At 48.9% G+C, this 285910-nt stretch overlaps 5 protein-coding genes, 1 long non-coding RNA gene and 1 pseudogene across 15 annotated transcripts; 3 read left to right on the top strand and 4 right to left on the bottom strand.

Annotated features, from left to right (window-relative positions):
- The first annotated feature begins 3751 nt into the window (after positions 1-3751).
- On the top strand, positions 3752-65088 carry Rims4 (regulating synaptic membrane exocytosis 4). Of its 2 annotated transcripts, none has more exons than XM_028868437.2 (6): positions 3752-4083; positions 44371-44506; positions 59116-59228; positions 59455-59556; positions 60199-60338; positions 62153-65088. In XM_028868437.2, the coding sequence occupies exons 1-6, from the start codon at positions 3987-3989 to the stop codon at positions 62369-62371; spliced, it is 807 nt and encodes a 268-aa protein (XP_028724270.1). In that variant the 5' UTR covers positions 3752-3986; the 3' UTR covers positions 62372-65088. The 2 variants fall into 2 exon arrangements, with proteins under 2 accessions (XP_028724270.1, XP_028724269.1); XM_028868436.2 differs by having other exon boundaries at positions 44368-44506.
- Positions 65089-66582: 1494 nt separating this feature from the next.
- Kcnk15 (potassium two pore domain channel subfamily K member 15) lies at positions 66583-72800 on the bottom strand. The gene is made up of 2 exons (XM_028868435.2): positions 72361-72800; positions 66583-68068 (listed from the first exon to the last, which is right to left on the bottom strand). The coding sequence occupies exons 1-2, from the start codon at positions 72692-72694 to the stop codon at positions 67380-67382; spliced, it is 1023 nt and encodes a 340-aa protein (XP_028724268.1). The 5' UTR covers positions 72695-72800; the 3' UTR covers positions 66583-67379.
- A 16731-nt stretch (positions 72801-89531) lies between these two features.
- Ccn5 (cellular communication network factor 5) lies at positions 89532-99863 on the bottom strand. The gene is made up of 5 exons (XM_028868432.2): positions 99567-99863; positions 99197-99289; positions 95313-95529; positions 92213-92473; positions 89532-90450 (listed from the first exon to the last, which is right to left on the bottom strand). The coding sequence occupies exons 2-5, from the start codon at positions 99254-99256 to the stop codon at positions 90230-90232; spliced, it is 759 nt and encodes a 252-aa protein (XP_028724265.1). The 5' UTR covers positions 99257-99289; positions 99567-99863; the 3' UTR covers positions 89532-90229.
- Positions 99864-161281: 61418 nt separating this feature from the next.
- On the bottom strand, positions 161282-169946 carry LOC119087921. The gene is made up of 2 exons (XR_005091465.1): positions 169824-169946; positions 161282-161670 (listed from the first exon to the last, which is right to left on the bottom strand). It is a non-coding gene; the product is annotated as an uncharacterized LOC119087921 (long non-coding RNA).
- A 992-nt stretch (positions 169947-170938) lies between these two features.
- On the top strand, positions 170939-195112 carry Ada (adenosine deaminase). 2 transcript variants are annotated; one of them, XM_028868425.2, is made up of 12 exons: positions 170939-171127; positions 182501-182562; positions 185347-185469; positions 188407-188550; positions 189145-189260; positions 190266-190393; positions 190917-190988; positions 191070-191171; positions 191396-191460; positions 193591-193720; positions 194184-194283; positions 194873-195112. In XM_028868425.2, exons 1-12 carry the CDS (start codon positions 171095-171097, stop codon positions 194884-194886), a joined length of 1089 nt encoding a protein of 362 aa, XP_028724258.1. In that variant the 5' UTR covers positions 170939-171094; the 3' UTR covers positions 194887-195112. The 2 variants fall into 2 exon arrangements, with proteins under 2 accessions (XP_028724258.1, XP_028724257.1); XM_028868424.2 differs by having other exon boundaries at positions 194870-195112.
- A 617-nt stretch (positions 195113-195729) lies between these two features.
- On the bottom strand, positions 195730-273037 carry Pkig (cAMP-dependent protein kinase inhibitor gamma). Of its 8 annotated transcripts, none has more exons than XM_037205525.1 (5): positions 272936-273037; positions 225382-225450; positions 212155-212325; positions 200966-201138; positions 195730-196435 (listed from the first exon to the last, which is right to left on the bottom strand). In XM_037205525.1, exons 4-5 carry the CDS (start codon positions 201114-201116, stop codon positions 196356-196358), a joined length of 231 nt encoding a protein of 76 aa, XP_037061420.1. In that variant the 5' UTR covers positions 201117-201138; positions 212155-212325; positions 225382-225450; positions 272936-273037; the 3' UTR covers positions 195730-196355. The 8 variants fall into 8 exon arrangements, with proteins under 8 accessions (XP_037061420.1, XP_037061422.1, XP_028724261.1 ...); XM_037205527.1 differs by lacking the exon at positions 272936-273037 and adding an exon at positions 234132-234238; XM_028868428.2 differs by lacking the exon at positions 212155-212325.
- On the top strand, positions 244633-244971 carry LOC114692600 (annotated as a pseudogene).
- Positions 273038-285910: the final 12873 nt, after the last annotated feature.

The raw sequence follows: 285910 nt of genomic DNA, 5'->3' as shown, positions 1-285910 counted from the left end.
CAGAAGCCCCCAGACTCTTGCCAGCTGACTGGGTAACCTGGATCATGATGAACCAGCACAGGTCCAAGACAAAAGGTCTGCTTTTCAACAGCTCTGCCCACATGTGCTGTATGACACTTTCTGAGGCTCAGTTTCCCTCTCCCCAGGATGAGCCATTTGGTGGTATTTCCGGTCCCCATTGCTCAGTGTGGTTGGCTCTGACAGGTGGAGCTGTGTGGACCTTGGAGTATAAGCTCACACTTACAGAGCGCATGCTGTATCTAGTGTTTTCAGAGCTCCAGGCTGAGGAACTCACTTAATGGTGATACCCACTTTGTGAGGCACTGTCCCTGTTACGGTTGGAGAGACCAAAGCCCAGATGGGTTAATTCACTTGCTCAAAGTCACTGTTCCACTGTGGCATAAATATGATCTCTAGACAGACATTTGCTCAGTGGGGCAGCAAATACTCGGTGTCTCTCACTTGGTTGCCAGCAGGTGTCAGCTGTGGCCCCATCAAGCTCCATCCAGGATGGGCCTCAGGATGGCTTTCTCACACGGCCAGTGGTCCAGGCTGTCTGATAGCTGGCAGCTCCTTGGGGCTTTCTTATGACATCTAGCACGGAGTCCTCACATAGCTAGGCATCTCGGGCAGAGGCTGGCTTCTCCCAAGGTGTGGAGCCTGCACAAGCCAGGAAGAAGCAGCAAGACCTTATTGACCTACCTGCAGAAGTTCTATGTGCTGTACACCCCCTCCTCACCCCCTGCCCCCCCTTGTTCTACTGGTGACAACATAGCCACTGAGCTTCATCTGGATATAAAGGGAGGGGCTTAGACAAACATTGTATACACGCTTTCAAGAGTGGCACAGAGGTCCTGCTGATTAGTGGCGAGGCTGGAATTTGACCCTCCAAAGGTTAGCTCAGGGTCTGTCTACATGCTTAATTTTCATGCACAGCCTGCTTTCAATATTTAGGCTTGGACATCGCTCTTGAGTCTCTGAGATGTCTTCCCTGGTTCCAGGCCAAGTTCTGTGACCTCCCACAGCCCCCTCACATGGGCTTCCCTGAATTAATTTGCCCTGGTGTTAGGAGGCCGACAGAGCACGGGAAAAGACAGACAGTGGAGTCGGGCTGGCCCAGGCTTCAGTCTCATTCCTTTCCTGTGACCTTGGGGACATCAGGTCCCCTCTATAAGTCTCAGTTCTTTGTAAAAGATGGGGACAGAAGTGCTAAGGACACCCCCCTTCATAAGCTGGTATGAGGGTTCATTCATCCAACCTACAATTAATTAAAGGAGATCCACTTTTTGCCAGGTACCCTACTAGTCTCTGGGGTGGGTAGATAGAAAGAATGAGAAAATAAGAAAAACGTCCATCCTCCACAGACATGATGGATCAGATGGCTACTAGAGGTACACAGGGGGGAAAAAGGGTAGAGAGAATTTGTCATCTCAGAGAGGTGGCCATGAGGGGAGCCTTTACTGCAGAAGTGATATTTGAATGAATGTCCATGAGAGCAAGCCCTGTGGCTTCCCAGAGAGTGTTTCTGGCAGAGGGAAGAGAAATTCCACTGGGTTTTAAGCCAAGTGAGCCGCAGGGATGTGTGGGGGATGAGGACAGAGAGGTGGCAGAGCACACAAAGTTAGGACCTCGTAGACTCTGGATGAGATGAGAACCATGGAGAAGTAGTCTAGGTATACTTTGGGTGTAGAGGACCAGAGTCACTGATGAAGACAGGCAGAGAGAGAGAGAGAGAGAGAGAGAGAGAGAGAGAGAGAGAGAGAGAGAGAGAGAGAGAGAGCTCTAAGATGTATGCTGTCTGAATGCCTAGAAAGAGTGAAGCTCCCATTTACCAGGGCAGAGTGGCTGTATACCGAACACTCTGACTTTTCTATTGTTCTCAAGGTCAGAGTATGATTCCTGGAAAGGGGACAAGGCTTCAGGAGTGCCTTCTTTGTGCCAAGTACTCAGCAAGGTGACAGAATTGGAAGGCTAGTCCAGGGGTCCCCACCTTTTATAATTCCCTTCTGTTTGACTGTGTGTGGAACTAGGAAAAGGCATCACTGCCATGATCAGGTCGTAAGGCAATATAAAGGATGAAGGAGGACTAACTATCCTTTGGGGATAACCCAGGGGGGAGTTAGAAAGAGCAAAGGATGAGAAGGGGTTGGCATTCCTGTGGTGGTTTTGAAGATGGAGAGCCCATGGAGAGGGCCATTTGTAGATGCTGAGCTGCCAGCCGACATGGCCTTCAGTCCTACAGCCCCAAAGAAACTGAATCCTGCTGGTACCCCGAATAATCATGGAATGAGATTCTTCTCCAGAGCCTTCAGTAACAGCCGGCCACACCTGGCTAATACTTGGCAAGGCTCTAAATAGAGAACCCAGCTGAGCTGCCCAGACTTCCCATCTAGACAGATTGTACATTGATAAAGAGCTGTTGCTTCCACTTGGTTGACTACGAAGCAACAGAAAACAGATACAACCATACAGAATAGAGGGTTCCTGTCGCCGTCACATGGATGAGGAAATAGGTCAGTGAGATGGAGAGGCTTGCCCCTAGGCCTCTTGGAATGAAGGGACCAAGCTGTCTTTCTGAGGTCACCTCAGATGGTTGCTTCAGGGAGAGGGATGGGAGCAGCTGGAAAGGGGAGCCACTTCTGCTGGTAGAGGGAACTTCTGGTCATTCAGGTAGAGAGAACAGCCAGGGGTCACTGATGAGCTTGTCTGTCTATACCCAGGCTCTGGGTATCTGAGTCTGTGGGTGTGATTCCAAGGACTGTGGTCATCAAGATATGTCTGAGAGTGTGTGCTAGTGTGAGCCTGCAGCAAGGTCTCAGGATCTTGAGTCTGAGGGTGTCTGCATCAGACTGAATCCATCCCTGTGGGTGACTCAGTCTGTATGGCTGTGTCTGTAGGTATGAATGTTCTGAGGGTGACTGTCCCAGGTTTTGACATATAGGTCATCTCAGGAGGAGGAGTGCTAAGTGTCTGAGGTGGTCTGGGACGATGTTCTCTGTGTGGGAGACTTCCAGGGTGTCTGCACACTTCAAGTGTGGGTGCATGAGGAGGTGTGTGTCTATCTAAACTTCTGTGGGGTTTGTGGGATTTGAGGGTCTCCGCTGTGTGGGAGGACATGTCCTGCCTGTTGTTCCCTGTAACTCTGCAGGTCTCTGTGTACCCTCTGAACTTGCCAGTTGGTGTATCTGCCACTACGTCTCTAGGAGTCTCTGTGTGTCTATAGATTGTCTGTTCAGGTGCCTATGAGGGTATGTCTGTCCGGGTGTCCCTCCGCTCCCCCAGAGTGTATGAGGGCCTAAGATCTCTCTTGCTGAGTAAATACATCCTTGTGGGTGCTTGTGTATCTGAGGGTCTCCTTGTGAGCTGGAGTCCTAGGGGGATCGGGCGGGATTTTTGGATTTCTTGGACTGTGTCCCTCTGTTCACATCTGGGTCTCTGGGTGAGGCCTGCTTGAATCGGGGTGACTGGCCACCTGCCTCTGGAGTGAGTCTGAGGACTCACAGTCACCGGTCAGAGAGGCCACTGGGGGTTCAACTGCATCAGCCGGGCGCAGACAGCCTTGCGGCGGGCTCCTGCACCTGCCCGGCTAGCAGCGGCGGCGCAGCCCGCACCCTCGCGGCTCCCACGCCCCGCCCGCGGCGCCCTTCCCCCGGGCCGCGGCGATTGGCTGCGGCGCCCGGCTCCGGCCCGCCCCTCGCGGCAAGCAGGCTGGGGGCGCCGCGGGCCAGAGCGCGCTGCGCCGCCACCGCCGCCGCCACCACCGCCGCCACCGCCACCGCCACCGCCGCGAGCACCGCGCGTCTCCGGCTCCACGCGCCGCCAGCGTCCGGCCCTCTGCGCCCCGTCGCCAGCCCAGCCGCCAGCCCGCGGAGCCCCGGGCCGCCGCCACCACGCCGCGCGCCGTACTCCGCGTCAAGAATGGGGCGGCCAAGCTGCCCAAGCCGCCCGCCGCCGCCGCGGCCGAGGCTCCTGGCGCGGGCGCGGGCATGGAGCGCTCGCAGAGCCGCCTCAGCCTGTCCGCCTCCTTCGAGGCGCTCGCCATCTACTTCCCGTGCATGAACTCCTTCGACGATGAGGACGCAGGTGAGCGCGCTTCGGGCTGCCCACCCTGGGAGGCTGTCCCGGGATACGGATGCCAGGGACCCTCGGGGACCCGGGGCGCCGGGGAGAAGCGGCCACTGTCTCCACTGCACTCCCGGTCCCGCCGGGATAAACATCCAGGGCCCCCTTCCACTCCCTGGGGACCCCAGGGGTCTAGGATAAGCTCTGGTCCTGCCCCTCTGCCCCAGGGACCCCTTGATCATCTGCACTCATCCTTCTCGCGCAGGTGGGCCCTTGGGTGGCCTGGACTCAACTCTCCCTATTTTTGTGTACCTGCCCTACAGGACTCCCCTGCGACCCCCGTCTTGTTTCTGGACACGACTTGCCCCCACCTAAGTCTGGTATATGGCCCCTAGTCAGATCTTAGGGTTTAGGCCGCCTCACCCCTTGGCTTCCGACGTGCCTCCCAGAGGTTGGAGGTTGTGCGCAGTCCTTACCTCTCTGAGGTCTTTGTCTTAGCGGCATCCGGAGGCTCCCTGCCCAAGACCCCTGTTCAGAGGCCAAAGCCCTGAGTGCCCCTATTTTTCCTCGTTCCCTTCCCCCACAGGCTGAGGCTCCCGACTCTAATCAGATTGGGGCGGGCCGCGCAGAACTGGCCGGTGTCTGCTGGCCTTTCCTCTTTCCTCCCCTGGGAGGTGTAAGACAGTGTAAGCGCTAACTACACCAGCGCACCCTCCAGTGTGTGCCCCTGACTCAGGTGCTCTTGTCCCTGGGGTGGCCTTTCTGGATGGGCTGAACCCAGCTGCCAAACCGTAGCTCAGACCTTCTGCTTCTAGGCCTGCAAAAAAACCAAAAACCAAAACCAAAACCAAATCAAACCCCAAATCCCAAATGATAGCCAGAGCCCAGGGGTGGGGAGGGAACCCTGGATCCTGGGACCAGGCAGAGGGTACAGAGAGCTGTGAGTTTGGTTTTGGGGTAAAGAAGGGAATCCAACAACAGGTGCGGTACCTAGAAGATTTGGAGGAGAGGTCCTCCAAAGAGTGCAGGATGAGGAGCTGGCTTCAGATCCCAGTCTTTATTCCTTTATTCCATAAGCTGTGACCTTGGGCGAGTCATGCCCTCCGGAGCCTCAGTCTCCTCATCTGTGAAATGCGGATGACGCTGCCTCAGATACAAGGCTCCGTGTGGTGGGAGGCTGGAGTGAAATGGTTTTTGAACTGATAATTTGAGAGTATTTGAAGTCAATGAGGGGCGGGGGAGAGGAGTGTGTATGTGTGTAGGAACAAGTGGGTTCAATACTGATTAAAATACAAATTAGCACTCCGAGGGAAAAAAAAAAAAGCATATAAGCATTACCCCAAAATTTTACTGCACAGCTTAAGGAATTCAAGAGCTCAGGTTTCAACTCCCTGCCGGCTGGATCTTTCTGCCTAGGTTCTATTATATGAGGTGGGTAATGGGTGCTCAAGTACCAGTGACAGATGAGCAAAGGAAAATTCCCCAGGGTCTGTGGGTGGTGAGTGAATGGTAATAGTTGAGGCCAACACCTGATAGAATGTTCTGTTGCCCTGGGGGCAGGAGCTGGAGGTGAAGATGGTTGTTGTACAGACCATGTACTCACCATCTGACACATCGAATACCCGAGGCCCAGGAGCTCAGCTTCTCTCCTCGGATAGCTGAGGAGTGTGGTATTATTATCCTAGACAAGACCAGGTGAGGTGGAACTGGGGAGAGGTCCCTAATGTAGTGGCCTCTACTGCAGCTAACTGAGAGAAGAAACGAGCTGTAGAGATGAGCAGGGTGGAGGGTGGGAATTCTTGGGGCATCTGTGGAGAGAGCAAGTTTCCAGCCCTGAATTGATGTCAGGTTGCTCTCCTAAAGTTGGACAGACCACTTACTTGTGTCTCATGAGTCAAACTGGGCAGAAGCACAGGTGTGTAGGAACATCAGAGGCAGGCACAGTTTGGCTTTTCTCCAAAGTCATGCTGCATGTTGTGGGTCAGGCACCTTGGCTCTTATTGCAAGGTCCATTCTAGTTTCACTCGAGTCAAAGACAGCTTCGTTGAGAATATTAACAGTATTTCTCACCACCAGTCTAATTGTCCCCACCTCCTAAGTGAGTTTCTTTAAATTCTTGTATTTTACTTGTAAAAGACCTTCTTTGGCCCTCCTAGGCCCCAAATACATGGGGTGGGGGTTGTGTATTTGTGAGAATGTGTGTGAATGGCTGAAGCGCTGGTGTGGTGTGTGTGTGTGTGTGTGTGTGTGTGTGTGTGTGTGTGTGTTTGTATAACCCAAGGTCATCTGGTGTCTCATGCACAAAGCTGAGAGCAGAACCAGGTTTCCGGCTCTCTTCAGAACACCAGTAGCTTCTTTTTCTGGAGGAGGATTTTTAAAAAGCCAGATCTCACAGTGCAGAAAATGGTTCCCAGGTGAGGAGGCCTTGGGGTGTGGTTGGCAGCCCGGGGCTCTGTTTGGGCATCTCAGGCTCCCCACCTGCTCAGCCCTAAGGCTGTCTCCAGCTTGGAGGAGGAGGAGAAAGTCTACTTTCACACCTGGAAGAATAATGATGGGCTGGTGAGAGTTGGAAGTAAGAACCGTTGTCCTGATGCTTAATTTCTCTTGATTTTCTCATTCATTCATTTTCTCCCAAAAGAAGAAAATTGGGTTTATTTCCTTTAAAACAGCACTGAACGGAACTGTTTCTAAAGGCAGTTGGAATAGGTTCTGGGGTCCTGGACAGGGATTGGCTTAACCCGAGGAGGCCAACCCAGACTTGGCTCGTCCTGACTTCCTCTCCTCTCCCGCTGGCCCCCTTTACTGCCTCTCTGTCCTTGGTGGTTTCATTTCTGAAGTGTGTCCCTGACAGGCTTCAGGCTCAGCTGAGAGCCTCCCCTTTGTTACTGTTCCCAACCCATGTCGATACATCATTCTCCATCTATTAGATTAGGCCAGAGGCATCTTCAAGGCTCTCATGCTTCTCCAGCTAGCTTCCTGAGTCATAGGCTGAGGATGAGACTTTTCGTTAGCTTTAAGTGGGGCAGAGCACCTCCCTGCTTTGGACTTAGGAGTGTGGGCAAGTAGGGTAGGGAGAAGCTGCCCTCTCTTCCCATGTCTTTCTAGCACCCTTGAGCCTAAGAAGAGGATCACTGCTGCCTGCTACAATGCCCATCAAGAGGAATCTGCCCTCATTCGTTCTGGATGCATCTCTGATGATGATGCTGTCTTGCCTTGTTCCCAAGGACGCTGGGGCTTTAGAGAGGCAGGCACTCAGGGACAGTGGGTATTTCTACCCATGTCTTACTGGCCATGGGTTTGCAACTAGGGTGGGAAGGACCTAGACATGTGACCCTGTCTCCTCACCTACACAAGGAAGAAAATAATAGTGCTCCCAGTAGACTCCTTTGGGTCAATGTTTTAAAAATTATTACCATATGCTACATATCTTTCTAGGCATTTAAGATGCATTATTTTAATCTTTCCTCATAACATCCCCATAAAATTAATATCCTGTATAACATCCCCATTTTCATATAAGAAAACTGAGGCCTAGGCAGAGTAATTCATTCAAGGTCATTTAGCCAGGAAGTGAGGGAGTTAGGGATTAAATCTGGGAGAACGGATTCAAGCATACTTGCTTTTAATTACGCTGCTTGCTATGGAGTGGTACCTGGCATGAAGTGGGTCTCAGTATCTGTTAGCTCTGGTCTGCCTCATTGACAAGTGAGAGTTGTCTCTGAGCATGGCCATAAAGAAGACCTCTGTGCATTTGGGCAAAGAAAATCCCGATTTTCAAAATTTTAGCTGTCATCATTTTAACAGATTAATTTTATCGCATTGTAGTTTACGAAGGTAAAACTACTGGGCCAGCTTTTTTTGAAGTACCTAAAAGGTGGGTATTTCAGGGGGCTTGCAAGCCAAATGAAAGTGAAAAGCATTCCGGCTTATCGTTTCCCTCCTCTTTCTAATGAGTTTATTTGTAGCACATCCACAGGCTGGTCCCTTAGGGTATAGTTGGGGATCTGAGGTATATCCCCCTTTGTAGTAGATACCAAAAGAAGTTGTTACATCAGGGTCTGGACCTGAGGCTAGTGTTCCTGAGCCTGACCAAATAATTTGGTGTCTAGTTCTCCCCCGCCCGCCCAGGAGAAGGGCGGAGAAGCTGGAGGAGCCAGCTCTGATTTGCCCATAGGATGGATGCTTCGATCCAGCTCAGGGAGGAAGTTACCATGGCAACACCAGCCGGCTACCAGTCCCTCTCCTAGCAGTTAAGGCCACATCTCTGGGCTGGAAAGCCCTCCATGGCACCTCCCTCTTCCGCTCAGACCAAATGTTTTCGAGGGGAGCGTGTGGTGGGTGGGACCCACAAACTATTACCACAGCCCTCATCCCCACCCCCGGTTTTGAACAGAGGGGAAATGGAGGTGGTTGTCTGAGTTACTTGGAGGCTGTGAAGCTACCCATTTCCTGCCAGACAGATCTTGGCAGCGGGAATCAGGGTTCCAGTTCCTGCCAGCACCCCCAGGCACCTGGAATGACCACACTGAAATCTCACCCTCCCTCCCAAATGTACAGGATTTAGCGGAGTTTTCGTTCCCAGGCCAAGAGCTAACTTTTGTCCTTGAAATTTGACCCAAGCTTCATCTGGGAAACAAAATGTCCTGCTGCCCCTGCTCCTTCCCCTAGAAATGGTGGGAACAGAGTGAGTCTTTCAGCTCCAGGAGGGGGGCTGGGCTGTGTGCATGATTCAGGGAGCTCTAGTATATCGTATCTTCAGGAGGGGGGCACCTTAAAGCGTGCGTTTAGGCTCTGGAGCCTCCTCTCTCTCTCACCCCACCGGATGCCACATTCTGGGTCCCTTTCCTTTTCTGCCCTCTGTTACCCACACCCCAGTTTACCACCTGGAACTGTAATCTCCTTGTTTGTTTTTGAGGAAGGGTCTAACCATTCACTGTGTAGCCCAGGCTTTCCTCAAACATGTGGTCCTCCTGCCTCAGCTTCCTGAGCGCTTGGGTTACGGGTCTGCATCACCACACCCGGCTCTGTCATGTCCTGTAACATTGGGAGCTGGGCAGAATTCTTCTAGATTTGGAAAACTCAAGCCAAGTGCCTCTACAGTTGAAGGTGAGCAGTAAGGTGAGCATGCAGATCAAGACACTCAAGTCAAATTATCCTGAAGGAATCATCTCAGGAAAGCCAGGTGCAAGGACACACACAGACAGACAGACGACAGAGACACGCCCACAGCCGTGTACATGCCTTAGGACTGCTTCTAGGGTTTTCTCTGACCCCCAGAGCTCTTTTCTTCAGTTTCTTCCTTGGGTATTTCACCTTTCTCCTCATCCAGCTCCAACTTCCTTGGTTTGCAGCTACACCCCCTTACACACACACACACACACACACACACACACACACACACACACACACACTCTACTAGGGGAAGGGGAAGGAAAGATCCATCTGCCTTGGTTCCCTTTGGGGGATGAGGCCCCCCTCTCTCTCCTTGCCACTCTCTAGTGCTCAGGTTGGAGGCTGAGTTGGGGGGCAGTTGGACTGTGGAAGAAAGTGGAACTGGAAGGCCGCACCCCCACCCCACCCAGCTGCTCTTCTGTCTCTAGCAGTTCTTCTACCCAACAGCAGCCATTGCCAGTGTAGCTTTTAAAAACTATCAGGAAAGAACCCCTTCCAATCTCTGCGCCATTCACTGTCTTTTTATGAAAAGATCCTAGAGCTTGAATTTGATTCCACGGCCTGGAGCCTCAAGCAATCTTCCTAAATTCAGGGTTGGGGGAGGGATAATGATCTTGGTTAGAGCATCTCTCAGGGTGGTAAAAACAAACAAACAAACAAACAAATAAAATGACTGGAGGGCTTCCTTGGTGGTGTCCGCTGCCTTCCATGATCTCATGGATTTCTGTATCAACAGCGGTGCTGGCTCCTGCTTCAGATATGCCCATTTTACAGATGTGGAATCCTAGTCAGCTGGAGCCATCCATGGGTGGTGATCTCAGCCCAACTGTGCTTGCCTGGAGGCTACCTTCCAGCTCTGAAGATGAGTTCCCTTGTGGGAAGGGGCTGTCACAATAGCAAATGACGAGGCCTGGGGCCTGTTTGGCTTATATAAGCACCCCAGGGACTGGCAGCCAGCTACAGACCACCATTCCTGGGTGGTCCCCTTCAGGTGGCCAGCAGCAGCTCTGACTGCATGACCTCCTTGAAGGATCCAGTTGTCTGCCCTGGCCCTGAGGGCCCAGCCATCACCTGCCTCTGCAGAACGATGTAGGCCAGGACTAGATTATATTTAACGCTGTGCTATTTCTACTTGACAGCCCTGGAGCACCACTCCCCTCCTCCTTCCTCCCCCCTCCCCTTCTGATTCACTTGGAAACTGATGTCAGTGCCTTATTCTTAGCCCCCGTAATTGTAACTGCATTGAGCAGTGCGCACTTCATTAACAGTTTCTGCGGTGGGGAGGGAGAGGCCTGGGTGGCTGGGCAGGGACACGCGTGGAGGTGGGGACGGGGTAGGCACTGCCGGGACCCTGGCTAGCTGCCTGCTTTGGATGGACCAAACTGGGTGGGTTCCAGGTCTGGCTTTCTAAGACAGGCTGTCCTGGAAGGACTGTTGGAAAGTAGTGGATGGTCCATCTCCTCATTAGGCAAGGAAGGAAACTGAGGCTCAGACGGGCAGAATAGCTTGCCAAGGTCACATGTTCATGGTCCAGAGTTTTGGCTGCTGAGCTTTTCCAGCATTTATTCGTTGAGTTATTCAGTGCCAAACTACATTCTAGGTGCTAGAGATGTGTTGGGGAGCGGGTCAGACGTGGTTTCTGTTCTCATGGAGCTATACCCTGGCCTGAAGCATATAGACAATAACTATGTAATCAACTAAGAATACACATTTTCAGATTGTGTTAAGTGATGTGAGATGAGATAACATCAAGTAGTCAGGGAAAGCTGAGGCAGTGGCAGCCGAGTTGAGGCCTAAGTGACAAGGAGCCTGGCTTTTCCAGGTAGGTGTTCCAGGACAAAGGGCCTGAGGTCAGTGTGACTTAGGGAACAGAAAGTAGACAGAAGTAGGTAGAGTCTGGTTAGGAGTCGGATCATCACAGCCTGCTAGGGAATGATCAGGGGCATCTGGTAGGGGAACTGAGGTCCAGAGTCGGGAAAGAAAAGGCCCCCATGTGAGTAGAGACAGCACAGGACCAAGAACTCCCCCTCACACCCATCTTTGGGTGCAGATGGCTATGACTTTGAGTGCACAGCATGGCCTCCTCGGTGCTGAAGTTGGGAGGTACTGTGGAGTCGGGCAGGCCTCCTACTGCTCACCCTGCTCTTCCTCTTCCTCACTGGACCCAGCTCCATCACTTCTCAGGCTGGCAAAACTGACAGGGACCCTGGGGGCTTCCAGGGTGGTGAAGAGAGAGTGAGGCTTGGGGTCTGCAGACCTGGGTTTTTGTCTTACTTCTTTTGACTCTCGGGGGGACCCTGGGGCAAGTCTTTTTGCCTTTCTGCACTTCATTTCCTCCTCTGTAAGATGGGTCACGCTCATAGACAACACCTCAAAGGTGGCTGCGAGGAATGAATTATATAATGTACATCTCCAGAGCTGGACACGTAGGGTTGTGGCCTCTGTGATTGCGTGTCCGATGCCCAGTTCACAGCAGGTTTTAGCCAGTGCTGACTGCTATGGTTGTTCCATCAATTTGAACAATGAGCACTAGGTCTGTTCACAGGCAGACTGTAGACATTGCCCCGATCCAGGGTTTCTTGTTCAGTCAGGGATAGTCCTTGAGAACCTTGCTTTTCACTATCTCTCTCCCTTTCCCTCTCTGTCTCTCTGTCTTGGGTCTCTGCCTCTGTCTGTCTGTCTGTGCCCCCTCTCTGTCTCTTTCTCTGTGTTTTGTGTGTGTGTGTATGTGTGTGTGTGTGTGTGTGTGTGTGTCTTTGAGAAGCTGCATGTGTACATGTGTATGAATGTGTAGAGGCCAGAGGTCAGTGTTCCTCAGGCACTGTCTATCTTGTTTTTTGAGTCAGGGTCTTTCAGTGGCTTGGAACTTACCAATTATGCTAGGTTGGCTGGCCCTTGGACCCCAGGAATCCGCCTGTCTCCACTTTCCCAGCCCTCGGATTACAAACATGTCTGCCATGTATAGCTTTTTAATGTAGGTTCTAGGGTGCAAACTCAGGTTCTCATGCTTTTGTGCCAAGGACTTTACCCACCGAGCATCTCCCCAGCTCAGATGAAGGGCCTTGGCACGTGCCTCCCCTTGTCTCAGCATTGGCTATTGCTCTCGTTTCTTCATGGTCTCATCCAGAAGAACCTCAGCTGTGTGAGACTCAACAGTGAGCTCCCTGGGTCCTCTGGGAAGCCACGTGAACCAGAGATGAATGCAGCAATGTGTCTTCGAAGGTGCAACAAGCCGAGGGCTGGACACAGATAGCCCTGGGATCTCAGAGGGCCTAGGTCTAGCGCCGTTTACCAGATGGAACAGGGCACTGCCCTCTCTTGCTCTGATGAAAAGTAGGCAGGGCCATGTGTGCATACACACGGTTCATTTGAGGACAGCGTTGACTGGGAAGAAGTAAGTCAAACTGATCATGGATGTAGAAGCTTACCGCTGAGAAGTGCTGCCGAGGGGCTGGCTGAGTCAGTTTATTGAGATGCCTCTGAGACAAGATGGCCAGTTTCTAGGGAAGGTTTAGCAGGAGGTGGACCTTGTGGAGTAATAAATTTCTTATCTGGCCCAAATAAAGCTCAAAATAGGAAGACGAGGCACCTAGAGCTAGTTTACTGGTGAAGTGTGACCTAAGCAGATGGAGCGCTCTCTTGGAGGGGTGGTTTGGGGGTAGCAGTGACCTGGGTCTACATCGCTGCAGCATGCTAGCCGTGAGTCCACTGTTGGTAACTGGTCTGGGCTTCATCCTTGTGTGTTACAAAATGCTGCACAAAATCGAGATCCTGTGAAGATTTGAGGCTGTCTGAACCACATGTAGAGAAACAGGAGCTACTGACTTCCCTGTCATTGTAGACTTTCTGGGATGAGGCGACATGCTTGCATGGCTGGTTGAAAGGTGGGAGGGTGGGAGCATGCCATAGGCTTGGGTGGCAGTGCCTGGGTCTGTCTGGATGATGGTTCACTGTGCGCCCATGGAGCCTGAGAGGCTGCCTTAGGGGTCTGAACGGCCATGAATCTTGGTGTCTCCTCTGGTCGTGTGTGTGTGCGTGTGCGTGCGTGTGTGTGTGTGTGTGTGTGTGTGTGTGTGTGTGTGTGTGTGTGTGTGTGTGTGTTCATGTGGGTGCATGTATATGCATATCTGTTCTGGAAGCTAGAGGACAACCTCAGGTGCTGTTCTTCAGGAACCTTCCATCTTTCATTTTCTCCTTTTAGGTCAGTGTCTCTCATTGGCCTGCAGCTTCCCAGTTAGGCGAGGATGTCCAGACAGTGAGCCTCAAGGCCCCCCCTGTACTGGGAAGTACAAGGGATTTCAAGGGTGCACCACCACACCCATGATTTTTATCAGTGCACTGAGCTCTCTCCCCAGGTGCCCCCAGGACTCAGTACCCCATCTTCCAATCGAGAGCCTGTTGGGCTTTATTTCTGCACAGCAGAACTTCCTATAAAGGACCTCACGTCCCACTTTTTCCCCAAGTTTCTTCATTCAGAGTTCCTCATTAGCTGATCTTTGGTGGATGGGTCATCGAATAATTTTAAAAATAAGCACTCGGGAGGCAGAGGCAGGCAGATCTCTGAACCTAGTCTACAGAATGAGATCCAGGACAGCCAGGGCTACAAAGAAAGACCCTGTTTCAAAAACCAAAACCAAACAAACAATTTAAAAAAAAAATAAGGGTTTGGGACATTAGTGTATGTAGATTCTGAAATTAAATGAATGAAAGATGGGGTGAGAAGTGTGCTGGGCACCCATCACTGCATCTTCCTACCCCTTTCCATGTGTGTGCACTGGTACCAGACTTCACGGCCAGACCCGTTACTGTTGTGGATGAAAACATCTGTGTTGGAACAAGCGGAATAGCACCAAAGGCCGTCAGAGAAACTGTCCGCCCCCCTCCGGCAGGCCCACTCCCATCGCCCACCACGGCAGTCTTTCTTTCCTTTATTCTGAGACAGGGCTTCCCAATATAGCCCTGGTCATTCTGGAACTCACTCTGCAGACCAGGCTGGCCTCGAACTCAAAGATTTACCTGCCTCTGCCTCCCAAAGGCGTGCACCGCCACACCCAGCTTCTTTAAGGCTTCAGTATCTCCTTACTTCCCTGTTACCGAATTGAGTCAAGTGCCTACGGTGGGGTCCGTATCGGAGCCAGGCACTGTGAAGGCTGGATAGGAGCCGGATAATCCTGGGTAGCTGGAAGAGCAGAGGCAAGGGCAGAAGGTGTGGTTCTGAGGCCTGGCCCTTCTGTGTGTTGACTGAGTGACCATGGTGGAGTTACGTAACCACTCTGAGCCATCTGTAGAATGGGTTTATCAGAGCCCCTTCTCACCGCAAAGGCGCCACGAGGCTTAAATGAGTCAGTATTTGTCAAGTGCTTTATAGAGAGCCTGGTGCACACTAAAAGTGAGGCGTGCTAGCGCTTAGCATTATAGGGTTTTTAAACCCTGAGATTGACTCAGGCTCTCTTGGATGAGGACCAGAGAGGCCTTCCTTTGTCCACAGTCCCACAGCAGGTGGCTAGGAAAGCCAGAAACACTGCCAGTGTTCCCATACTCATGACTCAGCCTTCCCTGACCCCAGATGTGCCGTGGCCTATGATGGATGGACCCTACTGCCACCTGAGGCTTCAAGTCTGTACCATACATTTTCAGCACTCAGTGTCCCCGGAAAATGCCACTTGCAGTCACCCTGGGACCGGGTGGGAGGATGTGTCACTGAATGGGACCTGCCGTGGAAATTAATTAGTGCTTCAGAACAGGTCTTGAGAAACATCTTTCATGTGCCTGGGCCCAACACCATGCTGGACTAGGAGTCTCTGGGGCCCTCTCCAGCCTAGGCTAGGCCATCCTCCAGCCCCCTGGCTCAAGGATGCTGTAACTTCTGGTGGGTATCAGTGTTGGAGAGGAGGGACCTTCAAACGGGGCAGTGAACTGGGAGTCTCTTGCAAGGGAGGATTTAGCACTAGAGGGTACCTAGGATCTTTTGGTTGTTTCAGGTGGAAAGCAGTATGGAGGCGGTGCCAACTCTCCCTCCTGCTTCACCAGTTAGCCTGAGCTTTGGGCTTGGCTGACGACTAGTAGGAATGACAGAGACGGATATGGGACGGGCAAGGAACACAGGAACCACACGGTATTCAGCTGCTTGTGCCAAGAGTGGTAGCATCCTAAACCAGCTTTCTGATTTCCTATGTCAATAGCCCCCCACCTGGCGAGCAGACCTACCTTCTAGGGCCAGGCAGCTCCCACCAGCCAAAGGGGAGCTTTAAAGACAGGAGAGCCACTTGGGGGGTGGTGAGGGTGATGCTTGGTAAAAGGGTATATCCAGGGCACTGATGGGGCCCAGACGTCAGGGATCCTCTGACTGGGGGAAGCAGGTGAGCCCAGCTCTGTCCTGGCCCATGCCTAGGCAATGCCATGGCACCTGTCCATAGTTCTGTAAGGCAGGCCTGATTATCTCAAGAGGCCTATTTATGAAATGAGTCTCTGGCTTGACCCCTGTCTTGGCCAGGGCCCTTCATCCCATGAGAGCTAGAACCTAAGCCTGAACCCAGCCCAGTGGTCTCCTCTGCATTCTGAGCCGCATTTCCTGTTCTTCTAGAACAGATATGTGCATCTGATGCTTCTCAAGGCTTCTTTCCCAGTGCTACCTTGAAGGGCATCCGTGATGACTTCCACTTTGCGTCTTCCAGGCACAGAGTACGCCATGTTGGAAAAGGATTTCAATCTACTCGATCTCATAGAATCCCATGGAACTCTGGCCTGAACTGGAGAAGTGGGCAGGCTGCCTGAGGGGATGTGACAGCTCCCAGGAACACTGATTTGTCATAGGGCGACCTGGATTTGAGATCTCATTTCTGCCAGTTTGCTGGTTGGATGACCCTGGGGCATGTCATTCTCCTCTTGAACCTTGGTTCCCTCATGGCTGAACAAGTGTGTGGTTATAACACAGCAGCTAACCTGTGAGTTCAAGATGCTGTGTGAACCCAGACCTCGGCAGGACGCTTTCTCGCTGGTGGAGAAGCTGAGAACCAGCAATGGTCCTCATTCTTGTGGAAGAAGCAATGTATGCGTAGGGAATAGTCTCAGTTTAGGGGTCCTCTGCAGAAGGGGCGCAACAACACTTGCCCTGCTGTCCACTGTCCACATTTGGGTTTCCTCAGATGTAGACTCTGAGATGAGGATTCAAGTTTAAGCAGCAGAGAAGCCTCATGGAGCTGCTGTTTTTTCTGAGTTGAAACTCAAATAGTGATTGTGTGTTGTCCATACAGTTTACAGACGTGGTCTGTGATGCCCAGGAGGGGAGTGAGGAAGTGAGGCAGGGAAGAGGCCAGGACACAGCACATCTTTAGGCTGGTGACCTCTGAGTGAGGGAGACTGGAGGTTAGACTTGCTGGAGACTCTGAGGAGACTCCCCAGTACAGGGCTACTCTGTGAGAGGCCAGACAGAAGATATTTTGGTCTTTTCAGGTCCTGGATCTCTCCTGCAACTTTTCAACCACACAGACTGTATGTAAATGAACAGAGACTGGGTCCTAATAAAACTTTATGGACAGGTGAACTTAGTCTAAGGGTTATAGCTTGAGAACCCCTAGAGTAGAAGGCTGACTTGAATTGTCTACCCAGAACAAAGGAGCTGGGCTGTTTATGTTTCAGCTCCCTTAGTATTGGGAGTTGGGGTGGGTGCCAAGAGTGGATTGTGGCCATCATTTCCAGCAGACTGGGGGGCACCCAGAGTGTATCATAGCCATCATTTCCAGCAGATTCGGGGGCACCCAGAGTGTATCATAGCCATCATTTCCAGCAGACTGGGGGCCACCCAGAGTGTATCATAGCCATCATTTCCAGCGGATTCGGGGGCACCCAGAGTGTATCATAGCCATCATTTCCAGCAGACTGGGGGCCACCCAGAGTGTATCATAGCCATCATTTCCAGCGGACTGGGGGGCACCCAGAGTGTATCATAGCCATCCTTTCCAGCAGACTGGGGCGTAGCCCTCAGGCAAAGAAAAGCAGGTGCTGGTAAGAGAAGTCAGGACAGGGGTGTGAATCAAGGGACTGGCAACAGCTCACTGTAGCTAGGGTGTGGCTTGCTTGACCACTAGAAGGCAGTGTTGGAGAGAAGGCTGAAGGATGAACAGGACAGCAAGTTCAGGGCAGGGGGTTATTACTTCATATTTCTGTCTTCAGCAAGTATTTGATGCTCCTTGGCTCACAATGGCTTCTCTACACCTGATGCTGTCTTGTTGTTTTTCCGCTCTCTAGACGGAACCCGGGACCTCACACATGTTAAGTGAGTGAGCTGCTTCCCCAGCCCCAACTGATGATGATGATCCCGTTCTAGCTTTTCACCTCAGTGCCTCTGCTGGGCTGTCCTCTCCTGGGGTGCCTCTCCCGCTCTGGGAAGCACTGCTCATCCCTCCACATGCACTGCGAGTTCCCATGGTCCTTTGCTTTTCCCTTCTCCAGGGACTTGTGTGATCCTGTGTCCCACCCCGGGCACTGGTTTAGGACAGGCAGTTCTGGCTCCCAAGCCTCTTCCTCCCTTCCCAGCACCTCCTTCCTGCCTTTCTTTCTCTAGTGGTTGCTGTTGCCAGGCCCTGTTCTGGGGACCCCAGACAAACTCCTCTCATTGTCTTCATGGAGTTCTTGGTCTGGAGCAGGGGAGGGGGGAGCGGTTGATATTGGACAGCCCCAAGACACAACAGATGGTTCTGTCACTCCTGCAGTATGAGGCAACGCACCAAAAAAAAAAGGCCATGGCAAGGGAGCTGACCCTGGGGAAGACAGAGGGGACAGCTAAGCTGAGACCCGGGGGGTGAGGACAGTTGACCTTGTACACGCAGCAGAGGGTTAGAGTGGCCAAGAGGCCACTCTACTAACCTCCGATAGGCAGCTGTGGGGACACAGGTGGAGTCCTGGATTCTCACAGTTTGGGTGATTGTTCTGCCCATCCCACTCTCTCTGTGTCCCTCTGTCTCTCTCAGGCATACACACACATAGAAATAGTAACCTGGGTCTGTCCATGATAGAAGTATGGGCAGAGTCTGAACTCTAGTCCGTGTCTTCCAGGGATTATCCAATAAGATGGGGCATGCTAAAAACTGAGGGCTTCAGAGTCAGGAGCCCCAGTCAGGCTCCCACTGGTAATTGGCATCCTTAACTATGTTATTTGCAACTCAGAGGAGATCCTCTTTCTTGCGGTAGAAGGGGGAAATGCTAACTAGCCCTACTCACCGGTGCCCATCACCTCGCTAACTCATTGAAGCCCCGTGGCTGTCCTATGGAGAAGTCATGATGCTCCTTACTTTACAGATGTGAAGTCTAAGACACAAAGTGGCAACAGAGGCCACCCAAGACCACGGCAGGGGTCAGAGGCAGGACTCCTGTCCAACTGCCTGGCTCCGGAGTCCGAGCTTAGCTTCTTGGCTTTAATGCCAAGAATAGGTCAGGAGAGAGGAGCCTTCACCCAGTGCCTGAAACACAATGCTCAGGAAATGTTAACTTGCCATTGTCTGCAGCTGTCAAGGGCCCTGAAGTTGGAAATGGACTTGGTCTTTTGAAAGCCCAGAGAAAGGACTATGTGGCTGATGGGGTAGCACATTGGCTCATACTTCATTGTTATCTCTTACGCCTGAACTTAAGGGCAGTTGGAGCCCTTGTTGACTTTTGAGCGGGCATGGGATGTGACACTTAGACTTGGGTTTTGCAAATCTTCAAAGACTTCTTTGGCGTCATGGGGAGGGATGGAGACAGAGGTCAGGGTCGGTCCCCTTTGCACATAGTGATTCTTCTCACATGTGTGGGCCCTCGGCCAGGCCCGTGATGGGCCGTTGTCCAGGCTGCTGCGTGGGCCAGGCCACCAGAGAGAAGGCAAGAGTGTGTCACCAGGCTGGTCTGGTGATGCTCGGAGGCAGGGATGTACCGGCTGGAAGGCGGAAACAAATTACTCTCCCAGAGCCGAGGCCGGGCCAGTTCCTGCAGTGTTACATTATTAAATTTGTAATCTTCGTGCTAATACTTTCCAGCAGTGAATAAGAACCAAATTTGAAATGCCGGCTTTACATTTCTGGAATGGGGTTCTTTGTCAAGAGCTCTTGAAACCCATAATTTCTCTCCAGAGGTGACTGTCAAAGTCTTTTTTAAAAAATTAAAATAATAATAAAAAAGGAAAACGATTCCTTAGTTAAAGGTTGAGGCTAGAGGGGTTGACCCCAGCTGTTTGTCTGCAGTCCCAAGAAGGACTCAGAATCAGGCCAGACCTGTGGATGCTCAAGTCTGCCTTAGAATCTGAACTCTCAAATCTGGGCTTTGTGGGGAAAGAGAGTGAGAAAACCTTCAGGCTTGCCGCCCCCCCCCTCCCCAGGAGTTGTCAAATCTCTAGGTTTGTAAAAGAGCCTGGTAAAAACTGAGTCACGGTCTCAAAAGGATCAGCCACTGTTCCCATGACCTGCAGGTGGCTGCTGGTGGCCGAGGTTTGTCACCTCCTTGGTCTCAGTTTTTCACCTGATGTGGGTGGGGTGGCCAGACTTCCTGGTTACTCTCTGTCTGACCCTCCTCCTAGCTCATGGGTGTGAGGAGCTTGAAAGGGGTATGCTCACCCACCTGGCTTTTTCATGCTAGGCCAAGTTCCAGGTTGGGACCCCAGAATGCCCTGCTCACACAGCCATGAGCCAGTGGGTCTATCCAGATCCCTTCCCTGTGTTCATCCCAACTGAGAGGGGACTCCACCACCGATGACCAGACCAGTGACCTTGAAGGTGCTCCTTGTGTGAGTGAAGACAGAACACAGGTGTGCAGTGGGGGCTGGAAGTGGAGAGCAGGGGTGGGCTGTGGCTGAAATACAGCACCCTCCTCACTTCACGATCAGCCTCGGGACTCTGTGGATTCTAAATTTGAACCTGCCCCTGCCTTCAAGGTCATTATGAAGACATATTTCTCAGAATAGAAGGAGGGGACATATTTTATTTAGTAGCCCTGATTTATAACTTTTAAATATTTAGAATAAGTATGAGAGCCTCGTTTGTATCCCTGCCAGAGCCCTACATATTAGGGGCCTTTACATCATCCTTTGAACTACGAGTGAGACAGTGCCCTGGGCTCTTCCACTCTTGGGGTCCACATCATGGGCTCAGGGGCAGGAGCCTGGCTTAGATGACACTTTTGTGCCCTTCAGGAGAAGGTGTATCTTCTCACACCCTGAGAGTCCTCCTCCAGTATGGTGAGTTGGAGAAAGACCCCCTAGGTCCAGTATCTGCAGGACACACTCAGTGACCAGCAATTCTGCCCCTCTGCCGTCGCCCCCCTCACCTAGACACCTTACCTGTCTGAGAGTTCACAGCTTCCTCTAGACCAGACCCTGGGAGGAGCCACCATCAGGATCCACAGGGAAAGCGCTGACGTTCTGGACTCCTGAGCTGTTCTCAATGTTGAAGGCATCCTTGTCCAAACAGGAGTGTATGCTTGTGTCTGCCAGATACTCCGAGCACTTTACCTCCATTATCCTATCGAGGCACCAGACTGGGGGGGAGAATACAGTGTCACAGCCATTGTATAGATGGAGAAGCCAAGGCACAAAAAAGACAGCCTTGAATTTGGTTCAGGATCGTTCAGTAGTAATTTCAGATTCCCATCTGCCTGGTCCTTGAATCCGCTAGTCTGACCTCTGTCCTGTCCTACCCTTCATCATTTAAAAAAGCTTTTGTCTTCTACATTGATTTGTTGATCTTGTGTATAGGAGAAGGGCACAGCACAGTGTGCACATGGAAGTCAGGGGACAGCTTACAGGAGGTGGTTCTCTCCTTCTGCCTTGTGGGTTCCAGGGATCACACTCAGGATGTCATGCCAGGCCACCTTTCATTGATGCAGCCAACAGACACAGTCACTTGTTCCTGTGTGCTGTATCCTGAAGGGGTTGGTATGGAGCCAGGACCTTCTACTGCCCAGGGCAAAGAACAGGCAAAAGGTAACACGTTGGGGTGGGGGGGAGACCAGTGCTCCATTGAGTGTAGGATGCTGAGAGCCACTGTGGTTCAGAAAAAGGTGCTTACTAGCTGCAAGGTGCCCAGGCCTGGGCACAGGATGGGCTTTCTGAGAACAAAGCAGATATATTATTTATGTCTCCTGGGAGCAAAGTAGGAACAGTAGAAAGTGGACACAGGGAAAGGGATGGTATGGCTGCGTTGGAAAAGGCCCCAGAGCTTTGCTCAGTAACACCCTTCTTGGAGACCAGAATTACATCGTTATTTTCAGATCTTGTTGGTCTGATGAGATGGGTGGGACTTACTCCCCCCCCTTCACCATCCTTGTGAAATTCAGAGAACGGGGATGGAGAGGGGAAGAGCCAGTCATTCATACTCCTCTGACAGGTTGGGTTGGACCTTGACTCTGAGCATCTCCGCCTATGATCTTGTTCCAGTACAGGATACCTTTCATTCCCAAGAAAAGCAGAGTTGCCACTCATCATTTTAACTTTTGCTTGTGAATGTGTGTGTGTGTGTGTGTGTGTGTGTGTGTGTGTGTGTGCGCGCGCGCGTGTGTGTAGGGGTGTTGCACCCTGTTTCTGAACATAGAGGTCAGAGTTGATGTCAGATGTCTTCTTCAATTGTTCTCCAAACTTCTTGTTTGAGGAAGGGTCTCTCATTGAATCTAGCACTCACTGATTTGACTTGATGGGTTTGCCAGGAAGCTCCATGAACCATCCGGGGCCCACTTCCCCAGCACTGAGGTTACAAGGTGCACCGTGACATCTGGTTTCTACATGAGTTACTTTACTGGCTGAGTTATCTCTCCAGCTCCACATTGTCATTGTTGTTGTTGTTTTGTTTTGTTTTTTCGAGATGGGGTTTCTCTCTGGAGCCCGTCCTGGAACTCCATCTGTAGACCAGGCTGGCCTCGAACTCACAGAGATCCTCCTGCCTTTGCCTCCTGAGAGCTGGATTAAAAGTGTGCACCACCACCGTCCGGCTCCCAGCTCCACATTTTAACTTTGACAGAAGTTATAAACACAGGTACCATCTCTACTGGCATTTCCTGCGTACGTGCTGCACTATCAGGTGCTGTGCTGAGGTTTCACGTGTGTTTTCTTGTGTGGTTTCTGGTGTTCCCAGTATCCGGGGGCTGCACACACAGCAGATAGACACCTGCACTGAATTCCCCTGGTTATTAAATGCTCAGGCAATGTAGGGTGTGGTCATAGTGGAAACTTGAGGAAAACACAGAAAAAGTGGATAAAGAGAAAATAAAAACAACTCCAGAGCTGATCAGTTTTAGCTCTAGAACCCATGTTGGTGGGTGGGGGAAGCCAGGCATGGAGGCACATGTGTATTATCCTAGTACAGAGGAAGTAGAAACATGCGACTCCTGGGGCTTCGTGGCCAGCCAGCCCAGCCTGCTTAGTGAGTTCCATTGAGAGACCCTGTCTGAAAACACAAGGGAGGCAGCTTTTGAGGAATAACTCTTGAGATTGACCTCACACACACACACACACACACACACACACACACACACACACACACACACACACTACAAAGCAGGGAAATTCTAATCTTTTAGTCCAAAAGCAGAAGAAAGCAGAATGTGCTGGAGCTGTTTTCAGAATAGAGAGAGACAGAGAGAGGACGTATCCATGTACTCAGGAAGACTTGTTTAAACCAAAGCAGGGTTATACTATGGCGCTGTTTTGTAAGCCGAAGCCACCACCATTCAAAAATCACCTCAAAAGGACCTTCACAGGCAGCTCTCAGTCGGATTTCTAGGATCAGGTCTAGAACTGAATGTTGCGGGCTGTTGGTCACGGGCTTGTCCAGGCTGTACGGGGGCAGCACAGAGCAAGCCGCTCAGCCCGATGGGCCGTGGTGCGTATCTACCCCTGCCTTTCCAGTCCTTTTCTTGTAAAACCAATCAGTAAATAAAATTTAAACTGACAGCCCTCCCCAGGATTTTATTCTGTGCCTGGCCCTGCATTTCTATGCAGAAGCAGAAGGCTTGGGAGCTATAAATAGCCCCAGCCTCTTCTACACAGTGGCAAGAAGCATTTGTAGGTTGTCTCCTCCCAACCTGGTGACCTGGATTACTTCCTCCCTGCAGTGGCAGCGTTCCTTACCGCCTCCTGTCTGTCCTGCATGGAGCAGAGCAGGCCCTGTTAGTGAGTAGTTCCTGAGCACCCACCCAGGGCCACACCCTCTGGGCTGGGTGCACAGGCTTGTGATAATAGTCCCGTCTTAGGCTTCTGAGGCAGGAGGCAGATAGATGTAGACACAGTGGTCCATGGATGAGATTTTTTTTTTTTTTTTGGAGGGGTGTGGAAGCTCAATGAGAGACTTCCTGGCTCTGGGAAGCAGGGGATGCTTCCTGGAGGAGCCTGGGAGGAAGCAGCCTGGGAGAAGGAGCTGGTGGACCAGTAATCATGCTGGATACAGTCCTGTACAGACTCGCTCTTCTCTGTTGCTAAGCAGACTGCACAGAGTAAAGGTGAGCCCTGTGTTCTGTGGGCCCAGGGCTTCCCAAGGCTTCTAGAGTCCAGTAGTCTTAGGTGAGGAGGAGGATGCACTTTTACTGGTCCTCGATTCCATGTTTTTCTGGATTCCCAGCTCAACCTAGACAATCAAGTATCTCCATGAAGCCTGGGAACTCATCGCCTTGTGCATCCCCTGGGGATGCTTGTGTTCAGCCGCACTGGGGACTCAGTATGCTGTCCTGTCTCCGTCTAGGAACCGCAGCTCAGTCCCTGATTTACCTAATGAATGGGGGCACAGTCTCTCTTGGGGTGCCTCCAATGATAGGAAAGGGGGTTCATAGCCTCTTAGGGTTCCTGCTCACCAACAGGCAACTTCTTCTTGTAGCCAAAGTCACCTTCATCATCAGCCCTCCCACAGTGATGATATGGATAATTCAGCATGCATAGCGGATACTTTTGTTATCCACAAAATAACTGCTTTGGGAAGCAAAAACAGAAACAAAAACATGGATCTCAAATACACTCAGACCTGAGTTCAAACATCTCCCTTCTTTATTATTGTCCTACCCTAAGGCTGTGTCCTTAACCTCTTTGTGTCTCAGTGTCTACATGAGTAAGCTGGGGGACATAATGCTTCTTACAGTCAGGTCCCTGGAAAGACTAAGTGTGTGTGTGTGTGTGTGTGTGTGTGTGTGTGAGAGAGAGAGAGAGAGAGAGAGAGAGAGAGAGAGAGAGAGAGACAGAGAGAGAGAGACAGAGACAGAGAGACAGAGAGAGAGACAGAGACAGAGAGAGAAACAGAGAGAGAGACAGAGAGAGCAAGGCCCAGCACTATCATTACTATTATGGAGCACATTTGAATGGTGAAATCAATATCCAAAAGGTTTTCATTGAGTGCTTAGTGTGTGACTAGCCCTGCCCTGGGTGATGGGCACATTTTGAGCAAGTTAACAAATGGCTGTTGTAAGTATCAGCATTGTTAGCCCCACTTGGTCCTGATGGTGGGGTGGGTAGGACAGTGTTCTTGATGAGAAGACACAGGTCAGGTAGTGGCGCACACTGTGGCCCCAGCACTTGGGAAGTGGAGGCAGGAGGACCAAGAGTTCAAGGCCAACTTGGGATACATGAGACCCTGTCTCAACAAAACAAAATAAATGAGTAAGATGGAGGAAAGAGGAAGATTAGAAAAGCTGGGGTAAGGGGTGGGTTCTAAAATCCACTCAGCTGGTAAGGTGGGAATCATGTCTTCCACATCTTTCTCTCCATTTCTTTACCTTCACCAGATTTTTCTGACAGTCCCTATAGGAAGGGAAGAAGGAAGGGGGCTGGCAGATCTTTTTGCATTGGACACAGGGACCTCTTCAGCCTCAGATCCCATCATTTCTCTGTGCTGGGCCGTTCAGGGACAGTTATAGGAACCTTCTTCTCTCTATAAGCAATACCACTGGAGACCTAGTTATGATGCCTTTGGGTGTCTTGCAGGTGAAATGGGTCCTTGGGGCCACATGTACCTAGTTATTCAGTCAGCTTGGCCTCAGATCTGCTCTCTCAGCTGCAGATGTAGCCAAGACCCTCTTCCCTGTACTAAGCCCTCTCTTCACCCTTAGTCACAGCCTGAGCCCAAGTCTAGGTTCTCTCAGATTTCTGAGGCTCAGGGCTGGCACTGGCTGGCTGTGAATTGTCCCCTGTTGTCAGTGTCCTGCCCCATCCAAGGAAGTGAGAAGTCTGATACTGTGTTCCCTCTTCTAAGGAAGCTGGGCTTTGGACCTGCTCTTTCTCCACGGGACAGAAGCTCCTGGCCAAGAAATCTCAGACAACCCCAAGGAAATGAGAAAAGTGTTGTAGCTTAAAATGTACCTGTGGTCAGACTGCATGCGTGTCCATTGCTGGTGAGGCAGGTCTCTCGCTCTCGTCCTTCTGTTTTCTTTCTCTGCCGTGATCCTGGCTTGGCTGCTCCTGGTCCACTTCATTTGCCAACCTAAGTCCTGACACCTGGGAACCCTGGTGTTTACACACTACTTATTTTCAGTTCATAACCTTGAACCTAACGGAGTTTTGTACAAGTGGCATCATGTGTGCCTGCCTCTTTTCCCTTGGGGGAAATCAGAATAATTCTCTGGAGGGAAACAAACTCTCAATAGGGTTTTCAAGGGAGGCCATGGGATTAAGAACGCTGAAACTCGCGCTCCCGGTTTATATGGAATGGGACTGGGTGTGTTAGAGGAAGATGGGAGGCCCGGGTCCCCGCTGCTGGTGTTCCTACCCCAACTCTGCAAAATGCAGGCAATGTAAGCCTTGTTGAGCCTCGGCTACCCGGCTACGAAGTAGGACTCGGAGAATGCAGGGTTGCCTTTCCAGGCATCACAGCCAAGGTCATCATCACTGTGTGTCGGGCCTCCTGACTGGAGGTCCTGTCTTCCAAACTGGGCCTTCTGTCACTTTTCCTTTCCTGCATCTTTACAAGTTTACTTCATTTTTTAAATTGTGTGTATGCGTGCGTGCGTGTCTGTGTGGGGCTCTGTGCACATGTGTACAGGTGCCTGTGTAGACCAGATGAGGGTGTCACATCCCCCGGAATTACAGGCAGCTGTGAGCTGCCTGATGTGGGTACTGGGGACCAACTTAGGTCTTCTGCCAGAACAGGAAGTGCTCTTAACTGCTGAAACATCTCTTCAGCCCTCTTTCCTGCATCTTGATCTCGTCTAATACTATTTCCCCTTGATCGCTAAGTCTAAGCCACTCTTGCCAACCTGTGTGTGTGTGTACACATGTGTGTGCAGAAATACATGTGCTTGCTCGCACATACAGAGGTCAGAGACAGCCTTAGCTGTCATTCCTCGGGTGCCATCCACCCTGTTTTTGTCTTTAAAGCAGGGTCTCTCGTTGTCTAGTGACTCCCAGGGATCCCCCTGTTACAAGTGTAAGCCGCCACTCTTAGCTGTTTATGTAGGTTCTGGGGATTGAACTCAGATCCTTGTGTTTGCCAGGCAAGCACTTCACTGAATGAGCCATTTCCAACTTGTTCATTGAGCATGCCGTACATAAAGCTGCTGTGGGGTTTTTTGGTCCCTCTCCTGGATAGATATTCACAAGTTTATTCCTTTACTCCCTTCAGGTTCCTTTGGTTTTTGTTTTCGGTTTTTGGAGATAGAATTTTGCCATGTAGTTCAGGCTGTTCTTGAACTCCACTGTGTAGTCCAGTTTAGCCTTAAACATGTGACAATCCTCCTGCCTCAGCCTCCTGAGAGCTGGGATTACAAGTATGTGGTGCCACACTCTGCTTCCTTCCTTAGTTCTTTACCAGCTTCTCATGGTGAGGCTGCCTGACCCTCTGTGGAAGCGTCTTCTCGTATGAGTCCTCTTGTTGATATCTGTCACGTCTGTGTGTGCTGACTTTTGTTGCCCAGGTGAGTTCCAGGGCCTAGGATAGGGCTTGTCATATAACACATGTAAAAAAAAATACCTCATGATAGATGAACTCATGAATGGCTCTTGTCTGGTCTGAGGTAGGATCCTCTGGTCTCTCACACTCCATAGACATCTGTAATGTAGTATTTCAACAAACTGATAATTCCCTGGAGGCTCCCTGTGCCACAGTGAGCCTCAGGTTCCCGGGATAGAGTGTGAGTGTGAACACCTCTGAGGCACTAGGGGCCTGGCAGGTGCCACAGCAGGGCTCCCCTTAAGCACTTCCTGTACTTGTAGCTGGCCCTTCCGACCCATTGGCTGTTTCTTCGACCCAGACTGGAAGGACCCAGGGACAAGGACTTTGCCTGCCATGCACAGTGCTCTGCCCTGCCCCCACTAGGGTAAGAGCACATGCATGTGCATCTGGTGTCAGAAGAATCGAGGCCAGGTTGGGACCAGCTGACTGACAGGACTTAGATATACCCAGGAGGGGTGACTGGCCCTGCCTGGGAAAGCGCAGGATAGAGACATGGGGAGTCTCATGAGAGGTGAGGCCCCTCCTGTCCCTTGGCAGATTGCCTGAGCCTCACTTGGCTACAGTGAGGCAACTTGGGAACCGTGGCAAGGTGGTGGAACCCCCTCCCTTGGGAGCTGGGTGGCCCTGTATTTCAGCTTCTACCTGAACCTGTGTCCTTGTAGTTAAAAATAGACAAGGATGGGGGTACAAGGACACTGTGTCCTCTGCCACCAACAGGGACTCTGCTCCCTCTTCTCAAAGAGAAGATCAAGGAAGGCAACAACTTACTAAAAAAGCACCCCTCCCTGTTATCTTAGACGAGAGCCCAAGCCTCTCTCCCAAGTCTCGTATGACCAAGATGAGCTATGGATGTCACCACTGGAAGGCTCTCTGGGGTAGGCAGACATCTGGCAGGAAGTCCCAGAGGCCCTCTAGGCTTAGGACCTTGGCAGACATCACCAGTTAATTAAGGCTTTCTTTCCCAGGACCATGCATGGTAGGCATCACCAATCAATCATGGCACTTTTTTTTCCCCTCAATCCAGACACAGTGTAAGAATTCTTAGCATGGGCTATTTTAGGCAACAGCTACCAGAGAGAGAGAGAGAGAGAGAGAGAGAGAGAGAGAGAGAGAGAGAGAGAGAGAGAGAGAATATGTTGATCATCACCAATCTGCCAGATGGGTCAGAAATTTATATGATGTCACATGGGAAGTCCACGGTGCAGCTGGGACGAGACCCACATTGTCTGAGTCCTGCTAGGTCCTACCCTTCTCTGCTCCCATGGCTTCCTTTTTTCCCATCAGAACTAAGGTTTCTGGGTGCTGAAGGTGCTTTTAACCTACAAATTACAAGCCCTAAAGATTTCTGCAGTGCATTGTCTGTCTGGAAGGTTCTTTTCTAAGGGAGGAGGGAATAGCATTCATCAGCTCTCAAAGAGGCCCCTTCAAGACCAAGGAGAGTGATGAAATCAGGAAGGAGAGGAGCCTTGTTACTCAGTATGTGGGCCACAAATCAGTAGTGTTGGCCTCACCTAGGAGTGGCCAGAAAGGCAGACATCCAGGGCCCACCCCAAACCTGCAGAGACAGAATCTGCATTTAACAAGATCCCTGGGGGACCATTTACACATTACCACTGAGAAGTACCTGGTTGGAATTCACCGGGCACAGCTTCTGTGTGCAGCACCTGCTGGTTGCCAGCTCTAAGGCAGGCGTGGTCCCTGCCCTCATTTGAGAGCATGGAAAGAAACAGGTGCCACAGCTGATCTGGGCCTAGAAACTCTGGGGGTGTGCTAAGGCCGATTTGAGAGATGCCTTTGTTTCAACTGAAGAAAAAAAACGACCCCAGCCTGCACAGGGAGCTGCTGTCCTGCAGAGCAGTTCCAAGAGGGACTGTCTCGGGACCTAAGGAGCTGAGCAGATCAACAGCAAATATATCACTCAGGGCTAGCATTTCTCACAGCTCCCAGCGCTGAAGGCAGCTCACCCAAGGTGGGACTGCTTTCAAGGGTACTGCTGCTAGGTGCTTTCAGCTGGTTCCAACTGGTTGCTCTCTGGCAAACTCTGAGGAAGTTGGCCATATGTAGTTGAGGAGGGTGGAGGTGGTAAACCTGAAGCAGAGTAGACAGGCCAACTTGCCTTGGTGGCATTAGGAGGAAGGAATTTGTCCCCCTAGTCCCACCCTCTGCCCCACATCCATGTTCCCCATTGTTGAAGGCTAGGCTGTTCTGGAACTTTCCATGAGGCCCTGATGTATGAAGAAGGAACTTAGTTTCCTATCTAAAATTGGGCACATGCTTGGCAAGGCCAGTAATGGCCTGGGGCCAGGGCCTTGGGAAAGCTGTGGCTCTGGATCCTGAGAACCCAACTCTTCCCCGCAAGGGGCTGTGGTTATCAGGCTCAAGGCGACATGTGCTCAGTCTGTGGAGCACTTGAGATGTCCTGTCTTCCTGGTGCAGCACTGTTTGGTTAGCTTCCTGCTGCCTCCGTCCTCTTCTGTGATGGTTTCATTACTGATGCTCCCACTTTTCCTTTCAGGAAGACTGTATATAAGATGCAGCACTTCGGGGCTGGAGAGATGGCTTAGTGGTTAAGAACATTGACTGCTCTTCCAGAGGTCCTGAGTTCAATTCCCAGCAACCACATGGTGGCTCACAACCATCTGTAATGAGATCTGGTGCCTTCTTCTGGCCTGCAAGAACACATGTAGGCAGAACACTGTATCCATAATAAATAAGTCTAAATAATAATAATAATAATATTAAAAAAAAGATGCGGCACTTCTTAATAAACTTGTTTGGCATCAAGACATAGCTTGTGAAAAACCTCCCAGTCCAAAACTTTCCTGTCCTCTTTATCTTCTGATCCTGTGGTTCTTCCTCCCAGGGACCACCAAAGAGCAACCTCCTGGTCCAGGTCACCCATTAGGGTGTTTTCATCCCTAGATCCCAGTTGGTATTCAAGTGCATTCTGAGATGAAGGCTTACCTGGCCTCCAGCAGGGTTCCCAAGCTAGCCTCTTGTTCAGTTCAAGTACTTCCTGTCCCTGGAAGAGGCCTTCCCCACCCCCACGCTACTGTCTCCTTGACTCTGAGGGGCCTGTGTAGAATGGAGTTAAAGTCAGGCCTGGGATATGAGATGATATGGATGGAGATATAGACAGTACACACACACACACACACACACACACACACACACACACACACACACACACACACACCTACCTCTTACTGGACTATAACCCACATACCATATAGTTCACCTGTTTAGTTTGTATAGGTTAGGGTTCTGTAGGGTTAGTATATCCAGAGACAAGCAACTGCCATCCTAGTCAGTTGTACATCATTTTTGTTACCCACCAAAGATACTTGGTATTCATGACTGGTCAATTCCCATCTCTCCTCACTCCTGCCCTGACAAACTCTAGTCTTTTTGGGTTTTTTGAGACAGGGTTTCTCTGTGGAGCTTTGCACCTTTCCTGGAACTCACTTTGTAGCCCAGGCTGACCTCGAACTCACAGAGATCCGCCTGGCTCTGCCTCCTAAGTGCTGGGATTAAAGACGTGTGCTACCACTGCCCAGCCAAACTCTAGTCTTTTTATCTCAATAGGTTTGTTTCTGCGTTTTGTGTAAATCAAGTCACCGAGTGTGTGTGTGTGTATGTGTGTGTGTGTGTGTGTGTGTGTGTGTGTGACTAGCTTCTTTCACTTAGCATAATGTCAAGGTTCCTCTGTGTTGTAACATATAACACTACTTCGTTCCTTTTTATAGCTGAATAATAATCTATTGTGTGCATATACAGTCTGCTTAACTAGTCATGTCCTGTGTGTGTGGCACTTTCTGGATCTCGTAAAGGAACCTGCTGTGGCATGTGTGCTCCACACAGCTGATTTTGCCTCTACTGCTTTCTTGGTGTGGAGCCTTTGGCGAGTTGCTTCAGTCCTCAGAGCTTGTTTCATGAGTTTCTGAGAACTGGGAAGACTGTGTCCATCTCAGCATCATTGGTAATTGTGGCTGTAATTTACTCTATACCCTGATCTTGCTCTGACAGGACTGTGCATATGTGATGCCATTGAATTCAGCCCCACAAGGGACAGGAGAGACTGTTTCACAGTTAGTGTGGCTCTCTGCTGTGACAAGCTCGCATGCTGCCTTGTCATAATGAATCATTTAGTGACTAGATGAGTTCTTTCCAGTGTGGGTGCCCGAGCTCCCCCATTCTCTGCACCCTTGGCCTTTTCACATTATCAGGACTATCATATTTCTTTCCTTTCTTTTTCTTTTAGATGATTTTTAAACCTTTGAAATAGACGAAGAGAAAAGTACAGTGACTAAAAACGCTCTCCGTAGCTCTCTCTCTCCTACTTCCTTGCCTCGGAAGGGTCATTTCTCACACAGGACTTGCTCCTTCACCCCAGGGTCCAGAGTTATTCCTGGGACAGGGCTCCTGCTGACTCATAAATAATGTTGAATATGAGCAAACTCTAGACCTTTGTTCTGTAAGTTACTGAAGTTTGGAGGCCTTTGTTCCTGCACTGTAACCTAGCGAGTGCTGGCTGATAACACCGTCTCCTTACAAAAGTCTATGGTGGGTTCTGACATTCTGTCCGGCATACAAGGGAACTGAGGCTCACACATTCGGTAACTTCCTTTAGTTTTCTCAGAAAGTGACGTAGGCTAGGCTGGGGATATATTCCATAGCAGAGCACTTGCCCAGCCTGGACAAAGCCCTGGATTTGGCCTCCAGCACCTCAGAAGGAAGACCAGGAGAAGAGGGCTGCTTCTAAACCCAGTCACACAGCTCTAGAGCCTGTGCTGCTGAGACGGAAGTGAGTGGGCTGTTTGGTGAAGGATGAGTAATCGGGTGTAGATGGAGCACCTGGTAAGTGAGTGCATGATGTCAGGCTTTGTAGTATAGGTTTGGGGCAAATCCTGGAAGCCTTGGATGCTGTGTGTTCTGTGAGGCTTCCCAGTGCCAGATGGGGAAATAGACCACACCTTTGTCCACAGCCCACTTCTTTCAGGGCGTTTGTTGGTCCTGAGTGGTAGTAGAAATGGCTTTCTGAGGAAAGGTAGCCATTGGCGGGGACATCCTTTCTGTGCCCGCTGTCTCCTAGTGAGTGTCGCAAGGCACCTTCTCTATAAGGTCATTTCATGTTGGCTGGAGCAGAGGGAATGACTGCCTGCCTTGCTCTGTTGAGTGTAGAGCCCCTCCCCTGTTGTATTTACTCTGCATCTAGAACGTTCCAGCCTCCATTGACCTTTCCAGTCCACATTTTTTTCACCTTCTTCCCACATGTCTCCCACTTGTTAACATAACCTTCAGCTATACCAGAATGTAGCATTTGTATGGTCAATGAGATACTATTTTATTTGCAATTAAGTGTAATTCAGCATTGAAATGATTCTGCTTTCAACCCAGACCCCCGCCTCTGCCTCTGGTGTAAGATTAATTATCTCTCTCTCTGGGTCTCATAATGTTCTGCATACATCTCTGCCCTTGCTCTGCACTGCATTGTAATTATAGCACCTTGTGTTGTAATTGCCCCTTTACTTCTCTGCCTCTTCAGGTAGACAGAGTTTCAGCAAAGTCTGGGTTTCATTCGTCTGTATTGTGAGTCTCAAGCACAGGCTGGGACACTGAATAGGTAATTAGTAAAGAGATTGTTGGGTGAATGAAAATTACCTGCTACATCTTCCCGCCCTCTCCCACCTGATAGCCCCTCAGGATGGAGATTGTTCTTCAGAACACCCGCCCCATCCCCACACCAAGAGAAACATGGCATAAGAAATGAGCCCAATAAATAGTTTGTTGGGTAAGTGCAAGTAAAATGTCTTTCTAGGGCAGAAGCAGGTAGGTTACAAAGCAGTTATAAGTGTTGCAGATGTTAGCCTGGGACCCTCTCACAGTCCTCCTTTCCCTCGCTGGGGCTCTCAGATCCTCGCCACCCACCTTTGCCTCATTGCTTCCTTGTCTCTCCTCCTTGTGTCTGTGTGGTCTCTTCTTCAGACCCTGTGTGATAAGGCCAGAGGCATTCTCCTCTCCCCACGCCGAGGGCAGAAATGACTGGGTCTGCCGTGAACCAAGATCCTGCTCTGGCTTTAGCTTCCTGCCCACCTTGGGCAGGTACATTAGCTCCAACTCTCCTGTGAAAATGGTCCATACTCAGCATCAATGGAAGTGTGTGTGTGTGGGTGGGTGGGGGTTAACCATGATCACAACTTGGTGATGTGATCGCCTATCAAAGTATAAGTTTTTTTTAATTACTGTTAATGTTTTTTGTGTGTGTGTGTTGTATGTCTATGAAGTGTGTGTGTGTGTGTGTGTGTGTGTGTGTGTGTGTGTAGGTGCTCATGCCAATGCCTCATGGAGGATGTCAGGTGTCCTGCTCTCTGTTACCCAATTGAGCCAGGGTCTCTCACTGAACCTGGAGCCAAACTGGTGGCCAGCAAGCCACAGTGATCTTCTTGTTTCTGCCTTCCACATCCCTGTGGTTGCAGATGCGTGTGGCCATACCCATATTTTTACATGCGTGCTTGGATCCAAACTCCGGTCCTCATGCGGCACTCTTACCCTCGGAGCCATTTCTCCAGCCCCCAAGACATGATTCTTCAGGGGCAGCTAGTGGAAAGAAAGTATGAATTTGAAATACACTAGATGAGATGGGCGTGTCTCCCAGTTTTGAAATCGTCTCTTCTGTGAAACCTCCACCCCCAGCTAGCACCCTGACCTCTGCACTTGGCTAGCACCATGGACAGTTCCCGTGGTTGTTGGGGCTGCTGCTTGGCTTCTATGCACAGCAGTGTCTGAGGCCTGTAGGAGCCACTCATGACGTGTGTACCACCAAGATGGTCAAATCCTTGCAGAATTTAGCTTCTACATGCTGTTGGTCATCTAGCACCTGGATTCTGGAGATGCTGAAAATGCAGGTCGTAATATCAGTGAAATGATGACTATTAGGCCGGGTACTGGAGAACAGTTGATGGAGGTTAATGATAATATACGAGTTTACTTAATGCCAGATGGTTCCAGACCAGTGTCTACTCCTTCCTCTCTCACCCTGAGTGCTGTCCATTCCTTGTACACTTAACAAACCTTCCATTCGGAGAATGCAGATGTGAGCCAAGTCAACATTCATCAACAATCTTTCCACCATTATTTCCCACCAAAGATTCCCTGCACTGAATGCCATTTCTTCAGGATATTGCTTCCTGCTGAAGGGAAATCTGTGTGTTAACCTGACCAGTCCAGAGCATGCTGTAGGGAGCCTTCTAAATCTGTATCCTATGGCCCAGCATTTCCAGCCTTAGGTTTGTGCCTTGCAGAACTGTGTACAAATGGCCACCAAAAGACACATGCAAGAATAATTTTGGCAGAGCCATTTGTAATATCTCCATATGGAGATTACCCAAGTGCTCACCAATAATAGAATGGATGAGAATTATTTTGATACATTCACACATTGTGCTACAATAAAGAGAGTGAATGAAACCATTAGAATGACAAACCTCATGAGCAGACTTTTGAGTGAAAGAAGCCAGACGGTAAAGAAAGCATATTAGGAGGCTCTAGATATCACAGGCTGCGAGGCTGGGGAGACAGTTCACCCAGGAAAGTGCTTGCTGTGAGTGGGCACCCGAGAACGATCCCAGCAGGCATGTAAAAAGCAATGGAGCACATCTGTAAGCCCAGCCCTGGGTAGGCAGAGACATGCAGATCTCGGGAGCTCACTGGCAGGCCATTCTAGCCTATCAGTGAGCTCTAGGTTCAGTGAAAGACAGTGTCTCAAAAAATAAGATGGAGAGTATTCGAGAAAGACACACAGAACTGACTTCTGGTCTCCATACACCCACACAAACATCACACACACACACACACACACACACACACACACACACACACACACACACAAGACGGGGATGGGGCACACAATATAATGGATAACACAGTCTGTGCTCTTAGGAATTGCAACAGTTATACTGTTCTTGTGAGGAGGATGTGGGCAGGGGGAGCTTCTGGGCATTAGGAATGCTCTGTTTCCTCATCTGACAGCTGACACTGTAGACCAGTACACTGTACAATATTCACTAAGCTCTGAGCACCTAAAAACTGTATACTACATAATTGTATACTTTTCTTTGTGTATATTATAATTCAACAAACAGTTGCTTTAAAAACATCTCCCTCCTAGGCTGGTTATGGTGGGGCACACCTTGAACCCCAGCTATGGGGAAGCTGAGTCAGGCGGATCTCTGTGTGTTCAAGGGCAGCCTGGTGTCTGTTTCAAGTTCCAGGCTAGCCAAAGCTACATAATGAGACCTTATCTCAAAAGCAAAACAAAGCTCCATCCAGGGAGAAGGGGAGAGGGTCTAAGACCTTTTTGTGCAGGTTGCTGTAAGAAGTTTGGGAGGTGGCTGGCCACATTTAGAAGTATTCCATCTACCAGAATGCCGAGCTCACTGGGGGAAAGGGAAATGGATCAACAGCATGGAGCTGGGGTTGTAAATTAGGACCAGGTTGGAAAAGCAGTGTGTTACAGCCTTTGATGTATTCTGCAAGCCGTGGGGTGCCTCAAAAGTTTCTAATCAAAGAAATGGTGCGTTCTTTAGAAAGCTTGTGTAGGCCATAGGGGAGAGCTTGTGGGGAAGGACAGTTTTGTAGTGGACACAACATTTGCCATAGAAGAGGAAAAATGACAGCCAGATATTTTAAAATCTGTGTGTTTCAGCTATGGGGTCAAACACGGAGCTTTGTGTGTGTGTTTTAAATGCTCTACTACTGGGCCACATCTCCAGCCCTTTACATTTGTTTTTTTTCTTTTTGAGGTAAAATTTCATTGCAACCTGGGTCTCAGGTTGGCCTTGGACTCTCTCTTTTCCTACTTAAGTCCCCAGAGTGCCGGGCTTACAGACGCACACCACCATGCACAGCTGGGAAGGAGGCTGAAATAGCATGGTGGGGCAACGTACTCAAAATCATGTAGCTAATGATATGACTGGGGCCAGAGTTAAGGACCCAGGCAACCAAGCTCTGAAGACTTCTCCATGACTCATGCTTCAGGCCGCTAGACACCGGAACCTCCTGGAGATGCTGTAGATATCTCAGTAAGCAGCTGTACACCAAAGGACAGAGAGCCTGAGAGCCATCCATGAGTTCTTGCATCACTAACACAACCACTGATGCTTGCCCCTCCTGGAGCCTCAGTTGTCCTCTGAACAGTGAAGATATTGGTCTGGAGGGTCCTTAAGTTCGCTCCAAATGGAGGCTAATCTGGCTTCAAGAGAAGGCAGATTCTGATCACTCTAGGTTAAGGAGCGGGGGTGCGGTAAGGCTCTTCATAGAAGTCACCAGGTTTATGATTCCTCTGCCTGTCCCTGGAGACACAGCCAGAGATGTTGTCAGTTCTCTGAACCCCAAGTATGGTTTCAGCCTTCAGTTTTCAGGTGGATTTGAAAGCTCAGTCGAGTAAGGTAGGAGAAACTGAATCCAATAGGAATATCAAGGCCAGGGAGAGGTTGGCCACAGAGGGAGGAGGTAGCAGCCATCAGAAAAAGCAGCAATGTGCTAGGGCATTGGTGTTTCTCTCCACCTGGTTTTAATTAACTGAGTCACCTGGAGCTCTTGCCCTTTGGGATTCATTGGCTGCTATGTGGACCTACAGGCCACACTCAGAGATTTAGACACTCGTTGGGGGACCAGTGGTGGTTAGGGATGGAAGGCCTAGGAACCTGGGACACGTGTCCTGTAACCTCTCTCAGCTTCAGGCTCCTTGTGTGGGAAACAGAGCCAGCAACACTCACCTGCAGTGAGATGCCAAGGTGAGAAGTAACTTGCCACCCTCCATCCTTCCCCCGAGACCTCCAGTGGCTGAGGATGCAGGGTCTGTGGTTCCCACTCTGGTCCTGGCTTCGCACTCGCTCCGGCTTGTCTGATGTATGCCTGGATGTGTTACTGAACTGCTCCAAGCCTGCTTCCTTGCTGTGAAATTAGGCTAGAACGCTTGCCTCTCAAAGGCATTGTAGATTGAATTACGTGTCTAATAGTGCGCAAAACAGGGTAACAGCCAAAAATAATTGTGTCTGCTCTCACAATTTGTCATTATTATTTTCTTGCTCTTTGTAAATGCTCTTAGAAGATGTGTGAAGCCCGTTCCCATTGGGGTATGAGCAACTGAGTAACATTCTCTTGCTGGAGACGTGTGGTTTTCTTGGGGACTTGTCTGTACACCAATCCCGTGAAACACAGGTTTAGTGGGGTGAGCAACTGAGTGGGGTCCTCAGTGTTGAATGGAAGCAAACGAGGACTGAGTTCTCACTGTCAACGTGGGGCTGGCACGACCCTGCTCCAACATGCTCCAGTAGAGGCGGAGACCAGGCGTCAACCCAAGGGGCTGGGTAAAAAGTCTCTTTGGAAGAGATGGCTTCGAACTCTGTGATAGAGACTGATGGATTCAGCTCAGTGGCTCATTAGCATACTGTCTTGGGGGCTGGAGAGATGGCTCCATGGTTAAGAGCACTGGCTGCTCTTCCAGAGGGCCTGGGTTTGGTGTTTAGCACCTGCATGGCGACTCTTTACCATCTGTTAACTCCGGTGCCTCTGGCCTCTGCTGACACCTACACTCATGTGCACACACACACACACACACCCACACACATTCACACACCTACACACAATTAAAAAGAGTAAAAATAAATCTGAACTAAAGAAGGAATCTGAATGAGGATACCAGCAGCATGGCTCAGCGAGTGAAGGGCTTGGACCAAGACCCAGGCCCTATGTGGTGGGAGTAGAGAACTGACTCCTGATTTCCATGTGTTCCAACACACACACACACACACACACACACACACAAAAAAAAAAAAAAAAAAAAAAAAAAAAAAAAAAAAAAAAAACACCTGGCATGGGAATCAGAAAAACCTGGCTTTGGCTTCAGCTCCGCCCTGAGCAGCTGTGGATTGATGTCTGTGTGTCCTCAGGAAAGTTACTAAGCGAACCACAAATTTGCAGTCTTCTGCCTGCACGCCCCAAGTCTTGGCATTACCACTGTGCACCACCATACCCAGTGGAAGTCACTTTTTGGTCCCCACTTTCTTCCCGTGTAAAGCGGAGCGGCAGCTAGTCACAGTTATTGTGAGAATTCCGCGGGTCGATGGCACTGACTTAGTGGTAATAACGCACCGGTGACAGCCACCCTTGTTGAGTGCTGACCTATGTCATAGATCGTCCAGAGGATAAAACCATAGTACATCATTACATAAACTACTGCCTTTATTTTTATCTTTTATTAAATTTGTTCTTTGACAATTTCACACACACACACACACACACACACACACACACACACACAGTGCATTCTGATTGCTGTTACTTACATTTTCTCCCATCCCCCAACCATCCCTAATATTCCCCCTCCCCACCCAGTCCCTTTCTTACACCCATGTCTTGTATGTGTGTGTGTTTGCATGGGCTACTGAGTTGAACCTGAGCCATCTGTGTGACCATGAGTGTGGAACTGTCCATGGGAGTGTAATGGACTCATCCGTGTGGACACAACTGAAGGAAATGTGTGCCCCTCTCTCAGATCCCATCAATAGCCAATAGTTCTGCAGGAAGGATCAGGGCACTGTTGGCCTCTTTCCAGTCTACTATTGACTGTTGGCAATGCCAGTCTTGTGCAGATCCATTGCAGGTGGCTCCTGCCCCTGTGAGGCTGTGACGGCATTGGCTGGGTCATACTGCAAACTATGACATTTAAGGCTCACAACCTCTCTAAGAATTTTGTGCTGTTGCTACCGTTCTATGACAAAATGGGATGTAGAGTGCCTGATGTAGGTGTTGTTCAAGGATAGATTCTGGGGGATGATTAGAAGCTTGATGGTAACGTTGAGGGCGTGGGGAAGAAGAGGAGAGGGAACCAAGATGGGGAAGTTCTGAGGATGGACATGGAGCACGGAGAGCCCATCCAGGCTGAGGAGACAGGGAGGATGGGGAGCTGGGAGGGAATTGGTGCTAGAGGGAGTCAGTGGCGAGTCAGATGCAATGAGTGTATTGAATTTGTCAGGACAGGAAGAGCCATTCTAGGGTTTGGAGTAAGGTCATGCATGGTTAGAGCTGGGATCCAGTTATGAATATATTTGTATTTTACTTTCATTTATAATGTGGACTTAATACATTTAACTATAAAAAAAATCCAAATGGCAAATAAGCACACAAAAGAGAAATAAAATCCCCTTCCCAGTGTACTAGATGGAGTCTAAATCGGTGAAGCTATTTGGCAAAGTCAGCTAAAGCGGAACAAATATCCACCTTGTGACCCAGCGGCTCCTCTCTCAGGTACATTTCCAAAAGACACAGGTGCAGATTCCCCCCAAGAGTCTTCTACTAAAATAGCCACAGCGACATTACTCCCCCATGGCCTCAAACTTGATGAAAAGCCAGCAAAAGCCCCCCCCTCCCCGCCAAAACAGCGCGTAAACAAGATGTGTCAAGCGACTCCTAACAGAAACCTGCATGAATCTCAGAGGTGGGGCAAGAAGAAGAAAGGAGCCGCTTCTCCCCAGAGAAGAAGTGCTCCTTATGTAACAGGGAAAACCACGCAGAGTAATTGCTGCCGTTAGAGACCCGCGTGGTGGCTGCCCCTGTAAACTACTGGGGAAAGTGCGGGGCTCCTGGGGGTCCTAGGGATGCTTGCTGTTGTTTGTTTTAAGATCTATGCTAATTATACAATCTTATTTAGTTTGTAAAAATTCACCAAGCTCTACACTTCTATTCTGTGCACTTAAACTTAGATGTAGAAGTTATAAAAAACGATCTTGTACACACTTCTTCTAACAACCCCACCCCACAATTACTCACCATTGACTTTTTAGTTCTTGTCTTCCTAGATTTTTCTGTTCATATGAATAAATATAAGGACGAACTGCTCTCTCTCTCTCTCTCTCTCTCTCTCTCTCTCTCTCTCTCTCTCTCACACACACACACACACACACACACAGCTATCTATAGCTTTACAGAAATGGCACCATCTTTTACATACTGCCTGCAGCCTGCTTTTTTAACTTACCAGTATGCTGAGGGAGCCATTCTGTGGCACTGTGGATGTAGATGAGTCTTTTCAGCAGTTACACGGTCTTTTATTGTGGTGATGTGTCATTTAATTAACTGGTCCTTCATCGATGGGCAGTTAACGCCAGCATCTCATTGATGGGAACAGTACAGCGGGGGACCCCTTGGTGCACAGCTTTGTGTTCTCCTGTGATTGCTTGTGTAGAATGGACTCGTGAGAGTGGGATGCCTTGGTCTGAAGTGGTGTTTTAATCTGTTAATGGCTTGTGGGTGGTGGGTTGGAGGCAGCTCAGAAGCCATTTAGAGTTCAAACCCGAGGTAGCAGGGGTGCTTGGCTGTGAGGATGGACACGAAGGGGATATACAGTATAAGGGGCAAAGCCTTTGCAAGCCCTGGAACACGATAAATGAGAGAAAAAGCCTCTGTAATCCTGGGGTGTTCTGAGTCTGGGGGCACATGGATTAGAAGCTCATTGGAAGAAGAAAGCCCATAGCAGACTGAGCTTTCTGTAGGTTTGCGTCCAGGGACCTGGTTCTCTTCCCTATGGTGATGGAATGCAGTAGCAATAAACACAGGCTTAGGGGCTGTGACTAGTGTAGGGCTCATTTGCATAGGGTGGCTCTGAGAGGGAGAGAGGGAGGGAGGGAGGGAGGGAGGGAGGGAGGGAGGGAGGGAGGGAGATCCCCCCAAGGATGTGTGGATGGTAAGGGCCTAATGTGTGTAGAAGCCAGTGGGACTGTGAACAACAAAAGCCATGGCCAGAGGCAGGTGGAGATCCAGTAGAATTCACTATCAAAGATGCGAAAGAAAGACGATGGAGTCCGTAACTCCGGCTCGATGGGTAAAGGAATCAGTGTCCTAGGTTAGTCCCCATCTCTGCCGACCACCATGGGTGGAAGAGGGGGACTTAGGACCCTGTGGGAGAAAATGCAAGCTATCCAATTGGAATTTGGGGTACAGCAAAGCTGAGTGCCTGTGAAAAATGGGAGTCCATGTTGCTTATTATACAACAGGGTGGCCCGCCTTTGAGGGTAGCCGGTTGCACTTTTGGTACCCAGGGTCCACAGAACACAAACTCCGAGCTCCACAATGGCAGTTGTGCAGGAATTGTGTGTGGAAACAGTCCTTTCCCAGTGTTCACCACCCCTGGAAGCCTCCTCCATGCTTAATCTACCAGGTAGTAGCACTTGTCCCTGTTATCTATGGAGGGGATGGTGGCCCCTGAATCCATAGTGACTGTGTTCATGCTTTCCCAACTCTCCTGCCCTATGGCCTACCTGTCCTGATGTGATCTTTCTCAGGATGAGGCTGGACGATGTCTCTTCTGTGTTTTGATCTTCCTCACTCCCAGAGGAGGGACATCTTCCCCCTAGGCAATAAGAGCCTGAGACAGCATCAGCAAGAGATTAATGGAAGAGTTGAGTAGCTGAGGTTAGATGGTGAGCATTCTTGGAGTGCTTGCACAGAGCGTCTCCAGGTGAGACAGCATGTTTATGAAAACGTCAGCAAGACAGTTGGAGAGGGTGAACTGGGGAGTGGCATGAGGTCATTCTGTCTCTGTAATGACTGTAGCCACTTCTGAGTAGCATCCACTGTGTGCCAGGTATGGTGGCAAACATCCCATCATTAACCCCTTACACGCTCCATGAGTGAGCAGTCTGATCTTCATGGCCATTGCCCGGGCCATCCTCCTTAAGAGCTGGACTCCCTGTTTCCTGAATCCAGCTGGCATGGGGCCCAGGAGCCTGTGTGTGAGGTTCCTTGAGGGCTACAGGCTGTCACAGACATGAAATACATCCTGGCCTCCTCGGCCCTGGGGATTGAGCTCTTTGTCACCCGTAACTCTGTGTCTGTCCGTGACAGCGACATGGAGGCGGGGCAGAGGGCTGGGCGGGCGGTCAGATGCCTGGGAAGGTGTCTGAAGCATGTCTGCAGGTGCTGGTTGTGGGTCTGAGGCCTCAGGGAGGGATTGTTTGTCCCTGTGCATGACTGCACTTGTCTCCATGTGTTTGTGTGTAGAGGGACGCTTCTCTTACCTGGGTGTTTCTGGGTCCATCCATAACTCTGTACCCGTTGAACACAGAAGTGGGAATGGAGATGGCTGGTTAGAGAGAAGCAGGTTAGAGAAAATAAATGCAGGCAGACAACACACTTCCATCACGTGTTCAGAGACACTGGGTGACACACAGAGAAATGAGTACTGCTGCCTCTTTGGTGTGCTTTCTCCAGTGGGTGGGCGTGGACCTTTGAAGGATGCACATCTAGTGTACCCAGTTACCCTCAGACACACATTGAACAGTGGCTAGGGACCCATGGAAACACACACAGACAGTCGGTTGACACAGATACACACCACCTAGTTGCCCTCAGACAGACGGCAGCTAGCTACAGGCAGAAACACACATGTATAGACATTTAGATTCCTTGCATCTTTGCGTGTGTATTCATATGTGTTTCTCTGAGTATACAGACACTTCTGTATCAGTACACCAGGGGCGCATGCAGGGGACAGGAACATGTAAGCATACACTTGGGCAAACATACACAGCTTTGACAGCTCTCTATATGGGTATCTGAGACTCTGAGAGTCATAAAGCCACGATGCCATTATAGTGCTGGGAAGAGGCCAGAAGAGAAGGCTGGAGGTGGCTTGGCCCACCTGGCAGCCACATGAGGGTTCACATGGCCACACTCCCCAGTGGGTCAGTCAGTGAGTACTCACCGATGAAGCCTTTGAGGTCCCCAGGCTATCTCTAGATTCTAGGATGCTATAAGAAAGGTCTCATTAAGAATTTACCCCATCCGCCAGGCGGCAGTGGAACACACCTTTAATTCCAGCACTCGGGAGGCAGAACCAGGTGGATCTCTGTGAGTTCGAGGCCAGCCTGGTCTACAGAGTGAGATCCAGGAACAGGCACCAAAACTATGCGGAGAAACCCTATCTCAAAAAACCAAAAAAAAAAAAAAAAAAAAAAAAAAAAGAATCTACCCCATCCATAGTGAGCCATAGTCCCCATGGGACAGGTAAGGCTTACCATGAATTATCAGGCCATGGGGCTCTGAGGAATACCTTCTGGGAAGGGGCATATTGCTGCTCCTCCTCACTGGCTCTGTGAACCAGTCCATGACGTGTTCCATTGTCCTCCACACTGAAGCAGGGAGACTAGGAACCTCAGGTTTATGGACTCCTTGGGGCACCGTGGCTTACCCAGCAGTCACCAATTGGATGTCCACAGTGGGCTCAGAGGCTCCCATTGGTGAACACACCTATGTGGAAGCTGGCCAATAAAAAGCCAACACATAAACACGTTGCGCAGTCAGCACCAGGAAACACCAAACACAGGCTCTTAGGCAGAGGGGCTGGCTGTGGAGGGGCTGGGCTGACATGAGCCTTTAGAGAGAGAGGGTTGTGTCATAAGATGGAGGCAGAGGAGTGAGTGGCTGATAAAGAAAAGCATGATGGGAAGGAATGCCAACCACAAAGGTCATTTTGTTTCATTATTACCTTGCAGCTCTCCCATTTTACAGATAAGCAAATAGAAACCCAGGGAAGCTGGTGAATACTTCGTGCACTCTCTAGCCAATGAGAAAGGCATTCAGGATTTGAGTCCTGCCATGTGGCTACAAAGCCAGTGATCTTAGTGGTCCTCAGCGAGGGTGAATTTGTTCTCTAGAGAATAGTTGGTAATGTCTGAATACATTTTGGTTGGTACAGCTGGACTGGGATGCTCCTAGCATCCAGTGTCGAGGGCTAGGGAGACTGCTAGGGATTCCACAGTGAACAAGACAGTACCAACAACATGGCAGGATGCTACCCACAGAGTCAGTCACTCTGGCATTGAGAAGCCCTGGCCTGACCTTGCAGAGCACCCGAAAGAGTATGACCCATAGTAGGTGTTTAAGATGGTATCCATAGACGACAAGGGGGAGATTGGAGAAGACTGCAGGGGGAAAAGTATGCAAATAAGCCTATCCCTTAACAAAGCTTGACAGGGTGTTGGATGCTGGGTAGCTATGAAGGGCAAGCACCCTGTGCCCCAGGGGTGTGGGTGCGGGCAAGCCAGCGGGGTCAAGGACATTGGTGGGCTGGGTTAGGGCTGAAGCTTGGCTGCCGTCAGCTGCTGAAATACTAACCAGACAACTTCTTTCTCTGTCCCTCTCCCTCCCCATGTCCCTCCCCATCTCCCTTGGCCCCTGTGCCCAACAGCAGACAGCCGGAGGCTGAAGGGTGCCATTCAGAGGAGCACAGAGACAGGACTGGCCGTGGAGATGCCCAGCCGGACACTGCGCCAAGCCAGCCATGAGTCCATCGAGGACAGCATGAACAGCTATGGCTCGGAGGGCAAGTGAGTGTGGGGCCTGCACCTCCCTGCAGCCCTCCTGCTCCCAGTCTTCTCGGTGGGGGAGGGATTAAGCAAGCCTCTCAAGAACCCTTAGTTCTTGGGCCGGTGGGATGTTGATTAAGCCTTTGGGGCCTTCAGATGAAATCGGTAAGGTGCAGAGCCTAGGTTTTATGCTTGATCCCAGCTCTACCACTTTGGAGCTATGTGACCTTCAAGAGGTCACATCCTTGAAGCTCTGTTTCCTCATCTGTAAAATGAGGCAAGAGCATCAAACACCTTGGGATTGTGATGGTTAATGTTAGCTGTCAATTTTATAGGCTATAGGATCACCTAGGCCTCCAGGCACATCTGGAAGGATTATTTAGTCTCTGGCCATGCCTGTGAGGGTTATGTTGGTTTAATGGAGTTGGGAAGACCCCCACTCAAAGTGGACAGCACCGTTCCTTGGGTGTGGGTTCTTGGGTGTGTGCTTCCCATCTGACCAGCTGCTTCCAGTTCAGCTGCCTCGACTTCCTGCTGTGATGGTCTGTACCCTGAACTGCGAGCTGAAACCTATCCTTCCTCCCTTCAGCCACTTGCCTCACAGTGTTTTATCACAGCAGCAGGAGAAAAGAAAAGACACAGATGCTGTGAGGATTAAGTGTTCACAATCGCTGTAATCCTGAGTTAATATGTATAAAGAGCATAGGACAGTGCTTGGCACCTACTGTATACCAGCGTTGGAAGATAAGCCAGAGAAAGGAGTCACTGGGGTTCCGTAATATATCATTATTGTTTCCTTTTTCTTTAGTTTTTAAAATCCCACTTGGGTTTTAAAAATACAAACTAGGGCTTGGCAAAGACTCATGTATGTCGAGTCTTGAGAAGGTCGTGCTGCCTGGCTTCTCGCCAGAGTTTCCTTCGGGGCTGCAGACCAGGATCTGGGAGCGTGTTACAAATGCAGATGACTCTGTGGCTCTGTGTCCCAGCCACCCGGTCAGTGTGTCTGGGAGGGAGCCCAGAAGTCAGCTTTTCAGCCTTCTGGAGGAACCCATCTAGGCTAGGGGCTCACCTTCATGGGGCCCTTGGAAGACTAGGGGAAGTTTGAGGTTTGCCTCCCCTGATGAGCACACCTGCACACACACACACACACACACACACACACACACACACACACACACACACTCAGACACTCGCACACACACTCACAGAGTCACACAAACCTATTCTTTTCTGTTTCCCTTCATGCCCATCCATAAGTTCCTGGCTAAGAATTTTAGATTCAAAATAACTCCATACTGTACAGACAGCCCAGCACTCAGAGGGGGTTGGGGGTTTGCCCAAGGCCACACAGCCACTAATATGTGGAACTCAGAGTCCTGACCCCCAGCTGGAGCTTACTCTACACGACCACATTGCTTCGTTTTTCCAGTTGTCGTTTGAGGCGAGGAAGGGACCTGGGTGTCACATTCCCTGTCGTCACACACGAGGGAACTGAGACTTGGGAAAGGTCTCTGCCACCTATCTGTGCAGGTGTCTGCTGCACGTGACTATATAACTGTAAATGGACTGAAATTAAACAAACCGCCATGCTCCTCTGTCAGGCTAACTCCATTCAGGTCCTCGTGGCTGCACGTAGTTCACGGCAGTTGCATTGGATAAGGCAAGAAACAGAACATTTTGTCTTCATTGTCTTCATGGGGGTTTTGCAGGATTGCACTGGCTGAGTGAGTGGCTTACCCCCTCACAGCTGGCGACTGGGTGCAGACTCCAGCCAGCTTGGGGTGGGAAGGGCTCAGCCTCTGACTTCTGCGCTGGCTAAAAGCCTTGTCCCCGACCCCCCACCCCCGTCCCCCCTCACACACACTCCACCCTCACCAATCCCACACTGGGTGTCTCTGGCCTTATGAATGGCCTGGTCCTGGCAAAGCTGCTGGTCCACCCACCTCAAGGGAGACTTTCCTGTGGGAGGGAAGAGGGGTGGACAGCGGAAGGGAGAGGAGGAGGAAGAGGAGGGGGAGAAGGAGGGCAACGGCCTGCATTTTGTGTAACCTAAGACACTTGGCAGGGCAGCTAAGCTTGGAAGAAGTTATCCAGGCACCCAGGGAGTAGCGAGTGCCTTCCTACTCACAGGTACCAGTCTGATTCAGGAGCCCGAGGCCCAGTCTTGTCCCTGCTACTGGCACGTTGGGTACCTCTGTGATCTCCAGGCTGGAAGACATCATGTTGGCCTTGAGAGATGAAAAGAACTGGGTCCCGGGGAAGCAGCGTGGTGCCCTAGGTGGCAGCTGACGTATCGAAGTTGCAGTCCTACGTCACGGAAAAGAAAAGACAGGCTCAGGCCATCACAGAGCTGCAGTCCTCCTTTATGGAGAAGAAAAGACAGGCTCAGACCATCACAGGACTCCCGCAGGGGAAGCATAGTAGGAGGGTATCACGAGGAAGAAAAGATGCTTGTGGGTAGAAAGTGGCTCTGGGTAGCATTTGCTGACGTGTCCTTACGGGGACCAGAGAGTTCAACTAACTGCATTACAGACAGGGTCAAAATAGGCTCAGCAGTCGGGCAGCCCTGGCCTGTGGTTCGTGCTTCTTAGTAGCCGTGCTGCTTTGGGGAAGGCTCTGAGCCATTTGCCGATTGTAGAAAGGGGGCAGTAATAGAGGGAGCTGCCCAGAGAGCAGTGGTGAGGGGGAGTCGATATATGGGAAGCACCTAGAAGAGTGAGCAGCACACGCTGACAGTGGTGATGGTCACTGTCGGTGTTGCTTAGTGTTAATTCAGCCACTGTGAGCTGTGTGGTTTGGGTCAATTGCTAACAGATAGGGTGAGCCATCCCTCATACAAATGAGTCCACAGAGTGTGAATGAGCACCGAGCAGGTACTGGCTGTAGTGGCCATTAAATGTTTGGGGAAACTGAGGGAGGATGAAAGGTCTGGAAGATACTGCTTCCAGCAGTGGGGACAGACGATAATAAATACATGACAACGTCATATGCCGTGTGCCAAGTCTGGAAAGAGAAAGGTGGAAGGACTTTGTGTCCTTGGTGGCGTCACCAGCCTACGAAGCCACCCCAGAATTATCAAGCCCAAGAAATCTAGAAGGGATTGAATCTTGTTGGAGGCCAGCCAGGTTCTGCCACCTCACCCAGCCCCTGGGTGAGGAAGGGACAGGGAGTGTTCATCTGTGGCCATCCCCTTCTGTTCCTTAGGTATTTGGAGAGCTGGTCAGACCCAGCTGCCAGGCTCTGGAACAGGAAGGGGTGGGAGTGCCCTCCCCTGTCCCCACCTCTTGGGTTCTTGCCAGCCCAGCAGATGCTCACAGGGAGCCGACCTCGAGTGAGGAGAGTCCCACAAGGCCACCATCCCTGGCATTCCTGGATTGGGCTACTGAGCACCCAGCTACCAGGCATGTAAAGGCACTGGGGCTTTCCACATGAGTTTCCATATTCCATATCAACACATGTGGTTGGTCACCTGTATTATGCCAGATAGCTGGGTTGGCGATCGTGGAAATTATGTCCTCAGGAACTTCCATTGTAGGGCACTGGCCAATCATCCAGAAACCGATACAAAAAGCAGGTATGAAGATGGCGGCCAAGCTGTGATCCCAGCCAGGTCTCCAGGCAGAGAAATACATGCAGCTTAGACCTCTGTCAGTGAATTTCCTGTAGGCTCTAGGGTAGTAGTAACTTCACCCCTTCCTGTTGAAAAGTGTGGACCATATTTCAGCAACAGCAGCACCCCCTGGGTGCCTGTTAGAAATACAGATCTTAGCCCTATCGACACCCATTGGGTCAGAATCCATATGACACCAAGATCCCCAGCTGGTGGGTCAAGACACCCTGGCTTAATGGCCACATCAGCCATGTAAATGCTGTAGAAAGCATTGTGCAGACACTGTGCCAAGGGCTCTGACCTATGTTGACTCGTTTAATCCCCGTAACAGCTGGATGGTGGTGTGAATGCTAATAGCCCCATTGTAAAAGAGGAAATGCTAGGGGGTGATTTGCCCAAGGTCACAGGGCAAGGAAGCAACTGAGCTGGGATTCATATCCAGGCTTCTGCCCAATTACACTCAACCCTTCTCCTGTTTAATTGTTACATCAATGAACATTTCTGGAGCAGAGAACACAAAGTCCCTCCATCTTCCTCCTCTGCAGGACTCAGCATGTGGCATGTGTATTGTCTTTTGGAGCTTGGAAAGAACTTCCTTTTCTGGAACCTCTTTCTACCTCATCCCAGATTGGAGTTTTATTTGTGAAGGACAGAGGGGCTAGAATCAGAGTAGGTCATCTCACTAAGAGAAAGGGTACAGGCTAGAGTTCAAGCCTGAGAAAGAGTCCTGAGGATGCTGACACACACCAACTACACACTACACACAGAACAACACCCACCCCCACCCACTCCCACACACATACCTAGACACATATACCTATATCACACACACATATCTATATACACACCTCTACCACACACACAACTTACATACACACGCACCTAGATGAATATACCTATATCACATACATACACACACATCTATACATACACCTATACCATATACACATACCCCACACACATACCTACACATACACACCTGTACATACAGACACACACACACATACCTAGAAGCATATACCTATATCACATACACACACACAAACACACACATACCTACACATACCCCTACATATACATATCTATATGCATACCTATGCATACACCTATACAAATACATGCATACACCATACACATACCACATATACATAGTCCACATACCACACACACACCAAACTTTCAAGTTTACATACATCACATACATATGCCACACACTACACATATTCCCCCATATACACATACCACACCCCACACATATACGCATACCTAAATATACACATTTCTACAAACATACCATACTTTACACACATACACACACAAACACCTGAAATGCTTCCAATCAGACCTCACATGTATATTCAATTGGAAGAGGTTTACTTGGAAGGGCATTCTGAGAAATATTGTGAGAGACTGGGCAGGGGAGGCGTTTAATGGGTGTGCTGTATGGCACCAGCTTCCTCCGTGGGCAGCTCAGTCTAGAGGGGGAGCCTGGCAGCCAGCAAGGAGCAGGCTCCTGAGTGCAGCCTCTCAGCAGGTAACTGCTACTTGCTGTGGGCACTCCCATTTCGGTCTCTTGCTCCTTCTGTAGTACCATGGTCGAGGGACTAGAGAAACTCTTCAGGGTCCAGAGAGACATGGATGAGGCACGAGGGGGATGGCCATAGAGTGGCAGGTAGATCAGCAAAGCCCATCACACCGAGTGCCCAGGACCCCCAACCTCCCAGCCCTCCAGACCAGAACGCCCTAGACTACCCCCTCTCTTGTATTCCTTCCCTGACCTGCAGTGATGTGCCCATTTTAAATGTCTCTTGAATCATCCATTTCTCCCATGCCCATCCCCGAGGGCCCTAGCTGAGGGGCCCATTGCTCTTACCCAGACACCTGCAAGTCTCCTTTTGGCTGCAGACTCCATAGTCTCTCATCCTGCACTCAGTGATGCTGACCTCTCCCAGCCTCTCTGTCCACCTCCCCCAACCTTCTGCTCGCCACCGCCTTGCCTCACGTCTCAGCATCCGTGGCCCCTCCACCTGCACTCCTGTCCCTACCCCTTCGTCACCCTCTGACTCACTCCTCCGGACCTCAGGGAAGGACTAGCACATTGCTTCAGTTGGTGTGCCAAGGCCAGTTAAACTGTAGTGACTCCCAGGAGTGCTGTGCTGAGGAGGAGGATGGAGCCAAAGTCAGGCCTGGTCAGGGTGCTGAAGCTCATTAACCATGTCTGCTCTGGGCATAGCAGGAGCAATGGAATGGCTCACAAGTCTGCCATTTCTCTGACTGGATCTGCAGCTTGCACACCCCGGCCTCTCCAGCCATAGCACTCGCCACTGTCTGTCCCACTAGACACTGATTTCAGTGCTTAGCTGGCCCACAGTTGGTGTTCTCGAATGTTGATGACTAGCTAGGTACGACAGAAGCATGTCCACATTCCACTCCTTCGGTCCTCTCTGTCTCCTTCATCTCACAAAAGCCAGGGACTTCACATCCTCTCTTTCAACCCAGCAACTCCCACAGCTGGCTTCCAGGACCCAGCTGCCTCTTCCTTCTGTCTGTTGTTGTCCGGAGGTGTCTGGGTCACTCTGCCACAGCCTAGGGAAGTGGCAAGTGAGCTCATGACAGGGTCATGGCAACCCAGACTCAGGGTTGCATGATCACCAAAGAAGGGCCCAGGAGATTAGCAGAGAGCAAGAACCCCCCCCACACACACACACACCTTGTGCTGTTAGCAGAGGCATTGTGACTAGAGGAGGGTGTGACCATGGGCCAGGAGGAAAGGAGTTATTTTTCTTGTTTTATAACACTAGGCTTTGCTGAGCATTTGACCATGTCTGACTCTGCCCTGAAGAATCTAACCCATTTAATGCTCAGGGTTACTTCCTGTTTTACTAGAAAGAAAATCAAGGCCTGGAAAAGTGAACCATGGATCTCCATGGTTAGTGAGTAATGGGGACAGGATGTGACCCCAGGCCTGCCTGACCCCAGAGCTTGAACTGCAAATCCTCAGGCTCTGCTCTGGAGACATGGAGACAGTACTGTTGACCTTCCCTATCTGGATCCTTCACATCCATGGCTTCAGACAATCATAGAGAAAATGTTTGGATGGAATATTGTCTGTGCTGAACATGTGCAGCATGCATGCATTTCTTCTTGTCATTTCCTCCTAACCTGGATAGTGAGACCAGGTATTTGCATAGAATTTATGTAGCATTAGACATTCGTAATCCAGGCATGACTTAAAGTCTACAGGAGACTGCTACAGGAGAATGCTCCTAGCTAGTATGCAAATACACCATCTTCTTTAAGGGAGTTGAGCATCCATGAGGTTTGATACCCAAGAGAAATCTGAGAATCAATACTCTGGGCATAATAGGGGTCAACTGTGTCTTCTAAGGGTTAAAAAGTTGGACTCTGGGGCCAGACACCTGGGTTTCAAATCTCAGATCAGCCACTTTTTAGCCAAGTAGTCTTGGTTGGATTACTGTTACTCCAGTGTCTTGCTTTACCCTATTTCTCTAAAGTAGACATTGATGATAAGTTTTATTAAGATTTATAAAGGTGTTGGAGTAAATGAGTTAACATTGATCAGTTAATAGTATCAGGCTTGGCTCATGACAAGATATTGATAAATGAAAAGCAAATCCTTGGCTCTGTGTAGAAACTCCACTCTCAGGGAGGGGACAAGCTTGGAAAAGCTTTGACTACTCGAGAGTTGCAGTCTAGATCATGTGGTCCAGTGTCTCTTAGCCCACGGTCAATTCTGCGGCCCTGCTTGTTTTGAAAACTAGGATTTGTTGCAACACGATTGAAGTATTAGGGAACAGTTTGAGCTTCACACAGACTCCACATTTGCTCAGTCAGGCGGGGTTTCGTCTATCAGCAACAGGATGTGAATGTGGAAAGCTGCTTTCACCTAGGAACTCACACATTCCCAATGACTGAGGCACCCTCGGTCTAGCAGGTGTTAGGATCTGCTGTGGTACAATGCCCCTCCTGGCTTCAGCCAGCCCTCTCCACTGCTTCACAACAAATCACAGAGGGCAGCCCTTTGCATGCTGTCAGTCATCTTCAGCTCGTCAAGGTAATGCACCATATTTATTGTAATACTTAAGCACTTCTGGACCATTTAATGTGTATTAAATTCTATACCGTATTTACCAGGTGTGTCCGTGTCCCGTCCCCCCATCCCCTCCACCACACACACACACACACACACACACCTTTTTATGTGACTCTGACCCATTTTCTTCATAACCTGTGATCTTCACTGCGGGATTTTTTTCACTCCTCAGTCATTTATAGGACGGCACATTTTGGCTTGTACCAGATTGTTGTACGAGGTGAATCTGTGTATGTGTGTGTGGGGGTGACTGGATGGATGGACATGCATGGAGTAGGCAGCGGGTAGTGGATAAATGGGCAAAAGAATGGACTTCTAGAATCTTTTAGAACCATAGCCTGTAATCACCATGAGGGCTGTACAGCCTTTTAATTTCTGATGCCATTAAGTCGGGTGATCCAACTGGAAAAGAGAATAGAGTCAAACCTGTAAATTACCCAATTACTTCTTTAACCACCAAGAACACAGGGTCCAAGCAAAGCTCAAAGGTTAATAATAAAAGACAAATGGATTGTGCTCCACAAACAAAACTAATAGGATTTGAGTTGCAGGAAATCTCATTTCACCATTAAAACAAAATAAAAGGCCAGTGGAACAATGGTAAAATCCGGTTTCAAGGCTCTGCCTCTGCCTGTGTGGCACTGGCCCCCAGAGGAACTGGCTCGAGCAGGCTTCCCGCCACTCCCATGGCCTGTGCCTGGTCCCAGGCATCCAGATGCTGCTATGCCGGGACGGGAAGGACCATGAAAATGCCAAGTAGAAGGGAGGAGACTGTGCCAGGCTGGGCAGCAGGGACCGGCAGCCATGATGTCTTGCTATGATTGGTTCAGGAGCAGCTCTGTGTGTACCTGCATTATCCTACCCATGTTCCCCAGTAATTCAGCTCAATAGGAACTCCTCATTTTTACTTGATATGTTAGGAAACTGTAGCCCAGAGAGGTGAAAACCCCCAAGGGCTGGAAAAATAGCTCAGTGGGTCAAGTCACTTGTTGCCAAGTCCGACAACCTGAGTTCAGTTCCAGGGCTCCCATGAAAAGGGCCTGTTCCTGCAAGCTGTCCTCTCATTGACACACACTGTGGTGCCATGTGTGAATGCACACTTGAGTGTGCATATACTCATGCACACACACACACACACACACGCACGCACGCACAAATAAATGCAATTAAAAACATTTTTAAATCTCACCCATGTTGCCCAGCACTGGAACAGAAGATGTATATCACGCCACAAATCTTAATTGTTATCTTTTATTCTGCTAGTCTGGGAGTTTGTCAGGGAACATTTACTGAGCTCCTGTTGCATACAAGGACTATTCTATGTAATAGCATGTGTGAAGCATGTTACAGTCAGCAAGCTCTTTCATGTCCCTTTGCTAACAGATCTGCGCAGAGCCTGGAAACGTATACAACAGATATAGCACAGGCCTCGCTGTGCACTAAGCGGAGTGATCTTGTTAACAGATTAAGATCACCAACGGAAGGGCCGTGACAGCAGTGACTTGCTGGAAGTCACTCGACAAGCAGGTGGCCAGTGAGGCATACAGAGAACCACATTGGATTTATTAGACTGCTTTCCCCAACACCTCCAGAGGAAAATCCCAAGGCGGAGTACAGCCTTTTGGTGGAGTTGGTCCTCTGGCCAGCAGGAGCAAGGCACACTGTGCCTCTTGCTCCATGGCTGTTGTTTTTGCTAGCTCAGGGTGGCAGCTTGGTGCCTTGGCAGCCAGTGAGGCACCCTGGGATGGGAAATCAGGCAGCCGCCCAGATATTAGAAACAATTACCGCTAATTACCAGGCCTGCCGATTCCCCATTGTGTGCCTGCACTCCACCAGGAATCAAGGAGCAGGCGACGAGGATGTTGGAGGAAGCTTTCAATTTTGGCTTGCAGAATGCCTGGTGCTGTCTGGGGGCTGGGCTCCTTCCTGCCTCAAAACCCACAAGGCCCCGATACCTTTCCATCTCTCTCGGTTTCGGAGCGCACGTCCTCCTTACAGAATAATAGATCTGGGATCCTCCAGAGTGTTGGGAAGGTGGGGTGGAGGGACCCAGGGCCATAAAGCAAAACCCACATCTCAGCTGTGAGTCAAGTGTCGATCTCAGTGCAAGTCACTAAGGGTCTTTGGTTTTATAAATGTGGTGAGTACACACTTTAATCTCCAAACATTTAAGTGGGTGTTTATTTTGTACTTTCTCTATAAAAATATGCTGCTGGTGAATGAAGATAATAGCCACAGGGGTTTACCTGTGTGGCTCCAGTACCAGACAGCCTCTTTCTGAAGCTGAACCAAAGACTTGAGAGGAATAGGAGGCCACCCCAGAAATCAACACTGGGAGCAAGAAGAAATCTGATAGGAAGGGAGGGGCTCATATAGGCAGAGGTCATGCCTATGACCCCATCCCCCAGTAGGTAGCCAAAGCTTGGAGAGGCTGTGGAAGATGTGCAATCAAGTTATCCATTACCCCAGCTGCCGGCCATTCCCAGTTGTCATCAGTTGAATGTTGTTTCTGGGGTGAGGTGGGAGGGGTTAACCCTTAGGGGCTTCCTCTCTGCCCTGCATCTAAGCAGAAAGAATTGTCACACCAGTAGAGAGGCCCCTCGGACTGTGTGGCCCATGTGAGAAAGGGCAGCTGAGTGCAGAGATGCATGCTGGGAGGACAGGGTGAGTCAGACACTACCTGCCTGGCTTAAGTAGTTACTACTCTACCGCTGATCTGTAAAATGGGTCCACAAATAGTATGGACCAAGGGCCTTTAAGGCCCAAATGAATTAATATGTGTAGAAAATGCCCTTCGACCTTTGGCAGCCCACAGTAAGGGTTGTTCTTTTGCTGTTACAGATCTCTTAGTCAAGGCTCCGTTTTTCTGGTTTGTTGAAGCTTAATCTCAGGTGGTTCAGGATGGTCCAGAGGGTTAGATCTATGTCCTAGACTTAGAGCCCAGGTAGAGAGAATCCATGTAAACTGCCAAAACAGGCCCAGGGGGAACAGCCAAAATGTGTTTGCCCTTGGTGTCTGTGAGTTGCTTCTGTGGACTGAACTAGCTTTGACTCAAAAAAATAATGAAAAAACACTCCAGAAAGTTCCAAAAGCAAAATTTGGACTTGCCGCGTGCCTACCACTGTAATGAAGACACACCGATGGAATGGTGTACAAATGCACATTGCTGCAGTGCCTGCCATCTCTCGGGCCCTCCATCCACTGTACGAGCACCGTTTGCCTCTGTTCATGTTGTCCGTTAGGTAGATCTGCAGTGGTCATATCTGTACGGCACATGACGAAGTTACCACGTCATTTTTCCTAAACGCATAACAACTATTTACGTTATCATGTGCAATGGCATTGTGGGAAGTGTCTTATGTAATCTGCCCATGATTTAAAGTGCATGAGGGGGACTGGAGAGATGGCTCAGCGGTTAAGAGCACTGACTGCCCTTCCAGAGGACCTGGGTTCAATTCCCACACATGGCAGATCACCACTGTCTGTAATTGCAACTCCAGGAGTTCCAACACCTTCACACAGACACACAGGCAGGCAAAAACACCAATGTACATAAAATTAAACTCAAAAAACTTTTAAAAAGAATTACGTGAGGGCCCCTCAAAGGTCTATGCAAACACTATTGACACATTCATCTTATAGGAAGGACTTGAGCATCTGTGGATTTTGGCGTCTCTAGGGGTTCTGGAATCAGTCTGTCATGGGTACCAAGGGACAACCGGTCTAATAGGATGGAGAAAGCACAGGCACTGAACACATTGTTCAGTTTGTGGCAAGCATCCACGTGCTCCAGTGCCCTCTCTCTTCCCATAGTGTTTGCCACCTTCTCTCATGGTATATAATTGATAATATTTTAGATATGTTTATTTACTTGTGTGTATTCATGTTTCACCTGAACAAATGAATGTGTACCGTGTGTGTGTGTGGTGCCCACAGAGGTCAGAAGAGGGCGTCAGATCCCCAGGAACTGGAGTGACAGACAGTTGTGAGCCACCGTGTGGTGCTGGGAATGGAACCCGAGTCTGCCAGTGCTCTTAACCACTGAGCCATCTCCCAGACCACTGATAGTGCTTCTTGCTGTGTGCCTGTGAGGACAGAAATCACTGTCTGCCTTGTTCCCAGATGTGGTCTATGTTCAGCACAGTGCCAGAGATGTGCTAAAAAACATACAGTGAATGAATGAGTCACGTAGAGGTTGGCTGAAATGCCTGTATCCTTGCAGGGTTATCAGTGCTGGGTAGTGTTGGTATCGTCAACTGTTATCACTGTGCTGCTGGGACCACGGAGGAAGGATGTGTGGTCCATAGGCATCAGCCATCATTCCAGTGTCTTCCGTTGCCGCCTGCTCCTTAGTCATTGTTTCTCTGGTCTCAGCCACAGTCCTTCAGCAGACCATCAGCCTCCATGGATCTTTTTCTCAAGTGCACATGCGACTTTTGTATCTGGGGTGTGGAGGGACACTGGGGCCTCAGAGATTGTCCCAGGGTCACTTGAGAAGACACCCAGGCTGCTATTTCTACAGAGCATTGTGCCCTTTCCTTGGCTCCACTTTCTCAGAATTATAGTGCGAGCCCCACTGCTTTCAGATCCCGGTAGGCTCTCTGGGGTTTTCTGTGATCCTTCAGCATCACCAGCTCACCTGGGGACCATAGATCTCAGCTCACTCCAGCCTCAGCAGACTCCCTCTGCTCTCTAGGCTGGGGGCTTTCTATGTTTTTTGTTTGTTTTCCGGGCAGCACTATCCCATTTTTGTTCCTATTTTTCTTTCCCTTTTTTTTTTTTTTTTTTTTTTTTTTTTTTTTTTTTTTTTTTTTTTTTTGAGACAGGATTTCTCTGTGTAGCTTTGGAGCCTGTCCTGGAACTTGCTCTGTAGACCAGGCTGGCCTTGAATTCACAGAGATCCGCCTGCCTCTGCCTCCCAAGTGCTGGGATTAAAGGCATGTGCTACCACCACCCGCCTTGTTCCTATCTTTCTAAGTCTGTTTCTTAGATTTGCAATTTAAAAGTATGGAACTGAGTCGCTGTGCATCCTTCTAGGCTACCCCTCTTCTAAAGCAACCTTCTGACACCGTTACTGGTGTGCGGAGGACTCAGGGGCCAGTAGGGAACTATGGTAATGGATGTGGAGTCCTGTGCCTGCTGTGGCTCTGCCCATTACGTACATGAGAAGGGAATGGGTTGACTGAGCAGCTTACCTGACATGGTGGAGGGTAGACCTGAGCAGCCGTGATCTGGGAGCTAGTAGAATCCGAAGGCTTTGTGAGGGCATCTGTCACTGGTCTAGTCCTCTGGGGCACTCCTTTTAACTACCAGAGTTATTGAGTGACCAGGCTCAGCTCAGGCATCTGACTCTGGATGCATCAGCTCTGCCCAAGAATTGGGGTCACCCTTTTTGCTGGGCAAATGTGTTTCTCCTCTGAATAATGGTGGAAAGCGTTGGTTTGTGGTTTTTTGTTTGTTTGTTAAGAAACAGTCAACCTCCTGTGGTTGTGGTGGGGATGAGAGGGGAAAATGAGCTGCAGGCGGCTTGTTCCTGTAGACAGAGCTCTGTCAGGCAGAACCCATCCCTCCTTCTCACTCAGTACTGCAAGGGACCCTGGAGAGGGGAGCAGAGGGTTGCCATTCGAGGTTAGATGAGGAAAGGGAAACTTAGAGGTAGAGCAGGGAGGGAAACTAGCTAAAGCTGGTTTAACCAAAGTAATAACAGTAACTGTTACTGACTTATGAATTCAAAAGGAGGTAACTTCGTTAGGCAAAGCTTGATCCAGAAGCCTACATAATACCTCCAGTCTCATAATTGTAGTGGGTAGCCATTCCAGCTTTGATCTGGAAGTTCCAACCCCCACTGAGGCTTCGGCAACTGTCACGCCTACAAGGCGGGGCCAAGGGAGGCGCCGAGAGCCCCCAAGATCTGGATGGGCCAGTGCGCTCTCTGTTCCAGGACCCTAGATGGTGGAGGTTGACCGAGCAGAGCTCCAAAGAACACCGCTGGACTTCGAAGATTTATTTAGTGGGTAACTTACAAAAAAGGGAAAGGTAGCCGGGTGGTGGTGGTACACGCCTTTAATCCCAGCACTCGGGAGGCAGAGCCAGGTGGATTTCTGTGAGTTCGAGGCCAGCCTGGGCTACCAAGTGAGTTCCAGGAAAGGTGCAAAGCTACACAGAGAAACCCTGTCTCGAAAAAAACCAAAAAAAAAAAGAAAGGGAAAGGTAGGTCATGGGGTCTGGGGAAAGTATATCGAAGTCCAGCGGTGTTCTCTGAGAGCTGGTCCTCCCTGCTACAGTCACATGCCTTGGAGAAGTGGGGTCCCTAAAGAAAATTGGAGGGTCTATTACCAAAGAAGGAAAAGTGGATATCTGCAAGCCAAACAGCAGCAGCAGCATCTGTCAGGTCCAAGGCTGATGTGCAGGGCACTGATCATCTGGACCTTTCTCATTAAACTGCTGGTTCTGGTCTAGAAGCTGGGCTGAAGCGTCACATGTGATGGGATCCTAGCCAGCTCCAGATGTACCTGATGCTGCTGATCTCTGCACCACACTTGGAGTATCAAGGCATTAAGCCTTTTGTGCCAGCACCTGCCAGAACCATCTCCCACGATCTCTATAGCCCCGCTGGCCAGTTAAATCAGCATCCATGGCACAGTCAGTGGTGGATATGGATGGAGATCACCATGGAGCCTGGGCAGTGGTGCATACACCTTTAATCTCAGTACTCAGGAGGCAGAAGCAGGCAGATCTCTGAGTTTGAGGCTAGCCTGGTCTACAGAATGAGTTCCAGGTTTGCCATGGGTACACAGAGAAATCCTGTCTCAGTACACAAAACAAACAAACAAAAAGATCACCATGGAATAAGGAACATTTTGGATCTGTGCACCAATCCCAAAGCACATCTTTTTCTTCTTGCAGTCTTAACTATGGAGGTGTTTGCCTGGCTTCAGATGCCCAGTTCAGTGACTTCTTGGGGAGCATGGGACCAGCACAGTTTGTGGGCCGCCAGACCCTGGCTACCACACCCATGGGTGAGTGTTTGAAGCCCTGTGCCCCTCCCTCCTTGCCCTGGCCTGATGGCTTCATGCTCTGAGCACCTGGGCTACATAGTCCAGCCGTCCGTGGTGCCTACCTCTGAAGTGTCCAAGCTGTAGCTTTGGGACTTAGTCTGCTCTTGTTTGGGTTGGGAGTGGGTGCAGAGGGACAGCAAGTCCCCACTGGAGCCTCTAAGCCACTTTCTGGTGTTATTTCTTGTAGGGGATGTGGAGATTGGCTTGCAAGAACGGAATGGCCAGCTGGAGGTGGACATCATCCAGGCCCGGGGACTGACTGCCAAGCCAGGCTCCAAGACACTGCCAGGTATGGGGACATCTGAGAGCTATATGTGGTGTGGTCCACCGGACTGAACTTGGAGAGAGAGAGAGACATCTTTTTTGTTTGTCATTGTACCCTGGTACCTAGTATATACTAGGATACCTAGTATACTTGGCACTCAGCGGGGCTCAGAAAGCATTTGTGGAGAGGTTGGCAAATGAATGTGTAAAGATGGCATGGTGGGCAAGTCGTGGACTGAGGGAAGAAACAACTAAGCAAGGGAAGGAGGAGGTAATGAGGGTCACTAGAAGGAAAGCAGGCCCACCCAGATGTGAACTCACATGATACCCACCCAGATATGACATCACATGATACCCACCCAGACGTGACCTCACATGCTGCCCACCCAGACGTGACCTCACATGCTGCCCACCCAGACGTGACCTCACATGCTGCCCACCCAGACGTGACCTCACATGCTGCCCACCCAGACGTGACCTCACATGATAACCCCCAGATATGGCTGCCCATGATGCCCACCTTACACCTGTCTTCCAATGGCCCTTTCCCATACTCCTGGGGGTTCTCTGGTCCCCATAAGTATGTGGGTGAGCCCTCTCTGTTGCACCTATTACCCACAATTTGAGGGAGCAGTCTAGAACCCTGCCTTCTGCCCTCTGTTCCCAGCTGCCTATATCAAGGCCTATCTGCTGGAGAACGGTGTCTGCATTGCCAAGAAGAAGACCAAAGTGGCCCGCAAGTCACTGGACCCGCTGTACAACCAGGTGCTGCTGTTTCCTGAGAGTCCCCAGGGCAAAGTCCTGCAGGTAAGGTGTGTGTGTGTGTGTGTGTGTGTGTGTGTGTGTGTGTGTGTGTGTGTGTGTTATTTGGGGACAGGGTCTCTTCAGGGCCTTACCCAGGGGAGTTGAAGCCCTGAGGCTGACTTGTACCCACAACTTCCTGTGTCACTATGAATTTAGTCCCTCAGGAGTCTTGGCTGTTTCATCCCTGGAAAACATGCAAGAAGGAATGAACTAACTCCTAAAAGTTGTCCTCTGACCTCCTTATGGATGCCATTTCATGAACACTCCATGCATGCATGCATGCACACATTTGTGAACATGCACACATAAACTAACAATAACAACAAAATATATGTATATGTACACACACACATATGTGGGCTGGAGAGTTATCTCCGTAGTTAAAAGTGATTACTGCTCTTCCAGAGGACCCAGGTTCAATTTCAAGAGCCCACATTAGATAGCTCAAAACCAACTATAACTCCAACTAAGAGGATCCAATGCCTTCTTCTGGCCCCTATAGGCAGCAGTATACACACACACACACACACACACACACACACACACACACACACACGCCCGTGCATCTGCACATATACCACACATAAAATAAAAAACAATTTTCTAAAAAGATTAAAAAACAAAAACCAAGCAGACAGTAAGTGACAGTCTTGTGCGACTGAGGACTGTCCCTTAAGCCTGTTTTCAACTCTGCTAACGCTGCGACCCTTTAATACAGTTTCTCATGTTGTGGTGGCCCCCCAACCATAAAATTATTGTGTTGCTACTTCATAACTGATTTTTGCTGCTATTATGAATCATAATATAAATATCTGATATGCAGGATATCTGATATGTGAACCTTGTTCAACTCGCAAGGGGGGTCGTGACCCACAGGCTGAGAACTACTGCTCTAGGCTTAGTTGAGCAGGGCTGAGTTAGCCCACCCTCGCTCAGGAGGACGGAACTAAAAGATGGGGTGCAGGACAGCAAATGGGGGTCCTGCAGCCGCAGATCCAGACCCACAGGCCAGCTCCAAGAGGGTGCTGACCAAGAGACCAGGAAGGTACTTCAGAGAAAGATCAGTTGGAACCAGAAAGGAGGCTACCAGAGACTGCAACGTCCACTTGGTGAACATGCTTCATGTGGGGTTCTGAGGCTCCCCGTGGGGGCAGCAGGGAGGGGGACCATATTGCAGATGTTGGGCTATCCTTCAAGGCCTTCCTTCATTCGAGGGTGGGGCCATGTGGAGGGCAGAGCAAAGAGGGCGAGCGAGCGAGAGGAAGGAAGCCAAGGTGTAGGATGGCGTAATAGGGACACTAGAGCCACAAAACCACGGTCAGATAGGTGACTTTTATTGTCTTTTATTTGAAGCTGGGGGCACGCATGCCACAGCGTGCGTGCGGAGGTCAAATGATAACTTGTGGAAGTCCATTCTCCCTTCCTACTGGTGAGCTATGTGGGCTCCGGCATTGACCTTAGGTCATCAAGCTCGGCAGCAGGCGTCTGTCCCTGCTGAGCTATCTTGCTGGGCCCCCTTGCATGATTTTCAAAGAGGTAGACTCTGCAGGGCTTAGTGTCATTGGCCTGAGGGACCCCAGGCCTATGAATGACTGTGACAGGCTTGCTTTTTTTTTTTTTTTTTTTTTTTTTAACTTTTATTGTGTGGATGTTTTGCCTGCATGTATGTCTGTGTACTTCTCATGGTCCTGGTGCCTGTGTGATGCCAGGAATCAAACCCAGAGCCTTGTGCATGCTGGGTAAGCACTCTACCAGCAAAACAACCTGCCCAGCTCTCAGTTGCAAGATGGAATCAGTCATGTTTTCTTGTCCCGCAGGTGATTGTGTGGGGGAACTACGGGAGGATGGAGCGGAAGCAGTTCATGGGTGTGGCCCGAGTGCTGCTGGAGGAGCTGGACTTGACCACCCTGGCTGTGGGCTGGTACAAGCTCTTCCCCACCTCCTCCATGGTGGACCCAGCCACAGGTCCTCTGCTCCGGCAGGCATCCCAGCTGTCCCTTGAGAGCACCGTGGGGCCCTGTGGCGAGCGATCTTAATGCCAGGAATGGGGAGGGGCTCCCCGAGATGGCCTGGAGACCACCCAGCCCTGACCTGGGACCCCAGGCCCAGGGCCACATTGGACATTGGAGGATGGGGTGCTTCCCCACAGTGGGGAAGCAGAATGGGGAGACCTGCCCCCCTTGGGCCCCTCCTCACTCCTTCACCTCCTACCCCTGAGACCTTCCCTCTCCCAGTGGGTTGGCTACACTTTTGACTTGGCCGGTTTTGACCTGGTGGATGCGGCTACAGTCAGAGAAGGACCGAGGTGGCGGAGCAAACTACTCTCCCGCCCCCGCCCCCACCCCACCTATCACCCCTTTTGCCTCCTTGGAAGCTCGCTGCCCAGAGCCAAGTCCAGAACCAAGCCGGCCATCTCCATGGTGCCAATTACCAGCAAGTGTCTTTCCTGCGGCACCGGGTTCAGGCAGCTACTCTTGCCCCAGAGCTGACGGGGCAGTTTGCAAGGATCCGGAGCCAGCTCCCGGGGGGCCAGAGCTCCCCACTTGAAGGGGAGTGTGGGTCTCCCTCTGCCTGCCCGTGGAAGGAGCTTTGCCGCAGCCTGTCTGAGTCCATCCATCCATCCCTCCTGCCTGCCCCTCTGCTGTAAGCTCTAGGAATTGGGGGCCAGCAGAGATCTGAGGAAAGGAGGAGGTGCCTGAGGCCTGGCACAGATCCCCAGGGGCCCTTGCTCCCTGGGATTGCATCAAGCTGGTCTGGAGCTCTTGGTGGACTGGAAAGGACATAGTCATCTGTGAGATGGTGGAGGACTGTGGGGACCTGAGTTTCCAGAGTCCTGCGCACAGGGCTCTCTCGTATGCAGGGGTAGTGGGAGCCGAGCTTTGAAGAAAGCTGGATTAAGTTTAATGGCACCAAGGTAAGGGTTTCCCAGACAGGAGAACCCCTCCTTGTTGGATGAGATCAAAGGTCATCTTGTTTCCTTCTGCCTCTGGTCTAGGGTCTTGGGGAGGCATTAGAACCCCTCCCATTTTAGTCTTTTTAAATAAACCATTCTGTATGAAGGGCAGAAGCCACTGCCCCGGCCTCATCGCCACCCACGGCTCCAGGAGGTCCAGCGGGAGGGATGCAGAGCTAGGCGCTTAAGAATTTGAGGCTCCGATGAGGCCTGGGTAGTTGCCTTCCTGTGGCCCTCCCGAGGGCCTGCAGGAGCCCTTTTGCATGCTGAGGGAGGACCCAGTCCGGTCCCTGTAGAAGCACATTTCTATCACTCTCCCGGGAGCCGCCCAGCAGCTCCTCCTCACCTCGCCTCTGCTGTGTAGGGTGTAGTCCGGGTTAGCTGGGTAGTTAGTGTTCACCCGAGGCCTGCTCTTAGCTCAGATGTAGACTTTTTTCAAGCCCCAGGCTGGGGGGTAGAGGGGAGACCCCAGTTACATTCCAGAAGATTGAAGCCTCTCTCTCTAGCCGGGGCTGGGTGGGCTGCCTGGCTCCTCAAAGACCAGCCCTCCCACCTTCTCCTCCCTGCCTTCCTCTCTCCTCCCGTACAGGGTTGTAGCCCTAACTGTCCATTATACTCGGCATTCGAGGGAAATACCCTTGGTATTGACTTTCTTTAGGATGCACACCTGAGGATTGCTGGGCCTTGTAGAGGGGCCTGGACTCCATTAGAGGGTGCCATTTTCCACTGAGGATGCCAGGGCTCTGTTGAATCCCACCTTGTTCCTGGTTCCTCTGCCAGGGATTCCTACCCCTTGGAAATTCTCCCCATTCCCTGCCTGGCTAAGCTCTGAGCGCCCTTAGGGTTCTGGTCCAGTTTATCACGTCCATATGGAGCTGTTGACACTGCACAGGGAGAGAAGGGGCTGGACACAGGCCCCTCTTCTGCAATTGGTCTTCAGGGTGTCCTTGGGACCGCGGAGGGGCAGGCCCTCGGGACAAGGGAGCAGGGCTCTGGATGGGCTCCCATTTGAGGCCCACAGTTAGCCATCACCCCATTTTTTTCAACCAGTGTGATATCTCTGCAGTTAGGTTATTACTCACTGTTTGGAATATTTTGAGCCAGGAGAGCATCTTCTCTCTCCAGCTGTCACTGCTGTGGTTGTTCAAGATGGGACAGAGCCTGGCTGTCAGAACCAGAGGAGGAAAGGCTCAGCTCTGGTTTGTCTGAGAGAGAGAGAGAGAGAGAGAGAGAGAGAGAGAGAGAGAGAGAGAGAGAGAGAGAGAGAGAGAGAGAACGCACAGGAGCACAAGCCCCAAAGCAATAACAACACCCGGGGCGGTCAGTGAGGCCCCCCCAGGGATTTTCTTGTTTGTTCCGTGACATCCCACTCACCTCCTGGAGGGGTGGAGTGGGGGGCTGGAGCCCCTATTTCTTTGTGTCATTGTAAGCGTGTGCCCCACTCCCAAGGGACTGTGACCACTGGGTGTGGAGACCATATCCGTCTTCACCGAGGACTGGACGGGCTTTGGGGAGGGAGAGGGATCTTCATCCTTAGCTTTAGGGATTATCCAGCCCAGCCTGTCCCCACCGCTGTCTGACCCTGGTCAACTCGAATCTACCGCCTGAAGAGGAGTAAGAGGGTGGAGTTGGGGGGCCTCTCTGGTGCTGGGTCTCTAGGGGTGTTTCTTTATTTCTCTGAACACAGGCCACGCATAGGACAGCCCTGTAAAGGGCCATCTCCATTTTCCTTTCCCAGAATGCCTCTGCATTCTGAAGGGCCTGTGGATCTTTAGTCCATTTGCATTTTGCAAAAAAAAAGAAAAAAGATACCAAGGCCCTGCCTGAGGAGAGTCATCCTGGGGCCATTGATACGCCCAGCGGCCCTTCTACCTAGATCTCCTCTTCCTATCTCGCGCTGAGCTGGAGCCAGGGCAGGATGAAGGGACTGATGAGTCTCATCCCTTTCTACTTTTTCTTTGGAGCCTGCCTCCTGGTGGCTCCAAATTATGGCAGGACAAGCTGTAGCCACTCTGAGAGGTTAGGAAACCCAGGCCCCAGCAGGAAGTCTTTTGGTTAAGGCCTCTCAGCAATATGCATGGGGGGCGGGGGGGGGGGAACGACAGAGCTGGGAGCACATTTTCCTACAAGCAGGGGACCAGCGCTTGCTCTGGGGACAGGTCGTCAGCCACCATCATCATTTCAAGCTTCTAAGCACAGGTGGCACTGCCCTCTTGACTCTCTCTCTCTCTCTCTTCTGGGCAAGCGCCTTTTCTAAGCTTGAATTGGGAGAAGAGGAGGCGCCAGGGTGGCTGGGATCCCCTGGGCATCCTGAGCTGAAAGATTTGCCCTAGGCCTTTTGTTCTGCGGGTCCAGCTGGCAGTGGGTGGGAAACACAAGCTCCCACCTGGGTTTATAGAGTGGGAACTCCGGGGGAAGGTCCCACCTTCAGAAGAAATAGCACCCCTTCTCATAGCCACTTCCCAGTGTGTCCCCAGTGATTTTACTCTGCCCCTCACAAGAGCCCCAGAGAGTGAGTGAAGGGAGGCTTAGGTTGTCAGCCCCATTTTCAGGAGGGGGAGAGGGGGGACCCGAGAGGGGTGCTTGCAGAAGTGCCAACTTTGACAGCGGCTGAGCACCTGCTCATTCTCCGGTGGTCCACAGCACAGGCGTGCAAGCACGTAGTTGAGGTAGTTAAAGCTTTTCACAAGCGATTCACCACTGGGTTCCTTAAGGCAGGAGATTCTGGAGCAGTTTGGGGTTCAGAAACAGCACAGCACCCCACACTCTCCCAGGGCACAGCTGTTGCACCAGGCAAGGTCACCTGCATTTATTTATTGAGCAACAGCACTACACTGGGCCCAGAGCCTTGAGCCCCCTTCCTGTCCCTTGCGATGGCTCTCTTGGCCCTCCAAGAAGGCCTGTGTCTGTGGAACAGGCCCTTGGTGGATGGAGAGTTTCTACAAGCTTACCTGGCAAGCCCCAAGGGTGTTTCATCTCAGCAAGAGAGCCTGTGTGGGCTAGGTGGAGGCTGGGAGCAGACGGAGGTGTTATCTCTGAGCCCCTTGTGTCCTCCCCACAAGGTGGCAGGAAGGTGGGACCCCAGAGCCCTTGGGCTGGGAGCCTCCCTCCATCTACCCACCTCTCCCTGTGTCCTCTTGGGGAGCAGGAACAGCCTGGTCCTTCAAGGAGGGCGGGTTTGGGGGGCCTCTGAGTTGGAGTGGGTCACGTTGCATTGTGTTCATGACCACATAGCTCATGTTGGAAATTAAAGTTTTTGCTTTTCTACCCTGGCTCTGCTCTTGTCTTGCATCAAGACAGTTCTATCTGGGAAGAGAAGGGACACGTGTTTTAAGGGGTGAGCGCTCTAGGATGCCAAGGCGCCTCGCCGTGGGCTTATAAACATCCCCTATGAGCAGAAGCTTGCCTCAGGAAGCTCTCCCACAGGTGCCCCTGTGAAGCGGGGTCTGCACAGGAACTTACGGATGGAGAAGCTGGGGTCCAGGGAAGTGACATGTTGCTGGTGATTGGTGGGTCCCAGAATGAAATGTATCACACGCCACTGAGCTGCCTATAGATAGTAATGGGGGGGGGGGCTATTCCCTTCATCCAAAAGTGACTAGCCAGGGACAAGGCTTTTGCTTGACAGTAAGGGCAACCATTTACATGGGCTAATTCTACTCTTCACGCAGAGCAAAGGGAATGCTGTCATCGATATAATGGAGAAATTGCCCACTGTGAGCCATAAACTGCCTTCAGTCTGTCTCTATCTCATGCTTCTAGCATGAGCATCCAGTCTCAGTGTTTAAAATTATGCCCTTCCCCTCAAAGATATCGTGTGTCCTCTTCAGAGCAGAAGCTAGCCACTCGTCATCCTTTGAAGGGGTGACCTGGTGTCCTCGGAGCTGAAGGCCACATTTTCCTACAAGTTTAGACTAAACAGTTTACACCTCCAGGGTAACTGTAGAGTCGGCTTGTGCGTTTAGTGTAGCATTCATGTATTTCTAGAAGGGATGATCCACAGTTGGTGACGGGAGCCTCAGCCCCCTCCAAGCCAGAGGAAGGGTGGGTTTGCTAACAGGCGGGGCTAGACATTGGCCAGGGTAGGACTGTCAGATGGACTTCCTCCGTGCTCGGCGGCTGGCTGAGCTGCTGTGGCAGTGGTGCAGGGCTTCTGGACTCAAGGGAGGCGAGAAGGCTGGGTTGTCACAGGCCCAGGTCTCCAGCTGATGGATGCGGTGAGAGATGCAGGTGGAGGACGCAGCACGGACGCGGCTCTCGAGCGCCCCCTTGCGGAATGCGCTGGCGCGGCGGGCTGAGCGCTCGGGGGCGTCGGCGCTGGCGAGGAAGCGCAGGACCACCAGGTTGAGGAAAGCACCGATGACCGTGAGCCCCAGCAGGATGTAGAGGAAGCTGAAGGCCACGTAGGGCGGCTTCCTCTGCAGCGCCTCATCTCTCTGCAGCGCCACGAAGTCGCCGAAGCCGATGGTGGTGAGGGTGATGAAGCAGTAGTAGTAGGCGTGGAAGAAGGTCCAGCCCTCGAAGTGCGCAAAGGCCGCGGCGCCGAGGGCCAGGGTGGCTGCGCACAGCAGCAGCCCGGCCACCACCATGTTCTCTGCGGACACGTGCGGCCGCTGCAGACCCAGGCAGCGTTTGGCCGCCAGCAGCAGGCACCTCACCAGCGCGTTTAGACGCTCGCCCAGGCTCTGGAAGGTGACCAGCGTCAGGGGAATGCCCAGGAGTGCATAGAACATGCAGAAGACCTTTCCGGAGTCTGTGCCTGGCGCGGCATGGCCATACCCTGTGCGAGGAGAGAGATGGGATGCTGACAGCCCAGCCTGCCTCAAGATGCTCCCACCCCAGGCCTGCCTGTCCTCAGCAGCTCTAAGCCCTGGTTAGGTCGCCCCCACATTCTAAACACCCATGTGAATATTCACATCCCAGGTGTCTACCCACCCTCCCCGCAGACGTGGATAATCGACCTGTGGTCCTTCAGAACCACAGAATTCTGTTGGGGCATCTTCTGTTCCCGGCAGTAGCCAAGGATGGATGTGTTATCCAGTGGAGGAAGCCCAGTCCCACAGCATGGACCCAGTTGACAGGATGCTCTGAAAACAACAGCTGGAGAGACAGAACAGCTCTGTGGCTGGCTAATCTAGGCTTGAAGGACTACCCAAGGGCTTAGAGTTTGGGCTGTACAACAGGGGTCCTGTGGCTTGGTCTGCACCTATTTGCTAGCTGCTCTGACAACCTACGGTGTCTAGAAAATGTGAATTTTAGCAAATTATGCCTTGGTCAGAAGGGACAGGAGACAGGTCTTCTGTGGTTTCTTAGTATCCACAGGGTAAAGTCCCAGTTGTCACAAGGATCTCCCAGCTCCCCCCCCCACTTCCAAGCCTCACCCCTCCACTCACCTCCTTCCTCCCCAGCCTCACCCCTCTCTGCTCACCTCCCCACTCCCCAGCCTCACCCCTCCTCTCCACTCCCCAGTCTCCATACTCACCCCTTTTACACCCACACTCTCCAGGTACACCCTGTTGTTCCCCTGCTGGAAAGTCATTTCCACACTTCGTTCATATTTTCCTCCCCTCGGACTGCCTTGTCTCCCCTTCCTATCCCCTGCTCCCCTCAGATTCCTCCTCGTCTTCTGCCACCCTGTTGGCCTTCACTAAACACCCATTGGTTCTGGGAGTCTCTGGTTCAAGCACTGTTCACTGGTTCCCTCGTGGGATCTAAGCATGGGTGGGCTTCCTTGAGTCATGGGTCCCCTGCCATTGTTGTGGAATGTGTGGATGTGTCTCTCTCTGGGGAGAGCAACAATAGCTTACATGGGCCCATAACCAGGGAGAAGTGAGGGGGTCCATCTCCCAAAGAGAATATCCTCCAGCAGACTGACCCTGTCTGCCCAGAGGTAAAACATACAGACCCCTAGACATGTCCAGTTCTATATGGTAGCCTCCAGTACATACAGATGTGTGAAATGGTGAGCCACTATGGTCACAGCGAAAGTTAGAACCGAGCACACACCCATCAATAGTGGCCTGGTTAGGTTCATCTCAGCATCATTCAAACAGTAGAATGCTACACCAGACCACAGTGGCCATATCACCATGCAAGCATCTGGCAACACCTAAGGAAGCTCTTGGTTGTCTCTACTAAGGGCCGGGAATGGGATAGCTGTGTGTTACTAGCATCCAGAGGCAGAGGCTGGGGATGCTGCCAGCAACTGACAGAGCACAGGGCAGGCCCCCAAACACAATTAACTAGGGCAAAATGTCAGTGCTTCCAAGGTTGAGAAGCCCTGCTATTCAGCCTGAAAAAAAAAATGACGTGGCTCTTTAGGGTTGATTTAAAAAGCATTGAGACATTCTAAACCAGGGTCTGGGATACAGCTCAATTGATAGAGTGATTGACTAGCATGCCTGGTGTCCCAGGTTCAATTCCTAGTACCATATAAAAGGCAATCATGGTGGCACACATCTATAAATCTCCAGCACCTGAGAGGCTGAGGCAGGAAGACCAGAAGTTCTTGGTCATTAACAGATATGTAGTGATTTTGAAGCCAGTCCGGGCTACATGAGGCCCTGTCTCAAAAAAAAAAAAAAGGATGTACTAAATGAAAAGAGCAGGAATAGGTTGAATAGTGCATATAATGTATTCTCTATACAATGTGTGTGGTGCTTAAAGGGACGTATACACAGAGCATGTAGCTGGAGTATTCAAGAGACGAGTGAGATGTCTGTGAACTAGGAGATGAATGAATGGGTTAAGAGATAGGACAGAGACTCAGAAAGACAAAGGTGACATGTTCCCTCTTTCATGTGGAATCTAGATTGTAACAAGGAGCGGGGGGACATGAAAGCTAGGAGAGGGACCACTCGGGAAGAGGACCAGAGGAAGGAGGACAAGAGAAAGTGAGGGGTGAATATAATCGGATTGCCCGATAGATGTGTGTGAAAATGTCACAGTGAAACCCATTGTTCTGTACAACTAATACACACAAATAAAAAAGACCAAAGAGCTTCCAGGAAAGGGGGGGAGAAAATCCTTTTCATTCTGCACCCCTTGGTACCTGTGAAATGCACAGTGTGAACATATATAATATTCAGAGACTCGGTGTAACGTAAGCATTGAAAACCCCATGGCTGGCTGCCCTTCCACTACGTGGGCCTGTGGGCCCGCCTCCCTGTGGTACCAGGGAGGGCACACACTGCCCATCACTACTTTGAATCCGTGAGGGCAGGAACCATGGTAGCCGCTTCTGTACATCCTGAGTCACCCATGCTCTGCACAGACACACAGACAATAGGTCCATGGAAAGTTAACGGACTCAAACCAACCGGGAGGAGAGGGAAGCTAGAGGGAGTCTCGGCCCTCCTGAGGACTAACAGGCCAGGAGATGCTATGCCAGGCTTGAGCAGGGGGAAGTGAGTATTAACAACACACACCAGGTTCTCTCCACGGATTCTCTCATCAGGCCCAGGGTTAACAGACAGTGTTACAGCCCCTGTTTTGTGATAAAGAAAGCAGGCTCAGGGGAAGCGAACTGTGCAAAGGTCCCAGAGCCTGAGATGTTAGCCCCAGGTCCTCAGTGCTTCTTGGTGCCTTTCTTTCGCTAAAGCAGAACGGAAACTCTGGACTCTTGGCGCCTGGCTTCCTGCAAGGATTTTTGTTTGGTTGTTTGGTTGTTTTTGGTTTTGGTTTTTTTTGTTTTGTTTTGTTTTTTAACACGGCACAACAAAGGAAGTGGTGCTCCCCCAAGTGGCCAGAAAAGCTGAAACATTTCCCGTTTCTACACCGTTTTGTTTTGTTTGGTGTTGGTTTCCCTGCCGCCGCCCCCTCTAACCCCCACCCCCGCGTATCTTTCTCTAGCTTGGGTTTCAGGTTAGTGAGGGAGGAGGCCAAATCTGACCCGAAAGCGAAAACGGGAAAGGGCAGAGGCTTCAGAAATGGCACAACCTCTGTAGGCACGGCAAATGGGAGTGTCTGGAGAATGGGGCTTGTAGACAAGAGAGGGCAGAAGCATTGAACGGAGCTGGGTTTACAGTTGGCAAATAATAAGTTATTACTACCGATAGTGCCTGCACAGCCTATGGCACCATATGCTGGGCCGTTTATACTCCTGACCTCACTTTAAACCTGGCATTTGCCCAGCAAGGTAGAACATTTGCTTTTTGCCTTTGACAAAAACAGGTGTCAGAGGGCACAGTCACTTGCCTGAGAAAGTAGGTGGCTGGATGAGCCCAGAACTCAGCCTTCAGGGTTGCAAGTGTGCTTAAAGCCATGGCTACTGTGCAAGTGCATTCTTCCAGATGTAGGCTTCTGGTCTGCTCCTGGAAGGCCACCGGGGAACCTGGCAACCACAGCTGGAGCCTGGTACCAAGGGGTGAGCTAACACAGGTCTGAAGCCCTGGAGAACCGCTTCTGTCCTTGCAGGTTCCCCAGGCTTCGCCCCTCAGGTCCTGGCCAGGTGTGGTTATGGCAACAGCTGGAGTCCAAATAGTGTATATAGCGGCTCCTCTGGCTGCCCCAATGTGAGCCAAAGCTTTGGTAATCTGCCGTTCCCTTAACAAGTGGTTGGACTCCTATTAGTCTCTAGGACACTAGCCACACAGCAGTCAAAAGTCAAATGAGAGCTGTTATACGGGGCTAATAGAATACTTGTTATTATAATAAAAGGGCAATCTTATTCCCACGGTGTTTTCTGTGGATCAGGTCCTGTGCTAAAACGATCTGTACATAACAATCCCCACCACAGCTGGCCTTCCTCCCTTCCCCTTGCAAGACATGTTAGGACTCCTAGTTTTCAAAGGAGAACCCGGTAGCTCAGAGAAGTCAAGAAACTTATCCAAGGCTACACAGCTGATACAGCGGGACAGGGAAGCCCTACTTCTGTTCCCCAAGACCCTGGGGTTTCCTCTAGTCACCCCTGTGTCAGCCTCGTGACAAACCCACTGACTGCCCCCATTCCGCCCAGGGAGGCAAATGAGCCTCAGAAAGCTAGCGTGCTCCTTCCAAAGACAGGGACGGGGTGGGACTGCACCCGAGGAGAGATCGAGACTGAGCGGGACAGGGGAGGCTCCGAGGGCTCACCGATGGTGGTGATGACTGTGATGGCGAAGTAGAAGGAGCCTGCGAAGCGCCACTGGCGACCGGCGCGGTGCGGCTCTGCCTGCAGCGCCAAGCGCTCCAGCTCTTGGTAGTCTTCCGCAGAGAAGCCGTACTTTCTGCGGAACTCGCTGCGCTTCCGGGCCAGCAGCCGCTGCCGGTTGCGCTCGGCCTCGGACTCCAGCGCATCGAAGACTGCGGCGCCCACCAGCAGGTAGGACAGAATGCACAGGATGAGCGCGGCCGTGCGCGCGCTCTGCTTCCTCATCGCGTCTCGGGGGCTCCGGGTTTCCGTGCGCCCCGACAGTGCCAGCTCCATCCCTTCGCGTCCCGCGTACAGCAAAGGGCGGGCTCTGAGCTCTCCCGCCGCTTCCCCGCCCTAGCTCACGCAGGTCCCCGCAGGGACATCTGGTGCAGAGGCCCAGCCCAGGTGTGCAGAGGGCCCGCCTCCATCCCGAGCTCGCCCTAGGACTTGGTGCTAGTCACCCTTTCCTTCCTCCCGTCTATCACCTAGGAAATGTTTGCCAAGCGCCCTCTGGTGCCCACCCTTCTCGGTGGGAGTAGAACAAATGTGCCAGCAATAGGGAGGGATGATAAATGAGCAAAAAGATAAGGTAAGACAGGTGTGATAAAGGAGAAAAATAGCGCTTGAAGAGGCGCGTGCCAAGCCATCCAGGAGTGACCAGGGAGACAAAATCCAGGCCACAAGTGTAGGTTCCTCGCCAAATCAGAAGGGAGGTGACTTGGTGCAGGAGACAGCAGGAAACAGTAGTGAGGCTGGTGTGGCTGGAGCCAAGAGAATTGGGATGCAGGCTGGAGAGAGAGAGAGGAGGAACCATGAGAATTGACTTTTTTCCCCTTATTTTTATTTTATATGCATTGGTGTTTTGCCTGCATGTATATCTGCGTGAGGGTTCTGAATCCCCTGGAACTTGAACCACAGACAGTTGTGAGCTGCCATGTGGGTGCTTGGAACTGAACCAGGGTCTTCTGGAAGAGCAGCCAGTGTTCTTAACCACTGAGCCATCTCTCCAGCCCCAAGAAGTGACTTCTATAAATCCATTTTAATTTCATTTTTATTTTATATTTGCCTGCATACCACTTGCACAGGGCCCGTGGAGACCAGAAGAGGGTGTAGGTTCTCCTGGAACTGGAGTTGCAGTTTCCAGTTGTGAGCCACCATGGATGGAGGTGCTGGGAATTGAACCGTAGGTCCTCTGGAAGAACTGCTGAGCCACCTTGCCAGATCTCAGGCTGAATCTTCAGGACAACTGAAAACCATGGGAAAGCAGTAAGCAGAAATACACGCAGTTCCACCATAATCTGGTTTTGTTTTGTTTTGTTTGTTTGTTTGTTTGTTTGTTTGTTTTTCAAAAAGACCAGGCATGGCAGTCCACACTTGTAATCTCAGCAGTTGAGAACTGGAGGCAGGTAGATCAGGAGTTCAAGTCCTGACTGGGCTACTTGGCACCATGTCTCACCACCACACCTCAGAAAATGCAAGGGACTGCCATGTGGAAAAGAAAAGGTGGCAGAGAGTGAAGACCCCTCAAGAGGATGGCGTCACCCAGATACATGCTAAGGGGGTCTAGCCTAAGGTAACAGAAGAAGGGAAGCAGATGGCCCTGGGATACATTAGAGAGAGAGCTGGACACAGAGCAAGCCCTGCTGTGTGAGCTCCCTGGCATCAACAGGCTTCACCAGTCCAAGCTTTAGCCAGTATATCCTCACAGAAGCGACACATGCTGCTCCGAGGCCTGAGCTCCAAAGCCCTGCCCCCACGCCACCCCACCCCTTCCCCTCACCTGCAGGCTGAACATAGCACCCCCAAAGAGCACAGGAAGTCTGTGTGCCTTCTTGTGATCCATTATGTCAGGGTCTGATTGGGGGGGTCCATCTGTCACGGAAGGTGATACACTCCAATTCCCTGGACAAGAGTCACTAGTGGATTTGGGTGTAGAGGTAAAGGGAAAGACTCAGGATGGCCCCGGAGTATTACCTGAGCAGCTACATGTTTGGGAAGCCTTTCATTGACCCCTCTTCTCAAGGAGCACACTCCTGTCTCCAAGCACCAAAATGGTACCTTCTTCAGAGTCCTACCTGTGGGCCTGTATGGAGACTTCTAGTACAGCACCAGTTACCCTCACCTGAAGCTGTTGGGGACAACTGGCCCTCCCAGGTATCTGCTGCAGCATGGCACGCATTGCTATCATCGTGCCTAGTCAGGGCTGTCTCCCCATAGCCTCTCACCCTTGCTTGCTTGGCTCATTACAGCCTTCTCCCCATCCCACTCAGCCAACATCTATCCCTGCCCGGGGCTGGGAAGCAGCAGAAATGCCATACAGGTATGGAGGTGCTTAATCACCCCAACTCAGCTGGCTCACACCCTGGCCACTCTGCCACTCTCAGCACAGTTGGATGTGTTTTCCCAGGGGGTCTCCTCTGAGCCCCGAGAGGCCTCTGAGCGCCCGCTGTCTTCCATTCCTCCCACTATAGTATAACCCTCACCTTCCACACATGCATCCCCAACCCGCAAGGATCATCCTCCGGTCTCCAGCACCCAGACCTGCTGTGCAGCGCACACCTAGTGGCAGTTTGAGGTCAAATGAGAACTTTCATGTGCAAGTTAGGAACAACTCACTTGCATTGTTCCCGGAGCTTGGGATGGTTCAATTTCACCACCCTCAGAATGTTGGGTTTGTTTGCTTGTTTGTTGTGTTTGTTTTTGATTTTCAAGACAAACTTTCTCTATATAATGGCTCTGGCTGTCCTGGAACTCGTTTTGTAGACCAGGCTGGCATGGAACCCACAGAGATTGCCTGTCTCTGTCTCCCAAGTGCTGGGATTAAAGGTGCGGGCCACCACTGCCTGGCTTAGAATGGTTTTGTCTTTAATTCTTTTCTGTCTCATAAGGAACTGCAGTGGCATAAGAATGGCCCCCAGGGATGCCCAGGCCTCATCCCTGGGATCTGTGAATACATTTGGCTGCCTGGCAAAGGGAAGCTGAGGATGCTGATGGCACAGGTTGCCGATCACCTCAACAAGGGGGATGATCTCAAACCTCCGGGTGAGTCCACATCACCACAAGGGTCCCTATACTTGGAGATGGCGGCAGGAGAGACACCCAGCGATGGCAGCATTAGGAACTCAGCCTGCTCCCTGGAGGAAGGGTAAAGCAGGTGACATTCAGGAGCTGGAAGTGGGAAGAAGACGGGTTCCTGCTTTGTCTGGAGAAAGGAATGTGGACACACAGGCACCTTTATTCGAGCCCAGGGGGGCCCATGTGGAGAGAACCAGAAAGTTCTTCTTTTTGGGGTGTGGGGGTGGATGTGAATGTGCAAGTACACATGTGGGGGCAATATGCATGCACACGTGTGTGCACATGTGTAGAGGCCAGGCATCAACTTTGAATGTCACTCCTCAGGAGCTATCCACCTTGTTATTTTCTTGGAACAAGATCTCTCATTAGGATTCAGGCCTCTCCAATTCAGGCAACTGGCTAGCCGGACTGCCCCAGAGGTCCTCTTGACCTGACCTCCTCAGGTGGGATTACAACACATGCCACCACACCTGACTTAAAAATGGGTTTGACTGGGAGATTGATCCCAGGTTCTCATGGTTGTTAAGCAAGCACTTTACCGCTGAACTCTCTCTTCTCAGTCCCAGAAGGTAATTTGGAGGGGAGTGGGAGGTGGGGGTAAGTCTCCATGCTTGTGATGATTGACAGCTGCCATAGGGTGAATGGAGAAGGCTGGGGAGCTCCACCTTACCAACAGGATTACCCTAGGGGCATTTAGCCACTGTTACTATCACAGTGAGTGGACCCTGGCCTGTAAGACCTCCATTCTAGTGTGGAGTTGGGGCTCAGTGCCTATAGAAAAAGATTTGCACACCCTCACCCCCAGAGAGTCAGGATGTCAGCCAAGTGGCCCAGAAGCAGGTTGCTGACGCGAAGAACTAACACAGTTGCTGAGACTTTATTTTTAGTAAGGGCATCAGCAAGTTTGTTTTTCTGATTCTTCTCCGCACAGAGAGGCAGAAACCTGGGCAGAAGCCTCGGGGTGGGGGCAGGGTGCCAGGCCCTTCCACTCAAGAAGGGTTGGAGAAGAGCCTGTGGGGGACAAGCAAGCTTGGGGAGCAGCTTGGTCGTGGGGAGCGGGGGAAGAGAGTTCACGAGGATGATCCTGAGCACAGCTGAGGTTCACAAAGACTTGAGTTCAAATTCCTACTCCTCCACTTTCTACTTGCATGTCCAAAGATAGAACATCTCCACCTTTTTGTGCTTCGATCTTCCCATGTGAGAACCGAGATACCAACGCTCCCCACAGAGGACCGTTACAGATACTGGGATGTGCTGCTTCCCAGGTACCCTGAGCTGGTAGTCTTGTGTCCTCCCTTTTCAAAACTGTCTGTTTACAGATGCCAGGAATTCTGTTTTCAGAAACAGAGGAGAGGCTGGCTAGAGGTGCTGGAGCCCTGTGTGTGCTAAGCATTGCCACAGCGTCACCTCTACAGGTCAGGAAAGAGAAGGTGCCGATCTACCAAGTCCCCGTGGTCATGGCTGAGACAGGACTCGAACATGGGGCTGCCTGAATCCCAAGGGCATCACTCTTCTTAGGCTAGGCACTGCTGGCCAAGTCACTCTTCCATCGGTCCTGGGAACCATGCTTTCTTCATCTGTGAGATGGCTGCAAGAGCCTAGGTAGACGAAGCTGTCCCGCCACTGTGAGGATCCCGTGACATAGAGCTGAGGGTGACTCGTCAGATGTGCCCACTGGGGTGGGTATAATTGGGGCCATGGAGGCACTGTCTGGCCCTGCCAGGCAGGTGACTCTGCCCTGTGCTTGGCATTTTTGGTTCAGCAGTGCTATTTTAAGCTGGAGGAGGCTAGAGTTTGTGTATGTGTGTTTCTCAGCTTGGAAAGTCATCAGCTGAGCAGACACCAAAAACAGAACTCCCTAAGGCACTCCTTACAGCTCCCCTCCTCCCCATGCTTGGGGACCTGAGGGCACCCAGTGATTTTCCTTTGTCCCCTGGTGCTAGCATTATACCCATGGCCTTTCAGGGAGGCCTGGGGGCTCCTCAAAAGCTGGCAGCCTTTGCCACTCACACACTGGGGAGAAGAAGCTGAGGCCCAGCACAAGAGAGGGGACTCATCTAAGGCCACACAAGATCAGGCGGTGAACAAGGGACCAGGATGGAGTAGATAGTTATCTGGGACCTTGGGTCCCGTCTTAGGCATGTGACTTCACCTCTCTGAGCCCCATTTTGCCCTCATCTCTGCCTCAGCAGGTGGGTAGGAATATCTGCCTGACAGGATTCCTGCGAGGATCCAATAAATGTGCTAAATACAGGGTCTCACCAGCAGATGACAGCGCCCCTCCACCACACCAGTTTCCCCCCAGCCCCTTCCATGTTGCTCATTCTGAAGGGCTTGAGGGATCACAAGAAATTGATTTTTACAGGTAGAACGAAGTTCAGTGATTTCCAGAAAGCCAACAGGCTCAGCCATTTTTCTTGATAAGATCCCTATGTGTCCCTCTTAACAGAATTGACTGTTTTCACCCCAGGGGACGTCATTGGGAGCTCCTTAGAGAACAGCTGTGGCTTGTCAGCAGCCTGGCTGTCACTCAGGGATCTGGGCTGCAGGACATAAAAAGCTGTGTCTCACTAACCAAAGAATGCTGAGGAAGGATCAGGCAGGGGATGTCCCAGAATGTTCTGGCCACTGGAAGACAAACATATTTTGGGAGAATCAGAGAGAGAGAGAAAACCATACTCATGTCTACACTAGAGGGTACCACTGTTCCCAGGCAGGCAAGGATGTTATCTGGGAGACCACTGTGTGAGCATGATCCCTGTCTGGCTTGTGGTCTCAACCAGGGCTGCAGTTTTGACACTTGTCTGTGACCATTTTCTTAGGGCCACTGAGACTTCTTTTCAGCTGCATGAGAGATACTGTAAGGTTAATGGAGACAGTTAAACTTCCATTATTCACTAACACATTTTTGCTCTGCTAACAGTTCATAATAAAAGTCTGCCATAGGCCTGGTACATGCTTTTAATCCCAGCAGAGGCAGGTGGGTCTCTGGATATTTGAGGCCAGCTTTGTCTACAGAGTAAGTTTAGCACAGCCAGGACTACACAGTAGACCCTGTCTTAAAAGAAGGGAAAAAAAGCAAAACAAACAAATAAAATATGTCAAAAGAATATTGAGATTTTTTCAAATAATTCTAATTCCATGTGCAGTTCAGAATTTTCACAGTAAGCAGTTTTTAAAATTTGTTTCTCTCTGGGGTAGTTTAAATGAGAATGTTCCCCATAGACTCAGATATTTAATACTGGTCCCCAGTTGGTGGTGCTGTTTGGCTAGATTTAGGAGGTGTGGCCTTGTTAGAAGAGGTGTGTCACTGGGGGCTGGGGGTGGGGGATGGGCTTTGAGAATTCAAAGACACGGCTGTTCCCAGTTCACAATGTTTTTTGTTTGTGGTTCAAGATGTGAGCTCTCTCTGGAATCACACGCTCACAAAAACCTTCAACATGATGCCTCTGTCGTGGTGTTTGGTCACAGCAACAGCTAAGTAACTCATACATTCTCTGCCCACTCCCTTACATTGTTTCCTATTGTATCTTTGGTCTGAGTTGGAGGATCATTCTGAGTAATGAGAACTTCCTTGGGTTTTTTTTTTTTTTTTTTTTTTTTTTTTTTTTTTTGTCCTGTTAGTTTGTTTTTAAAGATTTCTTGTGGGGTGGGCAGTGGTGGTGCCTGACTTTTGTCCCAGCACTCAGGAGGCAGAGGCAGGTTGAGATCTATGAGTTTGAGTCCAGGCTGGTCTACAGAGAGAGTTCTAGAACAGCTAAGACTACACAGAGAAACCCTGTCTTGAAAAAAAAAAAAAAAAAAAAAAAAAAAAAAACATGTAGTTGGCTTTCTTGGACCACTAGCCCCCAAATCATGACATGGAGACTTATTAATTAGGATTGCTCAGCTTAGCTTAAGCTTGTTTCTAGCTATGTTTTTTAACTTAAATGAACTTATTTCTATTAATCTGTGTGCTGCCCCAAGGCTCATTTACCTCATCTACATACTGTCCATCCTGCTTTTTTGCTCCTCCTGCTTCTTCTGGATGGATGGCTGTTGGCTCTCTCTGCTTACCAGCCCTGTGTATCCCTCCAATCAGGTGCCTTAGGCAGGCAAGGCGAAACAGCAACACATCTTTACATAGTTAAACAAATGCAGCGTAAACAAAAGCAACATACCTTTACATAATTAAATAATTTAACTAGACAAATACAACACATCTTTGCCTAGTTAAATATTCCACAACACACACACACACACACACACACACACACACACATCTCTATGTGGTACAGGCTGGTCTCAAACTCACACTTCTCTCACCTCAGTCTCCTGAGTGCTGAGAATACAGGCATGTGCCATCACGCCTGGATTTTAGCATTCTTATTATCCCCAGGCATGCGTCATAGCAGGGCATGGGTTAGGCACTTTGATTCCACCCTAGAGAAGAGGAATCTCAGGCTTACAAGGACATGTGATTAAAGTCACCAGGCCAAGAGGCATGCATAGGAAGCCACCTGCTGTGAGCTTGTTCTGGTGGCAGCCACACTTCCCTGTAGGGAGGGGTTTACCAGGCAATGGTGCAGGTGACCCTGGCTGCCACGTGGCAGTTGGAGCTCAGTTGCTGGCGAGCCCCACCCTCTCTTCTGCAGTGAAATCTACTCTGTTGAAATCAAGGGTGTCTGAGTCACAGGGTCAGGGATTATCTGGAAGACTTCATGACCTAGAGATGGCAAGAAGATAGGAAAAAGCTGGACAAGAAAGTCACGGGCTGGGGGCTGGGAAGACGGTTCAGTCAGCAGTTCGCTTGCCATGCAAATGTAAGGATCCGAGTTGAAGCCCCAGCATCCATGTTAAAAGCCAGGCATGGCAGACAGCATTGCCTGTGATTGCAGTTTCGGGGAAGTGGGGACAGAGGGATCCCTGGAGCATGCTGGCCAGTCAACATGGATATAATCAACTTGGATGAGTTACAAGGTGAGTGTACGTACATGCATATGTACCTGCACACATGTGCACCCACATTAATACAGAAAGAGAGAGAGAGAGAGAGAGAGAGAGAGAGAGAGAGAGAGAGAGAGAGAGAGAAAGAGAAAGCCATGTGTTTAAGGTTGTGCCCCATGAAGCAGTACCTCTGTGCTTTATCCACTGGTCATATGTGTCCACTTACATTCAAATTTGTTGTAATTATGACATGCTTAGAAATCCAGTTCTAAATCATGGGGCTGGAGAGATGGCTCACTAGTTACAAGTGCTCCTTCACTGCTTCTGTGGAGAACTCTGGTTCAGTTCTCAGCACCCACATGGTGCTCACAGCCAGCTGTAACTCCAGTTCCAGGGGAGCTGATGACTCCTTCTGACCTCCTTGGGCACCAGGCATACTCATGCATACATGCATGGAAAATACCCATACACTCAAGATAAATAAATCGAAAAAGTTTTGTTTCAAAAATTCAGGTCAGGCTTGGTGGTACATGCCTTTAATCCCAGTCCTTGGGAGGCACAGGCAGGGGGATCTCTGTGAGTTCAACTCAGCCTGGTCTACAAAGAGAGGTCTAGGCCAGCCAGGGTTACACAGTAAGACCCTGTCTCAAAAGAAAAATAGATAAATAACTTAGTTTGTAAGGGGAGAGGGGATAGTGGAGCCTGCCTGGGTTAACCAAAACTAAAGACTTAATGAAATCTACTGTTTCATAAGCTAATTACAAATTGTAATTAAAATATAGAACGAGTTTGAACACAGATACCCTGCATGTGTGGTCAATACTTCCACCAGACCACTTGGGTTATTGAAGAAAAATATCAGTGCCAGGCATAGGTTATTGATCAGGAAAGCCCCCCCGAAATCCCCAAAACAACACAGACTATTGCGTTGCTCCTGATGGCCAGCCAGAGCTGGGTGTTAAGGCCCTACTGCAGAAGACACAGGACATTTTGGCTGCAGGACACAGAGAAATGAAGCTGGAACTGACATGAAACCTTCCTCCCTGCTGTGTCTGTTTAGTGACAGAGGATGCTACGCAGGCTTTCTGGGGAGAAAAGTTGTCCGTGTCAGCTCTGCCGACAACCAACCCTGCATCCCGCCACGCTGACTTGCCAGGCAAGATGTGCCCACTTTGGTGGTGTGAGAGTCATGGCGGTCGGTCACCATCTGCTTTGGGGTTGGATTTGAGGCCTGAGCCCCAGGAAGAAAGTCATGCCTGGTACTGTAAACCTGCTCTAAGGCATGGCTTGAGAGGTTCTAGGGGAGAACATACTACTGTTGTTTTGGTACCCAACTCATTGCCAAACAACTTTCTAAATACTTATGCTAATTCCCATAGATTAGTGCTGTTCTCAGCCTTGGCTAGAGAAGCTTCTCTTTGCTGTAGCCAGTAGTTAATGTGGAGACTCGTGACTGATGAAAGTGCAGAGAATAAATTGACAATTGATGCTCAGCATGGACTGGGACCATCTATATAGACACACACACACACACACACACACACACACACACACACACACACTCAGACAGCATCACAGAGGAGGGAGGGAGCAGAAACAATGTAAGAGCTGGAGGAAGGACAGGAGGGCTGTGAAATGTTGTCTTCTGGAAATGGCAGGGCCATGGCACTCATGAACCCACTGCAGCCATGGTTACCTGCCCAAGGTCCAGTCAGCAAGCTGGGGAGGACAAGGGCAAAAAAGCAGCCAACATGTCACAAGAAGAGTCTCTGTGCCACTTGCTAATATTCTTCTCCTCAGGAACTTCTTGAGCCAGGCTGTCACATGCTGTGGGATGTCTTTCTGTACGCTGTGAGGATGTGTTCCTCCCATTGGCTAATAAATAAAGCTGCACTGGCCTATGGCAGGGCAGGATGGAGCCAGGTGGGAAAATCCAAGAGAGATAGTAAAAGGAGAAAGGAGAGTGGGGGGAGGGGAGATGCCAGCTGCCATGCCAAGAGCAGCAAGATGCCAGCAGACCAGTCATGCCACGGCCACGTGGCAATTTACAGATGAATAGAAATGGGTTAAGTTAAAAGAGCTAGCTAGCGAGAGGCCTGCCATAGGCCATACAGTTGGTAATTAATATAAGCCTCTGAGTGATTATTTTATAAGCGGCTATGAATCGCAGGTGAGAGATTTGTCCCAACCTCGGGGCGGGCAGGACACAGGAAATCTTCCGGCTATCGTCACAGTTCACATCTCCCGCAGCACCATTGTCCGTGCTCCTGTTTGGATGGACCATTAAGGCCCACTTAAAATGTTCAACCACTTTTCTAGTACAACGTCCTCCAACAAGCAGCCTGCTCCAGCCTGTCACATCAATGCCCCGGTCCCTGGTACTAAGTCCTGTCTCAGCCCTGTTCTACTGCTCTGAAAAGACTCGGTGGCCAAAGTAAACCTTAGGAAAGGAAGCATTTAACTGGGGGCTCGCTTTCAGTTTCAGAGGCTTAGTCCACCATCATCCCGGCAGGGAGCCTGGTGCCAGGCCTGGTGCTGGAGAAGGAGCTGAGTTCTCTGCTCCATCCTGGTCCACAGGCCGGAAGAGAAAACAACATTGGGCCTGGCCTGGACTTCTGAAACCTCGAAGCCCACCCCACAGTGACACACTTCCTCCAACAAGGCCACACCTCCTAATCCTGACCCTTTCAAACAGCGCCCCTCCCTGGTGACTAAGCATTCAGATAGATGAGATTGTGGGGCCCATTCTCATGCAAACCACCACAGTGTGATCAAGAGAGGAAAGGATAAAAGAGGGGAGTGGAATGTGTTGGGGTCTCTAGGGAAGTGGGAAGGGGAGAATTGAGGGTCCTAGAGGGGGGTAGGCATGCAGGAAGCAGATAATCGTGATCCATTATCTACAGATATGAACCTGTCAAAGAACCAATAAAACAAGTTCTGAAAGAATCCAGTGCCTTCCTTGCAGTGGACATGTCAAGTTTGGCCACGACCGTGACATGATGGAGAACAGAGCACCCGCCTCACCGCAGAACAGTCCATTGGACAGCACTGGCAAAGAGCACAGATTTGGCAACCAGACTGGCTGGATTTGAGTGCTGGTTCCAATCTTCAGGTATCCTGGGCCTCTGTTTACCCACCTGTGAAATGGGGATAATGATCCAGTAAAAGCCCACATATGTGGGAGCCCACAAAGGTTTCCTAGTGAGCACTGAGCTTGCTTTACACAGCAGGGCTGCCTTAGGGGATGGCTGGACCAGGTGCATGGTCACCAGGTGTCTAGGATGGTCTACACTTGTGCTGTGGGGGGTCTCTAGCTCCACCCCTCAGCATTCCTTTAAAAGCCCTTTAGTAGAGACAGAAGGGGCTGGTGGGTTTTGACCCAGGCCCTCCCGAGCTGTCCTGTGTTTTCTGTTTCTCTCTATATGTCCTTCTATCCACATTTTCCTATTTCTCCCTGCTCAAGAGTACCCTGGGGGAGTGAGGGGAGCTGGTCTTCCTCACACACAGCCATCGCACCTGGGACTAGAGGTTAGTCAGCAACTCAAAGCAGCAAGGGATTGTTTTTGTGTTTGACGTCCTGGAAGTTGAACCCTGAGCCTCACCCTCACTCACACTGGACAAGCTCTCCCACCAATGAGTGCATTTCTAGCCCTTTGTTTTGTTTTGAGACAGAACCTTGCTAAATTGCCGACGAGGCTGGCCTTTGAGTTCACTGTGCGTGCAAACTGGCTTCCCAAGTAGCTGGGACTATAGGTGTGTGTGCACTGTCACAACCAGCTTGTGTGGCTTAAATGACATGCTAGGAATAGAACCCTGGACCCTGAGCACTTTAGACAAGCGATCTAACACAGAAATCCACTCCCTACCCCAGGACATCCTTTTAAATAGAAGATTTCTATTTGTTTGTGGGGTTTGTTTGTTTGTTCAAGACAGGGTTTCTCTGTGTACCCTTGACTGTCTTAGAACTTGCTCTGTAGACCAGGCTGCCTCTGTTTCCTGAGCGCTGGGATTAAAGGCATGTACCACCACTGCCTGGCACACCTGGAAGATTTTATTCAATTAAAAACAAACATTTGTTTTCTGTCCAATCTATTCCTTGAGTTTAGCCCTGTTTATGAGCTTCACACATTGTCCCCATATGTGAAGGACACCCAGGACAGGCAGGCAGCTAATGGACTACCAGGAGTGCAGAATTCTCTACACTGGTGGTTCTTTCTTTTTAAAATTATTTTTATTATTGTTGTTGTTGTTATTGTTGTTTGTTTTTTGAGATAGGGTTTCTCTGTGTAGTTTTGATGCCCGTCCTGGATCTTGCTCTGTAGACCAGGCTGGCCTTGAACTCACAGAGATCTGCCTGGCTCTGCCTCCCAAGTGCTGGGATTAAAGGCATGTGTCACCACCACCCGGCTATTTTTATTATTTTAATTGTGTGTATGTGTGTGCACATGTGTACATGTGTGTGTGAGTGAGAGAGAGAGAAAGAGAGAGAGAAAGAGAGAGAGAGAGAGAGAGAGAGAGAGAGAGAGAGAGAGAGAGAGAGCATGTGCATGTGCCTTTAAAGACATCGGACCCCCTGGAACGAGTTCAGGCAGTTGTGAGCCACTTGATGTAGAGCTAGGACCTGGGACCTCTTAAGAACAGTGCATGCTCTTAACCGCTGAGCTGTCACTCCGGCTGCCTCCTGGGTGTTTCTCTCCAGATCTTTTGGAGTTGTTTCTTCCATGCCCAATTTAAAGTAGTTTTTAAACCACAAGTCTTTATTGAGCTTTCATAAAAAACAAATCTCTTCCCTTTGTGCTCATATTTCACCAGCTTATGGGATCGCTAATTCAATTGCCTCTTTACAAAAACCAGTGTGGCTGGTGCAGACCAGTTTGGAAACAAACCCAATAGACTCTTGGCAAGCATGCAATTTGATGGCAGAAAGCCAGAGGGGACAAGGGTGGCAGAGAATGGCCTGCTGGCCACTCAGCAGGCGTGTGGCAGGAGTGTCCCGTTCAAACAGCCTGGAGAGCCCCGTTAGCCGGGGAAGCTGTTTAAACAGATTACTAACAGGAATTTTGTTCTCACCCTCATTCTAGCAAAGACTCCATAGTGTGGTGTTGACTTTGGGAGACTCCTGCACAGCAAGACAATTCATTTGCCAGCCTGCCTTACAGCCACAAGTGATCATGGGATGAGCATCACCAGTGGAGTACAAGTTAGAGTGCGGGTTCCAGATGTGGCCTCTAGGGAACAGGGCAATGTCTCCATCTCTGTCTGCAATATAGAGGCAGAGGACCCTGTGCCCTGGGAAATGGTGGGTCACCGTGTAAGCAGCCAGGAACATCGCGTGAAGGAAAGGCGTCATCCCGTCAGAATGCTTGCCTGGTTTATTAAGACAGCTAGCATCACCTAAGGGACACACTTACCATGTGAGTTGTGATAGTCAAATTAGATGATACATAGACTCCTAAGTGGGACTTCCTATTGTTTCAGGTTCCCAGATGAAGTCTGCTTTACAGCTGAGGTCAAACAGAAGGTACCGAGAACACCTATATCCCAGAAAGCTCCAAGACTCACCTGTAGGCCCTTCTTAGAAACACTCTACTGGCTTCTTCCTCCAAGTCTAGCCCCCTCCAGCTATGTAGTGAAGTCAAGGGCAAGTTTCTAGGACCAGAGAGCAGGTTTAGATCCTGGGCCTACAATATACCAACTGCGAGACCCTGGTAAAATTGTGTCAGCTCTCTGGGTGGCCTTAATGATAATATCTGCCACCTCATTGCCCTATAACCCCCCAGAAACAGAGGCTGTGAGGTCAGCTTGAGTCCTGGCTGCATGTTCTGTTCCACCTTCCCTCTGACCCCTGCTTCTTCCCTCTCCCTGGCTGCTGAACCCTGTCAATTACTACATGGGTCTCTTCTTCTTTATCTAGTTGGAAGCCAGAAGAGTTCAGCCTCAGAGAAAAATGAGACTGAGTCACAAGGAATAACAGGAGCCATCCAGGTCAGAGCAAGCAGCCTGAGGAAAGGCCTAGAAGGGAGAATGTGGCCAAGAGGGGATGCCACACCCATGGGGTGTCTCAGCACAGAGCCTGCCACGGCCATACAGTTTGTAAGCAATATAAGTCTCTGTGTTTACTTGGTTGGGTCTGAGCGGCTGTGGGACTGGCGGGTGAGAGAGATGTGTCCTGACTGTGGGCAAGGCAGGAAAACTCTAGCTACAAGACTAGACACAAGACACAAGAGGCCTGAGAGTCGTGGGTCTGGTCCAGTCAGTGGAGGTTTATCTCAGGGTCCCAGAGGGTTTTAAGCAGAATGACTTAGCCATGGTTGTGCTTACAATGGTCTTTCTGGCTATGTGGTGTGGCCAATGGGAGAAGGCACTCACGGTGGGTCATCCAGTGGACAGACAAGGTACCCTGCCTCGGAGCCTGGTGATTAAATAATATATTCAGCACAAATGGAAAAGCAACAAAATACCCTCCCCCAAACAGGGGCTGGGGGAGAACTAACTATCTTTATCACCACCTCATCCTGAAGCTTGGGACATGGTCCCCAAATAGGCTGCACTTTTACATCTGGGCAACAGGGGGCAGCAGTGACCTCTAGTTCCAGGACTTGGATCAGCTGGCAGCCTCTCCACTATTCAAGCTTACAAATATCACTAGGGGGCAGCACCATGTTACTGTTTCCTCCACCAAAGCCTGTTGGAAACCGCTAATAACACACAGATTTTAGCGAAGTGGGCACTCAGGGTGGGCTGGGAGCAGCGGACTCAGGAAATGCAAGATCCTGTTCAGACCAGATGCTGGCGCCGGGGGGTGGGGTGGGGTGGGGGGGTGTGTGTGTGGGGGGGGGGTGGTGTTGTTCTTGAACAGTCGACAAGTGACCACATGTGATCTGGATACTTGATAATATTGTTCAGTTGAAGTTAAGAAAAGGAAGGGAAGGGAAAAGACAAAATGGGAGGAAAGGAGAAGGAGAGAAGGGGTAGATTAAAAACAGAGGAGAGAAAAGAAGGGTAAGGATAGGAGAGAAAGAGAGGAGAAAATGGGTGGGGTTGGGGAGACAGAGCACACAGGCCGTGGGTTCAGCTGGTTCTGAGTCTCCTAGCCCTGATAGTAGCTTTAATCTTACATCTCCATCTTCAGTTTCTCCTCTGTAGGGCAGGAATTCCTTCAAGTACCTCACATTTCAAAAGTCATGGACAGGGGCACCAGGACACAGTAAATACTCACTAGGTGATGGTACTGTCTGCTGCCTGGCACTATCCTGGTGCTAAGCCCAGAGCAAGGTCTAGAGGGCCAGATTCTCTAGAGCTGGCACCAGTTAGACAGGGAGGGTGCTGGGCATCTTGGCAGGCCTGGGATCTCTCTCTGTCTTCCACTGAGGGAGCCCCGTCTTCATGATCTCCCTCAACATGCAGGAAGATGGGGTGCCCCAGTCCACAGTCTGGCTCCGTGCTGGGCGATTCAGTTATTGCTGACAGAGAAGGAGTTTCCAGAGAACAACAGGTCAGCCACACAGCCCCCCTGCCGCTCCAACCCAGCACTAAGGAAGTGAGTGCAGACACTTTCCTGGGGTTCAGCCAGTCGGACCCAGGTAGCTCAGCTAGGAAAGCTGGCCGAGGAAGAAGGTCAGAAGGTCTTCATCTCTTCACACAGGGAGGGCTCCTGTCCCAGGCCGCCATCATTCTACCACACAAAGGTGGTGACTCTGGGAGACAGGCAGCCCTACATCGTGAGGTTCCTTCTCCTCTTGCCTCCAGGCCAGCTTTGGGCTTGGCCACCTTGCCCCACCCGTGGGAGGCTGCTCTCACTTCCAGGTGTGGTGCTGGACTTCGTTCTCTAGTTGGCTGCTCAGACGGACTCAGTACCCACACTGAATGTTTCTCCTTTTTTAAAAATATTCTGTCAAATAGGACAAGTCAGTCACTGAAGAGCGTCTGGTTTCGAAGGCACAAAGCTCAGGGACAGGCAAAATCACACCTGTGGAGATGGAAATCAGGCAGGATGGGGCTCATCTAATCACCAGAAGGGGAGCACAGGAGGAGCAGGACTTTCCTGAGGTGATGGGAACATTATATAGCTGGATGGAGGTGTTGGTTACATGGGTGCACAGTCATAAAGACGAGACAGGTTTGTGGCTTGTGCATAAAACTGTGCAAATTACACACATCTCGATAAAGTTTCATAAGGAAAAATCACTCTTTCAGCACAGAGACTATTGTCCTTTGTTTAGTTCTTGGTTTTTGAACAGGATCTCACTGTGTAGCTCTGGCTAGCCTGGAACCCAATATGTAGACCAGGCTGGCCTCGAACCCGCAGAGATCCATTTACCTGCCTCTTCTTTGGAGTTCTGAGACTAAGGGCATGTACCACCACACAGACCAGAGACTTCTCCGATTGGCTAGACATTGATGATAACACCATTTTAAAAAGTATTTGTTGCCGGGTGTGGTGGCATATGCCTTTAATTCCAGCACTTGGAAGGCAGAGGCAGGGGGATCTCTGAGTTTGAGGCCAGCCTGGTCTACAAAGCAAGTTCCAGAACAGCTAAGGCTGTTATACAGAGAAACCCTGTCTCAAAAACAAACAACAAAAAAGTATTTGTTGTTTGTGGTGTGTGTGTGTGTGTGTGTGTGTGTGTGAGAGAGAGAGAGAGAGAGAGAGAGAGAGTATATGTGTGTGTGCGTGCGTGTGTGCGTGCGTGTGTGTGTGTGTGTGTGTGAGTATATGTGTGTGTGTGAGTATATGTGTGTGTGTGAGTATATGTGTGTGTGAGTGTGTGTATGTGTGTGTGTGTGAGTATATGTGTGTGAGTATGTGTGTGTGAGTATGTGTGTGTGTGTGTGTGTGTGTGTGTAGGACCTCAGGCATTGTTCCTTAGGAGCTGTCCACTGTGTTTTTTGAAGCAGGGTCTCTCACTGGCCTGGAATTTACTAAGCAGGCTGTACTGACTGGCCTCGGAGCCCTAGGAATCCTCCTGCCTCCGATTCCCCAGTATAGGTATCATAAGGGTGCCCCACCATACCTGACCTTTGTATGTAGGTTCTGGGATTCATCCAAGGTTCTCAAGCCTTCCTGGCAAAACACTTTACCAACCAACCTCAGCCCCCACTTTTATTTTAAAATAAACACAAAACGGACCATGGGAGAGGATGTAACTTTTATATTTAGGTGGTTTTTTGTTTTGTTTTGACACGATAACGCAGGACACCAGAAGTGTGGAGCTGTGAACCTCTGCTTTTCAAGTGCTTAAGAAATGTGTGTTCTTACAAAGTGAAGTCCATGGATCTTGCTGGTGCTCCTCGGGACAGCATGATTTCATCTCTTCATATTCACAGAGAATTCTGCCATTGAATTCTTCCCAGGTGGGCAGGGTATTCTCAGACCAGGGAAGCCAGACTCACAAGTCCACCCATAATCTTGACTTTGGGGACAAGTGCACAGAAGTCCAAGAGGGAAATTGGGAGTTCAGGCAATCTGTTGCCTGGTACCCCCTCACCCCCATTGTCCCCAGCATGATGGCCAGGCTTGCCCAGCACAGCTTAGCTTGAAAAGTTCTTTTCGTACAGGGAAGTTTGGAGAGAAAGCTGTCCCATGTGCATGTTTGATAAGGAACTAGCCAGGAGGACCCAGAATCCCAGGCTGAATTAGAGAAACGGAGCTGGTCATATGTTCCACCTACCTCAGAGACAGCAGGCATCCCTCAGTGCCCTGGACAGCGAACCCAACCAGGACAGTTAACTGCAGCCAAGAAAGGGACACCTAGCATCAGTTCAGGGCCTGGTCCTAGGGACACCTGCTGAGAGTGGCAGCCTCTTCATCTCCGTCCCCAGTTGGCTCTAGTAGGCACTGTTCCATGAGCTTCGACTCCTGCCTGCCAGGCAGGGTCTGGGCAGACACAGGCGGCGCTGGATCTCCAGTTGGCAGAATCGGTTCTGGTTGGATACCCGGGTGGCTACACCCAGCCCACAGGTGGTTGAGCAGGGGCCCCAGGCTGTGCTCCAATTTGGACAGGGGACATCAGCCGATGCGGGAGTGACAAGGCCGGAAAGTTGGTGTCCTGGGGGTTAGAAAGAAGAGGGTGAACAGGGAGAGGTCGGGGCTCCGCAGGCAAGTCCACTGGCCTGCTAGCCATCACAGGGACCCTGGCTAGACGGCTGAGCCTTAGTTTCTTCCTAAACTTCCTAACATTTGGGGTTGAGTAAACAATGGCTGGGGAGTCTATGCGTAAAGCACCCCGCTGACACTGGTCATGAGACAACTGAAAAGGGCGCTTTCATGTTTCTGTACCTTCCTACTCCCTGACACATGGTGTCCTACGGACACACTGTGTGCCACTGCCACCTGGTGGTAAGAATGCTGAAGGGCCAAGATGACAGGCTCCCCATGGCCTGCCTCTCCCCTCCCATTCTCCTCTTATGTTTGATGTCCTTTCTTCTAGCCCTGAGACCCAAGACCATGTCTGGCGAAGTCTAGAGAGATCTTTCGGTTGTCACAGTCAATGTATACAGGAGGTGGTTTTTTGTTTGTTTGTTTGTTTGTTTGTTTGTTTTTAGGGCGGGGTGTTGCTACTGACGTCTAGAGTGTAGAGGCCAGGTTGTCTTTCTACATCCCACAGCATACCCAACAGCCCCCAACCACAAAGAGCGACTCATCCCAAATGTCACTGGTGCTGCTGATGAAGACCCGGCTTTGTACACACAGGTGTCATGTGTTGGTGTGTCAGAGCAGGTCAGAGCGGATCAAGGACGGCTCAAGAGTACCAAGTTGTGAGGTGCTTGCCCAGAACCTAAACACACCCTCCTAGGCACACAGGTCACCTCCAGATCACTACGGCCAGCTAAAATGGGAATGTTATTGAATAGTTGTGAAACCATCTTTGCTAAGGAAGAGTGTCCAGAATAAAAAAGTTTGCGCATGCTCAGTACAGACCCAATTACAAAACTATTTTTGATGAGCAGCTGGTCGAATCCACGGATACAGAGGACCAACTGCAAGTATGCTCATGGCCCTGTGTACATGTACACACAATGGAGGTCAGATGGGAAGTAGGGCTTTTATCCTGCTTTTTACTATGTAAGTGGAGGGCTGGCAGCATGGCTCAGTGGTAGAGCATGTGCCTAGTGTGTACAAGGCTGTAGATTCAATTCCAAGTATTATGGGAGAGCGTGGATATATACAGTGAGCTGGATGACTTTCTCCTATGTGCCTAACTCGATGTGTCATATTCCCTGCCAGGGATAATGGTAGCCAGAGCCTCTTTACAACCCATTCACTCAATCTAATTCATTTTGTCCTCGCCACGGTTCTAAAAGGTGGATGTTCTTATTAGTTCTGCTTTACAGGTGGAGAAACTGAGGCAGGGAACTCCAGCAAGTTTTACAGAGTCACACAGCAAGCAAGGTCAGCCCTGGGCTGGAAAGCGCAGTGTCCATCTCTTCAATCCACCCGTATCCTGCCTTCCGAATGTGACGGCATCCGCAGAACCAGCCCTTACTTCCTGGTCACCTTCTCCAGTCAGATTCATGTGACAACAATAATGTTTTCAAAGAAACGGGACACCAAAGCCCCAAAGTTGAAGCGTGTGTAGAAGGATGTAGCTGTCGTGTCTGTGCCTCTGCCCGGCCCTGGGCTGTGTCCCAAACTCCAGTCCTGCCGGTTCAGCTTTTACCCAGTGTTTTACTAAATCCACACAATCACGGGTTCATAATGTTATAGATTGTACACACGTATTAAGTGTCATAATTATATGTTCCATATGTGTATCTGGAACCCCAGCAGCTGAGGCCTTGGTGGCCTGGGCCTACCCTATACTCACTCACCTTGGGCCATGTGATCACGCTGGATCCTCGGCGTCACTCCCTGGTCACACACCCACTCAGGACAGCACCTCCCAGGCACCTCTACTCTCCTGGGGCGTGGACAGTCCCAGCTGGGCAGCCGCACATCCTCACTGCACAGCGGCAGGCAGGTGAAGCCGCCGGCGTCACAGCGGCAGAGGACCCTGCAATTGGGCTGAAAGGTCTCCCCATCCAGGTACCTGTGGCCGTTCACCTCACAGCTTCCATCATCATCCTCTTCCACTGCACAGGGAGGGGAAAGCAGACCAGCTGTGAGTCCTGGCCCCAGAGCACAAGCCAGGCACCCTGGCCCAGCCCTGGCCTCACCACACCCCTCCCCCGCTGGCCTGCCTCCCTCCTCAGCAAGACAGAGAGGCATCCAGGAGCCTGGCTTGGACCCCAGCTCCAAATTTTCTTAACCATGGACCAGGTAACTTCACTTCTTGCCTCGGTTTCTCTATGTGAAAAAACAGTATATGTTGGTACTTATTTCACAGTGTGTCCTAGACCAAATGAGATTATATGTGTAACGAATCTGAAAAAATGAAGCCTTGCCTTAAGGGATGTGGCTCAGTTTGTAGAGTGCTTGCCCAGCATGTTCAAGGCCCCGAGTTCAGTCTCCAGCATTGTATAAACTCGGTGTGATGGCATGTTTGCTGGCACTCCTGGAGTCCTAGCACTCGGGAGGTGGTGGCAAGAGATTCAGAAGTTCAAGGCCAGCCTGGGCTGGAGACCTTGTGAAGTGAGTGATATTTAGTATTTAGCCGTGAAGCACCCTGGACCTGGGGTGTCCGGTAGCATCCCCTTCTGTCCTCTTCCTGTGTGGAGTTATCGCTGTCCGCCAAGGTTTAACTTGCTGGCCGTGGGACTTTGCATTAGCTACTTAAATTATCTGAGTGGCCCCATCGCCACCTCCCAAGAGAGCTGGAGCCAGGGTGCTCCTCCTCACATCCCCTTATTTCTCCAGAGAGGACAACTGTATCAGCCCCTGTCCTCACTGCCTCCAGACTACAGCCTCTGGATACAAAGACCAGACCTTCTGACCTGGACCATGTTACCAGTGGTTCCTTAGGAACCACACAGGTAGCTGTGCCTTTCTCCTTACTTCTGGGTCCATCCCACCACACCCATCCCCCCCCCCCACACACACACCACCTGACCTCTGCTGCCTCAGCTTTGGGCCCCTAGTTGCCAGGATGACCTGGTAAACAGAGGTGTGTTTAGGAAAGTCAACGGGAGGACGATAATTTTAGCAAGAGTTCCTGGCACCTCAGAGGCCATCAGCTGGGAGCTGGCTGGGTGTGGGGCAAGTGAGGCTGGACAGTCAATCCCTCAGCAGGGTAAATGCACTATGAGAGGTGCCTTGAGATGGCAAACCCCATGAACCATCTCAGAATTACCCTACCCAGCTGTACCCATGTCCAACTGCCAAAACCCTTGTTCCCTCCAAGCCTTCTTCAGGGTCCCCTCTGCCAGCAACCTCCCCTACCCACCCGTGACAGCAGCCTTGACTTGAGGTCCCCAGGCTCCCCTGAGCACAAGCCACAGGCTTGCCATCTGGGGACTTTCGGCGTTCTTTCCCTCCTCTGGAAGCCATTTGCAAAGGTACGAGTCACAGATTGACTGATTTTCCCTTCCGCCACTCCCAAGCTGTGAGGCCTGTGTAAGTGACCTGAGCCTCTCTGAACTGAGCTCCCTCGCCTCCAAAAGAGGGGCAACCTTAAGATCTACCTCAGTGTTAAGGATAAAGTAGAACTGACTTGTAAAGATTTTCCCACAAGACTTACTCTAGAAAGGACTCCTGTTACTGCCAGACCTGCTAGAACCTCTGCGTCATCCACGTAATGCCACAAATATTTGCTGAGCACCTCCTGTGGCCTAGGCAGTGTGCCAAGCGGTTGTAATCCAGGATATGTGGGCAAACGGGCAAACATCATCCAGTGAAAAGCACTCCAGTGAAAGTAAACACAGCCAACCAGCGGGCTGGTGATCGGGCGGAGAAAGGAAGGCACTGGAGGGGATTACAGTTTTTTAAATATGGTGCCAGGGCCTCACGGATGAAATAGAGAGTGAGTAGGAATGCGAAGGAAGTGAGGGAACTTCCCATGTGTATATCTAGGGAAAGGATGAGGACAGAGGAATGGCCAGGGCAAAGGCCCTAAGGTTGAGAGCATGATTTGGGTGTTCAGGGCTTGTGTGGCTGGAGCAGAGAGCAGGAGCAAGAGAGGGGGCAGATGAGGTCATTTTTGTCAAAGTGTGAAACACACTTGGATGAAACAGATGAACTGTAAAAATCGAAACCTTCTCTGTTCCTCTCAAGTTCTCAACTGAGGTAATTACGCTCTTTGGTGACCTTGGCAAGGTCACCACTGGTAGCTGATTCTGGGGCCTCCTGGGTACAGAGGGTGCCGCTAGCTGTCAGGCCCCAGAGGGCCTCCCTCCAACAGTGGCCTGGTACATAAGTCACCGGAACCCTGCTCCAAATGTCAGAGGACACCCAGGCCTGAGAGGGTGGTGAGGAATGTCACACATCCACTGTCACTGAGAAACAGCCCTGGGGCTCGCACTGCAGCCCAGGCTCTCGGTGGAATGGAGGGAATGGACTGTTACTTAAATCTGACTGGAGATGGGCAGGCTGAGGGCATGGAGCATGCTAGCTAACATCTCTGAGCCTCAGTTGCCCTGTTTGTAGACCTTGTGCAGCAAGACTATAGGGCATGAACAGTGAGCGACCAGCACTTTTCGAGGCACACACCGCGCCCCTTTGGAGCCTCTGCTCCTGCGGCTCCCCACGCACGGGTCTGTGCGTTTGTCTTGGGGCAACTGTTTGCCCAGCTGTGGAAGCTGGCTGTGATTTGGATGGGTGTGAATGGAAATCACCACCAAGGATATCCCAGCAGAGGACAAGAGGGAAGAAACAGGGAGTGGACCCAGGAACCTTTGGAGAGGAGCTTTGGCTGAGCTGAAGGAAGACCGCTCCTAGAGTGAGCTGTATCAGAGAGATACAGAGAGCGGGGCTCCACTTGGACTCTGGACCCCATGGCCTGGACGCCACCCCCATTAGTCTGGCAAACCTGCTTACAGAGGCACGCGGCCTCACGGCCACCGGGGCCCGCCCCAGGCTGACAAACCAGGCCCTGGCTGGGGTCGCAGACATGCAGATGGTCACAGGACTCCCCCAGCCGCCGTGCGCACACTCGACAGCAGCCACAGCCATCCAGCACCAGGGGCACCCCCAGTGGGCACTGGGGTGGTGTCCAGGGACAGGTACAGGATGTCGGACACAGCTGGGCACACACCTGAAAAGACAGAGACCTCACTCAGCTTTGACTATCGTGGAAGGTATGGAGACTCTTACAACTGGTCATTTCTTGACGAGTCAGACAGTGTGGGATCCTTATTTTGTCCTCAGTGTCACCCAGAACTGGCCTTGAACTGGGACCATCCCATGGCGCTCCTAAGAGGCAGAATGACACTGTGCTCTGGAGCAAGGACCCCAGGTCAGAGTTTCAGTTCTAGGCTCTGCCTTATTGGTTGAGTTGCCTGAAAAGTCCTTGAGTTCTCCAAGCCTGGGTTTCCTCATTTGTGGAAGAGGACAGGAAATGTTGTCACTAACCCCTGAGGAGGTTGGCAATACGATTTGCTTTTTTTTTTTTTTTTGGAGGAGGGTGTGTACATGTATGCATGGTTTGCAGGTAAATGTGTATAAATGTGAAAGGATCACTATCCCGTGGCTGCCTCTATCATTCTCCAGCTTTTTTTTTTTTTTTTTTTTTTTTTGGAGACAGGATCTCTCACTGTGCCTGATGATCACAGGCTAGCCAAGTGAACCCTGAGGATCTGTCCATCTCTACACCCTCAGCGCTGGTGGTACAGATGTGTTCCACTGTGCCAGGCTATTATGTATGGGTGCCAGGGATGGATCTCGGGTTCTGAAGTGTGTGCGGCAGGTATTTTACCTGTGAGCCACTCCCCAGCCTCCTGAATGTGGTTAACTCTGGTGGTCATCCTTGCTAATTACAATAAAGGCTGACCTATGAACTCACAGGAAGGCAAGAGTGAGAGCCTGAGGAGTGAGAAGTGGGAAGCCAACATGTTCTGGGTGAGTTCTTACCCTCAGGCTGAAGACCTCAAACAGAATGTGGAATTCCCTGGTCTTGGCACAGGGTCTTGTTTCCCAGCCCTGAGTGCACATCAGATTAGCCAGGAAAGGGAAAATGCAGATTCCCAGGCCTCCTCTGGGACTCACGAAACTAGAAGTCATGAAGGCAGGACCTACAATCTATTTAGTAAGTTGTCTAGAAGCTTCTAGCTTCATCTAGGTCCACAGCCTCTCTGGCCCAGCCCACCCCATACCTCCACCCCACCCTGCACATATGGGGAAATTAACTCCTAAGTGGGGAAAAACGATTGCTCATAGCCAAATCTGGGAGCTGTGCCAAGCCCATGGCCCCAGAGGAGGAGACTTCTCCGGTAACAGGCAAAAATCTGAGCCAGGGGCTCAGTACCCATTCATTGCAGGGCCAAGGTTTCGCCCCAGTGACACACTGGGCCTCCCACCCAGGACAGAAATACCCAAATGAAACGCCAGAAGCCATGGGTTCCCGAGAGGGTGGGGACCGCGAGAGAGGAACCACTCAAGAAGTATCTGACTGCCTGCCCCCCCAGCGGAGGACCAATCTTTAGCAGGAGTAGATGACCTTATATGAAGGAAAAGAAAGCTAAAGATCCCAGACCTCCTAATTGGCCCAAAGAGGCAGTGATCCCTTTACCTTAGGCCCCCATCCTGTCTACCCCTGGACCCACAGTCCTAGAAACCTGCTCTCCAGGGTCCACAGTTCTCACTGTGGCCAGCAGGGGCCGCCATAGAGTAGCCGTCGGTCCTTGACCAGTGGCTCACACCCAAGGCAGGGCACTCTGCAGGGTTCCAAAGGGTTCCTGGACAGTCTCTGGGAGCTTGTAATGAACACACCCTGTCACCTCTCCAATCCTTTGTGTCCCCTCAATATAGGATATAATACATTCTGGGGTACCTCACTCGGAGCTGGCCTGGAGGAAAGAGGGGGACTTTCAGAGCACTTTTTTAACTCCCTTGGCTGACCAGAACTGACTGAGCAGAAAACAAGCCTTCTACTGAACCTCTGGCCTGCTGCAGGCCTTCGGTAGCTCCCAGCTTCTCCAGGCCCTGACCCCCAGGACTAATGATACCAGTTACTCTGAGTACTGTGTGGACAAGCTGTCTGTTTCTGCACTCTCCTGTGAGGTATAGGCAGCTTGTCTGATTTAAAGATGATGAACTAACATTTGAGAGACTGAGGCAGGAGAATTACCTCGAGTTTGAACTTAGCCTGAGCTACATAGTGAGTTCCAGGCCAGCCTGGGCTACAGAGGCTATTTGTTTCAAAATAAAATCCAAAATAATAATGGCAAAACAGGTCAAAATCAAGATGTAAACAGCTGGAAAGCAATGGGATAGACCCAGAATCCAGGTTCCTGGGAAGTCAGAGTCCCAACTTAACTCTTGTGCCTACCCGTTACCCTCCAGGGGCCCCTCCATTAACAGCTGAGCCTCTGCCTCAGTCTACTCATTTGTTCAAGGACAGTGACAGGGCAGGGCGAGTGTTCTTGACTGGTCTATAAAAGAGGCGGCCCCCTCGGCCTCCCTCCTCTCCTCTGCCCTTGTTAACCATCATGTCCCCATACTCAAGCTGTCTCGTTTGCCATGGTATCCCTAGACCAAGTAACTAGGACTCTGGTCGCAGGCAGCCCTGATCAAGAAGGCTTCACTGTTTCCAGGTTCCCTGTCCCAGCCCCAGTCCCAGCTCTTCCTTGGCCTCTCAGAACCCCTCTCCCTCCCTGGGGAAGGGGAGACTAAGCCACCCACTCCAGCATCTTGCTCTGCCCCATCTCCTTCCAAAACCAGAAGCCAGTTGGTCCTGAGCTTTCGAGGGAGACCTCTTGGGGCCAGGAAGGGAGAAGCTTATGCCCACACTCCATTGGCCCTAGGCCCTAACTCCCTGTTACTGGGAACTCAACATTTAGTGCAAGGCATTGCCCAGGTTGGGATGGAGACACAGACTGGGGTCTCCTCAGAACACATCGTGTCTGTCCCAGGCTCGGTCATGATACTCTTCTATTGTTCTATTTCTTTGTGGTGTGGCTTTGGACAATTGCTCACCCTCTCTGAGTCTCAGTTGACTGAAAGAGGAAAACACTTTATAAGACTGTTGTGAATGTGAGGCAAGGTGGAACTACACACTAGCTTGTTTAAAAAAAAAATGTCCCATGTGGGGCTGGAGAGAAGGCTTAGTGGTTAAGAGCACTGACTGCTCTTCTAGAGGTCCTGAGTTCAATTCTCAGCAACCTGATGGTGGCTCACAACCATCCATAATGAGATCTGGTGCCTTCTTCTGGCCTTCAAGGACACATGCAGGCAGAACACTCTACATAATAAATAAATCTTTTTTAAAATGTCCCACGTGACACTGAGGGACATTTACCCACAGAGATGTCTCCTGTTCTCTCCGACCAAGGTCAGAGGGTCACTATACTTTGCAATCAGACCCCAGCATCCATCCCTGTCCTGGTGGTTTATTCTTACACACACTTACATCTGATTTAGTTTCTGCGAAGGAGACTGGAGGGTCCCTGCCTGGTCACTGTCCTCTTTTGGACACTCACCTTGGTCTAGGGCCTGTGCTACCCTCTGCAGAGCAATTCTCCTCAATGATCTCCCCAGAGGATTCTTGTACCCATTTGACTGAGGCTGAGGCTCAGAAAGGGAAGGACACATGCCTGAGGTCACACAGCAGAACTTGCAAGAAGCAGTGGTCTGAGCCTAGGGAGAGAAGCAAGCCTGGGCACAGAGACCAGACTACATCCAGTGTACGGTCTACCAAGGGTCCTAAGTTGTGACCATATATCCATCCACCCAGAATTCTACTTTTAAAGACCAGGATTCCTTACCATTGAGAGTAGGCAGAGGAAGGAGATGGTCAGAAGATGGGTCAGTGGAGTGCCCCTCATGTCACCGTGTCCCTTGTGGAGCCAGCTTCAACCCTGGGAGGCAAGACCTGAGTCTTTATGTTCTAGAGACTATGAGGTTCCTACTAGGTACATACAGAGAGAGAGAGAGAGAGAAAGAGAGAGAGAGAGAGAGAGACAGAGAGAGAGAGACAGAGAGAGACAGAGACACAGAGAGAGACAAAAAGAGACAGACAGACATACACACACAAACACACACCACACACACACACACACACACACACACACACACACACACACCACTTATAGTTCTTATTCTTCTCCTCATAGTCCCAAGAATGAGCCCAGTTACCTGAAGCTGAGGCCGCTGAGGCCACCAAGAAGGCGTCTGACAGTGTGCAAGAGGTGAGGACAAGCCGGCAGGAGCCTCTCAGCTCCTCAGCGCCCAGCAAGAAAGGCCTCCAGCTCAAGCCACTGCCACAGCAGCTGCAGCCTTGCCAGGGCCCCTGTCCCACCCTCAGGGGCCTGTGGAGACCAGAAGCGTCTGTCCGGCAAACACCCCTTTCCAGATCTGACCCGCAGCGTCTTGAGCCCTGTGGCCCGAACTCCGGGCAGCACAGACCCAGCCTGCGGTTTCTGGCAGGGAGACTGGCAGCCACCCAGAGGTGGGTGTGACTCAGAGCAGAGCTTCCCTGGCAGCCTGGCCGCTCTTGACAACCAGGAGCCTCCCTGTCCTGCCTCTGGGCTTCAAAGATGGCTTAGTGTGGCCAAGCCTGAGCAGGCTGAGCCTACTATGTGCTTCTGGCACCAGCTGGGCCCTGCTGATCTGACTAAGCTAAATTGTCTTTGTTGAATTCCATCAGCTCTGGGGGGCTCTGGGGGACTGGGGACCAGACCCTGGGGGATGGAGATAGCAATGGAAACACTGAGGGGGCCCCTTATTCAGACTAAGGCTGGGGTACAACCTTCTGAGGGAGATGCCATTTCTCAGAGCCAAGAAAGAAGCTCTGAGGTAGAATGATCCAGAGACAACAGCCTGTTCAAATGCCCAGAGGAGGGACCCAGCACAGCAGCCCTGCCTATTCAGAGCAGAAGGTGCCTGGTGGGCATGTGGCTTCCTGGGCACTGGACTGTGCAGGAATATGTGGAGAATAAAATACAGGATTCACACCACCAACTGTGGGACATCTCCAATGTCCCAGCTATTGGGTGCAGGAAATATGCCTAAGGCCCCTTCAGTAGGTGTGGGGGTATACAGACATGGGATTTGAAGGCCAGGCTCACTTGGTTGTGTGTGCCTGGCATGCACACATCCCTGGGTTCCCTGGCATTGCATAATGAACTGGATGTGGTAGTGCATGCCTTTAATCCCAGCCCTTGGGAGGTGGAGCTGGAGGATCAGACGTTCAAGGCTGTCCTTGGCTACGTAGTGAGTTTGAGTCTGGAATGGCTACATGAGACACTGCTTGGAAGAAAAGAAAGAAAGAAAGAAAGAAAGAAAGAAAGAAAGAAAGAAAGAAAGAAAGAAAGAAAGAAAGGAAGGAAGGAAGGAAGGAAGGAAGGAAGGAAGGAAGGAAGGAAGGAAGAAAGAAAGGAAGAAAGGAAGGAAGAGAGAGAGAGAGAGAGAAAGGACACAGGTTGAGGTGCTTGGAGAAGGCTGTGGCTCCCAACACCTCTGCCAGTTATAGTGGAACATACCCGTGAGCCTAGAACACAGAGGGCTAGCCTGGACTACAAAGCAAGACCCTATCTCATAAAAAACAAATAAGCATGGAGTCCACATGCTCCCTCCGGGTCACATGCAGGCTATGCCTGCCACTGTGAGCATTAAAAGCCATCTCTGGAAAAGAGGATCACGAGGCCCGCCCCAGTCAGGGCCTGCAGAAGAAGTGGGGTGGCCAGCGTGGGCACTTGCTCTCTGGAGCGCCCTCCCTGGTCCTTCTTACACTTACCGGGTCTAAGCTATGCTATGTGCAAGCATGACACCAGGGAGACTGGAAAGGTAGATCACAGTCATTTGGTTATGTAGTGGGGGCAGAGGAAGGGGACGCAGGCCCTGAATCAGGCCTGTGGGAAGTGAGAAGCAGCTGGACTTCATGATGGGCATGCTGAGGTGAGCATAGACAGCTGTGGTGTGCAGTCAACCCTGGGCCAAGCTTGACACCCTGCCTTGGTGGTTCATTTGCTCTGTGGCTGCATGGAAACTCCATGCCCTCTCTGGGCCTCCAACAGACCCGCATGGTGCCCATGCCAATAACTATCTTTTTTTATTTTTTTTTTTTTCTGCTACCATCACCAAGAGCTGAGTTTAAGACAGAGGCATGCCCAGCTCGGCAGCGAGGCAAGGCCATGCGGCTAGCTTCCTGCTGTGATATCTGCAGAAGGCATTGGGTGAAAATTTCGAGACTGGTCCCCAAAAGGAAGGGCTTTCTCTTTGTCTCATCAACACTTCTTTCTTCCTCCTGCTTCTCATCAAAGATGTGATGATGGAGTTCAGCAGCTACCTTGGACCATGAGGGTGCCTTGAGGATAGATCTATGTACAGGGGGGAGATAAAATAAAACTTGAAAAAAGGAGACCGGAGCCAGGCAGCGGGGAGCACACATGTCAACCCAGCACTTACAAGGCTGAGGCAGGAGGCTATCGAGTTTAAGGTTAGCTTGGGCTATATAGACAGACCCTGACCCTAGAGCTAGCTACATATGTGTCCTGGATGCTCCTTATAGATTTAATTTACACAATTAAGGGAGTAATGTGCATATACATACATATGATGACATGTAACCACTGTTTTTAGTATTTATATAGCCCCCATAGACCTTCCTATTTGAACTGACATAAGTTTGAGTGTTCTTGGTTAGTCACTGCTGGTGTGAAAATGGCATTTTGCTGTGCTGTGGTCTGGTGACCACGCACCTGGAAACCTTGCTGAATCCCATTTAATATCCTGTCTGTTGGTTTGTCTAGCCTTGTCTCCCTCCAGGAACGGCATCCCTTCCAGTCTCTCCTTCCACGCCTGGCTGTCTGGCACAGGCCTCAGACCACAGCAGGGTCATCTGCTGCTCTCGCCTTTTCCTGGCCCTTCCGGACATAGATGCAGCTTGGGGGAATGAAAAGCTCCATGAGATGAAAGTAATTCTTTTCCATGAAGACTATGGACCTTGTCCTAGAGCTGTGTCTGCTCCAGGCTTCATGAACGCTGGACTGTCCCCCCCCCCCCCCCGGCCCCCATCCTCTGAGGCAGATATGCTGGCCAGTTCTCTATTGTTGATGTTTTCTCTGGGATAAACTTCCTGATAGTGAGAGAATGTGGTTATTTTTCTGGATTCAGCCAGTGTTTTACTTAGTGTCTCCATCTGTGCTCATAAATGAAATGGGCCTGTAACATTCCTTTATGGGCTTCTCTAGCTTTTGTAATTAATGCCGGTCGTTTATCAAATAGCTTCTCTGGTAGCTTCCCTGCCCATTCCCATCTCCCCTTGCGACCTGTACAACAGAAGAATTGTTTCCTGCAGGTCAGCACAGCTTTGCCACCAGAGCCCCCAGGGCTGATGATTTGAGACTGGGAGGGTCTTGACGGCCCCTCCAGATCTGGAAATATGACTCCTCAACTTTAAATTCTCCACTTGTTCTTGGGCCAATCTTTGGGCATCTTAGTGTTTCTGTGTCCGTGTGCATGAGAGTGGATGTGTACACCCTGGGTACAGGTGAAGAGGCCAGAGGGCAATGTTGAGTTTCCTCCTCTGTGGCTCTGCACCTCATTTTTTGAGATAGGGTCTCTCTCAGAAGTTGGAGTCACTGATTTGACTAGGCTGTCTGCCCAATGAGCCCCTGGGATCCCCCTGCCTCTGCCTTCCAGCTGTGTGCTGCCAGACCCAGCATATTTATACGAGTCTGGGGGATTCAAATCCGAGTCCTCAAGCTTGCATACACTATCCACTGAGTCATCACTCCAGGCTCCTCTTTTGATGCCTTATACCTTCCTGAGAATTGCCCGATTCCCCCCAAGTTTTAGGTTTTCAAATGTGTAACTGTATCACTGGTTCACAGTGGCCTTTAAATGACTTAATCTCTAGGTCCAGATAACACCATTTTGCTGTGTGTTTTGTTTTACTTGGTGGGGCGTGCTGGGGAAGGAACCCAGGACCTTGGGAAACCTGGGTAAGTGCTCTGCCCTTGAGACACGTCCCAGCCCCTTCTCTCCATTGTGCCTCTGGTCAGCCTGCTCAGTGTGCGTCTGCTATTAATTTTGTCTTGTTCTGATGAGTTCATTTGATCTCTGGCTTGTTGGTTTATTCACAGCATCTCCTGTTGCACACGGCCATCCTCTATTTGGCCCTTAGATGCTGACTCATTCTGCATCTTTAGCAATGTTATGTGCATCATAGAAGGGGGGTGGGCTCCCACCCCCAAACTGGAGGTTGCATCTCCAAAGTGGATTCCTCCCATAGCCCCGACTCTGCTGTGGCAGGAGGAACAGGTTGGGGGAATGGCCACCTGCATGGCTGACTACAAACATCCAGCCCCCAGGGTCCCTCTGTGGCTTCGGCTTCCACATGTTTTGTAGGCTGGGCAGGAATTCCGATGTCTGCTTCTGGCCCTGAAATCCCAGGTGCCGTGTGACAGGTCCCTGGGGACAGCTGTGGACTGGAGAGTTCACCACTTGGCTGAAGTCTGAGCTGTCAAAGGGCGCGTGGGAAATGACATGCTCCCACAGGAGGGCTGGAATGTGGTGATCACAGCGCACACATATGACCTGTCATAGCATGTGGCTGTAAGCCAGTGTGAGGTACGGCTTTCAGAGCTAAGGGACGGCATGGGTATGGTGCCAAGTGTGTAGCTGCTGGTGAGCTGAGGGTTATGGCACATGACAGGGCTTTGGAAATCGGTATGAGGGCTTACTCTCAGAACAGCATGCCAGGGAAGGCTACAGATCCCAGGATGTAGGTGTCTGGGTGAACCAGGGACCCGAGGAAGCCAGGCTCCAATCCCAGCTCTATTGCTATGAACCTTTGGGCAAATTCTCTGACTTTGTTCAGGTTCAGTTTCCTTATCTGTGAAATGGGTGAAACATAACTTTTTATTTTCCAGGCCTCCCTGGTCCCAGAGATCTGTTTTATAGACCTGGAAATCACTTATTTCTGGAGGCAGCTCTGACCCAGAGATGCTTGGAGGGAGGGTCTCAGTCATCTAGAGACCCACAGTGTAACTCAGAATCCAGGGTACTTTGTTGAGTTGTGACCAGTCTACCAGGCACCAAACCAGGGGGCAATAATACCAAGCTAGGTTATTCCTACCCCATTTGAGAGCCCCTGCCTTGGTCAGAAGATCCCCCCTCCAAGGACTCACTTCTCCCTAAGGGTCCCTGTAAGTGCCACTATCTGTCTAACACACCTGTCCATCTGTCCATCCTTCCACTCATGTCTGTGTCTGACTCATCTGTCCATCTGTTTGTACACTCATCCAGCAACCAACCCATCTATCTATCTATTCATCCATCACCCATGTACCCATTCCACAAACCCAGGCTGTATAGACCATGCCTCAGTGTCAAAGAATGAAAAGCATTGTCCCTGTCCACAGTGAGCTCAAGGAGTCTGGGAACAGAGGCCAGCAGAGACGATCTCCACACAGTAAGTAGGGAATGCAGAGGGGGAGAGAGAAAGAGAGGGAGACCTAAGCCGGGATGTGACACTGAATTTGGAAGCAAGTGTGGGTGTCGTCTGAGTGATTTGAGCAGGGCCAGGAGGGAGTAGAGGCCTAGAGGTGGTGGGATTGAGTCTGGATGGCGCCATGATGGGGGGCTGAGGCTCAGGGGAGCTGCAGCTGAGCAGGCCAGTGTCAACTGGACGCGCGTTGGTAGGAATGATGCCAAAACCTTGGGCACACCGCAGGGCTGCTCGGAGAGAGAGAGAGAAAAGCTGTCAGAGGCAGGTTATCAGAACCCCACTCCCAGGCCTGCCAGAGTGACGTCAGGTAACTCTATGAGGCCCAGTCCCCAATGATGACATCACAGGTTGACCTTTTACCCTCCTGGGACCCTTCTAGCTTCTGAGTCATACGTGGTCAGCAAACTGAGGACCATGTGAACATGTAGCCTGGCCTGGAGCTAATTGTTCTCGTCTCTGCTGTACCAGAGGAGCTTTAGCTGAGGGGAAGGAGGCTTGGATTGGAGCCATCACTGAGGGCTCTAGTCATGGGATGGCCCGACATGCCAAGAATGAGCCGAGTCACTGTTCCAGTCATCAGCTTGGGCCTCAGGGTCCCTGGGTGGGAGATGGGAACCCATTCTCTCTGCTCATAGCTGCCTCCAGGGTAGCTCTCCAGACAGCAGACCCTCCACTCAGAAACAGCCCCCTTGAAAACCCCTGTGTTTAAAATATGCTCAAGAAAACTGGCTTGAGATGTAGCAGGGGGAGGGGTCCCCTAAGACTCTATTGGGGAGTGTGTCTTTTTTGTTTGTTTTCTGAGACAATCTCACAAAACCTAGGTTGGTCTCAAGCTGCTATGTCGATGAGGATGACCTTGAACTTCTGATCCTCCTGCCAAGTGCTGGGATTTTAGGTGTGAGCTATCTCACCCAGTTTATTGGATGCTGGGAACTGAACCCAGGACTTCATGTATGCTAGACAAGCATGCTACCAACTAAGCTACATCCTAGCCTGGAGAAGCTCTTCTAAATCCGAGAGTCCCATACCCTCCTCACTCAGGAGAGCAGACAGATCCAGAGTTGGAAGCTACACAACCAGTGTTCACTCCTGCTACTCTCCTAACTCTGACACTGCCCAGCCCCGTGCTGGGGACACCCAGGGTAGCTGGGTCCAGCCCTGTGGGTCCTTAGAGGCTGGGAGGTTAGGAGATAGCTTCTCCCAGGACATATGCAGGCAGCCCAGAGACAGACAGTCAGATCTCAGTTGGACTGCCACAGACCCCCTGGAGAAAGTGGCTGCAGGGGTCTGTGTGCAGAGATGTGCATTGCAAGAAAGTTAGCAATGACGAGCATACCCTCTCCTGATTGCCTTATGCCATGTCTTAGGGTTTCCACTGCTGTGAAGAGACACCATGACCATGGCAACTCTTACAAAGGGAAACATTCAGTTGAGGTGGTGGCTTACAGTTTCAGAGGTTTAGTCCGTTATCATCATGGCAGGAGCATGGCAGCATGCAGGCAGACATGGTGCTGGCTACATCTTGATCAGAAGGCAACAGGAAAGGACTGAATATCACACTGAGCGAAGCTTGAGCAAGAGAGACCTCAAAGCCCACCCCCACAGTGACACAACTTCTTCCAACAAGGTCACACCTACTCCAACAAAGCCACACCTCCTAATAGTGCCACTCCTCATGAGCTTATGGGGGCCAATTACATTCAAAACTACCACAGCAAGTAACAACTGACCCCTCCTCAGGTATAGAGGTTGAGGGAAGCCCCTGACTAGAAGGCTCTGGGCCTACAACATGCTCAGGGCTCAGAAGTGCCATGTGCCTATCTGCTCGTTCCACAGCTGGACGGAAAACATGGATGTGGGCTGATCTAGACAAGGCGCCCCAAAGAGCAATGAGTGGACCCAGGGAGGCCAGTCCTTTCCTGTTCCTACAAAGACTGAAGAGGCAAAAGGTACCCCAGTCAACTGCTGTTGTGACTGGGGAAGGGTCCTTAAAGCACACCCCTCAGTCCCCAGACAGGATCTAAGTGTGACTGACACTCATACTTCAGCTCCTCCATAATCTCAGGTCTGAATACCGACGTCCTATCTCTACAGCAAAGACTTAGGGTATTTGGTATGAACCACGGGTGGTTCTGAGCAACTTTAAATATTAAATCATTTCATTATGTCAACATCCCCATAAATTGTACTGTTGCCACCGTCCGCACTCCAGAGATGGGGAAACTGAGGCACTGAAAAGTTGCATTAACCTTACAGAGTTAGTCGGTAAAGGCATAACCAGAATCAGAGTGTCCTCTGTGTGTGTGTCTCCTGAGGGAATGCCACTTTCCCAGGGGTGCTTAGAAAGGGCCCAGCCCCTGCTCAACCGTTGCAGCAGGATGCTCAGGGATGGTGTGGAAGATTGCTGTCCCCCTGTCCACTCACTTGGCTGGCCATGAGGTAAACAGAACTCAGCTGTGGCTTCGGATGGTTCCTGCCAAGCTGGCACTTGGGGCCCTACGAGTACCCAGGGGATCCCAGCCCAGCAGCTGGGCGACCTCAGGGCCAGCATGTCCGTAAACATCCCAGTGAGCCAGCCCCACATGGTTTGGCTGGCCTCATGTGGTTTCCTATGACATGGCCACTTCCACCGCCTCTGCCTATCTGGGCTTCCAGTAATGGTATGTTTTCTCTGGAGCTGGTGGTACTGGTGGCATGGAGCCCTGGGGACTTCCTGCCCACTCCTTTTCCTCCATGGGGTCTTCTTTCCCTCAAGAAGGCTGAGGATGTGCTGCCCAGGGGCTCAGACACCTTGCACTACCCAAGGCACCCCAGGAGGTATAGGCTAGAGCTGGGGGGTACCCTGGGCACCACCCCCATCACAAACCTAGGTCTTCATCCCTGCGGCAGGAAGGGTGGGGATCCGGCAGAAACAACTGCATCCATGAGCCTGGAAGACGGCTCAGTCAGTAAAGTTCTTGCTACTCCAACCATGATGACATGAGTTTGGATCCCCTGTGCCTATGTAAAGCTGGGCATGGTGACATGCATGGATAGTCCCAGCACTGGGGATAAAGAGACAGGAGGGTCCCTGGGGCTTGCTGCTCAGTCAGTCAAGTCAGTGAGCTCCAGATTCAGTGAGAGACCATGTCTCAAGAAATAAAGCAGAGTGATAAAGGACGACACAATGTCAACCTCTGGCCTCCATACATATGTACACACATATGTGCAAACCCGACACACACAGAGTGGGTGGGGAAACCACTGCATCCTCAGAGACCTCTGCATGAAAGTCATCCCTACATCATCCTGGAAGTGACGTCACTGTGATGCTCATTTTGCTGAAGGAGGAACTGAAGTGTCCGAGAGTGAAATGGTTTCTCCAGCAGGGTCACAAAGGTAGGAGGCTGGACTGGGATTTGGCCCTCACAAGGTGAACCCTGGGTCTCTACACCCACTCTCCAGGCTCACTGCCTCTTTAAAGATGGTTAGGACTTGCGGGGGTTGGGGAACATGGCTCAGTAGTGAGACACTTGCCTGGCAATATAAGGACCTGGGGTCCACCTCCAACACTGAGGGGAAAGACAGCCTGCAAGCACCTTCTAGGTCCAACTGCCTGCCATTCAGACAGGAAGAAGGTATGGTGGTTTGAATGAAAATGTCACTCATAGCCTCATAGGGAGTGGCACTATTAGGAGGTGTGGCCTTGTTGGAGTAGCTTTTTGGAGGAAGTGTGTCACTGGGGGGGTGGGTTTTGAGGTTTCAAATACTCAAGCCAGGCCCAGTGTCTCTCTCTCTTCCTGCTGCCTGCAGATCTGGATATAGAACTCAGCACCTTATCTGCATGCTGTCATGCTTCCTGCCATGATGACAATGAACTAAACCTCTGAACTGTAAGCCAGCCCCAATTAAATGTTTCCTTATAAGAGTTGCTGTGGTCACGGTGTCTCTTCACAGCAATAGAAACCCTAACAGAGACAGATAGGGTTGATTCAGAGAGTAAAACAAGCCTGGCTGTGGCCTGGTTCTGTCGTTTACTTGCGCTGTTCTAGATTGCCTTGACCTAGCACTTCACTTCTCTGAGCCCAGGCTTACAAGTGGGTTTCTTGAGAGGATTAAAGATCTGGGGACAGGACTTTCTGAAAATGATGCACTCACGATGAGGTAAACCAAGGCTTGAAATGTCCCACAGCTGACAGCAGAACTGAGACCACACAAACAACTAAGTCCAAAGCTTTCCTCTCCAACCACTTAGCCACACACCACTTTCCTCAAAGGCGGCACAGTGTCGGACTGCACAGCAAGCCTCAAGCCTGAGAGTTCTCAGGAGCTCCCAGCCCCACTCGAGAAGATTGAGAAGAATCTCAGGGCAACGGCACATTAAAGATGGTGGGTGTAGTGGTTTGTAAGAAAATGGCCTCCAAACGGAGTGGCACTATTAGGAGGTGTGACCTTGTTGGAGAACATCATTGTAGGGGTGGGCCTTGAGCTCTCTTTTTCTCAAGCTTCCCTCAGTGTGACAGTCAGTCGACTTCCTGTTCCTCTGAGTCAAGATGCAGGACTCTGCTCCAGCACCACATCTGCCTGCATGCTACCATGCTCTCCTTCATGACCATAAGAACTGAACCTCTGAAGCTGTAAGTGAACCACCCTCAATTAAATGTTTTCTTCATGTAAGCGTTGTGTTGGTCATGGTGTCTCTTCACAGCAATAGTAACCCTAACTAAGACAGTAGGACACCCCCACTTGTGGAAAGGCAAAGGGGTAAGTCCATTTCCTGCTCACCTCTAGCCCCTTCGTGAAGTGACTAACACTCATAGGCAGGGCTGAGGTATGTGGAGAATCCTGAGTAGAGCCTGCATGTGGCAAGATACAGGACCACTCATGGCCTGGGTGGAAAGTGAATTGCAAACGGGGAACAGGGAGAAAAACTAAGTTGGTGCAAATAAAGAGGCTTAGCATAGATCCTTGTGATAGCCCACCTCCCTAAGTCAAAATCCTTCACTTCATGTCCCACTTTGTCAAAATCAATGTGTACCATGTGAGGTTGGAGCCTGCTGGAGCCAGAAGTGGACCTCCCTCCCACTGAGTCCCAGCTCCTACCTACAGTGTTTGGGTGCTATCAGTAAGAGAAGGAGGCAGGGAGCAGGATCGGGCACCCACAGGCCCTCAGCAGCCCCCTTCACCCCCTTCACCAGGAAGCTGACCATGAGTCAGGGTCCATATCTTGGACCCACCAGTGCTGGAATGAAACTGTGGCCTGGTACCCAGACATCTTGTCAACCCCCGAGTGCTGCATCCTTTGCATACGTGTATGTTGATGAGGTAGGGGCTACTGTGAGGATCCATGCAGACCTGAACTGGCTTGTCTCCGCAGCACAGTGTTCCAGGATTTATACAGAGAGATTGCTCTGCAAACAGGAGTCAGGATCATCCCCACTAACGTTACTATCAACACCTAAAGGCAAACCTCACCTCTACCCAGAAGTAGCTGGTTCTATCCAGAGATGCTTCTCACCTGTCTCCGTGTTGTCAGATTCCTGTGACCTGATTAACTGAGGAAGGCCAATCCTTGTATTGGGCATTGGGGTCCCTGTCTGGAGCCACTCATGTGTTCTCTGATGGAGAGAGCCTGTTGGATATGGAAGAAGAAGAGTGTTCTGGGCTCCCCACTCGTGGGTTTGGAGGTTGATACCGTCTTGAATCTACTCTAAATGTTAGCCTTTCCTCAAAGTGCATCTTTGGATGGAGTTACTTAACAGTTATATGCCTCAGTTTCCTCAAAATGTGCATGCCTACCATTTAGACTTCACAGGACCATCATAAAGATTAGAAGAGACCAGCACAGTGCCTGGCACATGACAAACACTCATCAACTGGTTGTATGTGGGGCTTTTTGAGGGGTGGGTGGGTGAGTGTCAGAGGTCAGTTTCTGGTGTTATTCTTCAGCCACCATCTACTTTGTTTTCTGAGACAGATTCTCTCACTGGCCTGGAACTGGCCATGTACACTAGGCTGGCTTGCCGGCAAGCCCCAGAGATCGACCTGTCCCTGCCTCCCCAGTACTTGGATTACAATTACACAACACCACACCCAGCTTCGGGTGGGGGATCACTTCAGATCCTCCTGCTCTCGTGGAAAGCACTTTACTCGGGCAGCTAGCTGTTCACTGTCACTGTTCACATGGCGTTAGGACAGAGGAGATACAGACCTTGGAAGGTACAGGAGAGTGGAGCAATTATATACTCTAACAGGGAACAAGAGAGTGTGGCTGCATGGGTGAAGAAGAGGAGAGGGATGCCCTGGGGGACCCAAGAGGGACCATGGCTAGGAAGTGGGTCCTGCCTACTGCAGAAAAGCAGCCAATAGAAAACGTAGGAGTTGGAGTTGGGGCTTCAGGACAGAGCACTTGCCTAACACGCGGTGCCCTGGGCCCCGTCTGCAGCACTACAAAAATGAAGGTTATTCTAGGTGTCTGGTTAGCCTTCCCCTGCCAAACCTGGTGCAAAACCATGTTGACAACCGTCTCTTCTTTGATGATGTGGAAACAGTGGCTTGCCCAGGCTGGTGCCTGTCCAGTCACATAGCTGGGAAGGCAAAGGCAGATCTTAGCTCTCTTTGGTGTTAAAGCCTACTCTACCCTGCACGTCTGCCTCCCAGCTGAGGATGGATGGCGCCAGGCCTCCTCCCCAGTAGCTTAATGTCTGTGAGAGCTGCACAGAACCAGGACTGTTTCGAGAGCCAGTTTCTGGCCTCTAGGGTAGAGGCTGGAAATGCCTGTCCACATTCCTGGGTGTTAAGTCTGGGGACGCAGGCTCCCGCCATCAGCCATCACATTCCCCAGAAAGAATCTCTATTCATAACAAACCCCAAAGGTCACTCGTCTGGGATGGAGCATTTCTGCCTCCACCCCAGGGCAGGGAAGAAGGGCGCAGGCTTCAGTAAGAGCACTCGGGTTCCCAGAGGTGTGACCTGCTCCTGACAGCTCTGAGTCCCCATCTTCCCTCAGGTGCCCCCAGCAGCTGGTGTCTAGATAGGACAAGCAGACCAAGAGAGTGCAGGAACTGGACCTAGAGAGAGCCCCAGGGCAGGCAGCCTCATCACCTTCTAGCTGGGTTCTTTTCCTGTGCTTCAGTTTCCTTTCCGGACCACACCTACTGCACACGGTTGTCATGGAGAGCCGGGAGATCTTTCCACTCAGTGATCGCTTATTGAAAGCCCACCAGCTGCCAGGGAGTAAAAACAGACTCAACTCTCCACCTTCAAGTCTTCTAAAAGGAAATCTTGGGATGATTGTGATTTTCTTTAGAAAATGTTGGCACTAAAGAAACAGAACAAATCGAGGAGAATGTCAACAGCTGTGGAACTGAAATGATGGATAAACAGCAAATGCTTTCTGTATGTTTGATTTTTTTTTAGGAATAAAAGAAAGAAAAGAGAAGGGGAGAGAGAGAAGGAGAAAAAACAGAGACAACAGGGCGTCAGTAATCGCTGTTATGACCTCTCCCAGGCGGGGCTGCTGCCTCCAGCAGGATACTCCAGAAATACCAGACATGATGCTGGCACATAGTAGGGTTCTGCTAGAAGTGGGGTCCAAACCCTGGCATAGCCTGATCATTGCAGCACTCCTCAGTAAACCGATGTTAGAGCCACAGGAGGATGGTGGGTCGGCAAGTTGTTAAACAGTGAATTTTATGAGTTGTTTCCCTGAGTCTGGCCATTGGGGTAAGGCACTGGGGCCACTGGGGTTAGGCTCCAGGTGTCTGTGTAAGACACTGTGGACCCAGCTCCAGCGGGTTGCAGCCTGGTTGTTGAAGCGTGGGAATTTTTCTTTATTTTTGACCTTTGTCTCTATATTTCCCCCTTGACAGATCAGCAAGATCAAATCATTGGCAAGTAGCAAAGATCATCTTTCTTCTGGAGCTGCCTCAGAGCTGAGTTGGGGTGATGGGACCCTAATTAGCATTGCTAATCTGCCATAGGATCATGGGCAGTGTGACGGTTAATACTGAGTGACAGCTTCACAGGGCTTAGAATCACAACAGAGAGATGCATCTGGGCATGTCTGTAAGGGTTGTCTAGAGTAGGTTAACTGAAGGGGAAGGACACACCTAACTGTGGGCAGCACTGTTCTTTGGGGTGAGGTACTGGACTATGTAAAAAGCAGAATGTTAAGTGAATGCCAGCACTCATCTCTCTCTGCTTCCTGACAATGCACACAATGTGTCCAGCCATCTCAAGCTCCTGTTCCCAGGGCATCCAGGTACACCCTGAGGGACAGCACCCTCACATGAAGCCAAAGTCAACCTTTCCATCCTTCAGTTGCTTTTGTTGGATATTTTGGTCCCTGTAACTAGAAAAGTAACAAAGAGGAATTTAGTACCAGGAGCGGGGTACTAAATGTGATGAGGTTCCATGGTTCAGAGGACTGTGCAGTTCTCAGGAGAAATGTGGAAGAAATTGTAGGTTTGTAGAATTTGTAGAAAAATCTCTTGAATGCTACAAGCAGAGCTTAATGAGCCATTCTGGTGAGAGTTTGGAAGACCAGAATGCTGGGGAAATGCAGACAGTAGAAACCTGACTTGAAAGGGTGCTGCAGTTGTCCTTCTTACTGAAGTGATGAAACCTTCTGACCAAAATCAACTTGGGGAAGAAAAGGGTTTATTTCAACTTATATTTCCAGGTCACAGTCCATCACTGAGGGAAGTCAAGGCAGGAACTCAAACAAGGCAGGAACTTGAAGCAGAAACCATGGAGGAGTGCTATTTTTCTGGCTGGATCTCTGGCTCACCCACAGATTCATACTTATACAGCCCAGGACCACCCACCCAGGAAACTCTTCTGTTCGCAGTGGGCTGAGCTCTCCTACTTCAATTAAGACAGTCCTTCATAGGCTTGTCCATAGACAAACCTGATAAAGACAACTGCTCAGCTGAGACCTCTTTTTCAGGTGATTTAGCTTGTGTCAATGCTCGTTAGAGTTTGTACTGCTGTGAAGAGACACCGTGACCACAGCAACTCTTAAAAAGGAAAACATTTAACCAGGGCTAGCTTACAGTTACAGGTTTAGTCTGTTTATCATCATGGCAGGACACAGTGGTGTGCAGAGAGTTCTACATCTTGATCAGCAGGCAGCAGAAAGAGTCTGTTACAGTAGGCCTAGCTTGAGCATATATGAGACCTCAAAGCCCGCCCCCACAGTGACACACTTCCTCCAAGTCCACACCTACTCCAACAAAGCCACACCTCCTAATAGTTCCACCCGCTATGGGCCAAGCATTCAAACACATGGATCCACGGGGGCTATACCTGTTCAAACCACCACAGAAAACTCGACAGTTAACGCTGACTGGACAGAGGGGTACTAGGACTCCACAAGGAACTGGGTCATTCTTGCTACATTCTAGCAGAGAATCTGGCTGGATTCTGCTCCTGTCCTGAAAACTTGAGTGAGGCTGAATACAGGAGTCGTGGGCTTATTTGTTTGGTGAAGGAAGTTTCCAAACAGGAGAGAACTCAGGCTGTGCATGAATACTGATTAATGCTCTCAGCCAGGCCAGAGTCAGGGGGGGAAAAGATGGAACAAAGGGTGGATGACATGGCTGGGGGGGGGACTCTAAGCTGACAACCAGAATTCAATCCCCAGGACCCACATAGTGGAAGGACAGACCCGACTCCTACAGACTGTTCTCTGCCCTCCTAAATAAATGTAATTGGGGGACAGAATGATGGCTCAGTGGTTAAGTAAGAGTCCTTCCTGCTTCTCCCGAGGCCCCGGGTTCAATTCTCAGCATCTACAACAGGCAGCTCATAACTTCCTGTAACTGCAGGGGATCTGATTGGTGTCTCTTCTGGCTCCTGAAGGTCCTTATAGACACACATGAGTAAATACTAAACTTTAAGAAATCAAATGGAGCAGAAAGACATGAAAAATAAGCCCTTTGACAAGAAAGGGTGGGAGCAAGCTTAATGTTACAGACAGGGCAGGTTTGAAAACCAGTCATTATTTAAGAGCTAAGAACCATTGAAGAGAAACCTGGTCCTCTGCACTGTGTCTTTGAAGTTCATGACTTTTTTTTTTTTAACTCAAAGACTCTGAATTTATACTTTTGGACAATCAGTGCTGGAACTTTGAAAGACTGTCGGGATTCTGACATTGGACAATACGGATTTTGCATCACGAGACAGTCATGAGCCTGTGGGAAAGGTGCCCTGGGGGATGGATGGTTCCAGCTTTAAGAATGATATGTTAGGGTGGCGTTGTGATGATTGATATTGATTTTCAACTTCACAGGATCTGGAATCATTCAAGAGAGATGCTTCTGGGCTTATACACAAAGGGGTTATCTGGATTAGGTTAATTAAAGTGAGAAGACCCACCCTAAATGTGGGTGGCTCCATTTCATGGGGTGAGGTCCCAGAATGCATTAGAAAAACGAATCCATCTGTCCCTGCTTCCTGACTATGGGCACAAAGTGACCAGCTAACTCAAGCTCCAGCCCACTGTGAATTCCTCACCATGACAGACTGTACTTTCAAGCTGTGAGCCAAAATAAACAGGTTCTTCCTTAAGGCGTTTCTGCCAGTATTTTAACACAGCAACTAGAAAATTAACTACTACAGACAGTAAGGTATAGAATTCTCCAGAAGCGTGCCAGAGATGGGAGGGAATGGCTACTGCAAGAAGTGGAAGGCCGGGTTATGGGACCACCACTTGGACATGGAGAGGCCTTCAGTGATGGTAATGGTTGACATCTCTGAGATGGTAATGGCCATGGTTGATAACTCTTCGTATTAGTCAGGATTCTCTAAAGGAATGTGAGTGGTAGAATGAATCTATCTATATAAAAGGGGAGGGGTCATTAAAATGGCTTATAGGGTGTGGTCCAGCTAGCCCAACCATGGCTGTCTCCCAATGGCAAGTCTGAGAATCCAGTAGTTGTTCAGTCCACGCAGCTGGATGTCTCAGCTGGTCTTCAGTATACTCCAACTCTGAAGAAGCAGGCTGAAATGCCAGTGAAGTCAGAGTGAGAGCAAGCAGGCAGAGGGCAAGCGCTACCTTCTTCCGTGTCCTGTACACAGGCTGCCAGCAGAAGGTGTGGCCCAGATTTAAGATGGATATTCCACACTGGGCTCTGGTGGAGCACACCTTTAATCCCAGCACTGGGAGGCAGAGGCGGCAGGATCTCTGAGTTCAACACCACCCTGGTCTTCAAAGCTAGCTCCAGGACAGCCAAAGTTACATGGAGAAACTCTGTCTTGAAAAACAAACACAGCCGGGCGTTGGTGGTGCACGCCTTTAATCCCAGCACTCGGGAGGCAGAGCCAGGTGGATCTCTGTGAGTTCGAGGCCAGCCTGGGCTACCAAGTGAGCTCCAGGAAAGGCGCAAAGCTACACAGAGAAACCCTGTCTCGGGAAAAAAAAAAAAAGAAAAGAAAAGAAAAACAAACACAGACGAACAACAACAACAACAACAAAAAGATGAAGTCATACCTCAAAAGATTTGGATTTAGAGATTTTCCCACCTCGAGTGATGTAATGAAGAAAAAACAATCCTTCACAGGCATATCCAGCTATTTGGGTTTCAGTTAATTCCAGACGGAGTCAAGTTCACAACCAATAATAGCCATGGCAGATGGTAATGGTTGATATCTCTGATGGCAATGGCCTGAGACAGTATAATCTGGACCTTAATATCATGTTGTCTGGAAGATAACAATTACGTTGGCTAGTTTTCATGTCAACTTGACACAAGCTAGGGTCATCTAGGAAGAAGAAGTCTTAATCAAGAAAATGCCTCCATAGGACTGACCTCTAGGAAAGTCTGTAGGGTATTTCTTGATTGATGACTGACATGGGAGGGCCCAGCCAATTATGAGTGGTGCCACCTCTGAGCTGGTGGTCCTGGATGTATAAGAAAGCAGGCTGAGCAAGCCACGCAGAGCAAGCCTAAGCAGCATCCCTCCAGGACTTCTGCTTCAGTTCCTGCCTCCAGGTCCCCATTCTGAGTTTCTGCCAGAGCTTCCCTTGGTGATGGACTTATAAGCTATAAAAGGAAATAAATAAACCCTTTCCTCCCCAAGTTGCTTTAGGTCATGATGTTTTATTATAGCAATAGAAACCTAAGGCACCAACCACACCAATGACACCAGAAAGAAGGTCAGGTAAGCAGGAGCTGAAAATATAAAGCAGGATGAAAAACAGCAAGAAAGGGGCCATGGGAACCAAGAGAGGCCAAGTCCATCTGGAGAAGTTGCCCGGGAATTGTCCCTGCCAGGAATTCTGGAAGAAACAACTTGACTAGCCTTGGAGAAGGCAGGGACTAGAAATACAGAGCAGAATAAGAAATCCTGCTAGGGAGACAATGGAGGCCAACCATGGCCATGCCAGATATTTTCCAGAAAAATGACTGGACATATAAGCCGTGAGAGGAAGAACAGAGCAGTGGACCAGACTTGAAGGATAAGCCCTACCTCTCAAGGATGAGAGCAGGAAGACACAACTGTGGTGCTATGGTGGAGTGCTTCATCCCCCCCCCCCCCCGAAGCAGCAGAGAATCAAGACAGGAGATAGGTTTAGATGTGGTCAGTTAGCGTGTGCTGGGGGACACCCTGCTGGGGGGTCCCCTGGAGTCTGAGACTCTTAAGCTGAGTTAAGGGGTATGTTTGAGGCAATGTGCAGGCTGTGTAAGCGAGCCTGAGGTTGGGTTTGACAGATCCTGTTCTGATGAAGATTTTTCATGAAGCAGAGAGTTGGGTTTCTCTTTACTCAGAGCCAGACAAATTAGTTTTGACGGAAGAACAGGACATCTTGAAAAGATTTTCATGATAGTAGAGAAAGGACCTCCCTGCTGGGACATGGGTAAGGGTGAGCCTGGGTGGCATAAGGACGTCTTCCATCTGGGTAATTCCAAATCAGAAGCTATGTATAGGCCTCCATAGGGTTACTTCTCTGGTTAGTACTTGGGTCCCTCTAAAAGGGGCCGAATACGGTCACCTGAATGATTGTAGGTCTGAAGGACCACTGAGTCCCCAGTTGAATCAGGGCAGGATGAGAGCTGTGGTGAGGAGCTGGGAAATTTTGTTTCTTGATACTATTTTGTTTGGTGTTGATTTCCTGCTGAGTGTCTCGGGCCAGATGGATGGTCAAGAGTTGATCTTTTTTCATTAAACTGTTAAGATCAGTAAAAATACTTCAAGGGTTACACTTTTTTTGTTGTTTGATGTTGTTCTTGTTTTGTTTTTTTGTTTTTGTTTTTGTTTTCTTCAAGACCTGGAACTTGCTCTCTAGACTAGGCCAGCCTGCAACTCAGAGATCCACCTGTCTCCTGACTGCTGGGATTAAAGGTGTGCACCACCACAGCCCCACTCAAGGGTTACTCTTAAGGGGCTTAATTTTCCTTCTGTTTGTGTGATAGGGTGGATCAGGGTCTTGAGGACCGTGTAATTGAGGGACATTTCTTCCTCTGACTGATTCTCTACCTTGCAGGATGTGGGCCTTGTTAGTTTCACCTCTGGGGTCTCCATGGTCTTTCTGACCAAGCCGACAGATTTTTATGAGATCAAACCAATTTTTTCAGAGTCATAGGATCCCTTGAGAGGGGTCTCATTGTCCCCTTCATCCTGGCTGACCTCGGAGGACAAGGAATACAAGATTGGTTATCTCTTTTGCCCTCTCCAAGCTTAGGAGGCAAATACCCAGAAGGACAGTTTTACCCATCTTGAAGATGAAATAACAGATTTTAGTTTTAATTTTTTTGTGTGACATTTAGACAAAGCTTAGGGGAAAACATGTTTTGAAATGACTGATTTTGTTTTAAAGACTTCAGTGTCTAAGTTGGACAGACTTAGTAAAAAAATAAATAAAAGTAAGTAATAAAAAAAACCTTTGTTCTTGAATTCAGTTATTGTAAGTGTTATCTGGGACAGATCTTAGGAGAACTTCACTATTTGGAACAGAAGCTAAACTTGTTCTACATCAGTATATTGACCTTAGGAGTTTAAAAGCTCTCATTACCGTGGGTATACCGCCTTAAAGTCTGAACTTTGGCAAACATTTCTGGTCTGGACCTCATCATTCCCATTCCATTTTGAAAAAAGTCTTGTTTTACCTATCTTATATTCCCCCTCTCAAAACAATTCATTTTGTTTTTTACCTTTTTTTTTTTTTACAATCTTCATGCTTATTTGTTTTTTACAGTGTTCATATTTTTCCCAGAGAGCTACATAGAGGTGTTCACCTCCAGATTGTTTCTTTGCTTTTGGCATCCATAGCCTTGGGAACTTTTCTTAAAGCCCCAGGAAGGAGGCCAGGCCCATTGTCCAGCTGTTTGTCTTCCTTGTGGTCTTGTTTTTCTTCAGAGTAACTTTCTAGCCTTGAGGAGGAAGACATTACAAGAAGGGGACATTGGTTTTGAGGGGTCACTGTTGACAGTCCTTATAAGAGGAAGTATGAGCATGAGAGAAAGTGAGATCTCACTTCTTTTCCTAGGAATGTGCCTCTGCAGGAAGGGCATAGAAAGAAGTTGGCAGTCCTTAACTGAGGCCCAGTGCTATCCCCAGAGAGGCAGAACGAGGCAGCAGAGAGAGCAAAAGTTAAGCACGACACTGTATACACACACTGTCGGCAGACATTCGATGTGGTTATAGGTAGCATCGGGGAAAGGGAGGTGGAGAGAAGGATAAGATTCTCACAGCACAGAAAACAGCCAGAAGGGAACACATCCTTAGGGTGAGTTGGAGGAAGAGTAGGTGTGAAAACCACAGTGGGTACCAATGAAGGTGCAACTTTAACTCAAAAAGTATTACTAGTAGGAGAGAGGCCTTCCATTTGTCTGCAAGGGACTTAAGCATCACTCTGAGCTAGAGCATCCCACTAAGAATGAAGGGCCTCCAGCTTCTGAAACTGAAACTCAGATTGACTCTGGAGCTTCCTGGGTCATGGCGCCAGAGTGTCCAGTTGGTCAGACTGGACCGACATCAAAAGGGAACTCACAAATAGAAACCAGCTGTGGGATTGGTCATGAGAAAGACTGTTATCCCGGAGATGTGAAAGCTTGGTCACCTGCACGTTTCTTGGACCTGGAAATCTGACCAAGAGAGAAGTGTCAGGCTTGTAAGTGATGGCCGTGTGGACACCGCTCCCTTCTGCTCTGGGAAGGGCACCCCTTCAGCAAGAGAGGAGTGAGGAGAGAGAGGAAGAAGAAAGTCCTCACGGGTGTGTGAGTGGATTTCCAGAAGGAAAAACAGTAGCCCTTGCCCTCACAGACCGATCCACAGGGGCCTAAAGGAGCCCCCTGGAATAAGTGGCCGAGAGAGGCAGCGTGGGGAGTTTCTGTCCCCACAGGCCACCAACATGCTCTGGAAAATGGCACAGGGAAAAGCCAGTGATGCAGAAGGTGAAAGATGTTACCGGGACGTGAAAGATGAAGGAGAATTTATTGAAATACACTCGCAGAAGAGGGTAGACCAGGTCCCAGTGAGAGCCTCACATGGCTGAGCGGGAGCGGAACTGGAGGGAGGAGTGACTTATTGTGAGAAGCCCAGATCTGAGGGTCCAGGTGGGGGTCTCACTCCCTTGTTGAATAGTAAATTTTACGGCGGGAGTTGTTTCCTTGAGACTGTCCATTTGAATAAGGAGCCATGGGTCATCAGAAATCAGGCCCAGGGGCTGGGGACGTAGCTCAGTCAGTGAAGTACTTGCTTGTGCATGAGGATGCTAGTTTATTCTCCTGCATCTGAGTTTTAAAAGGCAGGTGGTACATCCCCATAATCTCGGTGCTGGGGAGTGGAGACCGGAAGATCCCTGTGATCCACAGGCCAGCATATAACCAATCAGCAAGTCTCAGGTCTGAATGAGACCTGTCTCAGAAACCAGAGTAGATGACTCCTGAGCAATGACACTCGGGGTTGGCCTCTAGCGCACACACACACACACACACACACACACACACACACACACACACACGTATAACCAACTGTGTGTGCACCTGTTCACACAGGAACACATACACACATGCACACATAAGCTAAAAATAAAATGTTTTAAGATTTATTTGTGTGTAACTCTGTGAGTGTATGCACACATGTACATAGGTGCTCACAGAGGCTGGAAGTGGACCTTGGGTCCCCTGGAGCTAGAGTTACAGGTGGTTGGGAGCCACCGGACATGACTACTAAGAACTGAACTCAGGTCTTCATCAAGAACAACAAGCCCTCCTAACCACTGAGCTATCACTCCAACCCCAAGTTAATTTACTTGCAGAGCAATTGGAGGTGGCCAGAGGTGCCCACCACCGAGCTTAACAAACGTCTTCAACTCCTGAAACCCAAACGGTTAAGAAAGGAAACCAGCTTCTAACTTCCACACATGTGCCACAGTGTGAGCCCCCATCACCACACAAAATAAATTAATTTAAATGTAATAAAAAAATTAAAAAGGAACTCAGGCTCCGGGTTTTATGTAAGACATCCAGGTCAGGCTCCAAATGGTTGTGGCCTAATTATTAAGCGTAGGAGTCTTGAGGGCAACTTTAGCATTTCGTCTTTCCGTTGGGCACCCCAGGGTGCTCCGAGCACTGGGCACTTTGTCACTGGGCAGTGGGTGGCACTCAGATCCCATCACCCTACCCTCTTGGCCTGCATCTCCAAAATTTGGTCTAGCCTGGTCTGCACACTCTAGGCACAGAGTTCTCTTCTTTGTATTATGTGCACTGGGCAGAAGCCAGTCCTGACATGGTGGGTCCTGGTCCTCACTGCCCACTCTGGCTGGCATGTCATGAAGCCTCGGTTGTCCCATCTGGACAGTGGGCACAGAGGGCTCTTTGCTGTGCTCTGCAGGGATGCTATAGCTCCGGGGAGGCACAGGGCACACGTTCTGTGAATGCATTTCACAAGCCCCTGCCCAGGTTCCCATCAAAGCTTTTGCCTGCTCTCATTTTACAGCTTTGGAAATGTCTTTGAACTAAGGATCCAGGGCTTCTGAACAGCAGAGCACTGGTTCCAGGCTCACCGAAGAGCTGACACGTGAGCCCCTGTGTGACAGCTCAGCTCTATGCCACAGACGTGGGAAGGGCTTAATCACTTTACTGTGGTTCTGAGCAGTCTCCATGTGAACCGAGAAGTGGGAAGGTAAACACATGGCTGTGAGTCGACCAGTCCTCAGACCAATGTCCCTGAAACACAAAGGATGCCCAACCTGCTCCTGGGGCCATCAGGCCACTCACTCTTCTTGTTCAACGGTGATTGGTACCAAGTGGGAGGCAGAGAGGCACTGGTGTGTCTGAAGTTCCTCATCCCGTCCTTCTGGCTGTGCAACTCTGGACAAGTATATCACCCTCTCTGAACCTCCTTAACAGTTATGTGTGACAGTGGGGCTAGGGGCTCTGTTCCTAAGAACATGGATGCTTCTGACTGACGTTCACAGACTTTTCACAGCAGCAGTGGCCCAGGAGAGGGTGTGGCTTCCCCAAGGGCTCAGGGTCAGGGCTCTTGCTCTGTGTGGAATCTGGATTCTGTTGCCCAGAACAGCCTCTCCTGGTGCCTGGAATCCCACCAGGAATGACTCATGCCTCTGGGAAGCCACTGGCCTCTCGCCACTGAGCAATAACAATAATAGTCGCCTGTGGTGGCTTCTCTGCCCAGAGCTTTCACACTGCGGTCCCAGCTGGCCCTCGGCACACTGCTGAGAGCAGATAGGTAGGCGAGGGCACCCGGCATCAGATCAGGAAGCCACTTACTCAAAGCTGCATAGCAAGTGAGAGCCCAAACCTACAGGCCTGGACTCTACTGGCTTCTTGGCCAGTATCTCCCCTCCACACACACACACAAAGTAAAAATATTTTAAAAGCTATATACAATAGCTAAACCATAGAAGCTACCTAAATGTCCAATGACCAATGAATGGACAACCAAAACGTGGTATATCCATACAATGGAATATTATTCTGTCTTGAAAAATAAGGAAATTATGACTAATGCTACAACATTCTGCTAAGTGAAATAAATCAGTCACAAAAAAAAAATTGGATGATTCCAGTTAAATGAAGTATTTAAAATAGTCCAATTCACAGGGATTCAAAGTGAAATTGCCAGGCCCTGGGTGAGAACAGGGGCACCATTGTTATTTGATGGATACAAAGTTTCACTTTTGTAGGAGGAAAAGTTCTGGGAGTGGATGAGGAGGAGGACTGCACACCATGTACTTAATGCCTTTGAACTGCACTTTTGAAAGTAAAGGTGGGCTGGGGTACCGTTCAAGGCGCAGCACATTCTAACTTTTGCGTGAGGTCCTGGGTTCAATTTCTAACACACAGAAAACCCCCAAAAGTTAAGACAGTAAATGTGATTACGCTCTGCATCTATTTCCCCCACCACACACACACAGACACAGACACAGACACAGACACACACAGACACACACACACAGACACACACACACAGACACACACACATACACACACACACACACACACACGCACGCACGCACGCACGCACACAGGAGCAGGTGTGGAAGCAGAGGCTGACGTCAGGTGGCGTTCTCTATTACTCTCCTTTTCTGATACAGGGTCTCACTGAATCTGGAGCTGCCTGTCTCTGCTCCCCCAGTGCTAGCGTTTCAGGTCGGTGCCACCATGCCTGGCTTTTTTCCGGAGTTCTGGGGATCTGAACTCAGGACCTCACGCTTGTGCGGCAATCACCTCACCCACTAAGCAATCTCCCCGGCCCCAAGACTAAAAACTTCAAAATGATGCTCCTAAGAGGAAGGTGGTAAGCCTTAGCATTCCGCAGAACATGCACCATCCGGCTGGGGAGATGGCTCAGCGGGGGAGGGCTCTGGCCATCCTCAGAGAGTATGTCGGCACACACCTGCAACTTGAGCATTGGAAGCCAGGGATAGGCAGATCCCAAGGGCTCTCTGCCCAGCTAGCCTATCCAAATGCTGAGCTTTGAGTTCAATGAGAAACCGTGACTCACAAGATGGAGTGTGAGAGAGGAAGACACCTGATGCTGAGCTCTGACCCCTACCTGGGCATGTGTACCCACAAACTATACAACACAGCACAATATAACACATACACACACACACACACACAGAGAGAGAGAGAGAGAGAGAGAGAGAGACAGACAGACAGACAGACAGACAGACAGACAGAGAAGCAGAGAAAGACACAGAGAGACACAGACAGACAGAGAGAATACCTTACTTCATCATGATTTGTATCTGTTAGGATAAGCTAGGTCATGCTGCTGTAACAAACATCCCCCCAAAAAATCTGAGTTGAGCATCAGACAAGTGTCCCTGTACCACACTACCCCCACATCGCTTCTTCCTTTCTACCCTAAGCCTCCCTGTCTACACCCCAAGCCCAGGATAAATCCACTGGCCCTGAAGCTCACCCATTCAGCTAGCCTGGATGGCCAGCAAGTCCCCAGGATCCCCCGTGAACTAGCTGGTTCACTTTTCTCAAAACCTGGGAAACAGGAACAATCCCTCTGAGGTGAGAAGTCAAGGTCAATGGGAGCAGTTAGCATGGCCAAGGGCCTGTAGTCTGACTGTCCATGTTTGAAGTTCAGTGCAGGCTCTGGCACCCAGACAGGGATGGCAGAAGCTTCATCTCCTGCCAGCAGGGCCCTTGGCTTGAAGATGAAGCCAGGAAGAAAGCCTTGCTCCAGCCAGCCTTGCGTCAGGGCTGGGGAATGGGTGGGATGGGGCCAGAGGCTGCAGGCAGTTGTCTCACGCCAGCCTGGAATACTTCCTCCCCAGGAATCTGTTTTCAATCAGTTGGTCTTTTTTCCCCTTCTTTTAATCTGACCCTGCCAAGGAACAAGCATGCAAACCAGTGTCAGCTCCCGCCTGGCTAACAGGAATCCCTTGGAATTTCTGCTTTTCATCATGGGATGTGGGACCCTGCCACCCACCATGGGTGCTCTTATTCTCCACACCTGTGTGTCTGTGTGTCTGTCCCCAGCGATCTAGCCCCTGCCCCCTTTGTCCAGGCCCATTCAACATGCCCAAGACTAGGCCTTGGACCCTCCCCTGCTGCAGCCTCGCCCATCTTCCCTCTGCTAACACAACCCCTCAGTCTCATCTTGTGGGGGCCAGGGCCCCATTCTTACCTTCTCTGATTGTCCTTTGAGGACAGGGGCAGTGCCCCTACATCTTTGCAAGTTCTCAGATGATCATGCCTTGAAAAAGCACTTTTACGACCACAGGACCAATGAGAGGAGTTAGTAGATCATCCCCCATTTGAGGGATGAGGAACCAGAGGCAATGAGTGGCCGGTGTGGGGATGGGGGTGGGGCACGACCTGTTTCTTTCCCCGGCCCCCACTCCCTCTGGCCACCCTGCTGAGCTGAGTACATGGGGGCTGTTCCTCCAGAAGAGGAAGGGCAGCAGGGTGGAGATTGGCAACTTTCTGAACTTGTTTCTCTTCTAGACACACAGTGGGTCTGGACACAGAGTGAGTCTGCATTTTGACCACCAGCCTGTGCTGGTAAATCCAAGCCTTGGTGGCAGTCATATCAAAGTGAGTCCAATCCCCCTGTTGCTAGAGCAATGTCACTTTGCTCCTTGGTCAATACAGTGTGCTAAGAGAGACTTTGTGCTAATTCTGAGTGAGCCCAAGCCTCAACCCTTTCTGTTCCCCTCCCAGTCTCTCCGTCTCTCTCTCCCTCCTCTATCTCTGTCACCTCCCCTCCCCAAGGGGACTAGGTAGAATGGGAGCACAAAACCTATATAAGGTCAACTTCGATTGCAAACACAATCTCAACCTCACAACAAGAATGTCCAGGGCTAGGGATGTAATTCAGCTAGTACAGTGCTGGCCTAGCATGCAGGAGGCCCTGCACTCAATCCCCAACACCGCATGAACAGGGCCATGGTGGCCCACATGTACAATCCCAGCACTCAGGGAGGTAGCAGCAACCTCTGAAATTCAAGGCCCTCCTTGCCTGCATAGTAAATTCAATGCCAGCCTGGCTACATGAGACCTCATGTGTTGGGGGTCAGTAAGGGGAAAGAGAGGAGAGGAGGGGAGGGGAGGGAAGGAGAGAAGAGAGGAATGGGAATGTCCAGTCAGGATATGACTGAAATTCCCAATTTGGATTTATACCCCAGCTGGTATTCTTTTCTAGCCCTCCCCTCATGCCTCCAGTGAGGCTTGAGGCTCTGGTAGAGGTGAAAGAGGAGGAGGAGGAGGAGGAGGAGGAGGAGGAGGAGGAGGAGGAGGAGGAGGAATGAGAAGAAGAATGGGGTCCCTCCAGGTGCCCCAGCCTGACTTGCCAGTTCTCTGGACCCATCGCCATTGCAGTGGATCTCACAGAGATGGCCACACTCACAGGCCTCTGTCAACCTTGGCCTTGGGAGATGCATACCTCTCTTTCTGGGGTTCCCCTGTAAACCTCCTCCTCAGCCCTTGGGAGTCCATATCCCATGCCAGCTGTTACGTCCTCTCATCCCCCCAGCAGGTCCTCTGGACAGGACAGCCCCCCCCCCCAATATGCACACACAACCCGTATCTGATCTCACAACTCCTCCCACCCACCCCAGTCCCCTGCCTGACACCTAGAGCTGTGCCCCCGGAGTGCCTGTCCTGGCTCCTGCCCACAGCACCTGATCTTTCTTTTGCATCTCACGGTCATTGATGGGGAGTGAGAAATTGAAGGCAGGCTGCTGGCCTTCCCGTTAGCCCTTGTGCTTGTGACCCGCTAAGGGAAAGGCCAGCCTTCCAGGCTCACGTCTCTGGTTTCACATGGATATATTTACATCACAGAGCCCCTCCCCCACCCAGCGTCTTACCCTCTCCTTCCCCCTTCAGTTCATTGTTTTGTACTTTTCGAGGTGCTGGGGAATCAATCCTAGAGTGTTGCAGGGCTCAGGCGAGTACCAAGTGTACTCTTAGGGAGCTACTCACCCGCCCAATCTCTCCTCGGTGTTTAGAACCCATCATTTCCTGGAAATGCTCTCACCTTACAGACCCTTCAACTAGTTTGATTAGGTATGCTCTAAAATACCCAGCCTGAAGCTCACTCTCCTCACTCTTAAGTGTATGCCGAGTGGCCATTAGGCAGCCGGTGCCAGTATTCACTCACAGAACTCTTTCATATCGAAAGTGTAGCGGGGCGTGGAGTGTAGCTCTGTGGTAGAGTACTTCCCTGGCATGCACAAGGCAAGGGGTTCACTCCACAGCACTGCAGAAACAAAGGATCTCACCACCACCCAGTGTGTGTGCGCGCGTGTTACATAGTCACACCTTGGATTTTGCAATGATGTGTACACATTTCACAGTAATACCACATCTAAATTAGGGCCAGCCACAATTCCAGGGCTCGTGGCCAGTGGCTGGTATGTGCGTGATCACTGATGGAGCAGCAATGGAGGTTTTTCCGTGTCTGTTCCTGCCTGGACATTCTTGATTCTGAGAGATCGTGTCAGATTGACATTTGTAGGCAGTAAAGCTAGCGCAATCCCACAGACAGTGCCCAAGCTAATCTCCCTTGGCCCATCCCACCCTGGGTAGCTTTGCCTGCTGGTTAAACGGTACCAGCTGGGGCAGAGCATGCTAACACATAGTTTTCTTCCTAGGCACGAGAGGCATTTCTTTCGGTGTTAGAAGGCATGGCGTTGCTCTGGATGTGGACTGTCAGCTTGCCAGAGAGATAGATGCTGTTCACTCCCCTGTACCTCTCTCCTTGCTCCCCAGGTCCTCTTGGAGTCTGGCATGGGGCGGACTTGGTACTTCACAAATGGGTGAATTTGGCTGGCCAGAATGCTAGATGCCTTGCCGGGCATTATCTCTGAGGGCATGCCACCCCCTACTGGTCAAAATGAGTTTCATGTCCCTGACCAGGAAGCAGGGGCATCTGAGCAGCTAGAACTCAGAGCTGGCCTCTGGATTCCAGGTGAGGAGCTCTGTCTGTCTAGGCTCACCACCTCCCCATCCGTCAAGTGGAAATAAATGACCATGGTTCCCACTCATAGGTTTGTGGGATGAGTGTTTAGGGGGTGGGACCTGAACACACTCGGACGAGGTGATGACAACCGGTGCTAGCCACAGGAGTCTGGGATCCTGACATTCTGAATGGGAGAGTCCAGAGCTGGTAAAGGAGACAGCCGATGGCTACACTTCCATGGCCCAACAAAATCCAGCCAGTGACTAGCCCCATTTCCTCTTCTGAGGAATGGCCTCCTCACTGTCCAGCAAAGGGCTCGGACAAGTTAGAGGCAGAAACCTTCCCCGTGCCCAAGCCAGCAGGGACCCGGCCTCTCCCCCACACCAGGCTAAGCATCCATTCAGTGACCACTGAGGCACTGGGATCACCCTCTCCAGGAGTAGGGGACACCTGGCAGTGCCTTCCCCAAACAGGCTTCTCAGAGGTGCCCAGTGAAGCCCATTGCCATGGTTTTTGCAGGGGCTGGGTGAGGGGGGTATATTGAGATATTCTGATCCCCAGCATCAGGCATGATTCTCTTTGATGTTCAGCTCTTGCCTAAGTGACAATTACATTCAAATCATAGACAATGACAACCAAAATGTCTTCCTTTTGCAGATTGTGTAAGCCACGTGGCCATGTGAATGCATTGGTGAGGTCCTCCAAAGGCTATGGGAGCAGATGTGTAAGGAGGTGGAGAGCTTAAGGGGTCCAAGAATCCTCATTGGTCACCCCAAAGTCCAGCCACCAGAGCCTCTCCTGGCCCAGGAGTGTCCATTGCTGGTGATGTCTTCCTCAGTTCTTCCCAACTACAAAGTCTTGAAGCTGCTTTCAGGAGATGGGGATGGGTGGTTTCCATGCTAGATTATTTCTTTTTTTTTTTTTTTTTGGTTTTTCGAGACAGGGTTTCTCTGCGTAGCTTTGCGCCTTTCCTGGAGCTCACTTGGTAGTCCAGGCTGGCCTCGAACTCACAGAGATCCGCCTGGCTCTGCCTCCCGAGTGCTGGGACTAAAGGTGTGCGCCACCACCGCCCGGCTGCTAGATTATTTCTTTAATATGGTGACAATGCACTAGGAAATTGGTGCAGATATTATATTCATGTAAAGTCCCTGCATGTGAAAAATACTCATTGGATGGGGCCAGTATTATTAGAATTTTTATCTGAGTCTGGCCTCTCCAGCTTGGAAGAAGCTAGAGCTTTGCTCTCTTTGCCCACTAGAGGGCACCAGACATCACTAACCCGACCTGCCCAGCTCAGCACAGCTGGAATGCCCTCAGGGTCAGCATCGCTTCCTTCCTGCCTCAGAAGTTGCTCCCAGGCTAGCCAAGGGCACAGTAACTGTCCCATGTCCCTTGAACTGGCTGACAATGATGAGGGTCGGTTGCACTGGCCCACAAAAATTCTCTGAACTCCAGTGCTCAGAAAGGCAGCTTGTTCATCAAATCCAAAGCTTAGGCATCCTTCCCTGGCTGCATCCCACTGCCCAGGTCAGTGGGGACAAAGAGGGGCTGAGCCAGCTCTTCACATTGTCTGTGTGGGTGCCTAGGCCTCTCTGAGCCTGTGTTTCCTTTGCTGTGCAATTTAAATATCAGCACCTGCATTGGGCTAGACTCGGGATGGAAGAGCCTCCATATTCCCCCACCTACTGCGTTCTAGGTCTTCAACACTGAGTCTACAGCTGGGAGCAGCCCCTAGCGCTGAAGAAACACTTCAGAAATGTTTTCATCTCTACCCTGATGGGAAAGCTTGCAAGGCCCTGGCCACCAGACTTAACCTGAAGAAGCAAGTTGAGACTTCATTCTTTTGATGCTGGTACAAGCAGAAACCCAGCTCAGCCTCCTGCCCTACCATTACAAGGCATTTCATCACCACTGCCCGAAGCAAGGATGGAAAACCTGGAATGTCTACAGTGCCAGGAGGAGGCCTTCTTTCTGGCCAGCTGCTTTTACTAGGGCCAGCTCAGGGCCAGGAGGGAACCCTCCCTTGACACCAACATCCCTGGGATCCCAGCAACTCTGGAAGCCTGCAGGAGGCATTCAGTCTCTATCTGGAAATCTGGGTACCAAGGTGGAGATGGCATATCAATGAACCAATCTCCATGGATTCCTGAATCTGTAGAGAGGGCTTTCTCTTTTTTCTTTTCTTTTCTTTTTTTATTTTTCTTTATTAAGAAATTTTCTACTCACTCCACAGACCCCCTCCTCCCTCCTCCCACCCCCAGCCCTCTTTCCCAAGCCACCCTGCATCCCCACATCCCCCAAATCAAGGTCTCCCATGGGGAGTCAGCAGAGCCCGGCACACTAAGCCTAGGCAGGTCCAAGCCCCTTCCCACTGCACCAAGGCTGTGCAAGGTGTCACACCATAGGCACCGGGTTCCCAGAAGCCTACCCATAGACCAGGGACAGATCCCGATCTCCCTGTTTGTGTGCCCGCCAAACAGTTTGAGCCAAACAACTGTCTTCCATATCCCGAGGGCCTAGTCCAGTCCCATAGGGGCTCCACAGCCACCAGTCCACAGTTCATGGGCGTCCACTAGTGTGGCCGGTCATCTCTGTACGTGAGAGGGCTTTTTCAATGCAGGGCTATACCTGACTCCCTCATCTGTAGATGTTTGCTTGCAGCTTTCTTTATTTCTCTCTCTGAGAGGGCTCATGTACCCCAGGCTGGCCTCAGACTTAATGTACCTGAGGATGACCTCCAACTCCTGAGCCCTCTGCCTCCATCATGCCCATTTGGGATTGTGTTGTTTTGTTTCTGGCCTGGGATTTGGAGTCTCTACCTCCCAGGTGCTAGGCCTACCAGACAGTGTTGGGATTTTTGGTTCTATGGGAATTTTTTTCCTATGTGAGCTATTTTTTCATTTAACATTTATGTTGTTTTGTATCTTAATTATTTGGGTTTGGGTTTTTTGTTTTGACTTCCTGCCCTTTGAGGCATTTTCATGACCCACCTTGACCTAGAGTTAGTTTTCTGTTGTTATTAATGCTTTTCAGCTTGCTTATTAGAGCCTGTTGGGTTCTCATTCCTATCAGTGGTAGATTGATAATAAAAATGATTAGTCCAGCATGGTGGTGCATGCCTTTAATCCCAGCACTTAGGAGGCAAAGGCAGGTGGATCTCTGTGAGTTTGAGGCCAGCCTGGTCCACAGAGAGAGTTCCAGGACAGCCCGAGCTACACAGAGAAACCCTGTCTCAACAACAACAAAAATAAAATAAAAGAAAGAAAGAAAGAAAAAGAGAGAAAGAAAGAAAGAAAGAAAGAAAGAAAGAAAGAAAGAAAGAAAGAAAGAAAGAAAAGAGAGAAAAAAAGAAATTATTTGTCAAAACTGAAGAAAATACATTTAAAAAATCCTGAAAGCAGAGAAAAGCTGCTGTTCACAGCAGGTAGAGGCATATCACAATTACGCCATCAAGTTAACCTGTGACACTGGTCTGGCTTTTCCTGCCAACCCTAACCATGACCGATTCATTTGTTCGAATGAGGCACAGCTGAGGGCAAAGAGGATTAACAGGAGGGAGAAGACACACCCTGACTGTGGGTGGCAGCATCTCACAGCTGGGGAGCCCCAGTTAGCAGGGGCACAAGCCTTTCTCTCTGCTCAGCCCTCATGGCTCCTCCCCCACAATGACTCAACACTCGGAAGCCGTGACCCCAGGTGCATCTCTCCTCCCATGTGTCTCCCGCCAAGCATGTGTCACCGCTATGAAAAAACTCTAATATTTGTTTCATTGATGGTGTCAAAGGTCACAGTCCATGACTGCTCGAGGCCATGGTCTTGAGCAAGGCCTGGTGGTGTTCTACGGAGCTGACCACCTTACTTTCTGAGACACAGCAAGGTTCCTCACTGGGATCTAGAGCTTGCCAATTTGGCTAAACTCGCTGGCCAGTGAACCCCAGAGATCCCCCTGTCTCTGCCTCCCCAGCGCTGGATTACAACTGCTCCACTATACCTGACTGCATGTGTGGGTACTGGGAGTTGAACTCAAGTCCTCTTGCAGGCATGGTCTCCACAACCCCTTGAACAAGCTTCTTTAACCATGACCAGGTGGATAGTAAATAAATATATTTTCATCCTACTTTTGTTTCCATAGCATAGGTATTTTCCACGAAACTACCCAGTCTTTTATAATCATTAGAGATAAGAGCACTGGGGCTTTTCAGTGCCTCGAAGCAGGTAAGTAGCTGCCACCAAGGGAAGGCCACTTTAAGGTATGTTCTATAGCTGTCACAGGCATCTTTTTCCATAGAAATTTTCTCTCTTTGGGACAAGTTAGTTCCAAATTGGGGAAGGGTATCCCAGGATTTATCCCCTGGACATGAAGCAGATGGAAGTTGGTCATCAGGGAAATGTCAATCACAACCGCAATAAGCGACTTACCATGGAGATGGCTGCGGCCAAAGCAGACAATCACAGTAGTTGGTGAAGGGATGGGGAAAGCTGAGCTCTCCCACACTAGAGTGGGGTTGCAGAAGGCCGCAGCTCCGTTGGAAACCAGCTGGCAGCCCCTCAACATATCAGAGTTCTGCTCCTTCCCAGAGTTCCTGATGCTGAGCAGAGAAATGAAACATGCCTGAACCAGCTTGGGGCCACCACAAGGAGATCAAAGGCAAATAAACCCTGCTAGCCGTTCAAAACATAGTCCGTGGTTCCTTCTGCCTCGTGCTCATGCTCTAGTGCTTTGTCATTGAGCAACTGACTAGACCACAGGGTCAGAATGTCCACAGGCTAGGAGGCCCTCATGACAGAACTGAGCTTAAAAGTAGTAGAGTTCACGGTGCTCACACATGATAAACAGAAATAAAGGTCCATTGTCACAAAACCTAGATAAGCCCTCTATCCTGGCATACTCTTGGTGAGCTTTGAAACCACTGATTTTGGAGGTCACACCCTGAGCATGCAGCACTACCCACACTGCAGATAAAACCTCTGAGCAGCCGGTTATGAAATCCCCTGGTCACTTGCAGATTATACCTCCGAGTGTGGGGGTATGATAACAGTCACCTAGATTCTTTTGTAGAAAGCTGCCTTTGCTAACTGACTCTCTGCCTGTGCCTACAGGACAAAAAACTCAGCACCTGTCTTTAGACCATGACTGTTTCAGCCTTTGAATCAGTCTACTCAGGACTACATGTACGCACACTGCTCATTTGGGAAACGCTTTTCTCCAAGACAAGAATGCAGACTGACCTCGGGGATTCCCTATTATAGCAGAGATGTATGTCTTTTACAACGCCCTTGTACTTTCTGGGCAACTCAAACACAGGGAGTCCTTCAGCCTTATCATAAGTCAAGGACATTCACACAAGAGGAAGCTGCCAGAAGCAGTTGTCCTGAGCTCTTTTGACTGGACTATTAGCAAGTACAAGGCCAAGGTGTTTACCTACAAAATGAAGAATCTCTTTTAAAACCATGCCCACATGGGCTGGGGAGATAGTTCAGTCTGTAAAGTGTCTGCTATGCAAACAGGAGGACCTGAGTTCAAGCCACAGAACCTGAGTAAAAAAGCCAGACGTGGTGGTGTGCACCTGTCATCCCAGGGTTGGGGAGGCAGAGACAGGAGGATCCCTGGAGTTTGCCAGCCAGCCTAGCCCAATCAACAAGCTTCAGGTTCAGTAAGAGACTCTGTCTCCAAAAATGAGGTGGAGACCGACTGAGGAAAACATCTCACATCAACACACACACACATACACAAGCACACACACACACACTCCTATGTATACACACAAATACAAACATATAAAACCCCAAGACTACCAGAAAATGACCATGCTCTGTCAATTCTCCTGTTGCTGCTGCACAGCAAAGAGCCTGAGCCCCTCTGCTCAGTGCTGCCCCCCATTGGCTGGGACTGAAGTCTCACTACAGGGGCTCTGCCTGTCTTCTTCATTGTAGACGGCTTGTCTCATTTCTATTGTTCCTGTGCCATTAGATCCCACTGTCCAGACCCAGTGTCTATGTGAAAATGTTCTTCATGACATCATTTGTAAGAGCCAGGAGGTGGGCAGAGCCCAAACGCGGTCAGCTGGGAAAAGGACACATTACATGTGATTAGTCCGCCCAACAGAATATCATTCAGCAATGAAAGGGATGGAGTAGCAAACCATACTAGAGTGTGGACGAACCTTGAAAAGAGCATGCGAAGTGAAGGAAGCTGTCACGGAAGACCATGCGTTGCTTGGTTGCGCTGATATGAAATGTCCAGCATAGGCAAATCCATGAACACACAAAGTAAGTCCGCAGTCACTGGTGGGAGGGGCTCTGCTGGGGGTTAGGGATGCCTCCCTTAGGGGAAAGATTTCCTTAGGGGATGACAGTGTACATTGACCTCAACATTTCAAGCCTGTGAATCGTATGGTGTGTTATAATTATATATGTATTTGCATGTGTGTGTGTGCATGCATGTATGTGTGCTCATATGAGTGGACATGCTCATATCTTTGTCCACACATGGAGAGGACAGAAGTTGACATTAGCTGTCTTCCTCAATTGCTCTCCACTTTGTTTACTGAGGCAGGGTCTCTTGCTGAGCACAGAGCTCACTGATTCTAGCTGATGTGGCTACCCAGCCAGCCCTGGGTGATCCTTGTCTCCAAGTGCTAGGATTACAACTGGGCCACCATGCCCTCTGGACTGTTTTGTGGATGCTGGAGATCTCGACTCCAGTTCTCACACCTACACAGAAAGCATTTTATCCATCCAGCCATCCTCCAGCCCCAGTAACATTCTTTTAAAAAGAGAATGGAGATCCTTGATGATAATGAAAATACACAGCACCGCTTCTGGAGCGTGGACTGTCAGCCAGTCAGCAACTTGCTCATCCTCTTTTGCCTTTTGGGATGTTTCCATCAGGCTATTTCCCCTCATTGTGCAAACGAGAACACTCAAGTCCGAGAGCCACGGAGGAACTGGCCCGGGATCATTTCGGTGGCAGAGCTGTGATTTGAACCCAAGTCCACACTCAGTGTGAAGCACTGTGATAGTCTCCTGGGAAGGCATTGGCAGCTGGTAACCATGGCAGCTGACAGATGGGCACACAGCAAGCGAGGGAACATGCGTCTCTGGTTGGGTGGGGCTCCTTTCTCCCATGTCCATTATCTGGCACAAATGGTCAAGGTTCTTTATCTGCTGCTCAAGCCTTCTCCCAGAATGTCCCTGTTTGGGGCCCCTGGAGGAGAAACCCAGCCAAGAACTGCCCTGGTGGTCCCCAGGCTGGTTGCAAAAAGAGCTAACTCAGTCCTTCCAAGGCAGTGCTCAACCCTGCCCACCCATAGCCCCCAGGATTTCTCACCATTATCGTACAGAAACAATACACTTGCATAAAGGTATGCGGGCAAAGATGTGCGTCTCTTGTTCACAACAGAGAAAATCTAGAAAGAGCCTCAGCATCCAGCACTAGATGGTTAGTTATATGCCACAGAAGGCACAGCTCCGAAGAAGTCTGCAGGAAAGCCCGGGACGTGACTCACTAGGTCCTGTGATCCCAGCACTGGGAGACTAGGGCAATGGGGTGGCTGTAGGGTCAAAGACAGGCTGAACTACAGAGCAAGAAACAACAAACAAGAAAGAAATCTGGGGCTGACCAGAAAGCTCAGCAGGTAGAAGAGCTTGCTGCAAGTCTGAAGACTGAGGCCGATCTCAGGAGCACACAGTGGGAAGCAATAACCAACTCCCCAGAGCTGTTATCCGACCTCCACATGTGTATATGCACAGCACACACACACACACACACACACCACACCACACCACACATGCTCATACACACACCCCAAATATATACCATATACACACCACACACACACACACACACACCACACCACACCACACATGCTCATACACACACCCCACATACATACCATATACACACCACACACACATACTACACACACACCATACCACACACACATGCTCACACACACATACACACCACACACACCAAACCACACATACCATACACACACACTACACACATACACACCACACAGACACACACACACCAAACATATTCTACACAGACACACGCACCACACACACACACACACACCACACACATACCATACCACACACACACACACACACACACCATACACACACACACACCACACATGCTCACACACACATACACACACCACACCACACATGCTCACACACACATATACACACACCACACCACACACACATGCTCACACACATATACACCACACACACCAAACCACACATACCACACACATACACACCACGCAGACACACCACACACACACACACAAAGACAGACAGACAAGGAAGGAAGGAAGGAAAAAGGGAAAGGAAAGAAAGAAAGAGAGAGAGAAAGAAAAGGAAAGGAAAGAAGGAAGGAAGAGAGAGAAAGAAAGAAAGAAAGAAAGAAAGAGGAAAGAAAGAAAGAAAGAAAGAGAGAGAGAGAGAGAGAGAGAGAAAGAAAGAAAGAAAGAAAGAAAGAAAGAAAGAAAGAAAGAAAGAAAGAAAGAAAGAAAGAAAGAAAGAAAGAAAGAAAGGGAGAAAGAAGCTGCAAGAAAAGGCTTACTGCTGTCAGAAGTATTCACAGTGCATGAAGGGAGAGGACAGACAGACTCCTGTCCACTGTTGCCCTGCACCCAAGCTAACAATCCATCCATGGGACAATTCTTCTAATCCCCAAGGGCCTCAGGCTTGGCCTGTTCTCACTGTTTTACCTGCTGTTCCCCATCCTGGAATCCATTCCTGCCCCTTCCAGACCTTTCCTCCAACAAGGCTAACCCTGCTCCATCCTGGGAACCTCTCAGGGCCCCTGGGGCCCCCCTCTCTGTTCTCTGTCACACTCTGTACTGCTCTGTCACATGTCACTGAACACCAGAAGATGGAGACACACTGTCCTGCTGGCTCTTGTCTTCTCTGCCTGTGTCTGTTCACCCACCAGTGACTTCTGGGTAACCAAGAAAGGGGTTGAAGAGTTTCAGGAGGACCGCACACAGGGCTTGGCCTGGCTGGGTTGGCAGCTGGTAGGTTGCTTCAGTGCTGTGAACTCTCTCCTGGGCCAGTGGGAATTCTACGACAGAGTGCCTAAAACAAACAAACAAACAAACACACCAGGCTGTTTGTTTTGTGTTGAGACACAGGCTCATGGATCCCAGGTTGGCCTTGAACTCCTTGTGGAGCTAGGATGACCTTGAACCTCTGACCCTCCTGTCTCTACCTCCCAAGTGCTGGGACTGCAGGCCTGTGCCGCCATGCTCTGCTTCAAAGTCAGGCTCTGGTTCATGGTCTACGAGGCCTCATAGGATTTTGATGGTGCCCACATCTCTCACTTATCTCTTTATTTTCCCACTCCTCTGTTCCAGTTGCATGGGTCTTCCAGATGATTCTCCAACATGAAAAGAAATCAAGCAGACGCATCAACTGATCCTCCCTAGATCCTGTTCTCCTCACCCCCAAAATGGCCACCTACCCAGTCCCCACTGCCCACTCCCCCACCCCACCCCACCCCCCTCTCCCTCCCTTCTAGGCCATTGTGAGGGTTCTACGAAGTCCGGGTGGAGCCTGCTTGGTGAACCGCACAGGGGACTGTAGCTATGAATGGCTGTTATTATAAGAGCATTGAGAGCTGGGGGCCCAGCTTCCTGGTGGGCTGGGAAGGTAGGAACTGGGTGGGGTGAAGACAAAGGCTAACTACTCCCCCTTGGCCCCAGGCTGGGCCTAATAGATCTGCCAGATCCTGCTCTGAGATCCTTGTCAGCAGAGCAAGGCCTGGTCCTTTCCCAGGGACCTGCAGGGGGCTGGGAAGAGCAGGGCCTCTGTGGGGTCAGAGCCAGGTGGCTGCTCACCTCACCTTCCCAGGCCAAGCTTGGGGTACCTAGGCCAGGCAACCGGGAGCTGTCAAATGGGCCCTTTTACTTTGCAAGCAGCCAGCCTGCTAAGGATTGGACTCTGAGGAAGATAAGATGTTCAAGGCTCCAAATAATTAGGAATACTCAGCTGGCAGGTGCCCTCTGCTTTTCTGGTCCCCTCATAGCCCCTTGGGTGCTTCAGGAAGTGCTTCATGATATTTATCCATGCAACTAACCATTATCTAGTCCCAAAGAGGAAGGCGATTCTGACATGTCACAGCATGGAGGAATCTTAAAGACACTATGCCAATCAAAACACGTCACAAGGAACAGACTATTTATGCAAGGTGTGTGGAGCTATCGAGTTCATAGAGACAGAAGGTTGAATGCCGGTTGCCCAGGGCTTGGGGAAGTGGGAGCTGCTGATCAGTGCGGCCAAATGAAGCTTCCGGAGATGGGTTCCACGGCGCTGCATTGACTCAGCAAGGTTGAACTGTCCTCCAAACGTTAGGGTGGCGGGTTTTGTAATGTGAGCTTTACCACAACTAAACATCTCCCTGTGAATTCTGTTTCTCCAATCCCACCTGGTCTTGCTTCGTGTGTTTTAAAGTTTCCTGGTTAGTCACATGTGTAACTGTAACTGTTGACACTTCTGATGAATGGACCCCTATTCATGATTAGATCAGTGGTGTTAGTCCTGCCTCAACAGCCTGCAACTCCCTAATTCCAGTCATGGGGTATGGTAACTAAAGACACAGACTCTGAAATCAAAGTCCATTGACACCCTGTGTACCCTGTAAGCTAGGCAGGTTTCTTAGCCTCTCTGAACTTCTGTCTCCTCATCTATAAGCTTATGACTTTGCCTCCTTCATAAAGCTGAAACTCTCATGGCACCTGGCATGTGAGTTGGTATCAGTCTCCCCAACGTCATTAACTCTTCCTTGAATGGTGTGTGTGTGTGTGTGTGTGTGTGTGTGTGTGTGTGTGTGTGTGTAAACAGGAATGAGGAAGGAAGATTCTAGACTTTGGAAAACAAGACATTGGAGAAGTCTTTGCAGGGTGCCAGGTTACCCTGGACAAGAACAAAACACCAGAGCCCTGTACCTCAGAGCTGTCATGAGGTGGGAGGAGAATTAACTTTGTCTGCAGCCCTGTGGATGCTCAGGAGCCAAAGGGGAACTGTAGACAGCTGTCAGCTTGACAGAAGAACTTCACAGCCAGGGCTCTCCCCCATGACAATGACCACACAGGACTGGAGGAGCACTCCAACCCCCCCCCCCCCCAGTCTGTGAGGCTGAGGCTTGTGGGAGAGGATTCCTGCTCTGCTGGGAGGTTGAAGGAAATATCATTCGCCTCCTTTTTTGGCCTTGATCTCAGTAGATAGGTCCCAAAATTCTTTCCATGTTTGGTAACACAGCCAGCAAGAGTGTACACCATTCTAATAATAAAATATATTGAGCATGCTAAAGTTGAACAGTAACAATAAACATTAAGTTTATATGAGATCAACTTTGCATTTATGTAGGCAAGTATGTAAATTAAAATGTGCATCAATGTTTATGTTAATGTAAAGCATCGCTGTAAGAATTTCATCACTGCATCTTAGTTGCATACTTTTAGAATAAGCTCCTACTGTATATCAATTTCGTGATGTCATTTTTCTATTAAAAAGTGAGATAATTTCATCTTTTTTCTAGCAGTTGATCAAAACTTTTTAATTGTTGGTCCTTGGAAAAGTCTCAGCATCTCCACTCACTATTGGAAAACTAAATTTCTTTCATAGCAAAGTTTTAAGGCCAGCTGGACATGGTTGTGAGCCTGTTAATCCCAGGTACTCAGGGAGCTGAAGCAGGAGGATCATCGCGTGTGCCCTGAAGACCTTGTGAACACAGCAGGTCTCTACTTCAAAATGAAAACATCCCGAAGACAATGGTTGTCAGACTGGATTTCGCAGCACTGCAAAAACAAAATCAAAAGCTGTGAGCTTTCAAGCTGGGATTCCTTGATCGTTAATCTTGAGGATTCTTTGAACTGACACCACCTATTAACCAGCTCAGTGTTAGCATCCTCTTCGGGATGACATATTTTGACCTTAGTTATTGTCATAGTCAGCACTACTCAGCGACAACTTCTTCTTAGCTGAATCTCTAAAAACACCACACATACACCCTTATACCCAAGGAGAGAGGAAATGGCAGAGGGAAGTTGGAGTGGACAGAGGCGGTGTTCTCGATCAGCTACTGTTAAAATATCTGATTTTTACGATTCTACAAAAGCATGTGATTATGCATGGGTCGGGCCCATTCCCCAGGTTGTTGGGAGGCACCCAGAGCTGCTCTGAGGCGTTAGTCTCCGACTTCACAGTAAGTCTGCCTCTGCCTCTCCTCAGAGCGAAAGTCCTGCTCTTCCATGCTTGGACACCATCAACAGCATAACTTCGCGTTTCAATGTTTCTCCTTCCAGGAGGCCTCCAGAGTAGGTCGCTTACTCAGCCCATCACCTGCTCTGTGGCACTGGTAGCCCCTGTGTCTAGTTGATTTGCACCGGTAAGACAAAGGCTGGCCAGATGGCTCAGCTGGTCAAGCATTTGCTCCACACACATGAGGACCTGACTCACCTGAACCTGTGTAAAAATGTCAGGTGTGCTGGTGAGGTTCTGAAATCTAAGACCTGGGGAGGCTGGCTCAACACACACAGGAACACACATACTCAAGAGTGTGCACATACGTACATAAAGTAAAATGTTGAATGGTGCCTAATCTGTAAGAGATTCAAGTTGGGAATGCTGAAGTAGCCTGTCCAGGTCTCCCCGATAATATCAGCAGAGCTAGGAACTGATCCAGAATGAACGAATAGACAAATGAATAGGCAGCTGATGAACTCGTTTTCCAGACTGAGGCAGGGAAATGTAATTTCTCGTGGAACCCTTGGTCTCTGCCTGACTGTGTCCCACTGTGACCCACCTGGGTCAGGGACCCCAAGAGAAGGTCTTCTGGGTCCAGCATAAGTCTCCTCCCTGTTCCCCACATCAAGAGGCATGGAAGAGTGTGTGCACAAGTGTGAGCATCACGTCTTCCTTTTCAAACATTAAGGATCAAAGCCAAGACTTTAGGCATATTAGCCCAGAGCTCTACCATGGAGACACACCTTGAGCTTATGAATTTAAATCTTTTTAAAAAATTGTTTTAGTTAGCATACAAAGCAAGGGGCTTCGTTATGATATTTTCATATACAGGTGGATTGAAATTTGAGTGAACATGGTCTCTGGGCAAGTTGGTCTCACAAGACAAAATATACCTACATTGATTATGCTGGTTAACCCTTTTGATGACTGATCAGAGGTTTTCATTCAAAGTGCTGACAGGATTTTAGAATCTATTCCATGTAACAAAGACAGTGAAACTTTTAAAATACATTGAATCAGTTTTCATTTTATGACTAAATATATAGTATGTGTTAGATATTGGAAATATGAAATAGATGAAGCCTAAACCATTTGGATTTAGGAAAACTGTGTTTGTATATTACCAATGCTCTTCAAAGGTGACCTTGTTTTTTAGTTATTTCCAAGTTGGAAAAATAGGCACAATGACAGAAAAACAGATTGACTATGTAATGGGAATTAAAATAGGATGTAAAATTAAATGAGTATTAATATAGGAGTGGTAAAGATTTTAGCCTGAGTCCACAGTTAGGCACTTTAGGACTCAGACATATCTTGGCATAGCTAGAACTTAACAGGTTCAATCCAACAGGGATACATTTAAACAAAATGGGAGCAGAATTACAGAATGGGAAAAGATTTACCAACTATAAATACAATAGATTAATAATATCCAAAATAAATAAAGAACTCAAAAAACTAGATATCAAGAAAACAAATAACTGAATTTAAAAATGGGATAAAGATCTAAATAGAGAATTCTTAAAAAAGAAAAAAAAGAAACTCACCGGGCGGCGGCGGCGGCGGCGGCGGCAGCAGCAGCAGCAGCACACACCTTTAATCCCAGCACTTGGGAGGCAGAGCCAGACGGATCTCTGTGAGTTCAAGGACAGTCTGGTCTACAGAGCGAGATCCAGGAAAGGCACCAAAACTACACAGAAAAACCCTGTCTCAAAAAGAAGAGGAGGAGGAGGAGGAGGAGGAGGAAGAGGAGGAGGAAAGAAAGAAACTCAAATGGCTGAAACAAAGGAATGTTCAGCATCATTAGCCATCAGGGAAATGCAAATCAAAACCACTTGGGATCCCATCTTACCCCTGTCAGAATGGCTAAGATCAAACCCACAAGTGACAGCTTACACTGGCAAGGATGTGGCGTAAGGGGAACACTCATTCATCGCTGGTGGGAGATCAAACTTGTACAGTCACTAAGGAAATCAGTGTGGTGGTTCCTCAGGAAGCTGGGAATTGATCTACCTCAGGATCTAGCTGTACCACTCTTGGGCATATCCCAAAGGATGCTTCATCCTACCACAGGGAAACTTGCTCAACCATGTTCATTGCTGCTCTATTCGGAATAGCCAGAAATTAGAAACAAGCTAGATGTCCCTTAACAGATGAATGCATAAAGAAAATGTGGTACATTTATATAATGGAGTATTACTCAGCTGATAAAAAAAAAGTGAAACTTGATGTCCTCACCCATAGAATGGGACGAGTGACAGGCCCTCCCTACACAGGACACGTGAGACCAGAAGACGTGCTCAGGCCTTGGAGACAGAAGCATGGTGGAACCCGAGCAGGACCTTCCCTCCTGTGCAGGCCCAGCTGTCTGAAGCCCACACCTTCACATAGTCCCTCAGGGTCAGAAACCTTAAGATGTCTGCTGATGCTTCTCTATGGATGTCAGTGAAGAAGATGGCCATTTGTCGTTATAAAATAGCGCTAGAATGGACATTCATTCCTCCTTCCTGAGGGGTATGGGCAGGCCCACGTCCATGTGAGCAGACGGCAGAGGGCAGCTGTCCCCCGAACTCCAGTTCTTAGTAAGGAACTACCTCCCATTGCATGTCCTCAGCGTGTGTCTGGCCCAGGTAACGTTTGGTAACAGGCAGAGGATTTGGGGAGCAGCAGTCACACTGTCTCTCTCCCCAAATCATTGCCACTGCCTCAGCACAGTGGCAGCTGGGGAGTCAGGAGCAGGGCTGTGCACCTCCCATGTGCCATGCTTCTCTACGTCTCTCTGGAAGGAAGCTGTCTCTGTCCCCGTCTCTCAGAAACCGAAGCTCAGCCTCCAATAGCTCCCATCCGAAGAATCTCTTCTCAGCTAAGCAATTTCTCTTTTAAGATTTAACACTTTGGCAAGTAACCCTAGAAAACAGAAGGCCCTCCTCCCTCCCTCCGTCCCTCCCTCCCTCCCTCCCTTCCTTCCTTTCTTCTCCCCTCCCTCTCTCCCTTCTGTCTTTCCTTTCTTTCTCTTTCTTTGCAGTTCTGGGAAATGAGCAGGCAGTCACTCCTACTACTGAGCTGTACTCCAAGCCTTGACAATTTAGGTTGTTTTTTTTTTTTTTTTAATCTAACATTATTTTTTACCCAGGAGCAAAAATAACCATGTGCTCTCTAGGGTGAAAACAAGGACTCATCCCGCATGCTCACTGCCTAGCAGTTGCTATGGAGTAGAAGCTGAATGTCTGTTGAATGACTGTGAATAAATAGAGCAATGGTGAAAAGGTGATCCTTTTGCCTGCCACGTATCTGCCCATTTTCATAAGATGAGACCCACCAGCCCGAGAGTCAAAAACCAGGAGCCTGTCAGTCAGATGGACGATGGACAGTTGTTGTCTAAATCACGTGGTATCTTTTTGAAATTTGAATTTCTAGGGGCTGGGAACAGAGCTCCCTCAGTTTGTATTTACCCAGAATACACAAAGCTCTGGGTTCAATTCCCAGCATAAAATAAAGCTAGATATGGTAGCAAATGCCTGTAATCCCAGCACTGGGGAAGTTGAGGAAGAAGAATTAGAAGTCCAGGTCATCAGATCAGCCTCAGTTACTTAGTGAGTTCAAGGCCAGCCTGGACTACATGACATGAGACCATGTCTCAAAAAAAAATAATAATAAAATAAAACGCCTTGATTTGTTTAAAAATCAGAAGATTGTGCATAAACTCTTGGTTTGTAGCAACACTGGCACCTGTTAGACGAGATTTCCCAGACTCCCTTGCAGTTAGGCCCATAGGACTACATTCCAGCCAAAGGAATATGGACAGAAGTATGATGTCACCCGGTAATAAAACCTCCCTCACCATAATCTTCCCCTGCTGCTGGCCAGACAGAGAAGGCTCCAGGAGATGGCAGAATCACAAAATAAGAAGACTGAGAGCTTCCCAGATGACCTGCCCTGGACTGTAGGGAATAGGAAGCAAACCTTGGGAAAGCCGACTCTAGTCCACCTCGCTTTCTCAATCTCAAGAAAGGTTCATGGCCTTCACTACAGAAGCAGGAACAGATACCAAGACCTCAAAATCAATACATTTGTAAATGAATCCCAGGTGGAGGTAACAAGGCCATTTCTGTTTTGAACAGAGCTGGAGAACCTAGTGAATGTGATCTCTGTGGGCCCTCACAGCGGCTATGCTATGGAGGAGGTCCAGCGCATCTCATAGCCAAAGCAATCCCCTCATGCCTGTTGAGACAAGCATTTCCTGGAGTGCTCAAAAAAAATATGTGACATTTTCTGTGCAGCATCTGCCATGAGACTGTGGACACCCAGCAGGTGCTGGGGTACCTCCCGGGACTCGGCTCTCTCCCTCAGATGAGATGATTGCTTGAGACAAAGAGCAACTTTACCAGAATCATCGCTCCTCCTCCCAACTCAGAGGACCAGCTGGCCCTCTTCCCTTCTGAGGAAGGGTCCCAGAGATTGAACATGCTGCCTTCCCCTCCCACCAGCCACAAACACAACACTCAAAGGACCAGGAAGACATCATCACTACATGTAGGGCCTGGATAGAGACAGCAGACAGGGTCCCTCAGTCCTCAAACTTAATTTAGGAAGGCCATGCTGGAAAATTCCAAGAACCCAAGGAGGATGTGGATACAACAGCTCTGAGTTGTCCTCAAGGACTGACTGACCACATGACATCACACAATGTCCACTAAAGAACAGTGAAAACAAACGTTGCAACCTATACAGCTTTGAGGCACACCCCTTTCTAAACACAGGAAGTCTACACTCACTCGGTAAAAAAACGCTGGCTTGGGGGCTGGAGATGTAGCTCAGTTGATAGAGCGCTTGCCTGGCATGCTTGAGGCATGCTTTGATCTCCAGCACCTTGTGAACTCGGCATGATTACACCTGTAATCTCAGCACACGGGATGTAGAGGCAGGAGGATCGGAAGATCAAGGTGATCCTCAGCTACACGGTGAGTCCAATGCCAGCCTGGAACACATGAGACCCTGTTTCAAAAAAACAACAGTAAAATCCTAACTTGAAAAGATGTGTGACGAAAAGGAAAGGAAGATGTGACCATTCAAACTTTATTCTTTGCAGGAATACCAATGTCTTGAATTATGGGGCATTCATCCAGATCCCATAGATGTGGTAAGTAATATATATCGTGTGCTTGCTCAAACCCCAAAACAACTCCACATCCCAAAAGGCACTGGTACCTTGAGACCTCAGAGTTTTTGTTACAAACCTAAAACACAGAATCTGTCTATGGCCATAACCCTGAACGTTCCCTACACCACCTAAAACATTGATTCTCACACAAGCATGTCAGAGGAGTTTGTCTGAGCCGGACTCACCCAGGAAAGCGCACTCTCTAATTGCCAGATCAGCGCTCTGGAATGGATGCAGAGTCTGGTGTTACAGATTTCACAAGAACAGGATGGGCGGTTATGGCTGCTTGGCTGTTAGTGACAAGAATGTTGGGTTGATCCCCTGGGCTCAGGGCAGATAGAGAGAGAAGCTGGAGCATAGCATTCCTACGGAAGTTTTTCACTCACATAATGTCAGCATGTCCATGATGAACGGAGGTGAAATGGTTTAGGATCTGACTCAAGTAGAGCCTGAGACTCCCGGAGTGCCCTGCCTGGCAGGCTGAACAGGAACTTGCTGTTTTCTTTTCCTTACTTATGACTTCACCGCCATCCTCTTTTCTTATTCCTCTTTTTTGATATGGGTCTGTCTTATGTACCCCACACTAGTCTCAAATTCAGTATATAGCCAAGGATGACTTTGAACTTACACCCTCTGCCTCCTGAGTGCCAGGTTTGCAGGCATGCACTACCACGTGCAGTTATGTGCCATCCACGGAACCCAGGGATTCCTGCATGATAGGCAAGCACTCTACCCACTGAGACACACCCCAACACTGTTTTCCTCTTTTGTTAATGATCTTTCCTCTGAAGGCATTTATAGTATCAATAACAAAATTGTAGGGGAAAAACCCTTGCCTCAAGGAAGGGTCATTTCTAGGTAGTCATATGCCCAGTGCAGTAATTTCCAGAATTATACCATCCTTTGGCTACCATGATTTTGGTTTTAGAAGTAGTCCTGTTATAACGTCAGGACAGACAAATGACAAGAGATTCCAACCAAAGACAGACATCAGTGAGGATCAGCAAAGCAACATCTTTAAGTCCTCCCAGAGGTCCTCCACTGCCGGTGACAACCAAGAAAATATTATATTTGAGGGTGTCCAGTAAAAGGCCTGAGGTGGAGAGGGTGACATTGGTCTCACCTAGGTCCCTGAAACTGTTGGGTCTAGGGTGAACAAATGTCCCTCAGAGGACCTGGGAGGATGAGGTGAAACAAAGCCTCTCTGTTTCCTCCAACCTGAAAATCCTGTCTGATTGGTCTCTGGGAACTAGAACCAATGTGTCAAAAGTTGAAGCAAAAGGTTGCAGAAATGCATAACCCGTTATTTGAAATCAAGCTGCTCCAGTCTTGCCTTCAGTGTTTCCTGTTCCGCCTGCTTCTGCCTGCTTCTGCCGGCTCTTTCGCAAGCCAGCCCATCATCGATGCTCTCCTTAGAGGTCTGGAAACCTTCTCTGTCCTGGGCTGTGGTCCCAGGGTTATCAGAGACCCATCCTCACCACAGTGATTCCTCCATCTTTGTCTTGAACCTCCTGGAACTTGAGGTTAACAGTTATTTCCAAAAAGCACCCAGAAGGGCATCAGAATAAAGCAATTCAACTACGGGCAGGATTTTAAACAGGCGTGACTAAAGGACTGACGGAAACCCATACCTGACAACAAAATCAGCTATTTGTTACATCCAGCATGTCCGCATTGGAATTAGGACCTGTGAGAATTAGACACAGGAGTGCTAGATTTGTAAGAATCTCACGTTTAGATGAAAGGAAACAGAAGCCTCACGTGTGTCTTTTGGAGTTTCAGGTGCTGGTGGTGAAGACCCGGGAGATCCCCCAGACAGCCACGACCCAGACCGGATAGATGTTTTCCGGTTCTTGGAATGTCAGAAAGAACTCGGAGATGTGACGAATAAGAAATTGGGAGGAATACTTTTTTTAAACTTTCATTACGTGTGTGTGTGTGTGTGTGTGTGTGTGTGTGTGTGTGTGTGGTGTTTGTGTGTGTCTGTGTGTGTGGTGTTTGTGTGTGTGTGGTGTTTGTGTGTGTGTGTGTCTGTGTGGTGTTTGTGTGTGTGTGTATCTGTGTGGTGTTTGTGTGTGTATGGTGTTTGTGTGTGTGTCTGTGTGGTGTGTGGTGTGTGTGGTGTTTGTGTTTGTGTGTGTGTGGGGGGGTTTGTGTGTGTGTGGTGTTTGTGTGTGTGTGTCTGGTGTGTGTGGTGTTTGTGTGTGTGTGTGTGTGTGTGTGTGTGTGTGTGTGTGTGTGTGTGTGTGTGGTGTTTGTGGTGTTTGTGCAGAAGCACACAGGTGTGGAGGACAACCTTCCAGTCAGTTCCCCTCTTCTACCATCTGGGTCTGAGTATCAAACTCAGGCCATCAGGCTCTGGGACAAGCTCCTCTCCACACTAAGCCACCTCGCCAGCCCCGGGATGGAGCTTATCACAGAGTGAAAGTCTGCACTCCAGGGGTGAGCATGGGCTTCCCAAGAGGGTCTTGTCCCGCAGGCTTTTCTTGGTCTCTTAAAGCTAGAGGTTGTGGTGTGAGGTTACACGAGCTATTTTTGTCTGGGGTAGCTTGTCAAGGAATATTTGATTCCCTTGTTATGTCAGGATGAGGGTTGGGGCAGATGTGATGTCTGCAGCTTAAGTTGGTTTCCACTCTCCAGTTTGGTGCTTTCTGATTTCATGGCCAGATGCTGGCAAGCATGTCCAACCTGTGGCCTGCATCAGGCCGAATGTGACAAAGCATGTCCAACCCGTGGCCTTCAGGCCACTTCTGTCTGGATGTGACCGAGCTATGAGTGTGGCCCAACTCAAAGTCATAAATGTACTTAAAACATTATGAGATTTTTTTGTAACAACATCTCCTACATCTTGAGTATGAACTTTATTGACATGTCTGTGCAAGGTTTATGGGTTATAAATTCTTTTTGTATCTCTTCTTGTTTTACCTACAGATTTTCCCCTTGACCACCTTCTACTCCCTGGTCAGTCACTATTTCATTCCTCTGTGGTGATATTGTATCCCCCAGTATATTGTGTACCCTAATAAACTTATCTGGGATCAAAGGACAGAACAGCCACTAGATAGACATAGAGACCAGAAAATGGTGACATACATACCTTTAATCCTATCACATGGGAGGCAGAGATCCATCCTGACATCTAAGAGTTCAAGGCCACACTGGAAACAGCCAGGCATGGTGACACACTCCTTTAATCCCAGGAAGTGATGGCAGGCAGCAGAAAGGTATATAAGGCATGAGGACCAGGAACTTTAGCTTTTTAAGCTTTTAGGCTTCTAGCAGCAGTTCAGCTGAGATCCATTCAGATGAGGACACAGAGGCTTCCAGTCTGAGGAAACAGGATCAGCTGAGAAGTTGGTGAGGTGAGGTTAGCTGTGGCTTGTTCTGTCTCTGATCTTTCAGAATTCATCCCAATACCTGGCTCCCCTTTAAGATTCGTGCTACGTCCCTCCCTCCTAGACATCCATCTCTTAGTTTTAAGGCATTGCAGAGGGGGAAGGTTCATTTTCTGTAACTACTTCTGGCTGGTTTTTTAATGGAAATATCTAGAAGCCTGCTCTAGATCCAAGGTTGCTTTTTCAAGTGGATACAGCGGGATTTTGTTTTGTTTTGTTTTGGTTTGGTTTGGTTTTTTAGGGACCTTCATATTGATATGCAGGGCCTTGATCCTAGAAGATGCACAATTTACAAGAACTTACTGGGCAATGTGGTTTGAAATGCCAGCACTTAAGTGAGAGAGGCAGGAGAACTATTGTGGGTTCAAAGTCAGCCTGGACCATGAAGGTCAAGCAGGGCTACACAGATCCTGTCTGAGAAAGATGGGTAGAGAAAGAGGAAGAGAGAAAATGATGGCGGAAGGGGAGAGAAAAAAGAAAAAGAATATGGGCATGTTTAAAATGTGGGAATCAGGGGCTGGAAAAATGGCTGAGGCCACAAGCACTTGGTGCTCTTCCAGAGACCCAAGTCTCTTCCCCAATACTCATGTCAGGTGACTCACAGCTGTCTGTAATCCCAGCTGCAGGGGACCCATCACCTCTTCTGGTCTCTGAGGACACCCACATACATGTGCACATACTCACAGACACATACAAATAAATTATTTTTTAAAAGCAGGAATCAGACACAAAGAGCCGGCTAGTGATTACCAGAATATGTTCAGAACGAGATTAGTTGAGGTGAGGAAGCTTAAAAAAAAAAAAAAGGCTAGTCTCCAATGCACAGACCAGAAGGCCTTTGGAGTTACTGGATCCAGATCACCCAAACACACCAAGCCTGAGGTAGTTTATAAAACTGAAAATGTATTTGAATGCAAAGCTTCCTTGAACAGCAATGCCCCAGAAAGGGCTGAAGGATGCATTTCTGCAAGAGTCCACAGCACTGAATAGACCCTACAGTAGCTGGCATGGCCCCAAGAGCCCATCCCCCACTCTCTGCTTTGGTTCAATACCAATGACTCTTGTTTTGTTAGACTTTCTTGTTGGGTATGTTTAAGACCATGTAGGGGAACAAAAATCAACCAACCAACCAATCAACCAACCAATTACTCACCCCCCTGCCATGCATGTGTTAGAATTTAAATCTTTTCAACTTTATAAGAGTTTGTGAGTGTGTGCAGCCTGACATATGTGTGCACACACATGTGTCCATGTAGAGGCTAGAGGCAATGTTGGATGTCTTCCCCATTTGCTCTTTATTATTTTTTAATAATAACAATTATTATTATTATTATTATTACTACTACTACTACTACTACTACTACTACTACTACTACTACTACTACTCTCTCTGAACCGGAGTTCAGCCATTGGTTAAACTAACTGGCCAGTGAGTTCCCAGGATCCTCCTGTCTCTGCCCCCCAGCTCTGGAGTTATAAGAGCACACTGTAAAGCCCTGCAATTCACATGGGTGCTGGGGATCTGAACTCAGATCTTCATGTTGTACATCTCACCTGCTGAGCTGTTTCCCCATACCCTGAAAATCTCTATAGTAAGAACTTTTTTTTGACACTGGGTGGCGGTGGGGACGCACGCCTTCAATCCCAGGACTCAGGAGGCAGAGGCAGGAGGCTCTGTGTGAGTTCGAGGCCAGTCTGGGCTACAGAGTGAGTTCCAGGACAGCCAGGGCTACACAGAAAAACCCTGTCTTGAAAAACCAAAAGAGATATTTTTTTTAACTCAGTGCAGTGATATCCACCCGTAATGCTAGCACCTGGAAGGTGGAGGCAGGAGGATGGGGGTTCAAGGTCATCCTCAGAAACAAGCATGTTTGAGGACAATCTGAGCTACATGAAATACCATCTCAAAGAAAACACTGGTTTTGTAAGTCTAATAAAACATTTTATTTAACCCAATACATTTTTTTAAAATTCTCATTTTATCAAAAATAAATAAATAAAAAGTGTTTTCAGGCCTGTGGAGTGAACACAGAGCCTCGAACATGTCAGGTGAGTATGGTACCACTAAGCTATACACCCTGGGTTCCTGCTATTTTTGAGATAACATTTTACTGAGTAGCTCATGCTGGCCTTGAGTTAGCTATATAGCCCAGGCTGGCCTGTGAAACTCTTTTATTCTTTAAGTTGTCTTATAAAATAATGGGTTCGGTTGACAGTTTCATGTGGATGTGTATTATTACACTTTGCTCACATTCACACACAACCCTCTGCATTTTATTGTCAAGGTCCACTGAGGCTCTTGGGGTGACTGGTAGAGCCTTGTGAGGAGCCCCTTGGCTTCCTCAGCCTTTTTCCTCTAACAGTTCTGTCTCTGCTGGGGCAGGTCAGAGTTGTTGACCAGGTAGCTTCCCTTGAACTAATGACTATTTATATTGGGTGTGGGTGGGTAATGTGTATGTGTGCACATGTGTGGGTGCGCTTGCCTGTGTGTGCAAGTGCAGAACCAGAAACTGACGTCAGGTCTTCCTCTATCACACTCCACTTTATTCCTGAGACAGAGTGGCTCACAGAACCTGGAGCCTGCTGTTTCAGCTGGACTGTCTGTTCAGCCAGCCCCTGGGACCACATGTCCAACGGCGGTCCTCTGAAGAATGTGTCCTGGGTAGAGCCCAACTTCTGTGGTCTCCACAGCCCTCTGGGCAAGAGACAAGTGGCTTACCAGGATTGTCATCCTCCAAGTTTTGGCTGACTTGGAGGGTAGGGTCTTATTTTAACTGACATCTTTTTAACCTCAAAAGATAATTTCTTGTCTTGGCCTCAAAAACATAGCTGTTGGACACTCAGAATGGTCTGTCTCCCTTCCTCTCTCTCCCCCCAACTCTGTGTGTGTGTGTGTGTATGTGTGTGTGTGTGTGTGTGTGTGTGTGTGTGTGTGTGTGTGTGTGTGTACATGCATGTGTGTATGTTGAAGTTTAAATCTTTATAATTTTAACTTTTGTACAACAGTAGTAGATAAAGCTTGGACACATAATACATTTAGCTCTCAGAAGAATGTGTATTTATAGTCGCATGTTTACAAATACACTGTAATAACCTAAAGAAGTGTTTACTTAACTGGGGTTATAGACTATTTAAAAGATCTTAAAAACAGAGATTCAGAGTTGGGGGTGCAGAGTCAATGGTGCTGGGGAGATGGATGGCTCATCGGGGAAGAGCACTGGCTGCTTTTCCTGGGGACCCAGGTTCAATTCTCAGCACCCACATGGTAGTTCACACCCATCTGTAACTCCAGTTGCAGGGGAGTCAATGTCCTCTACTGTCAGTGCCTGGGGAACTAGGCACACATGTGGTGCACAGACATACATGCAGGTAAAACATGCATACACATAAATAAAACAATTTTTTTTTTTTTTTTTTTTTTTTTTTTGGTTTTTCGAGACAGGGTTTCTCTGTGTAGCTTTGCGCCTTTCCTGGAACTCACTTGGTAGCCCAGGCTGGCCTCGAACTCACAAAGATCCGCCTGCCTCTGCCTCCCGAGTGCTGGGATTAAAGGCGTGCGCCACCACCGCCCGGCTACAAATATTATTTTTTAAAGACTCCATTTCCTAAGTTAGTAAAATCTGAAAAATGAGCAGAAAACACAAGCAATTATATTGTTTAAAAAAATAACAAAAATCGTTGTTGTTTGGATCTGTGTGTGTGTGTGTGTGTGTGTTTCAGACAGGGTCTCCCTATGTAGGCAGGCTTTCCTTGAACCAGATACGTAGCCCCAGTTAGCCTCAAACTCACAGCAATCCTCCTGCCTCTCCCTCCCTAGCGCTATGATTACAAGTATGCACCACTATATTCAACTAAAAATCATTGTTTTTTTTCCCCTTGCTGCTTCCCAATTGTTGTGATCAAACACTGACCAAAACTAACATGGAGAAGACTGGGTCTATTTGGCTTACACATCCCAGTCACAGTCCCTCACTGAGAGAAGTCAGGGAGAAACTCACACAGGAGCAGAGGCAGAAACCACGGAGGAAACCTGCTGACTGGCTTACTGATTTCTTCAGCTGCTTTCTCACACAGCTCAGACCCACCTGCCCAAGGGTGGCACAGTGGCCCACAGTGGGCAAGGCCCTCCACATCAATTATCAGTCAAGAAAATGCCCCACAGATATGTCCACAGGCCAATCTGATGAATGCAGCTCTTCAGTTGAAATTAGTTCTTCCCGGGTGTGTCAAGTTGACGATCAAGACCAGCTATCACAGTTCTTTAAGCTGTTTTTATGGATGTTACTAAGAGCAGGATTTTCAGAACCCTTACACAAGGCTGGAAAGATGGCTGTTCTTCCAGAGGTCCTGAGTTCAATTCTGACACCCACATTGTGGTTCACAACCATATACAACAGGATCTGATGCCCTCCTCTACAGATGGACATGCAGACAAGGTACCCATACACAGAACATGCATTAAATAAACAAGTAAAAGAAATCCTTACTCTAAACATTAGAGAATTAGGTTCTAGTTTTACATCAGTGCATTAAATTTTACCTTAGAGTTGGAGAGACGGCTCAGCAGTTAAGAGTCCCGGATGCTGATCCAGGACACCTGAGTTCAATTCCTAGCACCCACATGGTAGCTCACAGCCATCTATAACTCCAGTTCCAGGAGCTCTGATGCCCTCTTCTGGCCTCCGATGGCACCAGGCATGCATGTGGTACTCTGACATACATGCTGCAAGATAGGGATTTCCTGTGTAGCCCTGGCTGTCCTGGAACTCCCTTTGTAGACCAGGCTGGCCTCGAACTCACAAAGATCTGCCTGCCTCTGCCTCCTGAGTGCTGGGATTAAAGGTGTGCACCTCTGCTGCCCAGAACATTTCTGTTTTATATGATCAACAAATTAACTTATTTGTCAATGACTTCAGTCCTATGAACTAAAAGGAATTGGAGCTAATTTTACATGACCACTTCTTTATTCGTAAGCCAGCTGGAATCAACTCTTTTTGGAGAACCTTATATTGCAAACATTTCATTTATCATATATCATATACAAAAGTCAACATATGTGTGTACTATGTATGTGTGTGTGTGTATATTTACATACACACACAAACTGAGATTATATAGACTCCAAGCTAAAACCTGAGTTCAAAGACAAAGGAATATGGTAAGACTAATCTACTCATTTGAAGAGTATTGATGCCAGGTGGTGGTGGCGCACACCTTTAATCCCAGCACTGGGGAGGCAGAGGCAGATGGGTCTCTGAGTTTAAGGACAGCCTGGTCTACTGAGTGAGTTCCAGAATAGCCAGTGCTACATAGAGAAACTCTGATTTAAAAAAAATGAAAACAAGGGGCTTGGGGATTTAGCTCAGTGGTAGAGCGCTTGCCTAGCAAGCGCAAGGCCCTGGGTTCAATCCTCAGCTCCAAAAAAAAAAAAAGAAGAAGAAGAAGAAAGAAAAAAGAAAACAAACAAACAAAAATGAAATGAAAGAAATGAAAAGGTGCTGTGGATATGGCTCTGTTATAAATAAAATGTTGATTGGCCAGTAGCCAGGCATAAAGTATAGGCAGGACAAGAGAGAAGAGAGCTCTGGGAACAGGAAGGCTGAGTCAGGAGATGCTACTAGCCGCTGCCATGAGTACCAACATGTAAGATACTGGTAAGACTTGAGCCATGTGGCAAGGTATAGATTTATAGAAATGAACCAGATGGTGGTGGCACACACCTTTAATCCCAGCACTAGGGAGGCAGAGGCAGGTGGATCTCTGTGAGTTCGAGGCCAGCCTTGGCTACCAAGTGAGTTCCAGGAAAGGTGCAAAGTTACACAGAGAAACCCTGTCTCGAAAAATAAAAAAAAAAGAAAAGAAAAGAAATGGGTTAATTTAAGATATAAGAACTAGATAGCTAGAAGCCTGAGCCTAAATGAGTTTAAATAATATGAGTCTGTGTGTTTCTTTTATAAGTGGGCTGTCAGATTGCCGGGGCTTGGAGGGAACTGGAGAGAAACTCTCCAGCTACAAAAAGGAGTGTTGAAGGCTGAGCCAGGTGGCACAGTCTTGTAATCCCAATGTGAGGCAGGGGTTGCTGAGAATTCAGGCCTATCTGAGTTATAGGAAGTGGACCTCTGTGAGTTCAAGGTCAGCCTGGTATACATAGCAAGTTCTAGGACAGCCAGGGCTACATAGAGAGACCCTGTCTCAAAAACAAACAAACAAACAAAATCCCAAAGTAATATAAGTACACAAATAAATTAATTTAATTACATTTATGATGTTATATTTATAACAGAATAAATGAGGTTATTTGTCTAAATGATCAAACCCTAACAATTTTTAGGTGTTGTAAATGTTTTCTTTTGTTTGTTTGTTTGAGAGAGAGAGAGAGAAAGAGAGAGAGAGAGAGAGAGAGAGAGAGAGAGAGAGAGAGAGAGAGAGAGAGAAGAGTCTATGTAGCCCAGGTTTCCCTATCTCATAATTTTCCTGCCTCAGCATCTCCAAGGCTGGAATTACAGATCTGTATCACTTTGCCTGGCCAGAGGCCAGTCTTAAGCAAGCCTCATGGATGACTGGATTTTAAAGAGTCACGTTTGAACCCTTCACCAGTTTGATCGTTTGCTCTTGCACGTCTGTGTTCTGTGCAGGGCTGGCTTGCAATAATCTTGCCAAAGCTGTGTTTTCAAAAGAGGCAACTGAAGAGAATACATCCAATAGATTAGAAGCCTCTCAACTGTAGCCCTGGAGATGCATGCAAACACACACACACACACACACACACACACACACACATACACACACACACACCAGTATCAACCTAGATATGTAAGATGAACTCAGAATGCAGAACCGAAGCAACTGTAGGCTGCCCAATACTGTCTCAGGACACATCAGTAGAGGTTCATGCTGATGGCTGAAACAAGAGTCTGGGTTAGGGAAGCATTTGAGCTCAGCAAGCCCTGCTTCCCAATGGGTCAGATCTCCTCCATTAGAGGTCTCAGAAACCCCCAGCACCAAGGGGTGTGAGTCACTCAAAGTAAAGGTGATTACACCTCTGCGCCCTTCAGAAGACTTGTCCCATTGCTCCCAACTCTCATTCCTATGAGATATGTGAGGCCCTGTGAGGTGGATGCATGTGAGGTGGATGCATGGCATGGGGTCAGATACTCTGATGCCTCCATTAAGACCCACAGCAAGCCAAGGTAAGCATCTGTCTCTTTCTTTGGGGTCTGGAGACCCTCAATAGAGAAATCTCTAATGGGACACTGCTGTTCACTCAGAGGTTTTAGCCTTCATCAAGTCAGTCACCACAGACAGGCTAACGTCAGAGAAATGACAGAATGACATGTCAACAGTTGCATGAAGTCAACAATTATCATAAACACAGAGAAGAAACTAGAAGAACACATGTTAAATTAAATCAGAGTATATTCTTAGATATTTGAGTAAACTATTTTTAATAACATATAATCTTTTTTAGCCATAAGGGGAGTTTTAGAAAACATAAACTTGGGGTTGGGGGAAAAGGCTCATAAGAGTTTGCTTTGTAAGCAAGGAGACTTGATTTGATCTCCAGAAGTCATATAATACAAAGCTCGGCCTGGCAGTATGTACTTACACTCTCAGCCCTGAGGAGGAAGACACAGACAGATTCCTGGGGCTTTCTGACCAAGCCAGCCTAGCCTAATCTATGAACTTCAGGCCAGTGAGAGACCCCGCCTCAAAGTAATATGGATGAAGCCCAAACAACACTTGAGCTTGTCCTCCGACCTCCACACATATGCACATACATTTGCATGCACATCAGCACATACATGCACCAACACACATGTGCACCCACATATATGTACAAGTGCATAACACAAATATAAAAAAGAACACAAATCATAATCATGTGTTTTAATCTCTGCTTCATGGGAAGAATGTTTATTCAACCTGACCAGCGCTGCCCAGTTCAGAAATCAAATATTAACAGATCCAAGAGGACATGGGCCAGACATCAGCACGTGAGAACAAAAGAAAATTAGAAAAACAGGATGTTGCTTCCTTTCCAGAGTGGGGCTGGAGAGCCCAAGGGGAAGTCATTGGGTAGAGGAGGGGTACCCATTGTGCTGAGTCTACTCATTTTGTAACCTAAAAGGAGAAGGTAAAGGGGACTAAAGCATGCAATCACTCCCAAAAAGGGAACTCATATGACCTTATGACCATATGACCTTACGCTGGGATTTGGCCTCTCCATTCCAAAAAGGATGGGCATTTTAGAGCCTGAATGTCCTCAAAATCGGAGGGCAGTGGCTTCGTGTTTGTAGAGGCGGGAGCTTTCAGGGTTCCAGAGTGCTGGTGATGCTCCCAGACATGAGGCATCCTCTTGCCCAATCAAGGTTTTTTATTTTTTGTTTTTGTTTTTTTTGAGACAGGATCTCTTACAGCACAGACTGGCCTCAGACACGCTGTGTAGCCATGAATGATCTTGAATCTCTAATCCTCCTGCCTCTACCTCCCCAGTGCTGAGATTACCAAGCATGGGTCACCATGGCTGGCCTGAGTGAGATCTTCAGACCAGGAGGAATGTTCCTTTTGAGCTGGCAATGGCCGAGGAATAAATTGGGCAGGTCATCTGATAACCGATTTATTACATGCTTTGTAGTGAAAATCAGAGTGAACTGTGAAGAAAGGGGCATGCGGAGGGGAGGGGAGGGGAGGGGAGGGGAAAGCGGCCCAAAGGCTGCTTCGTCAGGGACTGAAGAATACATGACTATGTCCACAGAAGTCAGATTACAGAACTCCCAGAAGGGTTTTTCTGAACCATGAACCTAATGACTGAGAAGATGCCAGAAGAAAGGAGAGATGGGGGTGGAGCAGATCTCACGGTCAAGTGCACAGTATGGGTAGGGTGTGGGCAGAGATCCACAAAGGCAAAAGAAAAGCCAGAGCTTATATGGTCCCTCCCTGCTTTCTGGGTGATTGAAGACCCACCTAAGACTAGAGGCTGCCCTCACCTGGGAGCATCGGTGGCTACAGTTTGGGAAGAACTGCAGCATTCCTTGGTCTCAAGGTGTTCTGGAATTTGACCAAGAGCTGTTCAGTAGCACTGACTCAGTCAGGATGGAGCCCATGATGCCTGCCTTCTGTCTCAACTGTTCCTTTCTCAGTGGGCTTCAGGGATAAGTCAAGCAAGTGCTGGACTCTTCAGTCACTGGGGCCCAAGATGGTGGTGGGTATGTCTTAGACCCTTCCAGGCCCCGATCCCTGCAATTACGCTAGATGCTGGCAAGATGTGTTCCCATGTGTCACTTGTGGAACCAGCTGGGGTACTGGATGGAGGCTCTCCTGGGAAGAAGGTCCCAGCTTTGGAAAACTGGCTTCCTTAATTTGGGTTCCTCGAAGAGTGGGTGGGTCTGAAAAGCGCTTTGAGTCAAGTGTGTTGTTTATGGGAGAAACTTTGCCAGGAGTTACCTCACAGTCAAACAGTACCCTCGAAGTGTCTGAGAAACGCAGTTGCCTTAGACTGACTGAGATACTTGAAGAGACATGTGGCAGCCTTCGTAAGCACCTCCTAGACAAGCTAGAAATTCCCTCCACCGGTCGGTCCTTCTGGTGTCAGTCTGTAAGGGACCACTACAGGTCATAGATCAATGTCCCAACACAGGCCTCTTCTGGGCTGTCAGGAGCACCATCTCTTCCTTTTGGAGAAGAGCTCTCATGTAGTAACACATGACAAAAGACAAAACAAAGTAGTGGGTCATTGGCCAGGGATATATCTAATAAATGACCATCTGTTTATATGCACACCTTCAACTAGGGGTGGCTACATGGTCCCTCAGGTAAAGGCACTTTCTGTGTCACCATGGTGACCTGGGTTTCATCCCTAGAAGTGTGTTGGGAGAATAGGAACTAAAACAGCTCCATCAAGATTAACGTGTGGCCAACCACAGCGATAAACACTTTTAATTCCAGCATTTAGGAAGCAGAGGCAGATAGAGCTCTGTGAATTCAAGGCTATCCTGGTCCTCACAGTCAGTTCCAAGCCACCCAGGGCTATGTAGACCCAATCCAAATAAATAAATAAATAATAAATAAGATTAACATGTAAAGAAAGTGATTTTCTTAGGAAGACTGAAAGCTCTACCTTATCCTGGCATCATATAAATACATGAAATAAAACTCCCAAAATACAAACAGGAGGTGGAAGCTATAAAAGACCAGACACTGTGTGGCCAGATGCTGTTACGGGCTCTTTCCTCCTCTCATTAGCCCACTTCCATTCTTGAGAGTGACTGTTCTTTTATTTATTTATTTATTTATTTATTTATTTATTTATTTACTTATTTATTTACTTGTTTGTTCATTCATTCATTCATTCATTTATATTATTGGGTTTTTTGTTTGTTTATTTGCTTTGTTAGTTTGATTTTTTGAGACAGGGTTTCTCTGTGTAGCTTTGCACCTTTCCTGGATCTTACTCTGTAGCCCAGGTTGGCCTCAAACTCACAGAGATCAGCCTGCCTCTGCCTCCCGAGTGCTGGCATATTATTGGTTGTTTGCTTGTGTGGTTTTTTTTTTTAACACTTTTAGTGCATGTGCATTGGTGTTTTACCTGCATGTATATCTGTGTGAGGATGTCGGATCCTCTGGAATTGGAGTTACAGACAGTTGTTAATTGCCATGTGGGTGCTGGGAACTGAACCTAGAGTTCTCTAGAAGAGAAGCCAATGCCCCTAACTGCTGATCTGTCTCTTCAGCTCCCTATATTATTGTTTTTAGTTATGTGTAATATGTATGTGTATGAGGATGTGGTTGTCCTCGGAGGCGGGAAGAGTGTTGAATCCTCTGGAGTGGGAGTTACAGGTGATTGTGAGCTTCTTGATGTAGGTGCCGGGAATCAAACGTGGGTTCTCTACAAGAGCAGTGGTTTTTAACTGCTGAACCATCCCTCCAACCTACCTTTCCCTTTTTAAATAACCCATCTATTTCTAGTCCATGCCTAACTTAGCAGACGTAAGTTTTCCTTCATCTCCCCGATGGCTGCTAGGATTTTAACTTCACCTGCACTGTGTTTTTCTTTCAGGCTCCAATCAAATTGTTCTGGGGCTTTCTTTTTAATCTATTCTAAATTCTTTTATTAATGAGACTCTGATCCCCACACTCATGCTGAGGCACTCACAATCCCCCCCCACATCACACACACACACACACACACACACACACACACAAGAAAATTTAGACTGAAAGGCCCTCTGCTGTTCTGCTGTTTACTTGCTGGCTAGCTTGCTTTAAGAGCAGCCTGGCTTTTAAATCATTCTAATTCTAGGGAAAGATAGCAGTGCCCAACCCCCTTCAGTGACAGTGGCGGAACTCAGCTCCTCTCCCTTCCTCTGGAGAAAGCCCAACAACAGTAAAAATATGCTGACTTCCTCCAAAGCATCTGGGAGGTCTGCATCTCAGGGCAAACTCAGTCCAACTTCAGTCACCTGAGGCAAAGACTTGCTCCCCAGGGCAGTACTACCAAGGTCGACAGAGGCTTCAACAGCGATTCTCAGCCTTCCTGACGCTGCGAACACAGATCCTCATGTTGTGCTGACCCCCAACTATAAAATTATTTCATCACTACTTCATAACTGTAACTTGGCTACTGTTGTGAATTGTAATGTAAATATCTGATAGGTGACCCCAGATGGCTCTCAATCCATAGGCTGAGAACCTCTGCTTTAGGAGGTGGGATTCATGAGGCATCTTCAGGTGGGTTGCGGGAGTTGTGTCCTTGCAGGAGACATAGAGCCTAGCTCCCTCTTGCTCTTCCTGTTTCCTGGTCACCATGATGTGTGCCACAGGCCCCACACCTCCAAAACTGTGAGCCAACAACATCAAATGAAAAAACCCCGGGCTGGAGAGGTGGCTCAGAGGTTAAGAGCGCTGGCTGTTCTTCTAAAGGTCCTGAGTTCAATTCCCAGCAACCACATAGTGGCTCACAACCATCTGTAATGAGATCTGGTGTCCTCTTCTGGCCTGCAGGTCTACATGTAGGCAGAACACTGTATACATAATAAAATAAATATTTAAAAAAAAAAAAAAAAAAAAAAGAAAAAACCCCAAATCCTTTGGTTCCATATAGTTGAATAGCCTAGGTGTTTGTCATAGTGACGGGAAAATAATATGGCTGCTTCCTTGAAGTTAGGAAATGCAGAGTTCAAGGCTGGTACCAAGTACAAGGTCTAGAGTGGACCACCAAAGTCAGTCTCTCTGTGGTTATCAAAAATCTCACCCTAAAACATACTCTCACAGGACTGTGCAAGAGTCAGAGCTACCTTCTCTGACATCCCTACACGGCAGGAGGCACTTCAGGTCCAAGCCAAGCTGCCTTATGTAGCCAATCTCTGTCAAGGGAGGGGAGGAGAGGGGAGGGGAGGAGAGGAGAGGCCTGGCAGAGGTCTTGGTACCAACAATGAGGATGGTCACTTGTGAAAACACACATTCTTGTTTCTCACACTAAATGCTCCAAGTGGCACCAAGGGATCTATTCTTTTTTTTGTTTGTTTGTTTTTCGAGAAAGGGTTTCTCTGTGAAGTCCTGGCTGTCCTGAAACTCAGTCTGTAGACCAGACTGGCCTCAAACTCAGAGACCCCCTGCCTCTGCCTCTCGACTGCTGGGATTAAAGGCGTGCGCCACCACGGCCTGACTCAGGTCTATTCTTACAGCAGAAAAGAGAACACAATAAGGGTTTGCCCTGGTTGTTTGTTTATTGCTTTGATCAACAAGAACAGATTAGTCATAGCTCACTTACATGTTCCAAGTAGTTCTAGTGATAAGTGAGAACGAGATATTCTCCTAATTATTCATATTCTGATGGTGTCAGCATGTTTACAAGGAACTGGGCTGAAATGGCTCAAGGTCCAGATTAATTATATAATCAGACTTCAGAATCCAGGAGGCTGTGTCCACTATCCCAAGGCCTGCTGGGAAATGCAGATAGTTTTCTTCATATTTCCATAGATAAAGGGTGTGGTCCTCTGGCTGGATGACAGACAGCATTGGAAGGGACTTGCATCCACTGAGTCACTTAATTCTTATAGTCACCCATTGACGTGGAACTTGGATTATACACTTACTCTGTAGATGAGGAAAATGGAGCAGAAGTGAACTGAAATGACGTGTCTGAAGAGACAGAGGTGGGGATGGCTAGAGCTGAGGACTGGACCTGGCACCCTGATTCCAGAGCCCACTCTGGACATCTGCAGCATTTGTCATAAAAATGCTAGGTGACATGGGGTGGGGAGATGTGTGTGACCACAGATAGTAAGCAGTGTGTGTGTGTGTGTGTGTGTGTGTGTGTGTGTGTGTGTGTATGAATGTTTGCGTATGCTTGTGTGTATGCTTGCATATGTCTCAGTGTGTGCTCATGTATGTGTGTGTGTGCTTGTGTGTGTGTGCCTCTGTGTAAGGAAGGGAGTGTGTATGAGCATGTGAAGGACAGAGGTGAATGTTGGACATCTTCAATCATGCTCTACCTTAGTTTTTGAGACAATCTCTCCTGGGACCTGAAGCTCGTGAACTGGGCCAGATGAACTGGCAAACAAGGATTTGCCAGGGATCCTCCTGTCTCTGCCTCCCCAGTGCTGGGACTGTAGGCACAATTTGATGTGGGTTCTGGGAATTGAACTTAGGTCTTCATGATTATACAGAAGGCACTTCATCAACTAAGTCATCTCCCTAAGCCCCAGAGAGTAAGCTTTTAAGCCACATGGCCACCCCCAAGATGGCACTTCTGGTGGTCATCAGCAGTTCTGGTTTTCCATGGCACCACGTTGGTTTTAGCATTGAAAGCCCTGCACCTCAGGAAACTCCCTAGTCTGGGAAGGCTGCCCACCTAGTTCTTCACCTCTTCCCATAAGAATCACAGAAGGCCACTGGGGGCTTCTGGGGTCTGAAGACACATACTATCTGTACCACAGTCCACAAGTTTTAATTTTTCGAGACAGACTGTTGCTATGCAACTCAGGATTCCCTCAAACTCCTGATCCCCCTGCCTTAGTCTCCCATGTGCTGCGAGTGTATACCATCCCCCCTGGCTCTTAAGGACAGGCAATGCTCTTGCAGGCTCCCCCAGGGGACTGACACCAGACTTCATCCATACTCCAGTGGGAACACACCTCTGGAAGGAGATCAACTCTAGCATTCCAGCATTCCAATTTAGAAATAACATTCTCAGCCCCACCTTTGAGTCTAATTCACCAAAGATCAAACTGACATCTAAGGAGTGAACTAGGCCAGGAACTCATATCCAGCAGCTTAGGGCCTGCCCAATCCCGTTCAGGTTCAAGGAAGAATAGTTAGGTCCTGCCCCTTAGCAGGGGGACAGGCCAGAGCTGAGATGCAGCTCTGCTCAGGTGCAGAGACAAAGAAAGTTCTGAGGCACTAAGGGCTTCCAGAGCTAAATAAGGAAGGGGCAGCCAGGCTGGGAACACCATAGAATGTCCTCGAGCCTTGAGGTTTCCCCAGGCAAGAGCATAAGCCACATACTGGCTAGCTGTGGCCAACTGCCATCACTTACCTAATGTCACCATTCTCTGTGATTCCGAGAGAATGACAAGGACACACACACAACACACACATCCACTGACTGGGACAATGACACCCTGTGAGGTGATAACAGCAGACAGGAAGAACCAACTAAACTGTGGATGCTATAGAACCAATGATAGATGGATGTGGACAAGGAACCCAGGGCCTGAGACCAAGATGTTCCAGGGAGCCACTGAGACAGACTTGCTGAGCTCCCCAAAGGCTCAGGAGTTGGAGGAACCAGGCTCCCCTGAACACCCAGAGGTGGAGGGCAGACTGTCATTTGAAGGGATGACTGACTATTTCTCTGAGGAACAACTGGTCAACCAGGGCTCTTTTCACAGTAGGCACAGACAAAATGAGACCTTCCCCACCATGATAGGAGAACCCATCATGTGCTCATAAGGGCTCAGGAGTATGCCTCTCCTCATTTTCCTGGTGAGTCGTTCACACCAATGCCCCCTTCCTGGCTTGTCCTCTTATTTTTTTCTTCTTAGTTACCAAGAGACTCAAAGACACAGAATGAGAGAAGTCACTTGGACACCAGTGTCGGGCTTCCTGCTGCCACACTTTCTTCCTGCCCTCCTCAATGCACCAGGCTGTTTGATGGAACAGAAGGGGTTTGTTCCCTCCCACTGTGTAACATCCTCTTGGTCAGTTTTCTAGATTGCTGGGGATGGGACCCAGGGCCATGCGTGTGCTAAGCAAGCACTCTACCACTGAGCTGGGTCCCCATTTTCCTCTCCTTTATTAACAGGGCCTTCCATTTTACCTGAGAGGCTTGTTTTCCAACTAAAATACAAAACAATTCCCAGGTTCCTTTGCAGTCCAGTGTGGTCATATGACGTCATAAGTGAAAAGTGTAAAGAGATTTGAAGAACTGAATCTTTAAGAGGAAGGCATTACTGGCTCCTTTCTTCTTCTGCTCTGATCATGGAAGTGCTGATGAGATGGGTCAGGGCCTCAGCAGCTGCAGTAGACACTGAGCATGAGGGCTTCACACTGGGGTAACAGAACAGAAATAGGCTGAGCTGTTCTCATAGAGTCATGACCTTCATGGCCTGCCTCTGGATTTCATACGGCAGAGAAAGAGAAAAGTGTCCTGTTGTAACCACTGTCATTTGGGGATTTTCTGCTGTGAAAAGCAGCTAATCCTATTTTGTAACCTGAGGTGAGGTCCATCTTCTCCCAGGCTCTCTTTCCACTCAGATCCTGGGAGATTAGCCAGCAGGGACTGGGCTGTATGGAGTTCACACATCCAGGGGCAGATGTGAAGCACAGATGTTTTCTTTAGCTCCTACAAAGTTTTAAAAATCAGAAAATACTCAAATATGTTTTCTTTTATTATTCTTGGTGAGTTTTGTTGTTGTATTTTTGTTAGTTTATTTTAGTCAGTGTCTCATGTACCTAGGCTGGTCTCAGGCTTACTATGGAACCAATGATGACCCTGAATTCCTGACCCTCCTGCCTCCATTGTCTGGGTGCTACGGTTATAGGCATATGCCACCATACCTGGCTTATCCAGTGATGGAGACTGAACCCAGGACCTTGTGATTCTACATGAGAACTGTACTAACTAAACTACATCCCTAGCCCTTGAATATATCTTAAACTTTGAAGTCCAGGATTCTGGATCCTCTTTGATGACTGGAGGATCTGGCTGCCGGGCCAGTATTTCAGCACAGCAGTATTTTGTTTGTTTGTTTGTTTGTTTATTCATGACAGGGTCTCATGAAGCTCAGGCTATCCTCTAATTCACTATATAGCTGAGGATGACCTTGAACTTCTGGTGCTCCTGCCTCAACCTTTGGAATACCGGGATTATAAGCATGTATCATCACAATGAGCATTTAGATGTGGCATCTGCTACCTCCTTGTGATACTTCCTTATCAAATAAGGATACTCTCCTTGGTCCAAGAATGAGATTTGCCTATGGCTGGCTCAGGCTATGAGCCAAATACGTCCACACACTGTCCCTGAACTAGGGACAACCCTGGCTTATTCCATGAGTTAGTGAATCATCTCCACTATACAAAGGAGGAAACAGGGGCTTGGGGCTTGTCTGAGGCTGTAAGCCATAGGCCGTCATCATGAGTTTTGACTGTCTGTACTCTGTAACTGCTCTGTCAGCATTGACTCTGTAACCCTGAGACTCCTGGATGTGTGCTCAGCCTCACAAGGGAAGAAGATAAACTTAACGACCATTGATGTGTCACATTAGGAGGGGACAGATTATCTGAAGAAATACAAATAAGCTGAATGAGAAATTCCCTATTCCTAAAGTCTGGTACAGAGTCAGCCTGCGGAGCTATGTTGAGCAAGTGAGGAGGCCACACTCCTCAGTCACCTGGCATCAGAACAGAGCCAGGATGCAAACCCTGGGTTCCTGCCTCTTGCCCAGCCCCACCCGCTTTCCCTCAAGCACACTGCCTAGCATGTTCACACTCAACCATGGTGCATCTCTCACCAGCAGCCAATGCTGAGCTTTGGCTCCTCCCCAAATGAGGGTCTGATTGTGGTCCTTGGCCCTCGGGACTGCAGGGCCGCTAGGAGGACTAGATGATATCACATATGAGATGGTACATAACAAGTGTAGTGGGTAGCCGTTTCAGCTTTGATCTGGAAGGACCCCATTGAGGCTTTGGTAACTGTCATGCCTACAGGGTGGAGCTGAGAGAGGACCCCTGAAGACCTGAGATCCGGATGGGCTAGCTCTCTTGGTTCCTGGACCCTGGACGCTGGAGGTAGACAGAGCAGAGTTCTCCAGAGAACACCACCAGACTGTGCTACACCTTTCCCAGACCCTGTAACCTATCCCTTCACTTGTAAGTTACCCCACAAAATAAACCTCCCTTTTAACTACGTGGAGTTGCCTTAATATTTTAACCAATAAACAAGTGCTCAGTAAACAGTGGGTGTCATTGGGATGCACCGTGTTGAAGTTGGGAGATGCAGGGGACTGACATTGGTACCCGGAAATCCTCATCTGCAGCCATCAACCTGACTCTGCACCAAAGCCCTGCTCAGAGGCAGCTCCCCTCTATCCCAGGGGATATTATTATGACCAGAGCTTCTCCTGACACTCCACAACACCATGTAAGCTTACTCTTCTCAGATCCTGGCCTCGGCCTGGAGATCTGGAGAGAAAATGAACCCAGCCACTGGCCAGTCAAAGTCATAAGACTTTCTTCTTTAATTCGTGTGCATTAATCATACAGATAATGGGAACATGTAGTGAGCTCTGGTCATAATCACCCTGTTACCCTCCTCATTCCTCCTTCTCCTGACCTTCTTCTCACTAGTAGCTTCCTTCCTGATAATTCTTCCTCCATATTCTGCACTTGAGAGAAAATGTGACTTCTTTTTCCTTTTAAATTGATTTATTTAATTTTACATGGTGATCTCTGGTCTTATCTATTTTCCTTCTAATGATATGATTTTATTCTTCTCATGGAACATTTTCTTTTCATTTCTCTTCTTTCTTTTTCTTTTTCCTTTTCTTTCTTTCTTTTTAAAGAAAAAGCCTCATGTAGCCCAGACTGGCCTCAAACTCACTAGATAGCTAAGGATGACCCAATTCTTCTGCTTCCACTTCCCAAGTGCTGGAATTACAGGCATGTACCACCACATTCCTTCTTCACACGATCCACCTGTACTCTACTACAATGAATTCATTGTGCTCCTTCTGAGCCTGGCTACCTCAAACTTCCTCTTCTAAGTGGCTGGGGTAAACATGACCTGGATACCCCAGTGCTGCAGATTTAGTAGGACTGGAGGGGACCACCCACCCAGAAGTATTGAAGAAGTGAGCTAACTCGGGATCAGGCATCAGTATTTGTTACATCCTCTCTGCTACAGTAATTACTGTTGAAAATTTGTAGGTTTTTTTTCTTTTTTTTTTTTTTTCTTTTTTTAATGTTTTAGTGTTTGAGACAGGATCTCTACACAGTTCTGACTGTTCTGGAACTCACTATATAGACTAGACTGGTCTTGAACTGAAGAGAGATTTGCTTGCCTCTGCTGAGGCCTGGCAGATTGTAGTTGTTTCTAAAGTGAAGCGCCCCCACTGCGCCCCACCCCCACACAAACTTTGTTACATGAGCTGTTCACTATGGCATCATCGATGTTATTACCAAAGCCTCTCTTGGCAAAGCTGGAGAGATTATTCCTAAGTGGTCCCCATAATGCAACTTATTAGCTTGAATTGGATTTACATATATTGAGACACAGTTTCACTCTGTAGCCCAAGTTGGTCTTAATCTTGTGACAATCCTGCTTCCACCTCCCAAGCACTAGGAACACTGACATGAGCACTCCACTCTGGTTGGGGTTAGACTTGAGCTTGGTTTTGCAGGAAGGCTAGGAGAGCCAGAACTCCTGTAGGCTTGAGAACCTATCTCAGTACAAGCCGTGTGCTGTGTGCAGAATGCATTTAGGGGATGGCCTCTCTCTCCAGCCCTCCTCCAGCTCCTGCCCGATGTGTGTTGTATGGGGAAGCTCAAGGCAGGGACCAGATGACACCCTCAAAGAGGGTAATGGAGGTAAGTTTAACAGACGGACCCACTACAAAGGTGCTGCCCAGGTAACCTGGACATCCCTCAACATGGTGAAAACTACTTCCCAATGACACCTGGATGTCCCCATGTCTGTCTCTCTGCTGCAGGTCTCGCAGCCACTGAAGCACACTTAGCTGGTTATGTTGAACTGTGGGTACCAAAAAATTAATAGAAGAGGTTCAAATAATACCAGGAGATGGTGTGGGGTGGGGTGGGGGTGGGGGGAACAGCGCTTGTCTGCCACTCAAGAAGTCTGGGGTTTGGTCCTCAGTACTGCAAAATATACACACACACAAGCACACCTGATAATGGAGGAGAGTGTGTGGTTAAGCCCCTCCCTCCCTGGGCCCCCAGTTGGATTAACTGCACAGCCTACCATCTGCCAGAGGTTGAGTCCAGAGCTCAGGCTGGTCACCTACCTGCTACTGCGTTCTCTCACTGCCCTGTATTTTTTCTGCATTCCCCTTACGGTGCTTCCTTAGATCTCTTCAAATAAACCCCAAACTTTGTCTCCAGAGCTGCGTCTAGGAAAACCCTAACACCAGGAGCATAGCTCAGGGAGAGCAGCCACACATGGTACAGTTCTTGGGGTCATCGTCTTAGAGACAGGGGCAAGAGGGGAGCTGCGGGGGTGGGGGTGGAGGGAGTGGAAGCCTGCCAGAAGTTATGGCCTTGCCAGAAAGACAGTTCTCTTTGATGACTCGGGAAGCAGAGGGAAGAAGCATCCTGGCTTCTCCATCCTGTCACCTTCTGCCTCTCTGCCTATGCCACAGGCAAGAGTCCATGGTGGTGTGTACACCATGAGGCTGCTTTGGCAGAGGGGCGGTTTTTGTACCCAGCGGTGAGGACGATCAAAGGCTTGTAACCAAAACTCAGCTATTTCCTGGAAGTTTGGTCCTGCCTAGAGAGCAGCATTTCAACAGTCTGGGATCTGGAAACTTTGCTAGGTCTGGTCAGGATGGAGCACAGTGAAGTACAGAAGCCGGAGGGCTGTGGCAGGTAGAAGTACCTGCCCCCAAACACGGTAGCCAATGAGAAACACACATGGCTGGGCTCCACGGGGCACTGGCTGGGGTCAGCCAGTCGGCTGAAGGAGTGGCCTTACTGTACCTCAGATGGTGGGATTAGGGGTGGCTGACGGTGGGGCTTGGCTCAACAGCCAACTGGACTAGCTGAACATGAACTTTTCACCAGTGACAGTTTCTTCTGGTGACTCAAGTTCCCAGAGAGAAAAACCCAGAGGCCCCAGTGGAAGTCAAAAGAGTCCCGAACCCCTCCAGATAAGAAAGACCTTTGCCTCCTTGGCTGTGTCCTTTCTACCAGCAAGTCCTTCAGGCCCTCCCAGGGCAAGAAGCCAGGACCTAGACTCCATCAGACAAAGACAGGATCAGCAAAGAGCTGTGTCACCTTTGGTGGAAAGCAAGTCATTCGCATGGCCCCAGCTTTCTCTAATATGATGGATTGACTTTGGAGAAGGACTTGACTGTCACAACCCAGGCCCAGATACAGAGTCAGAATCAACCAGCTCTCCCTGCAATGCACTAATCTTCCTGGAGCCCAGTGGGCAGGGTCTTCCTGCAGCCTCGGTGACTTCATCTGTAGACTGATAATGGTTCCTGCTTCACAGGGTGTGGGATAGATTGGACAGGATGGTGTTTATAAAGCGCTTCCACGACACTGGCCACCCAGGGTGTGCCCGCATATGGTGGTGGTGTCATGTATCCAAAGTAACAAAAAAATCTGCTACAAATCTACAATGTGTTAGGAATTTTTCTTTTTTGAGACAGAGTTTCAATAATCTCAATAATAGCCCAATATCCTCCTGCCTCAGCTCCCTGTAACTAAGGTCACAGGCATGTATTATCATCCCTGTCTTAGAAAGATGGTTTTGATCCAATCCACCCTCTCCCTCACTTCTACATGCAACCCAATCCCAGATTCGGATTCTGCAGCTTACATGCAGAATGTATCATCTGTCCCACTGTCCCTCACCTGGATCCTTCCCCGGAGCCCCTCTCACGCTGTCCCCTCATGTTAGGGTGCCCGGTGTCTCCAGCTCAAGGTGCACACAAGTTGCTTAAGGATCTTGCTAGAATACAGCGCCCCCTTGGCCTCAGCCAAGAGTATGTTTCTAACCAGCTCACCTGGAATGTCAACCTGGCTAAGTTTCTAGACGCCCCTGGAGGATTTTTCCAAATAAAGGCAGATGCTGTCCTGAAACCGTTGACAAACCTTCACTTACTTCGCAGCAGGCTCATGGGAAGGGCCAAGCCTCACTGGGGCACATAATATGATTTAGCTTCCACCTCGCCTGCTGGCCTCAGCCCCCCCACTCTCCTACCTCCACTTTCCCCTCTGATTTATAGGTCGGTTTACTTACAGACGAAAATTGGAAATTGTATCTCGCCCAGTTCTGAAGTTTCCATGTGCCCCAGTCTTCCCACAGATTTATCCTGTCCCACCCTGGACACAGTGCCTAGACTTAAGTGTATGTTTCCCTTGCTTTACAATCCTCCTCACTGGTGCATACAGCTAAACATGCATATTTTGGGTGTTGTTTTTATATGTTCTAAAGGTTGGCCAGAGTCTATGGAGTTTTCTTCTACTTATTCTTTCTGTCTCCATTCAGTATTGTGTCTGAGTACACCTGCTGTGCTTTGCAGCTGAAACTCACATAATACTTTGTGGAGCAGACAGTGCGGGGCATTTCCTCACAGAGTCGAGGTCTCGAGCATCCTGACGTTTCTCCAGCGTGACTGCCGGGGAAAGATGAACTCTGTTGTCTCCAGCCACCCTGGTGTCCTTTCAGTTTTAGTTTCCAGGAGTCTCTCACACACATAACAAATGTCCTCTGCATCCCACCTGCCCTCACCTGGTGAGCTCCAGCCGTCGTTGACTCCGCTAAATCTCCCTAATTACACACTTTCGTCTTGGGATTCTGCAACAAGTGGACTTATCCCGCAGAATCCAGCCCCATGAATCTCCGGAGCTCCGTGCCTCCAGCTCCGGCCTGCACACAGTAGGCACCCAGGCAACAGTGAAAAGCCTCGGTGCAGAAGGGGCCGGAAAGAGGCCAGGGTTTGGCGGGGGACACTGGGGTCACGCCTTCTGGGGGCTCACCTGGCTGTTTTCCAGAGTGTAGCCGCCGGGAAGGTCTCTGGGTCCAGCACTCCGGGAAATGGGCGCCAGGGCTGCAGGCCGGCCAAGGGCGGGCCCCGAGCCCTGGCAGGCGGCGTCTCCGCTGTGGGCGGGGAGTGGGCGGGGAGTGGGCAGGACCGACCAGGGCAGCCCGGTAAAAAAGAGCGCGGCGCTCTGCCTTCTCTGAGAGCCCTCGGGACGCGACCCCGCCACCGAGCCAGCGCCGACCCAAAGAGCTTCAGCAGAGGGATCAGCGTCGGGGTGCACACTCGGCACCATGGCCCAGACGCCCGCTTTCAACAAGCCCAAAGTGAGCGCGGAGGGGCTCTGTTGCCCGGCTTCTGCCCCCGGGTTTGCCCCAGGGCTTAGCCGGGCCCAACCCTGGGAGTCTTCATCCTAGATGCATAGGAGGACTCCTGCTGGCTTCTCCCCTCGGCCCAGGCCTGGACTTGCTTCCAGGATGTCGAGTGAGGGACGATGTGGCAGGGAGAGTCCAGAACCTGGAGGTGCCTCTAGCTGGCCTTCGGGTTCGGCTGCTGCCCACGCCGCGTCCACTTTGGGTCTCAGCCTCGCTGTCTACCAAATGGGCGCCCAGTGGGTGGGGCTGTGTAGCTGTGTGAGCCTGGGCGGGGTCCTGATGTCTGAATATCACTAGAATGGGGCCCAGGGTCTCTCGCTGTTAAATGTTTGGCGAATGGCTTTATACTTCAGTGTTATGATTGCTTTGTTGGCACCAGGTAACTTAGGTTTGTGGATGCACTCGTGGGAAAAATCTGTGATCCAAGCCAGAAAGGGGATCGAGACAGCAGGGCGCTGGGGAGGAATTCTTATGCACCCTGGGCCTTTGGCCACAGTGGGTTTGTCTGGGGTCAGGTCATGGCCCTTGACCCCAATGGAGAACCCCTTGTCTCTGCCCACAAGCTGTGGCTTCTTGGAAACAATGAGAGTTGGAGAGAGTCCAGGTCCTTAAGGCCAGGTTTGCAACCTTTACAGATTCTGTCCAGCGAGGCACTAGACCCAGCAGTCGGCCAGGCAGATTGAATGGGTCAACAGAGTGTAGGACTGAGAAATCAGGGGGAGGAATCGGAGACAGTCAGCCTCGGACTGTCCAAGAAACAGATGTTGAGTGGTGACGGCGGACATGGCAAAGGCGTGGGTAAGAATCCAGCGTGTATGTGTGCAACATACGTGTGTCTGGAGGAAGGGCAGGTGGGCCTGCTTTTACCATAGAGAACTCACTCTGCCCCTCCTGTCAGAAGCTAGAGGCCAGAAGGGTAGGGCAAGTCTTCTTGCCCAACTGACGCCCCCTGCACATCTTGTCTGGTGCCCCTCACCGCAGTTAATGTCCCTTGCCGACGAAAGCCTTTCTTTTCCTCTCGATGGTCTGAATTCTCTCCGCCCTTGGTCAGGGGAACCGCCTCTCCTGATGGGAGGGATGGAAGCTAAAGATGAATGACCGGTCACACTTCGGTAGCACCTACCCTTTTGTGACAGCTCTGTGGGGAGTACCAATACATTGCGATCCCTGGTATTGTCACCTGGTTCATGGTGGCAGGTCATTTCCTCCTTGGCCTCAGACTCCTCGTCTGGAGAAAAGGACTTCGTTACTAGGTCTCCTAGCAGCAGTGTCTATGTTACGAGGCAATGCTGGAGCAGGAAGGTAGCGGCGTGTTGGCGGCTACGCCTGAGGGGTGACACGTCTCATGTCATGGTGGGGGAGGAATGCCGCTGTAGCTGGCAGAAATGGGGAGGAGCCGCTGTGATCAGAGTCTGGCCAGCCTGCGCGGCTGAGTGTCACCAGCTGAAGTTTACTGAGGGCCCAGCCCACCCAGCATAACGGCACACGGCCAGTCCATCCTGGCAATGACCTTACGAGGTAGCCAGTGCCATCTCCATGTACAGATGGGGAAAGATGTGCCCAGAGCTTGGCTAGGATGTAGCCAAGCTGGGAGAAGAGCCCACATTGAGGGCTGGCTTCAAAAATCCCATCTCCTAAGCCAGGCACCATGGTGTGTACACCTGTAATTCTTGGTATTTGGAAGGCTGAGACAGGAGAATTTTTTTTAGTTCCAGGGATGTTTGGGATAAGAAAACAACACCTAAAAGCCAGACATTCCATGCCCCTGTCTCTCCTAGGTGAGCTCTGCAAAAGCCTTGGGGATGAGAGGGCATCTCATCTGAGCCAGAGGCCTTTGCTAGGTTCTTTGGTTTCCCAAGACCTGGGACTTGGACAACTTCAAGGGGAGCCAAGCCCACGACACCTTCCAGGGCTTTTTGTTTTGTTTTGTATATATGTATGTGTGTGTGCAGGCCTACGGGAGGAGGTCAGAGACCAACCTTGGGTGTCGGTTTTCACCCTCCAGCACCTTTGAGATAGGATCTCTTTGTCGTTCACCTCTGGAACACCAGGTTAGCTGCCCCGTGAGTTTCCAGGGATTCTCTTGTCTCTGCCTCACATTTCACAAGAGGAGTCATGGGTATTGCAGATGTGAGTTACCAGTCCTGGCTTTCATGTGGGCTCTGTGGGTTTGAACTCGGATCCACACCCTTGTGTTGAAAGCTCTTTACTCACTGAGCCAGCTGCTCAGCCCTGCCTTCAAGACATAGTAGTAACCTGGCTTAACTTTAACTGCAGGCTGTGACTGAGGAGGTTTGGGCGGGGCTGAGATCCTATTGTCTTGCCCCCAAGCCATATAACACCCCTGGTCCAGCAAGTGGCCTGGAGGAGCACCTGCTTCCTGCTTTGATTGAGTGCTTGCTTCCTAAGAATTGCTGGGCGTGAAGAGGGGTGTGTGTGTGCGTGTGCGTGTGCGTGTGCGTGTGTGTGTGTGCGCGCGCGCGCGAGCGCGCGCGCGCCAGTGACCCTTATCACTCTGTGCCTACTTGAAGCAGGGTTACAAAAATCCCATGCTCCAGCTGCCACTTTGTTAAAGGTCCATCCTGACCTTGGTCCTCTGGCTGTGATTCGAGCTGAGGATCTTTGGAGTGGAGTAGCCGTGAGTACCGGAACCTTTAGCAGCTTCATTCACAGAATCCTGAATGACCAAGCAGGTGGCTGTCAGCATCCCATCTGCAAGTGGAGTTGTCCGAGGACTAGAGAGGAGAAGGAGCTGGCTCAAAGCTGCTCCATCTGCACATCTCACATCTTAGACTTGGAGGGAGGTGGCCCGGGTTGGGAAGGCTCCGTTTCTAAGCCAGCCTTTCCTCCTGTGGAAGTTCATAGGTAGCATGATCCCAGAGCCCCTTTGCTCTCTTGCCGAGTGTGGTTCTAGCTGCTTTGTGTGGATTATGTCATGTTTCATTCACAACAGCCTTCCGGGATAGGTCTTGTTGTCTTCATTTACATAGGAGGAAACTGACTCAGAGACGCAAAGGAGCTTGCAAAAGTAGCTCGGCCAGAGAGCGGCAGAGCTGGGCTGCAAGCCGGAGCAGCCTAAGGCTGAAGTAGGTGCTAGTGACTGCTTTGCTAATTAGTCTTTTTCCTTTTGTGGGGCAAGAGAAGCGGCATGTGGGGATGTTACAGAGCAAGGACCTAGCATCAGAGCCTCGGCCTTGGCCTTCAGACAGACCAGGGTAGAACCCCTGCTTCTCAGCCTCCTTTGCCTCGGGGAAAACCCACACCGCCGTGGCTTCTGCTGTAGTGCCCGGCTCTAAAGTGTGTGCTTCCTTCCGGGGTTGCAATGGGCACTTCCTGGACTCTGGGCCGCCCTCATTGCTTATCTTGAGCAGGTGCACTTCTCTGGGTTCTTGGTGTCTCCGTTACCAGAGCCACCTGTTAAAATGAAACTACCCCTGGGAAGAGAGCGTCTCGCCCCTTTAGATTTGTGTGACAGTTGTTGGGGAGGGGACAGATGGAGATTTGGTTTCCTGGAAGCCTTTGTTTGACAGCAGAATGAGGGACCAGAAAGAGGAAGGGGTCTGTGGTCACGGAGGCAGGGAGGCAGGGAGGCCAGCCTGATGCCCGATTCCATATCCTGGAAGGCTGCCCTGCAACTGGGAGAGGACTGTTCACCTGCCCAGGTGTCTTGAGAGAGTCCTGTGGTGGTACCCCTTGGGGTTGGGGAAGGCAGCACTGTGTGGGATAGCCTTAGACAAGGGGACCCCAAAATGAGGTTGAATGCTATATGTATCATAGGGTTAGGGGTATGGGTGAGCCGTGCCTCAGAGTGGCTGTAGGGTTAGATAGCGCTCTGGGAGCTAAGGCCAAGCCTGTGCTGAGTTCTGCTCTCCCATTTAATTACTAGAGTTAAGTAACTTCACTGTGCTTAGTTTTCCCGTTCAATGGGAATTATACCTGTACCCATCTCAGGGACACCAAGTGTGGCCTGCTTTGTGTGGGCATGCCACTGATAGCTCCCGTCTATAGGGACCAGTATCACCATTGTTGCTGATCATCCTGGTCACATTTTCCCTCTCCTCTGCCTAGCACCTTGCCTTGCATGCAAGGAACATAAAAGCTTCTGGCTTTACGCTCAGGCAACTTCCTGGCTATGGTGTTGATTTGTTTGTAATACTGTTGTGGCCTAAGGCAAGCTCCTCTCTGAGCCTCAGTCTTACCACCTATAAAGTGGGGGCAAATGGGCCGCATTCCTAGATGGTTGAGTCATAAGATTTCCCTCAGTTAGAGATGCTTCTGCTGGCTGGGGAAGTTCTGGGGTGGCTTGTGAATAGCACTGGAGAGCTCCACTGAGCCCCAAGGCTGCAGGAAACACAGAAGGGCTGCTTGGCTCCTTCCGGTCTGTACCTTGAAGCTATAGGACCACAGAAAGGCCTGGGCTGAGCTTGGAGGGCTTCCTGAAGGAAGCAGGGCTGAGACAGTTCATTGCCCCAAGCCTACCTTGTTGATTGATTTCATCCTAAAAGTCAGCAGAGAGGTGGTAGGGCATGAGCTGCTGACCCTTGACCCCTGCTCCACCCAAGCCATGGCCAGGATGAGGTAGGAGGAAGGGGCTAGGGCTGGCAGTGGGCACCTGTGGCTCCTCTGGGGACTGGCCATGGTGCTCAAGGCCAGGACCTGGCTGCTCTGCCTGCCTGGATTCTCTACCAGATCTGCCATTGCTGCCATTAAGACTGGGGAGGGGGTGGGATCAATGACATTCAACCTTTGCTGTACAGGTGCTATACTAGGTACCTAAGACCCAGGAGAGTGACACAGACAGGTCCCAGCTCCCGAAGCAGCGAAAGTGGAGTGAAAACAGAGCAGGGGCAGCTGTGGTGACACACACCTTTGATCCCAGAGCTTGGGAGGCAGAGAAGAGTGGATCTCTGAGTTTGAGGCCAGCCTGGTCTACAGAGTGAGTTCCAGGACAACCAGAGCTATGTAAAAAGACTCTATCTCAAAAAAAATTAAAAAAAAAAATTTAAAAATATCAGAGAGGAAAGGAAGGAAAAAAAGAGAACAGGGTTGTGTGTGGAGGCCTGGAGACACATTGTGTACTGGGGCCAGCCCTGCCCACCCTCTATGGTCCTGAATCAGATATGAAAGCATCTGGCCAAGGAGTCCAAGATTTAGATCCTTGTCCTGGTTCTGTCCACTGTCTCCAGCATGTCTTGTGACCTGGATGCACCTCTCTGGACCTCACCTATGTGGCTGACATCTCTTGGTGCTTCCTGAGTTCCTGGTACACAGTAATTATCTGTGTGTCACTAAGCTGCTTCCTGTCCCCAGCAGCCCTGGGAGGGCTTCCTGCCATTCTCACAGATAATGGCCAACTATGAGCCAGTCTTACAGAGAGAGGCATGCAACTCCTCCAGAGAGTCAGGAGGCTGGACGGAGCCTGGGCACCGGGGTCAGGATGGCGCTGTGGCCACGAACAAGACCTGCGCTTAGAGGCAGAAGGACCTGGGCCCTGACTTGGCTCTCAAGTCAGTCTGTGCCCCCTAGGGAGGGCCTTACTGAGCTTTACTTCACAAGTCCATTGATGCAGCAGCAACTAGATCTAATATGAACCTTGCCTCGTGGTCGAGAGAAAATGAGATGAAGGGTCCAAGGACAGCCACAGTTCGTCCTGTCTTTGGTGAGGCCAGCAGGACAGTAGTTAGGAGCAAGGGCAGACCTGGGTTCACTGACTGATTCCTGAATCTTTAGCGCAGTGGTTCTCAACCTTCCTGAGGCTGCCACCCTTTAACACAGTTCCTCATGCTGTGGTGACCCCCAACCATAAAACCATTTTTGTTGCTACTTCATAACTAATTTTGCTACTGTTGTGGATCATAATGTAAATATCTGATATGCAGGATATCTGATATGTGACCCCTGTGAAAGGGTCACTTCACCTCCCTAGGGGTCACAATCCACCTGTTGAGAACCACTGTTTTACATACTTCTCTGAGCCTCAGTTTCCTCTTGTGTAAAATGGGTGTGGCATCCTTGCCTTCAAGGTTGTGACTTACACAGTAGTCTCCACAGACACCCCAGCTGCTCCTTTTCCCGAACATGGCCCCACCTCGGTCTCCAAACTTGTACCTCCATGCCCATCTGGGCTGGTGGACTGGCTTCTCAATAGCAGCTTTCTGAAATGTTCGGTGGGTTACCCGTCTAAATTTTGAGCCGTCTGTGGAGATGGTCTATGCTTTTGCTCCCCACCAGCCTGCTTCTGTGGGAGCTTCCGTGGGAGCGTGGTGGACAGCTGATCCCAGAGTTACCCTTGCCCCCACCTGGTTCTCTGAGACCCTCCTCCGGGAGCTGGTGTGTGTTGGACTCCTGCTCGCCGCGCACCTACTGTGTGTACAGTCAGGCACACCCCATGCAGTAGCTGGCTCCCATCTGGACACATGAGTGTCGTCTTCTGTTGAGGTTACTCCCAGCCTGCTCTCCACCCAGGAAGCTAGAGAAGGCTTTTAAGAGGTGCCTCCCCTATCGAAAATATTTCTGTTGAAAACCCATCTCTGTGAGCAATTCCCGGCAGGCTTTCTGATTCCAACACACACTAACTCCTTGATCCTTCTTTCTCTCTGGCCTTCTTCAGGTGGGCCTTCTGGACCTGCTAGGTTGTATCCCTTGGTGTCTGATTTTCTTTACCTGTGGCTCTGGCTTGTGTGTGATGTAGCCTGGGCCTCTAACCTCAGAAGGGCTCTTGTTCTGGTAAGTGGGACAGGCTGGAGCAGTCCAAGACAGCGTGGACGCTTCTAGAGCTGGCTCATTGGCTATCTGCCTGGAGCTTCGGGGAGCCTTTCTGGTCATGACGGTCTCCTGGGGGCGGGCAGGTGGGGCCGTCACATCCTGGCAGATGTTGCTGTTAAACCGCAGCGGAGCACGCTGGGGAGGCATCTCGTGTTGATACAGAAGTGCTTTCCCCAGAGTGTCCCTGCAGACCCCTGGTGCCCACTGATGGAGACACAGAACCCAGAGACCCTGCCCTGACCCACTGTCTGATCCCCCTTCCCAAAGACCAGGCTTCATTTTGCCTCCTAAACCTCCTCCCCCTTTTCCTGTGACCTCCTTTACCCCATCATGCATTAGTGTCTAAATGTGGCCAACTCACTCCCCTCTCAAAAGACATGAGCTGCTGTGACCCACATCTAGCCTCTGCCGCCTCCTGGGCTGTCAGCCATTCAGAAGGAAGGTTCATAGGAGAATAATCACAACCTTCTCCACTTTCTCTCTTCCATTTAGTCAAGCTTTTCCCTATCTTGATCCTGCCCTTGCTCAGGCCTCTTCTAGTATAGGGCTCTAGGGCATCTTCTCAGCCTTGACTCTATGTTCAGGGAAAAAACCAAAAAAAACCCCACAGGACTGAGGGTGTGACTTAGTAATAGAGTGTTTGCCAGCCTGCTGGAGGCCCTGGCTCCCATCCCCAGCACCCCCAAAACACAGAAGCACACAGTCACACAACTGTGCCTGAACCTACCCAGAGGACTGAGGCAGAACTGGTGAAGCCCAGACATCAATGACTTCCCACCACTACCCCAGCGTCCTGAAGGGTTTCTACAGCCTGAGTTCTTAGACTCAGGGGCATCATTGTGTCCTCCTCGCCTTGACCTCTGGCAGGGCCTGCTGCATGAGATTCCTGTGGCAGCTGTCACAGGTGACCACATGCTAAGTGTCTTTAAAGCCACAACCCCCCCTGGCCTCCATTCCCAGCACTGAAAAGACAAAGGCGGTGACATCTCCCTGCCCCCAGCCCACGCGCTACAGTTCTGGAGGCCAGGAGTCTAAAATCAAAGTGCCGGCAGGGCCATGCTCACCCTGAAAGTGCAGGGAATCAGCCCTTTGCTTTTCCAGCCTCTGGTAGTGTCAGGCATTCCAGGCTTATGGCCTCATGGATCCAATCTCTGCCTTTGTGGTCACATTGTCGCTTCTTGTCCTGAGTGTGAAAACTCTACCTCTGCTACTAGGACAAGAGAGTACATTCAGGGCCTGCCCAGAGAGCCCGGAATAAGCCTTCCCAAGATTGGGGAGGATTCCAGGTGTTAACATTAAGATTGTAGATGATTCCAGGTGTTACCATCTAAGATTGTGGATGATTCCAAGTGTTAACATCTAAGATGGGGATGATTCCAGGTGTTAACATTAAGATTGTAGATGATTCCAGGTGTTACCATCTAAGATTGTGGATGATTCCAGGTGTTACCATCTAAGATGGGGATGATTCCAGGTGTTACCATCTAAGATTGTGGAGGATTCCAGGTGTTACCATCTAAGATGGGGATGATTCCAGGTGTTACCATCTAAGATTGTGGAGGATTCCAGGGGTTACATTTAAGATCTTAGTTACTGGTTCTAGGGCTTGAAGTGCAGGCAACTCTGGGGGCCCATGGTTGGCCTAGTGTGTCCCCCACAGGAGGTCACTGCTCTTCCTTGATAAGCCTGGTGGACTAGCCTTTATATGCCATGTCCCCCGGTTTCCTCCTATCTCTGGCCTCTATTCTCCAGGCTCTGCCTCCCCTGCACTAAGTGCTGGCTTACGCCAGGGCCTGGTCCTAGACTCCACCCTCCAAATCGCGTTGTGCGGCCTCTCTCAGCCTGCCTTTCTAGCCAGCTTCACATCTTACGCTGGCCTCTCTGGCCCTTCGCCGCTGGGTGGTTCTGCCCTAGGGTTCCCAACCTCAGCATCTCCCTTCCTCCCATGCACCCCCATTTCCCCCTGTCACAGGGCCTTTGCACATACTGCTATGGCCACCTGAAACGTTCTTCTGCCCGTCTCCTCCCTTCACTTTCTCATCAGCTCCTCTGCATCCTTCAGCACTTGGTCCAGGTCTGCGGGGAGGCTGTTTGCTGCCCAGCTGAGATAGTTTGTTGCTGTCTTTCACAGTGAGGGTTTCCTGTGGGACCATCTCGGTTTATCACTATACATTTATCCACGGGTCCCTAGCTTGTCCCTTGCTGGCCTGTGCATGCCAAAGGAATACGACAAGATTTTGTCCCTTTTGCTTGTCTCTATAGCCCCAGCAACACGCAGGGCTTCACTATTTTTACTCAAATGAAAACTCCTAAGTGCTGGGTATGGTGGCTTCGTGCCAGTAATCCTAACACTTGGCAGGCTAATGCAGGGGGATTTCAGGTTTGAGGCCAGCCTGAGCTAATAATGACTTTCAGGCCAGCTTGGGCTATATAGTGAAATCCTATCTCAGAGAACAATTTGAGAGATAAGGAATCAGGAAGACCATTCTTGGCTATAGAGTGAATTTGAGGTTATCCTGGGTTATATGAGACTGTTTTTTAAAACAAACAAGTGATAGAGGGCAGGATTTTAGCTATTTCTATATGCCTAGAGCGTCATGATGCACCATCCACATGGTTCATGAAGACCTAGGGGAAAGGCATACTCTTCTCCCCATTCGATGTGAGAACCCAGGGCACAGTGAAGTATCTTGCTCGCTCCGGGTGGCAAAGGAGTGAACTGAGGCTGGCTCCCACTGTGTGTGATGCCCTCCCACCTCTACCTAGCTTCTGGGTGGATAACACCCCCCTCCAGCCTAGGAAGAAAGTAGAGACTCCGAGAGGTACAGTCACTTGCTTTAGGCAACACAGCTCCATGGGCCAGAAGCTTCAGGGTTCCAGTTGGAGACTCAAAGAAACTCTTAGCCAAATGGGGAAGCCAACAGCCAGTGTGACCCCAAGCTGGGAGTAAGCTGCTCTATCTTCTCCCAGCTGGATGACCTTAGGAGTGCTGGTCACTTTAAGGACTTGCCAACAAGAATTTTGTCACCCCTGCTCCCTGTTGCTCTGGGCCTGGTTTCCTCTGCTGGGAGCAGGCTCTGTGAGAGTTTCTGGGGCTGCCCCTTGGGTCAGCAGTTCCCAGATGTTCCTCCTCCCAGCCAGGTCTGCCAACCTTCTTATCTAGGTCACCAATTTCCAAATATGGCCACACCTTGGGAAATAGCACTTCTGGGTCTCCCTTGGTCCAGGAAGTTTCCTCCGTGATCTGGATCAAGGAGACGGCGAAGTCCCTTAAGTCACTGGCTCCTGGCACTTGTACCTCTTAACAGCTTGTGGGAAACACCACCTCCCAGAGGCAGTGACTGCTTCCTTTGGGCCACACTTCTCCACAGTCACTGTCTAAAATCTTCGTTGTCATGGTTTTTGTACAAGAGTGTACTATCCCACGCTGTTCAGTTAAAGCTTAGGCCCAGAGAGGCCAAACAGCTGAGATCTGCCATACAAGGGTAGAGCTAGGAGTCTAGACAGATGGACTCTCTCCAAAGCTCCTGCTCGTGGCCTTGGCTTTGTGTACAAGGTGTCATATATGGAACTGGGCAAATAAGGAAGGGATGCTCACCAAGACCCTTTCTAGAGGATTAGAAAGACTTAGTTGTCAAATATGTTGCCTGCAAAGGTGGTCTTCACTAGCACGCTACTCTTTGTGACACAGTGTGGTGTTTATATATTTTCAGTGCTAGGCTTGGAGCACAGGGCCTTGCATGTCCAAGTGTGTACTCTACCACAGAGCTGCACCCTCTGCTTGTGCAGGAGGAATCTGACTTGTGTTTCAGTGTGTGTGCGCGCGTGCGTGCGTGCGTGTGCTTGCATGTGGAGGCCAGAGGTCAATATCATGTGTCAGTCCTTGAGTGCCACCCACCTTATTTTTCCTCACACGGGGACCTGGGGGCGGGGCTTACCCATTAGGCTAATGGCTAGGATCCCCAGGGGTCCTCCCACCTCCACCTCCCCTGGCCTGGAATTACAAGTGTGCACCAGCACACGTTTTATGTGAGTGCCGACGGGACTTAAGTCCTTTTATTTGTGCAGCAGTACTTTATAAACCGAGCTGTCTCCCCAAACCCCAGAGCCTGATTGTTGAGGTGTCTGCAGTCGGCCCTTCCTGTTAAACTCGAGTTGGCTGAGTGGCGTGGCTGAGGGCAGCAGCTCTGGTGTGGTGGTGGCTGGCTCCCGCAGGGTCTGTGGTTGGCCTCACGGTTCTGATCACAGGTTTGGGAACTGGATTGGGGTTCGAATGCTGATTCTGCTGCTCCCCAGCTGTGGCTAGGGCAAGGGTTGGGTCCCTGCTTCTATTGCTTTCTATGTGACTTTGGACAAGACATTTAACCTTAGTATCCTGAGCTGTGAACCACATAGCACAAGTACTTGGCCACCTCCCCTCCAAACACATACATGAGCATCAGGCAGGAGCATCATGTAAAGGGTTTAAGAGGTATATTGACTATGTGTCCAGGAAAAGGTGGCTTCCGAAGGGGTCCTCAGGCTCTGCGGTGTCTCATGTTCTTTCTCTGCCCCTTGCAGGTAGAGCTGCATGTCCACCTGGATGGATCCATCAAGCCGGAAACCATCTTATACTATGGCAAGTAAGTCCACGAACAACCACGGACCCCTGGAGATTTCCAGGGCTCTGGGCATCCCTTGTGGGAGTCAAGGCAGCCCTTGATGGAAGATGGTGATGTCCTGGGTGCTTTCCACCCCAGCCTCCATAGGTTGGAGGTGGGAGGCAAGCATCCTACCTCCTGAGCTGTCAGGAAAAGGGAGCCCTTCCCTCACCAGCATCCTTCACTCCTTTGCTATTAAGCACTCTGTGTATGCTGGGAGGACTCAGCTTCCCACCCACCCCACCCCCCGCCCCCCACCCCACCCCCACCCCGCTGTCTCCAGTGTCTAGCCTCAACTCTACCTGTGTGCCATGAGATAGCCTCCCCAGGTGTTCAGGTGCCACTTGGGAATTTGCCGCCCAACTCTAGAGCATGGCCCCCAGTTCCCCGGGAGAGTTCTGCTAGGCACCCTTCCGTCCATGTGGTGCTTGCAGCAGCCTTTTCCTGCCCTGGGCTGTGGCTGTTCATCAGCTTGTGACAGAAGCACACAACCTCGGCTGTGCTACACTGACTTAACTTAGTGATTCCTTCCCATGGCCTGGTGTCGGGGGGGCAGTTCTCTCGATCACCCCACTTTACAGATGGGAAGACGGAGCCATGGCATCAAAGGCTTCCGCAGGAGCACAGGGCAGGGTTTTAGTCCAGGGGTCTGGTAGAATCTGTGCAGCTCAGTGCCTATCAGGATACCCCATAAAGGTCACTCCCAGATGTCACTTTCAACATCCATGGCTCTAGTGGTGGGGACACGTCTGGCCTTATCTCTGTGGCCTTTGCTCAGCTGGAGCTGGTAGCTATTGCCACAGGGCCTGGCTGAGGTCATTTGGGTGGGACACTAAGATGGGTTCTAGTCGGGTATTATTAAATGGTCAAAGGCGGCTCATTAACCAGGTCAGGAAGTATCCTTGGGTAAAAGAGCAAGAAGTAGATATTGGGGGACTGGTGTGATTCTTCTAGCCTCAGTGAGCTCTCAGGATGGGGGGGGGGGGCGGGAGGGTTGCCCTGGAGTCTTCAGGCAGCAGAGAAGCCCTGGCTTACAGTGCCCACGCCAGTGACCCCTTCTCTGTCTCGGTGACTGTGTTGGCAATCATCTCTTCTTCCTCCAGCTCCCAGATTTCTGCCCTCCATAGTGCCTCTTGCCTCCTTGCCAGGCCCCTTCACCACCCTGTGGGCCTCCTGTAAAGCATGTGAAGATCCAGCCTCCCTCTATTGCCCAGCATCACACTACTCAGAGCCACCACCGCCCCATCTCTTGTCTACCTGCAGTCTGTCTGCAGGTGCCTGTCATGGCCTCAGCAGCCTCTGGGCGTTAGGGCAGCAGTCTGACCACTGTCTCTGAAAATAGTTAGCAGTGTGTCCCTCTGAAGGCTCTCCGGGATCACCATGGCTGTACATGGCCTCAGGAAGGTGATGTGGGCAGGCTGGCCAGCAGCGAGAAGCTTAACCTGGAGGGAACAGGGGGTACTGAGAACCTGCCTTATGGGCCAGAACCACAGCAGGGTCAGGGACCATATCCCCACGGTAAATAATGGGGACCTGGGACTGGTGAGGTTTCATGACACTCAGGCTGGAGCAGGGAGGCCTTGGTGTTGCTTACTGGGAAACTACAGGGACTAGGGCTTATTTTACCTTATTGCTGTGCTGGGAATGGAACCCAGGGCTTCTGCATGCTGTGAAGCTGAAGTCTGAGCCCCTTAATATTCTCTTTTAGACACACACACACACACACACACACACACACACACACACACACACACACACCAATAATAATAACAATAGTGATGATAAAATAGCAGAAACCAAGGCCCCGAGGAACACTGCGACCTGGAGCTGAGTCACAGTGGGTGGAGACAGCAGAAGGAGGAAGACACACCAAGTTCCCACCAGCTTCCTGCAGTCCACGGGGAGGCAGAGCTCCTGGTGTAGGAAGAAGGCTCCAAGGCGAAGGTGTTGGAGCAGGGATGGGACAGAGTCCTGAGCTGAGTGGCCAGCACAGCAGACCTGTTCTGGGCGGGGCAGGCTGCTATGACTTGCCAGATAGGAGGGCAGAGGGAGAGGTCCTGATCCCAGCTCCTGTCCTGGGAATTACAATGCTGCACAGTAGCTACTGTGTCTGAGAGCTTCTGTCTGGGCATATGTCCAGACGTCTCTGCCTTGCCCCTGGACCTGATGAGGAAGGCATGGGCTTGCCATGGTACTCACCCCAGCACGAGCCTCCCTGTTAGTCCCTTGAGATGTATGGACTTTTCTCTGGCTCTACCACCCTGAATGCATTTAATCTCGGAAGCCAAGCAGGGCTGGGCCTGGTGAGTACTTGGATGGGAAACGGGTGATGTGTTGTGGCTTCTGGCTACAAGTCTTGGAAGGCCTCTACTCTGTTCTCTAGGCCTTGGAGCTCAGTTTCCTCATCTGTACCAGAGGACAAGCTAGATGGAAGGATCCCCTTGCTTCTTACTGGAGCTTACTGCCCTGGGAGGCCTGGCTGGATCCTGCTCTGACATCCCATGTTTTGTTTGCATTTGTTTTTGTTTTGTTTTTAAATGTAGGTTTAAAAATTCATTTTATGCGTCTGTTTTGCCTGCAAGTATGTATGTGTAACACATGTAGGCCTGATGCCTGCCAAGGAGGCTGAAAGGCAGCAGATCTCTTGGAACTGGAGTTGTAGACGGTCTTGAGCCTTCATGTGGGTCTCTGAAGCAACCCAAGATCTTCTGCAAGAGCAGCCAGTGAGTCCTGGCTGCAGCCCCTCACCCTCAGTTTTATTTTTAGAAAGAGAGGCATCGCCCTCCCAGCAGATACAGTGGAGGGGCTGAACAACATCATCGGCATGGACAAGCCCCTTTCGCTCCCAGGATTCCTGGCCAAGTTTGATTACTACATGCCTGCTATCGCGTGAGTTGTTCCCAATCCTTGTGGCGCAGGGCAGCACCCGTCCCTGTAACCAAGGCCAGACTGGGCTGCTGTGGAAGGCACTCCAAACCTCCGGCCCTGCTTTTCACCATGGTGTGCACCTGAGCCAATCTCTCCCATGCCTTTGGACCCCTGATCTCTTATCCCACCCAGAGGCAGAGGAGGCTCTGCTGAAGCCCTGTGGTGGTCAGGCTATGAGATGTCTTGTTCAGAACTCACTGCCCCTTAACACATGATATCCCGAGACCCATGCCACCATCACAGATCTCAGAGAAAGAGCCCTTGGCCTAGGTCAAGAAAAGACATGGGTGCAGAGCAGGGTGGGGCCTGAATCAGGTCCCCCATGCCCCGGTCTGGAGTTTTGGAGGCAGGGCCAGGTCAGGCACCAGAGTGGGAAATGAAGGTGGAGTTGGGTCTTTCTTTGATGTCCTGAGTCACTGGTTGAATGAGGAACATTACTAGTCTTTGAAAAGGCCCAGGAATTGTCGCTAAAGAGTGTCAGAGACAGGACTCAGACTCTCAAAACCTAAGCCAGCCTTCTGACCCAAATTTACCAACTTCTCTCTGTGTCGCTCAGAGCCAACGCCAAAACCCACATGCCAGGTGCACATGTCCTACAACTTTGAACCCTTGCTTTTTACAGACTCTGCTCCTATTCTCCCCTTGGGTACTAATATACCCTCAGGTAATCTGCCCTTCTTCCCTCTGCCTGGAATGCTGTTCCCTAAAAGCCCATGGTTTGCCTTCTGCACATATCTCCTGTGTCCCTTCTCAGGGAAGCCTTGCTGACCATGTTGTGGCATACCACATTGCCTCCCGGCTTTATCTGCATCAATAGTGTTCCTGTCTGGTGGATTGTGTGTTTTCCCTTTACCTGGCTCTCCTGTCAGAAGGTGACCAAAAAGCGGGGATCCCAGCTCCTGGAGTTCACTGTGCACTAAGGGTCTGGGTCTAGTATGCAGGCTCAGTACCCGTGGGGGTCTGGGGCTGGGAAAGGCAGAGAGCAAGCCCCTCCCACGGCAGAGCTGAGACCCAGCTCCCCCCTCGTCCATTGAACCTCCTCCTGGGGGTGACCCAATTCCCCAGAGTTGGGCCCCTTCTTCTCACCAAGGGCCAGTGGGGCACTTGCTTCCTTTGCCTGCTCTCCCTGCTCTGGGGCAAGTCCTAACTAGGACAGTCCATCAGCATTTGATCAGTGCTCACAGAGGCTCTCACAGGTCACTTTCTGACTTGCTCGTGTGGCCCACACTCCTCAGCAGCAACTAAAACACTTTCAACATCTGACAGATCACTTCTCAGCCTTTTGGCTGAGATCAAGTGTAGCATTTGTCTGCCTCCATCCAAGTGCTGGCCTAAGTGAGGTTTCTGATGTTTTGGCCATTTGTCCTTACAATAGTCCTTTGATATAGGTATCAGAGAGGGCAACTGGCTAGCCCAGGATCACACAGACTATATAAGTCCATGACTGAATATCATTTGCCCATGCCAGAGTCCCTCTGGATTCACATATCTGTGCCCCTTTATCATCCCTGCCAGCCTTATATCCATTATTCAACAAATATTTGGCCTCCGTGCCCTAGACCCTTTCCTTGGATGAAGTGTCACAGCTGTGACAAGAGAGAGGAAGGGATCTTGGCCTCATGGGAGTCAAGGGTAGATGGGAAATGGAACTTCAAAGAACCATGTGGTAGCTAATGTCAAGTGGTGATCAGGGCTCGGAGAAAGGATACCCAGAGAGAAAGTGGTCTGAGGAGGCCTGGCAGAGTGCAGCATGCTGGGGCAAGCGATGAGACTGACCCAAGTCCTGAGGTGGGAGGGACAAGCTTGATGGTCTGTGGCCAGAGGAAGAATGTGAGGCACAAGACGTTAGGGAATCTGGTGACTGCCATTGGGGCTGGTGTGGAGTCAGATCTTTCTACACAGTTAGAAGCCATAGGGATGCTAGACACATGTTCTGTCATTGAGCCAAACCCCTAAGCCCTGGAATGTAGCTGTAACCAACCGTCTTACTAAATAAGAAACACAGAACCAATGCAAAGAAGAAAGCCAAGAGGTCAGAGCTAAGAGCTAAAACCTTACCCTTCCTCCTGCGGTGGTCCTACCTCTCCGAACCAGAGCTACTTCCTGTATGTCTGTCTTTTTATAGTGTTTCTGTTCTGCCTTCTCATTGGTTGTAAACCCAACCACATGACCACCTCGTCACGGCCTGTCAGTATAGACCTCCAGGTCTTCTATGGTTGGTATTGAGATTAAAGGCATGTGTATCCAATACTGGCTGTATCCCTGAACACACAGAGACTTACTTAGCTCTGCCTACCAAGTGGTGGGATTACAAGCATATGCCACCACTGCCCTGCTTTCCTATGGCTTGCTAATAGCGCTGACCCCCGGGCAACTTTATTTATTAACATACAAATAATATTTTAATACGAATAAAATATCACCATACTGGTTTACTTTTCTTTCTAGATTCTTCTTTAGGGGGTGGAATCAGAGGACAACTTGCAGGAGTCTGTGCCCTGCTTCCACCCTGTGGCTCCTGGCAATCAAGCCCAGGTCTTCAGGCTTGATAGCAAGCACCTTTTCCTGCTGAGCCATCTCACTAGCCCTCCTGGTTTCCATTTTTAATCATTCTTGCTGCTACATGGAGAATGAGGTTCAGGATAAACACGAAGACATGCCCGTTAGAGGCAATTCAGTCACTCAAGGGTGATGGGGTCAGAATGAGTTTGTAGGTCAGAAGTACAGATGCTAGGACCGGCCAGGTGGCTCAGATCTTCTCTGCAGGTGCCCAGACAGGGAGGGCTTGTGAGCTGGAAAGAGGTTGGATCTAAGAAGGGTTGCAGGCACCTCGTTTGCTGCTGGAGCTCCCAAGGAGTGGAAGAAGGTTGTTGCCAACCCGTGTTTTTCCCTTCCCAGGGGCTGCAGGGAGGCCATCAAAAGGATCGCCTATGAGTTTGTGGAGATGAAGGCCAAGGAGGGTGTGGTGTATGTGGAAGTGCGCTATAGCCCACATCTGCTGGCCAACTCCAAAGTGGACCCAATCCCCTGGAACCAGACTGAGTGAGTGACAGAACCGGAGGGGCTGTGCCGAGAGTGGGCTGCACTGCCCAGCCCGAGAAGGGTGGATGGAGTGCTGAGAGTCTTGGCCTTGGCCTGGTCCTTGGACTCAGGGACTCAACTCAGCCGGAAGAGGCATGATCCCTATCCCTCCGCCTGTGGTTATGCCTCAGCCCTACGTGAAGTGCTTTCCTAGCTGCCCATGCCTCTGCCTGGCTTAGCCAGTGACTTCTAGAGGCTTTGCTCAATGAGTGAGTCTGGACCATCCCCGTCTTCTGGTCCGGACCCCTTGCATCTTGAAGGCCCCCTTGCTCCCTCCCTCTGAGCCATGATTCTGATACATGGAGAAAGTGGAAGTTCAACAGGCCTAAATTTAGCCCCCTCTCCATCTAGAAATAGGGAGGGCTGTCTGGCGTCCTCACACTGGAATCTGGCAGTGCCCACGTAGCTCTAAGGAAGTAGCCCCCTACACAAGAGTCCACGTGTCTCCTTGGAAGACATAATTCAGGGGCAAGGCTGCTCCTCCCTGCTCCAGTTCCGTGGCTGCCCACGGCCTTCCCTTGGCCTGAAGTCCTTCCTTCTCCTCTCCCCACACAGAGGGGACCTCACCCCTGATGAGGTTGTGGATCTTGTGAACCAGGGCCTGCAGGAGGGAGAGCAAGCATTCGGAGTCAAGGTCCGATCCATACTATGCTGTATGCGCCACCAACCCAGTGAGTACCATTGTACCCTGCTGGCTGCCTGGCCTAGCCACAGGGCTGTGCCTATTCTATCCCAGCATCCCCTACCCCGTGTGTCTGAGCTTTCTAAGGACACCAGTGAACTCTTGGTGGCTCTGGTGAGTCTCCTTATCAGGAAATCTAGGTCCTGACAGCCATGTGACTGACAGGAAGCCAAAGGAAACTAAACAATAAGGAAACATCCAAGACCACAGGGCTCTGTGGTTTGGCCCGGGCCTACCTAAGACCTCTTACATAGGTCTGATTTCTGAGGTATCTGGGATTCCTCCCGTTACCAACATTGCTCAAACATCCAGGGCTCAAGCTTCAACCTGCAGGGCCCATTCTGTGACCTTGGGCAAGTCACATCACCCCTCTTGAGCTTTTACACCTTGTCCTGGGATGGTCACACTCCATACCCCACCCTAAGCATTAGTGGGAACCAAAGCCAAGGGCTGAGGTGAAGTTACAGGGCTTGCTACGATAGGGCACGGCCTACATGCCTCTTCTCTACCCAAGATGCCCCTGAGGGTCAAACTCAGGTCATCAGGATTATGGCTTTCCTCACTGAGCCATCTCATAGGCCCACACTATAATAACTTGATGGGGCTCTTAATATAAAAGTGCATGACTCATTAGCAATGAACTAATACTCCTGTGAATTATATGATGGGCTAATATTAGGCTCTGTTTTCCCATTTTCTGAGTGGGGGCAAGTCTGCCATGGGTGTTGATAAGGACTGAGGGAACGGCCTGCTCATGGCCTACTGAGCCCAGCCTTTGTCTCGGCGGACCCTTGTCATGTCCAGTGGTGGTGGTGTTCCCCTGGGAAAGGGGACTGTGAGGCTTGGGTGGGGGAGACACAGCAGTCAGGATCTGAAGACAAGACACTGGAACTTCGGTTTTCCCTGGACTCGGATGAGGGGTTAGAACAGTCGGCAGGGCAGCTGGGCAGCCCTACCCCCAACTGTCTGATGATGCACCATTGCTCTCTCCCAGGCTGGTCCCCTGAGGTGCTGGAACTGTGTAAGAAGTACCATCAGAAGACCGTGGTGGCCATCGACCTGGCTGGCGATGAGACCATCAAAGGAAGTAGCCTCTTCCCAGGCCACGTGGAAGCCTATGAGGTGGGCCCGAGAAGGGGAGAGATGGTCTTGGGGAGCTTGGGTGGTGAGCTTGGGGCCTCCTGAGTCCCCAAGTGTGTCTTGGTTGGGGTTAGGGATTCAGAACCGGGCAACAACAAAAGCCCCTGCATGGAGTTGGGAGAGCTGTGTTTGAGCCTGCACGTGCCTGTGATGTCCTGTGTGACTTTGGACAGAACTGCTTCTTCTCTGGGCCTCGTTTCTTGGTTCTTGTGTAACTTGACTTTCTTAAGCTCCACCCGAAAATAGTCTTAGTTTGCTTTAGAATATTAGACAATGCGTTTAAACCCTTCAAACAGGTTCAGTGCACAGGGGCTGCAGGGTAAAGGCTAGTTACCACTCTATTCATGACTTGGGAAACCAGGCTACACCATGTACTTAGGGAAGTAGCCTAGCCTGACTCTGAGGACAGTCACACCTGCTAAAACTTAGACCCCCCAAGTGTGGCAAGTGCTTTCTAGGGACCTACCCTAGAAAGCTACCCCCAACCTGTCTCTTCCCCTTCCAGGGGGCTGTGAAGAGTGGCATTCACCGTACCGTCCATGCTGGGGAGGTGGGCTCTGCTGAAGTCGTGCGAGAGGTAAGGAACCAGGGACCCTGGGCCTCCTCTTCCTGATTCTGATCCTGCTCCCAGACTCAGCTCCTCTCTGCCTCTCCACAGGCTGTGGACGTACTCAAGACAGACAGGGTAGGACATGGCTACCACACACTGGAGGACGAGGCCCTCTACAAGAGGCTACTACAAGAAAACATGCACTTTGAGGTGAGGGTCTGAGGCTGGGCGCTGCCTCTGGCTACCCCATGCCTTTAGGACAGAGGTGGAAGGATAGGCAGGCTGAGTGGGAGGGGCCAGATGCTGGCGGTTTCATGGGTCCTGAAGCAAGGAGGTCTTGGCAAAGCAGGCAAGAATGGTGCCACAGCAGGTGGCTCTGCCCCTCGGGTATGGTCTGGGGCCCACTATGTCAGCCACACACCTGCCCCTTGCAGGTCTGCCCCTGGTCCAGCTATCTCACAGGCGCCTGGGATCCCAAAACGGAGCATGCAGTTGTCCGGTGAGATCTGGTTCCTGGGACCCATTTGGTTTTCTTCTGGAAAGGAAGGGGAGGGAGTGCAGGAATGGGTACCTGGTCATCTTGGTTCTTAGTAATGAAGTCACGTTGACTGGTTGGGAAGCAGGCATTTATGTCCTTGTCCAACAAATGAGGAATGTGAAGCTCAGATGTACAGACCTGACTAATAGCGCTGGGGTCCCATAGTTCATCAGCCACGGCAGAACGCCCTGCCTAAGGGAAGCTTCTACATTCTTGTCACCCCACTGTCTCCTGGGCTGTGGGAAGAGGAGTCTCATCTGTCTGGGTGCTTGCTACTCTTGGTGCTGTTGAGCATCCCTGAATGCCAGCTTGAAGCTTTTCCCCAGAGCATCTCTCCCATACTACCTGGCTCCCATCAGCCAGAGCATCTCTCCCATACTACCTGGCTCCCATCAGCAACTAAGAACACAGCCTTCCGGGGTTGTGACCAGGTCCTTCCCAGGGCTCATGAGGACAAAGCTGTCTTCTCCTAAGGCAGGATACAGATGGCAAAACTTGGGCTGCCACTGCTCTGCCAGCCAAGCTCACACAGATGGAAGGAGTGTGCTCTGATGACGAGGCTCTTGGGCTTCCTTGGCACATGGGTGCACGGTGCCCGTGAGACACCAGTGATAGGTCTAGGAGACACATGGGTCTATAGCACACTGGCTAAAGGTTCAAGTCATCTACGCAAATACAAAGGTTGAAGAACAAAGCCTGTGGGAGGTGGTGGATCAAGAGGACCAGGGAGAGAACCCACAACAGTGACATTAAGGGACAGGTAGAAACAGGAGGAAAGTCAAAAGCGTGGTGCCAGGGGCTAGGCAGACAACTCAGTGGGTAAGAGTGTCTGCCGTGCGGCATGAGGACCATGGTTCAGATTCCTAGCACCCACATAAAAAGCCAGGCATGGCCATGCACACCTGTGACCTCAGTGCTAGGGAGGGGAGTGGAGACAGGAGGATTGCTGGAACTTGCTGGCCTCAAAATAGTGAACTTCAGGTTCCACGAGAGACCCTGACCCAAAGGACTAAGATGGAGAATGAGGAAGACAGCCAACGCCTTCCTCTAGCCCTGTGCATCCACAAACATGGGCATACATACAAACAGAAAACAAAAACCAAAATTTTAAATAATGCTTTAAAAAGTATGGTGTCAGAGAAATCCAAGATTGGTGCTTGAAGAAGAGTCAAGTGTCAAGTTCTGGGACTGGAGAGATGGCTCAGTGTGTAAAGGGGCCCGCCACAAAGCATGGCAACCCAGTAACCTTCATGGTAGAGGCAGAAAACCAACCACCACAGTGTCCCTTGGCCTCCACACATACACCATGGCATCCACACCATAAACAAATAAAATTTAGAAGTGGTAGAGAGATGGCTCAGAGATCGAGAGCACTGACTGCTCTTCCAGAGGTCCTGAGTTCAATTTCCAGCAACCACATGGTGGCTCACAACCATCTATAATGGGATCTAGCGCCCTCTTCTGGCATCCAGGCATACATGCTGGCAGGACACTGTATACATAATAATTAAATGAATGAATGAATGAATGAACGAATGAATGAATGAATGCTGGAAGGACACTGTATACATAATAGATGAATGAATGAATGAATGAAATGAAATAAATAATAAACAAAAAAACAACAACAAAAAAGGATGTTGAATACTGCTATCTGAGCAAATAAGGTTGGAGGTAACACAGTCAAGCTCAGTGAGATGGTGGGCAGGGTTGTGCCAGGAAGTTTATGTGGCGTGCTGAAGAGCCGTATGAGGAACCGAGGACTGCCCGGGAGAGGAAGGCAGGGTGCCAGACATGCTCCAGTACTGAGAGGGGGAAGCCTAGAAGGAAGACAGTTGGGCGGCGGCTGCTTTCCGGGCTCTCCAAATGGCCCTTCTCCCTGGCTGTCACCTCAGGCCATGCTTCTGGAAGCCTTTGCTTCAGGCCTGGCAGGGTGGCTTTAGATCAGCTCCTGGGTTTTCTAGTGTCCTCCTCGGTACCAGAACACAACCCTTCATGTTGTCCACGGTTGTGTAAAGGTCGAAGGGGGAAGTTGGGCAACGATGGTTCTCGGAGTAAAGAGATCTTTTCTCCTGCCGGCTCCTCCCCCAGCTTCAAGAAAGACAAGGCCAACTACTCACTCAACACGGACGACCCGCTCATCTTCAAGTCCACCCTGGACACTGACTACCAGATGACCAAACGGGACATGGGCTTCACTGAGGAGGAGTTCAAGCGACTGGTGAGTAGGTGTGAGCTGCGGCCCTGACACTGGCCCAGGTGTCTGTGTGAGGACTGCCTGGAACCTCTGGAGACCCACAGTCGGTTTGCCTGACATGCCAAGCCGAGCCGAGCACCAAAAGCCTTCACAGAGCTGCCTTGGCACTGGCATCCCAGCTGAGGGACCAGGTGGCTTAGCCTTTGCTCTGGTTGATGCCTCTCCCCAGAAAGGTGTCTGGCTGTGGAAATTTTGTTGCCATTTAGGCTGCTCCTCGGCTGAGACCTTGGTCTTGGGCTCTGATGTCCTGAGTGAATCCCTGCAAGGGCCTCTGCCCACATCCGACCTCCCCACATCCGCACTGAGTATGGGGGCCTGTGGTCCTGGCCACGGCTCATGCTGTCCTGTGGCCTAATGCAAGCCCCTTGCCCTGGTCCACGAGGCCACTGCCCTTCCTTGCTCTTCAACTCCATGTCTCCCCTTCTAGAACATCAATGCAGCCAAGTCGTGCTTCCTCCCCGAGGAAGAGAAGAAGGAGCTTCTGGAACGACTCTACAGAGAATACCAATGGCCGCCACAGGCTGAAGGTACACCTCTGCAGGGCCCGCCACTCCCACCCTGTCCCCCTCTACCTTATGTATGTCTCACAGCAGAAGTCCTTGGGGGAGGGGTACACCTCTGCAGGGGCGCAGTAACAACCCCACCCTGTCCCTAACTTTCTGTGTGGCTTGTGGCAGAAGTCCTTGGGGGAGGGGTACACCTCTGCAGGGGTGCAGTAACAACCCCACCCTGTCCCTAACTTTGTGTGGCTTGTGGCAGAAGTCCTTGGGGGAGCAGGAGACAGCGCTGAGACTGAGGACTGCCTGTTTTCTGGGCACAGTTGTCAGGCAGCCAACTGTCAGGGAGCCCATTCCTGAGCAGCTACCATCTGACAGGCTTTCTGAAGACTCCTAACCATCAGGGAGGCCTGGGGTGTGACCCGAACAAGGAGCTGGCCCAGTTCTAGCTCCAGGAGTCCCTTCATATGGCCTTAGAAAGCCACACATTCCCTTCCTTGCAGCCCGTCTTGCTGTCTGTGGAAGGAAGTCATTCTCTGGGCCTGGAATTCTGTATTTTCCCCAATGCCTTATGTGTTTTGAGTGGTCTGACCTTCTGTCTCTCTGGCTTGACCAGCAGGGCAGGTTCCCTGAAGATGGCAAGGCCACTTCTGAGCCTCAGCCTGTGGATGGAGTCTTCACAACTCTGTGACACTTACCTTCATTCCTTCCAGACCGTGGAGTGGCCAGGTCTGTCCTCTGATCGGGTGTTCTGGCCAGGGCCCAGGGGCCTTGCCAATCGTGGGTATGAATTGGAAACCTTCCTTCTAAGGCTGAAAATCTGGTGTTCAATAAAGCAGCTGGTGACTGGTATCTTGCAGCACGTGGTGAATGTGGTCTTGGGGCTGGGGTGGCTAAGAATGAAAAGTCCTGGGGCCCCACACTGGGGACTGGGCTGGGAGGAGCCAGGACCAAACTCCACAAGTGACTTTTCCAGAACTGTTTGAGCAGATGCTCCTCAACTACTGGCTCCTTTAATCAGAGTCCTTTGCAGTTATTTTTATTATTTTTAAGATTTCTTCATTTTTGAGTATATGGGTGTTTCGCCTGCATGTATGTGCACCACATGTGTGCCTGGTGCCAGAGGTCAGAAGAGGGCACCATATCCCCTGGAACTAGGGTTTAGATAGTTGTAAGCTACCACCGAGCATGTGTATTTCAGAGGACAACTTGTCTCAGTCCCAGGGACTGAACTCAGGTTGTCAGGCCTGGTGCAAGTACCTTTACACACTGAGCCCTCTCCTGGGCCCCTTCCAGGCTGTGGTAGCCGTGGGCTGTGTGAAGATGGGGTGGGGTGGGGCTCATCAGATGCCACTTGAGGAGTTGTACTGGTCACTACAGGACAGAGGGCAGCACTGGAACCATGCTGGCTGGGGGGGTGGGGGGTACAAAGCCCAGCTGGGCATTTGGTGGTTAAAAGAAGGAATCTTAAGCCAGTCACACAAATCATCAGCATTTATTTCCTGGGACCTAAGTATCACTCTCTTGGTACAAAGGGCAAAGAATTGGTCAGTTATTTTTGAGTCCAAATCTTTTCCCTACAACTGGATCTGTGAGGCTCCATGGGGGAACAGAGCTGCATAGATCATCAGAGCTAAGCTTAAAACGGCTTTCAAACCAAAACCAAAACAGAAAAAAAGTGATTGTCAGTTCCCCCTTCTCTGCTGAAAAAAGTTATGTTTTTAAAAAATGTAAAAGAGGCTTTAAAAAAGGGCTAGGACGATCTTTCCAACATAGGCGGCTGGCTGGAGGGATGAATGAATGGTTTGGGGACAGACCCTGTCCAGATGGGGGCTGCTCACCTGGGGGGCAGGGCCTGGCTCGAGCCCCGCCCCCACCGAGCTGAATAAATAACATCCTGTGGTGATGGTGTACCTGGGTACCATGGGGAGGTGGAGGGAGAGTGAAGCCTGTGGGTGTGGGCAGACGACTTTGCTGGAGTACAGCCACAGAGGCCTCCACAAGGCTCTCAGTTGGCCTGGCTGGCCTGGGCTACAGGCTCAGAGGAGAGGCTGCTGGGTTGTGCCAGGGCTCCAGTTCCAGGAGGGGCAGCAGGTCTCTCTTCAGGAGGAGGTGTTCGCATCACTGCTCTCGGGCTGGCTGCTGGCCTCCTTGTCTGGGGTACTTCCCTCTGCCTGTCCCTCTGCGGGGGAGAGAAGGAGGAAGTTTGGGACACATCTGCATACTATGAAGCGCGGGGGCTCTGGAAGGACCAGTCAAACTGATCATTGCGGCCAGCCTTTGGAGCATGCTAAGGGCTGCACTGGGGAGGGGCTGACCAAGGCCAGAGATGCATTGGCCTGCTCTCTCAATGTCCCACTTTTACCACGGGAAGGCTGGCAGGGCCTTTATTATTCCATAGTATAATAAAAATCAGTAAAGGTCAGGACTGTGGACAGGTGCTAAAAACATGAGATGAGTGTGTGCTCTCCAGTGGGGAACTGTGAATGTTAAGTTCCCGGCAAGAAGCACGTGCTTAGTAAATGGGAATTTCGTTGAAGACAGTATAGCAGACCCAACCAGTCCAGCTCAGGAGTGCCCACTATGGCCTGCGCATCCCAAGGTAGAGGATGCACATATGGACTCCCTGACTCAGCACACCACTGCCAGCATCCACTCCTGCTCTACTCCAACCAGCCAGAAACCTGGGCTGGCCTGAAGTGATGGACAGCAGTAGGCTGAGAGAAGCAACCTGGCTTGCTCTCACATCCCTGTGTGAGCTAGGTCTCCTCACTCCCAGCTTCCTCTGGCCTCGCTGGGAGGTGGGACCAGCAGCTTCTGCCTCGCCTATCTGAGAGTGGTGTGCCCAGCTTGTACTCCGTTCTCAAGCCTCCCAGGGTCAGCACCCTCCACAGAGCCTGGTTACAGGCAGAGCTCAATCAATAGTGCAGTCTCAAGCCCAGGGACACTGTGATGCACTGAAGGTCCACCTCACTCTGCCGTTAGGCCTGTCTTTATGCCTCAACTGAGCTCTGGGTCTGGCCACTGCAGGCACTCTGTCGAACAACCCACACAGCAACCTCAAGGTGTGGTTGGAGCCATGACATCCATGAGAAAACAGGCTCAGAGGGGCAAGTTGATGGAGGTACATGGGACCAAAAGGTGGAGGAGAGCCTGCTTACTGCTAAGTCCAACTTCTTCCACTAAGCAGCAGTCTCTGGAATTTATAGAGACTTGTTGGCAGGACAGCCTCCCAGTGTCCCACATGGGAGTCTTGGGCCCTGAGTGCTCATGGAAGTAAATAATTTGGACAGAACTTGGCATTGTGGCTCAAGTGTGTGCCAATCTGAGCCTGCCTAGCATGAAGCTACCTCCTTTGAGGATGGTGACTGAACCAAGGCTCTATCCCACATGGTTCTTCTGGGCCTCTGGAGGCCTAACACCCATGACTGCAACCAAGGTAACATTCGCATTGTGAAGTCCTCCACGAGCTGCGACCCTTTGAACTCCCATTGGTCTTTGCTCTGTTACTCTGCTCCTAGAGACAGCAGGCAAGTCACTTGGCAGAAGCCAGGCTGGCAAGGATGAAGACATTCTAAACAGGCTCTGTGTCCCTCGCCTTGGCTGTCAGACTATTGAAACATGGACCCCAAGAAACTAGGAATTCCCCAGGATCTCCTGCTGAAAAGAAGCCTAGAACCCGAGCCAACCAGAGGGACTTTTCCCCAGGAAAGAGCTCTGCAACTTGTCATACCCTGAGGATAGTGGGCCCCAAACAATGAAGGGCCATGATGGGCAGGACCACACCTTGTACAGGACTGCTTAGGTACTTACAATTCTGGCCTCTCTTTAAACCTGCCCTCATGGCAGGGCCCCAAAGATGAACTTGGAAGGGTCACTTGATCTCTTTGTCCCTCCTTCCCAATGTGGCCATGCTGAATAAATTACCTTTTCCTGATCTTTATGTTAAATTGGCTCTTAAAATTTTTTAAAATGTATTTTTACTTTATGAGTGTTTTGCCTGCATGTATGTGTATAATTGTTTTACTTGTATGTATGTGTACCACATGCATGCATGGTACCTTTGGAGGTACCAGAAGAGGGCATTGGATCTCCTGGAACTGGAGCTACATATGTCTGTGAGCAGCTATGTGGGTGCTGGGAACCAAACTCGGGTCCTTGATAGAAACAGCAAGTGGTGTTATCCACTGAGCCATCACTCCAGCTCCTAATTTGGTTCTTTTAATTGTCATACTGGGGACCGACATCTGAATCTGGCTTATTGGAGCATAAGATGTGACCCTAATTTCTCTCTAACAATCATATTTTCTCTGTGCCAGCCCCAGAGACAAAAGAAACCATGCTGCCCAGGGTCAGTGCACTGTCACCCCCAGGGCTAGCCTGTGGCTTCTCTTCCCTTAGACAAAGCAAAGAAACATCTGAACTCCTTGTCTGAGAAGACACCAGGAACAGACAGATTCATACACAGCACACTGGAGAGTGCTCACACACAGAGCAGGCCAGAGGCTTGGGGAGACCAGGTAGCCTGGACTCATAAGCCTTTGAGGACTATACCCTGTCCTGCTCAAGTTATGTATAACCCTTGGAAGTTGTGACAGAGAAAAATTGTGGGGCCCTTGGCCTGCTGGGTCAGAATCTCAGGGGTGGCATTAAGGCTCTGTCCTCTGTCTTTGTGAGTCGGCTGGGCTCAGAAATGCCTGGAGACATTTTATTGTGAGGCGTCCTCCAGAGGTTTCTCATAGTTGGTCGCTTTGCCCCAACTCTACCAAAGGTGCTCCAATCCCTGGCAGCAAGCACTGTTCTGTCTCCATGTCTCCTTGTCAGACACCAGTCACTGTGGCCAGCAAGCATCATGTGCTGGGAGGACCCAAATGCCACAGAGTCTCAGGTAGGGCAAACAGTGTTGTAAGGGCATGTATGCGGGGACTAGCGGTTTTGATGGCTAGGGTGGAAGGCACCAAACAAAGCCGATTAGAGCTGAACAGAGCACAGAAGCCTTGAAGAAACCCTTGGCACCGTGCCTAGTGTGCCAGCTGGACACACTGCTCATTGGGCTGGGCAGTGAGCAGCCATTGAGTAGGTACCTGTCACGTGCCAAACAGTGCTGGTCACAGAGGGCATGAGACAGCCTGTGCGGGAGCAGCTCAGTTCAGAGGGGTGCTGTGCTTACAGGGCATGGAGACGAAGGGAGAAAAGAGCTCGTCTGCCAGAAACGAGCTGCGGTCAAGAAAGGCCTGGGCACAAACAGCCCCGCAATGAGAAGCAACCACCAAGTGTGGAGCGGGCAGCTGAAGAAGCCCGTCACGGCTTTTGAGAGCCCGCAGGCCTTTCCTCTGGCTGGAAGCGAGAGCATGATGTGTGGAGTCCGAGTTGAAGCTGCATGGGGATGTGGCATGAGCCCTGTGGAGCTGTCCACACCTGAGCAAAAAGTAGGGACCAGCACAAGCGAGGCCGAGAGGGGTGAGAGGCAGGACACTCTCTCAAGGCCTAGAGATTGTCATACTAACTACGGTCATTTGCTGGGTGAGCCGAGGAAACCTCCCAATTTCTCCTGACCTCAGCTGACCTATCATATGAAAAGCTGGGTTCCTGCCCCCAACATCTTCTCTGTTCTGTCCTCCTAAGTCACTTCTGGGTAATAAGGACCAAGAATTCAAGACTAGAGCCCCCCAGGCAAGGACAATGCAATGGCCCTGCAAGGACTGACTGCTCCTGGGTAACACAGGAGGAAGCCCCAGTGCACTGTGGGAAGTGGTATGGCAAGCATGGCCTTGGTGCCTGAGAAGGACTGGCAGGGAAAGCTTCCCAAGGAAGGGTCTGCAGCTATCTGTGGAGTTGAGCTGAGCAAAGTCCTCTAAGAGAACAGAGGGAGAAGTGGGAAGCAGGGTGTCCCGGCAATACTGGGTGCTTCCTCTTGGTTTCTTCCCTGGGTCATTCAGCCGGCAGTCACCAACTGCCTGCCATGCGCAGGAAGAACAGAGGCCCCTCTCTCCTGGAGCTCAAAGTCAACAAAATGAGACCTTTGGGAGTAATATGGCTGGGGCAGCCCGTCAGCTCTCAGAGGCCACTCAGAGCATCCATCGCTAAGTGGCCCTAGCTCCACTGGGGATGTTCTAGATGGGTAACAGTGAAGTAAAGGCCTTGACGAGGATGCTCTGCACCATGACAGAGAACTAGACAAAGATGGCTGAGTGGGGTAAGGTGTGGTTAACAAGGCACAAGTAGACCCAAGGCCAGGCAGCTGGCAAGCAGTGCGTGACTTCTGAGAGCACTGAAGAGTGTCTTGGCTCTGAGGTGTGACCAGGGAGTCTGGGGCAGAAGCCTGACAGGACTGGGTGGCTAACTAATCCTGCTATCTCCTGTGCAAGAAGGGCAGGGGTTCCTAGAGAACAGCAGGTAATATGGTAGCTATGGGGATGGAGAGAGGATGAGGCATGAGGGAGCTAGGATATGTCACAGATCTGACAGGGCTTGGTGGTGGAGCGGGAGCAGGAGAAGGGAAGTGCCCTAGATGCTGGCTGGAGCCCTCAGGACCAAGATGCTGACATTCTCCAACCTAGACATTGGCTGGGCTTTGCCACTGATCAATAACAACCCCAATTTAAAAACACTTCTCTGAGGAAGTGTAGAGGCTGGAGACCAGCAAGAGCTAGCAGAGCACCCCTCCCCCCCCCGCCCACCTGCCCACCGCGATGCTGGGCATTGGCCTGACCTGCGCCCTCAAGGGCCAGCTCGCCCATGTCTCCAGCTAGTTTCCGCACGCTCACAGCCTCTGAGTCTCCCTGGATGTCAGGGACTGCATTCCGCCGGCCCGTTCGGTCGCAGGAGATGAAGTCCGAGTAGGAGGACTCGACCTCCATCATGCCTGTCGCATTGCTCCTCAGCCTGCAGGGACAGGAGCAGGAGAACAGGAGTGAGGCACTGGCGTCCTCTGACAAGATGGCATGACTGTTTCCACTGAGAGCTGAGAAGCAAGCATAGCAAACAAAAGGACCCAAACCACTGCAGTCCCAGCTAGACCACTAGCCACACCTTAGAGAACAGCATGGAGCCGGGGGTGGTGCATGGCGGTAATCGCGGAAATGGAGGCAGAGGCAAGATCTCTGTGAGCTCTATGCCAGCCTGGCCTACAGCGAGTTCCAGGACAGCCAGGGCTATGTAGAGAGACCTTGTTTTATTAGAGAGAGGGGAAAAATGTGTGAGGGCCAGGAAGATGGCTCAGTGGGTAAACGGGCTTGCCACCAACCTGATGGTCTGAGTTCAATCCCCAGACACCATGTGGTAGAAAGAGAACTGACTCCTGTAAATTGTCCTCTGAACTTCTCTCTCTCTCTCTCTCTCTCTCTCTCTCTCTCTCTCACACACACACACACACACACACACACACACACACACACACACACACTGAAATAAATGTAAAAAAAATCTTTAAAAAGAGCATGCATTCAATCTTCATTCAAAGTAACTTTGATGACCAGCATTTCCACGCTTACCATATCATGTGCGTGGCCCTGTCTTGGGGCTACAGAGGGCGCAGAGAACAGCCAGCACCGTTCCCCACCGCACAGAGCTTAGAGGTCACTGTAGTTAGCATCAAGCTACCGTGGCTTAGGCCATGATCACGTGTTCAGGGCTTCAAGGGTGCTACGGGGATGGCCAGGACCCAGCCAAGACTCGGCATCAGGAAGTACCACAGCAGTCAAGATCCAAGGATGGTGTGGGAAGAATCTGGGCGTGGTGGCTTACACCATGCTGTAATCCCAGCACTCAAGGGACTGAAGCAGGAGGATGGTGGTGAGTTTGAGGCCAGCCTGAGCTATGCAGCTGCATGTTGGGCTCTGGGGTAATAGAATGAGACCCTGTCCCAAAGTGAAATTTAAAAATGGCAAAAGAGAGAGGCAAAGAGTGTCCTGAGGAAGGGACCAGCAAGTCCTGCTCTGAGGAAGGATGATGGGTAGAGTGGCAGAGCGGAAAGGTCTTGTAGGAGGGGACAGTGACACCGAGGGCCCTGAGGGTGGGCAGAGGCAGACCACATCCTGGAGGGGTCGTAGGTCATGAGGACAAGCTGTGTATTTCAAAGACAGTTCTGACGTCTGTGTAGAGCAGGGCCTGGACGGGAGTAGGTTAGGAGGCTTCAGGGGAGGTCAGGTGTGAGAAGGCAGCCGGGATCAAGCGGGCCTGAGATGGATTCTAGACCCAACCTGAGAAACAAGCATGTGGGCAGTGTCTGGCTGACAGGGAATTTTGGTTTCTGACATGAGTCAGGCGATAGTCAGAGGCGTGGCTACTGAAATGGGACCCAGAGAGGAGCATGTGGGATACCAGGTGGGTGGAGAGCAACTGTTTACTAGTTAATCGCCTGGCTGGCTTCAAGTTTCCCGTGAGCCCTCCAGTGGGAAAGGTAGGGCAGGCACATGAGGAGGCTGGAGAGGAAACAAAGGCGTGAAACCAGGAACTGTGGTAGACAGCACTCTGAGCAAAGAGAGGACACAGTAATTATTTAGGGATCATCTCATACATCACATGTCCATCTACACATCGTACACCACAGCCTATTCTTTGGAGCAAAGACCCTATCCCTCTCTGGGCCAGTTTGCCCACCTGTAAAATGGAGACGTGGGGAGATGGAGGGGGCACACAAACTCTGTGTGAGCAGTCCCCACTGCATCCAGCAGATGGCGCACCCCGCCTAGATTTCTCAGCTAAGGAATTCCTGGAGGTGGTTCCTTCTGCTAGCCACTCAGCCTCCCCTTCCTTTAGGGAAACTGTTCAAAGCCCCAGTACAGGTAAATGGCCTGTTTGCAATGGTGATAACACTGTAGGAACAAGCACAAATGACAATGCCACCAGCAGAAAGAGTGACAGGACAGTCACCAGGCTCTTGTTTCATGTCCATCACTCTATGGCCCCACCCAGTAAATAAGCACTGTGTAGCTTTATAACCTGACTTGGAAAGTTCTCAGGAAGATAGATCCATGTGGCTCCCAGGCTCAGATGTTTCCCCATGTGACACCAGCTGCCCATGGGATGGGTCAAACCCTGGGCAGCCCCCACCATCTGCTGCAGCCTGTTTCCTCCATGAAAAGGAGGATTTGTGTCTGGATATTCAATGCACCAGACTGAAAGGCCTGAGCTTGGCAGCTGAGCCAACATGCTCTGCTGCTTCCTTCCAAGATGCTCCACTCAGCACCTGCTACAGAAGAGGAGTGCTCTATAAATAAACCTGGATCACATTGCTTTTCATCCACCCACCCACCCACCCAGCCATTCTCTCCCCCTGCTACCTATCTATGGGATGACAGAACGACTCCATGGGCTGCAGGGGGAGGCTCTGCTGCCAGAGTGCTGCACTCTTCTTGCCTATCTTCAGGATCTGACACCAGCAGATGGAGTTACCCGCTAACCTCAAGTGCCAGGCACTCTCTGGGACACACTCCCTGGGGCTCTGACCTTGCTCCTATGAGCTGCACAGGCAGAAAGTTGATGCTGCTGGCACAGAGAAAGATCACTGTCAAGCCCCAAACCAGTCCTGGAAAGCATCTGCCCCCATCCCTCAGGGAACAGTGATTCCAAACCCAGCTCTGGGGAGTTTTCAGCTCTCACACCAACACCTAAGCTCACGTTTCTTTCACGTCTATATTCTTCACCCTGTGGTGGCATAGACCTGGAATCACAGCTACCTGGGGGGCCAAGGGAGGATGATCTCAGGTTCAGCTAGCCTAGGCTACATAGTAAGATCCTGTCTCAACAGATAGACAAACACAAGGAAATGTTCATGTATACTGTTAAGTGAAATAAAATCATATAATCACATAGCGAATATTTAAATTATGAGTGATTTTTAAGTATTTTATATTTTCTCTACCTTTTTGAGACAAGGTCTCGTGTAGCCCAAGTTGGCCTTGAATTCACCATATAACCACCACTGGTCTTAAATGCCTGATCTCCCTGCCTCTATTTCCCAACTGCTGAGATTACAGGTATGCACCACACTGGGCTTACTTTCTAAATCTTCCTTAGGGAAACAGTTATGTTTTTATTACTAATTTTTTTTAATGCTGGAGATGTGACCCAAGGCCTTCTGCATGCTAGGCAAGTGTTCTACCACTGAATTACAACCCTAGCCCATAAATTATCGAGTTTTAAGGTATGTGTACAAGAGGAATAAAACTCACAAGGTGCAAGAATTGGGTGTCTCCACCCTACTCCAGACACTCTCCCCAAGAATTGGGTGTCTCCACCCTACTCCAGACACTCTCCCCAGTACAATATATCTTGGTCCTCCCAGAAATGTCTGTGTCACACAAAGTCTTTCCCTTAAAATTTTTGCAAACAAAATTTTCATTTTATATCTTTATTATTATTATCGTGTGTGTGTGTGTGTGTGTGTGTGTGTGTGTGTGTGTGTGTGTGTAACATGAAGGGTGTGAGTGTAGGTGTGTGGGATCCACACTGCTCATATGGAAATCAGAGGACATCTTTGCGGAGCTCTCTCCTTGTGTCCTTCTGGGTGGTCAGGCTTGTGAGGCAAGAGACTTTAACCACTAAGCCATCTTGTTGGGAGTCCTTTCTCTTCTTTTGGAGAAAGGGTCTCACACTGTGGACCAGGCTGGGCTGGGACTTACTATATATATCCCAGGCGGGCCTCCAACTCACAGCAATCCTCCTGCTCTAGCTTCCCAGATGCTAGGATTACAGGCTTGAACTATCATGTCTGGCCAAAACTTAATTTTTCATCTTGCTTTTCTTCATTCAAGCATATGTCTTAGAAACAAGTCCAAATTACCCTGAAACCCTGTATGACGATGATGATATCAAAACACTAAAAATACTCCAAAGTCTCCCAGCCCTCAGCTGTCATTGGCAGCTGCATGATGATCCTCTGCGGTCACTGCTGCAGACCGATTTAACTGCTCCCCACCCGCAAAACCTGGAGCCTGCTTTCTTAAAAGCAAAAATGCCACATCAAAGGCTCTGTGCTTTTTCACTGTCCTAAGTCCTGCCCAATTTTCCTCCACAGGCTGTTTTATTTTTGTTCCCATTTCAACCATCCTGTGCTGCTAAAACAGAATACCTGAGTCTCAACCATGCTCAGCCCCATGCTTCATGTGAATATGGAATGTATACACAATCAAGGTTTTAATGATCACAGGTCATTCTTTTTTAATCTCCCTCCCACAAGGACAAGCACCGTCTTTCTTTTCTGTTTTCCAGTGTGCCCTGGAGGGCTTTCCAATGCCTGCATGCACTGGGCACTTCATATTTACTGAATAAATAATGAACTACTAATAGCCTGAGTCCTACTCCTTAGCAGCCAGGCTGGGTCACTAGCAGCACCCTGTGGTAGGTGTAGGACTCCTCTACACTCCACTTGAGAAATGAGAAGAACTGAAGTGCCTGAACTACTGGTGCTCCCATGCTCTCCTTCAAGCTCTTCTCTGTTTCCTCTCATTGCTCTGCACATCTCTCCCTCCCGTGACATGGCCATCCACTTGCTCAGCATCAACTCTCTCATGCTGAGATGCAGACACTTAGGTGACACCAGGAGGAACAGCAACATTCTGTTCCTTCTTGGGCCTCTTGTTTATTCTTTCTCCTGGGCGAGGATCTACCTCCAAAACCTGCTGCCCAAGACAAAACTCTATGGCCCTCTGCTCACTTCTTCCACACAAGCTGGCCTATGACAGCACTTTCCTTCTGGCATATTCATCCACTCCCTACCTCTACCTCTGGCTCACTCACAGGTCCTTCATCCTCTGCTGACATGAGGGACACTCAGAAAAACAGTCAGGCTCATGGTCACCCCTGGCTCAGAAAGGTTCAGGGATTAAAAGGAGTAAAGCAAAGCTGAGTGTGAATGCATGTCTGAGACAGAGGCAGGAGGATCAGAAGTCTAAGATCATTCTTGATTATATAGTAAGCTCAAAGCCAGTCTGGGCCACATGAGACCCTAGCTTAAAAAAATAAAATAAGGCTACATGCACTGATGCATTCACACATATGACATGAAAGAATGTTCTCAACAAATGGTCAGCAACATGTGGGTCTGTGTTGCTTTCTCCCCTTAGCCCTGGCCCATCATAGATTTCCAGCAGAGCAACAGCTTTGATGCATTCAGGATCACGACAGGGCCTGCTCCATAGTATATGCTCAACAAATAAAAAGTTTACGGCAGAGTCGAACTGAGGGGACTCCAGAGCTCATCTAGAAGAGCCTCTTGCTACTTGGAAAAGCTGAGGCTCAAAGGAGAATGCTAGGGGGTCACGGTGGCACACTCCTTTAATCCCAGGAGGCAGAGGCAGGGGAGGGGGCCGCTTCTGAGGCTAGCCTCAAAAGAGAATTCCAGACCAGCCAAGGTGACAATGTAAGACCTGATCCTAGGTAGTAGTAACAGCAACAACAGGAGAGTGCTATACCCAAGGTTCTAGAATCTACAGGTCTTAATGCCCAGTGTGGAGCTCACTGCTCTGCCAGCTGAGCAGTCCCAGGACATCACTGAGGTCAGAGGCTGTGGGTGAGCTGGGGTGAACTCATCTAGTGCAGCTGTCCGGCCAGCTTCCCTACCTACCACTGGGGACATAGTGGCTTGGGACTAACCAAAACACTCCTAAGTTCCTGGCCGAAGTGAAGACACAGTAAGAACACAGGCTTACAGGGGCTGGAAAGTCCCATGCGATGTGAGAGGTACCAATTAATAAAACATTGCTGTGTCCCCTGTGGCCGAGGTATCAGCAAAGCTTCCCTTCTGACATTTCACCCAGCTCCTTTGTTTACCTCTGTCTAACAGTGCCGCAGAGAGCCCAAGCTACACCTCCTTCCCCCGTGCCGTCACTGCTGGGTGGAACAGGAATTCTACCGTAGGCAGTCCTGGCCGGCATGTGCACTATTTCACTTGACAGACCTAGCTCACAGGCCAAGTTGAGGATGTGATGAACTGTGTCTAGACTCAAGGCGGAAGGAGCAAAGGCTGGGCCCTGCGTCCTAACAGCGGTAAAGGTCCTACTCCATCCTCAGTGCTCACACAGAGGGCAGACTCCCAGACCCTCGTCTAGCTTCCTTTCCCGCATCTGAATAATGGAGTGTGTCCGCTAAGGCTCTTCCAGACTGGACATTTCATTGTCTACTGCACCTCACCGATATGCCAGGCACCTTCCCATGTGAGGGGTACACACTGGAGACAAGAAAAAGCATTGAGTGGGAATGGAAGGAGACGGGAGGGTTCTCCAGCTGGACACATGGGTCAGTTAGAGGTGGTAAGTCAGGGAAGTGGCTTCGGGGTTAAAATGAAAAAGAGAGAAAGGTCAAGTGCCAGGTGTGGTGACATCTGACTACAATCCCAGCACCTGGGAAGGAGAAGCAGGAAGACTCCCAGAAGTTCAAGGCTGGCCTAGTCTGCACAGAGTCCCAGAGGGAGACCTCCTCTCAGAAACCAGTCGATCAAACTCAAACACCCTACCCCACAGGAAATGAAGGTGGCTCAGGCGGAGTCCAGGCAGAGCCAACAGCCCACGTGTGTCTAATGGTGTCAATCTGAGCCTGTGCTCCACACGGTGCTGAAGACCAAAGCCTCTACCTTATCCCCGGAGGTCTGGGGAACTCTGTGGGATTTGGATGCTTTCAGGGAACCCAGATGATCTTGACACCCAGACTAGAAGGGAGAAGCCCTTCTATTCTGGGGTCTTGAAGTCAGAGGCCGAAGGCCCTGCAGGTGTTACTCTCGTCCCCACAGGATGGCATCTCTTTAGGGTCTCTGCTGCTCTCCCAGGCTCTGTTAACTTAAGAGGCCCTGGGCTGTGCCAAGAGCTACAGTCTCCTTGAGTCTGCAACTCTTAGTCCTCATTGCTAGGGCAGATTCCATTACAACCCCAAACTGATTTCCAAATACATCTGAAAGGTCATTTCCTGCTTTTTACCTTTTTAAAAAAAATGAAGTATTTTGCAGAAGTTACAGAAAAAGCAAACAGATTTTTTTTTTTTTTTTCCCCCAGAGGACATAGGGTACGGGAGTGTGAAACGGTCTTGTAGCAGGTTTCTCAGGGTAAGCAAAACTGCCTCATTTCTCTAATGCCAGAAAGAGCTGTGGGTAGCTGATGTTTGGAAAGCCAGGATCTACTAATCCAGCAGACCCCAAACCCTCTCTTCGAAGGAAGCTGGAAGCAGACAGGCAGCAAGGGCTGGCATCAAAGTGCTCCCTAGTGCCCTAGGGCACACACAGTGCAGAACTCCAGAGAGCTCAGCACCCATGCAGAGTAGCCCTGGGCACAGCTTTGATCAGAGGTGCCAGCAGGCTCCCGGCCTCTGCATGGGGAAAGCCCAGACTTCCACAGTCAGGGCGTAGCAGTGAAGCCTGCTGTGGGAAGTGTATGATGGGAGGAAACAGTAGGATGCTGGCCCAGACAAGACCACCAGTGATCCTGTAGTGCCAGGGAGCAAGGACAGCTTTCTGTTCATTTCTTACTTCTCTAGTCACTTTTCCCATGGGGTGTCCTGACACTACACCCTCTGGGTCCCCTCTCCTGCTGGAACCTGTACATTAGAACTTCTCCCCCAAGCCCTCAGTCCTGTGATCTGTGTGCTCCTGGGAGCGGGGGGGGGGGGGGCATCCCTTCCTTTAAATACTATATGTTGATGTCACCCAAAGAGCTTCCAGCTCTCTTAGAATGTGTGAATCTGCCCACTGGGCGTGTCCCTGGGCTTCCTCGTCACCAGCAAACCTCGCCTGTCAAGCTATCAGCCTGCTCCCTCCCAGCCTTCCTTTATCATGCGCTGCTGGAGTCAAGAGCGTGGAGCCATCCTTCATCCTCCTCCTCCGCCACCCACCTACAGTTTGTCTCCAGGTTCCATCACTTCTGCCTGTGAATGAGTCTCAGTGTGCCACTGTCCACCCGCTACGTGTCATGCAGAGGCCTGGATGCAGTCCTGCATCCCTCTTACCCAAACTGCTGCATGGCAATTTCCCATGCAGTCCCAGAGTTGTTCTCCAAACAGAAACTGGGCTGTGTGATTCCTCGGCTCCATTCAACATCAGCAAGACCCTAAGCTCTCGTGTTAACCCCTGACGTCCCATTCTGACCCAGCCCTGCCTTCCCTCACAGCTTTTCATCATTTCCTCTAATTCTCAAACCTAATGTAATTCCTAACCTTTGCGGGCCTCTTGGTCTGCCCGAAGCATTCTTGGCCACTGTCACTCTTGTGCGCTGTAAATAGGTGACACTCTAGTCTTCCAAGGTCCCTGCTCTGAGGTCTGCAGGGCTCCAAACCACCAGGGTTCTTCTTTCTCACTCTGTAAGTCACAAAGGCCTGGGGCCTGGAGGCTACTGCAGTGCACTTATATAACTAGGGTTTGAAATCCCACATCTGTCCCAGAGTGGCCCCTTATGGTCCTGGCCAATTCACCTGACCAAGGGACAACTGTGAAACATGGGTGCTAATAACTGCCTTGAGTGTGGCTGGAGGGATTCTCAAGCTCACTGGTAACAGAGGTCTGGTGGTCTCTCTCTGGCTACAAACCAAGTCTAAGACAAAGAAAGCATTACCATGGCTGTTTTGCAAAAGGCAAGGGAGGTATCTTGCCTAGGTCACGCAGCAGATGTGGAGCATCTATAATCTATAACCAGTCTATAATCAATCAGGCTAGAGCATGGAAATGACCTAGAATAAGGTCTAGTGTCTAGTACGATTTGTTTGCTTGTTTGTTTATTTTTCAAGACAGGGTTTCTCTGTGTAGTTTTGGTGCCTGTCCTGGATGGATCTTGCTCTGTAGACCAGGCTGGCCTTGAACACGCAGAGATCCGTCTGGCTCTACCTCCCGAGTGCTGGGATTAAAGGTATGTGCCACTGCCTCCTGGCCAGTATGATTTTTTTAAGTGTCTGTTTCCTTTCTTTTTCTTTTCTTTTTTTTTTTTTTTTTTTTTTTTTTTGTCCTCTGCCCACCCAGCCACCCCAGTCTCTAGCCTCAAAGAAAGAATTTCATAAAGTGGAACAGGAAACAGGGAAGCCTCAAGAAAGCGTTCTACTGTGCTTGCCAAAACAAACAGCAGATGTACTTAACCACACTTAAGCAAAGTTCTGTGCTGAATTCTCGCACTTGTGATTTCTGGTTTTGAGTCAGAGTCTCACCATGTATCCCAAACTGGCCTCAGCCTTCTTATTCTCCTGCCTCAGCCTCCCTATCACTAAGAGTACAGGCCGGTACTATCACACCTAGTTCTCTGCATTGGGTTTTGTGCTGGAGATCAAATTCTTCAGTCTTTGCAATGATGATTGGTTGAGTCTATGAATTTGCCTCAAAATTCTTCATCCACAGCAATAGAAAAAATAATGTGGGATACCAATTTTAAAAACTTTACCCTCTTAGCTATGCCGGACCCAGCAGGGCTGTGTTGTGACTTATGTGCTATAGGGGGCTGGAATCTGTCAGTCTGGGATTCTAAGGAGGCCACTGGGATGAAGCAGCAAACAGTCTTGCTGGATCTTTCGGTGGTTAGGCATGCTTCTCCCCAGCTCTCCTACCATTTGTGCCATACCTAAGCTTAGCTGTAAAGCAAAACTTGCAGAGAGGAGCAGCCCCCTCTACTCTGAAGGGAGGGGCAGGAAGGGATAGTGAAATCACCTCCAGGCAGGCTCGCCAAGGTCCCAGGCTGGGCTGAGCTCCAGCTCTGCTGGTACCAGGTGGTCACAGTTCCCCCAATCTCAGGGGTCTCAAGTACGAAGGAAGGGGAAAACGGCCCTCTATCTCCACAGTAGTTCTGCAATATGTCTACAAGCTGTCTGATACTCTACCTAATAGGACTGACATCTAAAAGGCTGCGAGTGTAACTCAGTGAAGGAGCACAAACCTAGTATACACACAGTCCTGGGTTGAAGTTTCAACACCCTCAAGAAAATAAAAAAGGTAATAGGGGGTCTAATTTAAATCCTTTGGATGAGTTATGAGCTAGCTTTGGGACTAACTTCTCTTCCTCCTCTGTCCTGGGGATCCCACCCAGGGTCTTCCAAATACCACTGTCTCTCTAATTTCTAACATAAAATGAATCATGGCCTCTGATTTCTAGGACAAAGGTAGTGCATCTTCTACAGCGTCCACTTGGCTCTCCTGAATGCCTGTCCTCGGCACTTGAGCAATACAGGAAATCAGAGGCTGCCAACCACGAAGAACCCAAACTAGCTCCAGGAAGTAACCTAAGGAAGCCTGAGCTACATAGATGGAGACGCAGCTGGTCAGTCACTGGCTATTACGTGCCCCTTGTTAATTCAACCCTAGCCAATATCTATGTGTGAGACATAAAACCAATTACCCAGGTAAGCTGTCCAAAGTCCTGACCTACAGAAATCAGGAGAGAAAGTTAAGTTACTACTGCTGTTTCCACTACCAGGCATCAAGGTAATATGTTATGCAATGGTGGAGAACCAGAGCAAACGAGTTACTTCCAGCTCAGGTTTCCTCTCCAGCTCCTCTAAAAGCCTATCAAAGGCCGGGCGGTGGTGGTGCATACCTTTAATCCCAGCACTCGGAAGGCAGAGCCAGGCGGATCTCTGTGAGTTCGAGGCCAGCCTAGTCTCCAAAGTGAGTTCCAGGAAAGGCGCAAAGTTACACAGAGAAACCCTGTCTCGAAAAACCAAAAAGAAAAAAAAAAAAGAAAAGCCTATCCAAGATATATATATATATATATAGAGAGAGAGAGAGAGAGACAGATATAGATATATTTATATATTGTGTAGGATGAAAAGAAGCAAGATATTATTACCTCTACTCTTCATCCATTTATCAAAAAAAAAATGTACTGATCACTCACTGTGTGATTTGTGACTATATATTATGGGTACAAAAACAGTCAGACACAAGTATGGCCTTGAGGAAGTTCATGGTCTAGTGAAGACGACTGACTAAAAATTCCTTAACTCTACACAACTTAAAAGTGTGTGAGGCACACGGTGGAACTGCTAGAGGCAGTGGGTGTGCTTCCAGACCCTTTCCCCTCGGTAGGTCTGTAAATGACAGGCGGGATGGGGCACTCGTAAAACAGCCCTTGCTGACACTTTACTGATGGGAGAGCGTGACAGTCCACGTACCTGGGAAGGGGGAAGAGTTTAGGAATACTTCAGGGTATTAGAGATAAACTTTAAAATATCACAAACTCAGGCAGCAGTGGCTCACGCCTTTAATCCCTGCACTTGGGAGACAGAGCCAGGCAGTTCTCTGTGAATTCGAGGCCAGCCTGGTCTACAGGACAGGCACCAAAATTACACAGAGAAACCCTGTCTCAAAAACCAAAAACAACAAGAAAAAAGACTTTTTGGGCTGGAGAGATGGCTCTGTGGTTAAGAGTACTGGCTACTCTTCCAGAGGACCCAGGTTCAATACCCAGCACCCACATGGCAGCTTACAACTGTCTATAACTCCAGTTCCAGAGGATCCGATACCCTCACAAATAAATGTACACACAAAATAAAAATAAAGTGTATTTTTTTAAAGTCACAAACCTTGGTAGATAACAGCTATAACTAAAAGGAATAGATGGAATGGTAAAGAACACCTGGCACATTCTTCTTCTTCCTCCTCCTCGTCTTTGTGCATGAGCACAGATGTGCACACACACCCCAATAAATCTTAAAAAAAAACTGCTTCTGCCCCTTGCCTACATCAATCCCAAAGTGATACAGATCAGAGACCTGCTCAGAGCTTCTTAGCTAATAAAGCCATTTATAAACTACATTAGAGTCAAATTTCATTTCTCTAATTATTCTCTGGGAAGGCCGCCCTTCATGGCACCAGGATCCTCACATTATTACTCTCTACGTGTCAAAGCCTTATCTTTGACATAAAGTAGATCAGAGTTGCCTAGGACTGGGGAGGGAACAAGAGGGTGGTAGAAAAGGATGCAGGGTTCTTTGTGGGTGATGGAGAGGTCTATAGTTGACTGTGCTGATGGATGTCCAACTATGAAAGTACTGAAGGGTACTGACCTGTCCTCTTTAATGGGTGAGCTATGTGATAGGTGAATTCATGAAGCTGTAGAAAGAAAACAGCCTACCTAATTATAATGGAGAGAAACCCTTCTCATGTAGACACCAGTGCATTAATGCATTATGCCCTAAGTCTTCCTTCGGTATTGCAGATCACTCCTGTGAATGTGGTTTCTCGTATAAACTGTAACACAACACATTCTCAGTATCACAGTGTATGGGGCCCCATGCAAAACAGTTTCTTATTTTTCTGCCTTTTCCCTAAAATAAGAAAGGTGAGCAGGGATGCTTTAGTCACACATCTCTGACTGGCTCATTGGCTATGTAATCTATGGCAAGTCACTCGACTCTATACAGTACAGCAGTTTCTTCATGGGTAAAATGATCACACCAACTTTCTTAGGGCGTTAAGTACAATAGCATGTAAGATGCCTTTAATGATACCCCTGGTAGTGGAAGCCAGACTGAACTGAAGCTCTCAACATAATTTTGTTTTGTTTTATTTGAGACAGGTTCTTTCTATTATGTAGCTCTGGCTGTTCTGGAACTCCCTATATAGACCAGGCTGGCCTTAAATTCAGATATCCACCTGCTTCTGAGTGTAAGGATTATGTCCTTAATTATGTCACCAGCCTGCGACAGCGTCCCAGCCTAAAAAGCGGGCATGCCCTCTCTGTGCTCTCTCTTTCCGCACTCTCTCCTTCCGTATTCTCCCTCCTCCACGTGGTCTCTCTCTCTCGGTCTCTCCCCCCACCCCCATAAAGCTCTAGAAAGGTAACCATGGCTCGTGATTCTTCCATCACTGATACATCCAGCACTCTCCTCTGTTGGCATGACCGCCGTGCGGCCACGAGCACCACCACTTAACCAACATTTGGTGCCGTGACTCGGATAGACCACTGAGGACCTGCTGTGACTGCTGCCGCTTGCCGCCTCCTCCCCCATCCAGTGAGACCGCGAGACCAAGAGCGTGCGCGTGTCCCTCGCCTCCACTGGACCCACACACAGCTTCCACTACTGCTACCACCATGATTCTTCATCACAGTGAGTGAGTCCACCATTCTCGTGGCTGTAGTCTGAGCTATATTCTTCGCGACGGACACCCCGGGGGTTGTCCTCCGGCTGTGCTGGCAGGCAGGCACATTTTCGCTCCTGACGAGGGGGTCAATGCTGTCTCGGGTCCACCGTGGACCAACTGCAGCACAGCTGCAGCCCTTCCCATCCCTTGACTAAGAGGACGGGTAACTTGAGCTGATTCTTAGATCTCTCTTCACTCCTTGGGGACGCCCGAGATTGGAGTCTGATCCCAGTTTGTTATTTTAATTTTTTATTTTTCTCTCGGCTACAGCCATGGGACAAAGGGGCAGATACATTTACCACTTATATTGGCAGATAGGGGCGGGTACTGGTAAATCTGACCACATAACAGCTTTGCAGAAACTTCTGCCAGCGAACAGGCAAATAAAAAAGTTACTTTATCCCCAAGCTCTCTGCTAAAGCTCTGAATCCTTCTCCCTCCCCATTTCTGCCTCTGCCACATGCAACCTTTTCTGTCTGACTTCCGTAGGCAGTGGACTCAAATGGGCGTGCTTGGGCAACTTCTATGGACTCTCATCCTATCTCACCTTAACTCCACCCACTCATTCTCAAACTGCCTTGAGAAGCACAGACAGGTCTGGTAGAGACTAAGATCCATACAAATAAGTTTACAGTAGTCAGGATGGCTCTTAAGCCAAAAATCAGCTTATAGCCTCAGACAAGTCTTCCAAAAGGATCAGTTTATAGCCTGCCTCCTGGCAGATCTTCCAAAAGCTGTCCTTAAGCCAACAATCATCAGAAGAAAAAAAAAATTCAGGACAGGGAATAAAATCCGTCCCTTGTTTCCCAGACCTCCCCGACTAAAACTTAAGCATCTGGAGAGCAAGGTTCCTGACCCCACAGGCAAAAGAGTCATCTGTGGCATTTAAGGTATGCCGGGGAAGAGATAAAAAGCCCAAAAGCAAAATTGCCAAATGCTGGCACTCGCTGACTCCCAAAAGCTGTTGCGTCCCTGTTTTAAGTGAGGAAAAAGGCCATGGGCTAGCGAATGTCCTGCCAGGCCATCAACAGCCTTGTTAAAAGTGCTGCCTAGAAAGACAACCAGTCAGCTGGCTGCCCCCAGGTGCCAAGACGCATGGGTACATCAAGCTAAGACCTCCAGCAGACTTAGGCTTGGCTACAGACATGGCAGGGAACCCAGAATGCAGCAGGGAAGTGATCAGTTTCTTTCCTTCTGGACATCAGAGCCACTGACTTGGTCCTGGGAGTTTTGGGATGTCACCTCTCCTTTCTCTATCGTCGGGTACAGAGGACAGCCTTATCCACCTCACCAGATTTAATTGCACTTTCAGAGTTACTTAATGAAAAAAAGATTTCCAGCTAAGATAAGAGCTCATTGCCTCACTCCAGATCTTCTGCCTGTGTTTCTCACGTGCAAACAGACAGGGTCCTGATCTTTGCCTTGTCCCTAATTCAAAAAAATAAATTCTCATGAACCACAAGCTTTTCTATTCCCAGTTCCCTGTTCTAACTCACTGTTCAGTTAATGGTACAGGACCACCACAGAACCGGAGTCCAGAGATCATCAAGTAAAAAACTGTAACAGCTAAAAGCATCTTGTCAGACACGAAGGTTCCCAGCCATAGACAAGTGGGATATATGTCTCCAGAACAACGGATGGCAGACAATATCCCACAACGCCTGTCTACCTCAGAAGACTCCCTTTCCCCATTCCCCCAAAAGCCAACCGACGTCTAACCATCAGCTGGAAGCAGCTTTTGAGAGAAATGACAGCTCTATTCACATCTACCTGCTTTTTTTTTTTTTTAATAATAAGCGAAAGTCTGGGATGTAAGGATTATGTCCTTAATTAGGTCACCAGCTTGCAATGGTGTCCCAGCCTAAAAAGCAGGCATGCCCTCTCTGTGCTCTCTCTTTCCTTCCGTATTCTCCCCCCTCTGCATGCGCGCTCTCTCACGCTCGCGCTCTCTCTCTCTCTCTCTCTCCTCCCCCCCCAGCCCCCCCCCAATAAAGCTACAGAAAGGTAACCATGGCTCGTGACTCTTCTGTTAAAGGTCTATGCCACCATGCTCAGTCCCAACACAATTCTTGCCATTATCAACATCGCTTCTCACAATGGTCTTTCCATGTACTCAAACCAGTAAACTAATGTCATGTTCAGAGCACTTGGGTGTTGAGTGGAATGAATTAAGAGCCAGGTTGTGTATTTCATGATGTGGTGTGGACCACATGGTAACCATGCTGCTTGTCAAAGTTCCAGCATTTTGACATTGCAGGTCACACTTCTCCAGCACCTTTTTACTTTCATTTTTAATTATTCTCAACAGCAATGCCTTTCTCTTTGGGAAATTCTGTATGGGCTTTTGTAAAGGCTAAAAATGTGTAGCCTCTTTAAACAAAATAATTCTTTGGGGAAAAAAAAAATCCCCACCATGTGGCACCAGGAATTCCATTGTGCCCTCCTAATTACACCAAGAACAGGAAAGTTAAGAGATTTACTAGACACACTGATTCTAAGGAAATACCTACAAATCAGATCCAGAATCTGAGGCCATTAAGGTCAAGAGTTCAGTTAATAAGTGTAGAGAAATCAGAACGGTACAATATAATGGGACGAGTAAGACATCAGGACCTTCCCTTTTGGGAGTGTTATGAGGGGAACAGGGCCATATAGTAAGACTAAGAAATTGTAGTATTGTGTCTGTTCCCCAGAAGAAGTCCTTTTCCCGAGGTCAGGCATTTGGATAAGGGTCTCCACTCCCTGGGCCCTTGAGGAAAGTTCCTGCTTGATAAAGCAGACGTTCTTATCTCTAGCAAGAGGAACTTGTGGCCCTTTCATTAACACAGGGCTGATGCCTACTGTCAAGGTCAATGCTAGATTCCTCAACCCCTGATCTCAAGCCACACCCCAGCACACATGCCCCTTGTCTCCCTTTCCTGTTTAATCCTATGTATAGTCTTTTTTCAATTAAAGGCTGCGGGCAGCCATCCCAATTCACTCTCAGGTCTTGTCTACCACCCTCACCCAACTTCACACATCCTCTTTGGGACCTGAACCCCCGCCAAAGTAGGTCTCCAGCAATAATGGGAGTCGGAAGATCCCACCAGGCAGCCTTGAGCTTCAGCAATATTAGGTCACCTATCTCAGATCATGGCACCTGGAAGTTCAGATGGGCCACTGAGCTGTGAATTCCCTCTAGATCAAAAGTTCTCAAATTCCAAGGTCAAAGCCACATGTGATAATCTAAGGAAAACTATGGACATTTACAGAGAAAATATGTATGTGTGTGCAGTGAGTTGAAAGAAAATGTCCCCCAAAGGGAGTGGCATTAGTAGGAGGTGTGGCTCTGTCGGAGGAAGTGTGTCACTGTGGGGATGGCCTTTGAGGTCTCCTTTTGCTCAAGCTTCCCTCAGTGTGACTGTCAGTTGACTTCCTGTTGCCTGCAAGATGTAGCACTCTTAGCTATTCCCCCAGCACCACATCTGTCTGAATGTCGCCATGCTCCCCACGTGATAAGAATGGACTGAACCTCTGAAACTGTAAGTAAGCCCTCTCAATTAAATGTTTTCCTTATAAGAATTGCTGTGGTCCAGAACCAGGGAGGCTATATGGCAGGGGGGACCCTAGGATGACTGTGGCTTAGAATAAGTTTTGGTTTTACTCAAAATAAACAAACAAACAAACAAACAAAAAAGAATTGCCGTGGTTACCAGACGGTGGTGGCACACACCTTTAATCCCAGCACTTGGGAAGCAGAGGCAGGCGGATCTCTGTGAGTTTGATCTCTGTGAGTAGATCTCTGGTCTACAAAGTGAGTTCCAGGACAGCCAGGACTGTTACACAGTGAAACCCTATCTCGGAAAACTCATAGATAGATAGATAGATAGATAGATAGATAGATAGATAGATAGATAGATAGATAGATAGATAGATAGATAGATAGATAGCTGGTCGTGGTCATGATGTCTCTTCATAGCAATAGAAATTCAAACTAAGACAACATATGTATCAAGCTGTGCCTGTGACTACAGGAACCCTGGGATTTGTAAGGTCCCTCCACAAAGCCCAGCAGTGTCAAGGAACATATGGGCTCTGGCTCCCAGCGTTCCAAAAGCTGAAACAGAGGCTAGCCCTCCTAAACAGATTTGGGTAGAAAAAGCATCCTGGGAACTGACAGCTGCAGCCAAGCCACTGCAAATATATGCATCCAGGGGATTCCCAGAGGCCCTGAGTCAGGAGAGGACACGAGCCTAGTGTCCGGGAAGCAGCTGGCAGGCAGGGTGCCCAGGCTTCACTGGGAAGCAGCTGGTGGGCAGGGTGCACAGGGAAGCAGCTGGCGGGCAGGGTGCACAGGCTTCGCTGGGAAGCAGCTGGCAGGCAGGATGCACAGGGAAGCAGCTGGTGGGCAGGGTACACAGGGAAGCAGCTGGCGGGCAGGGTACACAGGGAAGCAGCTGGCAGGCAGGGTGTACAGGGAAGCAGCTGGCGGGCAGGGTGTACAGGGAAGCAGCTGGCGGGCAGGGTGTACAGGGAAGCAGCTGGCGGGCAGGATGCACAGGGAAGCAGGTGGCGGGCAGGGTGCACAGAGAAGCAGCTGGCGGGCAGGGTGCACAGAGAAGCAGCTGGCGGGCAGGGTACACAGGGAAGCAGCTGGTGGGCAGGGTGCACAGAGAAGCAGCTGGCGGGCAGGGTGCACAGGGAAGCAGCTGGCGGGCAGGGTGCACAGGCTTCGCTGGGAAGCAACTGGGAGCTCTACTCTTCAGGACAGCTTTCCACTGGAGGCCCTGGCTCTGCAAGCAGGGCAGGGTCCAGCTGAGGGCTGGAGGAAGGAAGGACTGGAATCCTGAGGGGCTGGAGGAAGGAAGGACTGGAATCCTGAGACCTGGAAGAAGGAAGGACTGGAACCCTGAGGGGCTGGAGGAAGGAAGGCCTGGAATCCTGAGGGGCTGGAGGGAGGAAGGACTGGAATCCCCCAAATCCTGGACTACTAGAAAGTAGAGGGAAAAGGCTGTAGATTCTGCCCTGGTTATAGGAGAAGCACTGGAAGGAGATTGTGGGGTGGGGGTGGGGTGTGAACTGTGGATGAGAAACTGAGTCATAAGCTCCACAAATTACCACATGATACCAGGGGAACAAATCAGAGCCCATCTCTGAGCTCTGGGTTCTTCATGTGTAAAAACAGTGCTCACTCTGAGGACTGCTGGGGAAGGTAAAAAAATGGGTGCTACTTTCCCTCTACGATCCTGGAGAAGCAGGAAGCAGAAGTACAGGGTGAGAGCTGAAAGCTCTAAGCAAAGTTCAAATCCCGGCTCCACTCCTTAATCAGGGGGAGACTCCTGACCTCTTCAAACCCCCAGTTCTTCACCTATGAATGGGGTAACAACTTCCCCACACGGCTGAATTAGAACTAGAAATATTAAATGTATAGCACTTGGCTCACACAAGATATTCAAGGCAGGAGTTGCTATTATCAAAAAAGTGAATAAAATCCACGAAGTAGCTTTTGTGTAGTTGAAAAAAATAAAAGGCATAGAGCTTTAAAACACACACACACACACACACACACACACACACACACACACATACCTAGAGTGAAATCTTGGTTGTGTTGGGGTTTTTTGGCTTTTGAATGTTTTGGTTTTTCGAGACAGGGTTTCTCTGTGTAGCTTTGCGCCTTTCCTGGAACTCGCTTTGTAGACCAGGCTGGCCTCGAACTCACAGAGATCCATCTGCCTCTGCCTCCGAGTGCTGGGATTAAAGGTGTGCGCCACCACTGCCCAGCCAGTCTTACTTCTGTGCTAAAGTGTAAACCATACTCTAGATAACACGGCAGCTCAACAGGGTTAAATGATGGCTTCCAATCAACCAGACAGATGTTTCAACCTTTCAGCATGACAGTGGTGAAAGTCCAAAGTAAAACTTACATATATTCATAGCGTGCGGCATGATGTTATGCATGTATTTGTGTAACAAATACACTCACATGTATATACTAAATCATCTAAATGATTACTACAATTAGCTAATTACATATCCATCACCTCACTATTTTGTGATGAGAAGACCTCAGATCTATTCTCTTAGCAACTTTCAAGCAACCAACACATTATTAGCTCTAGTTGTCATACTAAACATTAGACTTGTTATTATTATTCATTTTATAACTATGGACCATCAAATCTGCCTACATTTAATTTTTAAGAACCTTGCCAGTTCTCCATAACAGCTACACTAATTTACATTCCGACAACAATGGACAGGCGCCTCTTGGATTTCCTGCTGAGCCTTTTTCAACAGTGCTTCTAATGCATGTGATGTGGCTAACTCGCTGAAGTTGAGGATGCATTTCCCTGATGATTAGAGAGATGAGGTTCTTCCCATGCATCTGTCAGTAAGTTACTCTAGGGAAAGTAATTATTGGGATGGAGTAGTACAAACTTCTGGTTCCAGCCCTCAGGAGGTAGAGGCAAGATGATTGTGATTATAAGGCCAGCCTGTATCAAGCTGATAATAGAAAAATAAATAAATAAATAAATAAATAAATAAATAAATAAATAAATAAATAAATGCCAGCCTGGGCTACATAAAACCCTGTTTCAAGAAAGCAAAAAAGGAGAAAACTTAAAAGGCCAGGTATAAGAACCATGTGTGTAGCATCACTAATCCCAGCACTTGGGAGCAGGAGGCAGGAAGATGAGGGAAAGAAAACCTTAGCTGGGGCTGGAGAGATGGCTCAGCAGTTAAGAGCACTGACTGCTCTTCCAGAGCGACCCAGGTTCAATTCCCAGAACCTACATGGTAGCTCACAACTGTCTGTAACTTCCAAGATCTGACACCCTCACACAGACATATATACATGCAGGCAAAACACCAGTACATATAAAATAAAATTTAAAACTAACTAAATAAATGTTTTAAAAAAGAAAGAAAGGGGGCTGGAGAGATGGCTCAGAGGTTAAGAGCACCGACTGCTCTTCCAGAGGTCCTGAGTTCAATTCCCAGCAACCACATGGTGGCTCACAACCATCTGTAATGAGATCTGGTGCCCTCCTATGTATACATAATAAATAAATAAATCTTTAAAAAAAAAAAAAAAAAAGAAAGAAAGAAAGAAAACCTTAGCTACAGCGGGAGCTGGAGGCCACTGAAGGCTATGTAAGACCCTGGGGGGGTGTTGTTTGTTTGTTTAAGTATGTGGAGGGGCTCTGGATATAGAAATGTATCTCAGCTAGTACTGTTTGCCTAGCATGCACTAGACCCTGGGCTCAACCCCTGGCACCACAGAAAGCAGGTGTGGCAGCACTGGGGAGGCAAGAGGATCAGAAGTTCAAGGTTGGGGCTGGAGACATGGCTCAGTTGTTAAAAGCACTTGTTCTTGAAAAGGACCTGGGCTTAGTTCCCAGCACCTGCAAAGTGGCTCACAACCATCTGTAACTCCAATTCTAGAGGACCCAATTCCTTTTTATAACCTCCACAGGTAACAGGCATCCATGTAGTACACAGACATACATGCAGGCAAGACACTCATGCACATAAATAAATCTAAAAATTAAAAAAAAAAAAGCTCAAAGTCATCCTTGGCTATATAGCAGCTTCAATGCCAGCTGGCGCTAGATGAGATCTTGTCAAAAAAACAAAATAAGAAAGCCAGAGGTATTCCAGCACTTGGGGCGAGTGGGAATAGGGCTACTGCAAGTTTTAGGCCAGCAGGGGTGACACGGTAAGATCTCATCTCAAAGACCAAAAAAAGCTGGGTGTGGCGACGCATGCCTGTAACCTCAACACTTGGGAACTGAGGCAGGAGAACCAGGAGTTGCAAAGCCATCTAAAGCTACACAGGGAATCTAAGGACAGCCTAGGCTACATGAGACCCAAACACAGACCACTGAAAACTAAAACAAATTTAAAAACCACCAATTATCAAACAAATATAAAAGAATCAACCATAACCAAAAAGTAATTATGAAACCCTCAACAACTAAGTATTCTGCTCATTTTTAATGGAACTATTTGAGGTGCTTGTTTTTGTTAAGTTATATGAGTTTCACTTATTTTTATTTAAATCTTTATTGTATATAATGATCTACAAATGACTTCTTTCATTCTGCTGGCTACCTCCTTTTTGTCTATCTCCTCTGCCTCTGCTGTATATAATCACACTTCTTCGGCTTTAACGTGGTTTAGATGTCATATCCAAAAAGTTGCTGCCAAGACCAAAACAATGGAGCTTTTATCCTCCTCTATCCTAGGACTTGTAGAGCTCCAGGACATGTGTGCGCATCCATGTGGTCTCCCTCTCCTCTTCCTCTTCCTCCCCCTCTCTTCTCCCTTCTCTCCCTTCTCCTCTCCCTAGCTGGACAAGCTGCCCCAGAGCTCAGCTCTAGATCATGTGTTAGTCACCAAGAGAGAAGAGAGGCGCTGTGTCTTGTTTCTCCCCGGCCTCTGCCATATCTGAATGTCTACAGGAATACATACAGTACTGCAGGTGCTGCAGTGATCAGAGACGGGCTCTTCCACTTCACCCGTGTCACCAGGGGGGTCACCTCTTTGAACCTCAGTTTCGTTATCTGTAATGTTCGGGTATTTCACAAGACTAAACTCAGTGAGATTAAGAAGCGTGAAGTAAGGTGGCCGTGATAGTGCTCAAGCAATCCCAGAACTTGGGAAGCAGAGGCAGGAGGATCTCTGTGAGCTTGAGGCCAGCCCTGTCTACAGAGTGAGTTCCAGGACAGTCATGGATACACAGCAAAGCATGGGTGTGTTTATCATAATGCAGTTCTACACACCTCCTGTACGGCCATGGCCAAGCACACACTAGGCTGCAGCCAGCATTTGTCCACTCCTCCCTAAGATGACATCATGGGAGAGAGGCCCTTAACACAGGACAAATAGCACCTGATGGATCCCGGGATACCTGTGGGCATTTCAACAAGGCATTATGTGACTAACAAGCCACAGGGGCTTGAAGCCCCAACTGAGTACATAAAATACCCACAGCGGAATCAAACAGGAGGGAGCAAATGCCTACCATCCTTTAGCAGACAAGGCAGCCGGTGCTCACAGGTATGAAGAGACTTGGGCAGGGCTACCTGTACAGGGCTACTCTGCTTTACACTAGATGACTCTACCCACCCACCTCCTCAGTCTCTCCGAGATCACCTCCCCAGGATGTAACCTTTCCTCATCAGGTCCACCAGCCCTGAGGGGAGGGGATGAGGGCCGATGGGGAGGGTAAGGAAATTAACTTAGCCTAATTTCCAGAAGGGTCGTATTTCGAAGCCTGACTCTGTGACTTACTGCTTAGAGCCATAACGGTCCAGCCATAACTGGACTCACTCAAAGCCATTTGCAGACTCGGCTTCACCAGTGGCTCCTGCTCTGTGTTACAAAGCCCATGCCCACCACTGTATCCTCAGGGGCACCGAGCCCCTCAGGCCTCCAGACCTTCCCTGTGCTGCCCCAGAAGCCCCGAGGCCTGCAGCCTGTTTGGTACTCCTCTCCAGACCATTTCTCACCCACTTCTGCGCCTAGTGCTGACTAGTCACTCATCTAACAACCGGACTCTCAAGCTTCCTGAAGGCAAGGACTAAGTCTGCCACTTCTGCTGTGGTATCCAGTATCCACCTCACCCCTGCTGATAAACTGAGCTAAAAGACCATTTCCTGAGTGAGTCTAAACTGAGCTGCATTAGAGCTGTGCTGCTCCCACAGACAGCCTTCCTCACGAGTCCCTGGTTGAGGAACACAGCAGAACCAATGAGCTCTTCACAACTGACGAGAGGCGAGCTTGCTGCCAGGCTCTCAGCACCTTTCTGACAATTTTAGTTGTGGAAAAGACCTGGGTAGACATGGGTCAACTGGGCACATGTGGCCACTGACACCTGCATGAGTGGGCAGATGGCTGTGGACAGAATACCCCCAACTTAACAATGCATGGCGAGTCACAGGATTTTCAGATTTCGGTGTTGTGGGTATGTGGTCATGTACAACGTTCATCTTACCATTTGGGAGGCAGAGGCAAGTGGATCTCTAGGAGTTCCAGGCCAGCCAGAGTAACATGGTAAGACCTTGTGTCAGAAAGGAAGGTAGAAAGAGGGGGGGGAAGGAGGGAGGGAGAGAGGGAGGGAGGGAGGAAGGAAAACCAACAGCCATGCCACCTGGTTTAGACCATGTACCTCTATGCCAGAATACCTGGCTATCATAAAAACTATGACTACTGACCCTAGGTAGCGCACTTCCAGGCAACCCATTCACACTGTGTATGCAGTTTGTTTCCGAAAGTAAAGAGCCTGCCCCATCCCTCCACCTAAGAATGCTGGGCTGTGCCTATTTCTTTGGGCTGGCTTTGCTTGTTTTGGTAAGTCTAACAAAGTCTTAAAATGACAGTTCCCATAACATGCCCTGGTTGTTGTGAACATTTCTTTATAACAGAAACATGCAGAAAAAGTTGGCGTCACACCCAAAGTTGCTAATCAGCTATGTATGACTCCATCTGGGTATATGGCTGAAGAAACCTGCTAAGACACTGGAAGGAAGCTGTCTTTCCAATGCCTGGATGGGAGTCAGGCCTGTGACACCACAAGCAGCATGCCGTTACATGCTGTGGATATCACTCTGTATAAATAAACACTGATTGGCCGTAGCCAGACAGGAAGTATAGGCGGGACTAACAGAGGAGAAAAGAGGAAACAGAAAGACAGGGGAGAGACCTGCCAGCTGCCACCAGGACAAGCAAGATATAAGGTACTGGTAAGCCACCAGCCACGTGGCAACTTATAGATTAATAGAAATGGGTTAATTTAAGATATAAGAACAGTTAGCAAGAAGCCTGCACGGCCATTATTTATAAGTAATATAAGCGTCTGAGTGATTATTTTATACGTGGGTTGTGGGACTGCAGGGGCTTGGTGGGACCTGGAGAGAAGCTCTCCAGCTACAGTTACATAACTGCTGCTAAGAGCCACCTGCCTTTTTTTAGGCGACGAAAATTCCCCCTGAACTTCATTTAGAACCTAATGACTTTCTTTCAAGCAAGAAAAGGGAAAAATATGTAGGCAAACATGGATATGATGGCACAGAAGTGTGAACTGCATAGCTACCCACCTAGTTTAATTTCTTTTTCCTGCTTGCATTTCTTCAGATTTTTCACTCTTGATTAATCAGTGTGGAAGTCTAAGAAACAAGAAGAAAAGAAGCCGAGATTAGAGCCAGACACACCCTGGGCTGTCTGCAAACTGGAGCAGCCTTTGGGAAGACGAGTTTGCTACAGTATCTGTTAACGTGGAATGAGCACATCCTTTGAGAGAACCCAGTGTTCAGGAGTTGGTACCAGGGATATATTCCAACGAGTAAAAGATACTGTGTGGAATTAGCTGTCTATATGGGATCGAGTCAGATTCCTGGGTATCAGTATGCCAAGACACTACACAGCCATTTCAAAGTATAAAGAACTAACATGGAAAGAAGTTAATGTTTAGTTGCTTAAAAGAATATTGTAGCCAGGTGGTGATGGCACACACCTTTAATCCCAGCACTTGGGAGGCAGAGGCAGATGGATCTCTGTGAGTTCAAGGCCAGCCTGGTGTTCAGAGCTACTTCTAGGACAATCAGGAAGAAAAAAAAAAAATCATGAAATTGCATATATTAAGTAAAAAAAAAAAAAAACCTGTAAAATTACATATATTACTGTTGCTTTTTTGTGGAGGACAGTCTTCCTATGTACTCCCAACTGCCCTCACAATCTCCTCCTCAGGGCTAAGGCGACAGGTGCTGATGCCACACAGCTACATACATACCTGCATGTGGGACAGTAAGCTGCATTTGCCCTAACTCTTGGGCAGGAGGGGAGTGGTGGTGGTGGTGAGGTCACAACAGAGAGGGCTTCCATTCCATGGTGCTGCTCTGTCTTTCTGAGACAGGCTCCTGCCTAGCTGGAATGCTCTGTGTTGGCACGCAGGTTTCTGTGAACTTGAGGTCAGCAAGGCTATAAAGTGAGAGCCTGCCTATCGATAAATAAAGCCTACCACGTAAACTCCCTCCCCTCTAGGGAGCCCATTCCATCCTGGGAGTGGCTGCTGCTGGGAAGAGGATGTTTTAGACCACAGCATCTGCTCACTGGCTGCTCCCAGCAGATGCTCTGGCTTCCATATCCCATGAGACCAGGAACCAGATAAGGGAAATGTGAACACTGTTTGAATCATTTAGACAGAGGAGAAAGCAGAGGAAATGATAGCAATAAAGAGTGAAAGGAGCCAAGGCTCGCCACAGTTGCCAAGAGAACTGCCTGACTGCATCAGCCCTTCCAGAGTTCCCGGAGGGCCTCTGCTCTCCTCTGCTCCAGGGCTTTGCTTCTCACTTTGTCTTAACTGATAGTAAAGATTTCAGTGAAAGAGCAATGGCATCTCCCATCTTCACATACCCTACAAAGCATATTTGCTTTGCTTCTCACTGCACTCAGCCTTTGCCCTCTATGCTTCTTCATGGCAGCAACCACCATGCAGGCCACGTGTTCAGGCCGGCTGCACTGTTACCCTTCAGCAGTCTCATTGCTCCCCACCCCCTCATTCCCCCCCACCCCCTCATTCCCCCACCCCCTCATTCCCCCACCCCCTCATTCACCCCACTCCTTATGCTTTGCCTACACCGGCCTTTTGGCTTCCTGAACATTCTACAGGTTTTCTTGCCTCCAATCTTCTTGCTCTCCTGCTCCTCTCCCTTCCTGGGAGCTCCTCTCTCTCCCTGGGTTAGTCTTCCGGCTCCATGACTTACCCCCTGGCTCACGGCGTCAAGGCCTCCTGACTCTGTTCCAGCACCACCTCTTTGAGGAAGCCCTGGCCCACACTCTCCTGTATCTCACTTAGCCTGTTCATGCAGCCTGAACACCGAATCCTGCCCTGGGTGAACTTCATTTGGGAAGGGCCATTCCTGTGTTCTTTCACACCACCCATCCATCACCACACCCACTACACGTGGTGAATGGATATCGGCTGACCACCAGAAATGTCCTCGGTATGAACTGAAAGTGTGGCCTCAGTGATACACTTTCTTTCCTGCCTTTTCAGGCTTGCTACCACTCTCGGGGATACAGGACAACAGGTTTGGCTTGTTGAAACAGGGCTTGTTTGGATGTTTGTTTTTATTTTTGGTTTTTTATTTTTTATTTTTCGAGACAGGGTTTCTCCGTGAAACACTTCTGGCTGTCCTGGAACTCACTCTGTAGACCAGGCTGGCCTCGAACTCTCAGAGATCCCCCTGACTCTGCCTCCTGAGTGCTGGGATTAAAGGCGTGCATTACCACACCTACCTGCCTTTTGTTTCTTTAACCTCTGGAAGTTGTTTTGGTTTTGTTTTTGTTTTTTTTAAAGATTTATTTATTTATTATGTATACAGAAGAGGGTGCCAGATCTCATTGCAGATGGCTGTGAGCCACCATGTGGGTGCTAGGAATTGAACTCAGGACCTCTGGAAGACTGGAAGAGCAGTAGGTGCACTTAACCTCTGAGCCATCTCTCCAGCCCTTGTTTTTGTTTTTTAATTTCTTGTTCTGTTACTTTCTTGTACATTTAATTTCTAAATTTATTATGTGTATGCTTCCTGTGTACGTGTGTGTGTGTGTGTGTGTGTGTGTGTGTAGAGAGAGACAGAGAGACAAATGGGGGGGAGAGCCTATGAAGCTATGATCCAGACACTTTCTAGGTCATAATTCAAAAATTTTCAGTGACTGTATGGTTGGCTACCATCTTGGCTGGTAACCTGGTGTGTGTCTGTATGTGTGCATAGAAGCTTTTTTATATTTTTGGCTGTGAGCCTAGCCTTTAACGGCTGAGCCATGAGCCATCTCTTCAGCCCAAGAAGCTCTTTAAAAAAGATCTTGGCCAGGGCCAGGCATGGTGGTGCATGCCTTTAATCCTAGCACGAGGGAGGGATCTGAGTTTGAGGCCAGCCTGGTCTACACATCAAATTCCAGGACAGCAAGGGCTACATAGTGAGACCCTTCTCAAAACAAACAAATTAAAATAAAAATTTAAAAGTTCTTACCCCTCCTTCATATTTTCACAACAGCACCCTTCAGGAGGCTTAACAGCCATATTTTGACTAGCAGGGCAGGACAAATGGAGGTGGCAGCCCCTCCCCAATCAAAAGGTAGTTCTGCCTGTATAGTGGACACCACCAGAACACGCATGCCTCCAGGATACACAAATGCACAGGACTCAGGCCCAGGGAGAAACAAAGTGGTCTGAGCAGAGGATGGCGAGAGGGATATGTAGATAGATACCAGGTAAGTGAAAGACTGAATGATGCTTTATTTTAAGTATTTGTCTGTACTGTCTACCTTTCTTTCCTTAAATATGTTCTAAATTTGTAACTGGAGAAGGAAGAACATCACAATCAATGCTATAAAAACAAACCAACAGTGGGGGCTGGAGAGATGGCTCAGAGGTTAAGAGCACTGACTGCTCTTCCAGAGGTCCTGAGTTCAATTCCCAGCAACCACATGGTGTCTCACAACCATTTGTAATGAGATCTGGTGCCCTCTTCTGGTGCCTGCAGTCATACATGCAGATCAAACACTGTATACATAATAAATAAATAAATAAATCTTTAAAAAAACAAAAACAAAAAAAAAACCAACAGAAAATCCACTGTTGACTGTAGACTCCAAGTCACTCACCCCTACAGGTCTGGGGCCATCCATCCCAGGAGGGACCTTGTATTGTGAGTTTCTTCCATTCTTCCATTCCTCAGGAAGGTGACGGAGCAAGTGTCTTGGCTGCAGCAGTAGCCCAAGAGCTGCCAGCTGTCAGCACAGGAACTGGAGGAAGAGTGGGGGCTGAGAGCAGCCCGAGCTCAGAGCCTCTGAGGCCCCACTGCCTAGCGCTCCATAGCCCTCCACATGTGGTTTGTCCACGTTGGCACATGCCACAGTAACTGTTCACTCTCATTGTCTGCCTTGAATCACAGGGCTTGGGGAGTAGCCCTGTGGCAGGGTGCTTGCCTGGCATGAAGTTGGGTTTTTTGTTTTTTGGTTTGGTTTGGTTCCTGTCCTGGATCTCACTCTGTAGACCAGGCTGGCCTTGAACTCACAGAGATCCGCCTGGCTCTACCTCCCGAGTGCTGGGATTAAAGGCGTGCACCACCACCACCACCACCACCACCACCACCACCACCACCACCACCACCACCGCCCGGCTATGAACTTGGTTTAAACATCAATGCTTCACTTAAAACAATACAAACAATAGTAACAACCCAGGAACCATGTGGAATTCTGAGCAGGGCCTGGTAGCATCTACCTACAAATTATACATGAGGGAGGAAGAGGTAGGAAGTGTAGTAAAGGCCAGCTTCAGCTATCTAGGGAGTCTGAGCCAGCCTGGACTACATATGATCCTGTCTCAAAAAGAAGAGGGGTGGGAAGGAAAACAGCTAAGGCTGGGTCTATAATCACCTAGTCCTCTAGCCCAGTGCTCAGCACTGTGGGATGTAACAGCCAGCCCTAACCTGATGGCACTGTGTTACTGCATGCCCAGGAAGAAACCACTCTATCCCAATCATTATAGACCCTTCTTTCCAGTTCCCCTGGGTGGTCTGGTTTACCAGTTTATACAATTGACAATTTATACAGGACTCCCCTGTGGTGGCTAAGGGACTTAACCCAGTACCAGGCACCCCCTAATAGCTGTTGATCTTTGTCCTGAAATGCCTGTGAGATCCTAGGGGCCTGCAAGTGTTGGCCATGTGGGATAAGAAAAATGGTGTTACCTTTACCCTTGTGAAGTAATTACCACTGTGCTCTGGCTTTTGTAAATCTGCTATGGCTCTGGGTCTGGGATGAGATGGTCTCTTTATCTCTGACAAACAACTGAGGGAGTGGAGCCTTTTTCTCCTCCAGCTGTGGACTCCACAGAGCACGAGATAACTGTGATGCCCACCTTTGGGGTCCACCTCTCCAACCCTTCCTTTAGCCCCTCTGACACTACAAGCTCCTGATTTGGCTCTAAGGCTGTTGTCTTACTTCTGCTGGAAGTAAGGATAAATTCATTTAATCTGAACTCAAATTGAGTCTAAGTCTTTGGTCTTTCCCAGTGCATTCAAACTCTACAACAATATGAGACCCTCAATACACATTTACAGAATAGTGGAGACCACATCTATAAAGCATTATACAGAGCTGACCTAGAGCCCTGGGACACAAGTGTGCATTAACCACCAGACACCTCCTTTCTTTGGGGTTCTAGGGTCCATTACCCTGTCCTAAAGAGCCAAATGGAAGCCGTAATTTCTTCGAACATCAACAAAGCTTCTCTTACATTTGGAAAAGGCTGGCTTCATAGAGTGATTTGTTCTAATCTGCAATTCACAATTTGTTGGCCTCACAGCTGAGTGCAACTCCCAGAGAAACCATACTTTCTGGAGGAAGCCAGGACAGTGTTCTAAGCACCACTGAAGAGTTTCCAGGAGGTGGTGAGCACAGCCTTGAGCCCTGAGTAATAACTGTTTCCAAGAGTTTCCACCTCTGACTCCATTTAGCAATCACTTCTGGCACCTGGAGCTCAGCTGAGTAGACTGGGTGGGCTCAGCTTTTCACAGCCGCAGCTGCCCACCGCTTCCTCCTCCAGCTGCCAGGCCAGGACCCTCAATCCCAGGCAGTAGCACCCACTTCTTCTTCCTGCCTCCATGCTGACGGCTGACTTGAAGTTCAGAATTAGGTGTCCAAGTAACAGAAAGCAGCCCTGAAGCCTGGTTTGTAGAGCCAAGAGGCAGTCCTGGGGTGCCTCACATAGATACCACCCTGTGAGTGCACTACCAATCTCCTACTGTAGTAAAACAGCAGTCTAGAGCATGCAGTTTGGTTTTATTTTGCTGTTTTGTCATTTGGGTGGTGGCTGTGGCGGCGCTAGCCTGGAACTCACTCTATATAGGTTTGAGGCTGAGGATAGCCTAAAACTCACAATGATCCTCTCCTGCCTTAGCTTTTCAAGTGCTGGGATTACAGGTGTGACTTACCATGCCCAGCTAAGAGTTTGGTACCAATCTACAGGTGCTAATTTACTGTCTTCCGTCCACCCCCATGACACCCTGTGTGATAAGTTTGAGTGTGATCCCAGCTTTGCCCAAAGGCGGACGGGTTCTAAAGGAGGAGTGAAGGTCTGTCCAGGGCATCTGAGCTAAGGAGTGAAATGGTGCTCTTCCCTGCCTTCCCATCAAACTCTAGATTGAAAGCATAGGCAGACTAGACACCAACAAGCTCAGGGATCACAGAAACCCACAGTGGTGAAGGGCCAGGAGCCAGACAGCAGACTAGAATGTATAGCAAACCAAGTGGGACAGTAATGAAGCGAAGCACATGGCCTAAGCGGCCGAGTTAGACTAAAACACCACTCGGCCTTCTAACTCTGGTATAATGCCCTCTTCAAGCAGGCAGAGAAACTGAGCCCCAGGGAGGCGATATGGACAGGACTGCAGCTCAGGGGCAAGTTCAAGGCTGGCAGGGACAGCCTATCCTCATTCAGCACTCTACCTCCATCGCCTGCAAGATGTGAGAACTTGAGCAGGTCGCTCCCCATCTCTGTACCTTTTTCTGTAAGATGGAGAAAACCTCTCACTCACATCACTGCTGTAAGATGAAAAGTTATCGGCTGAGCTGAGATGCCCGGCCTTGCATGTAACACACACTTGAGGAAGACAGGAAACCCACTCAAGAGCTCAACACACAGTCTGTTCCACAGCCTGCCTCTACTCCTAAGATGCCCTCCCTACACTCACCACCAGGGTGGCATGTGTCAGGAAAAGCCCTGTAATGGTGCTCTGAGAGCACAAACAAGAAACTAAAGCCATCCTCACCTTGCATGTGAAGAAGGCATACCACTCACCACTGTCCACTCCTGCTTCCTGGCAGAGACCAGGCAGTCCCAGCCCCATCCTTTCAGAGCATCATGGCCTCATTACCTCCTTAGAAAGATGGATGGTCCCTACCCAGATTCCCTAGCTCAAGGGGCCAGGCTGTGAGCTGAGGCAGAGAAGAAAGGCCTAGCCTCCCAGTGTCCTTGCTACCGGGTAGCTAGAGCCACCTTGGATGGCAGAGCCACTGGGAAAATCTGCAGCTCTAAGATATGCCCAGTGGCTGTGAGCGCTCTCCCTCTGACTCTGGCCTTACTTCAGACAGTTTCCAAACAATACATCCTCCTGAGGACTGGGGTCTCTGATGGCCCTAAAGATAAGGAATTAACAAGACCTGGAAGGACAAGTGACCTTTGCTTTGTTTGCATCTGTGGACATCCTTTCCCGGCAGCAGTAGTGGCCAGGACACCAGACTAAAAGAAAGGGCGCAGAGGCAAGTACAGGGAACTTTTCCTTCCCCTCCCATCTCTCATCTTTCTTGCCAAATTAAAAACTAGAGTGGTAGGTTTTCAGCTGAAATGGAATTGTTAAGGCCGGAAAGATGGCTCAGCAGTTAAGAGCATTTATCCTCTTCCAGAGGCCCCAGGTCTGGTTCCCAGCTCCCAGGTAGCTCCCAAACACCTTTAACTCCAGTTCCAGGGATGCTATCAGTGCCCTCTGGCCTCCAAGGACTCGAACATAAATGAACTTGCCATTAAACCTGACTTTTTCATACAAGCTAGGGATCTGAACCCAGGTCCTTGTGCTTATAGAAGCAGGCACCTTACTCAGAGTCATGTCTCTTGCCCAGGGTCCTCTTGATTTTCCCACCCAGCCAGTTTTTAGCCATTTTGGAATACTGAAAACCTAGGGCACTTTGCTTCAAAAGCTATAACAGTCAGCCTCAGAAGAAAGATACACATACAAACAATCATCTGGTTTTGTCCCCTCATTTAGGTTCAAATGAGAAAACTTATGTCCAAGTGTATCAAACCCTTGCGCAGGCCATATACTTCCCCAAGGATGGCTCCTTACTACATGTAGCTTTCTTTTTTGTGATGGAAACCTGGGAGGCTGGGTACATGGGGGACAAGTGCTTCCCCCTGAGCTACACCTATTCTATCCCTGCTTTTGCTTTCAAATATCTTCCTTTTAGCTATAACTTCTCAAAGTTCAAAGCTGTCTGTAACTCCACTTCTGGCCTCTGCAGGCACTGGACATGAAAGTAGTACAGGCAGGTCCTGAGTATACATGCAGGAAAACACACACACATAAAAATATGGTAATTTTCAAATATAGTACAGGCAGGTACTGAGTACATATGCAGGCAAAATACTCACACACATAAAAATATAGTAATTTTCAAATATCAAATCTATTTAATCTGCTAATTGGGGAGATGGGCCACACCATGCCATAAGCCATCTCTAGCCACCTGAGGACCTCAGATAAGACCTACAGAGGGATCTTTGAGGTAACAAGGGCCCCTCCCTTCCTCTCTGCACAGAGTAACCTGCCTTGTTTAAAAACCTGAAAACAGATGCCAAGAGAAGGAAAGAGTAAGGGCTTATATGGTCAAGGAAGAAAGCAGAAAGCCAAGGTTAAAGATCACTCCTTCTGAGCCTGGAGCTCGCCACACAATTTTTACAGTACATGGGAGATGCCTTTGTGAACCTAAACAAGTTGGTATCCGAAATTTAACCTATTTAACACATTACCAGCACTTGAGAGAATTAGGAATTTTAATATATTAATTTTATGTGTGTAAGAAATGTCTCTCAATAATTGTAAAACTTTTTTAATTGAAATTTTAAAAAGCCTCTGTAATCAGAAAACTATTAGAATTTACAGATAGCAATTTCTACAGTTAGACTTGGCTTTTTAGCCTGTATGTGGGCAAGGAGGTGCTCTGAAGGCTGTGGAGATTTCTGAAGCTATGTGGTGAGAAAGCCTCCTGTGGGGATGGAGCCTACCTGGGAGAATGCAGAGACAGCTGTAATGTCTGAAGCAATTGTCCACCATCATAGCACAGAAACAGACCCTCTGTGGGCGGCAGGCTGGGGTGGGGCAGACAGTGCGGTTGTACTCACAGGAGCCAAGTCTCCTCCAAGTGCAGAGGTCCTGGGTCAGAACGGAGGTAGAGTTCAAGAAGGGCCGTGCAGAGAGCAGCAGGCAGCTCGTTCCTGCCCTTTCTCTCTCTGTCTCCTAAATGAAAAGCACTTCGAGGTTTTGGAGGGTGTTTCCCACATCTCTGGCCAAGTAAGTCCCCATTTGTTGTAATCCAATTCTCGGCCTGATGATGTCAACCACTCAACCCACTTGCTGCTCACTTTCCATCTCTGTCCACGGGAGAGATCTATTTCCTTTGGACAATGAGCCGGGGGGCTGTAACTGAATCCCAGGCCCGTCACATTTGTCAAACATCCTTCCTTCAATTTTCAACACTGAGGCCTCGGTGACAAAAGGCTTCCTATGCGGCGGGTCGGTGCCAGGACTCCAGGACTCCAGGCGTAAATCCCTCTGCTTCTCAGTCACTGGGAAGACTGTGGCTGCCAGCACTCTGCTGTGCTTCCATTCATTTCTTTGGTGTATAAAGTGCTAAATTGGACAGGAAACCTCTCTATCCTCCTCCATCTCTTCCTCTCTGCCCAGTCCTCCAAGGTGCTTCGTCTCTCCCGCTTTCTAGGAGTGTGCTGGGCACAGTATGTGTGTGTCCTAATGTCCCTCATGCACACATACACACAGGAAAGGCTGGGCCACAGCACTGCTCTGCTGCCTGGAGCACTAGCTTCAGATCCTGGCCCTGCCTCAAGCAAGTCACTGGACTTTGCCTTCATCACTGCAATGACGACCTGGGTGTCTGTCCTGCCTGAGATCCCACTGGAAGCCAGTGTGTACAAAGTTTATTATCAAATTCATCTTGGAGCATTTACTCCAGGCTCCCAGCCACATGCCTGAGCTGGAAGAAACCCCTTCTCCCACAGGCCCAAGATGCCTGCCTTGCCTTGTGGGCTCCTGGGCCCTCACAGTGGAGCTAAGACATTTCTCTGGGAGAAAACCCAAAAGAACTCACTGAAGGCATCCCAGGGGAAATGAAAAGAGACAACATAAACTACTAGATAAGATAAACAAGTATGAGAATTTAACTGTCCTTAGGGACAAACCCAGCAATGGTTAGGCTAGATAACAAGAATGTTGCCTCTGCAGTGTGCTCCACCAGGGAGATGGGCAAACCTCTCTCTCCACTCTCGCCTGTGAGAAGTAAGGAGACCTGGGCAGGGACCGTGAGCCCCATCCAGGACTCAGACACAGGATCTGGGTCCTCGGTAACACACTCTCTCTCTCTCTCTCTCTCTCTCTCTCTCTCTCTCTCTCTCTCTCTCTCTCTCTCTCCCTCTCCCTCTCCCTCTCCCTCTCTCTCCCTCTCTCTCTTTCCATCTATAAAATGAGATGCTAGTTGCTCCATTTTAGGATTTTGAGAAGTGATACTTTCATGGGAACTGAGACAACGGTCAGTACAGACCAAGTACTGGGCAGATGTTAGCTCTGTTGTACATCATCTACTTTGATTCTCACGACACCCCTAGGAGAATTATTATTATTCTCTTTCTCAATAAGAAAATGAAAGAGAGAAGTTTTGTGACATGCCTAAAGTCACACAGCTTGAAAACAAAAGGGCCAGAATTAGAAACCATGGCTCTTAGCTCCTGACTAAGTCAGAATGAATGTCACACATGTGCCAATGCTATTCTTAAAACAGACATCCCACCCAGCCTGATAAAGGGAACACTCTAGTCCACCAGATCAGAGGGTGGGCTTATTGGCTCTGTTACCAAAATGCTGGGTGGTTTTAACTGCCTTTCCCCAAAGGAGCAGAGCCAAACTATGTGCGTGCTATTTCCATGGGGACGGGCGATATGGAACTCTACTGGACGCAGCTCTTTATGGCAGATGGGAAAGGCTGTAGCCCTTTGTAACTTAGTAGGAATTTTAATTAGTTCTTAGAAAACTTTGATGCTTATCAGTACTCAAGCAAGCAGGCTCTTCATGGGAGGGTGTTTGCCAATCAGAAGGCTTTGGAACAAGTTGGTGAACTGTGGTGGAATAAAAACGACCAGTCTGAAAATGCTGCAGGAGCAACATAAACATTGGGGAGAGATGTGGGGTCCTAGTAGCCCTGCCTTCCTCCCAGAGGATGACCTTGGGTAATCGGTTTGTGCCTTGGCTGCCCAACGGAGGATGGGATCATAACAGCACTTTCCCTAATAAGTTCTGTGTGTGTGCTGTATGTGAATACATGTCTGTGTAGGTGTGTGTACATGTGAACACATGTATGTGGAGGCCAGAGATCTAGGCTGCGTGTCTTCCTCTATCACTTTCCACTTTATTTCTTTTTACATTTATTTTATCTTATTTGTATGAGTGTTTTGCCTACATGCATGTTTGTGTACCATGTGTGTGCCTGGTGCCTATGTGGATAGGTCAGATGGGGACATGGGATCCCCTGGAACTGGAGTTAGGGATGGTGATAAGCCACAGTGAGGGTGCTGAGAACCTAACCCAGGCTCTCTGTAAGAGCAGATGTCAGATTGACAACTTACTTGTTTTCTGTGCCACAAAGCTACAAAGGTCATGCTATTTTAGACAACTAAGAAACATAATACTGAGATTTACACCTGAAAGTAGAGTTTCTTAGCTGGGTGGTAGAGCAGAGGCAGGTGGATCTCTGAGTTCGAGGCCAGTCTGGTGTACAGAGCAATTTCCAGGATGCCTAGGGCTACACAGAGAAACCCTGTCTTGAAACACCAAAAAATAAATAAATAAATAAATTTCTTGCCATTATCTTTTCAATTATAATAATAATTACATATGTAAAAAAATGGGCATCTATAGACCAGGAAAAAAGGCAAGAAAGCTCCCCATCACCCCTCATGCAGGGGACACCAGAGAGCCTCCCAGTGCACAGCTCCACAGAGAGTGGGAATCAGAACCGAGAATCACATGGAAGGAGAGCAGCCGACCCCACAGGAGTCACAAAGACACGTTCAGTATATTTGCCTGAACTTACCACATAAGCCAGAATAGCCCTTGACCTTCCAGGCATCAACCTTCTCCTCACTGTGGCTTGTAGGATACAGACTACCATCACTGGCTTTTGACATGACTTCCGGATCTGAACTCAGGTCCTCACAGTTGGAAAGCAAGCACTTTACTGCACCATCTGGTATACCCTCCCAGGAGGTTTTTCTGGGGGCTGACTGCCCAGAGTCTTACACTTTGAACAGGAGCCAGCCTGACTGCCCAGAGTCTTACACTTTGAACAGGAGCCAGCCTGACTGCCTGGAGTCTTACTCGCCTGCCACTCTGACTGCCCCTGCCCTCTGGTTCTGGTTAATCAGACCCCACACTAAATGTCACTTTCTTGGGGAGGCCTTGTTTGGAGCCACATTAGCTCATGCTGGAATGATCTCTCATTCCTCTGAGCATGTTATTTTAAGTACCTGCTATGTGCTCTCCTACCAGACTGGAAAGGCTAAAACATCTCTGATATATCCATTCCAAGTGCCTCAAACAGTGCTAAATGGACACATACACAGACACACACACAGACACACACACAACCTTGTACACTATAAACAAGGCCCTCCCTCTGGAAAAGGATCATTAAAGAACAAGAGATTTCCCTTCAAGTAGTTTCTAAGGAAAGCAGTGCATTGTGGGACATGAGAAGCAAACTGCTTTATGGAACCCCAAGGAGAATCTCAGCCTGGAAGTGACAGTAATGGAGGACTTAGGGGACCGAAATGGCCAGCCAGCTCCCAGCCCTACCCCTGCAACACGGTTGGAAGCTCTACAGAACTACAGGCAGACAGGGGCTTCTATATACAAGTACGGCAGTCTAAGGCTTCTCCCAGGAACCTGGTCTCCTTATTATAACATTTGAGAGATTTCAATCTACCTGCCAGTCCTACTCCTGTGCCCTGAAGTAAACTACTCCTTCCACACGGAGGGTGTCCAACAATTTCCCAGGAAGAAGAGGCTTATGGGGCAGACAGCCAACTCCAAAGGAAGCTAAGACCTATCCGCTAAAAGGAGTCTTTCATTATTGATCAAGAACAGCCAAGAGCATCATTACAAGAAAACCATCAGCAAGGCAAAGACTAAACTCAAGAGAAAATAGATCCAGTAAACACAAGAAAGTCAGGCAAATGGGAAGGGTTTTATAAACTCCTATCCTGAGGAATTCTGAACAGTTTCCATAAAGCACAGAGAAAACTAACAAACCTGAGCTCTTACGAATTGACAGCATCAATGCAGAAGCTAACACTTCAGTGGGAGGACTGTGAGGGGAGGACAGAGAGTGGGGGGAGGACTGAGTGAGGGGAAGACAGAGAGTGGGGGGAGGACAGAGTGGGGGGAGGACAGATGAGGGGAGGACAGAGAGTGGGGGGAGGACAGATGAGGGGAGGACTGAGAGTGGGGGGAGGACAGATGAGGGGAGGACAGAGTGAGGGGAGGACAGATGAGGGGAGGACAGATGAGGGGAGGACAGTGGGGGGAGGACAGTGGGGGGAGGACAGAGTGAGGGGAGGACAGAGTGGGGGAGGACAGATGAGGGGAGGACAGAGTGGGGGAGGACTGAGAGTGGGGGGAGGACAGAGTGGGGGAGGACAGAGTGAGGGGAGGACAGTGGGGGAGGACAGATGAGGGAGGACAGATGAGGGGAGGACAGAGTGGGGGGAGGACAGAGAGTGAGGGGAGGACAGAGTGAGAGGAGGACAGAGTGGGGGAGGACAGAGTGGGGGGAGGACAGAGAGTGAGGGGAGGACAGAGTGAGAGGAGAACAGAGTGGGGGAGGACTGAGAGTGAGGGGAGGACAGAGTGGGGGGAGGACTGAGAGTGAGGGGAGGACAGAGAGTGAGGGGAGGACAGAGTGAGGGGAGGACAGAGTGAGAGGAGGACAGAGTGGGGAGGACAGAGTGGGGGAGGACAGAGTGGGGAGGACAGAGTGAGGGGAGGACAGAGGGGAGGACAGAGTGAGGGGAGGACAGAGTGAGGGGAGGACAGAGTGGGGGAGGACAGAGTGAGAGGAGGACAGAGTGGGGGAGGACAGAGGGAGGACAGAGTGGGGGAGGACAGAGAGTGAGGGAGGACAGAGTGAGAGGAGGACAGAGTGGGGGGAGGACTGAGAGTGAGGGGAGGACAGAGTGGGGGGAGGACAGAGTGAGGGGAGGACAGAGTGAGAGGAGGACAGAGTGAGGGGAGGACAGAGTGAGAGGAGGACAGAGTGGGGGAGGACAGAGGGGAGGACAGAGTGGGGGGAGGACAGAGAGTGAGGGGAGAACAGAGTGAGAGGAGGACAGAGTGGGGGGAGGACTGAGAGTGAGGGGAGGACAGAGTGGGGGGAGGACAGATGAGGGGAGGACAGAGTTGGGGGAGGACAGTTCAAAATGCAGAGGGACATACAAGGCAGAAAGTATCTTGATTTTAGAACAATCCTGGAAGTTCATCATGGCACTAAATGGAGTTCCAGGACAGAAAGGGGGGAGGGAGGAAGGAGATGATAGGAAAGGATCTCAACTTTCAGAGCTTCAGGAAACAGTCTTCAGAGCATTCATGGCTGACAGCCACTTAATCTTGCCCACTTCAAAGACAAGGCAGAGGGGCTCTGCAGAGCAAAGACATTGTTTCAAAAGTAAACAATCTGCCCAGGTCTGGAACCCCAACACTTGGGAGGCTGAGGCAGGAGGGTTTGGAGTTTAAGGACAATACAGTCAGACCCTTTTTTAAAAAAAAAAAGTGTAATATAGAAATACACGGTCTTGTTTGGCTCTGACTGGAAAGACACGTATGTTAAGCTAATTGATAAGGACTGTTAAGTTACTGTATGTGTGATACTAAATGTTAAAAAGCACCATTTTTGTTGTTGTTTGGGGGGTTGGTATGAGGCAGCTAGGTGGTGGAGGGCTTGCCTAGCTGCTGTGAGGCCCTGGCTTTGATCCAAGCACCACAAAATAAACAAGCAGGCCACAGTGGCACACCTGCAATCCAAGCATACAGAGGTGGAGTCAGGAGGATCAGAGGTCTAAGATCATCTTTACCTTCATAGTGAGTTTGGTCCAGCCCACACTACACTACATAAAATAAGAAAAGGGCGATGATACTAAACTAAATGGTTGCTTCAGAGTGAGGATACAGAAAAATGATGTCTTTTTGGACTCATGGTTTCTTTTTGTTTTTTAAGTTGATCATGGCCAGCCATGGTGGCACACATCTTTAATCCCCAGCACTTTGGAGATTGGAAGAGAATCTTTGTGAGCTCAAAGCTAGCCTAGTCTACACAACAAGTTCTAGGCTAATCAGGGCTACATGAGTCCCAGTCTCAAAAGCCAACAACAAAAACTTCATTCATGCATTCAGTTATGTCTTACCTGTATTTTAAATTTATCTTTTATTAGCAGTTATTGCAATCAGCATTTAGCAGGCCCTTTTGCTAATGTCAACATCTACAAACCCATGTTTATACACCCAAAGTCTCTTCAGGGTTAGAATTCTCGGTCACCTGCTGTTATTGCCACTTTGATATGTGCATTCTTAGTTCTAAATCTCATAAGAATCCCCAGGAGCCCAGGTCTGACACTACCACACCTCCCCTTCACATCCTATAGTTTGCTATAATCCAGAGAGTCATTTCACATAAATTTTCTCATCAACCCCAGGGAAACAGGGGGGTCAGGACTAGCCTCATTTGAAAAATGAAGACTAGCAAGGGAAGTGATTTGCTCAAGATTTCTGACTCCCTGATCCTTATCCAGTTTTCCTTCTCATCTGCCCCTCCCCCTTCCATGGGCATTTGACCCACAGCCACTGTAAATGAATACAACAGAGAGAGATCAAAAGCAGGAGAGAGGCAGGAGAGGGAGAGAGAAACCCTCCCCCACCCCACCGCACCCACCCACACAAAGGAAACCGAGTAACCAACTATGGAATGTCTTAGGTTGCTCTGTCAGCATTCTGCAAGAGTCTTGAGGGGCTCTGGAAATGCCAGCAGTCAGACCTTGGCACATACAGCAGCTCTTGGCACAGACAGCCCAGAGCACTTCTGACAAGCGGGGCCACTCTTTTGGGGTTCCAAAAGAAAGAGCCGTGTGTACCTCTGCTCTGCAAAGACACCGCCTGTGCATTAGTCCGGTCATGCGGCTCAGGGCTTTTAGTTCTTGCCAATATTCTTAGCTAGGGCTGGTCTAGAGCAGTGGCAAGTTGACAAAGCCCCACAACAGGGTGGGCCAGAGAGGAAGTCCAGTGTGCGGAGTTAGAGTGGGCAAACACCGACTCCAGTCGCTTCAAGCGTGGGGAAGCCAACGGCTCCCCCAAGCAGAGAAGGCCAGGATTTGGGTGCAATGCATTGAGCCTGGTTCCGCTGCTGTTCCCAGCCTGTTCTGGCATGTGAATAATGGCCAAACAGCAGCTAGGGGAAGAGGCTGTTTACTTGAGTTCAAACTATTTATAGCATCAGCAATCTGCACATATTTGGATGACAAATCCCTGGGCTTCAAGTGAGCCGAGCTTCGCTCCTGGACAATTTCAACAAACACATTCCCTCCCCACACCACCCCCAGGCCCCTCGACATGTGTTGCCCTCAGGAGATCTAACTGGAGTTGCTGAGCTTCAAAAGATTATAAAAAGAAATCACATTTCAAGAGCATGTGACTTTTAGTTCATCTATCTATGAGAGTTTGAAATACATATATCCTTTAAGACTTAAATCATAAATCCTAATCCATATATATTCTTTAATAATGCTTAAAGATCCCATAAATGGCCAAACAATATCTGAATGATGTTATGGGATATTCTGATTGCACTCTGACACACCCGAGACTGACAATAAAGTTTACTTTGAATCAGATGGCAGAGCTAGTTACTAGCTGACCAAAATTATCCATGGAGGTTTTGGAGGACTGAGGACATACAGAGAGACACACGAGGTAGTAGGGTGGGACTTAGAAAGATTCTCAGCCCCTCTGGATCGAGGAAGGAGAGAGGAGGTCACTGGTTGCTTCTCTATTGCTTCTTTGATCATTCAACTTCTTACCCCAATATCTGACTCCCGAGTTTTTATTGATAAAGAATAATTCAATAAGCACAGATTGGCGTCCAACATGGGGCATGTATTCCCACACAGGACCTGAGAAAGCTTTAAAAAAAAAAGCTCCAAACCCCCACACACAGAGCCAAACATGGCTTCCTATCCCAAGCCTCTCAGGTAGGCTGACACATACAGAGACGGCTCCCAGACACTGCGTGCAGGCTTGAGCCAGGCAGTAGCACGTGTGGAGGTACACAGCAAGTTTAAGGCTTGGCTCATCCACTCAGAGAAGGCTGAAGGCATGCAGTAAAGTGGTCCAGATCGAGAAAAACCTTTAAACAGATACAGTAGAAAACAGGTATAGACAGAAAAAAAAATAGTTTAAAAATAATAAAGACTTTAAAGAGAAAGTAAAGTAATACAAAAGAAAAAAGTCACATAAAGATGGAAAATACACAGGGCATCTGGATCCTGTATGGTGTTTTGTTGACTTTGAGTTTTTCGAATGTTAATGAGTGAACAGCAGCTGCTGAGAGACATTGGATTATGAAAGGCACTGCTGAAATAAACCAGTCTATATACTTTAGAGATGTCTTGACTTTAATGGAAGTCGGGAAATGTGTTGTGTTGGGGGAGAGGCTGTGCCTTCGTTTCCACAGGAAACAAAAAGTTATGGATTTCTTCAAAATTAATGAAGATCAAATTTGATTGGGGGAGACTTGCTGAAAATCTTGACTACAGACATGAAAAAAGGAACCAAAAAAGACTAAAGGGCAGGTGATATATCTGATGATTCCTCTACTATGGGAACAGCTCTGAGTCTGAATGAGACATGACAATCTTGTTGGCTACAGAGTCCTCATGACTTATTATATGTCATCCTTTCATATGGCATGGATAGAGGCTTGGTTATACAGTCCTAACTTATAAAGTTGAAAGACACCTTTTATCTGCTCAAACATAAAACAAAAAATCATCTTTAACTAACTGGTACACAATGCACATTCCTTGTGTTAATGCAGTTATACAAGTTACCTTTAAAAGTTTGTGTGTTTTCTGAACAAAAGGACCAGACACCAATGAAGACACCAAGTAGCCCAAGTAATGCAGCCTCTCAGAATACCTGTTACAGTTTCCTCAAAATTCTACATCCAAAACAACTTCAAAGCCACTAGCTAAGATGGTCCAGCTACCACAGATAAGACTTCAAATAAACCTTGCACTTTCCCAATACACAGAGACTGGACAACAAATGATACAGCTAGCTTGCCCAGGACTTGACCATTCTCTTCCGTTTCCTCAGGGTCTCCTAAAGACGTTATCCCCTCCAGACAACAGAAAGTAATTTTAAGAACATAACACCCACATTCCCAAGAGGCGGGGTGGGTGGTTTTTGGTCATTCGGTTGATTATGGATGTTTATCATCGTTTAGGGGGATTAGTTGCAAGTTGTTACTGGTCACAGTTATGGAGGAAACTAAGCAAAGGAGATTAGACTCAGGGATCTCAATCTGAAAAGAAAAAGGGGGATACAGGAATGAGAGGATAAAAGGGAGATTACTGAATCTACTTTTAAACTAAAAAAGCAACTACTAGGTTTATTTACATTGGTATGGATTTTTGTTTATTGATACAAATTTAAGGTTATTTTTGTTATGCTGTATATATGTTTCTATTCTTGTTTAAGATATTTTTGTATGTTGAAACAAATTTAAGGTTATTTTTCTTTTAACATACTGTATATATGTTTCTACTCGTTTAAGGTATTGTACCTATGCAGCTCGTTTTAAAATGTAATGTAAAGGTCTAGTCTTTAAAGGCTATTATTACAAACTATTTAAGATAATTAAGGAGCCAGGCAGTGGTGGCGCACGCCTTTAATCCCAGCACTCAGGAGGCAGAGCCAGGCGGATCTCTGTGAGTTCCAGGCCAGTCTGGTCTACAAAGGGAGATCCAGGACAGGCACCAAAACTATACAGAGAAACCCTGTCTCGAAAAACAAAAACAAACAAGCAAACTCTCTCTCTCTCTCTCTCTCTCTCTGTGTATATTAAGGAATGTAGGTTAGTAGTTAGCCATCTATAACAATCAAATTTGTTTGTGGCCATGTTAGGTATGTTGTCTTTTTTTTTTTTTTTTTTTTTTTTTTTTTTTTAGAGACAGGGTTTCTCTGTGTAGCTTTGCGCCTTTCCTGGAACTTACTTGGTAGCCCAGGCTGGCCTCGAACTCACAGAGATCCGCCTGCCTCTGCCTCCCAAGTGCTGGGATTAGGTATGTTGTCAAGGTTAAGCAGAGATATATTTTAGATAGACAGATGGTCTTCAAATACTTCAGAGGCCTATAAAATACAGCATTTAAGATGTAATAATATCCTTTCCGGCGGTGACGACCTCCCTACGAGAACATGCCTCTCGCAAAGGATCTCCTTCATCTCTCTCCAGAAGAGGAAAACAGGAAACACAAGAAAAAGCACCTGGTGCAGAGCCCCAATTCCTACTTTATGGACGTGAAATGCCCAGGATGCTATAGATCACCACGGTCTTTAGCCATGCACAAATGGTAGTCTTGTGTGTTGGCTGCTCCACTGTCCTCTGTCAGCCCACACGCAGAAAAGCAAGGCTGACAGAAGGATGCTCCTTCAGGAGGAAGCAGCACTGAAAAGCACCTGATTCAAGATGAGTGGGAACCATCCCAATAAACACATTTTGGATATAAAAAAAAATGTAATAATGTTTTTCATGACAATGAGACATCTGCTCCTGACAGCTCGAATCTATTCAGAGAAGATGATGGGTACGGAAGAACCTCCATATGGAGTTTGCTTTTATTATGGCAAAGTTAGCCACTGGACAAGAAACAGCTCTTGTCTCGACTGCTGACAGTATACTGTCCAAATTGGACAAACAGGACACAAAAGAAAGTGACTGCCAAACTTTGCCAAGGCAAAGTAAGACAGTCCTTTGAAATTCCTGCTTCACAGAAAAGTCTGTCAGGCCAAAGATGGATGCCCCAACATTGCAGAGGAACCTTGGGTGACTGTGCAGGCAGCCAGCTGTCTCTGTCATTTCTATAGTTTTGGAAGTTGTTTGCTTTGCACTCAGGTAATAATATATCCTTCTTAGGTCTTTGATGGAGTTGAAGATGAGATAGTTATAGTTACAGTTTTCCTTGTTATCAAATTCAAAAAATAAACTTACATAAGAGATGTAAAGTTTGTAAGGTTGAAAACCACAAAAGCTTAAGTTGTTTCTCTAAAAAGATGTTTTTAGGTCTAAAAAGGTATTTGTAAGATGGGAATACAAGTTATGATAGAAAATGGTTTAGATATAAAACTTTGGACTCACCAAGATAAGACAGATAATGGGATAATTTCTCAATTTCTCCAAATTTGCCAAATGCAAATGGATTGGATACTGTGACTGTAATCTCCCCTGATAATTGTTCTTACTGTATACTGTATATAGTTTTACTGTATTAGAGTTAAAACCTGTCCTTTTTTATTTAGACAAAAAGGGGGAAATTTTGTGGGATATTTTGATCACACTTTTGACACTTCCCAAGACCAACAATAAAGTTTACTTTGAATCAGAGGGCAGAGCAAGCTACTAGCTGACCAAAATTATCCATGGAGGTTTGGGAGGACTGAGGACATACAGAAGACACAGGAAGCAGGATGGGGCTTAGAAAAAAATCTCGGCCCTCTTGGATCAAGGAACGAGAGAAAGAGGCCACTGTTTGCTTCTCTGCCACTTCTCTGATCATTCAGGTTCTTACTCTGGTATCTGACTTCCAAGTTTTTATTGATAAAAAATAATTAGACAAATGCTTCAGAATGATTGTAATCAGTATGTTTGTGCTACTATAATGCTGCCAAGCCCAGCTCAAGACCTATAGAGAGAACATTTCTTATAACACAGTTTGTGTAGGAGGATAAAAGTTTTCAGAAGTGATCCACAAATATGTAATCATATGTGCATGCCAAATAAACAGCAGAAACATTACCCCAACTCCAGAGCAGAAGCAGTCAGTGCAGGATTGCCAACGCCTCTGGAGCTCACTGCACGCCCATGTAGGAGAAAGGCAGGGCTACAATAAAAAGCGTGCAGACCCTTCTACAGCTTTAATTCAAAGTGTGCTCAATGAATGAGTCTGTTTGGAAAAATTTGCTACCTCTAAGAGCTGCTTTGTTTTTAGGATTAGGGACTGTCTAACTCTGAAGTGAGAAAAATGGTTGTTGTTAGGTCCATATGCTGAGTGGTTATTTATGTTGGAACCTTGCAGCTCTATCACACAATGCAGCCACCAAAAAGAAAAAGCTGGTAAGTAAAGAAAAGATATCAAGTATGAAGAGTGATGCTGGACAAGTAGTTTCTGGAGAGGGGACACAGTTTGCCTTTAGAAGGCCTGACCTGTCCTCTTACCCTTTCTTCTTGCTAATATACTCACTGGAAGACAAAATGGAAGGGTTCCAACAAACCTTAAATTTTTTTTGTTCTGAAACAGAATCTTACTACATAGCCCTAGCTAACCTGAAGCTCACTGTGCAGAAGTGAGTGGCCTTAGATATGTGGCAATCCTCCTGCCTTAGCCTCCAGGGTGCTGAGATTAAGGTGTGTGCCGCCATGTCCAGCTGTGCTATTACTATAATGCTGAGGATGAGACCCAGGTCCTCAGGAACCCTAGGTAAATGCTCTACCTTTTGTGGCCCCATCTAGCTTTCAATATGTACTTCTTATCCCAGTGGTTCTCAGTGTGGATATTTATCACACAGAGATAACCAGACAAGAACACCTATGTAGATACATCCATCAGCACCAGTGTTTATAGAGAAAGTGTTGGTGACATGTTTACACCAGTCACCAGCTACCCACAAACCTCAAGTCTACGTGCTTGGTAAAGCAGAGGCCTCATCTCAGAGACTCAGGATTAACTGAGACAATCTGAAGTACCCAGTTCATAGTTTACATTTTGTTGCTGTTCCTAGAGCCATTTACATCTGTAAAAGAATATTCAAAATACCAAACTGCCAAATGAGGACATCGCTGGATGTCGGACAGCAAGAGGCATCCATTAAGTTATGTACTTCCACAAGTCCTTAATTTTTAGAAGTGCATGTTAAGACCATATGCATGAAAAAATCACATTACTCTTCAGGAAAAGAGGGTGGGTGGAGGTGGAACTCGGGGGCAGAGCACTTGTCCAGCATCCACAAGGCATTGGGTTTGATCCCCAGCATCACAAAAGAAAAACAAAGAAAGGATGGAGAGAATCAAACTGAAGGAACACACACAGAGGAGAAAACAACTTGGGGACAGTAACAGGAACTGGAACTGGCTTAGTAGATCTCAAAGCACAATACAGTTCCTAGCCAAGTGGTAGTGGCTCACTCCTATAATCTGAGGCAGAGGCAGGCGGATCTCCGGGTTTGAGATCAGCCAGGCCTACACAGAGTTCCAGGACAGCCAGAGAGACCCTGTCTTGAACAAAACAAAACAAACAAGGAAGGAAAGAAAGAAAAGACATGACAAGACAGACAATGACAATGACAATGACAAAGACAAAGACAAAGACAGCAAACACAGTTTTTTGGGGACTTAGTTGGGTGAAGGCACAGCCAGTCCACTAGGCTGACAACCTAAATTCAATCCCCAGGACTCCCAAGGTGAAAGGAGAGAATCTATTTCCTCAGGCTCTGCTGTCTGTCCTCTGTTACATACACATACACATACACATACACACACACACACAACTGTTAAAAAAAATCTTTTGTTCTAGGTGAAACCAAGCTCTCCAAAGTATTTCCAGGTTCTATCCATTTTGCCAGTGGCACAGTTACAAGAGCATTACTTAAATATTGGCTCCAGGACTTACTAGCTACAAAACAACAGGTGGAAATGATTGACAGGAATTCTGAATAGAAAAGAAAGCAGTAAGCAGTCCAGAAACTATGGTACCATTGTTAAAGGCCCAGCCCTCTCTGCCTGTAGACTTCTGGACTTTGTGCCTACAGAAAAGTATCTCAAAACAAGAATAGGTTTCTTGGGTCTGGGAAGCCGGATCAGTCCATGACACGCTTGTTGCACAAATAAAAGGACGTGAGTTCAGATCCCTAGCACCACCCTTCAAAGCAGCAGCTAGGGGCAGGACCTACAGTCCCAGGCTGGCCTTGAACTCAAAGTTCCCTCTGCTTCGGCCCCACTTCCCACCCCCACCCCATACCTCCGCCTCCCAGTGCTGGAATTAAATGTGTGTGCTAACATGTTGGGACTCAGATATTCTTTTATTTTATTTTTTTTAATCAACTCTGTTCCTTTATTTATTTATTTACAGGAAGGTTGTTTTTTATTTTATTTTTTCTTAACATTTATTTTACAGTGTTCTGTCTGCATGTTTGCCTGCAGGCCAGAAGAGGGCATCAGATGTCATTACAGATGGTTGAGCCACCATGTGGGTGCTGGGAATTGAACTCAGGACCTCTGGAAGAGCAGCCAGTGCTCTTAACCTCTGAGCCATCTCTCCAGCCCTCAGATATTCTTTTATTTTATTTATTTGTTTGTGTGTTCGTTTATTTATGGGTTTTTTGAGGCAGGGTGTCTCTATGTAGCTTTGCGCCTTTCCTGGAACTCACTCTGTAGCCCAGGTTGGCCTCGAACTCACAGAGATCTGCCTGCCTCTGCCTCCCAAGTGCTGGGATAAAAAGCGTGTGCCACCACCGCCCAGCCAGATATTCTTTTAAACAGTACTTCAAGAAAAAGGAACTTGGGGTGGAGAAATGGCTCAGGGTTAGGAGGGCTGGCTGCTCTTGTAGAGGACCCAGATTCAGTTCTTAGCACCCACATGTTGGCTCACAACTGTCCAGAACATCAATTCCTGGAGGTCTGATACTTTCTGTCTTTCATGGGCACCAGGCAAGCATGTAGAACATATAAATACATACGTGCAGGCAAAATACTTACATACATAAAAAAATAAAAATAACTGAAGCTTTTTAAAAAAGGAAAAGGAATTAATTTCCTTTAATCCTCACAGATACTTTATGAACATTTTATCATTATTCTCATTTTACAAGTGAACAAGTAAAAGCTCAGAATGTTAACTTGCTTGAAACTGCAATTTTTTTAAGAAAAGCTGTCTAAAAGGAAATATTTTTGAGATTTATTTTCATTTTATATGTATTAGTGTTTTGCTTGCATGTATGTGTGTGCACTATGTGTGTGACTGATGCTGAGGAAGGCCAGAAGTGGGTGCCTGATTCTCTGGAACTGGAGTTACAGATGGTTGTTAGGTGCCATGTGGGGGCTAGAAACTGAACCTGGGTTCCCTGGAAGAGCAGGGTACCCTTAACCACTGAGCCATCTCTCCAGCCCTATATTTTAAAGTTTTAATTACGTATTACCTACTGTGTGTGTGCTTATGTATGTGTGTACAGACATGTATAAATATGCAAGCCACAGGCCAACTCTGAGAGTCGGTTCTCTCCTTCCATCACATGGGTCCCAGGGGTTGAATTAGTTTTGGCAGAAAACACCTTTACCCACTGAGTCATCTCACCTGCCCAAGGAAACACTTTAAAAATTACATATTGGCTGGGGTTGGGGATTTAGCTCAGTGGTAGAGCACTTGCCTAGCAAGCGCAAGGTCCTGGGTTCGGTCCTCAGCTCTGAAAAAAAAAAAATTACATATTGGGGGGCTAGAGAGATGGCTCAGTGGTTAAGAGCACTGACTACTCTTCCAGAGGACCCAAGTTCAATTCCCAGCACCCACATGGTAGTTCACAACTGTATGTAATTTCAGTTCCAGGGGACCCAGCACCCATGGCAAAATACCAACAGACATAAAATAAAAATAAGTAATTTTTTTAAAAAATTACATATGGCACTGAAGAGATAATCACTGCTTAGAAGCATTTGCTGCTCTTGCAGAGGACTGGAGTTCAATTCCCAGCACCAACACCAGGCTGCTCACAACTACCCTCACAACACCAACTCCAGGGAATCTGATGCCCTCTTCTGGACTCCATTGACACCACATATATGTACACATACACACATGCAGGTACACACACACACACACACACACACACACACACACACACCTTTTTTTTTTTTTAATTAAGCCAGCAGTGGTGACACCCACCTTTAATCCTAACACTCTCAGGAGGCAGAGTTCGGCAGAGCTCTGGGAATTTGAGGTCCACCTGTTCTACACAGTGAGATCCCATCTTATCCTTTTTTTTTCCTTAAGTAAAACAAAAAAGCAAGCCGGGCGGCGGCGGCGGCAGCGGCGGCGGTGCACGCCTTTAATCCCACCACTCAGAAGGCAGAGCCAGGCGGATCTCTGTGAGTTCAAGGCCAGCCTGGACTACCAAGTGAGTCCCAGGAAAGGTGCAAAGCTACACAGAGAAACCCTGTCTTGAAAAACAAAAACAAAACAAAACAAAACAAAACAAAAAAGCAAATGTTTATGTATATTTTAAAGATGCTGAGGTGACCAAAAAAGTTTTAAAGTCATAAGGCTGAAGTTTTTTACGAGTTGGAGGGAATAAGACTCTTACCCTTACAGCACATGTCTGTTTTCAGATTTTCTGTTTTTGTAGTCATTTTTGCGGTATTGAGACTAAACCTTGGCTCTTGTGCATGTGAGACAAACTATTACTGAATTATACTTCCAATTATTTGAAAATATACAAAATATTATTTGGGAGTTGGAGAGATGGCTCAGTGGTTAAGAATACTTGCTATTCTTACAGAATGGGTTTGGTTTCCAGCACCCACATCAGGTGGTTCACAACTCCTTAACACATATACATTCGATAAATAAATAAAGCTTTAAAACATTTACTTATTTGGAGATAAGGTCTAAGTTGATCAGGCTGACCTTGAACTCAGTCTATAGCCCAAGTAGGCCTTGAACATTCAAACCTTCTGCCTCAAGCCTCTGAGTGTTGGGGTTACAGGCCTGCACCCCACACCTGGCAAGTCTTCTTGTTCTGATGTTTATTTTGTGTATTTGTATTGCTTTTATTGTTTTGTTGAGTTGTCAAAAAGAGAGAAGGTAAGTACTATTATTACATTACAATGGATGAAATATAAATGTAAATTTCTAGTGGATGGGGCTGGAGAGATGGCTCCGAGGTTAAGAGTACCAACTGCTCTTCCAGAGGTCCTGAGTTCAATTCCCAGCACCCACATGGTGGCTCACAACCATCTGTAATGAGATCTGGTGCCCTCTTCTGTATACATAATAAATAAATCTTAAAAAAAAAAAATTCTAGAGGATGAAAATTCAGCCTTATGATGATGAGAGTGGGTGGTCTGCTTTGAATGTGCATTATCAAAGACTTCTTTTTAATAATTCCTGGTGTTGTGAAGACATGGGAAAATATAAGTCGAATGGAAAAAAGCCAGGCATGATAGAGAATTCATGACTCTAAGTCCAGCATACCAGAGGTTGAAGCAGGTACACTGCCATCAATCTGAGGCCAGCGTGGACTACTGAGCCCTTGTCTTAAAAGCAACAGAAATGATAGTTTTTTTTCTTGTTCTGTTGAAGCAGGATCTTGCCCTATAGCCCAGATCGGCCGGTGACTCACTACATAACTCAAAGTGGCCTTGAACTCACTTTGTGGCCAAGACTGGCCTTTTATTACTGATCTTCCTGTGTCTACCTTCAAGGTGTCGTAAAGCTGGTTCTGGTCATGTGTACCTATAATCTCAGTGTGTCTACAGTGAGAACGGGGAACTCTTGGTCATGTATACCTATAATCCCTGTGTGTCTACAGTGAGAACAGGGAACTCTTGGTCATGTGTATCTATAATCCCAGTGTGTCTACAGTGAGAACGGGGAACTCTTAGTCATGTGTATCTATAATCCCAGTGTGTCTACAGTGAGAATGGGAAACTCTTGAGCCACCTAACCTTGTTTATACAGCAGTGAACATGAGATCTCCACCTCCAACAGGCTAGAAGGCAAGGACTGACACTGTTGTCCTAACTGAAACCATCCTCCGACTTTCACATGTACTCTGTGGCATGTGTGCCTGCACTTACACACATGAATAAACATGTGTGGTACCAGCTGGGCATGGTAGCACATCCTGTAATCCCAGCATTTAGGAGGTGGAGGAAGGCAGATCACAGAATTCAAGACTAGTGTGGACTATATAGTGAGTTCCTGCACAGCCAGGGCTACACAGAAGACGCCATCTCAAAGTAAAACTAAATTGGTTGATGATATGGCACAACAGGTAAAAGTACTTTGTCACCAAAAAAACTAGGGCCTGAGTGTGACCCCGGGACCCATATGGTAAAAGAAGAGAAGCGACTCTTGCTGTGGGATGTTCTGTATGGCAAATGTGTTGCTCTGATTGGTTAGTAAATAAAACACTGATTGGCCAGTAGTCAGGCAGGAGGAAGTATAGGTGGGACAAGGAGGAGAAGAATTCTGGGAAGTAAAAGGCTGAGTCAGAGACACTGCCAGCCGCCACCATGACAAGCCGCATGTGAAGACGCCGGTGAGCCACGAGTCACATGGCAAGGTATAGATTTACAGAAATGGGTTAATTTAAGATATAAGAACAGTTAGCAAGAAGCCTGCTATGGCCATACAGTTTGTAAGCAATATAAGTCTCTGTGTTTACTTGGTTGGGTCTGAGTGTTTGTGGGACTGGCCAATGAGAGAGATTTGTCCTGACTGTGGGCCAGGCAGGAAAACTCTAGCAACAGACTCTTGCAAGTCATCCTCTGATTTCTACACGCACAGTGTGGCACGTGTATACCCATATACACATCACATATACAAACACACGTGCACATAGGGTTATTTTTATTTTGTTGTTTTTTGTGGGTTTTTTTTTTTTGTTTTGTTTGAGACATGATATCTTACTGTTCTATTGCTGTGAAGAGACATCATGACCAAGGCAACTCTTTTGTTCTGTTTTATTTTTTAGGGATTTTTCCCCCCAGGAGTGGTATTGTTTTGTTTTTTGAGACACGGTTTTGCCGGCAGGCAGTGGTGGCACACGTCTTTAACCCCAGCACTCAGGAGGCAGAGGCAGGTGAATCTCTGTGAGTTCGAGGCTAGCCTGCTCTACAGAGTGAGTTCCAGGACAGGCTCCAAAAGCTACACAGAGAAACCCTGTCTTGAAAAACTAAAAAGAAAAAAAAAAGAGAGAGACAGAGCTTCTCTGTGTAGCCTTGGCTGTCCTGAAGCTCACTCTGTAGGCCAGGCTGGCTTTGAACTCACAGAGATCCACCTACCTTTGCCTCCTGAGTATTAGATTAAAGATTAAAGGCATGCACCACCACCACCACCACCTTGCTAAAGCAACTCATAAAAACAAAGCATTTAATTGGGGGCTTGCTTACAGTTTCAGAGGTTAGTCATGGTGGGGAGCATGGCAGCGTGCAGGCAGACATGGTGCTGGAGAAGTAGCTGAGAGTTGTACATCATAATCCATGGGCAGAGAGACAGAGAGAGATAGAATTTGGGGCTGGTATGGGCTTTTGAAACCTCAAAGCCCATCCCTAGTGGCACACTTCCTCCATGGCCACATCTCCTAATTCTTCTAATCCTTTCAAATAGTGTCACTCCCTAGTAACTAAGCATTCAAATATATGAGCCTATGGGGGCCATTCTTATTCAAATAATTACACATGCTCTCACTATATGGCCCTAGTTGACCTGGAACTCAGTACATAAACCAAGCTGGCCTTAAACCCTCAGAGATTCACCTGCCTCTACCTCATAAGTGTTGGGATTAAATGTATGCACATATAAAGTTATTTTTAAATTCCTTTGGACAATGTATGTCTGTGTGTTACAAACATGTGCATACTCTGACATAAATGATATGTTTATACCAGAGCTATCTATAATACAGTAAAATGGAAACACATCTAGCTACTAAAAATGTGGAGACATACATGATACAGTATCCTCTAAACTGTTTCTGAATGGTGCTCCTATACTCTACTTCCCTGGCCCAGTCCAAGGGTGCCTTGCCTAGCTGACATTGAAACTCAAGCAACAAGCTGAGCTGAACATGGTAACACACACCAGTATCCCAGCTCCTGGGAGGCTGAGGCAGGTGGATTTCAGATTTGAAGCCAGCCTGGGCTACACAGTGAGACCTTGTCTCAAAACAAAACAAAGGGTTTTAAAAAGGCAGCCAGAGTGAAGAGGAGGTAGAGTCCTTGATGCTCAGCCCTGATGCAGGCCCTCCCTGGTGGGAACAGCCGAGACAAGCAAGAGGAGGAAGGAATGAAAAGCAGAGGGGAAAGTTAGAGTAGGACCTGGAGGAAGAAAAGAAAACAGGGTTCCTAGAAAGGAGAGGTGGAAACAGTACAGGCGGTGAGGTGGGATCTATAAGACCACTGGGCTCCTGAGCCAGGAGAGATCTCCTGAGGAGTGCTGAGCCAAGATAAGAGGCACTTTTAGACACTTGGATTCCCGGCCAGTGCATACAAACTAGCTATAAACTCACATATAAACCTAAGAAGCGTGTCGGGCTCTAGAGGAACAGGAACTTCATAGGCCAGTTATTCCCTAGTGTGTTTAATACTGTTCCTGTAAGTTGTTTGTTTTTGTTGCTGTTGTTTTTGGTGTTTTGTTTTGTTAGAAAAAAAGTAAGTTGAAGAGGTCTGTGTCTCTCAATGCATTTTAATGTTTGCTCATTTAATTTTAACAGAAATTGAAAACTTCCTAAGCCAAAATTCCAGCTCTTGGAAGGTGGAGAAGGATCAGAAGTTCAAGGCTAGCCTTGGCCACATACGAAGTTCAAGGAGCTCAAGATCAGCCTGGGTAACTCTGTCTCAAAAAACAAAGTTGGACGGTGGTGGTACACCCTTTTAAACCCAGCACTTGGGAAGCAGAGGTAGGTGGATCTCTGTGAGTTGGAGGCCAATCTGATCTACAGAGTGAGGTCCAGGACAGCCCCGGCTGTTATACAGAGAGATCCTGTCTTGAAAAAACAAACAAAAAAAAACCCAAGAACCAATATTTCTAATAGCAACATTACAGATAAATCTAGATCCTTCCTTTCAGAATAACAGTGAAGAAATACAACTTTTAAAATGACAAATCACACTGTCCCCTTCCCAAGAACATTCTTTGATAAACTCATTTGAAAACTAAGAAAAAACAAATGAACAAAAAACCAACTGGATCTGGGTGTAGCTCAGTGGTGCAGAGCCTTTGTCTGGTCTACATAAGGCTTTTGGGTCAACCCCCATGGGTGTTGGGTCAAGAGTGGAAAACTAACAAAAATAGAAGAGTACTATGTTAATGATTTCTGGTAGCACATCAAAAACCCTCGTCTTAAAGCAAGACACTTAAATGATGCCAAGCTTCAGGAAATCTACAGCTCAAAACCTGACAATATGTTTGTACATTTGGAAAAGGAAGGAAGTCTCTTGTGCTATGGGCAACAGAAATAACAATCAAATACAGCCACTTCTCTCTGCTTCCTCATTGGAGTGTCCAGGGAAGCCCACTCCTGTTCTTAGTCTCTCCCTGTCCACGCGTGTGTGCGTGCGTGCATGTGTGTATCATGGCACACTTGTGGAGGGTCAGAGGATAACTTACTGGAGGTTGGCTCCCTCCTTCTACTGTGGACAATGGGAACTGAACTTGGGTCTTCCTGGTTAAAAACAAGTGCTTTTACCCACCGAGTATCTCAGCAGCTTCTTCTTTTTCTTTTCTTTTTGGTTTTTTTGAGACAGGGTTTCTCTGTGTACCCCTCGCTGTCCTGAAACTCACTCTGTAGACCGGCCTGGCCTTGAATTCTGAGATCCGCCTGCCTCTACCTCCCGAGTGCTGGAATTAAAGGCGTGCACCACCACCACCTGGCAACAGCTCTTTTAGGGGATTTTCTTCAAAATGCAGGCTCTGGGGAGGATTTTCAGGGACACCTTGAGGAACAGTCTGCTGTGCTCTGTGCAGACACTTAGGTTCCCATAAAGCATTAAGAGGTTTGTCCTGAAAACACTGCCTGTCAGCCAGGAGGCTGATGTGTTTTCAAGCTGAGAATCCCTGCCTAGCCAGCAGCAATGGGCTCCCCAGCACAGCCCTGTTCCCAGTGACCTCCTTTCCAGTTTTCAGACAGCAGTTAGCAGTAAGGTAGAGCCGCATCCCCCCACTGATCTTGCATCAGACGAAGTCTGGCTGCTAGTTCCATGGGAGCATGCATTTGCCCCAAGCTTTCTCTCCTAAGCAAGCTTTGCTCAGGTTAATGAAACTCCCACTTAAAGACTGCTCGCCAGCTCTTTGTTACTGGACCTTGCTAATGTCTGCAGATCTGTGTGTCCAGTGTCACCTCACTGTCCTCCCATCAACTGCTTTCAGTTCTTCCCAAAGCCAGCTCTCCCTCCACCACTTCAAGGCTGCCAGAGTTACAGCTTCTTTGAAGTCTCCAACTTCCTTTGGCCATCCCACCCTTACCTTTACTCTTCCTCCTACTCAACCCTCTATTGGCCCATCAGTCTCAGCTCCTGTGCCTTCTCCTCCAGGAAGCCTTCCTTCCTCACGTCAGCCACATGCAAAAGCACATGTGCAGGCCAAGATAACACTATGCTCCCTTCACATTTATGAAGCATGTGGACTGGGTTGTAGCTCAGTGGTAGAATGCAGTCCCAACATGCAAGAGGTCCTAAGTCCTATCCCTGCCAACACTGTAACAGTAAAAAAAAGTGGAACTGTTCAAGGGGTGGGGGGAAGATAAAGAGAAGGCACACTCCACTGTCAGTCTGACAGCAGGCAGCGTTTCTGCTCCTTGATGCTGCAGCCCTGCTGTTCAGAGCGTGTCTCAGATGACGATCAAGAGAACACAGTGAATGAATGAGAAATGAAGTCATGGGGTATTAGTCATTCTGCTCTGTAAGCCTTCCCCATTTGTCTCCTCTTGATATGCTGTCTGAATTCTGCTCCACAGTCTTAAGCACATCATGAGGGCATCACAGCCCTGGCTCCAATTTGGCTTCTGGTTCCTATCTCAGAGAAGGAAAACTGCCAAATCCACAGAAATTAAGATGACAACAATCTTCAGTGAGCAAGATGTTCCTCCTCCTCCTCACGTGTACACTTGTCCAATCGCTTGTCCAATCACTCAGCCAACGACATGAGTTTATCTAGGCAAAATGTTATGTGTTATGTTTGGCTCCATGGTACCAATCACACTGGCTATTATCAGGGTGGCATAAACTTTCCTGAGATGAAGTAAAGTTTAAATAAAATTTAAAAAGCTAACTGAATTCCCTAAAACTTCCCTCCCAGGCGAGATCATTATGAGGCAGAGGAAGGGAAATGAGGGTGAGTCAGCGTGAGTCAAAGTGAGGAGAAAGCGCTTCTGGTAAACAGTTGCTCTTTTCCAGACAGGATTAGGATTACCCAAACCCCACCGCTAAAAATACACAGATAACAGGTGGTATACATTATATAAGTACTTCCAAAACAGAGACTTGGTCACCGACTCTAAAAAGGGAACAGTTAATCAGAGTCAGCCAGGCCTTCTTGAGCCTGATTCTTCTTGGAGAAGCCCCAAGAGAAAGCAAATGTTTCCTCTGAAGCCACGGAGGCCCCGAGTGCCCCTATCGCACTATAACCCCACGGCCTAACTCCTCCTGTCCACAGAACTCTGATCTAGGCTACTGCATTTGCTCTCTGAAGAACCTGCTCCCTCCTGCTGGGGATGGAAGCCAGTCCTACAGCTAGACAAGCACTCCGCCACTGAGCTCTCCCAGGGCCATGAGACAGGACGGCAACAAGAAGCCCACACAGCCTGGAACTCCTGGACTCCAGGAATCCCACAACCACAGCCTCCTCGTTTTGTTTGTTTTCACTGATTATTACTGGGGGGGGGGGGACACACACGACATGGGATATCAGATAAAGGAGGTGGTGGGCCCAGGAAATCCCAAGCTACAAAAGCTACAGGATCATCGGGGCATGCTGAAAGAGATCTGGGTGCCACGTGGCGCCTCCTCCTGAACACACCCAAAGCCCGACACATGCATGCTGTCTTCCTTACCCTCCAGGAAGCCCACCATGCTGCCTGGATTCTTTACTGGGAGAGCAGTGTGATACAGTCAGCAGGGAATATTTTGAAGCTGCCAGGATCAGAGTCCTTTTCTGAAATGGTCTCCACAGGAAATGGACACAGAGGCCGACGGTGTAGCTCAGTAGTACAGCATCTGTCTAACATGCTCAAGGCTGAGTTCAGTCTTCAGCAGTGTAGAAAGAAAAGAAAGGCATACGTATGGAGGACTCCGACTTGGTCCCAGCCTACAGAAGAACTCATCCCAGTGACCTCAAGAGAACGGTTTGTTCGTGGGATTTGCTTGCTGACCCAGGCCAAGCCTTCCTACTGGGCTCAGGATGAGACCCGCACTCCTTGCCATCATCTACAAAGCCTCCTGAGACCCGGGCCTTGGCCATGTCTCTAGTATGGAATCATGCTGCTCTCTCTCCCTTTCTGTCTGTTCTCCCAGCTAATGGTCCTACCGGTTTTTTGAACAAGCCAAACTTAACTCCTAGGACCACTGTGCCTGACGTGGTGCCAGTTGTGGCTCTATTACTTACACATTATGTGACCATAGAAAACTAGAGTCACTTGGGACTCAGTTTCCTCATCCATTAAGTTCAGTCATTGAGGAAATAGTCACCAAGCGCTTTTCACATGGCATGTCCTGTTCTAGGCCCTAGAAACAAGGCAGTGAGCAACCTGGCTTACTGTCTACTGGACAAAAACCAACTGGAGGAATAAACAAGTCACTTCAGACAATACCAAATTCTACAACAGAAATTAAACAGAGTAAAAAACCCAGGAGTTGACTGTCCTAAGGTGTGGATCATTTGCTTCTGCTGGCTTCTGCCACCCACCATATCGTATTTGACTCCAGATTCTGGAGTCTGCCTCTTCAGCTACTTCTCCCCACCTCTCTAACCACTCGTCTCTCCTCGCCTACTCTGTAAGCACCGCCTTGGTCTGCCTGCACCTGGAGCCTGCTATGCCCTCCTGGACACCCGGCACTTGGCAAGGCTCTGTCTCCAGGTGGCTTATTGGAGTCTGCTGTACGCTTATCCATGCGGTTCAGGGCATCTCTGCTAAGACGCTCACCCCTCCTTCTACTGGAATCCCTCTGGTGGGGTTCCTCTGTGATCCTTTTCCCTAAGCCTCTCCCGCTTCCTCTTCACCCTGCTTCTAGAGGATGGCTTCTTTCCTGCTTGCTCTAACCATGAGCTCTCTCATTCACAACTAGATTCATCAACTCCTCACCTGCCTTCTCTGACCTCTTTCCTCTTCAGAGGAAATTTATATTAAAGAATTTATATTAAAGCCTCATGGTATTTCTACAAAAGGCTTGGCCTCAGTACAGCTCAATGGGCAGAAAATGGTACCCTTGATTTCCACATTCTCAAAGATTATAACAACTACTGCCGTTGCATAAGCAAATGATCCCCAAATCTCTTCTAAGCCCTCTTTACTCCCTGCTCTTGTCTTATCTCTGAGCTTTCTTTATTCTGCTCAATCAAGTTGCTCCCTCTGATCACTAAATTCATTACACAAGGATTCAAATGTCTCTTGGGTATGGATAATATTAAAAATTGTTATACACTGTTCTAATTCAAAAAAAAAAAATTTTAAGGGCTGGCTGTGGAGCTGGATTATGGCCCTCCCACTCCAGACCCAAGCATGCATGTTTAAAAGTTTCCTCCACATATCTGTCCTGGGTGTGGGCACGTGACTGTGACAGAAAGAACGAAACAGAACACCCCACCCACCCAGCCAAGACACCATGTGCTTTAAAACAACCAAAGAGTAAACAATTCCCCAAAGGATTACTGCTTATTTCATATTCCTCTAAATACTCGCGCTCTCTTCAATCTCTAAAACTTTTGCTAAAGTATAAACTTTCTTTTATCTCAGGATTTGTAAATTCATTGGGTGTGGTGTAAAATCTGTAAAATCTATAACAAAAAGTTATCTTAAAACTTGTGCCAGGCGGTTGGTGGCGCACGCCTTTAATCCCAGCACTCGAGAGGCAGAGGCAGGCGGATCTCTGTGAGTTTGAGGCCAGCCTGGTCTACAAAGTGAGTTCCAGGAAAGGCACAAAGCTACACAGAGAAACTCTGTCTCGAAAAACAAAAAACAAAAAACAAACAAACAAACAAAAAACTTGTAAAAAATTGAAGTTTAAAATCTATACATAGGTAATCTTAATTTGCTACAGCATGCTTGTATGTAACTTGAATTCTTGTTTAAAAAAATACATCTGCTACAGCATACTACTACACATATGTAACTTGGATTCAATTCTTGTTTGTGAAAAATAGGACAAATCAACAAATGATTGATGAATAAGGTTTATAAATTCCTAAGGTTGTAAAGGTCTACTCAGGATAATAAAATCTGACTTAGAGATATATGTCTAGGCACTTAAACAATGTATGTTTTATGATTAAGGTTTATAAATTCCTCAGGTCCATTCAGGCTAAGAGAAACTGACTTAAAGATGTCTGTCTAGCCTCCATGTCTTTGCTAACTTTGTTAAGCTTTCGCTATTTCTATAGACTGAGTCATATAAAAAACTGTGATATTCTGTAAAAGCACACTGTAAAAAAATCAGAAAAACAAGGTTACCAGTCCCCCTGTGTGCTGTTTTATGGTTTAAAGTTTAATTTTAATGCTAAAGAATCTTCTTTTCACTGGCTTTGGTGGCGCACGCCTTTAATCCCAGCACTCGGGAGGCAGAGGCAGGTGGATCTCTGTGAGTTCAAGGCCGGCTTGGTCTACAGAGTTGAGTTCCAGGATAGGCTCCAAAAGCTGCATAGAGAAACCCTGTCTCTGTCTTTAAAAACCAAAAAAAAAAAAAAAAAAAAAAAAAAGCCTTCTTCTGATAAGCAGAAATACCAGATTCTGGTAGCAGCTGCTAAGGCTGTCTCCAAAGAAGATGGGCAGCAATGGATTCTACCTGGATCTTGCTTCAAGTGTGATAAAGCTGACTACTGGACAAAGAACTGCTCCATGTCTCACCCACCACCAGGGCCCTTCCCAAACTATGAATACTGTTCAGTGTTGTTATCCTCTGATACAAGGAGAGTTCAAAGTTAGCATGGGCTGCCTAAGAGCCTGTCTTAAAAAAATAAAAAATAAAAATAGCCTAGTAACAATTTCACTTTTCAATGATTAACAAGTAAGATCAAGGAATCCGTTTAGATCTATTGAAAGAGACAATAATTCAGAAGAAAGAATAGTGCTCTCAAAATAATGAAAATCAAGCCAGGGCCGGAGAGCTGGCTCAGTGGGTAGAAAGCTAGCTACATACATGTGTGAGGACCTGAGTTTGATTCCACAGAACCCATCCAGAATCTCAGTGCTCTACACAGAGATGGGGCCGAGACAGGAGAATCCCCAGAAGTTCACAGGCCACCTAGCCTTGCACATACAGCAGCAAATGACAGAGACTCTGCTTCAAACCAGATGGAAGACAAAGACCAGCATCCCTGGTCAAGACTGTCCTCCTACTTCCACACACTTGTGGCAGCACGCACACATGTGCACGTACCAGGCATGCTGGCATGCACCTGTAATGCCAATACATGGGGAGAAGAGGAAGGAGGGGGATCACAAGTTCAAGGCCGGTATGGGCTAGGTAAGAAGATCCTGTGTCGAAAGCAAACCAACCAAGCCACTGGAAAGGAAGACTGAACTAGAAGCAACGCACCTTCTAGTAAGACGCTGGCTAGAAGGTGAACAGAGAGGATTTGTGCCAGCTCCCTTGAAAAGAAGCATCAACCAAATACATTGAAAACACAGGAAAAAGAAGTCGGTGTGTATAAGGGGGGAGGGAAGGAAGAGTTCAACATGCCAGTGAGGTTAATGGTGGCTTTAGGGCAGTGCTCTTATATTTGTTTGGGGTTTGGGGATTATAAAGTTGGGGCTTAATCTCCTTGAAGTTTATAAATCATGTGATGGTATGAACCACAAATGCAGCCAACTTATGCTATCAAAAACAACCGTCCAATATTTAAAGAGTAAAGCCTAAATGGCAACTAGTTGGTTTGTTTTAAAGGAAATATTGAAGTTTTAAGACTTCCTGAGAATTTGGGTCTAGTGCATTGACTTTCTGGCCTGGGTTTCTGGAACCAGGGGATGTGACAGCTCACTGTCCTGTCCAAACAAACACTGCGGACGTTTATTAGAACCATCAGGGTAGTCCATTTCTCTTCCCACAGAATCAAATTTTATCTGGACAGATAAGTCTGTTTCTGTTTTGGAAGAATGTTCTGCATAATCAGAATTCTTTGTAGCACTGAGGAGAAGGCAGTCAGTTTAAAACTCAATTTTCATTTAAAAGAAAAATAAAGGACTGATTTTTCTCCAGAAATCCTGGCTTTGGGAAAAGTAATGCAGTAATCTGAGGGTCATGGAGCTATCTTTAATTAGGAGTTGACAAATGGCTGTGAGAAAGCTGACCTTAAGGACACTGTTTATATTTCAAAGACTGTAAAAGAGATTCTGCTACAGAAGTTTCCCAGCACTGCCCTTAGCCAAAGGCTCCTTAGGAAACTGATTTTATCAAGTAGGTTGGTAAGAATTTCAACTCCAGTGCACATACGGAGCTATAAAATGAAACTGTTTTCATGCTTTAGAAATAAATGTTTTAGCAGGGCTTTGGTGGCACACATCTTTCATCTTAGCACTCGGTGGCAGAGGCAGGTAGGCAGATCTCTAAGTTGGAAGCTAACCAGGGCTACATAGTAAGAATCTGTATTAAAAAGTAATGAAAACAAACAAACATTTTAATCAGGCATGGCAGTGTATGCCTGTAATTCCAGCACCCAGGAAGCTGAGGCAGGAAGACTGCCACACACTGAGACTAGCCTGGTCTACATAGCAAGTATCAGACCAACCAAGGATCCATAGAGTGACCCTATCTCAAAATAAAATAAAAGATACCTTTTTTGCAAATGGAAAAGCACTTATTGTGTTATAAGATTTATTTGCTGGGCTGACAAGTGGATCTAGGGGTGAAGATCATGAAGTCTCAGAATGAAAAAAGCCATGTAAGGCACTAGCTTATTACCCCAAAACATTCCAGGAATATGATTCCCTCTAGTCAGAATACTCTGGAAAATTATCCTTAAAGTTAATTCAGAAATATATTTACGTGTATAACCTGTGATGCTCTATGGGTTAGGTAGGTTAGACACTTTAGTAGCCCCATTCTCCTATGACGAGAACTACAGCTGGGAAAGGACGGCCCCCCAGGTCACTAGCTGGGTGCCTCAGCTGCCACACTTGCCTTTCTCCTGCTGTGCAGTGATGAGCATGATGCCCACAGCAGCAGTGGCACCTAAGTCACACTCACCACACCGTGGGCACTGTTCTTTACACTTCCATATGCCCACTCATACAGTGCTCACAATAACCCCTCACTAAGGCTGGGTGGCCTGTCTGTGGGTCACCAGCTCCTCTTTGTCTACTCCGCTCATCTTACACGCCCTGCATCTCCCCAGAAAATCAAAGGGTCTTACCCTAAGACCCTATGTTCTTTACCTTCATCTCAAATCTTAAGTCATTCTTAAATACTAGTAATTATTAATGCTGGATGGTGGGTAATAGGATTGCTTTATACCATTTGCTCTTCTTTGGTTTAGGTTTGAAATTACCTTTTAAACATTTATGGGTTTTCCCCTAACACGGAATCTGACCCACTGAAGAGGCCAGATGACCAGCCTCCACTAACAGTGAATTCCTAAGACAGTGTAACTGAAGGGGGCTCAGCAGTAAAAGAAAGGGGCACTGATTCATCCACTAGTTCCAACAACAAAGACGAACCCAATTATGTGTAAGGCTAGGTAAAGGTCCAGTGAGGGACTCCTGTCCTCACCAAGCTAAGAATTTAATAACGAACACCCAAGTACTGCTTTGAAAAGTAATTATGCAAGGGACTAGTCATGAGAAATGCTATAAAAAGAAAAGTTCAAAGCGCTACAAGAGTCAGAAAAAGAAGGAAATTCCATTATACAGAACTTTCCAGGACAGTCCAAACTTTTCGACGTATTAAGCATTATTTAAATTCAGTAAGTGGCTCACAAAAGAAAGGACGCTAAATGCAAAAGCAAGTCAGGTCTGGAAAGCCACATTCTCTTTTATGGTATTATGGTGGCTCCTGGGGTGGAGGTTTAGGGTTCTTCTGCAGTCTCAGGATCAAAATACGAATTAGAGAAGATGTGTGTGTACGCATGCATGTGTAAATATGTGTGTACACACATAGGTGCTCACACATGCAGAAGCCGGAAGGCGTGTGGTGGCACATAGCTTTAATCTCAGCACTCAGGAGGCAGAGGGAAGTGGATCTGTGAATTTGGGTCCAGTCTGGTTTACAGAGAGCGAGTTCCAGCAAGCCACACACACAGAAACCCTGTCTCGAAAAACCACCAAAAAAAAAAAGGTTCTTTAAAAGACCCTGGAACATGCCAATTCAGCTTGACTGGCTGGCCAGCAAGCCCCTCCTGTCTCCACTCCTTAGAGCTGAGATTAGAGACATACACGGTCATCTCTAACTTTGACACGGGTGCTAGGGACCGACTGCACTAAGGTCCTCAATCCTACCAGGCAAGCACTCTACCCACTGAGCCACCTCCTCAGCTGACTTTTTCTTTAAGATTTATGGGTAAGGGGTCTAGCGATGCTCAGTTAAGAGTGCTTGCTATTCTTTGTCTTTCTAGAGTTCTCGTGCCAGACAGTGCTATCCAGGCTGCTGGAGAAGAAACGACAGTAATGATTTCACCCAGCACCAGACCCTGCATACTACAACACCAACCAGCGCAATGACCATTACGGAGGTGACCAGCCACTCTCTGCTTGGACTTGAGGCCTGCTCCCCAGGAGGGAGTTCACGCCTGGGACTATAAACCTGTCAAAAGGCCATGGGTGGAGACATCATAGGCCCTAGAGGGGAAGCTACTGTTGTCATGTTCGCTAAATTTTTCATGTTGTCAAACTGCCTTCTAAATATTTCTATCTATACATCTGTGTTGCTCTTCCTGCACTAGGCAGTGGTTAATGAAGTGAGTCATAACTGTCAAAATGCTGAGAACAAGTGACCACCACGAGTACTGAGCCCTAAATGGGACATCTGTATCATACTCCCCACGCCCAAGGCTTGAGAACACTGCAGAAGGGGGGGGGGAGAATGATGAGCAGAGGGTGGGGAGGAGTGTTGTGAAGTGTTGTCTTCTGGACATAACAAGGCTTTTATAGACAGGAACTCACTACAGCTGTGGATAAATGCACGTGCCCTACATACTCAGTCAACATCCCATCAGGCAGCACTAACTGGACTCTGGTTACACACACACACACAAACACAGCCATACATTTATAAAATTGTCAAAGTATAAAGCAAAGATTTTCTTTAAGTGCACCCTTGACTGCACCTACTATGTTAAAGAACAGAATCACAGATGCTGCCATCTTTGAGCAGTTTCTCCAAGAATCGATGTGAAGAGAAAAGCTGGGAACCCTGGTGGAGAGACTGTGATCATGAAAGGAGCAAGACAGGACTGCTGTAACTCCCTTTTTCTAAAAGGTTTTTGTAACATGTCTCCTAAAGTCTTTGAAGAACAGGGGCTTGGGCATGGCTCAGTTGGCAGTGTGCTTGCTTGTCTGGCACAGCACGCTTGAGGCCCTGAGTGTGGCCCCCAGCGGAACCTGTGCGTGGTGGAGCACACCTGTAGGCTCAGAAGGTCAGAGTCATCATCCCTACTCAGTGGGAATTCATGACTGGTCTGGGCTAGACTGTGTCAAAAGAAGCATGGCACCAGGGCGGAGGGGATTTATTGCTCAGCATTGTATCATTTGCCTAGACCTGGTTTCAATCTGCGAGGAAAAGGTGGGAAGGAAAGAAGGAGGGAGGACAAAACTACAGGAACTACATAGGAAAGCTCAGATATTACACCCCAGGACTTCGAGGACACAGATTCCAGAAGGGGTCTCCTGAATCCTCACCTTTAGTTTCCCCTCTGAAAAGGAGCATGATCTTTGCCCACCTCATGGAGCTGCTTCAAGGACAAAATGAGAGTATAGACTTGCATCTTTCAGAAATTCAAAGTGTTGAGTTATTTACAAAGGCCAGCATGGCAGCCAGCTCCTTCCAGAATGCTCTGAAGCAGATCTCGGGTTGTGGAACAGAGAAAGTGATAGGCTGAGGTCATCCAGACCCTGAAAATTCTTTTTCTTTTCTTTCTTTCTTTCTTTCCTTTTTTTTTTTTTTTTTTTAAAGATTTATGGTAGTGGGCCACAACTTTAATCCCAGCACTTAGCAGGCAGAGGCAGGCAGATCTCTGGGAGTTCAAGGCCAGCCTGGTCTACACAGTGACCAGGACAGCTTTTACACTAGAAACTCTGTCTCAAAAAACCAAAAAAAAAAAAAAAAAGAAAAGAAAAAGAACGAAAGAAAAAAGAAAAAGAAAAATTATGGATTTGTTTTTGTTTTTGTTTTTTGTAGACAGGGTCTCACTGTGTAGCTCTGGCTGTCCTGGAATTCACTATGTAGACCAGGCTAGTCTCAAACTCACAAGATCCTCCTGTCTCTGCCTCCCAAGTACTAGGATTAAAGGTGTGTGTCACTACTGCCCAGCTATATACGTGAAATTAAAAATAATAAATAAATCTTGAGTTTTGCAAAACTGGTTAAACAACAATGCAAACATATTTAACATTATTAAAACCTATATTCTAAAACGGTTATGAGAAAATGATAGATTTTATGTGTCCTTTACCACAAATAAACCTTAAAAACATTTTAAAAATATAATTTATTTATTTTTATTTTATGTGCATTGTTATTTTGCCTATATGTATGTCTGTTTGAGAGTGTCAGATCTTGGAGTTACAGACAGTTGCTAACAGCCATGTGGTGCTGAGAATTGAACCCGGGTCGTGTGGAAGAGCAGCCAGTGCTCTTAACCACTGAGCGATCTCTCCAGCCCCTTAAAAACTTTTTTTTTTCTTCTGGAGCTGAGGACCAAACCCAGGGCCTTGTACTTACTAGGCAAGCACTCTACCACTGAGCTAAATCCCCAACCCCTAAAAACATTCTTTTTAAAGAACTAATATTTAAGCTGGTGATGCACACCTTTGATCCCAGCATTCAAGAGACAGAGGCAAGGCCAGCATAGTGGCGCATGCCTTTAATCCCAGCACTCAGAGACAGAGGCAGGCAGATCTCTGAATTTGAGGCCAGCCTGGTCTACAGAGTGAGTTCCAGAATAGCCAGGGCTACACAGTGAGACCCTCTCTTGAAAAGAAAAAAACAAACAAACAAAAAAATGAGGCAGAGGCAGGCAGAACTGGCAGAAGCCAGCCTAGTCTATATAGCAAGTCCCAGGCCAGTCAGGTGGCATAGTGAGACCCCATCTCAAACACAAAACAAATAAACAAACAAGAACTAATATTTCCAGAAACTTTTCCTACATATGTATTTTTCTCAAAAAAATATTTTTTCAAGCCAGGTGGTGGCGGTGGCGGTGGCGGTGGCGGTGGCGGTGGCGGCGCACACCTTTAATTCCAGCACTGGGGAGGCAGAGTCAGGCGGATCTCTGTGAGTTCGAGGCCAGCCTGGTCTACAGAGCGAGATCCAGGAAAAGCACCAAAACTACAGAGAAACCCTGTCTCAAAAAAAAAAAAAATAAATAAACATGGGGGCTGGAGAGATGGCTCAGTGGTTAGGAGAACTGGCTGTTCTTCCAAAGGACCTGAGTTCAATTCCCAGCACCCACATAGCAGCTCACAATTGTCTGTAACTCCAAGATCTGACACCCTCACACAGATATACATGCAGGCAAAACACCAGTACACATGAAATAAAAATAAATAATTAAAAAAACAAACAAAAATTTTTTTCCTCAAAAAAATTAGAAGCTACTGTGTTAGAGTCTGCCTCTTACACCTAATCACACGGTGCAGATATCTTTCAAGTGTACATAACTGCCACCTAGTTCTGTTTTTATGACTGAATTGCCCATCACATGTCTGTTTCCAGCTTTTTGACATCATAAACCACCACAGCAACATCTCTGCAGACTTCCTGATGATGTCTTACTACTGGTACCGGCTTCCGCTTGCCCCCTTTGAGGTACCAATGCCCTTAATTTTCCCTGGGAAAGCCACCTCCTTGTCCTACCGTCCATTCTCATTTGGTCCTCCCACCTCTCAATCAACTTTATCCTATGTTGTTAGGCACAGCGTGCCTAAGTATATTGTTTAGCATGTGTCTTTTATGTGGCTATTGCCATTTCTCCTACAATTACATTTCTGATTATTACTGCTATTATAAGGCTATTGCCTTTGGGAGGTGAAGGTGCGGCTCAGTGGCAGAGCAGGTGGTTAACATGCTTGAGGAACTGGGTTCAATTCCTGGCATCAAAAGAAGAAAAGGAGAAAGAGAAGGGGGTGTGGCCTGCTCTCTCTCTTGTAGCTGTTTGCTCAGTTAATCTTAGTATATTTAAGTTATTATTTAGTTAATATTTAGTATTTTTAAGTTATCTCTTGAGTTTTCTCAGCACATAATATGGAAGGTATAGAACTACACCATCTAGGTAGTGACCAAGAGTAAAAGCTCTGGGCTAGGAAGATGCTCAGTAAGAGCACTTGCTGAACAAGCATGAGGACCTGAGTTTGAATCCCCAGCACCCACATAAAAAGATGGGGTGGGCTGAGAAATGCTCTAGGTTAAGACCAGTTGCTACTATTACCTATTACCGAGGACCCAGGCTTGATTCTCAGCACCCACATGGTGGCTCCAGTTCCCAGGGCTCCTGCATGCACGTGGTGCACATACAAACACTCAGGTACATATATACACACATATAAAGTGCAGGTAAGACTGTGTATGCCTGTAACCCCAGCACTACGGTAGATAGAGAAAGGGAATCCCCGAGCCTGGCTGACTGCCAGCCTGACTCTAGGTTCAGTGAAAGATTAAGAGTGATAGATCAGAACACCACACCTACACACACACAGGCATGCGAGCACCCACTCACACACACAGATTAAAAGCCCAGCAAACTGAAACACAGGACCCAAATATATAATGAGATTTCAGGTAAACATGTAACCATAGTTTTCATCCATAAACTGGAGATCATAAAAGGGCTTGTCTCACAAGGTGTTTATAGCCAGGCGTGGTGGCGCACTCTTTTAATCCCAGCACTGGGGAGGCAGAGTCAGGCGGATCTCTGTGAGTTCAAGGCCAGCCTGGTCTCCAAAGTGAGTTCCAGGATAGGCTCCAAAGCTACACAGAGAAACACTGTCTCAAAAAAAAAAAAGATTGTTTACTGAAGGGTTGTAGGGTTGTAGACTGCTTGCCTAGAACACTCAAGGCCCTCAGCCGCAGCAACCCACCCCACCAAAAGAACAGGTTATACTGAGAGTAGCACTTAATATCTTGAGAGAAGTGCTTACTTAGTATGATCCTGGCTCGAAAAGGCCCGCAATCTGCCAACAACGAGAGCCGGCTTGCTGTCCACACTGACATCTGTTGGCTGAGCTTGCTGCCTGCCTTCCACCTGTGCAGTCTGCTGGCAACAACCCGCTCCCTGAGCCCAGGCACTCCTACCTTCCAGAGAAAGTTGTGCTATCGGTTTCCCCTTCCGCTCCCATGTCTTCTCAGCCTTCCCCTCCCACCAGCTCTATGCCAACTGCATTGAAGCTCTCCCATGCTTTATTGAAAAACGAAAAAAAAACCTTCCCCTACTCCTCGATCGCTCCCCAGCCTCCCCTCCCTCCCCAGCCAGTCTTCTCGGAGCTGCCTACACTGTCTTCTCACGTCCCACTCTCACCTCGTCCTACTGATCCATCACACCAAACCTTTGGAGGCTGGGACATTATAGATTCCGCCCCCGCCACTCACCACATCTGCTCAGTCAGGTCCCCAGTGACCCCCGGAACTTATTTCCTCAGTTGGCACATTCTAGCCCTAACTTCTCCTACTTGCTACTCGGCGGCATCTAGCAAAGCTGACCTCCGCCTTGGGCCTTCATTACCACACTCTCTTGGTTTCCTCTTCCAGAGCCATTTCTTCTTGGTGTCACCTAAGTGAACAGTTCTTCCAAGAGTGTGCAAAGCAGCAACCCTCAGATCTGGGCCCTTTTTAAATCTCCTTCCTGATCCTCCTGCGTCAGCCTCCTGAGTGCTAGGATTACAGGTGGGGGCCACCACAACTGCTCAGTATTGATATTCCACTTCCAGTTGTAGCGAACAGCTTTCACTACCATAAATAAACTAATATTTCCAGGTGTGGTGGCATGCCTTGAATCCTAATACTCTGGAGGCAGAAGCAGATGAATCTCTGTGGGGTTTAGGCCAGCTTGGCCTATAAAGCCAGTTCCAGGCCAAACAGGGTTAATTACACAGTAAGACCTTGTCTCAAAATAAACAAACTAATGAGCCTGTGTGTGAATATGTATACGTTAAAACAAGGTTTCACTCTGCCCAGCCTAGCCTTGAACTTGTATGTAGCCAGTTAAACTCTTGGTCCTCCTGCCTCCACCTCCCAAGTGCTGGGAAGACAGGCAGGTGCCACCATGCAGGGCTCTGTAACATTGCTTTTGAATGTGTTTGGAATACTGTCCCTTTACCATTCTTACCAGCTCTCCAGATAGCGCTAACTCACACTACTCCCTCCCCAAGCCTCCAAACTGGACTGTATTCACCTGCCCAGAGGACTCCATTAATGCCTCCCATCACTCAGGCACTTGTCAGGGGCATCACTTCCTCCCTAAGCTCTCATCACCACGATGAGGACCAGCTTTCTCCTCTTAGTACCGCACAGTGCCCGGCACCTCGTACTTGCTGTGGCTTGCATGTATCTCCCAAGGGTTCATGTGTTGAAATTTCACCTCCACTGTGGGGTGGCAGGTGAGGAGATTGGAAACTGTCTGATTTCAGTGTCTAAGGGTGGGACCTTTGGGGGGGAATCAACATTATTAGATAAGGTCATTAAGTTCTTGTGACTGAGTACTAGGACTCTGTGCGAGAAGGTCAAGGAGGCAGCTCAGAGACAGAACACCTGCTTCATATAGGCAAGGTCTGTCTCTTTGACCTCCAGCACCACAAAAAGGGGACTCCTCAAACTCCCCATCTTGTAATACGCAACACTCTGAGCCACCTCAGGACTTTGCTATAAAAAGGCCATGGTCAGAAAAGCTACCCAGTCTTGGGTATTTAATTTCAATAATGAAAAAAGTCTATGACAATATTCTGTATCTGGTTTTTGAATCACCATAAATAAATGGCTGCAAAGGGAAAAATAAGAGTGATGAGACTGCCGGGCGCACGCCCTTAATCCCAGCACTCGGGAGGCAGAGGCAGGCGGATCTCTGAGTTTGAGGACAGCCTGGTCTACAGAGTTTGAGGACAGCCTGGTCTACAGAGTGAGATCCAGGACAGTCAGAACCATACAGTGAGACCCTGCCTCAAAAAAATCATACAAAAATAAGAGTGATGAGACCAGAGAGGGTGAGGGATCAAGCACACTCACCTACTGATTAGAATCCTCTGCCAGCTCACACCTGTATCCTAGAACTCAGGAGGTGGAGACACAGGATTAGGAGTTCAAGGCTAGCCTCAGCTACAGAGCAGTATCAAGGCCAGCCTGGAGGCCCTAAGACCCTGTATAAAACAAGCAATCTCCTGAAGGCCCCAAAAATAAAATCCTAACTTCCTTTACCACCACCACCACCCCCCAAAAAAGCCTGTCAGGAAGAGCAGAGTCTTCTTTCTCAAACATCAAATCAAGACTATTTCTACCTTTCCGATTCTCTGAAAGAGATCGCCTGAAATTCTTGAGAGATTCTCTACAAGTCAGGCTGTCTCCTCAGGGCTGTCTCCTGGCCAACACACCGGCAAGCTTCATCTCTCCTTTCGGGAGGAACCTTCTTGTGTGATCCCCTAGGGACCACCACTCTGCCCTCTGAAGGTCTACAACTGCCCTCTCTGCTTTCAGTTTCCTGTACGCGCAAAACCACAGCTCAAATTACACCAAATTCCTGTTCATAGATCTGTTTCCTACGGACAGGAGTGGAGTTCCCTAAGGACAAGATGTCTCGTTCACTTTTTTTTTTTTTTTTTTTTTTTTAACGGCTGGCGATCAGCCCGGGCCCTGGTTCTCAATAAATCCTCAATGATGTTCCTCGCAGCAAGAACATCAAGGAAAGCTCCCACGTATCGAGGATTTTTCATATCAAGACACCTGTGATCATCTTATAAGACAGGTGTTACCATTATAACCCCATTGTGCAGGTGAGAAAACTGACACAGGAATAAGTCCAACCTCGACGGTCCCCCGAAGAGCGGCACACGCATACGTTCTCTTCAGTTCCTAGTTACTCGACGACCAACCCTCATAGAAAAGGAGCTTTTTAAAAAAGAAAATGTTATTTAAAAAGAAAACTTTCCAATGAGCCTCAAGGGATGCGTCAGGAAAAAAGCCGAGAGCGCACCCACCGGAACGCGGCGAACCCGGCCGGGGTCGGAGGGCGTCGCAGGCGCCCGCTCCGGGGCCCAGGGGACAAAGTCCAGCCCTCCGTCCTTGCCCGGCGCCCTCGCGGCCCGTCCCCCGCCGGTCGCCTGGCGGACCGCTCCTCTCCGAGCCGCGCCCGCCCGCTCTGCCGCCGCTTACCTGCCGCCTCGTCGCCCTCGCGGAGCCCGGGCCGCCGGCGCGAGCGCCTCCCCGGGGCCGCCTGGCGCCCGATGCCCGCCGCCGAGCCGTTGCCTAGGCGACGCGGCTGCCGAACTCCCGCGTCGCTCGCGCTACGGCGGCCGGGAAGGGACGTAGCTGTGGGCGGGGAGAGGACGGGAGGAGGAGGCGCTCGGCAACAGCGAGGAGTGGGTGGAGGAAGGAAAGCTGTCCCGAGGCTGGGAGCCTTAGCTCCCCAGAGAGGGAAGATGGACGTGGGGAACAGCGGGGCTCTAAGGGAGGGATTGTACCTCGGATGCTGCCTATGTCTCGGTTCGTCTTTGGCACGCGAAAGGCGGCCGTATGTAGAGGGGCCCTATGGCCCAAGGTTGCTAGGTTGGTAATAAATGGATTTTTTTTTTTTTTTTTTTGAGTTTGTCTTTGGTTAGTTGGTTTGGGGTTTCAATTTTTTTTTCCTTTCCTTTCTTACTTTGCTCTCTTTTTCCTTTTTTGAGACAAGAGTTCACGTATCCCAGGCTAGCGTTCAACTCTGTATGTACCTGAAAATGATCTTGAACTCTGCCTCTACCTCCCAACTTTTTAGGTGGTGGAAGAAGTGGAACCTAGGGCCTTCTTGCTTGCTTGGCAAGTGCTCTACCACCGAGCTACAAGCCCAGCCACTTGACTGGAAATAAAGAGTAGAAGATTGATGTGGAGTGACAGTTCTCTATTATAATCCCTGGAAGGAAGAGGTGTGGCAAGTAGTGAATAAAATTGGTTTTGGGGAATGAGAATTTGATCAGAATTAATTTCAGCATGGGAAATAAAAAGCTCGTAATCAGCAATTGCACTTCCTGGAAAAGTCCTGCGGATAAACAAGACCCTATGCACAAAAGATGCTCCTGTTGTGTGGTTCCAATCTACTGGGAAAAAAACAAAGACTTAGATTCAATCCGAACTCAGAGTAAGCAAATGTATTCTTACTGCTTGCAGAAGGACAATAAACAGCCTTAGAGCCAAATCAGGAGCCTGTGGTGACAGAGGGAGCTAAAGGGAGGTTTATAGAGGTGGACCCCAGAGGTGGGCATCACAGTTACCTCATGCTCTGTGGAATCCACAGCTGGGTGATAAAATTGCTTCACTCCATTCAGTTGTTTCTCATCCCCATTATACACAACTGTAACGCCATTTTTCTTCTTATCTCACATGGCCAACACCTGCAGGCACTAGGGTCTCACAGTCATTTCAGGACAAAGATCAACAGATATTAGGAGGTGCCTGGTACTGGGTTAAGTTCCTTAGCCACCACAGGGGAGTCCTGTATAAATTGTCACACAAACAAGACCACCCAAGGAAACCGGAAAGAAGAGTCATCAATGACTGGGATAGAGTGATTTCTTCTTGGCAAGCAATAACACAGTGCCATCAGGTTAGAACTGGCTGCCACAAACTCCATTGTTTTTTTTGTTTTGGTTTGGTTTTTTGTTTTTAAAAGGAAGAGTTGAGACTAAATGTACATTGCTAAGATACTGAACAAACAAATAAATGGTGGTACATCCTTAAAATAGGTGCATCCATAAAAAAAAAATAAGCAGAGTCAAACTAGATATGGTGGCTCACACCTGTATCCCAACACTTCGGAGGCTAGAGTAGGAGGATCACTGAGAGTGTAGGACAAGCTTAGCCTGCAAAGAGAGTTCCATTACTGCCTGGGCTAGTGTGAAATCCTGCCTCAAAAGTCCAAACCCCACCTAAAATAACAGGATCCAAAGTAGCTACAGCTGTCGACACAGTTTACATGTAGACCTGCCTGTCTTTAAGCTATGGATGTAACAAGATCTCCTGGTCTCTCCACTAGTCCTGTTCTTCCTTCTACCTTTTTTTGGGGTGGGAACAGGGTCTTTATATAGCCCTGGATGTTCTGGAACTCTATATGTAGACCATGCTGTCCTGAAACTGAAAGATCTGCCTGCCTCAGCCTCCAGAGTTAGGCCTATGCCGCCACACCAGCCTCATTCCCAGCCTTCCTTTTATTTTTGCCATGCTGATCAAACCCAGGACTTAGCACATGCTAGGCAAACACTCTATGGCTGATTTGGCCTCAGCACTTGGCTTTGTACTTTTTAAGCCAAGCAGGCTTCTATCTCAAGGCCTTTACTTCCACTGCTCTGTATCCAGACCCTCGCCTCCAGATATCCCTAGGGTTTGTTTCCTCACTTTGTACCTCCACCTCTATGTCCCATGACCAAAAAGACCTACCTGACTAAATTCGTAGATTCCTCACAAACTCTACTATATTCTTCTCGCTTCTTCACTGCTCTCATCCAGCATCTAATGTTTCTACTATACATTTGTTTATTACTTGTTTCTTTTCACTAGAGCACAGACTCCTTTAAGGACAAGCACATTGTTCCTTGGTGTTTGCTGTCTTATCGCTGGGAACAGTGCCTGGCACATGGTGAAAGCTTAGCAAATACTTACCAGATGAGCAAATTTAATGTACAACACCATGTTTTTGGAATGCTACCCCATGTAAAGAGGAGTGATAGATAGATTGTGTATACAGGCTTACACATGCATAAATACATGCTTATACTGTGGAATGTCTTTCTGCATGCTGTGAATATGTTGCTCTGATTGGTTGATAAATAAAGCTGCATTGGCCTATGGAAAGGCAGCTTAGAGGCAGGTGGGAAATCCAAGCAGATATACAGAGAGAAGAAAGCAGAGGTGGGAGACACGCCAGTCCAATGCCCAAGGAACAACATGCCAGCAGACTGGTAATGCCACAACTATGTGGCAAAACATAGATTAATAGAAATGGGTTAATTTAAGATGAAAGAGCTAGCTAGAGAGACACCTAAGCCATTGGCCTACAGTTTGTAATTAATATAAGCCTCTGAGTAGTTATTTTATAAGCAGCTACGGGACCTTAGGACCAGATGGGATACAGGAAAACTTCCAGCTACATATGTATAGTGTCAACAGAGGCAAAGGCCAAAGACACAGTTGAAGGCTGTCTTCTGCAGCAGCCCAAAGACTTCTTCTCAGAGACCTCTACTTAGGTGAAACCAGGAGTTTTGATTTCACAAAGAAAAGAATTTCAGGAGCCAATAAGAATTACAGTCACGCCAGGCAGTGGTGGTGCACGCCTTTAATCCCAGCACTCAGGAGACAGAGGCAGGCGGATCTCTGTGAGTTCGAGGCCAGCTTGGGCTACAGAGCGACTTCCAGGACAGGCTCCAAAGCTACACAGAGAAACCTTGTCTTGAAAAACAAAAAACAAAAAAAATTAAAGAAAATATTCTATCTATCCTACATTTGTGAGTCTAAAGTTTTATTATCTAATTTATCTTTTATCATAACCAAAGAAAATTATAACTATCTAGTCTTCAACTACATCAAAGACCCCAGAAGGATATAATATTACCGAAGTAAACAGGAAGAGCATTGTAAGCAACCTCCAAAATTCTCTAGAATGACAAAGACAGCTAGCTACCTGGACAGTTATCTGAAGTTCTTCTGCAATGTTGGGGCATCCATTCTTTAGCCTACAGGCCTAGAGTCTTTCAGTCACTTCTCTGTGCTGTGGATATCGCTCTGTATAAATCAAACACTGATTGGCCAGTAGCCAGGCAGGAAGTATAGGTGGGACTAGCAGAGAGGAGAGAGGAAAAGGAGAGGAAGGCAGAGGGAGGAGACTCCAGCTGCCCTTCAGGGAACATCATGTATAGACAACAGGTAAAGCCATGGAACACATGGCAACATATAGATTAACAGAAATGGACTTAGTATAAGAGTAAGAGCTAGACAATGGTAGGCCTGAGCTAATGGCCAAGCAGTTTAAATAATATAAGCATCTGAGTGATTATTTTATACGTGGGTTGTGGGACTGCAGGGGCTTGGTGGGACCTGGAGAGAAGCTCTCCAGCAACATCTCTGTGTCCTGTAGACTGTCTATCAGTTTCTTCTGTGAAGCAGGAACCTAAAACCATCTCATCTTGCAAAGTTCAGTGGTTACCTTCCTATGGGTCCTGCATGACCATTCAATGTAACATTTTGTCAATCAGTCCAGGCAAGAATAGTTTCTTGTGCAAATGGCTATTTTTGCCAAGAAGAAGGTAAACTCCATATGGAGGGTCTTCGATTCCCATCTTATCTCTGAAGTAAATGAGTGCTGCCAGGAGCAGACGTGTCTCATTATCCAGAAAAGTCTAAGTTTTTAAAACATTTTTTTTTTTTTTGATTTTTCGAGACAGGGTTTCTCTGTGTAGTTTTGCGCCTTTCTTGGGACTCACTTGGTAGCCCAGGCTGTTTAAAACATTTTAAATGCCATATTCTGTAGGTCTTTGAAGTGTTTGAAAACTACCTACCTAATTGAATTATATCTATGTATAACTAGAAAACTTAACATAACTATAAGTTTGACTATCATAGAAAACTAATTATTAATCTGTATTTCTTAATTATCCACTATAATTTCAAATGAGGTGCACAAACATAATACCTAAACAAGAATAGAAATGTATATATATATATATATATAGTATAACAAAATCAACTGTAAATTTATATCAATAAACTAAAATCCATAGCAATGTAAAACATTTCAAACAAGTTGTTGTTCTTTAAAAGTAGGTCCATTAGGCCGGGCAGTGGTGGCGCACGCCTTTTTATCCCAGCACTCGGGAGGCAGAGCCAGGCGGATCTCTGTGAGTTCGAGGCCAGCCTGGGCTACCAAGTGAGCTCCAGGAAAGGCGCAAAGCTACGCAGAGAAACCCTGTCTCGAAAAAATCAAAAAAAAAAAAAAAAAAGTAGGTCCATTAATCTACGCTTTCATTCTATAATATCTATATTATCCCTTTTTCTTCTTTAGAAAGAGCTTGTATTTGTAGCTAGAGTTTTCTTGTCTTGCCCACAGTCAGGACAAATCTTTGTCACCTGCCAGTCCCACAGCTGCTCAGACCCAACCAAGTAAACACAGAGACTTATATTGCTTACAAACTGTATGGCCGTGGCAGGCTTCTTGATAAATATTCTTATATCTTAAATTAACCCATTTCTACAAATCTATACCTTGCCACGTGGCTCATGGCTTACCAGCATCTTTACAAGCTGCTTGTCCTGGCGGCGGCTGGCAGTGAGTCCTTCTGCCTTCCTGTTCTTTCTTTTCTCCTCTCTGTTAGTCCCGCCTATACTTCCTGCCTAGCCACGGGCCAATCAGTGTTTTATTTATTGACCAACCAGAGCAACTTGACATACAGACCATCCCCCAGCACAGCCAAGTGCAGACCATCTCAGACACCTGCACTCAAGCCCGTGGTCCTAATCATCCTCTATGCAGACCTGCTGGGTAAAGCCATGAGGAACCTGAGAACAGGCTCCCACAGGACATATAGAATATCCCACAACATGTATTTATAATCAATCCTCTTTAAATAAAAATAAACATTTATAAACAGTATTTTGGGAATTTGGGCATAGCTTCTCATATTGCTTCCTGCTGGATAAGAGCACTGGCAATCTTATGGGGATCCTGAGAAAATTAAGGATTATGATCAAGTCCTGACTGGAGTAGTCTGTAAGACTGCGTTCTCTGAGCGAGTTGCCTTGAAGTTGATTTTGGATGTTGGATGATCTGGGCCATGGTGTCATCGGAGACCTTTCGGGGGTCTTGGCTGGTCAAACCTGATGTATCTTAATCTGGAACAAACCCATAGCCTCTTGCTTCCTGTGGAAACAAAAGTAGAGCCTCCTTTCCAAAGCAACATATCCTTAGATCCAAATTTTGAAGTCAAGATACCTTTAAATATATGGGAATTGAACTCAGGACCTCTGGAAGAGCAGTCAGTGCTCTTGACCACTGAGCCATCTCTCCAGCCCCCATTAATGTCTCTTTAAAGACTTTATTTTTAAAAAACTATTTCTTTATATAACTGTCTATATTCCTTTTCCTCTCTCTTCCAAGCCTATGTACATTTTCACACACACCATAAACCATTTAGAGGTTTATTTAATTTGAATCTGACTTATTGTGAATCTATTGCTTTAAACTGCAGCATTACTAAGACTGAAATGGTAGCTTTGGCTGCTGGCTGTGCCCACCTCAGCTTCCCAACACAGCAGAACTACATTTACCACCAGCTCTGGAAAACAGGCTCACCATGGACTATGGAAAGCAGTGGGTCTAAGCTTCCATCCAGCAGCATGTAGCCCAGAAACTTCTTTTTTCTTTTCCCGTGCCAGCAAAGCTAAATCTGTCACGATGCAGTGCACTGTGTGGCTTGGAGATGCCATTGTGTACCTCGGTGGAAATCCACCATGCTGCACTCAAGCCCACACGTCACTGTGAACCCACCATGCTGTAGCTCATGGCTTGCCTGAGAGACACAACTAGGAAGATGTTTTTAGCTCCATTTTAGAATCTTTTTTTTTTCTTTAAAGCTTTCTCAGGTTTTAGGTGGAAACTCTTGCCCCACGTTTCGGCACCATTTGTAGTTGGAAGTTTTTCTGTGTCCCACCTGGCCCGAGGTTGGGACAAATCTCTCACCCATGGTCCCACAGCCTTTTGTAAAATAATCACACAGAGACTTAATATTACTTATAAACTCTATGGCCATTGCAGGCTTCTTGTTATCTATCTAGTTCTTATATCTTTTTTTTGGGGGGGGGGGTGTTTCGAGACAGTGTTTCTCTGTGTAGCTTTGCGCCTTTCCTGGAATTCGCTTTGGGGACCAGGCTGGCCTTGAACTCACAGAGATCCACCTGTCTCTGCCTCCCGAGTGCTGGGATAAAAAGGCGTGCGCCACCACTGCCTGGCCTAGTTCTTATATCTTAAATTAACCCATTAAGAAGAGGTTTTTTTTTTTTTTGTTGTTATCATTATTGTTGTTATTGTTGTTGCTTGGGTTTTTGTTTGTTTGTTTGGTTTTTTGAGACAGGGTTTCTCTGTGTAGCCCTGGCTGTCCTGGATCTCCTTCTATAGGCCAGGCTGGCCTTGAACTCCAGAGTGCTAGGACTAACGGTGGATGCCAGCACTGCCTAGCAAGAAGAGACTTTTAACATCCATGTAAGCATGGGGGTTAATAGAAAGAGAGGCACCCCAGGAAAGGGTAAGTGTGGGTGTGGGCTCCCCAGCAAGAGTCATCAAACGAGTGACTGAACTATAACTGTACAAACAATTTTAGTGGTTTCTGAAGTTATGTCTTCCAAGGGCTGCTAAGGAACCTTTTTTTTTTTTTTCTTTCTTGTTGTTTTGATAAGTGAGATAGGGTGGCTCCAAAGACTTGCAATCTGATTAGGTAAAGCCATGGGTCACAAGGGTTGCACAAGGTGGTTAGGACACACCTTTTACTCTAAATAAGATTTTTGTGAGAGTCCTAGAAAATTGCAGGTTATAGCTGGGAAAGAAAAAAGGCTATATTCAAAGGTTATATACCTTAGAACATAAGTATAATTCATTGCTATTTTAAAATTAATATTTGAAACATCTCTATATAAAAGGAATAGTGTCCCTAGATAGGCAGCCTTCACAACAAATGTTAATTGTGCTGGAGAATTTTGTTTTTGTTTTAAGACAGGATCTCACTGCATAGGCCTGGCTATCCCTTTAATTACTCTGTCTTTCTATCTCACAAGGAGGAGATTTAGGAAATGGAGTGGTAAAATGGGGAAGGGGACACACACACACACACAGAGTTTGCTTGTTTGTGACAAGCGTCACCCTCCCCAGTGTGATTGCAAGCATGCACCGCTATGTCTGGCTTTATGTAGTCTTTAACCAAGTGTCCCTTGGTTAATCACTGTCCCTTCAAACAACATTCGGAAGGAAAAATGACCTAGGTCTGGTGATGGATATGCACATTTGGGAGAAGCTGCTTTGGGTGGTAATGAGCCCCACACTGTAGAGGAGATTGAGGTGGGAAATTAGATGGTCTCAAAGATCTGCTCTGTCTCCTTATGCCAACTAGAGGAGACATGCATGAGTGTTTAGGGCCAGAAACTAGCTGGACACTTGCCCCTGCCCCCCCTCCACCCCCTGCCAAGTAATAATCCATAACAGGAGGACTACAGGGTCCAGCTTAAACTTAAGACTTTGAGGAGCATCTAGAAAGGTTTAGCGATTCTTAGCAAATTGTCTTGGATAGGTGTGAATATAAAAATCCCGAAGAGCCAGGTGGTGATGGTGCATGCCTTTTTATCCCAGCACTGGGGAGGCAGAGCCAGACAGATGTCTGTGAGTTTGAGGCCAGCCTGGTTTACAGAGCGAGATCTAGGACAGGCACCAAAACTGCTCAGAGAAACCCTGTCTCGGAAAAAAAAGAAAAATCCAGAAGAGGCTGTACATGTCCCACACCTTTAATCCTAGCACTTGGCAGGCAGAGGCCAGCATATCTCTGAGTACGAGGCCAGGCTGGTGTAAGCAAAGTTGTAGGACAACTAGGGTTACATAAAGAGACACTGTCTTTAAAAAAAAAAAAAAGTCCAGAAGAAAATTATGATAAGCAACCTTTAAAGAGAACATTTCAGGCCTGGGGTATAGCTCAGGTAAACTACTTGCCTCTGGTGCCCAAGACTACAGGTTCCAGCCATAGCATCACCCATTTGAAAAAATGCAATTGAGGCCTGGCGTGGTGGCGCACGCCTTTAGTCCCAGCACTCAGGAGGCAGAGGCAGGCTGATCTCTGAGTTGGAGGGCAGCCTGGTCTACAAAGCAAGTTCCAGTACAGCCAGGGCTACAAAGGGGAACCCTGTGCCAAAAAAACAAACAAAAAGAAAGAAAAAAAGAAAGAAAAGCTGCCTGGAACTGTTAAACTCCAGGGTGGGGTGATGTGTTCCCTTTAGAAGTGTTGTAGCTTTTGAATCCACTGGGAAAGACTCAAGACTTAGACTCAGTTTGAGTTCAGATTAAATGAATTTATTCTTACTTCCAGCAGAAGTAAGACAGCAGCCTTAGAGCCAAATCAGGAGCTTGTAGTGTCAGAGGGGCTAAAGGAAGGGTTTGGAGAGGTGGACCCCAAAGGTGGGCATCACAGTTATCTCGTGCTCTGTGGAGTCCACAGCTGGAGGAGAAAAAGGCTCCACTCCCTCAGTTGTTTGTCAGAGATAAAGAGACCATCTCATCCCAGACCCAGAGCCATAGCAGATTTACAAAAGCCAGAGCACAGTGGTAATTACTTCACAAGGGTAAAGGTAACACCATTTTTCTTATCCCACATGGCCAACACTTGCAAGCACTAGGATCTCACAGGCATTTCAGGACAAAGATCAACAGCTATTAGGGGTGCCTGGTACTGGGTTAAGTCCCTTAGCCACCACAAGGGAGTCCTGTATAAATTGTCAATTGTATAAACTGGTAAACCAGACCACCCAGGGGAACTGGAAAGAAGGGTCATTAATGACTGGGATAGAGTGGTTTCTTCCTGGGCATGCAGTAACACAGTGCCATCAGGTTAGGGCTGGCTGTCACATCCCACAGAAGTGCTAATCTTTGAACCTGGTCATGGTTCAACCCATAAAACAACATATTTTATTGAGAGTTATAGCTGAATGGTTGTTACAAGTGACCTAAGAATGCTCATTTGGAGAAAGCCTTGGAATAATAAGGATTTAGAGACTACTAAAAGCACTGATCCACTTGGTCTGAGGATGCTCAATACCACATGCAAAACCATGATAAAAGCTTAGGATAGGATAGGCATCGGTGGCCTAATCCCAGCACTTGGGAGACAGAGCCAGGCAGATCTCGGTCTCTTCAAGGCCAGACTGGTCTACAGAGTGAGATCTAAGATAGGCACCAAAAACCACACAGAGAAACTGTGTCTGGAAAAACAAAACGAAACAAAACAAAAAGAAGAAGGAGGAGGAGAAGGAGGAGAAGAAGGGAAAGAAGGAAAGAAGGAAGGAAGGAAGGAAGGAAGGAAGGAAGGAAGGAAGGAAGGAAGGAAGGAAGGAAGGAAAAAAGGAAGGAAGGAAAAGAAAAATTACTAGTCTTGAGCTGGGCAGGGTGGCCCAAGCCTGTAATCCCAGCACTGGGAAGGCAGACTTGGAGGATTCCAATAAATTCAAAGCACATCTAGTCTACATGGTAAATTCCAGGCAAGTGAGGACTAAAACCTGTCTCAAAAAGTAAAAAAGGAACAGGGGGTGGCGGTGCATGCCCTGTGAGTTTGAGGCTAGTGTGGTCCACAAAGCGAGTTCCAGGACCGTTAGGGCTGTTACACAGAGAAACCCTGTTGTACCCGTTTCGTTTATTTGTGCCAAGGGGCAGGATTTCAAGGGGTGGGCCAGAATATTAACAGTCTGGTCCCTTATAATCAATTTAGGTTCCCCCTTCTCTGTCTGTGATGACAGATATATCATGTAAGTAAAAGATAGAGATAGGAAAAGGATGGGGGAAAATATCAAAATTGCCCTGCCATAAAATATGAAGTGCCTTGTGGGATGGAAGCTACAGATTAGACGGAAGGGAGGCAGCTGCAGGTGTAGGGCTTTGCTGAGACCCGTTTTCCTCCTGTTGTTGTTGATTTTTGTTGTCATTTTGTGTTTTAGTGATAGGGTCTCATCCCATGATGATTTAGAATTTACTATGTAGCCCAGGCTGGTTTTGAACCTGAGGATTTCCCTGCCTCAGCCCCCCCAAAGGCAACACCTAGCTACATGAATACTTTGTTTATTTGTTTTTGAGACAGGGTTTCTCTGTGTACCCCTGGCTGTCCTGGAACTCACTCTGTAGATCAGGCTGGCCTTGAACTCAGAGAGATCTGTCTACCTCTGCCTCTCAAGTGCTGGAATTATTATTTTTTTAAACAAACAAAAATTACATGAGACTGGGCAGTGGCAATGTACGCCTTTAATACCAGCACTTGGGAGACAGAGGCAGGTGAATCTCTGTGAGTTCAAGGCCAGTCTGTTCCACAAAGCAAGTTCCAGAATAGCCAGGACTGTTATACAGAGAAACTCTGTCTCAAAAAAAAAAAAAAAAAAAAAAAGAAAAAGAAAAAAAGAAAAAAGAAAAAAGAAAAAGAAAGAAAGAAGAAAAGAAAAATGTGAGTGTATGTGCATAAGCGCATGTATGTGAGTACACAGCACACATCTGGAGGTAGAGTGATTCCTATAAACTTATTTGCTTCTACCATGTGGATTCAGGAAATCAAACTTAGATTGTGGACTGAAGAGATGGCATGGTGGGTAAGAGCTTGTACTGCCCCTTTTAGCCTCAATTCTATCACTTTGAGTTTCTTCTATATCAGTAATAATCTTTCCTAATAATTTGAACTAGGTACTTCACATGAGGACATAGATATGAAATCAAATTGGCTACAAGTAAATCTACCCTGAAATTAAAAGGTTAATAGATTTGTTTGAATATCCCAAACATTAAAAAAAAAAAAAATTGCCGGGCGGCGGCAGCGGCGGCGGCGGCGGCGGCGGCGGCGGCGGCGGCGGCGGCGGCGGCACACGCCTTTAATCTCAGCACTTGGGAAGCAGAGCCAGGTGAATCTTTGTGAGTTCGAGTCCAGCCTGGTCTACAAAGTGAGATTCAGGACAGGCTCCAAAGCTACACAGAGAAACCCTGTCTCGGGAAAAAAAAATATTCATAGAGTACAAATAAATGCACACACACAAATATATGGCCAAACATACAGTCAATCTAGTTTTTTTTAAAAATATAATTTTGGTTGGTTAAATTACCCATTTCTCTTCTGCTAACTTCACTTTGTTGTGTTAAACCAATGGCTCTTAACCTTAATTCAGTGATCCTTTAATACAGTCCCCCATGTTGTGGTGACCCCTAACCATAAAATTATTTCGTTGCTATGTCATAACTGTTGTTTTGCTACTGTTATGAATCGTAGTGTAAATATCTGATAGGTGGCACCCAAAGGGTTGCAGGCCACATGTTGCGAACCACTGGTCTAGTATTTTTAATTATTATGATCTTAGGCATATCACTCCTGCGAGTCAAATACAGAGAAAAAATATATATAAATCAGGCCCAGGTCATAACAGCTAGACTTTGGTGCTATTTGGTGGTCTAGGAATTTCTCCGAGCTTTGCCAACCATCCTCTCTCCTGAAAATACTTTCCTGCCTGCTACTCAGCTTCATCTCCATCAGATCCTAAAAATGAGTCTTCCAAACAATGAGGGGAAATTAATATTTGGCTCCTGTCTGCACAAAATGTGATGCTTGTTCCTCTGGGGCATCTGTGAATGAAAGCTCCTGGAGAGGATGACATCTTACCCTGAACCTTTTGAACAGCTAATTAAGTGATGAGAACTTCAGTGATTGTGGAGGCTGGAATGTTGCAAGTCCAGAGCCTAATTACAGTTTTCCTTGGGCTATCCTTATCTCCTTTAACAGTCATTCATTCCTTGCTCACCTGTGTGTCTGACCTTACATCCTGTGATTCACTTACCAGGCCTTTGGCTTCTTTGCTCCCACCAATGGGAAAGCCAAGGCTCTCATCAGATAGCATCAGATCTAAAGCAGAGATTTTCCTCTTTGCTGTAACCTGTTGTCCACAGTTAGATTTGTTGCTGTGATAAATGCCACGACCAAAAGCAACTTGTGAATGAAAGGGTTTGTTTCAGTTTACAGGTTACAATTTAGGAAAGGAGCTCGAGGCAGGAACCTGGAGGCAGGAAACAGGATCAGAGATCATGGAGAAAGGCTACTTACAAGCTTGTGCTCTCTGGCTTGTGTTCAGCCAACTTTCTTATACAGTCCAGACCCATTTGCTTAGGGATGGTACCACCACAGTGAGTTGGGTCTGTAGGGTCCGAGGAAACACTGAAGGAAGACCCCAGCCTCAAATAGCATATAAGAACAAAGAGCATTTATTATACCAGCACGCATGTGGGGTCCATCACCTGTACAAAATGGCCATGACCCCCGAGAGGGACCTGCAGGCTCCTTTTAGCACAGCTAAGGGGAGTTTCAGGGTCAGCTGCATAATTGGATAAGCAAGCAGCAG

This window comes from Peromyscus leucopus, chromosome 4 (assembly GCF_004664715.2).
Source record: "Peromyscus leucopus breed LL Stock chromosome 4, UCI_PerLeu_2.1, whole genome shotgun sequence".
Taxonomy (NCBI): domain Eukaryota; kingdom Metazoa; phylum Chordata; class Mammalia; order Rodentia; family Cricetidae; genus Peromyscus; species Peromyscus leucopus.
Note: the sequence above shows the minus strand (reverse complement) of the source record. Positions and strands in the feature narration are given on the sequence as shown.

Bases quoted from the DNA above. Each gene is read 5' to 3' on its own strand.
- Rims4 (XM_028868436.2), top strand. From the start codon at position 3,987: ATGGAGCGCTCGCAGAGCCGCCTCAGCCTGTCCGCCTCCTTCGAGGCG. The intron at 44,507-59,115 runs GTGAGTGTGGGG...TTCTTCTTGCAG, and splicing joins AGCTATGGCTCGGAGGGCAA to TCTTAACTATGGAGGTGTTT. The intron at 59,229-59,454 runs GTGAGTGTTTGA...TATTTCTTGTAG, and splicing joins CCTGGCTACCACACCCATGG to GGGATGTGGAGATTGGCTTG.
- Kcnk15 (XM_028868435.2), bottom strand. From the start codon at position 72,694: ATGGAGCTGGCACTGTCGGGGCGCACGGAAACCCGGAGCCCCCGAGAC. The intron at 68,069-72,360 runs GTGAGCCCTCGG...CTCCTCGCACAG, and splicing joins CACAGTCATCACCACCATCG to GGTATGGCCATGCCGCGCCA.
- Ccn5 (XM_028868432.2), bottom strand. From the start codon at position 99,256: ATGAGGGGCACTCCACTGACCCATCTTCTGACCATCTCCTTCCTCTGC. The intron at 95,530-99,196 runs GTAAGGAATCCT...CTGTCTTTTCAG, and splicing joins TCCTCTGCCTACTCTCAATG to GTGTGTGCCCAGCTGTGTCC. The intron at 90,451-92,212 runs GTGAGTGAGTAT...TCTAACCCCCAG, and splicing joins GCGTGATCACATGGCCCAAG to GACACCAACTTTCCGGCCTT.
- Ada (XM_028868424.2), top strand. From the start codon at position 171,095: ATGGCCCAGACGCCCGCTTTCAACAAGCCCAAA. The intron at 171,128-182,500 runs GTGAGCGCGGAG...TGCCCCTTGCAG, and splicing joins CCGCTTTCAACAAGCCCAAA to GTAGAGCTGCATGTCCACCT. The intron at 191,172-191,395 runs GTGAGGGTCTGA...TGCCCCTTGCAG, and splicing joins AAGAAAACATGCACTTTGAG to GTCTGCCCCTGGTCCAGCTA.
- Pkig (XM_037205525.1), bottom strand. From the start codon at position 201,116: ATGATGGAGGTCGAGTCCTCCTACTCGGACTTCATCTCCTGCGACCGA. The intron at 196,436-200,965 runs GTCAGGCCAATG...TCTCCCCCGCAG, and splicing joins GCTGGCCCTTGAGGGCGCAG to AGGGACAGGCAGAGGGAAGT.